Source organism: Erinaceus europaeus, chromosome 18 (assembly GCF_950295315.1).
Source record: "Erinaceus europaeus chromosome 18, mEriEur2.1, whole genome shotgun sequence".
In the NCBI taxonomy this organism is placed as follows: Eukaryota; Metazoa; Chordata; class Mammalia; order Eulipotyphla; family Erinaceidae; genus Erinaceus; species Erinaceus europaeus.
The window spans coordinates 36,654,146-36,905,774 of NC_080179.1; the positions used below are offsets into that span (position 1 = coordinate 36,654,146).

A 251,629-nucleotide genomic window follows, 5' to 3' on the forward strand; every position below is an offset into this window, starting at 1 on the left:
TCCTATCCAACAACGACGACAACAATAATAATAACTACAACAATAAAACAACAAGGGCAACAAAAAGGAATAAATAAAATAAAATTAAATAAAAAAAAAATCAGGAACAATGATGTTTTATAGTAAACAAAGAAATCTTGTGACTATAAAAAAGCATAGGGTTAAGTGCACATGCCACAAAGTGCAAGGACCGGCATAATAATCCTAGTTGGAGCCCCCAGTTCTCCACCTGCAAGGGGGTCACTTCACAGGCGGTGAAAGTAGGTATGCAGGTGTCTTTCTCTCCCCCTGTCTTCCCCATCTCGCTCCATTTCTCTCTGTCCTATCTAACAAAGACACATCAATAACAACAATAACTACAACAACAATAAAAAACAAGAGCAACAAAAGAGAAAATAAATAAGAAAAAAAAAAAGCAACCTCCATTGTGGGGATAAAGGAACCTTCCTACACTGCTGGTGGGAATGCCAATAGATCTAATCCCTGTGGAGAGCAGTCTGGAGAACTCTCAGAAGGCTAGAAGTGGACCTACCCCATGACCCTGAAATTCCTCTCCTGGGAATATATCCTAAGGAACCAAACACACCCATTCAAAAATATCTGTGTATACCTATGTTCATAGCAGCACAATTTGTAATAGCCAAAACCTGAAAGCAACCCATGTGTCCAACAACAGATGAGTGGCTGAGCAAGCTGTGGTATATATATTACTCAGCTACTAAAAAATGGTGATTTCACTGTTCTCAGCCCATCTTGGATGGAGCTTGAAGAAATCATGTGAAGTGAGATAAGTTAGAGACAGAACAATGAATATGGGATGATCTTACTCACAGGCAGAAGTTGAAAACAAGATCACAAGAAAAATCACTAAGCAGAACTTGTATGGAGTTGGTGTATTGTACCAAAGCAAAAGACTGGTGTGGGGGAGGGTTCATTTCCTGGAGTATGACGGCAGAGAAGGACCTAGTGGGGGTTGTATTGTTGTGTGGAAAACTGAGGAATATTATGCATGTACAAAACTACTGTATTGGGCAGGGATAGATAGCATACTATTTATGCCAACAGACTCCCATGCCTAAGGCTCCAAAGTCCCAGGTTCGATCCTCTATACAACCATAAGCCAGTGCTGAGCAGTGCTCTGGTAAAAAAATAAATAAATAAACAAAAATAAAAAAACAACTATAAAACATTAATCCTCCAATATAGAAAAAAAAAAGAACTAAAAAAAAAAAAAAAGAAAAATTGAAAAAAAAAGTGCAACCTCCAATTCCAGAATCCCCTGAATCAAAACTATTTTTCACAAGCGCCAGAGACAAAAGAAAAAATATGGTTCCCACTTCTTACAGAATGTTGGCAGCAGCCAGCAAAAGGACATGAACCTGGACTCTCCAAGAGTAGCGTACCCAGTAAACGAAAGTGGAAATGCTTTGCTCAAGACTCAAAACAGTGAGCTGGAATAGTCTAGAAATTAGTGGAACCAGTTGGACTATGTTCTGATACTCAAGGTGGGTGCCCTAAGATCAATTCTCATACATAATATAGATTGTCCATGATTATAAGATATGTAACTTGACCTTCAAGTTCCAAGCATCTCTCCTGAGGATACTCTCATGAGGACTGATGGAAGGGTTTTCTAAGAAAGGCAAAATCACCCCACATGTAGAGAATGAATGACTGTGGATAGTTTTGCAACATCAGTGTTTTGCTGCAGTCAAATAGTAACAATATACAAAGGTATTTAATGATTTTCTGACTGGTTGATTTTGCAAAGAAGGGCGTGTTTAAGGCAATATTCTAATTCTTAGCATGAGACCCGCAGGGCTATTCTTAGTGTCATCATGACTCAAAACATCAGTCCTGGTTTCACAAGTGAGACTGTTGAATAGCCTAAGATATAAAGTTGGGCATAAGAGACTAATCAACTCCCTCTCCTGTCCAGAAATCCTCTCATCAGAAGGGTGTGATATCAGTTGAAACCTTCTGTTGTTTCAAGTCCAATGTTACCAGGTGAAATCTAGCTCAGGTATTAATGCAGTTTTGATAAAGATTACGAAGTGCTGATGTTAGTAGTTACTTCTACTTAGAATACTATAAATTTTATACATTTCAAAAACTGGGAGCATGTATGCTGAGAGATGTTAAAGTACTACAAAAATTTGATAAGCTAAATCAATTAAAATGTTTTGAATATATATATTTCCCCTCTGCCCCTCCAAGCAGTGACAAGTCAGTTCACTGTTACAAGTCTGGGAACAATGAATTTTGAGGTGTTATCTACAATTACAATGAAACTTCAGAGCCCAAAACTAAGAGGCAGCACATCTAAGCCACAAGTGGGGCACATGCTCTGTATACATGTATGAATTAAACCTTAGAAAACAGCATGGATGGCGTAAGATTTGTGCTAGAACTGATAACAGCTGTACTGATTCACTGACGATGAAGATATATAGCGTTTTTTCTGTCAGAGCATTCATCAACACTTGGCAACCCCGCACTAGCCTGACACGTAAGATGATCAAAATGGATTATGTAATCTTTCCCATTCATTTCTATTGATTTTAGTTATGATAAAATTAATCAGTGTGCCTGGAAATGCTCCGGCTGAGAGGTTCTGACTAACCAAAAAAAACAAAAAGGAAAGGAGAAAAGAATTCAACAGAGTTATAACAGGATGAATATAATTTTAGAATAGGATTACACAAATACACAAGTTGTGTCCTAAAGGCTACAGCAACAAATTAATACATATAATTCTGGCATTCTCATAAAATTACATCTGGTTAAGCAGAGATTCACTTTTTTTTTTTTTTGCCTCCAGGGTTATTGCTGGGGCTTGGTGCCTGCACTATGAATCCACTGCTCCTGGAGGCCATTTTTTACCTTTTGTTGCCCTTGTTGTTTTCAGTGTTGTTACTATTATTGTTGTCGTTGTTGTTGGATAGACAGAAATCGAGAGAGATGGGGAAGACAAAGAGGGGGAGAGAAAGATAGACACCTGCAGACTTGCTTCACCACCTGTGAAGCATATTCCCTGCAGGTGGGAAGCCGGGGGCTTGAACCAGGATCCTTCCACCGGTCCTTGCACTTTGCGCCACGTGCGCTTAACCCTCTGCACTACTGCCTGGCCCCCAGTGATTCACTTTTTAAGGTAGAACTATAAAATCCCATGCTGAAAGAATTCATACATCAATGACATTAAAAGGTAGTCTCTGAAAATGTTTTAAACTTTTTAAAACTTCAACAGTATTCACAGTTATGTCTGATTACAAGTAACATGGAAATGCCAACAAATGGTCGACTTTAATCAGTTTTATTGATTCATGCTTTCAGTTGTTACTCAGTTAAAAACAAGGCACATTAAATAATCCTCTATCACTCTATAAATGCATGCAGCTCATTCTGTATATCAAAAGTAATAAATAATGGTGATGAAACACCAAGTTATAAAAATGACAATCCAGCTTTCCAACACAGCATTTAACAGTCCAATCTAGAATAACAGCTCCACACAATACATAAAAGTGCCACATATGAAAACATGCACTGTGTCTATTCAGCCCAGTACTGGGCTTATCCTTGGTATTCTGTAAAAACACCAGACTTTTTACTTGTTAAAAGAGTTGACATAATGCAAAACAGTGCAAGCTACAGCATCATGACTTCAATATCATTATTACATTCATAGACCAAAAACAAAAATCTTTTCAAATACATAAAAAAAGAAGGAATAAGTTTCATGTTCATCCTTAGAGCAAGTTTATTAAAAGTCAGAATGAAATTTTTGTTGTACAAAAAAGTCAGCTACATATGTTGGAAAAAAAAAAGGCAAAGAACAGAATAGGAAGCATGCATTTCACCCCGAAAATAATTCCAGCTAAGTCAAAGACAAGAATATTGCAGACAGAACGATGAAGACAAGGCAGGTAGCCTTGATTTCACAGCATTATCTCTGCCCTCACAACTGCAGTGACTGTTCAGGGGGCTACCCAGCTCTCCACTGTAGACAGAGAAAGGCCCCTTCACCTGAATTCCTTACAGGCTCTTGAATTAAATCACCTGATGATACAAAATCTCTGTGCACACACCCCTCCAAAGAACCACAAGAGAATCATTCAATATCACACTGATTTAAAAACAAACAAACAAAAAAAGGTCTGGGCTAAAAAGATATTGTAATGGTTAAGCAAAAAGTCTATTATGCCTGAAACTCAGACATCTCAAGTTCAATCCACTAGAAGTCAGAGGTAAGTAACTACTCTGATAAAATAATAAAATAAAATAAAAATAAATTAAAAAGATAAAGTCAAAAACAAAAAGGGTTTTTTTTTTTTTTAAAAAAAAGGTTCTTTTGTGCTTGGAATATGTTTCGACAGACTCGCCCTCTATTCCTTTTCTGAAAACAGGTATTTTTTTTTAAAAAAAGGCATAGTTTTAATTAAGAACTTACAGAAAAATGTGTGTGTGTGGTGAGGGAGGTGGTGTTTTATTCACAGTAAAAACTTGGAACAGATCATTTCCAACACAAGTCTCTGGGATTGGTGAAGGAGCGTGTGTTTAGAATTAGCAGATTGTACGCAGAAGCACAGAAGCTCAAAAGAAGAGAAGTGTACTGCTTTTTGTCCTTAAAGGAACTTCATTCATAGCAAGGCATGCACAAGTCAGGCCTGCCTTACAAGCTCAGCTCTGCCCAGCACAGCCAGGCTAGAAACCCCATCCCTACTGTAATGGGCACAGGGAGGATGCAAGTCATCTTTATCTTGATCTAACTAGAAAGAGAGGTGGGGGGGTGGAGAGAGGGAGCACAAATGTATGATTCTGTGGGATACTGTCTGAGGTCTTTTACAGATCTATTGTCATTGGATTCTAAAGAATGAAATTCACTAGCTTGATAGGAAAACATTCAATTCCTAAGCCACATGCTTCCATTTATTAAAAAAAAAAAATAGTGTAAAAAATTCACTTCTTGAAAGAAGAAATTCACAGTGACACTCGGGCGCATCACTTAGCCTGTTTATGTTTCCCTTTCAGTGGTTAAGTTGTGGTGGGGGGTAGTAGCATCATGGTTATGCAAAAAGTCTCTCATGCCTGAGGCTCCAAAGTCCCAGGTTCAATCCCCCACAACACCATCAGTTAGAAAGGTGAGCAGGGCTCTAGTGTAAAAAAAAAAAAAAGTGTCAAGTCTAAACTTCACTGAGAAGCGCAAGTTAGGTAAGAGGTTAGATGCCACCCTTCCCTACAGAAGTGTTTCTGAGCTGAGGGTGGAGAGCATAAATTAGTGGACCTCCAGTGTCTCTATTACCACATATAGGCTCTTACTCAGCTTAGCTGAGCCACAGAGCAATTCTATAATGTTGACATAAATAGAAATAGCAGCACAAATGCGTTTTGTGTTCCAGTAGGAAAAATTAAGACTTTAAGTCTGCTCAATAAAAACTTGCCATTAAAAAGAGTTCCGTTTCCTATTACTTGCACACAACCTGATCTCAAAAACACAAAAGTAGGCCATTAACTTTATAACAGGAGACACAAGGAATAAATATTTAGACCATTAGTTAAAATGCCACCGAAGGATTGCAAAGGCAAACCCCACTGGCTTTCCAAACTCAGTGTGTTCTTTGTCAAATTCAGTGCTGACTGATTTGGGAGGGGTTGCCCTATGTGTGCACTTGGGTTACAGTTTTTTGTTTGTTTCCATTTTGACTGAACAAGAATGTTTTCCTTTAGTACATGCAGGCAAAGGTGTAAAGCGACCAAGTAACTAGAGTATTGCAATGTTTTGTCCTTTTGTTGGTGCTTTGTTGTTATTATTTTGGGGGGGCAAACTAGACTTAAGTATGTGTATTCTTGTATCACTGTGTCTATAAATATCCCACCAAGAAAGAACAATAAACTAAACAAAACAGACAACTTCTGACAATATCACTTGCTCCAACATTTAGGATTTAGGGACTGAAACCCATGTTCTGACACATGGATATCTAAGCATATGTTTTTAATCTCTACATTTATTATTACTGCAGAGATCTGAAATTTTAGTTTTATTCCATTACATTTAACTTGCCACATCAAGGCTAGTTTTTAAAAGTAGGAAGGATCTTCCTGGCAACTATAATAGCCAAAGAAAAATCAGCAGTAACTGGGTAAAAAAAAGTGAATTGCAGAGATGAAGCTATCACTGTAGTTCCAGCAAATGTCACTGCTATCCTTATCTTATACCTGTGATTCTGGAAGCCTTCAGTATTTCTCTTTGAGGCTTACTACTCCTAGAACCAGATCTAAACTTTTCCTCTCGTCTCCAGTTTTGCCAGTTACACTCTAAATATGAAATTGTGTCATATATTTAGATAAGAAAGACATACCATTTTCTGGACAAAGAAACTTCCAGAAGTACTTTCAGTAGGTCACTGCCAGCTCAATTTCTTTTAAGAACAGATAGAATCAACAGACTCAATATCTCAAGCTCTGTTTATGCCACAAAATTTCCCTTGCCCTACTCCCTAATTTCTGCCCCCAAACTGATTTAGAATAAATCAAAAACAAAAGAGAATGTTCAGTCTAATAGGTCATGAAATATACGCAAAACGTTAAATCAGTGTGCTTTAAAAAAATAAGAAAAAAGATGAAATCCACTTTTTGGAATCTAGATTGGATGACAAATACAATCAAAGCATATATGTCAACATCCTAAAGCTCTGGAATGTTTCCCGGTGTTTAAAAAAAACAATAAGATGAAGGAGAAGAGAGAAAGAAAGAAGAAAGAGGGAAGGAAGGAGGAAAAAAGAAAGGAAGGAAGGAAGGAAGGAAGGAAGGGAAGGGAAGGGAAGGGAAGGGAAGGGAAGGGAAGGGAAGGGAAGGGAAGGGAAGGGAAGGGAAGGGAAGGGAAGGGAAGGGAAGGGAAGGGAAGGGAAGGGAAGGGAAGGGAAGGGAAGGGAAGGGAAGGGAAGGGAAGGGAAGGGAAGGGAAGGGAAGGGAAGGGAAGGGAAGGGAAGGGAAGGGAAGGGAAGGGAAGGGAAGGGAAGGGAAGGGAAGGGAAGGGAAGGGAAGGGAAGGGAAGGGAAGGGAAGGGAAGGGAAGGGAAGGGAAGGGAAGGGAAGGGAAGGGAAGGGAAGGGAAGGGAAGGGAAGGGAAGGGAAGGGAAGGGAAGGGAAGGGAAGGAAAAAGAGAAAGAAAAAAAACCATCCATAACCACTATTTTGGAGAGGTGTTAAATCATCTCTGGTCGCTACATGATGATCGGTTCCTATGTCTGCTGATTGTGGATTTACTGTTGAGACTCACAAGCCTCCACAACTGCGGTCCACCGGGATGGGAACTCTGGTATCAAGGTTCTCTTCTGCCGTCTTCATTAGAATAGCAAGCCGGCTTCCAGATACCCTTCCTTTCTGGACAGCACTCATCAGCTGAGAGAGAGGGAAGACAGGCCACAGAGTCAGAATATAGGCTAGTTCCTCCCCCGATGTCCTTTCAATGGTTACCTTTCCAGCAGATAGAGGAATTAAGGGCCCCATTAAAAAGTTTAGCTGGCTTACAATTTACACAAGAAGCGTTTCTGAGCAAGTAGGAAGCAGCACATATGGGTCACTGCTGCCAGGAACCACATCTCTATGATCCTGGCTGCTTCCTGTTTAACTCAATTATCACACTTGGTACCATTTCCTATGCCCAAGGCACTCTTTTTTTTTTTTAAAGCAATTTCAATATTGGACATCTAGTTCTATTAAAAAACATTACAGAAAGAACCTCGGGGATTGAATAAAACAAACCATGACATATATTTAACTACTTTTTTTAAAGTGTTACTGTACTTCACAACTTCAAGTCCCCTAAATCCAAATTCCTTAAAGACTTTTAAAAGTAATTTACAGTTAAAGCCTTGAAAATGGACCCAAAGGTCTACCTTAAGAATTAAAAGCCCTCCAAAGCATAGATTTTAGCTAATTCATTTTTATCCAATGGATAAAATCAGAATTAAGTCTTGAAATTGCATGTAGTCATCAGGCAAAGGCTTTTAATCTAGAAGACACTTGGCAGTTATGAATATGTCTTTTTTCTTTTTTCTCTTTGCTTTTCAAACTGACAGGATTTTAACTATTTGCTTTTCTTTTACATTTATTTTTAAAAACAATTGATTTAGCTTTTTGTCTGAAATATATACAGAGGAACAAATGCATATAAATATAAAAGAATTCTAGAGACTTTCAGGGTTATAGTTTTCAGACTAAGAGAAACATTTCTTAGCACTGGCTCAGAGTAAAAATCAGAGGCGGATGCCAAAGGCCTGGATCAGAATTTCATGACCTTATTAAATGCTGTTTCACAAGCTACTGCTTATTAGAGATGGACTCCTACATGCAGAAGTGTCATTAGTGCCTAAACCTAAAAATAAAATCAGTAGCCATGCAGTATCTAAAGGGACTCTGCTATGAAAATCGTTGAAAAACAGTAGTTAAAATTGTGCTGAATGCAGTAATATAAGGTCTTCATTGTCAGAAAAGGAAGATATTTTCATTTTTTAAAACCCTGAAAATACACTTTACATCTGGCATTTCTTAACACTGATATCAAAGAACAGAAAAAATACTATTTATTGTTCTATCTCTGCTTCCATCAGAGTTTGCCAGATCTAACAAATTCAGCACAGAGGGATTTTTTTCCGCTTTAGCTACAAATACTATGTGATGTATCAAGCAGTAAAAACTCAGTTTTCTTTACATATGCCTTGAAACCATATTGTAAGAGAAAAATAGCATTTGAGCATATTTCATTGAGAATAATAGACATTTTATTAAAGTTAAAGGTTATACTATCATATATACTACAAAGTCTTTTTATTTAGAAATTTTCAATTAGTAAAAAGAAAGAAAGAAATGAAAAGAAAAGAAGAGAAGAGAAAAGAAAAAAACACTCAAACAATTTAAATTATTTTCCCTGAATTTACCACTGTTGCACTCAAGAAAGCTATGTAAAACCCAAAGCACACAGCATATCCATAAAATTAGGTTCTTACTGTTTCTAAAACCCCAGCCTTCAACCTTAAATGCTGCTGTTTATTCACAACACACATGAAAAGAACACAAGCTATTTCTTTGTAGCTAAACTTTGTGAATTCAGAGATAAAATATTAAGAAGAGTACTAGACCAAAAATATGGGAAGTGGTTTCCAATGTCTAAATTTTAAACTCAAATTTAAAATGTCCCTTTAGTTAAACAGCAAGCTAAAGCACTGAGCATTACGTTTTTGAAATGCTGGACACAATCTGTAAAAATTTTCAGCATTTAGATTCAACAATGCTCTTATCTGCAGCTCATCTCCAGAGACAATTACCATTTCCTTTGCCTTGATCTTGTTTGTTTAACTTGACACAGTGAAGAAAGGGCTGACACTGACCAAAATCCCCAGCATTAATTTATTTTATGTTCAGAATTCTTCATTGCCATGGTGCATGTAGGACCTAGCGTTCATTTGGAATACCTGCCCAGAAAGTACTGCAGAAAAAGCCCTACCTGCTTGGAAGCCAATGTATTCCTCACAGGACCAGGGTCCTGTAGACAGTTACAAGGCATGCATGCTGCTGTGGATTCTTTCTTTTTCTTAACTTCTTTTTATTTATTTTTTTAAAGCAATGATGTGCAGATTGAAGTTTAAGGAACAAAATTTATTTCCTTCATAACTAACATAAAAAAATGAAGCCCAAGTTTAGGTGACAGAGAAAGCTTGAGTAAAGTCAGCCTGACCCTAGAATCCAGATGGGCTCCCTCTTGCCCCCTAGTCCTTTATAAGAATAGGCACAGGGAATCGGGCTGTAGCGCAGCGGGTTAAGGGCAGGTGGTGCAAAGCACAAGGACTGGCAGAAGGGTCCCTGGTTCGAGCCCTGGCTCCCCACCTGCAGGGGAGTTGCTTCACAAGTGGTGAAGCAGGTCTGCAAGTGTCTATCTTTCTCTCCCTCTCCTCTCTCCTATCCAACAATGACAACAATAAAACAACAAGGGCAACAAAAGGGAATAAATAAAATATTAAAAATAAATAAATAAAAAAGAATAGGCACAACCTACAGGGAATATGACTTTCAAATGAATACAACCATTATCTTTAAAAACTTCCTCCATAAAAAAATTACTTTCCAAATCAAAGGAATACAGATTGGAAGGGAAGAGGTCATGCTCTCACTATTTGCAGATGATATGATAGTATACATAGAGAAACCTAAAGAATCCAGCAGAAAACTACTGGAAGTTATTAGGCAATATAGCAAGGTATCAGGCTATAAAATCAATGTGCAAAAATCAGTGGCATTTCTTTATGCAAACACTAAATCTGAAGAAGAAATCCAGAAGTCACTCCCATTTACTGTTTCAGCAAAATCAATCAAATACCTAGGAATAAAGTTGACCAAAGAAGTGAAAGACCTATATACTGAAAACTATGAGTCGCTACTTAAGGATATAGAAACTGATACCAAGAAATGGAAAGATATCCCATGCTCATGGATTGGAAGAATAAATATCATCAAAATGAATATTCTCCCCAGAGCCATATACAAATTTAATGCAATACCCATCAAAGTTCCACCAAGCTTCTTTAAGAGAATATAACAAACACTACAATCATTTATCTGGAACCTGAAAACACCTAGAAATGCCAAAACCGTCTTGAGGAAAAGAAACAGAAATGGAGGCATCACACTCCCAGATCTCATACTATATTATAAAGCCATCATCATCAAAACAGCATGGTACTGGAACAAAAATAGGCACACAGACCAGTGGAACAGAATTGAAAGCCCAGAAATAAATCCCCACACCTATGGACATCTAATCTTTGAAGAGGGGGCTCAAAGGATTAAATGGAAGAAGGAGGTTCTCTTCAATAAATGGTGCTGCGAAAACTGGGTTGTAACATGCAGAAGAATGAAATTGAACCACTTTATCTCACCAGAAACAAAAATCAACTCCAAATGGATCAAAGACCTGTATGTTAGACCAGAAACAATCAAATACTTAGAGGAAAACATTGGTAAAACAGTTTCCCACCTACAGAAGTACACTAGAGTTTGCAGTGAGTACCCCCCAACACTTCCTCTCCACTATTCCAACCTTTGAGTCCATGATTGCTCAACAATTTGTTTCGCTTTGTATGTTAACTCTCTTTTCAGCCACCAGGTGCCAGATGCCATCAGGATGCCGGCCAGGCTTCCCTGGACTGAAGACCCCACCAATGTGTCCTGGAGCTCTGCTTCCCCAGAGACCCACCCTACTAGGGAAAGAGAGAGGCAGACTGGGAGTATGGACCGACCAATCAACGTCCATGTTCAGTGGGGAAGCAATTACAGAAGCCAGACCTTCTACCTTCTGCAACCCACAACAACCCTGGGTCCATGCTCCCAGAGGGATAGAGAATGGGAAAGCCATCAGGGGAGGGGATGGGATATGGAGAATGGGTGGTGGGAATTGTGTGAAGTTGTATCCCTCTTACCCTATGGATTTGTTAATTTATCCTTTCTTAAATAAAAAATAAATTAAAAAAATTACTTTCCACTTTATAAATACTGTGTTGCCTCTTGAAGAAGATAATATTCCATGGCATATTACTTTAGAAATATATGACAGAAGCAGAACACTTCTTGTTCAGCCCTTTGTCTAGACATAAGGAACTTGAATTTAGTCTAGATTGCCCAACATGCATAAAGTGTTTTATAAAAAGAAGGAAAATAAACATGCATCACACAGAACCCTAATCAAGGACAGACACATCCACCATGGTTGACTTCAAGCTTTCTTTCTTTTAATATATTTTTTATTAATTTCATGTATTGGATAGAAACAGACAGAAATCATGAAGAAAGGGGAGACGGAGAGGGAGAGAGACACAGAGACATATGCAGCCCAGCTTCACCACTTGTGCAGTTTCCTTCCTGCAGGTGGGGATAGGGGCTCGAGCCTGGGTCCTTTTGCATAGTAATGTGCGGTTAACCAGGTATGCCACTACCAGGCCCAAGCATCCTCCTTTTTGTGACTTTAAACATCAGTAGTGAATTATCACTGACAACCAACAGATGGCAAGTAAACATCTTGTCTCATTTCACAATGACTTACCTGCAAAAACTCATTGAGTTCAACCTGTCCATTTTTATTTAAATCTACTTCATTCAGAATTTCGTGTAGTGTATTTTCATCCATTTGGACATTGATACTCTAAATAAAAGAAAGACCATGGAACAAGTTTTAAGACCATGGAACAAGTTTTAACTAATAACTATGCATAGCAATTCATTAATGTTACCAATATTTCAAAAATTACAATGGAGTATCACTTATAAAAGGTACTACATGACAAGAGTACTAAGTTTTTTAAAATTCCTCTGCAATGGAAGACAGTGAACCAGTATGAAACTATGTCTCTGACATCTTACAAGTTTTAAACCAGCATTCACTCATCAACCATGAAAAGTGAAGATCTGAATACTGACTCCAAATTCTGACCTCTAGTACGCGCTGAACATCAACAATGGTGATGAAGCCTTTTTGGTCTGCATCAAATTTATGGAATCTCTTTTTGTACCTGGAACACATCATCAAATGATTAAAAAAGGAAGAAAGAAAAGAGATTAGGTGTGAAGGAGAAAGAAGAGTTGGAAACATGTTAGAAGTACCTGTCAATGTCTGAAGGCAGCAGACTGATTTCCGAGCGGTCAGTTAACTGCTCTGATCGAGATTTATAGCCCATTTCATAATAGAGAAATTTTCTGGCTGTTTCCAGTTCTTCCTAAAACACACAATTCAAATATTTATGGAAATAATTATTGATTGGGTCTTTTTTTTCCCTTCTTCTCCTCCACCTCCTCCTTTCAACCTTCTAAAAATAAATTCATTCTCATTTATCTGAGCAGCATATTTTCTAAAAAACTTGCTCCAGTTTTATTGAGCTATAATTTAAATACAACAAAAGACCCTTGTTTTAGGTCCATAAGATCTTCTATGCCTAGATCAGGACACAGAACACTCCTATCACTATCAGAAAGGCTCCTCACACATACTTGTGGCTGATGCCTTCCTATGACCTTCTCACTCTAGGTAATCCTGATAACAATTCTATCATTTTGAAATGTCCCTTTACATTTGACTGACTGCCTTCCTGCTAATATGAGGATTCGGAGATTCAATCATGTGGATGTTAATATTTTGTGCCTTTTACTGATCATTTTTTCAAGTATGAATGATGAAAATCTACCACAAAAATTGTCAGTTAGTGCAAAAAAAAAAATCTATGAAAAGTGAAAAAGACATGTAGGACTTGAACGACTACTATGATAATAACCAGTGTGGCTAGCTGTTCTCAGATACTGTCACTAGGACATAGAAAGTTGTGTAGGAGAGTCATAGAAATAAACAGCATATCCTGAGGAGTTTCTCTTCCCATTCTCCATCTAGAGCCTAGATTTGCTACAGAATTATTCATGAGACATAAATTCTGCTTTCATGCAGCTAACTCCCTGGCCCAAGAATCTCCAAAATAAACCTTCACACTGTGTGTTGTTACAAATCTCTTGGTTCTCTTGATCCATATGAACTTCTCTGCTCTGTTTCTTCTTCTTCTAGCGTTTGCCCTTCTTCTGTAGCCAGTCAACAGCATCAGGTTGAGCCTGATGTAAAGTTTCGAGACCTCCTTTGAATCTGGAGAGGTGGCAGTCATTGACTATGTGGGTCATAGTCTGTCTGAAGCCACAGGGGCAGTTCGGGTCGTCTCTGGCTCCCCAGCGATGGAACATAGCGGCGCACCGGCCATGGCCTGTTCGATAGCGATTGAGGAGGGCCCAATCATAATGTGCTAGGTCAAAGCCGGGTTGACGCTTGCAGGGGTCTGTGATGAGATGTTTGTTCTTTACCTCAGCTGACTGCCAGCTCTGTTTCCAAGAGACTGGAACAGAAAAGTTCAGTTGTAGGCGTAGGGGACCAGATTGGGTGACGAGATGTCAGCGTTGAACAGGGTGGGCGAAGATATCCGCGTATATTGGCAGGTCCGGTCAAGCGTAGACGTGGGAAATGAACTTAGATGATGCCGCATCCCGACGAATATCTGGCGGGGCGATGTTGCTAAGAACTGGCAGCCATGGAACCGGGGTGGAACGGATGGTTCCTTAAATTATCCTCATGGAGGAATATAATTTGGAATCGACCAAGTGGACATGGGGGCTACAGAACCATACTGGGGCACAGTATTCTGCAGTGGAATAGCATAATGCCAGAGATGATGATCGTAGTGTGGAAGCGCTCGCTCTGCTCTGTAAGGACATTTCTCAACTCCATGGACATGAGCTCGATATATGACTGACTTTTGCCAGTAGGGCATGCATGGCTAGGAGGCTTGGCACTTTTAAGTGAATGTTAAAAAAATAAATAAATAGAATGTATGGCTTTATTTCGCCTCTCTTGCTCCTGTGTTATGAATACAGTATGAATCCGAGTGGTTATAAAGTGCAGTCTTCATGAAGCCTGAGTGCAAAAGGTACTTGCTGTTTGTTTTACAGCAGACCTAGAAAAAGCTAGGTAGGTCAGCAAAATAGCTCGCCTGGGTAGTGCTCCCACTCTCTCATGAGTGACCTCCAGCTCTGAGTTTAGCACCCTAAGCACAGAAGGTATCTTCAGTGCTGTGGTCTCTCTCTCTCTCTCTCTCTCTCTCTCGGAAAGCACAGAGCAATAAAGCCAAAATATAAACAAGAAAAGTTCACTAAAACAGGTCTCCCTTCATCACCAAGGGAATTTCAGTAAGCCAATGATTCCCAAGTTCTGGTCTACACATTAGTGCCAGTGAGAAGGGAAGCAAGCAAAACAAAAGTGGCTTTTGCACATGCATGACATATGTTTCCACGTGCCTGCTTCTATCTGTGACAAGTTCCTTTACCTGTGCTTTCCTGGAACGACAACACTGTTTAGTGAGATCATTCCCTTTCATTGCCCTAAGAAACAGGTAAGAAAAATAAGGTTCCTTTAAGTTCCTGCATAGAAAGACACAAAGGCAAGGGAACTAAAGCACTGTCTTAGTTTACTTGAACATATCCATTCTCTCAGATCACATATATGTGTGTGCATATATGCATATGTACATGATATATGAAGGTAGAAGGTGACACAAAACTTGTCTGTGAAATCACCAAGGGCATTTTCCACTGTAAATTTTTCTCTTTGTATGTGGAAATTCTCCAATTACAAATAAAATAAAAGTTATTGGGGGGTCAGGGAGACAGTGAAACAAACAGTGGTGCATCATGCTTGCATGACTGAGGACCCAAAGGTTTCAGGTTCAATCCCCAATAACCCCAAATACCAGAGTGGCTGAAAGGCAGTAAATATAAAGCAGAAAAAAATGTTTAACTCAGGAACCCCATGGTTCCTCTAGCAGATGAAACTATGGGTCTTTGTGTGAGAAGAAGCTAGGAGGTCTATTTTAGTTCTTTTGCTTGAGTCCTACAGCTAACTTCCCTGGGCAGACAACCTCATCAGTGTGTCCTGGAACCTCCCCTCCCAGAGCCCTGTCCCACTAGGGAAAGACAAAAACAGGCTGGAGGTATGGATCCACCTGCCAAAACCCATGTCCAGTGGAGAAGCAATTATAGAAGCCAGAAATCCCACCTTCTGCATCCCATAAAGAATTCTGGTCCATACTCCCAGAGGGATAAAGAATAAGGAAGCTTCCAATGGAGGGGATGGGATACAGAACTCTGATGGTGGGAACTGTATGGAATTGCACCCTTGTTACCTTACAATCTTGTTAATCATTATTAAATCACTAATAAAATATGGAATCAAAATGTTATTTCTGTGGCATCACCCTGGTCTGACAACCTTAGTTTTCCTCCTCCCCCCTCAAAAAATAATTGTGTGACATTATTCTTCCTAATGCCTCAGTATGAGCTAGCAGTAATCACTAATTGATGCTGAATAAAACTATTCAGAATGCCCTAATCCAGAAAAGGGTCCAAGGTCAATGCTAAGACCACTGGTTTAATATATTTATCTCCTCTTCCTTCTTTGTCTTTTGGTTCTGTGAGTATATGACACTATGTTTTAAAACTCATCAGCACCTATATAAGCCGACCTGCACATTCTCAGTACCCTGACACATTTTTTTCTGGGCTTACCTATAAGCTCATTTAGAGCAGCTTCTTCACTGAATATCTATTTCATCTTGCCAATATTTCCTTTGCTCTTTACATACAGAATTTATTCTCCTTGACCAAAATATGAGAGGAAGAGAGGAAGAAGTGACAGAAAGGAAGGTGAAGGAAATAAACTGGGATCAAAGTGGGTTAATCAACAATGTTAGAGAATGTTCCATTCTCTGAAAAGAGGTTGGACAACATATAATACCTATGACCTGAAAAGATGGGTCCTGAAATTAGTGCAACCTGGAATGTTCCTAGCCATGACCACAGAATGCAAACTCAGACCTACAGGGATGCAGAGGTTACATAGGCCCCTGTGCTGAATATGGGCTCCAGATCAAATTGATGGGGTTTACAGTTAACAATATTTATATACTTTCCCCAAATTTGGGAACTATTCTATTCCCTGATCTAGCTTTCTAGCCTTTTTTTCCAACTATGACACCACCTTCCCAAACAATAACTTGGATCCACCTGCATATTAGATGTCAGGCCCAGGCAAAAACTAGTAAAGTCATGGGCTCCTTGGAATATACCTAAAATAGACCTACTAGCTTTTTCTGGAATGGAGACCCCAAATCTTCATCTGCAATATTCATGCCTTTAGGTTCATGATTAGTCAACAATTTGTTCTGCTTTATATCTTAACTCTTTTTCAGCCACCAGGTGCCAGATGTTACCATAATGCTAACCTGACTTCCTTGGGCAGATGACCTCACTATGTGTCCTGGAGCCCCACCTCCCCAGATCCCTGCCCCACTAGGGAAAGAGAGAAGGCTGGGGAGTATGGATCGACCTGTCAACACCCATGATCAGCGGGGAAGCAATACAGAAGCCAGGCCTTCCACTTTCTGCACCCCATAATGATCCTGGATCCAAACTCCCAGAGGGATAAAGAACAGGGAAGCTATCAAGGGAGGGGATTGGATATGAAGTTCTGGTGGTGGGAATTGTGTGGAATTGTACCCCTCTTATCCTATGGTCTTGTTGATATATCCATTTTATAAATTTTTTTTTTAAAGCGGATTAAGTAGGTCTCTCTTAGCATTCAAGGATATAGTTCCAGCCATCTTAAACAATGGTCTAGTTGTGGCCTTACTTGAATTCTTTTCAGTTTTTAAAAGTTACTATTATGTGTTCAGAATTTAACATATATATTCCCTGAATAGTCTTTCATGGTTCATCTCTAATCTTCAATCTGTTTTAAAATTTTTGTATATGAGCTTGCCTCTTCAGAGTCACTCATTTCATTTGCTTCCAATTTCTCCCTCTTATTAAACTCATCTTTGAAAATATGTCTGTATTTATGTATTTATGGGAAAGACAGAAGTAGAGAGAAGCAGAGCATCACTGTGGCAGCTGTGCTGGCAGGGGTCACACTCAGCATCTCAGCCACTCTGCCACCTCCCAGGGCCCTAAAATCAATTTTGAAGTAATTTCTTCCCATGAGAATACCTCCATCTACTTAAGTGATATTCTTTTAAAGACTCTCCGTAAAAAATACATTGTGTCTGAAGGCTATAAAATGGACCTTATTAAAGACTATGGCATCTGCAAGGACCCAGGCTCAAGCCTCCAGTCCCCACCTGCAGGGGGAAAGCTTTGTGAGTAGCTAAGCAGGGCTGCAGGTGTCTCTGTCTTCCTCTGTATCTCTTCTTCCCTCTTGATATCTGGCTGTCTCTATGCAATAAATAAAGATAATAATAAAAAAATTTAAAAACTATGACAGAACTTCTCAAAAGACATCCTCACAATTTTTTTCTCCCAACCCCACACTTGTGAAAAGTGAGAATTAAATCTGTCTGCAATAAGTTCTCTTATGGAAACTGACAATCCAGGAAAGCATTTCAAAGGCTCCAAGTCTGCACTAAAGAACAGTCTTGAGTTGTATAACTTGGAATCCTCCAAACTAGTTTGACCACGTAGTCATCTTTTCATTTCTATTCATTTAGACTCTGTATAACACAACTTAACTTGGCAGTGTTATTTTCTCTAAATGTCCTCAAGAACTCCTCTAGAAAATGTCTTTCTCTCTAATTCATTCTACCAGCTTGGTTGGCAATGGTCTTCAATAATAGTTCCTCTAAACTGGTCTCTAAGTTTTACACACAAATTTCTGAGGTACCCATATGTGAAGACTTCAAAGACCCTTGAAGCAATGAGGCATTTATTATTCTTCTAAAATATCTGGTCTGTAATGCTCAGTATCCAAGTCACCTGTTAAGTATTGACTGGTTAAAAACACACACAATTTATCTACAGAGAGTTATTTATCACCTTGTCCCTCTTTCAGTTCTGCAGCTTAAATAATCCCAATGCTTTTAACCTTTTCTCAGAAGTCCAGCTTTCTAACCTTTAATTCCTTTTTTACCTCCTTTGTTCTCTCTAGAATATCTGCAGCTCTCATTAATATACTCATGTGTTTGATATTGAGTAATAACTTTAGGTGTTTTATTTCTTTGTTGAGGGGTAGAGAAGAGTAGTCTAGATTACATACATTTTACATCTTCCCATAAAATTTGAACTGGTTAAATCATCAGAAGAGCTAAATACAGCCAGTTTACAGAATTTTCTTCCTCTATGCTACATCCTATAGCCTGAATTCCTTGCACAAAGTAACTTCCTACATATTCAAATCATTTAATCCACAACTCTTACAAGAGCAACCCTTATATCTGGCAAAAATAAACAAACAAAAAAGAATGATGATCAGTAACACAGGATCTCATTCTTGTGTTGCTGCTGTAATAGCTTTAGTCGATTAAGCCCAAGCTCAAAACCAGAAGAGCTGATAGCCAGCACGCCCATACAGAAACAACAGGACAAGGTGGAGAAAGTGCATCTGCAAGATCAAGTACCTAGTTCCAGCCTCAGTGCTGCAACTTACTAGCTGAGTCCAATCTGCCCTCCCCTGAGCCTATAGCCTACAGCCTCAACTGGAGGAGGACAGAGGCAGCCAGGAGGTGGTGCAGTGGATAAAGCCTTGGGTTGGTTCTTAAGCTGAGGTTGTGTTGCTCTTGTGCTCTCTCTCCTTGCCCTTCTCCTTTCTAGTATAAATACTTAAGTAAACTTTTTTAAAATGGAAAAAAATATTATCAACAACAGGAGATGTAATCAGGAAAACAAGGGATTTCCACCGTCAGTATACTACAAACATGGCACTAAGATCACAAGATGGGACAGAAGGGATAGTACAACGGTTGTGTAAAAGACTTTTCAGGACTGACACTCTGAAGTCCTCAGTTCAATAACCTAGAGCTGGGCAACATTCTGGTTATAAATATATATACCCCATCTATATTAAATAAATTCTTTTTAATTTCAAGAGGCTAATTAAATGAATTGGAATTAAAATGTGAAACCCTAATTTGACTCCTCAAGACTGTCTCAACTTTTTAGTAAAGTATTTTTAAAAAGTATTTACTTATTTATTCTTAATGAGAGATACACAGAATGACAGCTAGTGGAAGAGACCAGGACCCTGCTCAGCTCTGGCTTATGGTAATGCAGGGGAATGAACATGGGACATTCAGTGCCTCCTACATGAATGTCTTGTGCAGAACCACTAGGCCATTTCCCCAGCTCTGAGTCTTAATTGAAGTCTTTTCAAAATATGTTCTTTCTCTCTTTATTTCCCAGAGAATTCTAGTATGTAACCACCTTTGAGAATTTACCATAATGAATCTACCAAGCTCATGTTTCCATACATAGTCAGCATATGATACCCATACTCACACATTCTACAGAATCTATTTAGGGCCTGCTACATTCTGGGCAGTAGATGTAAAGAAAGACAGGAAGATGGGGGGATGGGAAGGAAGCGAGGTGGTGGTGCACCTGGTTAAGTGCATGTGTTATCATGCTCAAGGACCGGGGATCAAGCCCCTGGTCAGTACCTGCAGTAGGGAAGCTCTCAATTTATCTCTGTTCTATCAAATAAAGAAATAAAGTTTAAATTAAAAAGAGAGACAAAAGAAGCAAAACAGGAAAAGAGGAAAAACAGAGAGAGGGAGGGAGGGAAAGGGAATAAAGGAAGGAATCACATCCCCTCCTTCCAAAAGTGTATTCCTGTAGTGTATGCAGACAACAAACTAGAGAAAAGAAAACTTTAATTTACTTATTTGTATTTTAAAATGTATTTTTATTTATTAGATAGATAAGAAACAGGGAAATTATAACACCAAACCAAAAAGAGATGTGTACTCCTATGTTCATAGCAGCACAATTCATAATAGCTAAAACCTGGAAGCAACCCAGGTGCCCAACAACAGATGAGTGGCTGAGAAAGCTATGGTATATATACACAATGGAATACTATGCAGCTATCAAGAACAATGAACCCACCTTCTCTGACCCATCTTGGACAGAGCTAGAAGGAATTATGTTAAGTGAGCTAAGTCAGAAAGATAAAGATGAGTATGGGATGATCCCACTCATCAACAGAAGCTGAGAAAGAAGATCTGAAAGGGAAACTAAAAGCAGGTTCTGACTAAATTGAAAGTAGGGCACCAAAGTAAAAACCCTGTGGTGAGGGGGAGGGTGGACATGCGGCTTCCTGGGCCGGTGGGGGGTGGGGGGTGGGAGTGGGTGGGTGGGATGGGACACAGTCTTTTGGTGGTGGGAATGGTGTTTATGTACACTCCTAGTAAAATGTAGTCATATAAATCACGAGTTAATTAATATGAGAGGGGGAAAATTAATTGTATGTCTCGAAGTTTTTAAAACAGACTGAGTCTTTTTAATATATAGGCTGTGTATTTGATATGCGGACCCTCTCAAAACCTAGACCAAGTAGATCAGAAACAACCAGTAGCACCACTATATAAGATACTGGGTACTATACAGCAAACCCTAACAAAAGGACTTTCAAAGTTAACCCAATTACCAAATAATGTGATGATAACATTAACTATTCATTGTCTTTTTGAACCCTAAGACAGCAGGAACCTCACATCTCCACTATAGAACCTATATTTCCCCCAGTCGTGGAACCTTAAGATAGGGCCCACTTTCCCGTATGCCTCTCCCAATCCATATCAAATAATATTGCATCTGCCGATCACAACCTAACCAACGCAATGATTGCCACCTCAACATGCTTCACTTCAGACTGTGTCCAGAGACTTCACATGTGGAATGACAACCCTTCAGCTTCATTACTCAGGTGAGACCTTTCCTTTCATAGTATTCTCTAATTCCATCTCAGGCGGTTCACTTTCTAACAAAGTCCCAAAACCTAGATATACACCAGGTTCTGTGAGAGAGAGCATATGTTCACACATATCCATAAACTACTGCAAAATATATACCTGAAAGCAGAAGTACACTAGAGTTCGCAGTGAGTACCTCCCCCCAACACTTCCTCTTCACTATTCCAAACTTTGGGTCCATGATTGCTCAACAACTGGTTTGGCTTTGTATGTTAACTCTCTTTTCAGTCACCAGGTTCCAGATGTCATCAATATGCCGGCCAGGCTTCCCTGGACTGAAGACCCTACCAATGTGCCCTGGAACTCCACTTCCCCAGAGACCCACCCTACTAGGGAAAGAGAGAGGCAGACTGGGAGTATGGACCGACCAGTCAACGCCCATGTTCAGCGGGGAAGCAATTACAGAAGCCAGACCTTCCACCTTCTGCAACCCACAACGACCCTGGGTCCATGCTCCCAGAGGGATAGAGAATGGGAAAGCTATCAGGGGAGGGGATGGGATATGGAGATTGGGTGGTGGGAATTGTGTGAAGCTGTACCCCTCCTACCCGATGGTCTTGTTAATTTATCCTTTCTTAAATAAAAAATAAAAAACAGAAAAAAAAAGAAACAGTGAAATTGAGAGAAAATGGGCAGATAGGGAGTGAGAGAGACAGACAGACACCTGTAATCCTGCTTCAACACTCATGAAGCTTCCCCGCTGCAGGTGGGGACCTGGAGCTTGAACCCCAGGCCCTTGCGCTCTGTAATGTAAGCAGCATTTAACCCGGTGTACCACCACCTGGCCCCAGCCACTATTACTTATCATTCCTCATATTACTAGACCTATCAGGAACATTTGAGATTGTAGATAACTTGATCCTTCTAGTGAACTCTTCCTCGAGCCCTCACTTGCGACTGGAGAACCTTAGGGCCTAATCTCTGACTTCTTTCCGTTATCTTGCTACACAAAATACTGAAGTGTTCTCATGCAGTAGGATGGCTTAAAGAGTAGCTGAGATTTGTCTCCACTATAGTGCTTCTTCTGAGTTCCAGAGTGACATCTTCCATAATCTGGACAGGTGGTGGTACACCTGGCTGAGTGCACACATTACAGTGCACAAGGACTTGAGCCCCCACCTGCAGAGGGGAAAGCTTCACAAGCAATGAGGTAGTGCTACAGGTCTCTCTCTCTCTCTCTCAACCCCCTCTCTCTCCCTCCTCCTCCTTCCATCTCACCTCTCTCTGTTTTTATCCAAGAGGTAGAGGGAAGAGAGAGAAAGGTAGAAAGAAGGGGTGCTATCAATAATCTTATTACGGTATAAGAGTTAAGACCAAACAACCAAAAGCTGAAGTAACTATTAATGGTATGGTAAAGCAGCTATTTACAGGATGGGCAGAAGGCTCTCATCAGAACCCAACCATGCAAGCAACCTTAATTCAGTCTTCTAGCCTCCAGAGTTGGAAAAAAAGGTCTGGGATGAGCCACCCAGCCTGTAGTATTCTGTGGTAGCTAGTGTCAATGCACTCAGACAGACAGTGACCCTGAGAACTGATGCAGAAAATCAGCATCACCTGTATCCAGTCAAGTGTGTCAACACCACTGACTGGCTGAGAGAAAGACTGAGGTCATCAAGAGTTCTGAGCAACATGGCACTAGCTGGGCCATGACCAGTCCTAGGAAACCCAAGTGGCAACAGAACAGCACAGACAAGACAGACCCCAGAAAGATGACGAGGGAGTTAAGCCAGTGATAATGAGAGAAGCTTTAGAATGAAAGTATGAAAATCCCCCCGTATATTACAGCTGTGATTTAATTAAATAGCATGAAGATCACCGTATATTACAAGCAGCCAAGATATATATATATATATAGATAGATAGATAGATAGATAGATAGATATAGATAGATAGATAGATATAGATATAGATATGAGAGTCTGAGCATCACTGCTTTAAAAAAATGAATCTGGCTATAAGTATAAAAATCTCAAGGGACATAAATCAGTAAGTACCTGGTGGCTGGGCAGTAAAGCCACAATTTCCCATCAGAGGAAAATCTATAGGAGTCTGTATTTCACTGTTAAACACATTCCAAGAATGTCTTCAGTGAATGCCATAAAAAAGTCCGACCCACATTCACTCTTGTCTTGCTTTGTCAAGAACTATGGCCACACATTTTAGAGCATTTTTTAAATTAAAAAAAAAAATTCTAGAAATAACTAAATTTGGGTACAATATTATCTTTCTAGTTTCCCAAGACAACAATGTTGAGAGGTTTGGGGGGGGGGTAGGGAGTAGTCACAAAGGGGGTGGGGAGAAGAAACTGGAAAGCAATTAAAATCTACATTAAAACCCAGTCTGCTTCCTGGAACCCCACTTCCCCAGAGCCCTGTCCCACTAGGGAAAGACAGAAACAGGCTAGGGGTATGGATCCACCTATGAACACCCATGTCCAGTGGAGAAGCAATTACAGAAGCCAGAAATCCTTCCTTCTGCTCTCCATAACAAATTTGGGTCCATGCTCCCAGACGGATAAAGAACAGGGAAGCTTCCAATGGAGGGGATGGGACACAGAACTCTGGTGGTGGGAACTGAGTGGAATTGTACCCCTGTGATCTTACAATCTTGCTCATCATTATTAAATCACTGATATAAAAAAAAAAAAAGCCTGCCTCTACTAAAATGCAGACATTAGGTGCCTGCCCATATGGAGCATGGTGTCAGCATGCTGTGAGATACCTCCTTCCTGTGGCTGTCCCAGTTCAGCTCTCTGCCCATCAGCTCAACAATCCTGGGCAGGGCCTCTTCTGCAGCCTGGACGTTCAGAAATGCCAGGCGTGTCCTGCGTGAGATCATGTCCACGGCAGTGCAGGCATACTCCTTAATCCCATATTTCACCTAGTTTTGAATCAAAGAAAATCTATTAGTTTAGACCTTTAAAAAGTAAAGACCTTTCTATTAAAAAAAAAAAGAAGAAGAAGAAGAAATAAAGCTTCACTTCGAACAACTGCTGTTTAGGAATGACATCCTTTTCTCCACAGCCCATTTTCTCTAGGGCACTAGAAACAAATGGTGACATGGTACCAGATCCTCACTTGCCCATCGAGAGAGGTTTGAAAGTGGAATAAACCGAACAAGAGTTAATGCCTCTCTTTGAACAGAATCTGGCACAACACTTCTCACCTGCCACCCATGATGATCACTGGTCTGTGTGTATACAGAATAGAGATGTGCACTTGTATAGCTATGAATAAACACCTAGAAGGTATACTACCTAGCTCAAGACTGTCCAAAGTTTTCTGTCTCAGAGAAATCAGAGAACAGAAGTCTTGCATGCAGTCAACAAGAAGATACTTACTGGGTACCAGGTTGCATGACAAAGTTAATTAATAATAAATATAATGCATACCTTCTAGTTTTACACAAGGTGAGACCTTGAATTCATTTTTTTTTGCCTCCAGGGTTATTACTGGGGCTCGGTACTAGCACTATGAACCCACCACTCCTGGTGGCCATCTCTGTCATCTCATTGGACAGGACAGAGAGAAATTGAGGGAGATGGGGAGGTAGAGGGACAGAGATAGACACCTGCAGACCTGCTTCACTGTCTATGAAGCTTCCCCGCCACAGATGGGGAGACAGGGGCTGAATTCAAATGTTGAAAGGTATCAAATCAAGATGTGTCACCAGGCAGCACATAAGTGGAATTACAAGAAAAACTACAAGTTCACAAACAGGGCAATCCTAAATTTACATGACTTGGATAGCTCAGTGGAAGAGGGGGAAAAATCCCTATTTTCTGTTTCTATCATGTATCACACAATATTTCTGAATTATACTTTGCACATGAAAGTATCTATGGAGTGGGCCTATACACACATCACGTTTCAGCTGATGTAATTTCATTAAAATCTGATTAGATACAACATGCAAGGAAGATGAGAAACTAACACATTGCAGACAGGATATTCCTGCGAGCCACTCACATACCTCTGCTTCAATGTATGGGAATTCTGACACCAGGCGCACTCCGACAATAGGCCACCGTTTCCCAGTCACACTGGCCATCTTGGCCACCTCAAAAGCCTTGTCACCGTAGGTGGTAGCCAGATGTTGTGCCACCTAGGAAAACAAATTGCACCAGACAGGAAGTTTGAACAACTATGACTTCTAACTACAAAACAAAATACAAACGTGCTTAAGAAAGAAAAATAATGAGGGTGGGTGGTGGTGCACCTGGCTGAGTGCTCACATTACAATGTGCAAGAACCCGGGTCCAAGCCCTTGGTCCCCACCTGCAGGGGAAAAGGTTCACGAGTGGTGAAGCAGGGCAACAGGTATCTCTCTGTCTCTTCCTCTATATCTCGCCTCACCCTCTCAAGCAGTTCTGTCTGCCTCTATTCAATAATAAATATGCATGAGGCCATATGGTGGTGCACCTGGCTTAGTGCACATGTTATAATATGCAAGGACCTGAGTGCAAGTCCTCAGTCCCCACCTGCAGGGGGTGGGCTTCGTGAGTAGTGAAGCAGGGCTACAGGTGTCTCTCTGTCTCCCTATTTCTCCCTTTCTCTCAATTTCTAGCTGTCCCTATCCAATGAAGATAATATAAAAAAAATAATAAAGAAGAAAAATAACTATTATTAATGAGAGAGAGAGAGAGAGAGGAATCAGAGCATCCCTCTGGCATATGTGATGCCAGAGACTGAACTCATAACCTCATGCTTGAGGGTCCACCACTTTATCCACTGAGCCATCACTCGGGCTGCCTGTGTGTATTCTGTGTCAGTTTTCTACAGTCAGGGACTAACAGTTGTAGGACAGCATTAACTTTCACTTGTCTGTGAGGAAGTCACTTGGCTGCAAATGCTTAGCTCAGCACTGAGTCTGCTACACATATATCACTGTATCAGTGACTGATGAAGTGTCAGTTTTATTCTGGTCTCATCTTTACTTCTGAAAAATAATCTGTATACTTGAGATAGACTTTTGGATGTCTTGTTTACTGGGTATAGTCTTTCACACCTCAGATTTTAAAAATGAAAAACAGAATGCGCATTCCTTTTTATGCAGCTTGGGGAAATCAGGATCATCTTTTTCCTCTAAGTTCATATCCACAACAAAGACAGTTATGAACACAACAAAAGGCAATTCCATTTTATTTACTTTTTATTATTATCTTTATTTAATTTATTGGATAGAGTAAGCCAGGAATTAAGAGGGCAGGGAGTGACAAGAGAGACACCTCCAACACTGCTTTACCACTTGCAAAGCTCAAACCCGTCTTTGTGCACTGTAATATGTGCACTAAACCAGCCAAACAAAAAGAAGTTCTAAATCAGCAATGTCACATGGTGACCAATTCTGTCCTTGGTATCAAAGAAATCTGGTCAAAAGTGAAAGGCGATGGCAATTACACTCACCTCACTTTCAAGTCCATAATCCTGCACCAGCCGGATGTAGAGTGTGGGGCTCCAATCTTTACCTCCTTGAAGGAAAAGCCCAACTGTTCGACTTGGTCCTGCTTTCAAATTATGAGCCTTGACAGCTGCATTTATGGTGTCTTCTGCCATAGATCGATAGGTTGTCCACTTTCCACCTACAAAATAAAGAATAAGCCATTCAGTCAGCACCCCTAGCTGGTCTTATAATTAGCATTTATGAACTTGTTGATAAGAAAAAGCACCTGTCATTTATAACAAATATAAATCATATTTATATTTGTTATAAATGCCTCTGATTTCACTCGAGTGATTAAAAATGTGAGGAGGGAGGGGAGGCCTGGTCAATAAAAGTGAAATTCCAGTATTCTAATTGAAGTCACTTCTGCCTAAAGCACAGCCAAATCACTGAACAGTATCCATGTTAAATCACAGAACGGCACCTCATGTCAAGATACAGAACACTTAACCCACTTAACCCACATCAAGTCACAGAATGGAATCCCACGTCAAGTCAGAATGGAATCCCATGTCAAGCCACAAAATGGAATCCCATGTCAAGTCACAGAATGGAATCCCACGTCAAGCCACAGAATGGAATCCCATACCTGCAATGGTGATGAGGCCACTGTCACTGATGTCTACAACGTGGTTCCGGGAGATAGACTGAGTATCTGCAGACTTGGGGTCAATCACCAGGGGGCGAATACCACTCCAAGCTGCCAGGACATCCCCTCTTCTCACTGGGAGGGCCAAAGCCACAGGTTAACAGAATCATTCAAAAATATCTAAAGACAACTACCAACTACTTTTTACACAGCAGAGTTCAGCAAAAGGAATATAAGAGTGTGCACTTTGAGATGGAAGAAAAGCTTCTTTGGTTGTCATTATGTCCAGGGCATTACCATTCCAGGATACCTCCTCAGTCCCATGGCTCAACAGAGAGAGAGGGACAGAGAAAGAGACACCATGTCACTGAAGTTTGCTCTGTGGGATTCAGGGGCTCAAATATGGCCCCTGCCACATGCATGATAAAGTATTTGACCTGCTAATTGGAGAAAAACTTCCTAAAGAAATGAGAGGACACACAAAAATAAAAAAAAAATAAAACTCAAAAGCGGGATTTTATTACAAAGATAAAGACTTATCTTTATGGCAAAGATAAAAAGCAAAGAACTTGAAAACCTCTGGCAGTGGTACTAAGAAACAGTAAGAACCCTCCACTGGATGATCTAAAGTAGTTAGAAAAAAAGGGGGTGGCATGCAGCAGTGCACCTGGCTAAGCACACATGTTGCCAGGTAGAAGGATGCAGGTTCAAGCCCCCAGTCCCCACCTGCAAGGGGGAAAGTTTCACGAGTGGTGAAGCAAGTCTGCAGGTGCCTCTCACCTCTCATTCTCTCGGCCTCTCTAATTTTTTTTGTCTCTAAATAAAAGATTTTTTAAAAGAACAATATAAAGCAAAAACAAAACAAAATCCAGCAGACTTGTGTCTTGTTAAAAGTGTTCTAGGATGCATCTTGCTGTCTCTTCTCAGGGAGGCAAGGGTCCTGACCAAGCAAGTATACCCATAGCCAGGCTATTTCCTCCCCTCAGTAATACCTGCCTCTTACTGAGCACTTCTAGTGGGCCTAGCCTCAATGTAGCACTTGGCTACACATTTTGTCCCATTTAATCTGACAAAGCCCCACAGCAGCAGGAATCACCATTCTCACCACATGGATGAGAAAGCAGATTGGAAAGCTTTAACCAACTGGTCCAAAGCAAACAGTTTGTAGACACTGAAGCAGCATCAAAACTCAGTTCTTTTTAAAATTTTATTAGTGTTTTAATATTGATTTACAAAATTACAAGATAACAAGTCTACAACTCCATATCATTCCCACCACAAGAGCTCTGGATCTACAATCCCTCCACTGGCAGCTATAGCAGTTGCAGATATGGGTTGACTATTATTTCTACAACTATCTGTATAGAGATACATTTGCCCCATTTCCCCCCTAAGATTCCATCGTCTCTTCCCTTCCAAGTCATACCTACACCTATTACTACATCCAAATGTACCTCCCTTTTTCCTCTTCTTTCTCTGGGTACTGATGGAGTTGGAATCCAGAGCCCCCTGGTCATCTTCCCCTAACATTTCTCCCCCTCTAGGGGTATGGACCACAATTCTTTATGGGGTGTAGAAGGTGGGGGTTCTGGCTTCCTTAATTGTTTCTCCGCTGGACATTGGCATTGACAAGTGGATCCATACCCCCAGCCTGTTTATATAAAAGTTCATATTTCTTATACCCTTCTATATCATGAATTGATTATATTCATAATAGAATCAGTTGTTGCAAAGCACCCCTTACTGATGTTAAAAAAAAAAAAAAAGGACTAAGAAGCTGTGTATCTGGTCTACCAGCAGAGGACAGAGACAAACCTAAAGAGCAGAACTTCCAGAATTTACTTTTCTTTGCCCACACCAGCTTCAGGAGTGACTTAGCTTACCACTCTCCACACCAAGAAGCAAACTGGAGCAACTGGAGTAAAAGTGCAGTGAGCTGGTAAGGAGAGCCCCAGTCTTCCAGCCTTGCTCCTTCCAGACTACAGGTGTCTCCACAAGAGGGATCCTGCCTCATGTCACTATGATGGCTTCCATGGTTAAATTCCACTTCACACATTTGAACAAGGGTGCTTTAAAATCTCAGCACAAAGAGCAAATGCTTTTTTATAAAAAGCGTAACTAGGAAATGATCACTCTGTTTCATTAGAGTTCAAATGGCTCTCTGAGTCAAAAGTATACTTTTGGGAGATTCTTTCTTCCCTTACCCAGCTTTCTGGTCCTATTTCCAACTCTGACACCATCTCCCCAGACAATACCTTTGGCACACCTGCATGTTAGCTGGCAGACTCAGGCAAAAATTAGGAAAGTCATGGACCCCTTGGAATGTACCTGAAATAGACCTACTAGCTTCTTCCAAAATAGAGACCCCAAATCTCATTTGCTATATTCTTGCCTTTAGATTCAAGATTATTAGACAATTTGTTCTTCTTTATATCTTAATACTTTTTCAGACATCAAGTTACAGATGCTACCATAATGACAACCTGACTTCCCCAGACAGATGACCTCAACAGTGTGTCCTGGACCCCATCTCTCTGCAGCCCTGTCTCATTAGGGAAAAACAGGCTGGGGTATAGATCCACCTGCCAACACCCATGTTCAGCTGAGAAGCAATTACAGAAGCCAGAACTCCCACCTTCTGTACCCCATAATGATTCTGGGTCCATACTCCCAGAGAGATTAAGAATAGGGAAGCTTCCAGTGGAGAGGATGAGATACAGAGTTCTGGTGGTGGGAAATGTGTGGAACTGTACTCCTCTTATCCTATGGTTTTGTTGATATTTTCTATTTTTTTATTTTATAAGTAAATTAAAAAAAAACTTAGCCAATTCAAACATCACTATGGTCATCACAAAGTCAGCAGTGTATCTGTGAGATTCCTGATTTGGTTGCAACTCTTAAAAATCTTCAGACTGGGAGTCGGGCTGTAGCGCAGCGGGTTAAGCGCAGGTGGAGCTAAGCTCAAGGACTGGTGTCAGGATCCGGTTTGAGCCCCCGGCTCCCCAAATGCAGGCAAGTCCCTTCACAGGCGGTGAAGAAGGTCTGCAGGTGTCTGTCTTTCTCTTCCCCTCTCTGTCTTCCCCTCCTCTCTCCATTTCTCTCTGTCCTATCCAACAACAACAACATCAATAATAACTACAACAGTAAAACAATAAGGGCAACAAAAGGGAATAAATAAATAAATTAAATTAAATTTAAAAAAATCTTCAGACTGATTTTTTTTTTAACTATTGTATGGGAAATTAGACTTTTTAGAGTAATCTAAAGCATATATAATTATCTTTGTGACAAAGGTTTTACTTTTATTAGATTAATAAACTGAAAAAATATATTATAGACAAGGTTAAAATTTTGAATTTTCATTCATATAGGAACACAGAAGAACATTAAATAAAACATTATAAAGGCAATATTTAATCTGTACTTTTGGAACTGATGAAGGAAGGTGGGAAAGAAGAAAAGGAGGGAGGAAAAGAGGGAGAAGAGAAGGAAGGGGAGAAAGAAAAAAAAACATTATCATGAAAAATGCATGTGTTAGGAGCTTTGATTTTTTTTTTTTTACTAAATATCTTAGTATTCAGATGTTTAACCTAAAAATTATATCAGATGGATGTTAAGATTACCTTCATTTAAACTTATATATTTAAGGATAATCACATTTTAAATGTCTCACCAAGGAGTAGGGCGGGGGGAATGGACAGCCTGTGCCTTAGACATGGCCAAATCAATGAACGATCACCCATGTACATTCTGATATGTGGGGTTCTTCTTTTACCAGATACAAATAAAAACAATCTGATTTCATCACTATTAAATCAGCCATGCCTTCCTCTCAGGCTCCACCCCTGCAGTCTGTGGACAGCACTCATAGTGATGGAAATGCTCTGCACTCTCCACTGGCCGCGAACAACCTGCAGCCAGCCGTCACTTGAAATGGAGCTCATGTGATTGAGGAGCTGGATTTCACATTTTCAATCAAAGCTGAAATAGCCACATAGTATGCACAGCCTATACCATTTATTGCATGAGGCAACTTTGAAGTAAAATCCCCTCAAAATAAAATAAGGGGGGACCGGGTGGTGGTGCACCTGGTTGAGCACACGTTACAGCGCACAAAGACCCAGGTTTGAGCCCCTGTTCCCCACCTGCAGGGTGAAAGCTTTGGGAGTGGTGAAGCAGGACTGCAGGTGTCTCTCTGTCTCTCTCCCTCTCTACCTTCCTTTCCCTCTCAACTTCTGGCTGTCTCTATCCAATAAATAAATAAAAATAATAAAAAATAAAATAAAAAATGAATAAATCTCAAACTTGTCCTAGTAGTCATACTGTTTGTTTTTAGCATGATTACCTTGTCCACATCTCCAGTAGAGCACTGTGCCAGTGAGATATGTACTGACCTGGCTCTCAGAAACACATGATTCCAGGAGCATGATCTTCACAGCCTCCCAACCTAACTTTTCATGGTGTTTCACATTTATTATTTCAAAGTACCTCCCTTTTCTACTTATCTCATATCTCATGAGTTAAAAGAAGTAAAATATATTCTCATTAAATTAAGTGTTCCTACCCTCAAGTTCTAACCCTAAAATTGGTTCTGTCATTCATGTTGTGGCCAAGAATAGATAATAAACCCCTGCACTTAACTCTCCTATGATATGTGAGAAAACAATGTCAGGGTTCCCTGCTTCAGAGCTCAAGAATCCATCTTGATTATTCTGGTTCTCATGCTGCTAGTAGAGCTAAACAAGCTTCATTACTGCTTCATCTTCCCACTAGCTTGAAGTCCCTCAGCATGGCCAGTTCTGTTGTTTATCAGGATCCTAAATGGTACATCAGGTAAAGAGTCACATAGAAGCTAAAACATTCTCGGGGCTTCTGATATAAAACAGCAAGAGCTGATGATACAAAAATCAAAGATAAAAAATATTTGTGGCAGAGGGCCTGTGCATATGCCTTTCAAGATAAATAAGGACTTAATTTTTTGAATAGTAGGCAACAGCAATACTATTGAAGTTCAAAAACTATCCTCATTCAGCCCCAGCTACTAAAGTCACTAACCCAGAGGTCACACAGTCTGTTTTAAGTGCCAATAGCCCAGATGCTAAAGATGCACAGGGATCTCCAGGTGGTATAAAGTATCTGCCATGTTTTCAAACAGATAGTGTGAAAACAGAAAGGTCCTCCCTACTGTCATTTTTAAGAGTTATTTTATTACATCCACTAAGATTTTTGTAGATTTAATATATATAAAGAATACAATATAAAATGAAGATGAGGGGCAGTGTGGTTAAGCGCACATATGGCCATGTGGAAGGACCTGGGTTTGAGCCCTTGGTCCCCACCTGCAGCAGGGATCCTTCACAAGCAGGGAAGCAGGTCTGCAGGTCTCTCTCTCTCTCTCTCTTTCTCACTCTCTCCCTCACTCCCTCTCTCTAACTCTTCCCCCTCTCTCAATTTCTCTCCATCCTATCAAGTATAAAAGGAAGAAAAAAGAAAAATGGTCACTGGTCATGGTGGGTTCATAGTGCTGGCACAGAACCCTAGCAATAGCCCTGGTGGCAATAAAAATAATGATAAATAAGAAATAAATAAAAGAGTGAAATTGAATGGCTATGTCCACAACAGGTGAAAGACCTAAGTGCTATGTAATTGTTTCAAAGTGCAATTATTACTTTTATTTTGAATACCTTGGCAAGATAAGCATTTGTCATAAAAATTCATAGGGAAGGAAGCACACAGGAAGTAATAATCATGAACTAAATGCATGGATTTTGCCTCTCATCCATTATTTAGGCATATGTTCTAGGGTGTTCTTCCTCATGTTTGCTACTCTAAGAAAGTCAATAAAACTCATGTGAAAATATCTAAACAAATACAGAAGAAAGTGTCATAAATTAATACTTTTCAACTGTATGTAGAACCCGCTGAAATGAAGTGTTAATCATGGAAATAAGATATCGTATTACATTTATAAACTAATGAAACTAGAAAAAGCAAAGGATGTGACACTATAATTAAACAGCTGGAAGACATCCAAGCCTGTGTAAATTGATAACCCCGGTACAATCTCTGGCAGCGAAAAGGCAGGTCTGCAGTGAGTTGATATGGCCAGCTCAGCTGTTAATTGAATAGCAGGCCATCTATAAACACTCCCTAATTGTAAATGTGGAAATCTACGTCAAACTAGAGAGGTTGCTGGAGAAATGAGGCACAGAAGCTACGTGGAGAAAGCACTCAGCAAATGCTCTGTCTCTCTCAATCCTGTTAAGTCACGGCTTTGTTTTTCCACTGCTTTTTGCTGATTAACCTCTACACAGCAGACTTAATGATACACCTTTCAAAAGATCATTTTTCTTCTTCACAACTATCAATGACCCATTTCAGAAAAGAACAAACAAGTGATCTAGAATATCCAGCCTGTGAATGGAAAACTTTGTAAAAGAAGACACACTCTTATTCCCAACGGACAAAATGTTTTTCAGAATTGTTCCGATGCATTTTGCAGAAGTGTGTTAACTGCTGTGAACAGCATGAACTGTTTAAGATTTGAAGCTTTTTTTGTTTTCCCTTTCGGACATAACCATTTGGGGAGGCTCAGAAACTGTTGTCAGAATTTTACTTATCTTTCCATTTAATAAACTCTGATGAATATAAAACATTTCAAAACAATTATTCTGGCATCTAAACCAAACTTTTTTTTTTTTTTTATCTTTAGAGAAGACTGGTGAAGCCGAAAGATTAGTTGTGAGATAAGATACTCCTTTAATTCAACATTGCCAAGAAGGTCAGTAGAGAACACAAGTCGTTATCATTTTGAAGGTATCTAACTGATTTCCTAGGATAAATCCAGAGACTTAATCTACTCCCTAGAGGATATAATAGTTCATCAGGAAACTTGAAAATACCTGTCACAGCACTGTTCATTATTCAGAGAAACAATGTGTTGCCCTCATGTAAATATTCCAACCCAAGTGAGCTCTAGGCATGAAATACAAAGTAACTAAAACTCAGTTTCTTCACCTGTCTAGTGAGAATGGGACCTCACAGGGCTATGTGGAATTAGAGATATAATGTGAGCAGAACTTGTTCTTGTAAGCAGCATTCTTAGACTATCTTCACACAACATGAGAAAAGTATGAATAGCCCATTATAGACAAATGAAAAGATTTAAAATGTATTTAGCAACAGCATGTAGTCAAGTAATTAAGAGATGCTCCAAGCTAAGTTCTTCCTGACATTTCATTAGTATAGTAGGAAAAAAAAATCAGAAAAAAAAATACTAATTTGAATGTCTTTACATTAAAATATAGACATGCAGTGTAAACCTATATAATCCCTCCCTCCCCTGCCAAATAAAGTAATTAAAAAAAGAAGAAAATATAGGTATACCCCACTCTTCAAAATCAAGCCTTTTTTCCAAAAATATGTAAGTTTTTAAGTCAATTAGAAGAATTAAAAACTGGGGGCTGGGCAGTAGTGCAGCAGGTTAAGTGCACGTGGCATGAGCAGAGGGTTAAGCACACATGGCACAAGGTTCAAGCCCCCAGCTCCCCACCTGCAGGGTACACTCCCCACAAGCAGTGAAGCAGGTCTGCAAGTATCTATCTCTCTCTCCTCTTCTCTGCCATCGACTCAACATTTTGCCAAAACACATAGCTATTACAACAAGTTCATTACCCTAGGTCTCGTTCGTTAACAGAAAAGAACTGCATAGACCAGTCAAGTTCACCCAAGAGCCTCATCTGTTTAGAGTCTGTGTGAGTATGAAGGGTTTCAGACCCAGCCAGTGTGAAGGCCCAGAGCTCACTTCCCTCGTGGCGATGCCCACCCTGACATAGAGTTCTGGAATCTACACCATTTCCCACCCACACACAAAGCTTCTCAGCTCATGTGGGCAGTTAGTTTTCTCATCGTTATTGCATTTGAACTTGACAAATCTGGAAACTGTCAACACAGGGTTCTCTGTTCTTGAATTAATTTTATTTCTTGGTCTAAAAGCCTAAACTTCCTACTGTTCAGGCCTAGATATAAACTTACTTTTAAATAAATGTATACCAAGATAAATATAAAATGGGGTTGGATCCATTCTTCAATCTTAGATAAAACTTGGTCTAGACTTTAAAATGGAAAGCAAAATCAAGCTAGAATCGTAATTATAACGCATGCTAAGCATTTGTATGCAGATGTTAGAAGGGCAGGGCCATTCCCCAAGTAACAGAGTCAGAGTGCATGTGTGAAAACAAGTACTTGTCACAGATCTCAACTGTATAATGTTAATATTTTTGTTCTGTTACTATAGATATTAAAAGTGGTCCTACCAACCTAAAAATACACCTGTTACTAAAAGTAGAAGAAACTAAAACTAGTGCAATATAAACAGATCAGCCAATGCAACTAGGAGAGGCACCTGAACCAGGTGTTTCAATCCTTAAAAGGTTTTACAGATGCTACCATGTAATATCATGAAAAAACTTGTCTTTGAATGTTCTCTACTTCAGCCAAGATTATAGAAAATTCCTGATATAAACTGATGTTTTTCAAAAATATTAAAATCTTATTTAGGGCATGGTAGTGGTGCACTTGGTTGAGCGCACACATCACAGTGCATAAAGACCTGGGTTCAAGGCCCAGGTCTCCACTTGCAGGAGGAAAGTTCACAAGCAGGGAAATAGCATTGCAGGAGTTGCTGTCTCTCTCCTTCTCTACCCCCCTTCCCTCTCAATTTCTTTCTGCCCTATCAAATAGGATAAATAAACACCAAATGTTAATATAGGAAACTCCTAGAACTAGACAGGATTAAAAACTATCCATTTAACAGTTCAGGTGGTAGATGGATGGATCTACTGAATGCTTAGTAAGGCCAGGGTCAATCCCCATGATTGCATGTAGGTATATTAGGAATCTCTCTCTCCTTCCCTCTCTCTCTCTCCTCCTCCTCTCTCTTGGGGTAAATTAAAAAAATATTTAACATTTTCATATATATTCTCACTGGTGAAAATGCCACAATATCCAAAGTAAAATAAAGTATATCCAGGAAGGCCTAGGAAAAGGGTCAACGTGTCCTTCTTAGTCAAATCCACCACCAGCACTTTACCATCCACATAACAGTGCTCCAGTAAGTTAGAAGCACAGTTCTGTAGACATCTACTTCGTCTTTCTCTCATCATTTCCCATGGATACTCTGCATGTGAATCAGATCCTCCCAAGCTCTAGAAATTAAGTGGCAATGTAAACAGCTCAGATTTCTGCTGATGAGCATACACTCATATGTGATATTCCTATCCAGCCACTAGAGACTACCATCTAAGGAGTGTTCGAGTTTTAGGTGGAATGAAGAAAAGGGGGGGGGGGGGTTCAACTTCTTCCCATAGTGGGATGGTTCGCTCCTCGTTCATCTAGAAAAGGTGGTCAACCCATAAAAGAACAGGCAAGGTGTGAAAGGAAGTCTGACTAGAGACAACAGTAGTTACCCAGGTAAGTCTAGATGATGAAGAGGCCAAGCTTCAAGGAATGCATACTGTACCTTCAACATCACAACTCAGGTAGTTACGCACTTCATTCAGAATGAAGTTGATGTCTTCTTCTGAAGGAATAGGATGGTGTGTGACATCAGTTGGAGTGTCAGTGGTGCCAGCTATGGTCATCTTTTCCCAAGGTAAGAAGAAAATAACTCGCCCATCACTGGTTGCTGGGTCAAGAAGTCCCATGCTCTCTGGGCTATGGTTAAAAAATAATAATAACATATGTTTATTTCTGAGATAAGCTGAGGCTTCATCTTACTCTACTTTCAAAAAAGAACTGTACTTCCTAATTTCCATATGAAAATAAGACATGCACTATTACTTATACTGCCAGTACCCTTAGTCTAGAAATCCCTAAAAATCAAGAGACAGAGAGATTTGGTAATGAAATAAATGGAGAAAGTGTGAAAATAACAATATTCCATAGCCACACCAGCCCTTCTGATCTCAATAACTGAAGGTTAATTAAGAAAGTGTACTTCACCTTCCAGTTGTTTGGGTGTTAATATTCCTTAGACCATTCACACCAGATAATGTCAGCAGGATAAATGTCTATAATTTCTTTTATGATGGCCAATTAAGGACAGCTCTTCAACCTTTTTTCAAGTCTATGAAAAGTATTTTCCTGGGACATTTGACATTTGCCACATCTTTCAGTGGGTCTCAAAAGTACATGAAAAAGTGAAGGGTCTAACTTTCTAGAAGCTAAAATGTAATCAAAAAGTTCTTTTATTCCTTTGTGCTGAGGTGAGCTTATACCACTTCACCAAATATGAGATTTCTGACTTTATTTCAGTTTTACAGAAAAGCCAAGATGTGCTTCCATAAGAAAGGATTCAGTTTCCCACTACAACTAAATAACAATGTACTAGAATAAGGTCAAAAAGGAGAACAGTATCTTAGCCTCCCCCCCAAAAAATGTTAAATAGAAGATCTTAGAGTATTAAGCTATTAAATCAAAGTTCACAGATGCCTCTTCTGGTAGATTAAAATCCTGCAAAAAACATATCAAGAATTTTTGTTATACAGACCCAGTATTGTAAGACACTATTTAAAAACACACTTGAAAGAATAGGCAACTATAAATAAGGATTAACGAAACCTGCCAGGTTGCAAGTTAATGACAAATTAAAAGTCATCTTCTTAATTCACTACTTCATTCACAATTTGGAGAAATAGTTGAATACAAATATTCAGACAGCTACTTCCTTCCCTTACATTCCCTCCCCCCCTCCTTTTTCCCTCACTAGAACACTGCTCGGTTCTGACCTGTGGCTGGGGATTGATCCTGGGCCCTTTGGTGCTTCAGGCACAAGGGTTGCACTACAGATACTGCTATCTCCATAGCCCAAGGATGGTTTCTCATAGAAGTCAGTGTAAAAGGTATTTTCTATAGAAAGATTTTATTTTGAACTTTATTTATTTTACCTGATAGAAGAGAGAGGAGGGGGATAGAGAGGAAGAAACAGATTTTAAAGCAATCTTTAACATAGTAATGATTTTTTTTTTCTTTTTAGAGACAGTGAAGGAGGGCAGGGAGGGGAGTTGGGGGAGAGAGAAGGAGAAAGCCTAGAACATGGAAGTATCCATTTGGTGGGGTTGGGCTCAAAGGTGGGCTGGGCACCAGGAAAATAAGAATCTGTCCAAATAAGCTATTTTATTGCCCCTTCCTGAGATTTATTTTATTTTATTTTTATTTTGAGATTTCTTAAATGTAAAACTTAAATTCTATTTGGTTAAAAGTAAGTGTCAAAGATAGATAGATAGATGATAGAAATAATAGTCAACCCATATCTGTGACTTTGGGAGAGCCACTGCAGTTTCTAGTGTAGGTGATGGGGACACAGAACTCTGGTGGTGGGAAAGGTGTGGAATTATAGTCTTAAATTTTTGTAAAAAAATATTAAATCACTCATAAAATTATAAATAAATAAAATCCAATAAATTTTATAACTGCAAAGCAGAAATTGACTGAGTTTGGAGTATGGCACCAAAGTAAGAAAGCAGAAGTACACTAGAGTTTGCAGTGAGTACCTCCCTAATACTTCCTCTCCACTTTTCCAAGCTTTGGGTCCATGATTGCTCAACAATTTGTTTGGCTTTGTATGTTAACTCTCTTTTCAGTCACCAGGTTCCAGGTGTCATCAGGATGCCGGCCAGACTTCCCTGGATTGAAGACCCCACCAATATGTCCTGGAGCTCCGCTTCCCCAGAGACCCACCCTACTAGGGAAAGAGAGAGGCACACTGGGAGTATGGACCGACCAGTCAACGCCCATGTTCAGCGGGGAAGCAATTACAGAAGCCAGACCTTCTACCTTCTGCAACCCACAATGACCCTGGGTCCATGCTCCCAGAGGGATAGAGAATGGGAAAGCTATCAGGGGAGGGGTGGGATATGGAGATTGGGCGGTGGGAATTGTGTGGAGTTGTACCCCTCCTACCCTATGGTTTTGTTAATTAATCCTTTCTTAAATTTAAAAAAAATTTAAAAAATTTAAAAAAAAGAAGTTCCACAAAAAAAAAAAATTATAACTGCAAATTGAAGATGGATTAAGATCAACTTTCTATGCTTATCTCTACACAAAATAACTTTTTGTGAAAACTGGACATTCAGCATATCTAATGTAACTGCTCCATTTAAACCACAAGTACTAGGTTTTTCTTTGCAAAGACACCCCCCCCACACACACACACATACCCTGAATGGCCTGCCATGTGCACAGACTTTTCTTTGGAGAAAAGAACCACTAGAGACACAAAGTCTGTACCTCTGTTCAGCACACGCATGTGGAATAGCACCACAGAAGTGTGATAATCACTTAAGCCTTTATCTAAGAAGCTACCTATCCTCACTCAGTTACTAAAGAAATCACTTTGTTTTCGTCATAAATTCAAAACGAAGGGGCAGGTGGTGGTGCACCTGGTTGAGCGCACACATTACAGTGTGCAAGGACCCAGGTTCAAGCCCCTGGTCCCCTTCTGCAGGGGGAAAGCTTCATGAGTAGTGAAGCACAGCTGCAGGTGTGTTTGTCCCTCTTCTCCCCCTCTCCTCTCAATATCTATCTTTATCCAATAATTAATTAATTAAAATATCTAATTTTTTAAATTAAAAATGAAAATATTGTTTTTGTCTCCATGACTATTTTATTTGTGTTTGTCAGAAATCCTTCTAAAATCTTAAAAGAAACTAGTCAATTATAATGTTTTGTAGACAACTAATTTGGTTCTGAATGGATCTGCTTTTACATAGGAAATAAGCTCAGAGTTTAAGCTTTCAAGTTCACTAGTAATAATAATACAGGTATATACATAGATAAATTCCACATCCTAACTTTTTAGGGACGAATTCTGTTACTATATTTTATATGCAATAACCATATTAGCCAGACATCACACACTGTATCTGAGTAACTCAATAACCTAAGTAAATTTCAGCATGAAATTAGAATATCCAGCAACCTATAATATGAAATGCTGCCTTTAATATCTTTCAGTGCAATAAAAGCAGTTTAAAAGGTGACAGTGATAGTTACCAAAACACACCTGGAACCTGTAGAGAATCAACTATTCGAGTGAAGACATGTGTGTCAAACATAAAATTAACAAGCTCAGAGGGGAGACAAAGCTATTCATGAATGATATAAAAATTTAAGAATCCATTTGGAAATACCTTTCATATTTTTAATCACCTAATTTGCACAGTCCCTTGGGGAAAAGTTTGTTTCCTTACAAAGGGTTAATTCTGTAAGGTCGCACTAAAGTTTGAAAAATGGATAGCAAGTATACTGATGTAAGTTATACTGTGAGACATAGACTTCTTTTCTCAATATGCACTATTCAGTTTACATCAGAAATAGACAACTGAAAGTTTGCTGCTAATTTATGTATGTGTCAAGAATTAAATGTAAGGAATGTTATTTTTTTTCTCATGCTGGCCACTGATTTCCTGAACCACTCTTATTTAAACAGAAGTCAATTTGTTCTTAATAATTTTATTACTTTTATTTAAAGGGTACGGGGAGATAGAGGTGAAAAGAGACAGAGACACCTGCAGCCCTACTTCACCACTTGCAAAGCTTTCCCCCTGCAGGACATGAGGAAAAAGATGACAGTTTCACTTGGCTTTTCTTTGTTTTTTCTATCATCATTCTTTAAATGATTACTTATATTTCTTGTTTATCTATAGGGTTACTTAGACAGTAAGATGACCAATCATGTTTTCACTTATTTAAATCTACAATATTTCTCAGAATTCTTCATAACCATTTATTATTTTATTTTATTTTATTTTATTTTATTTATTTGTTTATTTTTGCCACCAGGATTATTGTTGGGGCTTAGTGCCTGCTTGACAAATCCAGTTCTTGGAAGTCATCCCCCAATGCACTTTTTTTTTTTGAACCTAGACAAAAAGAAGAAAGGGGGAGAGGAAAAGAGGAGTAGAGAAAGAGAGATACCTGCAGCATTGCTATGCTGCTCATGAAATTACCCCCTTCTCCCCACAGATGAGGACCAGTGACTTGAACCCCCGAGTCTTCTGCAGGATGACACGTGTGCTCTAACAGGTGCATCACTGCCAGCCCCTCCCTATTCCCACATTTTAACTTTACTGTGTTAAAGGAATCCTTTATAAGTGTCACATGATTTCTTATAATCTTACTAGTCACTGCAGATAAAGCAATCACCAAAACAGATAAAAGAAGAAATCAAAAGGTGATTGCCAAATCTATACAGATTAGTTACTATGATGAGCCTGCTGAGGTCACAAAGTTAGTATCTGGGGAAGATGATTAGCAAACCCACAACTTCCACATAAAAGTGCTACCTTAACTCACTCTACAGTGTCCTTATCAATGCATCCATGAAAGAGAAGCCTGTCTTTCCTCTTTAATAAGAAAATCATGTTCATAGAATTGAAATGATATGTCCCGAGCAATATCACTAGTATGTGGCAGAGCTCACACAAGAACTAGTAGGGAATAGTATGTGTGCAAGACAGCAGGGAACAGTAGTAAAGGAAAAACTGACACAATGCATAAAAGACCAGGCTGCATTTAATAGGAACAAAACATATGGAAGGAAGACAATGACACATGTGTCAGTAAAAGAATGCTTGGAGGGGCCAGGCAGTGGTGCACCTGGTTAAACACACACTACAGTGCACAAGGACCCAGGTTCAAGCCCCTGGTCCCTACCTGCAGAGGGGAGGCTTCATGAGCAAGGCTGTAGGTGTCTCTCTGTCTTTTCTCCTCTCTATTTCATCCTCCCCTCTCAGTTTCTCTCTGCCTCTATCCAATAATAAAAATACTTTCAAAAAAATTTAAAAGGAAGCACGTTTGGTACGCTTTGACCTCTCTTCAGGACAATTTAGTTATTGGAAAGCCAGTAATCAATAAAGCAGCAGCATCTATCATGAAATAGAACAGCACTGCCAGAGAACAGAGATGTCAAAAAAAGTAGTGCAGACTGTATACCCACCTATTTTATCAAAATTAATGTATTTATACTTCTTTTTATGGGAAATTATGAAAATAGAGGATCAGTAACTGATTCTAACCACCTTACCTAAAAGTGAAACCATGACCTCATGCATAATCACAGTGCTATAGATTATCACCATTATTATTAAATATATTTTCTTCTTTTCTATATTTAGATCAAATTGCACATAAAACTTCAGGTCCACCATAATAAAATCATATTCTAATATTAGTGTTTTCCTGGGACATTAAAGTTATTTATAGTGATATTCTAATGACCATAAATATTCTCTGTGCAGACGTAGCAAACTTACTGATCTACTGCTCTGAAGTTAAGCACTGGTTTCAAATGTTTATTGACTACAAATAATGTCAAAATGAATACCTTGAGCATAAACCATTGCTCATGTAAATTACTAGTTTGTCTACTAGATTTATTACACATGATAATACAAAAATGCTACACATTCTATACTCTTACTAAGACCACACAACTCCTCTACACAGGTCTTAAAATATGCACTAGGAATAATCATTATAATTAGTTAGAGGCATGTAAATGTCTCATTTTTGTTGTTGTTGTCATGTGGGCATCATCATTCCAGAATGACTTTTTCAGATTATAGAGGCAGAGAGAGAGAGAGAGAGAGAGAGAGAGAGAGAGAGGGAGGTGTTGGGGGGGGAAACACAGCATTGAAACTCCTTCCTTGTGTCACACATATGACAGATCAAGTTCACTGTCCAGAAAACTATCATACCAACCCTTCTTTTTTTCCTCTTTTCCTCTTTCTTTCTTTCTTGAAGGGGTGGGGATAAGACACTATAGCATGGTTGTTGACACACGAGATACAATCTCTCATCTATGTGTGACTGGTGTCTGTAAAACACTCAAAACCCCAGCTTAGATTCTTTGCCACTGCCATGCAGCAAGACTCCAAAGACCTCCTCCACCCAGCCCCCCAGCCCCTTCCTTTCTTTCCACTCATTCCCCCAGACTCTTGAACTTTGAGGATCATGTTAAGAGATAAGCCAGAAAAAGAGTGATGATTACTGCATGGTCTAACTTGCAGGTGGAAATTCAGAAACAAGGCCAGCCTTGTTTCTTTTCTTTACTTTATCAAAAAAAAAAAAAAAAATCAGGGGCCCGAAGTGTCTCACTAGAGTAGGCTCCTGCATCACCATGCCTGGAACCCAGCACCTGAAAGAAGCCTGTGCTGTGGCTTCTCTACCTCTCTGACTTCTTTCTGGTTTTCAATTAAAAATTTGCCTGGAGCAATAAAGTGGTGCATGCACATGGTCCCAGTTTCATACCTACAAAAAAAAAAAAAATCCATATAGGGGAAATACACTGGTGGTGTATTGCAGCAAAACAAAGAACTCTGGGAAAGTGGGGCAGAGAGCTTAGGGGAGGGGACAGAGAGGAGGTTAGGGGAGGGGACAGAGAGGAGGTTAGGGGAGGGGGCAGAAGGAGATTAGGGGAGGGGTAGAGAGGAGGTTAGGGGAGGGGCAGAGAGGAGGTTAGGGGAGGGGGCAGAAGGAGATTAGGGGAGGGGCAGAGAGGAGGATAGGGGACAGAGAGGAGGTTAGGGGAGGGGACAGAGAGGAGGTTAGGGGAGGTGGCAGAGAGGAGGATAGGGGAGGTGGCAGAGAGGAGGATGGGGAGGGGACAGAGAGGTTAGGGGAGGGGACAGAGAGGAGGTTAGGGGAGGGGATAGACAGGAGGTTAGGGAAGGGGGCAGAGAGGAAGTTAGGAATAGGGGCAGAGGTGTGCTGGGGCTGGATGGTGGCACACCTGGTTGATTGAACATGTTACAGTGCACAAGGAACCAAATCAAGCCCCCACCCCCACTTGCAGGGGGAAAGCTTCAGGAGTGGTGAAGCAGGGCTGTAGCTGTCTCTCTGTCTCTCTATCACTCCTTATCTCTCGATTTCTGGCTGTCTCTATTCAATAAATAAATAAATAAACGTAAATAAAGATAAAATTTTAAAATTCTAAGTAAAATTAGAAAAGAAGGAAGGAAGGAAGGAAGGAAGGAAGAAAGGGAGGGAGGGAAGGAGAAAGGAAGGAAGGACAGTTGGAAGGAAGGAAGGAAGGAAGGAAGGAGAGGGAGGGAGGGGAAGGAGCAAGAAAAGAAGTAAGGAAGGAAAGAAGGAAGGAAGGGAGGGAGGGAGGGGGAGGAAGGAAGAAAGGGGAGGGAGGGAGAAAGGAAGGAAGGAAGGAAGGAAGGAAGGAAGGAAGGAAGGAAGGAGAGGAGGAAAGAATGGGAGGGAGGGAGAAAAGAGTGATGTGATAAAAGAAGACACACCCACAGGACTTGGCCCTCCTTTCCTGGCGATGCTGCCATGCTGGGTAAGTACCTGTAGTAACCAGGCATGACAATGTGGACACCCGCACTGGGCTGGCAGATCGGTGCTGCGTTCTCATCATCCATTTTGCGCACAGTGTCCGTGAAGGGCCCCGTAGCATTGATGACACATCTGGCTCTCACGTCAAACTCCTGCCCTGTGGAAGAAAGCAAAGTCCATCTCACACCCCTGGTTTCTCTGCTTGCTGATGTGATTTGGGATTATTCATTTATCTATTAATGTAACCCACAATGGCATCTACTGTGTACCACACAGCATAACAGGAGCTGCTAGAGCTGTGGAAAAGCTACACAGAAGGTTTACGTCTGAGGAAACCCACCAGAGCAAGTCCCAACTGAAGGAAAGCATACTCTTTTCTCCTGCCGGCCCTCAGTGGATCTGATTACGGATCTGGCATGGAAGTGAGGAAGACAATAAATAAGCCCATTCGCCTTGCAATAGCAATGCAGACATGTGAACTGATCCAGGTGCTGGTGCTGGTTGTGTTCAAGGAAGACAATATAATTTTGAAACTCTCCCTATATGACAACCCTGGATCCAGCACAGGCAGGAAAATCTAGCCAAAGGGAACATGACTGGCTCTAATGACATGGAAATGCACTGCCTCCTGTCACCCAAATGAGACTCTGAAACTTGACAGATTTATTTAATTTTATTAATAACATGTTTTTGTAAAGAAAAAGGGAGCGCCTTCATAGCTGTGGGAAGTTTGTGGGCATTTATTATTATCATCATCTTTATTTTTATGTAACACAAAGAAGGAGAATTGCCAAGACCCACAGGGGGGAAATTTTCATATTAAACCAGTCATTGTTGACAATAAGGAATATAATTAATATGGCTCTGAAAATCTGACTTCCATAAAAGAGAAGTGACAGAAAAATTATGATTCAGTCATTGCATGGGTAAGGCGAGATGCCAGGAGAAACCTCCTTCCCAGGGCCTTCATACCTGTGAGCACATCCTTGCACCGAGCACCCCGCACATGCTCCTCCCCAGTCTCCGGGTCTTTCTTCTTGAGCAAGCTCACGACTTCCATGTAATTGGCAGTGGCAGCCCCGTACCTGGCAGCAGTGAGAGCAATGGCCAGGTTCATGCGTGCATCATTGTGTTGTCCTACAGCAGGGGGGAGACACCCGGGGGGGGGGGGGGGACAGAAGTCACCTCGAGCCACAGACTGGTAGCACACAAGTATGTCACAACAGATATGTCACATCTGCCCCTGTCATCAAGAATCTACTTGATGGCTGGTCAGCTCGACAAGACACAAGTTTCAAAAGACATCATCGTTCTGGGCCAGGCACTTATTTACCTGCCCCTTCAGCAAGTGTGCTGAGTGTACCACCAAGAGAGGGGAATATATTTCTTTCTTACAAAGCTCATACCAATTATCTGAAAGTTAAAAAAAATAAGTAATTATTTCAGTTTGGGAACATATGTATATGTTAGACTTTCCCTACTTCAGATAACCAGGATGCATGGAAGGGAAGCAAACTCAAAACTTCAGCATGTTTGACATCCCAACTGGTATTGATGATCAATCTTTATGAGTATGTACTCTGTCGAATATTCAAAATCAAGAACGTAGTCTTCCGTAAAAAGCATCTCTTGCTACCCTATCAAAGCATTTTCTCAGTTTGAATTTTGATTAGCACTCCTTGAAATGTAACGTTTTTTTTCTAATTGCACATAAAAGATAAGAAATTAAGCAGGGCAAAATTTAATTACAGAACAATTCCTACCTGTATTGTAAAAGATTTATTGCTGAAAAATTCTAGTTAAAGAAAACTAAAGGGAAGGAGCAGGAGGGAAGATGATTAATCACTTTAAAATACTGGCATCACTAGGGAATTTTTCTATTTGTTATTGCCAGTGGAGTTAACGCTGACCGGGGGAATTACTCGGCATTGCAGGGGCCAGGTTCTCTGTGCCCTGAATAATTAATTACCCACAGCTAGATGTATCGAAGCAGGGTTCAGATTCCCACACGTTGGGATAAGTTCTATCAAGATAATACTGATAAAGGGATGAATTTGTAATAGATATTGATGTTGATTTATGTTGCCAGCATACCAAACATTTAGTATAAATGGTTTATGTAAAGCTCCTTCCTTGTGATTCCATGTGTGCAGGGCCAGAAGCCCCACTCAGGTAATCTGTCCCAGCTAAAAGGGCAAAGTTATAAAGAGAGAATCAATGACTGGAGAGCCTGCATCCCCTCCCCCGCCTCAAACACCATATTCTGAGCCTGCCAGACTAATACAATCAGCCAGGAACCTTTTCTTCAAAATTAAATCCTCAATCAAGTGGAGAACATAAATTAAACCCCAAGGTGCACAAAAGGAATGGTTTTATTCAAAAACGAGCAGAAAGTAGAAGGAAGAATACAATAGAAGCAGTCGTCAGCAGGCCTAGTGGTGGGAAGGAAGAGTAGTAATTCTCTCCATTTCAACTCTGCAGGATCTGAAGTTGCTATTAAAAGAGTCAGTGGGTATATTTAAAGTTGAGAAATTGATTTTAATGAATGTATGGAGTTCTTATTTAAAATTGGAGTATGTCCCATGAAGTTAAATACATGAAGACAATCCTAAGAAACAAACAAAAAATGTGCACTATACATCTCTTTTTAAAATGTTATTACCTTTATTGATTTATTTACCAGGTAGAGACAGAAATCAAGAGGGAAAGGGGAGATAGAGCGGAAGAGAGACAGGGAGACAACTGCAACTCTGCTTCCCCACTTGTGAAGCTTTCCCCCTGTAGGTGGGGACTGGGGGCTTGAACATGGATCCTTCTGTACTGTAGCATGCTCAGTGAGTACAGCACATGCCTTGCATGAGTGAGGCCCAGGTGTGAGCCCCAACAGCACAGAACAGATCAGTGCTTGACTCTCTATCTCTCTCCCTCATAGCAATAAATAAAATATTCCTCTTTAAACATTTAAAAATATTTTTTTAAAAAATCACATGAAAAAGTACCAGAATAGCTCATCAAGCTCTAGTTGATTCTTTGCTTTATTTTGTGATTATATCCCTAATTGGATTATAAATTACAATGCTGTTCAGGATAACTATGATTAGGGACAGCAGGGTAGTTCACTGGATAGTGTGCCAGCTTTCATCCTAGCCCCCACAGCACTGGAGGAAGCTTCAATACTGTGCTATCCTTCTCTCCTTCTGTCACTATCTGAACAAACTGGCCTGAAGCAATGAAGCTTCAGAGATAATAACAACGACAACAGAGGTCAACAAAACCACCTGAGAGTATGGCAGAAGAAACATTTCCCCGGGATCTCCACCCAGCGGTGCAGCCTTGGCCTCAACCCATGCAGTCTGTGCATGGGTGATTCTCATCAGCCACAGTTCTTTTTGTTTTTCTGGTTTTTGTTTTTAATTTTATTTATGTATTATTGGATAGAGACAGAAATTGAGAGGGGAGGGAGGGATAGAGACACATCTGCTTCACCACTCGTGAAGCTGTCCCCCTACAGGTGGGAACCAGGGGTTTGAACCCAGCTCCTTGTTCCCTGTGGTATGTGCTCAACCAGGTGCCCCAGCCTGGCCCCTCACAGTTCTTCTACAGCCGTTTTCTTGACTATTAGACTATCAAATTACTCACGACTCCCTAGAGGTCCATGCCATTTGACACCTTCTAACTTTTGTCCACAAGGACTAACTCCAACTCATTTTTCAGTTATTATTCTCCCCTATGGAGTCATGTACCAGAGGTTTGTTCTTTCAGGAAATATTGTTAATTCCTTCTTCTGTCTTAACAACATACACTGGACATAAAACTTTTTCTTAACAGACTTTATGGTACTATTGTCACTCATGTATACATGAGCTAAAAATAAAAATAAATCTGGTGATGAGTGACAAATCAGGAACCTCAGTGGTACAGAAGGTTCCATGTCATCTCTAGACCCATAAAACATTCATGAAAACCTCTTCTAAAAACTAGAAAGTTTCTCATCTCGCCTTATCCCAATAGTGGGGAAACAGGAAGCTTTACTCATTCATTTTTCCCTCCCGTTAGTACAAGAAGCAGAACAGGTTTTTATTGTGTTAGACTTAATCAAATTCTACTCGATATGTCAAGTCAACAGGTATTCGATTTTTTTTCTTCTCTCTCTTCTAAGAGACAGAATTCTTTGTCTCTTGTTAAAACTTGATAGGTGTCAAGGCAAGAAGTTTGAAGGGAACAGGAAAACCCCAGAAATGTGTAAAATCTCAAATTATATCCATGTTCATTCGTTTATTTAAATAAGTAGGACAAAAGTGATATACAATCCTAAAAGTTGAGAGCTTGTAACCTGACTTTCCTCCTGCCCAGGAGCTCATAAGGCCAGCCAGCAACCTTCTTTCAGAGACTCATTTACCATCTTGGTCTAAAGGCAGAACCCCTCCCCTCCCCCTCAGTCCCCCACCCTGAGATGCCTGTCATAAGGAGTATTTTTCACTATTCTAGATTGAACTCAACACTAACACACACACACACACACACACACACACTCCCCTTCCTGACATTTTCAAAAGCATCTATATGCCACCTGCAACTTTATTTCTGGAGGGTGGCAGTAGGGGGAGGTTGACAGCATGGCTTGTCACTGAAATGGGATACAATGATCTCAAACACCACCCCCTCCACCACCCAGTTGGTCTGCTTATTAAGTTTGGATTTTTCAATCTGCTTCCTCAGAGCCAGGCAACCAGACACTATTCACTCACCAGTGAGTAGCTTGGTGTTGCCACTCACAAAAGGACCCGGACGGGGACTGCGAAATCTGCTTCCTACTCAGTTCTCCTATTGACGTGAAAGCTTACGTATGTGCACAGACTGAACTTACAGCTTGGATGGGAGAAAGCACATGAGAATTCGACTATAACTGTTTCCTCTTGTTTGGAAAAACAAAATACAGTATCTACTCAACAGAAGGATAAAGTTCAGGGATGCGGGTATATAGCACACGGTCATTCAAAAAGACTCTCCTGCTTGAGGCTCTGAGGTCTGGGGTTCAATCCCCGGCACCACCATCAGCCAGAGCTGAGCAGGGAAAAAAAAGGAGGAGGAGGGAGAAGGAAAAGGAGGAGGAAGAGAAGGACGAGGAGGAGGAGGAGGAGGAGGAGGAAGAGGAGGAGGAGGAGAAGAAGAAGGGGAGGGAGGGGGGGAAGGAGAAGAAGAAGACTGAAGATCAGTAGTGAAAGATAAGGACTTCGTCTTAATTCTTACTAGCCTTACACAGAGGCTAGTGAGAAACTTTAAGTGAAAAAAATTTAGGGTGAAATCATCTAAATGAAAACACTTAAACATGTTAAAGACAGCACTATTACTCTCCTAGGAGGAAGCAGATGCAAAATTTGACAACCGAAATAACTTTAAGAAAAGAATGATCAAGGGTAGAAATGAGTGAAGGATGAGTGATACTATAGAAGACAAAACCCTAAGTAACACATTTCCTGCCGTTTTCCTGGCTCCTCAGATCTCCAATTCCATAATGCTCTGAAACCCTACAGACTCTCACCAAGGCAGCAAAGTATCACACGGCCACTCACAAGGTGCAGATCCATCTATGAAGCAAGGACTCCATACAGTGTACACAGACTAGCAGCTACGCAAACAAGTCCTCCATACAACATGAACTAATGACTCCATCGCCAATTAAAAGTGTAACTGCTGGAATGCTGAGAATATTTCTTTCTGTTTCCCTGTGCTTTCAGCTGATTCTGGTGCAGTCACATGATTCCTTCAGGCAGAGAAAAGGGACCTTTGGAAGAAAGAATACCTCCCCAGAACCTTTTGTCCAACAAAGTGCACAGGGCACACCTGGTCTGTTCTCTCTGACTGATTGGCACAAGGACTTCTTGGGCAGCATCTGCTTAGCAGCCTGGTACAGGACAATCTACTCAATACTCAATGTGGTCAATGCATTGACATGTTTTCTTTTTCTGACAGAAAGCATAAAGGTAAAGGCTGTTGAGTATGGTGATGTGCTTAAGAGAGTTTACAAATTCAGGCTTAAATACAGGTGACATGGAAGTTTAAAATGGACATCTCTGGATCAACAATGGTAGAGAATGTTCCATCCTCTGAAGGGAGGCTGGACAACATACTCTATATTACACCTGAGGAAGATGGGTCCTGATATTGGGGCAGCTTGGAACATTCCTACTCATGACCACAGAATGTGAGCTCAGATCTACAGGGATACAGAGGTCATATAGGCTCCTAAGCTGAATATGGGCCCCAGATAACATCAAATCAATAGGATTTATAGTCAACATTATTAGTAGACCTTTCCCATATTTGGAGGCTACTCTCTTCCCTGATTCAGCTTTCTGGTCCTTTTTCCAGCCATGATACCATCTCCCCAGACTTGGATCCACCAACATATTAGATTTCAGGCTCAGGGGAAAAAAAAAAAAAACTAGTATAGCCACAGGCCCTTTGGAATGTAACTAAAATATGCCTACTACTATCTACAAAACGGAGGAACCCCCCCCCCTTCATCAGCACTAATCCAGCCTTTAGGTTCATGACGGATCAACAATTTGTTTGGCTTTGTATGTTAACTCTCTTTTCAGCCACCAGGTTCCAGAGGCTAGCATGATGCCAACCAGACTTCCCTGGACAGACAACCTCACCAATGTGTCCTGGAGCTCTGATTCCCCAGAACCCCACCCCACTAAGGAAAGAGAGAGACAGGCTGGGAGTATGGATCAACCTGTCAACGTCCATGTTCAGCGGGGAAGCAACTACAATTACCTTCCACCTTCTGCATCTCACAATGACCTTGGGTCTATACTCCCAGAGGATTAATTAATAGAAAAGGTATCAAGGGAGGGGATGGGGTATGTAGTTCTGGTGGTGGGAATTGTGTGGAGTTGTACCCCTCTTATCCTATGGTTTTGTCAGTGTTTCTTTTTTATAAATTAAAAAAATTGGACATCTCAAAAATCAGAATGTACTTTTTATAGTAAGTTATGACAAAGCCATTTCCAAAAGAAACTTTATTTATAAAAGGGATTATTGGCATGGGAGAGGGAGCAAAGCTCAGTTCCTTAACTACTCAGTTAAGGGAGAATATGGAGGGATTGAAAGGCTATGGCTTTGGAATAACTGAGTCACCAAGGTGGGTGTGACCTATGAACCCACATGCCTAAAGGGATGATTAGTGCTTTTGCCAGCACTGTCCAGTGGTTGTATCCAGAGAGGACCAGTGAGGTTATACAATGCCTAAGAAGCCTGACTTCCCATGGATACCTTGCCCTGTCAGCCCTCCCCGTCAACCTTTTGTCTACTTTTTCTGCCTTGGGGCCAACATGCCTGAGAGGGATTGAGCATTGACGGAGGTGAAAGGACAGATGCTTTATAAAGAAAATAAAAAATAAAATCAGATATCATACCATTAGGTCTATATTTATTATGAAATCTTGTATGATTTATTTTTATAAGCCATGATAGAAGCTGTCCCAATTTTTCATATCCTGAATTCATAACCTTTCCCAAGACTTGTGACAATGTCACCCCTGCTTAGACTCTAAGCTCAACCATATGAAATTGTTTTGGTCTATGGCCTAAGAACAGGCTTTATTCCTACATCAGATCAATGGGGAAAATAGTTAATGGTACTTATATACTTTCCTCATGTTTGGGACCTACTCTCTGCCCTGATCCAGCTTTCTAGTCCTGTTTTCAACTCTGACACAATCTTCCTAGACATTACTTTTAGTCCACCTGTATGTTAGCTATCAGGCTCAGGCAAAAATTACTAGTCATGGGCCCCTTGGAACATACCTAAAATGGACTTCCTAGCTTCTTCCCACACAAAGACATCTCATTTTCTCCATGCTTACCTTTGGGTTCCTGTTTATTAAACAATTTGTCCTACTTTATATCTTACTACCTTTCAGCCACAGGCTGCAGATGTTACCATGACACCATCCTGACTTCCCTGGGCAGACGACTTCACCAATGTGTACCTGAACCTCACCTCCCCAGAGCCCTGCCCCACTAGGGAAAGACAGAACAGGCCGGGGGTGTGGATCCACCTGCCAATGCCTATGTCCAGTAGAGAAGCAATTACAGAAGCCAGAACTCCCACCTTCCGCACCCCATCTTTGGTCCATACTCCCAGAGGAATAAAGAATAGGGAAGCTTCCAATTGAGAGGATTGGATATGGAACTCTGGTAGTGGGAGTGAGGAATTGTACCACTGTTATCTTACAAAGTTGTTAATCATTATTAAATCAATAATAAAATTTAAGAAAAAAAAGAACAGATTTTATCACATACACACTCACTCTGGCAACGGAATGGAATGCACAACCAGGGGCTGGGCAGTAACATTGTGTGTTAAGCACACATGGCACGAAGCACAAGAGCCAGCATAAGAATCCCAATTTGATTCCCCACCTGCAGGGGGGGGGGGGTCACTTCACAAGCAGTGAAACAGGTCTGCAGTGACGATATCTTTCTCTTCCCCTTCTGTCTTCCCCTAATAACAAAAAGGGCACAAGGGCAACAAAATGGAAAAAATGACCTCTAGGGGCAATGGATTTGTAGTGCAGGCACTGAGCCCCAGCAAAAATCCTGAAGGCAAAAAAGAAGAAGAAGAAGAAGAAGAAGAAGAAGAAGAAGAAGGAGAAGGAGAAGGAGAAGGAGAAGGAGAAGGAGAAGGAGAAGGAGAAGGAGAAGGAGAAGGAGAAGGAGAAGGAGAAGGAGAAGGAGAAGGAGAAGGAGAAGGAGAAGGAGAAGGAGAAGGAGAAGGAGAAGGAGAAGGAGAAGAAGAAGAAGAAGAAGAAGAAGAAGAAGAAGAAGAAGAAGAAGAAGATGGAGAAGAAGATGGAGAAGAAGAAGAAGTGCAGACTATTGATATATTTTCTAATATCTGCAATCATCACTCACTTGAGCACACATGCACTAGATGCTTTTGATGTGTCAGGATTGTGACAGAAAACAGATTTACAACAGATACCAATATAGACGTATTTCTAATTCCAGGAAACTAAAGGTGTATATAGAAAGAGTCCATCTCCTTTAATTTTACTTTCATATTTGTTGAATCAGTGAGTATTCATGGCTACAGAACATAACTAGGGCTGGGGGAGACAGTAAAATAGTTGTACAAAAAGACTTCCATGCCTGAGACTGTGAAGTCCCAGGTTTAACCCTCAGTGCCACCAGAAGCCAGAGCTAATTAAGTGTTCCAGTTAAAACACAAATATAGGAGGCCAAATGGTGGTGCTCCTGGCTCAGCACACATTACAGTGTGCAAGGACTCAGGTTCAAGCCCCTGGTTCCCACCTGCAGGAGAAATGCGCCTCAAGCAAAAAGTAGTGTTGTGGGTATCTATCTATCTATCTATCTATCTATCTATCTATCTATCTATCTATCTATCATCTACCTATCTATGGATTTATCTACCTCAATCTACCTACCTCCCCCTATCTCAGTTTATCTGTATCCATTGAAGATAAATAAAAATATTTTACAAACACATAGCTAAAATCAAAGGTCAAAGAGTGTTTAAATAAAGGGATTTTGGGGGAGTCGGGTGGTAGCGCAGTGGGTTAAACACAGGTGGCACAAAGCACAAGGACCGGCTTAAGCATCCAGTTCAATCCCCCGGCTCCCCATAGGGAAGTCACTTCACATGCAGTGAAGCAGCTCTGCAGGTGTCTATCTTTCTCTCCACCTTTCTGTCTTCCCCTTCTTTCTCCATTTCTCTCTGTCCTATCCATGACGACATCAATAACAACAACCACAATATCTACAACAAGGGCAACAAAAGGGAATAAATATTTTAAAGGGGGGGGTTTGCTCCATATCCTCATTCTCCACTGTGTATATGTGTGTCTGTGTGTGTGTGTGTGTGTGTGTGTGTGTGTGTGTGTGTGTGTGTGTGTCTGTGAGAGAGAGAGAGAGTCTTCACTTTATCAGCAGTCTCTCTACCCAGATATTCAGCAGACAGTAGAAACAGGGTGTCTCCTATAATAAAATATTTAGTAAATAAATAAATACCTATGATAAAGCAACGGTATATGATTAAACTAGCAAAAGGCAGATTCACCAATCCCTTTAACAAATATTGATTAAGCACATATTGTAAGCTACACACAATGCTAGGCACTAAGAAATATTACAATACAGTAGAAGAATAAGAACTTCAGTGGTTTGCTGCAGAGAAATACAACCTAAAAGACAGATGAAATCAAGTAAAATAAGACAACTATAAATCATGATAATGAAACAGAAAAAGTAGGAACTCCCCACAACAGGGGCTTACTTCAGACAAGGAAGTTAGGGAAAGCAGTTCGGCAAGCCGTAAAGAAGATGCAAAAAAGGTACAGAAATCCAGACAGTCAATGGCCACCACCTATAATCTTTAATAACCACTAATTTGAGACTATAGCCTTAATTTATACTGAGCACACATTACAAGAATTGTGAATATGTCATTAGTACAGCCTTACTGATAAAAGAATACCTGCAATGTGATTTTTTAAATTTATACATTTAGGCACTCACATATATTTCATATATTATCAAGAAGTAAGTTTTAAAACACGACTGGAATGATGTACAGTTCTGTGTGAAATGTCTTCTAGTATAGACCAGCAGAGATCAAGATAAAAGCATGATATTCAAAGTTTATGAATTGGAATAATTTGCTATCACCTACCCACACTAGAGTTCTCAGGAAGGGACACTTGTTAGCACGGAGTGTGTAATCATTTTTATTATCAAATACAAAAGTACAATTAAATACAGACACAGGATGTGACCTGCATCATAATTCTGCCCAGCCTTCCTCTCTACAATATCCCTTTAATTATCAGGGCCTTTTGTTCCTTTTGTGTTTCTTTTGTCTCACCCAAAGTTCTCGAACAAGCTATTTGCAATTTGAATAATTAGTAATCAGTGCAGATCTGTGGTCTTTGGCCCTCTATAAATGAAACATTTTGAGATGCCTTATCATGACATATTTAGTAAAGTTTCTGTATCCTCAGGACTTAATCTTGCAAAAGATTTCAAAGAGTCTAATAAAGAATAAGTATTCTACTTATCAAATACTTATGAATCTATCTAGAGTTTAAACTACAAACAACAGGATGTTTTGAGTATTCATTAGAATATCTATACACAAAGGTAACATTCTATAAATCAACTTCAAGGAGGATCTCACCCTTCCAGTACCTCAGTACCTACCTAGGATAATTCACTCTCTCTCAATATGTATATGTACATGTACGTATGTGTACATGTACATATATATATATTAGGGAAAGGGGACAAAGAAGCAATGTGACAAAAAATAAACTGAAGTTGAAAAGTGGAAGAAAGAGGGGCAGTGGCTATGAAGTAACAGCAGACCCTATAGATTCTCCACCAGAACAAAGATCAACAACTACAAACCTCATCAAACTACAGCTGAGACCTTGGCAGAAGCATGAGCCTCTGGTGGGTGCTCCTATGTGGGTGGGCTGAGAAGGGGTGTAGGAGCCAAGCCAGACATGGAGAAGATGAGGACGCCAACGCCAACGCCAACAGGAACACGTCTTTTTTTTTTTTTTTTTTTTTTTTCCTCCAAGATTATCACTAGGGCTTCATGCTTGCACTTTACACCTGTGGCTTTTTTTTTTCTTTTTCGATAGGACAGAGAGAAATTTAGAGAGGATGGGAAGAGAGAGGGAGAGATAAAGGTAGACACCTGCAGACCTGCTTCACTGATTCTGAAGCTTCCCCCCTTCAAGTGGGGAGCCAGGGGTTCAAACCGGGATCCTTGCTCGGGTCCTTGTGCTTTGCACCATGTGAGCTTAACCAGCTGCGCCACTCCTGGCCTCAGCACAATGTCTTAATCTAAGGTGACTGTTCTAGCAATATCCAAGATGGACTTATATCACAAATACTGATTGAACTCCCACTTATATGCAAGACACTAGACAAAGACTCATGGTGGGAAGTAGAAATCAGAAGAGATCAGATTGATCCAACTGCCCCAGGACTCTGAGCCGCAACAGCAACTTTATCTTAGAAAAGATAAAATGACTTGAGAAAGTCCCAAGTTCTAAACAGTCTCTCCCCTCCTTGCCTTAGTTTCTCTTTCCTCTGCAGTTTTCCTAAAATAAAACAAAACATAGTGCTCCAGACGGATCATCTTTCCCCTCACTGTAGAAGAAGTTGGAGAGTTTGGCTCATGCTGTAGCTACTTCCAAGTCCCATCTCCAACTACGAAACCCAGGCTGGTTGCCTCAACCAAGTTCTTGTCACTCATTTACACAAAAGGAATAATCAAGAATTAATTTAGAGTTAATAGGAATAAGGGACACAGGAAATATACACTATGATGTAATTGTTCTCAAATATTAACTGCTTTTATTAAAATGTAAACTATCTTAATATTTTAATTGCTAGAAATTTAAATATTGTAGGGGCTGGGTGGTGGTACACCTGGTTGAGCACACATGTTACAGTGCTCAAGGACCCAGATTCAAGCCCCCAGTCTCCACCTATGGGGGAAAGCTTTGCAAGTGGTAGAGCAGGGCCGCAAGTATTTCTCTGTCTTTCTCCCTCTCTACCACTCCCTTCCCTCTCAATTTCTGGTCGTATCTATCCAATAGATAAATAAAGATAATAAAAAAGAAGCCACTTCAATTCACTTCTAAAACAAATTTAAATACTAGAAATTTAATTACAGGAAATTATTAGAAAATCAAGGTGACTTTATCCTTTAAGACTTACGGCTACTGCCTGAAATTTTTTATGGATTAAAAAAAAAAAGACACCCCCCCCCTTAGTTCTAAATGCCATGAATCTGGCAAACTTTTCCAGAAATGTGTGGCTACTAATCAACCATCTCTTCTATTGCGAACACTGTTTGCTCTTTTTGTTTCTTCCTCCTATTCTTCACTTGTAAACTGCTCACAGGCACGGCATTCTTCTCCATATGTCACAAACAGCAGGAGTAGAGGAAAATGACTTTCAATGCACAGGAAAAAACTGCACTACTGGAATCACAGTATTTCCAAATATTATAAACCCAGAAAACTGCATCTTCTCCTATATAATAGGAAGCATCTGCCACTTGTCACAAAACAGACCGTGACTGACATGGTACCCTGAGACAAGAGGCCCAAGTTCTAGTCCTGCAAGTAGCCAGTAACTGAGTGTGTTTCTATGATAGATCATCACCTGGGTTTGTGCTATTTATGTTTCTGAAGCTCCCTTTTCCATCCTGTGATCCTCACTGAGAAGCAGTCCAGCTCCTCTTAGAGGAGAAAATGAAGACCCAACAAGACAGGGGTCTCCCCACCAGTTCCAGCAGTCAGATAATCCCAGCACAAAGCCAGTCCAGAGCTGGCCCCAGAGAATCGGGCCTGGGAATGCCAATCTCAAAACGGGATTAGTGATGGCAACAACACCAGCCTTCACTCAGTCATGTTCCCTACCCACTGAGCCACCTCCTCAGCCAACCAGCCCTGTGACCTGACAGCAGAGATCCAGCCATCAACTGGAGTGACACAGCATACTGGGCATGCTGGCCTCCACAGTGATGCCTTCAGAGCACATTCTCTGGGACACAATGCCATGGAGGCTCTGGTTGGTACAAATAATCTATAACGGCTTATTCTTCAAACGATGCCTTCAGCTTTCAGGGTTTTTTTGTTTGCTTTTAACCCCCTTGCACGAAATTCCCTGTCTCCTTAAGTTAGTCAGATTTCCTGTCTATTGCCTGCAGCCAAAGACCTCAGTGAGGCCCACCCCCAAGCTCCCAAGTGCCTCAGTTTCGCAGCTTGGCTCAAAAGGTCTCGACATCATGACCTCTGAGCTCTAATAGTTTTGCAAGTTATAATCAAATGAATCAGCTGAAAAAATGACAAGCGGGGCCAGGCGGTGGTATACTTGGTTAAGCACACACATTACAGTGTGCAAGGAGCCAGGTTTGAGCCCCTGGTCCCCACCTGTAGGAAGAAAGCTTCACAAGCAGCGAGGTAGTACTGCAGGTATCTGTCTCTCTCCCTTCTCTCCCTTTCTCCTTCCCTCTCAATTTCTCCTGTCTCTATCCAATTAATTAATTAAAAGCTTGACAATTGAATCCTCTGACAAAATAAAACATTTAATAGGAAACCAATACACTCCTTAAAAAAAAGATAGCAAAAAAAATAGTCCATCCAGAACCACTGTTTGCATCCTTCTTATGAGTGAATATAGGCACACAGTTTTTTTTAAAGCCTGCTGGAATGGTTCGACCAACCCCAAGGGTGATTCTGAGTGTGTGCTACATAAAAAAATATATTGAATCTTGTGCTAAGGACCAGCAAGGGAATTTGAACTAAGAAGCAGCCTTTTGAGAGCCTTTATCTGTTGCATGGAATGTTGCACTGTATAGAATCTCTCCCTCTCTAATCACAGGAAGGTTCCACACCTTATCAAATTGTTATCAAATCAGCCTGACTAGGGTCCAGCATCCTGATTTCTGTGAAGAAAGTATTCTGCTGCATTACTGTGAAAAGCAGGTTAACTCTCAGTCACCCAAGAGAAGGACTGTGCCTACAGACTCAAAACACCTGACTTAAAGATGCAGCACTCCTGTGGGCACAACCTTTGACCGTGTGTGTTCATCTCTGAGTAGGGTTGACAGGACTTCTCTGCTAGTGTTCTGCAGGCCCTGAAGGGGTCAGTTAAGAGCACAGGTGGGACATTTCCAAACATTGCCAAATTTCCCGCATGCCGAGAAGAAACTGCGATTGTTATCAAAGACTTCCTCCTACACTTATCTTCCCTTCCCAGATCTTTGAGAGGGTGCTCTAGTTGTTATAGAAACCATAAACACTCCTCAGCAGTCAGAATAACAGCTTTAAATTCAACCTATATTAAAGATATATGTATTTAGGACTTGAAGCTCTAAACGAGAAATAATTTTCTTTCTAGTGACAGAAGCAAATAACTCAGACTCAAAACTGAATTGTGACCAGTTATTGTTCCAAACTAGAGGAGCAAAATCTGCGCCCTGATCTGCTTATTCAGCTGAGTGTGCCGTGCAGTTTGGTTTCCTTTCTTGCAGATCCAGGATCTCACACAGGCACGGCATTGCTGTGCTCCAAGAAAACTTTATTTAAAGAGTCAGGCAGTGGCACACTCAGTAGGGCGCACAAGTTACATTGTGCAAGGACTTGGGTTCAAGCCCCTGGTCACCACCTGCGGGGGAGGGGGAGTAGGGCTGCAGGTGTCTCTCTTAAAAAAAAAAAACAACTTTATTTATTGGACAGAGACAGAGAGACACCTGCTGTCCTGTTTCACCGCTTGCTTGCAAAACTTTCCCCCTGCAGGTGGGGACCAGGAGTTAGAAACTCAGTTTAAACTTGCACATTTAACATCTGTTCTCAACCATATGCACCACCACCTGGCCCCTCTCTTCCTCTCTATCTCCTTTCCTTCTCAATTTTTCTGTCTCTATCCAAAATAAATGAATATTTTGAACATTTTATTTAAAGACAAAAAACTGAAATTTCATACTTTTGTGATGAACTACTGTGTTACAACCAATTTTTATTTGTGAATTCTGAAATTCAAATTTACACAGATTCACAGCACAAATCTAATCATTTAAAACAAAATATTTTAGTTAAGAATCTGACCTCTGCTCTGGGAGGACAAATATATGAAGGACTCAAGAAGGAGCAGATCTGGTGGGCATAGCTCTTGAGAGTACATAGTATTCAAAATTCCATTCTACTTTTGTGTGTGTTCACACATTTTGATAAGAAGATGATTTTTTTTCTTTTTGTCAGAGCACTGCTCTGCTCTGGCCCATGGTGATGCTGGGAATTAAAGCTGGGATCTTTAGAGCCTCAAGCAAGAAAGCTTTTTGCATAACCTTTACCCTGTGTCTCCAGTCAAAAACTGAAATTTCAAACTCAATGAGGGTAATTTTTTTTCACAATATGTACCTACTGAATACATCAAAACACTGCTGTTATCAACACAGTCAGACTACCTGCAGTGATTTTCACCCTCAACCCTCAATTCCTAGCAAACCCCAAAGGCATTTTTCAAGGAAATAGAATCATGGATTCTAGAATTTGCATGGAACCATAAAAAATCTTGAGCAGTCAAGGCATTCCTCTCTTTCCTCCTCCTCCACATCCTTCTATTCCTCTCTCAAACTCTCATTGTTAAATAAACAACTTAAAAATATCCAAACTATACAAAGAACTCATAAAACTTAAGAACATAAAAAATTAAAAATTAGGAAGATGTGAACAGACATTTCTCCAAAGACACATCAATGTTAAATAGGCATATTAAAAAACAATGTTCAGCTTTCTTATTACTAGGGAAGTGCAAATGAAAAAACACATCTCAGACCTGTAGGAAGAGTTTAGATTAAAACATACTCTAAACATGTGTTGGCAATCATGCACAGAAAAAAAAAAAAAAAAACACTCCAGTGCCTTGTGAATATTAGTTCAGCCCTTATGGAAAATGGTACAAAGATTCCTTTAATCCCTCTCCCTCCTTTAAAAACAGACAAGTTGCTCAGCAGTGATATGATGCAGGTGTGAGGTTCTGGGTTTATACCCAGGCACTGCTGCAAAATAAAAAAATTCCTTTAAAAAAAAGTTAAAATAAAGGTGGGGTGGATGAGGAGATAGCATAAATGGTTATAAAGACAGACTCCCATGCCTGCAGCTCCAAGGTCCCAGGTTCCATCCCCTGCACTACCATTAAGAGAGCTGAGCAGTGCTCTGGGGGAAACAAATTAGGATAGAATGACATATGGTACAGAAATACAAACCCTAGCTATTTATCAGAGAATATGAAAACACTTGCCCTCTGGAGGGCAGGGAACACCTGACTGTGGATCTAACCACTGCCTCCCTAACTGTGAAAGACATGCTCAATAGTCTATAGTTTGTTTCAATGCCCCCAGCAGGGCTGTGGTGGCAGGTACAGTGACTCACACTAGACCCTGTATTCATAACCCCTGAATTCTGACAGCTTTTTAAGCCCGTTAGGAAAAAAATCAAAGAGAGTAAATAAATATGCAAGGATTAAAAATGAATGATTCTGTAAATAAACTGAAGAATCATTCTGAGAAGTTATTACATAAATTAAGGTATAATAGTACTATGGATATAGCTCTTTCACCCAGAAAGTTCCAAAGTCAAAAAAAAAATCTCCTTTAGTCTCTGGAATGAGAAAACATGAAGACCTAAATGTGAAAAATCAACACAAATAAGCACACCCTCAAACTTCCACTCATTGTAATATTCACAATACAATAGAAAATTGAACATGTATTGATTTGCTATACTTTTAATTTCTTCTTACTCTTTATTTGGTAGAGACAGCCACAAATCAAATGAGAAGAGAGAGACAGAGAGGAAGAGAGGGGCCTGGTGTTGGCTCACTTGGTTCAACACACTAACGTGTGCAAAGACCTGGGTTCAAGCCCCCGGTCCTCATCTACAAGGAGAAAGCTTCACAAGTGGTAAAGCAGGGCTACAGGTGTCTCTGTCTCTCTCCTTTTTTATCTCCTCTCCCCTCTCAATTTCTGTATCTATCCAAAAATAAATAAGCTAAATCTAAGAACCAAAGACACACCCCTCTGACTAGTTTAGTCACCTTAAAAAGAGGGTTAAAATATACTATTCCACTAAAATGAAACTTTAAATATAGCATATTGGTCTTCAACTTAATAGGAATATCCAATTTTGTCAGGAGCACTATATAAAGAAGTTTTTGCAAAACAAACCTCCCAGGACTTTTATGCGAGCGTATGTTCATTAAGAGGAAGGGTGACTACTTACACACACAAGGTGCATAATGAATTCAGTATGTCTGGGCTTGGCTAGTGTCACTGAAGCACATGCCAAAAGCACAGACTAGAAATCAAAATGCAGTTTGTCAAAGTAAGATCTTTGACAAATACAAGTTAGACAGAAACCCCACCACTAGGGCTGTCACATTGCCTTGGTGAAGAGGGATGGCCAGATCAAGATCAGGCTGCAACTGGCGTCCCTTATTCTGTTTCTACAAGGTTGGCCCTCTCTCTCTCTCTCCCTGGCTAAGCACACAAAATCAGCAGGCATCAAGCGTTCTTCATTTCCCTATGTGTTTGTATCTCGAACACTGTTTCATAAACTTTATTTATTTTATGAGAGAATCTGGGAGCACCTGGTTGAGCACACATGTTACAGTGCACAAGGACCCAGATTCAAGCCTCCGGTCCCTTTCTGCAGGGGGGAAGCTTTTCCAGTGGTAAAGCAGGGCTGCAGGTGTCTCTCTTTCTCTCTCTCTCTGTCTCCCTCTTTCCTCTCCATTTCTGCCTGTCTCTATACAATAAGATAGATAGATAGATAGATAGATAGATAGATAGGTAGGTAGGTAGGTAGGTAGGTAGGTAGGTAGGTAGGTAGGTAGATAGATAGATAGATAGATAGATAGATAGATAGATAGATAGGTAGACAGATAGATAGATAGATAGATAGATGACTGATAGATAGACAGACAGATGGAGGAGAAAAGAGCCTGAACACAGCACTGTTCCTATGATGGTGTTGTGGAGCAAACTGGATCCTGGAGCATGTCCTGTCCTCTAATATGTGGAGCTATTACTTATTTATTATATTAATAAGGAGAGGTGCAGAGAGAAAGATAGAGAGTGACCAGAGGACTGCTTATGGTAGTGCAGGAGATTGAACCTGGGGCTTTGGAGCCTCAGGCATGAAAGTCTTGATGCAGAACCATCATGTTCTCTCACATCATGGTCTCTACCACACCTATTTTTTAAAAAATATTTAGGAAAGCTATCAGGTGAGGGGACAGGATATGGAGTTTTGGTGGTGGGAATTGTGTGGAGTTATACCCCTCTTATCCTATGGTTAATATAAAAATATTTTGATTTATTCATAAACTAGATAGACAGAGAGAAATCAAGAGGGAAGAGTGATATAGAAAGGGAGAGACAAGGAAAGACACCTGCAGCCCTGCTTCACCACTCCTAAAGTTTCCCCCTGCAGGTGGGGACCAGGGGCTTGAACCTGGAACTTGTGCACTGTAATGTGTACTCTCAACCAGGTGCACCACCACCTGTCCACCTCTTTTCTTTCTCCCACACCTACTTTAGGTATTTGTCTCTCACAGAACTTCTAGAGGTACTGAAAACCATTAGTTTGTTTATGTGAATCTCCCAGTTAAAGAGAAAGAGAGATGCAGCTATTAAGAACAACAAACCCACCTTTTCTGACCCATCGTGGACAGAGCTAGAAGGAATTATGTTAAGTGAGCTAAGACAGAAAGATAAAAATGAGTATGGGATGATCCCACTCATCAACAGAAGTTGAGAAAGAAGAAAACAAAGGGAAATTAAAAGCAGGATTTGACTAAATCTGGAGTAGGGCACCAAAGTAAAAACCCTGGGGTGAGGGTGAGGATGGATATTCGGCTTCCAGAGGCGGGGGTGGGGGGGGGTGGGGGGGGGATGGGACACAGTTTTTTGGTGGTGGGAAAGGTATTTATGTACACTCCTATTAATTTTTAGTTATATAAATCTCTAATTAATATGAGAGGTGAAAAATTGATTCTATGTCTCAAACCTTTTAAAGCACAGACTGTCTTTTTAATACATAGGCTGAGTCTTTAATATGTTGACTCTCTCAAAAGCCTAAACCAGGGAGAACAAAAGCAATCGGTGGCACAGCTATAAAGTCAAAGGACATAAATTATGGTGATGTTGGGTATTATACAGCAATTCCTAAAAAAGGGATTTTTCAAAGTTAACCCAATTACCAAACAATGTGATTATAACAATATCTATTGTCTTCTTGAACCCTAAGACAGCAGGAACCTCACATTTCCACTATAGAACCTATATTTCTCCCAGTCCTGGAAACTTAGGGTGGGGCACACTTTCCTGCATGCTTCTCTTAATTCATACCAAATAATATTGCATCCGCCGATCCCAACCTAATCAAAGGCAATGAGTACCACCTCAGCATGCTTCACTTCAAACTGTGTCCAAAGACTTCGGGTGTGGAATGACAACCCTTCAGCTTCATTACTCGGGTGAGACCTTTCCTTCCATAGTATTCTCTAATTCCATTCCAGGTGGTTAACTTCCTAACAAAGTCCCAAAACCTAGATATAGACCAGGTCCCCTGAGATAGAGCATATATTCACACATATCCATAAACAAGTGCAAAATATATACCTGAAAGCAAAAGTACACAATTGTCTGAAGTGAGTACCCCCCAACACTTCATCTGCACTATTCCAGGCTTTAGGTCCACGACTGGTCAACAATTTGTTTAACTTTGTATGTTAACTCTCTTTTCAGCCACCAGGTTCCAGATGCCATCAGGATGCCAACCAGACTTCCCTAGACAGACAACCCCACCAATGTGTCCTGGAGCTCCACTTCTCCACAGCCCCATCCTACCAGGGAAAGAGAGAGGCAGGCTGGGAGCATGGATCAACAAGTCAATGCCCATGTGCAGCAGGGAAGCAATTACAGAAGCCAGACCTTCTACCTTCTGTACCCCACAATGACCTTGGGTGCATACTCCCAGAGGGATAAAGAATAGGAAATCTATCAGTGGAGGAGATGGGATATGGAGATCTGGTGGTGGGAACTGTGTGGAGTTGTACCCCTCTTGTCCTATGGTTTTGTTAATGTCTCCTTTTAAAAATAAATAATGTAATAGCCAAAACCTGGAAGCAACCCAGGTGTCCAACAACAGATGAGTGGCTGAGCAAGTTGTGGTATATATACACAATGGAATACTACTCAGCTGTAAAAAATGGTGACTTCACCGTTTTCAGCCGATCTTGGATGGACCTTGAAAAAATCATGTTGAGTGAAATAAGTCAGAAACAGAAGGATGAATATGGGATGATCTCACTCTCAGCCCGAAGTTGAAAAAAAAGATTAGAAAAGAAAACACAAGTCGAACCTGAAATGAAATTGGAGTATTACACCAAAGTAAAAGACTCTGGGGTGGGTGGGTGGGTGGGGAGAATACAGGTCCATGAAAGATGATGAATGACATAGTGGGGGTTGTATTGTTAAATGGGAATCTGGGGAATGTTATGCATGTACAAACTATTGTATTTACTGTTGAATGTAAAACATTAATTCCCCAATAAAGAAAAAAAAAGGGGGGGGGGAATAGCTTCCAGGAGCATAAAAATAAAATAAAATAAAATAAATAAAAATAAAAATAAATAAATAAATAGAGAAAAAGGGGGTATTATTTATTTTTTATTTAAGAAAGGATAAATTAACAAAACCATAGGGTAGGAGGGGTACAACTCCACACAATTCTCACCACCCAATCTCCATATGCCATCTCCTCCCCTGATAGCTTTCCCACTCTCTATCCCTCTGGGAGCATGGACCCAGGGTCCTTGTGGGTTGCAGAAGGCGGAAGGTCTGGCTTCTGTAATTGCTTCCCTACTGAACACGGACGTTGATTGGTCGGTCTATACTCCCAGTCTGCCTCTCTCTTTCCCTAGTAGGGGGCTATTTTTTAAGGAGACACTTATGGAAAGGGAGAAGAGCCTTATGCTAAGGTAATGATCTAAACTGTGTATTCAAGCAGCAGTCAAAGCAGTTACCCTCATGCATAAGCTGCTGAGACAGTCTGCATTCTATGGCAACAGGCAGTGGGCTCTTGTGCAATTCTGCATTTACCTGTTATCAGTATGAATCTAAACTAGATGCTTCTTGCATTATGTCTCTTTTGATAATGTCCACACTTAGCTTCTGTTTGGTGGAGTCTTTTGTCACATAAAAACAAGCACAGTTGAGAAAGACTATTTGTTCTCTGTATTTATACTTAAGAATGATAGACAGCAGTTTCACAGAAAAGTGTGGTTTGAAAAATAGGAAAACCCCCACCTGCAGGGGGGTCACTTCACAAGAGGAGAAGCAGGTCTACAGGTGTCTGTTTTTCTCCCTCTCTGTCCTTCCCTCCTCTCTCGATTTCTCTCTGTCTTACCAAAAAAAAAAAAAAAAAAGGGGGGGGAGGGGGGAATGGCCACAAGAGCAGTGGATTCATGGTGCGGGCACTGAGCCCCATCAATGGCCCGGAAGACAAAACGAAACAAACAAAAAAAATAGGACTACTATTGGATGGTTTCATTCTTATGTGGAGTATAGAGAATTGAAACACAGGAACTTGAAAGAAAAAAGAAGTTGGGGAAGTCCAGCGGGTAGAGCAGTGGCTTAAGTGCATGTGGTGCAAAGCACAAGGACCGGTTTAAGGATCCTGGTTCGAGCCCCAGGCTCCCCATATGCAGGGGGGTCGCTTCACAACTGGTGAAGCAGGTCTGCAGGTGTCTTTCTCTCCCCCTCTGTCTTCCCCTCCTCTCTCTGTTTCTCTCTGTCCTATCTAACAACGATGACATCAATAACAATAACTACAACAACAATGAAAAACAAGAAGGGCAACAAAAGGGGAAATAAATAAATATAAAAATTTTTTTAAAAAAAGAATAAAGTGTGTTCATTATTCTGTTGCTCAGATTTAAAAATCAGTCTTGGGAAATAGGAAGCTTCTGTTTTACTGATAGATTTTGAAGTTCCCTGTCCCTAAGGAATGAAAAGTTCATAATAATCACCTTTTACTCAGTGACATGAGGAACAAGTAATCTGTGGAGCAGGTCTACAGGTGTCTCTATCTCTCTCCCTCTCTATGCCCCCCTTCAATTTCTCTCTGTCTTGTTGAATAAAATGATGGAGGGAGAAAAGGAAAAAATGGCCACCAGGAGAGGTGGATTCGTAGTGCTGGCACTGAGCCCCAGCAACTAGAAGCAAAAAAAAAAATCTGTTTTATTCTTAATCTGGTATTTATTCATCTGATTAGTATATTCTTTTATCATTTCCTTCTCAAATAGTGATTCTTGTAAATAGGAAGCAAATTTCTTATTGGTAATATTTTTCAGTGAGTCCAAAAATACGTCTTGGGTTTTAGATATTTCAAGTAAGTAGTAGTTACATAAACTGTGTGGGAAATTAAGTGTGTGTATCTTTTCATAAGCATGGGTGAGTGCTTTGTGAAGTAGGTGTTACATGTGGTTCATGTTTTCTGTGGGCAGATGTGAGCTAAAGAGTGTTTTTCATACTGTGAAGTGTGATATGAGTAAGTACTAGTAGTAATAATGAAACTAGATTGAAATTCACTGTGTAAATTAGGAGTCTACCAGGACCCAAGAGAATACAACTGACTCAACTGTTAGTTTTATTAACTATGCTCCCATAAATTTTTGCTATCGGTTTCCTGTATTGTTCCCAGAACTTAACAGTGGAATTGATGGTTGAAATTGTGTGGTCAACTTTTTAATGAAAACCACTTTTGAGGCTAAATGACAGTCTAGCTTCCATTGCCTGAATAAAGTGAGTGTCATGCATAGACTCCGAAACAGGCATGATTACATTCTCTTTTCTTGTCCCCTCTTTCTTTTAAACACTTATCTGGGCAAACATTCTGATCTCTGAGAGAGAAGACTAGACATGATCAGATGAGTGCGCACAAGGGATTCTCCAACAGATGAGTGCTGCACTGTGCTCTCATACTGTAAGGCTTCATACCAAGATCACTGGGAATCTTGTCTGGTAATCATCTCTCTCCCTCTCTTTCCAAACAAGACCTATGGGAGTGTATGTCTGAAGAAGAGTTACTCTGAAACAAAGGCACTAGATTGTGACTTCAAGATTCAACATGCAACATGTTTTATTTTTTTTAATTCTATTTATATATATTATTAAAGACAGAGAGAAATTGAAAGGGAAGGGAGAGACAGGGAGGGAGAGAAAGAGAGACACCGACAGGTCTGCTCCATCACTCATGAAGCTTTCCCCCTGCAGGTGGGGACCAGGGGCTTGAACCTGGGTCCTTGCACACAGTAATGTGTGCGCTCAACCAGGTGCGCCACTGCGGGCCCAAGATGCAGCATGTTTGACATCCTTTGTTTACTGGTCATGTGCTGACCCAATGTCCCAAAAAACAAAAAAGAAAAAAGAAACCCCTTCAATTTGTTAGATATTAGCTGTAAACTAAAATTAATTAGTATCTTCTCTAAATTTCTTAAATATACCCTAAATAAAGCACAGAAGAAAGTTTTACTAAGAAGTATATAATTTCACATATTAATATAAAACAGATCCATCTATTTAAGGCTAAAGTTAATGTGAGCATCTACTCTATTGATTGATACACAACATAAACAGATGATCTGAACTATGTTCTAGCAAATTTAAACAAATTATCATAATTTACGTTATGATGACAACAGTACAGAAACTTGAGGTCTAATTTTAAGCTCTATACAGATAAAACTAGTTGGTGTGTCATTGCTTTTGGTAGTTGAAGAAAGGAACTAAGATTTCACTTTCACATTATATAAATGACTCGAAGTATGGTTTACTAGTGTCTGGTTAAGATATACATTGAACTAAGCAATAAATGTAACCATAAAATTTAATTTTACAAGATATGGTTACTGATATTAGGGAATTATTAAACATCCTTGATGTGGTTGTGTTTCAAAGGAAGTATTATTATTATTATTGTTATTATTATTATTTTTTTTTTACCAGAGCACTGCTCAACTCTGGTTTATGATGGTGCAGGGGATTGAACCTGGACCTTTGGAGGTACCAGAGTGATATCTGGCTGTTTCTCTCTCCTCCTCCTATCTTTCTCACTAATAAATAAAATCTTAAGAAAAAAAGTTAAAAAGAAAGAATACTTAACCCAGATCTGTGATCTTTGGAGAACCACAGCAGTTTCCAACGGAGGGAATGGGGACACAGAACTCCAGTGGTAGAAACAGTGCAGAATTATAGCTCTGTTATCTTATAATCTTGTAACTAAATATTAAATCACTAATAAAAATTATAAAAAATAATAAAATTCACATTTTTTTCTTTTAGGAAAATAAATTACCTTAACATCCCTTTATATCCAAAATAGGGATTCAGATATTGAGTTGAGTCTCCTTTCTTTTGAGAACATAGAAATTAGAGAATCCCATTCCAGCATCCATGCTAACCTGGGTCAACTAAGCTAATCAGTGGGGGAAAATGTTTTGAAAAACACATCCTGCTATACAAACGTAAGCTACTGCTGGTAGGACAGACCTTGTGCTTGGCACAATACTTGGCATATATGCAGTGAACTCCCAAGGCCCAACAGCTCAGGACATTGGCCTGGGCACATCTGGCCCTGGTACCAGGCACAGTGCCTGGAAACTAGTGGAAGCTTCATATTTTTTGGATGAGTGAGCAAACTGGGGAGAGATGGCATGGAAACTTTTGATACAATAGATTCCGCCTTTGATCCTGCCTCAATTTTGAAAAGGTCCATTTTGCCACAGAATATGAGCAGGGGATCACATACCAGGAAACCACCCTAACCATGTGTTCAAATTGCTACATATTATATTACTGGCAAATTTTAACCGTGGCTTCAAAGTTTCTATAGGGCATATGCAACATGATAGCTATCTTTGCATGCTACACCTGACTAGATCTATCTGATTTCAATCTATAACTAATATTAAGAGGAGAAGAGGCCTGGTGCTTTATCTAATACGTGTGAGTCAAGTAAGCAATAAGAATAAATGATCGCAAACTCCCCTAGGGGCTATTTCGCTTTTCTCATCTCCAGGAAGCCAAAGCATATGTTGGATGTTAGCCTGGGAAGACACAAATGTGTCCTACTTATTCAAGGTTTCCTTTGAAGCCACAGTTTCTAAGTTTTCTTTCTTAGGGGTATATGTCAAACTTCATTTAGCAGTAGCTGGTTTCCAGACACGCTGAACAGCAAGAGAGGCAGCATCCAGGGGCATTTGAAAAGGCCTGCTATATGAACAGCCATGTCAGCTTCGCTTATGTGACTCACAGACAAAAGGAGAGAAATACACTGCAGAAGCTGACACTAGGAAATCGAGACAAAAATGGGGAAAGGTAAAAGTGCCTATCAACAATCAAAAGCACCAGAAAGAAATATACTTTAAATTAACGTCTAAGAGGTAGATAAATTTAAATGTTGTCTCTTTAACTCTTCAATCTCAAGGATTATAAATTTACACAGAGCACACTTATATGCAAAATATTTTTCTTTCTCCTAAGAATGTTTGATGATAGTTTTTTTTTCCAGGAAGAATCTGTTCCTTTAAATATATAAAGCAGCATTTATAAAAAGTGATGCTTCCCTTTGAGAAATTTTTATGAAGAGTAGAAATTTTTTTTTGGATTAGAGATAATCCACAATATTGACTCAAGCAAAACCATATTTAAATAATGGTTTTTACTTGAAAGATGAGTTTGCACTCTTTCTTAACTTTACTGTGATTTGTTAGAACAGAAAGAAATTGAGAGGAAGAAAGAGAGCTTCACCACTTGTGAAGCTTTCTCCTTGCAGGTGGGGATCAAGGGCTTGAACCTGCATCCTTGTGCATTGTAATATGAGCACTTATCCAGGCATGCCCCCGCCTGGCTCCATTCATTGCCTTCTAATGCTGCATTTGACTGTTCTCTGAATACATCACAGGTTTTTATTTTGTTTTGTTTATTGCTGGGGCTTGATGCTAGCACTACAACTCCACTGCTCCTGGAGAACACTTTTTTTTTTCGTTTAACTGGATAGGACAGAGAGAAACTGAGAGAGGAGAGGGAACTAGAGAGGGGGAGAGAGAGAGAGATACCTGCAGACCTGCTTCATCGCTTGTGAAGCAACCCCCTGCAGATGGGGAGCCGGGGGCTCAAACCTGGGTCCCTGCACTTAGTACTATGAGCGCTTAACTGGGTGCACCACCACCCGGCCTCCATCGCAGATATTTTCCCCTGTGTTTCTTGATGGGTACTGGATTACTTCTTTAACAACTACACAGAAGTAGCCCTTTAATATGTACCCCTTGCTTTCCCTGGATGAGAGTTCATCTGCTGCGTGTACTCAATAGCAGAATTGTTGAGCTGCCAGCTCTGTGCAGTCTCAGCTGTGCTATGGGTGCTCAGAAAATGTTCCAAGGTGTCTATCAGATCAGAAAACATACCATATAAACTTCTACAAAGGTTTAGAAATACAGTTAAACAACAGATTCTTTTTTAAATCAGTTATAGGGACCAAAGTTGTGACTCAAAATAGAACGCCTAGCTGAATACAATCTCTCTTATAGCATGCAGAACTTGACAGGTGCTCAAGTATGCTTGGGGCTCTCTCTGTCTCTGTCTGACCCTCTCATTTAAGAAAAAGAAAAATGGTTATGGGGGTAGATAGCACAATGGTTATGCAAAGAAAATCTCAGGCCTGAGGCTCCAAAGTCCTAGGTTCAATCCCCCACACCACCATAAGTCAGAGCTGAGCAGTGCTCTGGTTAAAAAAGGAAAAAAAGAAAAGAAAAGAAAAAAATGGGCAAGACAAGTATCTCAGGTAGATTATTTTCATGAGATGGCTGATATAATCCCCCAGTAGGACTAAATTTTAAAAAATAAAATAAAGAACTCCAATTTTAAAACTCAAAATAGCGATTACCTCTGTGAAAAAGGCAAGAAGATAAAGTGGGGAAGTCATGTTAAAAGCACAAATTGATGCAATATATAGCTAATACCATGCTATTTTTAATTAATAATTTAATGATGAGGAACAAGATTGTAAGATCACAGGGGTATAATTCCACACAGTTCCCACCACCAGAGTTCCATGCCCCATCCCCTCCATTGGAAGCTTACCTATTCTTTATCCCCTGGGATAAAGAATGAACCAAAATTCTTTCTGGGGAGCAGAAGGTGGGAGTTCTGGCATCTGTAATTGCTTCTCTGCTGGACATGGGCATTGGCAGATGCATCCACAGCCTGTTTCTAGCTTTCCCTATTGGGGCAGGGCTCTGGAGAAGGGAGGATCCAGGACATGTTGGTGAGGTCGTCTGCCCAACACGTTGGGGTTTCACTATGGAATCCACGGTTTTATGACGAAGTGTCACAAATTGAGTATGTATTGTATTCTTATATGTATTGCAATATTCATCTAATTTCAAACCTTTGTATAATACTAATGAGGATCTCGAAAGGATTAGGATATTTAAGAACAGCTGGTAAATAGATCTTTACATTCCTTAAAAGAAGGTAATGTATGCTTTACTTTAAGATAAAAACAAAGATGTAGGGAGTCAGGGGGTAGCACAGCGGGGTTAAGCACAGGCAGCACAAAGCACAAGTACCAGTGTAAGAATCCCAATTCAAGCCACCGGCTCACCACCTGCAGGGGAGTCACTTCACAAGCGGTGAAGCAGGTTTGCATGTGTCTATTTTTCTCCCTTTCTCTGTCTTCCCCTCCTCTCCCATTTCTCTCTGTCCTATCCAACAACGACATCAACAACAACTACAACAATAAAACAAGGGAAATAAAAGGGGATAAATAAATATTTGAAAAAAAACAAAGATGGAGTGGGGGTATAGCAGAATGGTTATGCAAAGAGATTTACATGCCTGAGGCTCTCAAGTCCCAGGTTCAATCCCCCACACCACCATAAACCAGAGCTGAGTAGTGCTCTGGTTAAAAAAAAAAAAAAGTAATTATCATGTATCACAGCAAATTTGAGGCATCTGAGATAATACCCCATCTTTGTCAACAGTTTTGCTTTTTCTTTTTTAGATTCATAGAAACTTAAATTTAATAGTAAGTGCATGCGGGGAATGTGTAAATCAGGACAAAGAGGATGCACGTCTTGATTTTCAATGATGTAAACCTAAAATCCATAATATAAGGATATAGTATAGTGGCACTTGAGGGAGAAGAGAGGGGAAGGGAGGGGAGGGGAGGAGAAGAGGACGAGAAGGGGAGGATGAGCAGAAGAGGAAGAGGAGGGGAAGAGGATTAAAGGTGTCATCTTCAGCTACCAACTTGCAGACGCTTCTATGATTCCATCCTGACTTCCCTGGGCAGACAAGCTGGAAACCTCAGCTCCTCAGAGCCCTGCCCCACTAGGGAAAGACAGAAACAGGCTAGGGGTGTGGATGCACCTGTCAATGCCCATGTCCCGCAGAGAAGCAATTACAGAAGCCAGAACTCCCACCCTCTGCACGCCATAACGATCTAGTCCATATTCCCAGAGGGATTAAGAATAGGGAAACTTCCAATGGAGGGGATGGGGCATGGAACTCTGGTGGTGGAAACTGTGTGGGATTATACCCCTGTGATCTTACAATCTTGTTAATCATTATCAAATCACTAATAAAATAATTAAATAAATAAATAAAAAGGTATTATCTTTAGTTTTAGGAACTCAATGGAAATACTAAAACATAAAGTTAAGAAGGAGAAAAAAATCTTTGTATTACTGGGTAATTGTCTGGTTTTTTTTTAGCTTTCAAAGTTGATAAAATCAACACCTTAAAAGACTTGTCTTGAGCCCAGGCTTCCTTTTATTAAAGGGAACCATCGCAACTTCATGCCTAGGGGAGGAAGAGTTTGTTCCCTACAAGAGTCCGGATTCCATAAGATGCCTTTTGCTAGAGACAGCCCCAAAGCACATAGCTAACTGTGTCTCCTGCTGTACCTGTAACAATTTAATTGTAGAAGTCAGCCTAGTCAAGCATCTCTAGCTCGTGGCTGGGAGACATGAAATTCATTGTCATTATTGTCCCTGTCATCTTGCATCATTATATGGGGCTGCAGAATTCTCCTCACTCCAGTGCATTCCTACCTCCAGGAGCCAGGGATTATAGCTGAGGTTGGGGTGGGGGCAGGACCGCAAACTCAGGGGAGCCAGAGATTAAGTTGGTTTTGCTCTCTCATGAGCTGAATTTATCTATTTGTATGCTGTGTGTTTTAAGCTGGGATAAAAATGAATATTCTATCAAAACCTAGGTTTTAGATCCCTTTCTGAAATGTGGCTGGCACCAGCGTTTATTTGCATTAGGAGAGCCAGGCGTGTGATCTCTCCCAGGTTGTGATTCCCACATGTGCATCAGTACACTGCCTCTGAAAAGAGTATGAAGACGAGGTTTTGTACTCATTGTACAGAAGCTTAAGGGTAGTATGTTCAGTGATTTTTAAATATTTAATGGTTTTTAATTATATCTCATTTCCGGTGCACTGGACTAGAAGACCAGAGTCCTACTAGAATGGCAGCAAGAATCTACCCTGGAAGGGAGCAGGTTGAAGTTGATAAAGGAAGACAAAATAAGTTTCTGAAGAAACTGTCTGTCCCTCTCTCTACAGCTATAGTTCACATAATCTCTCTTTCTCTCTCTCTCTCCCCACCCTCCTCTAATTTATTTATTAGACAGATAGAGACAGAGAGAAATTGAGAGGGAAGGGGGAGATAGAGAAGGAGACAGACAGAGAGACACCTGAAGCCCTGTTTCACCACTCATGAAGCTTTCCCTGCAGGTGGGGGCCTGGGGCTTGAACCCAGGTTGTCGTGCACTGTAATGTGTACGCTCAACCAGGTGCGCCACCGCCTGGGTCCTGGTTCACATAATCCCACAGCCTATCTCTCGTGTCTGAAACACTACCTGCAGATGTTGGGGAGCTGGGACAGTCTCCCTCCCCAACACCACCAGCATCGGTGGGCATGGCCGTGGTGAGGTGGTGGCCACTTGCAGGAGATGGCAGAAGCTCACAGTAAAGTCCAGTCACTGTCAGAAAACCAGTTAGTTCATTGTATGTTTTTATGTTTTCAACAGAAAAAAAAAATTACCTAGGACGTCACTTCCTACCCAACTTTCATTTCCTAAGGATTTCGCTGAGAAATTTGTCATTTACTTTGCTCTGACAAACATGGTGGTGGTTATTCTTTCATACCTGTGGATCTGTTTTTTAGACATCAAAAAAACAAAAAAAAGAATCAGGCCTGTAGCAAGTACAAAATAATAACTAGAGTTGCACTAAAAGTACATGCAACTTATCTTCATACTGCTAACTACTTCTTTTTATTATTATTATTTTTTTTTAATTTATTTTTTATTTTATTTATTTATTCCCTTTTATTGCCCTTGTTGTTTTATTGTTGTAGTTATTATTGTTGTTGTCGTTGTTGGATAGGACAGAGAGAAATGGAGAGAGGAGGGGAAGACAGAGAGGAGGAGAGAAAGATAGACACCTGCAGACCTGCTTCACCGCCTGTGAAGCGACTCCCCTGCAGGTGGGGAGCCGGGGTTTGAACCGGGATCCTTATGCCGGTCCTTGTGCTTTGCGCCACCTGCACTTAACCCACTGCACTACAGCCCGACTCCCACTGCTAACTACTTCTATGGAGGGATAGAATTTTCCTTCAATGTAGATAACGACCACCATTATCTATTTAGAATGGGCTGCTTTATGAGAAGTAATTCTTTTTTAATCTTTGCCCATTTTGTACGTCAGAGAAAAAATCTCAGTCACGACTCCTATGCTTTAAAGGAACCTTACTATAGATCATTTCAGCCACTGGTCTAGACCAACGGCAACATTATTGGTCTGTTTTGACTATGTTTTCATGGCATTCTATTTCACTTTTCACTGCTGCTGAAGTAACTGTACAGTGTTACTGATAAGAGACAGTAAATAGCAAAACTTCTTACAGTACCAAATAAAAGGAGATATTCTCCATCAGTCAAGATGTCACTAAGATGAAGGTTATAAACACTGCTGTGTGTGTTCATGTCCAGTGGCTAATGTTCCCTTTGTGGTTCTAACAAGCATCCTGATTTTGAAATAATTCAGATGGCTATTATATTCCCACAATGATTATTCATGAAATAGAATATTTGTCTTGTTGAAAAAGGTCTATCTTACAAATGGCGATGTTTAGACATCATCAATACTTAGGCATTTGTAATGGTAAGCCGTCAGTGTTTACCCCTGTACACACTTGGCTAGTGGCATGCTAATGGCATCCTTCCTCAGAGTAATTGTTCAGTGCATTCAACTCCTGACCTATAATTCTTCTTCCTACCTTATTTCTATATTGGCACTGAATTCAGTCATCACAATTTAGGTAAAACAGGAGCTGCTCTATCTGAAACTCCATCTGTAAAAACCATAGGATTAGATGTCCTTTCGAATCATGGCTTTGCCTTACCTCAGATGTGCCAGGTGTGGGCCTGCGTCCTTGTAAAGCAAAGTTTAAAAAAGAAATTACTTTCTAAGAATTAATTTTTTTTCTGTCTATTTTCCACTCAAGATTGAAGAGTTGATGACCAGGGAGAAAAAGAGTGGATGGGAATGTGTCCTGGAGCCCCGCTTCCCCTAAGCCCCGTCACACTAGGAAAAGAGAGAGACAGGCTGGTATTCTGGATGAACCTGTCAACGCTCATGTTCAGTGGGGAAGCAATTACAGAAGCCAGACCTCCCATTTTCTGTACTCCATAATGACCCTAGGTCTATACTCCCAGAGAGATAAAGAATAGGAAAGCTGTCAGGGGAGGAGATGGGATACAGAGTTCTGGTGGTGGGAATTTGTGTGGAGTTATATCCCTCTTATCCTATGTTTTCTGTCAGTGTTTCTTTTTTATAAATGAAAATTTAAAAAAAAAAAAGTGGATGGGAACAATGGAGTCATGGAGGCACCAAGCTCCAGTGGCAATAAATAAATAAATAAATAAATCCCCACACCTATGGACATCTAATCTTTGATAAGGGGGCCCAAAGGATTAAATGGAAAAAGGAGGCTCTCTTCAATAAATGGTGCTGGGAAAACTGGGTTGAAACATGCAGAAGAATGAAATTGAACCACTTTATCTCACCAGAAACAAAAATCAACTCCAAATGAATCAAAGACCTAGATGTCAGACCAGAAACAATCAAATACTTAGAGGAAAACATTGGTAAAACACTTTCCCACCTACACCTCAAGGACATCTTTGATGAATCAAACCCAATTGCAAGGAAGACTAAAGCAGAAACAAACCAATGGGACTACATCAAATTGAAAAGCTTCTGCACATCCAAAGAAACTATTAAACAAACAAAGAGACCCCTCACAGAATGGGAGAAGATCTTCACATGCCATACATCAGACAAGAAACTAATCACCAAAATATATAAAGAGCTCAGCAAACTTAGCACCAAAAAAGCAAATGACACCATCCAAAAATGGGCAGAGGATATGAACAAAACATTCACTACAGAGGAGATCCAAAAGGCTAACAAACATATGAAAAACTGCTCCAGGTCACTGATTGTCAGAGAAATGCAAATTAAGACAACACTAAGATACCACCTCACTCCTGTAAGAATGGCATATATCAAAAAGGACAGCAGCAACAAATGTTGGAGAGGATGTGGGGACAGAGGAACCCTTTTACATTGCTGGTGGGAATGTAAATTGGTCCAGCCTCTGTGGAGAGCAGTCTGGAAAACTCTCACAAGGCTAGACATGGACCTTCCATATGATCCAGTAATTCCTCTCCTGGGGTTATACCCCAAGGACTCCATAACACCCAACCAAAAAGAGGTGTGTACTCCTATGTTCATAGCAGCACAATTCATAATAGCTAAAACCTGGAAGCAACCCAGGTGCCCAACAACAGATGAGTGGCTGAGAAAGCTGTGGTATATATACATAATGGAATACTATGCAGCTATCAAGAACAATGAACCACCTTCTCTGACCCATCTTGGACAGAGCTAGAAGGAATTATGTTAAGTGAGCTAAGTCAGAAAGATAAAGATGAGTATGGGATGATCTCACTCATCAACAGAAGTTGACTAAGAAGATCTGAAAGGGAAACTAAAAGCAGGACCTGACCAAATTGTAAGTAGGGCATAAAGTAAAAACCCTGTGGTGAGGGGTAGACATGCAGCTTCCTGAGCCAGTGGGGGGTAGGAGTGGGTGGGAGAGATGGGTCTTTTGGTGGTGGGAATGGTGTTTATGTACAGTCCTAGTAAAATGTAGTCATATAAATCAAATATAAAAAAAAAATGTAGTAATATAAAGTTAATTAATACGAGAGGGGGAAAATTAATTGTATGTCTCGAAGTTTTTCAAAACACAAACTGAATCTTTTCTCAATATATGCAGTGTAATTGATATGCAGACTCTCTCAAAAGCCTAGACCAAGTAGATCAGAAGCAACCAATAGCACAGCTATATACAAGATACTGGATACTGTACAGCAAACCATAACAAAAGGACTTTTCAAAGTTAACCCAATTACCAAATAATCTGATGATAACATTAACTATCGATTGTCTTTTTGAACCCTAAGACAGCAGGAACCTCACATCTCCACTATAGCGCCCCTACTTCCCCCAGTCCTGGAACCCTTGGATAGGGCCCACTTTCCCGTATGCCTCTCCCAATCCATATCAAATAATATTGCATCTGCAGATCACAACCTAACCAACACAAAGATTGCCACCTCAACATGCTTCACTTCACACTGTGTCCAGAGACTTCACGTGTGGAATGACAACCCTTCAGCTTCATTACTCGGGTGAGACCTTTCCTTTCATAGTATACTCTAATTCCATCTCAGGTGGTTCACTTTCTAACAAAGTCCCAAAACCTAGATATACACCGGTTTCTGTGAGAGAGAGCATATGTTCACACGTATCCATAAACTACTGCAAAATATATACCTGAAAGCAGAAGTACACTATAGTTTGCAGTGAGTACCCCCCTAACACTTCCTCTCCACTATTCCAAGCTTTGGGTCCATGATTGCTCAACAATTTGTTTGGCTTTGTATGTTAACTCTCTTTTCAGCCACCAGGTTCCAGATGTCATCAGGATTCCGGCCAGGCTTCCCTAGACTGAAGACCCCACCAATGTGTCCTGGAGCTCCGCTTCCCCAGAGACCCACCCTACTAGGGAAAGAGAGAGGCAGACTGGTATGGACCAACCAGTCAATGCCCATGTTCAGCGGGGAAGCAATTACAGAAGCCAGACCTTCTACCTTCTGCAACCCACAATGACCCTGGTTCCATGCTCACAGAGGGATAGAGAATGGGAAAGCTATCAGGGGAGGGGGTGGGATGTGGAGATTGGGTGGTGGGAATTGTGTGGAATTGTACCCCTCCTACCCTATGGTTTTGTTAATTAATCCTTTCTTAAATAAAAAAGAAAAATAATAATAATAATAAAATTAATAAATAAATGTAGTGCCTCATAGCAATAAATCACAATGAATTTTCTGATAAAATTTGAACTTACTTAAAATAATTATTTTAATGTTTTTTCCAATTACCTGTTTGCCTAAACATAACTTTGCAACATGTAACCAGTCAATTCTAGGAAATCATTGATTTCGATGTTCCTTCTGCATTTTATAAAACAATCTTCCCTTGGCTTCTTCTCCATGGAGAAACCATAAGAACTGTAAATCATAATAACATCAAAGAGGCATAAAAAAAGGATTTCACCGGGAGTTGGGCAGTAGCGCAATGGGTTAAACACACATGGCACAAAGCTCAAGGACAGGCATAAGGATACTGGTTTGAGCCCCCGGCTCCACACCTGCAGGGGGGTCGCTTCAAAGGCAGTGAAGCAGGCCTGCAGGCGTCTATCTTTCTCTTTCCCTCTCTGTCTTCCCCTCCTCTCTCCATTCCTCTCTGTCAGATCCAACAACAACATCAATAACAACAAAAATAGTAACTATAACAATAAAACAAGAACAACAAAAGGAAATAAATATTGATTTAAAATATTTTTTTAAAAAAAGGATTTCACCATATCAGATAATCAGATACAGTACGCACTAGTATTTCTCTCTTAAGGGAACTAAGGTATACACAAGATGAGAAAATAAATAAAAGAAGTTAGTCTTCAACATCTGGCATGGCAGAGAAAGTGGTCCAGTGAGGAGAGGTTTGCAGAGAAAGAATTAGTAAAAAGGCAAAAGACACATGAACAGGAAACCATTTCAGAATGCGTTCTTCCTCTTCCTGGACCAAAAGCCTCTTTAGGATAATCACCCACTAAACTAGAATGAGTCAACATTAAGGGTATGATACAGAAAAAGCAAATTCATAGTTAAGGCTGGCCTTTAACATGCAGGTTCAATCAAGGACACAAAAAAGTACTTATGTGCCCCCTGTGGTGCTGAGATGTTGAGAGGCACAGTAAGCTGTGCATTTTCCAGCTTTTAATGCTTTTCTGTGACCCTTAACATTTTTCTAATTTTGTTACTCAAAGGACTTTTTCTTGAGTTGGTCCCCATTGCCCTCTCTGCACAAACACATTTTGTATTTGCACATGAAAGTCTGTGGATTCAGAAACTAGCAGGAGAAAAAAAAAATTAAGGATAGCCTTAAAGACATCCCATAATAAGAAGTATAAATACCAAAGGCTCCCCCAAAAAAGTTAATATATACATCTACATACTTCTTCATGCTAAGAATTTATATAGCTAGCACTAAAATGGGAGACCTCACAATGCAAGTTTAAAAGAGTTGCAAAAGACTGGGAGTATGGACCGACCAGTCAATGTCCATGTTTAGCGGGGAAGCAGTTATAGAAGCCAGACCTTCCACCTTCTGCAACCCACAACGACCCTGGGTCCATGCTCCCAGAGGGATAGAGAATGGGAAAGCTATCAGGGGAAGGGATGGGATATGGAGATTGGGTGGTGGGAATTGTGTGGAGTTGTACCCCTCCTACCCGATGGTTTTGTTAATTTATCCTTTCTTAAATAAAAAATAAATAAATATATTAAAGAGGTGGAGACACACATAAACACACACACACACAATGAATGAACCCTCAACACACTGCAGATGAAGACTAGAGAATGTCACTGTCAGAAAACATCTAACAATAAAATAAGCAATAAAAACAGAGGTGTTGGTTTATCACATGCAATGTTCATCTGCCTTCATCAAATAAATTACATGTTCAAGAATCCGTGTCCTGAGCAAAACACAAACTTGTCAATTTCAGCCCAGAGGCATTTTTCCCTACAATTATAACCCCTTGGAAATAGAGGTTTCATCTAGAAAAACTAAGAGATCGGCAGCTGCTGTCGAAACTGTAATATATTCGTAGGGCAAGTACTCACCAGCAAGCCTACAGCAAGTTAAATGGCAGGAGGGTAGGGCCACATGACAAAAAGCAGACCAAGCCAACCATGAGTGCCAAAGAAAAGAACTATGGAAACCAAACAGTAATAAAAGCCACAGGCAATCGGGAGCTGCTGAGCCAGTATTACAATCAGTGTGCCTGGGTTTGAGTTGTGTCAAGTCAGCATGAAAGACAAGATACAAAACTGTCTCAGAAAATGCACTGGAAGGTCACTGAGGGAGAGAAACATGTTATCCAGAGGGAAGAAGAGGGACATACCATCATAGTAGACGATGGCTCCGACAAGCTTGTCCTTCTGGAGCATTGGGAAGTGCTCCAGGGCTCTGGACTTGCTGAGGACATAACTGCTCTTCAGGCAATTGCTTCCAGCCACCAAATCATAGAGCTTGATGCCCACCCAGTAGTAAGGCAACTGCCACCACCTGTAACACAAGGGAAGGGAAGCCTGTCTTCAGACACAGAGCGACGATGAGATCACACACTCACCTAAAGACAAGTTTACATTAAGAAAAGCAAAGTTTATCTAGATGTGTATCTTTTTATTTATAATTGGGTAGAGACAGAGAGAAATTGAGAGGAGAGGAGAAAGGAAAGAGGGAATGAAACAAGAGATACCTGCAGCCCCACTTTACCCCCTCGTGAAGCTTCCCCCTGCAGGTGGGGACCAAGGGCTTGAACCCGGGTCCTTGTGCACTATAATGTGTGTGCTTAGCCAGGTGTGCCACTGTCTGGCCCCCATGTACTTTTTTTTTCAAATAGAGACCAAGAAAGCAGTGAGAGACTGAATCAAGAGACCACAGCACTGAAGTCTCCTTTACTGTGGTGGGGGTCAGACGTATACCCAGCTTGCAAATGAGGCAAAACATCCCTACCCAAGGGGTCTATTTCACCAGCTCCAGACACGTGCTTCAGTAAAATAAATAAATAAATAAATAAATAAATAAATAAAACTATATAATTATCTTTGACATCCAGTGTGCTATATTATGTAAGGAAATAAAATCAGTGAGATGCTAAATGAATTTTATGGCAGTGTTGTTTTTTGTTTTGTTTTGTTTTGTTTTTCATTAGCAGAGCCCTGCTCAGCTCTGGCTTATAGTGGTGCGGGAGATTGAACCTAGGACTTTGGATCCTCAAGGAATAAAAGTCTCTGAATAATCATTATGCTATCTACCCCTGAAATGGCAGTGGTTCTTGACCTGGTCATGGTAGGGATCAAATGAATCCAGATGCCTGCACCTTTCATGTCTAGAGACTAGCTTTTCCAATCTAGGTAGGGCTTCCGGTGACTTTACAGTGAACACAGGATAGGGGCTGGATGGTGGAGCATACACATTACAGTACATAAGGACCAAAGTCAAGGCCCTGGTCCCCACCTGCAGGAGGAAAGCTTTGCAAGTGGTGAAGCAGATCTACAGGGGTCTTGGTCTCTCTCTCTCTCTTTCTGTCTCCCTCTCTCTCTCGCTCCCTCCCTCCCTTTCCCCCTAGTTATCTTCCCCATCCCTCTCAATTTCTCTCTGCCCCTATCCAATAAATGAATAAATAAAACCTGTTTTTAAAGTGAACACAGGATAAAAAAAAAATCAATGATGTAAGATACCCTAAGTAGCTTGTGACAAAGTATGGGCAAAAGCATAAAGTCCATTCCTCTGGGTCCCTCCAGCCGCTGTGTGGCTGTAGCAGCTTGAGGTGGACTTGACCCTGTCATCTGTCCTGTAACAAGGACAGGAAGGCCGGGTTTTACAACTGTAACCTGATTATCACCTGACCAGATTTCAGTTTCTGTTAACTTAGAGATCTGAAATGACTCCACAACTATTGTACTCAAAGTGGGCATGTGTCAGGTTCCAATTGGACAGCAGCCTCCTAGGCCATCTAGGGGCTGATATCGTCTGCCCAGGGGATATCCAGCTGCCCCTCCACACCTACAGAGTGATGGAGACGGGAACTCCGGACTTCAAACTGAAATCAAGGCCTTCAGTGGAGGTTGCAGCCTGAACTTAGGTGAAGCCACCGTTTCAGTACAGCAAAGGGAAAGGCTTTGAGAGGAGGAGTGATCAGGGCTGTTTACACCTGTTGTAGGAGACTAAACACACTGTAACAGGAAATGCAAGACATCGAGGCGGCCAAAGGTCGAAGCCATGGCGCTCTACAGACCTCAAGTAAGCAAACCTTAGAAGAACACTAGCAAAGGCTTACTTATAGATGGGAAGCATGATCGGCAATGGAGCTGATAGGTGAGGTGCGATCTCAAGCAGGTTGGCACGTTCATGAAGGGCTTCTTTCACCATCCTATACTAAAATGCACAACAGAGAGAATTAGCTTGGCAGTAGCAGATCACAATATTTTCCGATGGCAAATAGATACTCTGCCAGCTGATTGATACACAGAAACTCCTCTCCCTCTCAGGGAGGACAGCTCCCTGCTAATCAGATTTCGAATAATACATCACACTGTCAGCCAGGAAGATTTCTCAGGAACCTTAACTGTATTTGCATAGGAGAAAAGCAGGCTGTCAGAGTTCCCAGGTGTAAGATATTTTCTTGACTTTTGTTACCAGATTATTGTAACAATTTATCTTGCCTTCTTCTCTACTGTCCCCTTTCTTGGCCCCCCTGAAATATTTTCTCATGGGAGAGAGAACGGATGGTCCAAATCCACACAAAGCATCCCCTTCTGGCTTCCATTCACCCAAGAAGCAATAATATTGGCGCTGCAGTTTCTTAAGGATTTTATTTTATTTTAATGCTTCTGTCTTAACCCCTCCAGTCCTCAGTATGCCACCTGGAAGAGCTGGCATTATCATTATTATGCCAATTGTAAGAATGAGAAAGCGCAGGCCCACAGACATTGAATAGGTATAACCCAAGGCCCAGCACAAGTCATCTTAGTCTAAATTGTATGCTCCTTCCTTCCCTTGCATCCATCACAATGCCAGAGACAGAGCAGAAAAGGAGACAGATTCAGAGCTGACAGTGTCAAGTTGTGCTGCTGTGTTTTTCCTGTGTGAAGAACAGATAAGGAGTTCAGCTGATATATATATTTTACCCCTCTGGAAAATGTCATCTACCACACTCCCTTGTCAGCTTTCAAACAAAGGCAGACTGGACACAATACAGAGTGACATGGGAAAGGCATGACTCTGGTCACCTTTTCCCCAAGAATGTACATTACAATCGTACTATATGATTCCAGCTGCTGTTAGAAGGATCAACTTAATATTCCCCTTGAAGACAACACAGCTCCTCTGAGAACAGCTTAAGATGATAAGCTGTTGGTCACTGGACAGAATAATAATAATTAAATTAAAAACAACTTCAGAGGCTAGAAGTCAAGACATCCAAAAATGGATATCTGCTACTTGGTGATGTCTCTGCAGAGGGTCTCTGAATGTCCATGAGTATAATAATACTACAAGAGAGCAGAATAAACTAAACAAGTCTTTCCAAAAAGAGGAAATATTAAAAGCCAATTTCAGAAAAAGAAAAAAAAAGCCTGATTTAATTGGGTAGAGACAAAGAAAGCATAGTCACAATTTTGATTTAACTACCAGCATACACAATTACCTGCTCCAGATCCAGCTTCATGATTGCCTTCTGGAGATACCTCACACCACCATGGATCAATTTAGTGCTTCTGCTGCTGGTCCCAGATGAGAAATCATCTCTTTCAACAAGGGCTGTTTTCAGTCCTGTGTAACCAGAAAACCAAATTAACTTCTTAAATGACACAATTTGTATGTAATTCATTAAAGGTACTTATCCAGGGTAGAGACAATCACAAGAAAAATGACTCTGAACACGGATAAATTTGTATTCAAAGTGCAATACACTGTCTATATTATAATGAAGAAATTTTAGTCTCTTCTTGGGGGAAAAGTCAAACCAGAACTAGAAGCATATTAAACGGCAAGTGAATCAGAACTAGGAAGTATTACAGGACAATTTCAAAGCAGTAGTCAACTCAGGTACATTTCCAGGGTCAGAGGGACAGAGAGGTGGTGCACCTGGTTGAGCACACACATTACATTTCCAGGGTCAAAGGAGAGCCTGATGCTCATGTCTTCTCCGCTGTGTTGCTGTGAAGCCCTCAGAACTCATCCACCCCTCATCACTGTGGTCCAGAAATGTTCAAGGCTTGGGGACCTGGCCCACTCTAATCCACCAACAGTAATATAGACTAGATCTATGCACTGGTTTCTTCTGACATGGTAGTATAGTATGTATAAAATAGGAAAAAATAAAAATGACAGAGCAGAATAAAGAATAACCAATAATACCAGTTAATAATCTAATAAATAAAGGCATGGGAGGAGAAAGGAAGGAAGGAAAGAAAGGAAGGAAGGAAGGAAAGAAGGGAGGGAAGGAGGGAGGGAGGGAGGAAAAATAGGATAAATGAATCCAGTGCAAAGGATTAATGAGTGAAGAATACAAAACACTTTTGGGAAAGGATGAGGTAAAGAATAGGTAGGGAATCTCTGGTCACTTCCATCAGGAACGTTATCACAAGCCCTCCTGTGGGCCTCTCCAGAACCTTGCCCTCACTGTAGAGCAGCAATGGCAGGGACTGCCTCACTCTCTGAAGGGAGGCTGGGTCAGCCTACTCTGCCCCTCAAGGAAGACAGGTTCTGCAATGAGTGCAGCCTAGAATGTTCCCAGCTATGGCCATGGACTGAGCTCAGAGCATACCTAAAACAGACTTCCTAGCTTCTTCCCAACCAAAGATCCTTCATTTCATCTGGTTTATTCCTACCTCTGGGTTCCTGTTTATTAATCACTTTGTTCTGATTTATATCTTATTGCCTTTCAGCCACCAAGTTGCAGAAGCTACCATGACAACAACCTGACTTCCCTGGGCAGAGGACCTCACCAATATGTCCTGCAACCCCACCTCTCCAGAGTCCTGCCCCACTAAGAAAAGAGAGAGAGCGGCTTGGGGTGTAAATCTGCCAACACCTATGTCCAGTGGAGAAGCAATTACAGAAGCCAAAACTCCCATCTTCTGTACCCCATAAAGATTTCTGGTCCATACTCCCAGAGGGAGAAATGTTAGGGGAAGGTAACCAGAGGGCTCAGAACTCCAAGTCCATTAGGACCCAGAGGGAGAAGAAGGGAAAAGGAAGGATATTCAAAAGTAGCAATAGGTGTAAGTATGACTTAGAAAGGAAAAAAAAGGCAGGACCACACAAGAAATGGACAAATACATATAAATAGATAGTTACAGAAATAGCAGCCAACCCGTATCTGTGATCTGGAAAGAACTAAAACAATTTCCAGTGCAGGGAATGGGTCACAGAACTCTGGTGGTGGAATGGTGTGGAATTATACCCTTTATCTCATAATTTTGTAAATCAATATTAAGTCACTAATAAAATTAAAAAAGAATAGGTTGGAAGGAGCCTACGTAGTATCATATCCAGTAGAGTATACATATTACCATTTGTAAGGACCTGCATTCAAACCCTCAGTTCCCACAGTGGGGCAATGCTGATGGTATCACTCTGTCCTCTTCTTTCTCCTCTCCTTTCTCCCTCCCTATTTCTATCTCTGTAAAAAAAAAGAGAGGGATCGAAGGAGGGAGAAAAAAAATGGCCACAGGAAAAATGATTGCAGGCACTGATCCCCAGCAATAACTCTGACGGGGGGAAAAAAAGAAAAAGCCAATAATCAGCATATCCAAATGCCTCTCATGCCTAAGACCTCAAGGTTCCAGGATCAAGCCCCAACACCACCATAAACCTGAGCAGAGGAATGCTTTGATGAAACTCACACGCACATACACATTAGGTAAAAATAGATCATTTCTTTCTTTTTTTTTTTAAATAGATCATTTCTTAAGAGCATTCCCACAGCACCCTTTCTTTGAGGGTTGCAGTAAATCGCTCAACTTTATTTATTTGTTTCCTTGAAAAATCATGCCTTCTTCTTCAGGAATAAGTAGAGCCAGCAGCACCACAAGTCCCCCATACTAGTTAGAAATCAAATCCAAACTTGAAAAGACACAGAGTATATCAACATCAAGACACAAGGAATTGTCATGGCCATGCTAGCTCTTGGGCGATGAGAGAATGTCACAGAATTCAATGGCAACGAGTATACAGTTAGCAGTTTGGGCTTGCGAGCTCACATAAGGGAACCTGTACATGTATTCAGTTCAGAGCCATTTATTACATTTAATACCAAGGGTCATTTTTATAACTTTTAACAGTTTGAATATCGCACCCAAATGTCACCATTAAATCAGGGCAATTCCCTTGACTCCAAAGGACAAAATATTTGGAAACTGTGGAGGGAAAAATAGGAAACTTTGATTCAAGGGCAAAAACTGCTAGTGCTCTAACTAGCTAGCAAAAGAACACAGAAAGCACAGGCTTCATAGACCTAGGCCACACTTTCTAGGCAGTTATGCCAGAGAACAGAATGTGAAATTCTCAAGTAACACAGGCCGAGCATTGTTAGTGACTGCACGACTAGTATCAGAAACCTGAAAATACATACCAAGCTAGCACACATTCTTAGAAGAATATTGACATCCTAAACTCCAGGCAAAGCATGGATGTAAGAAACTAATTGGAATTAGAGCCAATCATTGGGTAGTTTCCAGCCAAAGACAGGAAGCACACATAGTGCACCAGTCTACAACTGCGTATCTGAAAAGACAGGTAGCGCACCTGACACTGAGTTAGAGGCTATGTTCAGGACATGAACTCAGAGCCTGTGGTCAAGACCACATCTGCTGTCTCTTCAGAAAGCATCGTCTTCCTGAGCTCTGAGTAAGTCCAACACAGAGACTTCTCCCTACATTAAAATAGACTGTTTTTTTCTTCGTTTGAAGATCAGATGAGGGAGTTGACTTTCAGATGGCATTTAAAAAAGTTTATTTAAATATACCTCTCTTGCAACCTTAGCATCAGCCATGACATCAAGACGCCTGTATCATGAGAAACAAAGATGCAAGAACTAGAAGGGAAGTCTTCCAGCTGGTAGTCTGGGAGGTGGCACAGTGTATAAAGTGTTGGACTCTCAAGCATGAGGTCCTGAGTGTGATCCTGAGTATAGGAAGGAGAGAGAAAGAGTAGAAGGAGGAGGGAAGGAGAGAGAGGGATAAAGAGAAAGAGGGAGGGAGGGAAGGGGAGAGAGAGGCAGAGGGAGAGAGGGGGAGAAGGAGGGAGGGAGGGAAATAAAGAGAAAAGTAGAAAGAGGAAGAGAAGAAGGGAGGGAGAAAGGGAGAAAGAAGAGAGGGGGAGAGAGAGAAGGAGAGAGGGAAGCAGAGATGGAAGGAGGGAAAGGGAGAGAGAGGAGGGAGGGAGGGAAAAAGAGGAAGAGAAGGAGGGAGATAGGAGAGAGGGAAGGAGGGAGGGAGAGGGAGAGGGAGAGAGAGGGAAGGGGGAAGGGAGAGAGGGAGGGATGGGTGCAGAGGAATCTCCTAGTCAGCCTATGACTCCCCAACAGACCTGTCCTCACCACTTGGACCTGTCCAAGGAGTCCTGTAGGCCAGGAGTAGAGAACTTCTCTCTGCCAAGCACCATCTGGACACTTCTAACTCCATTCTAGGGCCATACAAAACTACCAACTTCAACATTGGCACCTAACATTGCCATGAAAAAAAATTTCTCAGATTTATTAAATTCCAAGTCTTGGCTGCTATTGCCTTGGCAGGGCCAAACCAATGCGTTCTGGGGCCATGGAGGGCCTCTGGATGGGCGGTCCTTGGGCCCAGATCCTCCCCATTCCAGCTGGAGGGTGTGGTACATAGCCATTTCAGATTGCAGGGCCCAGTCTCCCCCCCCTCCACCCCCCATCCTCTTCTCTAGCGTGTGGGTTGGACCTAGTGTCTTGTTTCTAATGATCTGACTATAATAACAACAATGGCAAGTCACATCTGGGACTAGGTTGGTGGCGCACCTGGTTGAGCATATACTACAATGTGCAAGGACCCAGGTTCAAGCCCCTGGCCCCCACCTGCAGGGGGGAAAGCTTCATGAGTGGTGAAGCAGGGCTGTAGGTGTCTCTCTATCTCTGTCTCTCTATCACCCCCCCTTAATTTCTCTATTTCTATCCAATAATTTTTTTTTTTTTAAGTTAGGACATGTATGCAATGAATGTACTCCCCCTTCCCTTGATGAAGGCTGGCTTGCAGGAAGGGAACTGTCAGACTGTGAGTCAAAGAACAGAGGGTCAGGAGGAAGTGAGGTCTCCTGCCAGCAGGTGAGTGAACTGTCTGCAGCCTGGGAGACTCAGAGCCCAAGGTGCAGGTCCAAAACCCAAACCTGTGACCCACGGACATCACGTGATCACAATAGCTTTGGCAAGCCTAAGTGTGTGGGCTAGTTGATCGGTAACATGACTCCCTGTACAGAAACTAAGTCTACAGGTGAGGAAGTGTTCCAGACTCGTGGCCAGGAGAAAGGTGTTACCTCTGACAAAAACCAGCTTCAGCAATAAGGAGGTAAAAGTTCAAGATAGCCAGCTCACTGCTTGTCACTCAGGAGTAACAGGGGATCCTGTAGCAGGGATGAAGGAGATCTTATAGCAGGGATGGTAAAAGGCAGATCAGGAGGTGGCACTCATCTGCAAAGAGGGGCCCAGCGGTGGCACACCAGGTTGAGCACACATGTTGCAATGTTCAAGGACCCGGGTTCAAGCCCCTGGTCCCTACCTATGGGGGGAAAGCTTTGCAAATGGTGAAGCAGGGCTGGAGATGCCTCTCTCTCTCCCCCCTATCTCCTGCTTCCTCTCAATTTCTGGCTGTCTCTATCCAATCAATCAATAAAAATAATTGGGGGGTGGGGCAGGTGGTGGTGCACCTGGCTAAGCATGTATGTTAGTTACACTGAGGCATTCACACCCTGTTCAAAGAACTAGCATCACTCACAAGTAATATCTGATCTCCTCAAAAGGAAAATGCCTCAGACAATGGCCACAAGTCACCATCAAGGTTAAGAAGCAAGAGATTCTTTAGAAACTAGTGTTTTCTTAAACTAAAACAGTACTTTTAAAAACATGATGACAGAGAGTCGGGCAGTAGCACAGCGGGTTAAGCGTACATGGTGCAAAGTGCAAGGATCGGCTTAAGGATCCCAGTTCGAGCCCCCGGGTCCCCATCTGCAGAGGAGTGGCTTCACAAGCAGTGAAGCAGGTCTGCAGGTGCCTATCTTTCCCTCCCCCTCTCTGTCTTTTCCTCCTCTCTCCATTTGTCTCTGGCCTATCCAACAACAACGACATCAATAACAACAACAATAATAACTACAACAATAAAACAACAAGGGCAACAAAAAGGGAAAATAAATATAAAAAACTTAATGACAAAAAATTTAAAGCTTGTCGATGATATTTCTAGAAAGTATTTGTATATTAATGTGCCTCAATGCACACTGGTATTCTACTTTAACTTATTTTTTAACAGGAGTGTATATTAACACCATTCCCATCACCAAAGGTCTGTGTCCCCACCCCCACTCAATAGTGAAGCTGAAAATCTACCCTCACCCCACCACCACCACCCAGAGTTTTTTACTTTGGTGCACTACTTCAAACTCAAGCAAATTGTACTTTGCATTTCCCTTTCTGTTTTTCCTTCTCAAGTTCTGTCCTACTTTAACTTTTTTTGGAAGGGTATATTCTCTTCTTCATTTTAACCATCTTCAAAGCAAATAACACTTTCATTCATAAAATGAAAGAAAGAGAGAGGGGAAGGAAGGAAGGAAGGAAGGGAGGGAGGGAGGGAGGGAGGGAGGGAGGAAGGAATGGTGGGTGGTGGGTGGGTGGGTAAGTATGTACAAGCAGAGGGGGCCAGTTGGTGGCGCATTTGGTTGAGTGCATATGTTACAGTACACAAGGAGCCGGGTTCAAGCCTCTGGTCCCCACCTGCAGGGGGAAAGCTTTATGAGTGGTGAAGCAGGGCTGCTGGTCTCTCTTTCTCTCTCTCTCTCTCTCCCTAACCTTTCCTTCTTGACTTCTGACTGTATCCAGTAACAAATAAATAAACAATATTTTAAAAAGTAAAGCACAAACTTAAATATAGTATTGGGGTACAAGGTATATATACCAAATTTATCTGGAGACAAGGTCATATCTGTAGTTGGTTATTTTGGTTTTGAAGCACGGTGAAAAAAGAAACAATCCTTTTTGTTTTTCCAGATGTTATTTAAAGAAAGAGTACTATGATAACTGAGGAGAAAACTGAAATGTTTTAAGCTGAGAAATCAGATTAATGTTCCAGAAAGACTGCTCTAACTTCAAACGTGTAGGAAAAGGCTGGAGGAGAAAAGGGCTCTCAGGAGACAACCATCAGGGGCCGGGTGTCAGAGCCCACGAGGGGTGGGGAGGAGGAATTCCAGGATCAGAGGGGCAAGAGAGGCAGGTGGAGAGCATTCTCAAAAGAGTTTAAGGAACTTGTGTTGTCAGGACAGATTTTTCTTCCCCAAACTGACACCCTGTGAGGCAGGGAACTACTCAAGGAACTAACAAGCCATCGTGGGGCTATTTCAGGACAGTTAAGTGAGAGCTAACACTTTGAATCCTCAAAACTGCCTTTGCAAGTGCTGGACATTTAGAAAAGTTATTCACATGTACTTATGTGAGAACCCTTAGTGAATACCAACAAAAGTTAAAATAGGCTTCTCTATCAAACCAGACACTTCTTGTACTATTATTTCTACTGTCATTTCATCAAACTACCCATCAGAATTTCTAGAAATGATACCATTAAATTCAAAGGGGGGAAAATTAATCTTTGAAGTTATAGTTAAATTGATGTAAAGCACCATGTAACCTAAATATATTGCCCAAACTGTTCTGAACTACAAAAACCACTCTACTAAGAATATTTTAAAACAGGGGGCAGGAGGACGATAGCATAACAATTGTGCAAAGAGACTCTCATGCCTGAGGCTCTGAGGCTCTCAGTTCAATCCCCTGTACCACCATAAACCAGAGCTAAGCAGGGCTCTAGTAAAAATAAATAAATAAATAAGTTAATTAATTAGAAAATACTTTCAATTTATCAGCTGTTACTGTGTATTAAGGACTCTGGATTTTCATTTTTGCTGAATAAAAGTAATGGAAGAAGGAAAGTAATACAAAGTCAAGGCATTCTTAGGTGGCATAATCACTTCTCATGAATATATTCCGGTTTTCTGATTGTTTGCTTCCTGGAGCTATGGCTTCATGGACCTGGGCCATCTTCCTCAGATAAACACAGAGAGGAGGACAGCTCACGGGGAAGCTTCCCCAGTGGCAGAGTACCGACAGGGCCTTGAGCACACACACACCCAGGGCCTACACCTTGCTGAATGCAGGGCCCCTCCCACAGAGCTCTGGCACTCCATCACCTTAACTCACCCTTAATTGATCAATCCATGACAGTGAAGGCCATGAAAACTGTAACCACAGGGCTGGGTGGTGGCACAACTGGCTGAGTGCACATGTTACAATGTGAAAGGAGCCGGGTTCGAGTCCCCACCAGCAGGGGGAAAGCTTTGTGAGTGGTGCAGCAGGGCTACAGATGCCTCTCTGTCTCTCTTCCTCTCTACCACCCCCTTCCCTTTTGATTTCTGGCTGTTCCTATTCATTAAATAAGTAAAGATTAAAAAAAAAATTAAGTCGTACCAGATGTGGTGCAGTGGATAAAGCATTAGACTCTAAAGTTCTAAATTCAATCCTTGGCAGCACATGTGCCAGAGTGATGTCTGGTTTTTTCTCTCTCTGTTCCTATCTTTCTCATAAATAAATAAATTAATTAATTAATATAAATACTTTTTTAAAAACTAAAGGGGGAGGTGGGTGGTGGTGCACCTAATTGAGTGCACATGTTACAGTGCACAAGGAGCCAGGTTCAAGTCCACAGTCCCCACCTGCAGGGAGAAAGCTTCACAAGTGGTGAAGCAGGGCAGCAGGCATCTCTCTTCCTCCCTTGTGGTTTCTGAAAGTCTCTATCCAATTAATAAAGAAAGATAATAAAAAAAAACTTTTTAAAAAGACTGTAACCACCTCCTGTGCTTTTTTTGAGTATCATTTTCTTTCCTTTTCTTCTCTAAAATATATTCACTCTCAAAACCAAGCGCTATCTTACCTTCAAATAATACTGATATGAAATTCAGACCTTAGTCTTCTGATACTTTCAGTATAAAGCAACGTACCAATACTAAGAGTGAGTAGGGTTTCTACGTGACATTCAAAGCAAACATGCAGTCTTTGATAAAATGATGAAGTTGGAAGGTGATCAAGACTAATGAATCCAAAATTTAAGCAACTATTGCAGGCTACAGATCCGAGGAACTGGGGAAGGTCTTCCCTCACTCAGTAGAAGGAATGCAGACTTTCAATCCCTGCCCACAAGTTTAAAGCTCTACTCACAAGTCCAGCAATGAAGGTATAATTTCTCTAGCATACTCACTAAACTATCAAGATTTTATGAGAAAAAGTAGCCTCTTTCTGTTCCTTTTGGCTAGATTTTTATGAAAAGCAATACATTTTTATATATTTCAAATGGCTCATTGGCAGAAAGAGACAGGCAGCACACATGCACATCCTCGGAGCATGTCTTGGATTCCATTCCACTCATCAAGGGAGACTTGTGTGGAAAGCCGGAGCATTTGGATCACTTAGGCACGGGCCCTCTTTCCTCTTACATCTTTGCAGTCATGATGGCCTCTGACAGCACCTCAGTTTGGAAAATGGTATCTCTGCTGAAAGCCTCATAAGTACATCTTCGTTCTTTTTTATTATTATTAGTGATTTAATATTTTTTATGGAAAGCAAAAATTTCCTCACTTCCAAAATGATATGGGAAGAGAAGGAGTATTTGGGTTTTTTGTTATTATTATTGAGTTCTTTGAGTAGGCATTCCCAGAAACTTGCTGATAAACACAGAGTTTTGACATTTAGAAGGATGTTCCTTTGAAAGGTCTAGCGGAGGAGACAATATCAGTTATAGTAGAGCAAAAATCAAAGTAAAATGTACCTTTCAATCACTTTCAGTTCATCTCTTAAGTTAAAACTGTACATTGTAGTGGGGAACAAGGGTGGGAACTAAGTACAGTTTTTGATGTTATTGTTATTCTGTTTTGTTCTGTTTTGTTTTTACAGACTAATGCCTTTTCTGACCTGAGAAAGAATCGCTACCAAGCACTTAACAACTTAATCAACCTGTGGATCCAGGAAGTTGGATGAATTTACCAAGAGATAATTACCATTCAAGGGGAAGAATGGTACGACATTTAACTTCTACACAACATGCAATAGAACAGAAGTGTTTTAATACCTTTTACTGATTATCTTATTATGCATGAAAAGATGTTCAGTATAATAAATGCAGAAAAGTACAGAGAACAAAATAAAACTCTCCTGTAATCACACCACTCAAAGATAACCACAGCTGACATTTGGGGGGTTAAATCTTCACATTTTCTACTTGGGTAGATAATCAGGTGTGTGCATTTTACAAAAACAGGCTTACAGCTAAACACTATTTTCACTTAACAATGTATATTATAAACCCTCCATGTCAACAACTATTTCCTACAATTTAGTTTTTTACTAGATTGTGAGTTTACTTACAACACATATCACACACATCAACATTTATTTATCCAGTGCTCTGTTTTTGAACATTTGTGTGGCTTCTACTTTCGTCAGCACAATTCTAAAAGGCTATAATTTCACCTAAACTTTGAATCTTTAACTATTTCACTAGAATGAATCTCCAGCTATGATATTATTTTAAACAGAAAGGAGATTGGCATCCCTGAAGTAACTATAAGATATCAAAATAAAAAGTAAGAAATTAAACAAATTGAGGCACCTGTGTCCTAAGCACAGCTATAAGAGTCACAAACCACATAAAGGAAGAAAAAATGATGTCGTGCAAAGAAAAGGGAGTTTATCTTTCTTCAGAAAAGCCTTTAGTTCTAGAAAGCCACCACCACTAATTAAAAGGAACAATCCAGACGCTTTTTTTGCCTCCAGGGTTATTGCTGGGGCTTGGTGGTGCCTGCACCATAAACTCACTGCTTCCGGAGGCCATTTTCCCCATTTTGTTGCCCTTGTTGTTGTTATTGTTGCCATTGTTATTGTTGCATAGGATGGAGAAATCGAGAGAGGAGGGGAAAACAGAGGGGGAGAGAAAGATAGACACCTGCAGACCTGCTTCACTGCTTGTGAAGCGAACCCCCCTGCATGTGGGGAACCAGGGGCTCAAACTGGGATCCTTGAGTATCCGGATCTTTGAGCTTCGTGCCATGTGCACTTAATCTGCTGAGCTACCGCCCTGCCCCCTAGAAGCTTAACTTTTTATAGCAAGAACCAGAATCTCTAAAACAATGGTAAAAATAACATTCCTAGTGGTCTGGGAGGTGGCACAATAGTTAAAGCATTAGACTCTCAACCATGAGGTCCCCAGTTCAATCCCCAGGAGTACATGAACCAGAGTGATATCTGGTTCTTTCTCCCTCTCCTCCTAGCTTACTCATAAATAAAGAAAATGATGATAATAATGATAATACTCCTATAAAGCTACAAGGTAATGCTGACTTTTGAGTCCTTGCAGAGAGAACTGTGTGCTTTGTCCTGGTGCTTCCTAACAGTTGATCTTATAGGACTACACAGCATTGGGTTGGTCATTCATACTTATTTTTATATTAGGGAATAAACTAGTATAGGGACTAGATGGTGATACATCCACTTAAGCACACACAACACCATTCTCAAGTCCCAAGTTCAAGCCCCTGCTCCTCACCTGCAGGGGGGATGCATCACAGTGGTGAAGCAGAGCTGCAGGTGTCTCTTTGTCTCTGTCTCTCTCCCTCTCTATCCTCTCCTCTCAATTTCTCTCCATTCCGTCAAACAAAAACATTGAAAACAGCCTGAGACAAATGTGTTTACTGTTATAGTTTCCCAGTTTCACATATGGTATTATAATTTTGCACTTAGTTTTTGTGAATCAAATGTAGCAGTACATTTTTTTTTAAATGGCTTTGTTAATGACATGTTTAAACATATCTTTTACATTCCATTTTTAAAATTCACTAACAGTTTTACCGTAAGATCCATAGGAACTCTGATCAGCTTACAGACACATGCATACATTCAGGCTTGAGAAAGTGCAGACTTCCCACAGCCGTGAGACAGCCGGGCAGTAATGACAATCAAGATTGGGGGGTAGGAGGAGATAAAGGATGCCACATGGGATCAGGCTGTGGCTCACCAGTTTAAGTGGGCATATCACCAAGCACAAGGACTCGGGTTCAAGCCCCTGCTCTGAACCTGTAGCAGGGACACTTCAGAAGTCATAAGTGGGGGGGGGGGGGAATGCCACAACACTGAAGCCTCCTCCAGCACAGTCTCCTCCATAATGCCTGCCAACAAATTACTCTGCTAATTAAAATCCCGTTAAAAATACAGAGTAGTGGTACAAGAGGAAGTGCAGGGCTGAACATCAAACTGGTAATCAGGAGGTCCTGAGTTCAATCCCCAGAGGACTGTAGTTCTCTTTTCTCTCACTGATAAATCAAACAGTTTGGGAGAGAGAGAGAGAGAGAGAGAGAGAGAGAGAGAGAGATAAAGGAAAAGAAAGAAAGAAAGAAAGAAAGAAAGAAAGAAAGAAAGAAAGAAAGAAAGAAAGAAAGAAACAGAGAAGGGAGGGAGGAAGGAAGAAGGGGGAAGGGAAGGAAAAGGGAAAGGGAAAGGAAAAGGAAAAAAGAAATCAAGCTTTAAAGACTGGTGAAATAGCTTTGCTAAGAGCATAACTCAGGTTCAAGTCCTGCCTCACAACATTACAGAAAGGAAGGGAAGGGGAGAGGAGGAGAGAGGAGGGGAGGGAAGGAGAAAGGAGTAGAGGGGAGGGAGGGGAGGGGAAGGGGTAAGGAAGGAAGACAGAAAAAGGGGAAAAGGGAGAGGGAGGGAAGAAGGGAGAGAGGAGGGTTAAGGAGAGAGTGGAGGAGAGAAAGAAGGCAAGCAGGCTTTAAGTAAATTTAAATAAATAATTTTAGGTGGAATCTGCATCAGGTTTGTGATGCTGACAACAATAACGGCTCATTTTCACTTGCTACAATTACACTGCCTTGAAATAAAAGTTTCTTGGCCCTTAAGGCAGGAGTGAGGCAGTGAAGGGAAGGGGACAGACAGGGTGGAGACTGTAACTATAAAAGCTCACTCTTGAATGTAAACCCCAATGGGGTTTACAATCAATAATATTTATACCCCTTTCCCATATTAGGAAGCTATTCTCTTCCCTGATCCAGCTTTCTGGTCTTTTTTCCAGCCATGACATCATCTCCCCAGACAATAACTTAGATCCACTGGCATATCAGATTTCAGGCTCAGGGGGCAAAAAGAAAAAGAAAAAAAAAAACTAGTATTGCCACAGGTCCTTTGGAATTTAACTAATATAAATAAGAGGACTCCCCCCCAACTCTTCATCTGCACTATTCCAGCCTTTAGGTCCATGACTGGTCAACAATTTGTTTGGCTTTGTATGTTAACTCTCTTGTCAACCACCAGGTTCCAGATGTAGCATGATGCCAACCAGAATTCCCTGAACAGACAACGCCATCAATGTGTCCTGGAGCTCTGCTTCGCGAGAGCCCTTCCCCACTAGGGAAAGACAGAGACAGGCTGAGAGTATGGATCGACCTGTCAATGCCCATGTTCAGCGGAGAAACCAGACCTTCCACCTTCTGCATCCCACAATGACCTTGGGTCCATACTCCCAGAGGGTTAAAGAATAGGAAAGCTATCAGGGGTGGGGAGGGGATACAGAGTTCTGGTGGTGGAACTTGTGAGAAGCTGTACCCCTCTTATCCTATGGTTTTGACAATGTTTCCTTTTTATAAATAAATTTTTTTTTTAAAAAAGCTCACTCATTAAGCAATCTTCTCTGGGTTTTCTTTGGGTGGTAGGGAAATACAAGTCCTCCTTTCACAAACCTGGACTTCTGCAGAAGAGCGCTATGTGATATCTTATTCAAAGTTTGAGAAATCTGGGACTTTCTAGAGAAGTAGAACACTCAGAGGAGGTAAGGAAGCTACTTAGTGAGGATGCCCAGACTTGATCCCAGTTCATTCTCATTCCACAAATGATGATCTTCATCCTTGATCTTTAAATGTGATGCCTTAGACTTTAAGGAATTGCAGGCACGGGAATGGCTAACCAGACGCTCATCATGAACTGAAAGTGCATGTAGGTAGATGCTACAGTGCTGCCAGGACACTTACTCAGATAGAGGGAGAGGGAGAGGGGGAGGGGAAGAGGGAGGGGGAGGGAGAGGGAGAGGAGAGGAATGGAGAGAGGAGAGGAATGGGGAGGGGAGGGGAGGGGAGGGGAGGGGAGGGGAGGGGAGGGGAGGGGAGAGGAGAGGAGAGGAGAGGAGAGGAGAGGAGAGGAGAGGAGAGGAGAGGAGAGGAGAGGAGAGGAGAGGAGAGGAGAGGAGAGGAGAGGAGAGGAGAGGAGAGGAGAGGAGAGGAGAGGAGAGGAGGAGATGAGCACCAGAGCCTCCTCTGGTGGGACCAGAACATCCATCTCTCTGTGGACTGGGGCTTGAGCAGGCAGGATACATCACCAGGCATAAAGCCCTCCTCGTTTTCTTCTTCTCCCCAAATAATGGAACTACAACTTGTATTTTCCTCCAACAACAGAGACAGTCTTCTCTGAGATTGCTGAAAAGTTAAGTTTATCTAGAATCAGATTTGAAACCAAGAATGGAGGTGATGGATCTGAGGTGGTCTAAGTGATTTCTGACACACACCAATAAGGTCACATAAAAGAACTGAAGGAGGGAGTTGGGTGGTGGTGCAAGGACTGCTGTAAGGATCCCGGTTCGAGGCCCTGGCTCCCCACATGCATGGGAGTCACTTTACAAGCGATGAAGCAGGTCTACAAGTGTCTGTCTTTCTCTCCCCCACCGTCTTCCCCTCCTCTGTCCATTTTTCTCTGTCCTATCCAACAACAACGACATTAATAGTCCCAACAATGTTAAACAAGGGCAACAAAAGGGAAAAGAAAGAAAGAAAGAAAGAAAGAAAGAAAGAAAGAAAGAAAGAAAGAAAGAAAGAAAGACTGAAGGAAACATCTTCCAGGGCTGGTGAGACAGCATAATGGTTTTGCCAAAGACTTTTATGCCTGAGGCTCTGAGGTTCTAGGATCAATCCCCAGTTCCACCATAAACTACAGCTGAGCAGTGTTCTGCTTTCTCTCAGTATTCCTCTCTCTCATTCAAATAAAATAAACAGAAAAAATTTTAAGGTGGAACATCTGGAACTCTTCAAGGAGTGGGTATCTGTATGGGTTTCCTTGGTTTAGCTGTGGAATGGGGCTGAGTAGAGGCAACCACTAATTGAATAAATGCAAACCACTGAGCAGAAGGGCTGAGTTGCTTCTGCCCAAGAGCTTGTGACAGGTGTGAGTGGGGCAAGTGCCCTGATACCAGGCCCACAGAGGAGTCAGTAGTGTGCATGTCATGCTTACGATATGTCACTCTCAGAGGAAATGAATGGAACCTGATTTGTTTGTAGGAATACAAACAAATGCTCATCACACTGTCAAGACTTTTTCTATCCCTTCTACTATCTTTGCTTATCTACTCCCAGAATTGCACTTAGGTATATAGTATTTTTTTAAATGAAGCAGACACTATCCTATGAGCCCCTTAACATCTAGTGGTTCCCTCCAAAAAATTTGGATGTCCTGAAAAATCTAATTATTACTAGTAACTTTAAAAGATCACAGTAATTTATTTTTGTCAAATGTGACTAAAGATTAATGGATACAATCAGGAATGATTTGGCAAAAACATATCAAATGCAAAGAAAGCAAAATTTGTTGTTAAGTGAAGCATCAAATATAATAAAAGAGCAAATTCCATGAATGAACAGCAGCGAGGCACAATTCATTAAGCAAATGCCCACGATTACTTCACACTTCAGAGAGCAACGGATATGATCAGAAATTGAAGAGAAAAGTATAAATACAGATTAACTTCAGCATCTCTATACATTCTAATTATAAATGCTACCCCCAGGGGAATGCTGGCATAAGAACTGAAAGACAAACTCAGTTATTTCTTCCCTCTTATACATCACAGTTCTATTTATATGTAAGACGTATGGTCAATTATTTCAAAACTAGCAATCAATAAGCTAAGAGATATTCAAAGCATCTTGTTCATTCAGCTATTTTAAAATGCAAAAAAATTAAAACGTAGTCACCATTCAGGCTCTGGAAACTCTTGTCTTCAAAGATTATAATCACAATCACATCTTAGAACATGGATTCATAGGATCATGTCTTGATCACTAATGAATGGACTTCACTGTCCAAAAGGAAAATGTATTTGTTCATTATATAAGTAACAGACTCCTGTAAAGACAACTGAATGGTTATGGATGGAGACTTTTGATTGGGATCATGGTGTACAGCACGTACCAGTTCCAAATTACAGTGCTACCCAACAGAAGCCTAGATACTCTTTTCATCTTTTTAAAATATATTTATTTATTATTAGATAGAGATAGAGAGAAATTGAGAGGGTAGGGGAAGATAGAGAGGGAGATAGTCAGAGAGACTCCTGTAGCCCTGCTTCACCACTCAGGAAGCTTTCCCCCTGCAGATGGGGACCAGGGGCTTGAACCTGGGTCCTTACACACTGTAGTGTGTGTGCTCAACCAGATATGTCACCACCTGGCCCCACCTATATACTTTTTAAGCCTGTGTTATTTCAATTTAAACTAAAAAAATAATAATTCATTAATTCTGTGTATGTTAAATAGCTTTTTTCTTCAGATCATTCTCTTTGCTACCTTTATATGTTCGTAATGCCCCCCCCCCAGAAGAAGAAAAAAAAGGCACATATTCTCAATTGTGTACTTAGTTACATAAGCAAGTGCTATGAAAGGGTGAGTTCCAGTTGAATTGTTCTGTGTAAAACTTGGAAATGTTATACATGTACAAACTACTGTGTTTCACTGTCAACTGTAAACCATTAATCCTCCAATAAAGAAATTTAAAAAGAAAGAGAGAGAAAATAAAATTAAAAACAAAAATTAAAAAACAGTGGCCAAAATATCGATCTTCTCGGTAGCTGCATGTACAACCTTGAGCAGTGCTGTGCAGGCACAGCTGCTCAGTGAATGTTTGTGGAGATGAAATAAGAAGTCCTCGAGAGTTACTACACAGCAAGATCATGACTGGACAGACCAAGAATATGTTTCTGAATCTCCTGGGGGAAATGACTGTCATAGAGGCACCAATAGCTGCCACCTGGTAAGTTCTACTCCCTGGAAAAAGTAGGATACGCAGAGTCATGTCCTCCCATTATGTTTGGATGGGGCCTCTCTTGTAGGGCCTCCAGAGGAGGAAAGTAAGTTGAGATGCTCTGAGATGAGCGCAGCTCATTACCTGGCACTCACTGAGCTTCTACACCATATGATAAGCATGACTGTCAACTAACCTCACGATCACACATTTCATCCTCACAGCAATTACTGGCAGAGATATTTTTCCCATATTTGAAAGAGTTGATACATATAGAAATGAATTTGCCCCAATATGCATGTATAACCTGAAACATGAAAAAATGAATTACAAGATTATAGTTTACCTTCTAAATAAATTCATGTCAGTGAAAAAACACCGTATTTTTAAATTGTAGATAAGCCTTTATTTAAAAAAAAAAAAAAAAAGTGACGGTGAGAACTGAATAGGAGCAGGCACTGTGACAGGGACGTTCCCTAGCACAGAGCATGCACTGGGACTGTATGGGGAGAACGGACTGTTGGGGCGGTGTCTTCACCTGCCAGATGTCCACCTCCATCAGGACTTACCTCTGGTGACTGCGTCCAGAGCACAGCCACTTCCTGTTGCTCCCCCTCCGATGACCAGGATGTCAAACTCAGATGTATTCTGCAAAGTCAGTAGCTGAGCTTCTCTGGAGGGAGGCTCCCTGTTGACAGGCTCGCATATGAACTCAGCTGCTTCCACGTAGGCCAGGTTGACCTGGTATGGAAGCACACTGTGGTCAGTGTCCTGAAGAGTGACAGGTGCGCAACATACTGGACCAGAGACTAACCACACAGGCAAGGAACGCCACAGACAGGCCATAGCCTGCGAGCCACCTGGTGGTGGGAAAAAATAAAAACCTTTACAACCCTAGGTACTTCTTCTATTTATGATTTTATTTATTTATTTATTCATGAAGAAGATGGGGGGAGAGAGAGAGAGAGAGAGAGAGAGGAAAAAAGAATGAACCAGACATCACTCTGGAACATGTGCTGCCAAGAATTGAACTCAAGAGCTCATGCTTGAGAGTCCAGTGTTTTATCCATTGCACCACCTCCCAAACCATGGTGCTTTTCTCTCCTTGTGTTTATAAAGGAACATAAGGGAGTGTTTTATCCAGTAGCAGTCACTCACTCAAGCAGCATGTTCATGTTTTCGAAAAAGGAAAAGCACTTTATGACTTCCTGCAATTTATTAAGAATATGTGTCCTTGTGCTTATGTGGCAATTGTCTGTAAATTGTTTCTCCCAATAGGATGATTAAGGGGGGGAAAGGCAAATTAAAACAAAACCAAAAAAAAAAAAAAGAGTATGCTCTTCATTCCTAAATTCCCATGATAAAAGCATATATCCTTAAGTTTGGGAATTTGCAAGTTTAAATCAGCACAATTAGAAAGACTTTAACATCTAGAGGGCCAGGTGGTAGTGCACCAAGTTAAACAAACAGATTACCAAATTCAAGGGCCACTGTTTATGCTGTGAGGCAGGGCTACAGGAGTCTCTCTCTCTCTCTCTCTCTTTCTCTCCTACTCTATCTTCCCCTCCTCTCTCAATTTCTCAAATGGAATTTATCAAATGGAAAGAGAAGAGGAGAGGAGAGGAGGGGAGGGGAGGGGAGGGGTGAGGAGGGGAGAGGAGAAGAGAGGAGGGGAGGGGGGGTGAAGGAGGGGTGAGGAGAGGGAGAGGAGAGGAGAGGAGAGGAGAGGAGAGGAGAGGAGAGGAGAGGAGAGGTGAAGAGGGGAGGTGAAGAGGGGAGGTGGGGAAGGGAGGGGAGGGGAGAGGAGGGAAGAGGAGAGGAGAGGTGAAGAGGGGAGGTGAAGAGGGGAGGTGGGGAAGGGAGGGGAGGGGAGAGGAGGGAAAAGGAGAGGAGAGGAGAGGGGAGGGGAAGGGAGGGGAGGGGAGGAGAGGAGGGGAGGGGAGGGGAGAGGAGAGGGGAGGGGAAGGGAGGGGAGGGGAGGAGAGGAGGGGAGGGGAGGGGAGGGGAGGGGAGGGGAGGGAGAGGAGGTGGGGAAGGGAGGGGAGGGAATGGGATGGGAGAGGAGGGGAGAGGAGAGGAGGGGAGAGGAGAGGAGGGGAGGGGAGGGGAGAGAAGAAGTAAAGGGATACAGAGGATGAAGGGAGTAAGGGAGAAAGAAGGAGGAAGTGGGCAGAGGGAAAGAAGCCAGGGAGAGGGAAGAACAAAGGGATGGGGAAGGGAGGGCAGGGAAGACTTGGTTATCTCCTGTGTTTTTGTGGTCCATTAGCCTAAAGTCCCCAAACCTAGATATAGTCCAGGTCCCCTGAGATAGAGCATAGGTTCACCCATGCCCATAAACTAGGGGAAAAATATATACCTGAAAGCAGAAGTACACAAGAGCATGTAGGGAATACCCCCAACACTTCATCTGCACTATTCCAGTCTTTAGGTCCATGATTGTTCAACAATTTGTTTGGCTTTGTATGTTAACTGTCTTTTCAGCCACCAGGTTCCGGATGCTGACCAGACTTCCCTGGACAAAGGACCCCATCAATGTGTACTGGAGCGCCACTTCCTCAGAGCCCCACCCTACTAGGGAAAGAGAGAGACAGACTGGGAGTATGGATCAACCAGTCAATGCCCATGTTCATTGGGGAAGCAATTACAGAAGCCAGACCTTCCACCCTCTGCTACCCACAACGACCCTGGATCCATACTCCCAGAGAGATAGAGAATGGGAAGGCTATCAGGGGAGGGGGTGGGATGTGGAGATCGGGTTATGGGAATTGTGCAGAATTGTACCCCTCTTATTCTATGGTTTTGTTAATGTCTCCTTTCTTAAATAAATTTAAAAGACTTGGTTATCACCATTTCATCAATGACAATTCTCCAAAAGTCTTAGAGGCTTCTCCATTATATGATTTAACACAAAAATGGAGATGTATACAGTTGATAGGTACTGTAACTGTGGGTTTTGAAAGCTTTCACAAGAACATGACATCAGCAACAGTCTCCCAATGGGTAACAACCTCTGTTTCAAATCCTAGTTCCTTCACTAACATATAACTTATCATCCTAAGTCAACAATGATTCTGGTCTTTTAAAGAAAAAATTAAGTTGTTAGAAGACAGAGTAAAAAGCCTAGAAAAATATTTTTTGTCTTTTATTGGTGAATTAACAGCTAACAGTCGACATTAAAATGCAGTAGTTGGTGCATGTGTGACATTTCTCAGTTCTCTACATAACACTCTAACCCCCCACCTAGGTCCTCCTCCACCATCAGCACCAGGACCTGAAAACCCCCACACACACCTGCCTCAGAGTCCTTTGCTTTGGTGCAATCTGCCAAGAGTACATATTTTTTCCATAATGCTAATAGTCTCTACTCTCTCTGTACTGAATAGAGACATTGTTCTAGTAGTTACCCACAGGGATGTGACCTGCATTTTCTGCTCTTTAAATTACAGCAATAGCACAATTCAAATGGCAGTGACATTGTCACTGTCACATATGAAGCTCTGAAACAAAGGCCACAGGCTTTGGAGGAAAAGATGATCTTATAATAGTTTGGCCCAGAGATTGTTCTAATAGGGGATTTGAATTCATTTTAAATTACAATCAAATTGATTATTACCAAGCCAATTGGAGTTTCTACTTATATAAAAATAAATCTAAAAGCCTTACAATAAGCCTAAAATCCCTGTCCTGTTCCTAGAACTACACCTCTAGGTGTTCCTCAGCCTCAGTAGAAAAATGATATGAGAGTAGATTCTGGTTTTTTTTTTTTTGCCTCCAGGGTTATTGCTGGTGCTCAGTGCCTGCACTACGAATCCACTGCTCCTGGAGGCCACTTTTTCCCTTTTGTTACCCTGGTTATTTTTATCGTTGTTGTGGTTATTTTCGTTGCTATTGGTGTCGTCGTTGTTGGATAGGACTGAGAGAAATGGAGAGAGGAGGGGAAGACAGAGAGGGGGAGAGAAAGATAGACACCTGCAGACCTGATTCACTGCCTGTGAAGTGACTCCCCTGCAGGTGGGGAGCGGGTGTTCAAACTTGGGTCCTTCCACAGGTCCTTGCGCTTTGTGCCAAGTGCGCTTAACCCGCTGCGCTACCACCCAACCCCCGAAAGTAGACTCCAAAGAGCAGCTGTTGGTGCTGAATAACTTGATTCCTTAATAGCACACTAAAAGGAAACTTCCAGAACATTTCCCAAAGCATCATGAAAACAAATGGTCATGGTCAGGAACCACAAAATCTCAGGCTATTAATCCATATGCCAAATTCTGAAAACAGTATTCTCTTCCATCTGACTGCTTCTGATTTTCTGCTCAGAACCATTTACCCATGTTCACCTTTACAGGGAAGATGAACTAAAGGGATGTCATGGATAGGGTCTGTGGAGAACACAGCATCTTTCAGTCAGGCATGCTTTCTGCTTTCCATTCTATAATGAGATGTATACATCAAATACAAAAAAAAAAAAACACCCACACTCGGCTTCGACCATTCAAATGAGGGAGGAAATGTCTTTCATTTGAGGATTTCAATTGGGCCATGACAGATGGGTAGGACTTGGACATGAGTTTGACAAGTTACTAACTGCCAGCGCAGTTTCACACATCCAAAGAATGTTGCTGACATTTCCAGCGTGGTAAGTTTTCTAGAAACACTTGACAAATATAGGACTACATTGTGGTCTAGGTTCATTAGGACGTGGGACTATTCAGAAAAGCCTCCCCTACTCTGCCCACTGACCATCAGCAGGACTTTTAAGCACAACTGAATCCATTCTTCAGCCATCTTATTAGATGCGTACGGTATGTCTCCTGCCTTGAGGGTATCTCATTCCCACCATCTACCCCAATTCTCCATTCCCTCTCTCATCCTTCTTACCAACAGGCTTAGCCAGTCTCAAGCATAAAAAGTACCTCTTGCATATGTTCCTGACAAACACTCTGAAAAACTCTTGCGAACTTCATGCCCTTGCTTTTTTGGATTTTCTTCACCTCCTACTCAGTCCTCAACCCACTCTAGTCTGGAGTTTTGCTTGCACACCATCACCTCCACTGACTAAAGACCACCATGCTTCTAAGTTCCCATGAGAGCTCCTCAGCCTTCACTCTGTCATCTCAACACACTGCTGCCAACTGTGCATTCACCTCAGTATCTGGGAGGTGACCAACAGAACTCAAGTACCCTACACACACACACACACACACACCCTGTGTGTACCTGTACCTGCTTTTAACCACTTTCCTGATATTCTCTTTTTTCTTAATTTTAAGTCATCTTTATTTACTTACTTATTTATGTATTTATTTATTTATTGGACAGAGACAGTTGGGAATCAAGAGGGGAAGGGGAGATAGAGACAGAGAGAGACAGAGAGACACCTGTAGCCCTGATTCACCACTTGCAAAGCTTTCCCCCTGCAGATGGAGACCTGAGGCTCTAACCTGGGTCCTTGTGTACTGCAGCATGTGTGTTCAACCAGATGCACCACCAGCTGGTCCCCTGACAAGATCTATATCTCTCTTTTTATTTTTAGTAAAATACTTTTATTTATTTGGATACAGACAGCCTGAAATTGAGGTAAAAGGGTGATAGAGAGGGAGAGAGACAGAGAAGCACCTGCAGCCCTGCTTCACTACTTGTGAAGCTTTCCTCCAGCAGGTGGGGGCTGGGGGCTCGAACCCAGGTCCCTGCGCACTGTAACATGTGTGCTCAACCAGGTACACCAGCACCCAACCCCTCTATCTCTGTTTGTCTGTCTGTCTCTCTCCCCACACTCTTTTTTTAAATTCATTTATTAAAAGGAAACATTGACAAAACTATAGGATAAGAGGGATACAACTCCACACAATTCCCACCACCAGAAATCCACATCCCATCCCCTCCCCTATAGCTTTCCTATTCTTTAATCCTCTGGGAATATGGACCCAAGGTTAGTGTGGGATGCAGAAGGTGGAAAGTCTGGCTTCTGTAATTGCTTCCCTGCTCAACATGGGCATTGGCTGGTTGATCCATACTACTAGCCTGCATCTCTCTTTCCCTAGTGAGGATGGGGTTATGGGGAATCTGAGGTCCAGGACACATTGGTGGGGTTGTCTGTCCAGGGAAGTCTGTTCGGCATCATGCTAGCATCTGGAACCTGGTGGCTGAAAAGAGAGTTAACATATAAAGCCAAACAAGTGTTGACTAATCATGAACCTAAAGGCTGCAATAGTGCAGATGAAGAGTTGGGGGGGTCTCCATTTTGTAGGTAGCTAGTAGGCATATTTTAGTTACATGCTAAAGGGCCTATGGCTATATTAGTTGTTTTTTTTTTCCTGAGCCAGAAATCTAATATGCAGGTGGATCCAAGTTATTGCCTGGGGAGATGATGTCATGGCTGGAAAAAGGACCAGAAAGATGGATCAGGGAAGAGAGTAGCTGCCAAATATGGGAAAGGTATATAAATATTGTTGACTGTAAACCCCACTGATTTGATGTGATCTCCTAAGCCCATCATAAGAGTCTATGTGACCTCTGCATTCCTGTAGATCTGAGCTCACATTCTGTGGTCATGAGTAGGAACATTCCATGCTGCCCCAGTATAGACCCATCTTCCTCAGGTGTAGCATAGAGTATGTTGATCATTCTCTGTTCGGAGGATGGAACATTCTCTACCCTTGTTGATCCAAGTTGAGGGCAAGGTCCTATGGGGACCCACAAAGGGGTCTGTTGTGTTGTTCTTGATAGAGATTACAGGTAACAATGGAGAGAGGGATTTATTTGAGGTCTAAGCCCATCATGTCTGTTTGGGAATCTCAGGACTCCCTGAATAGGGCTCCAGCTGATGTGGTGGCCTGATAGTGACTAAAGAGTCATCGTTAAAGTATGCCTGTCTCTGGCCCTTATTCAGCTTTTGCAGTCCTTGCTTTGATAAGGTTAGCTTTGGAGTGAGTGAGAGAATTGTAATAGGAAGTAGATGAGGAGAGTATCTAAGTCTAAGTAGACACTATTTCATTATGAACTTCATACTGGCTCACTGCAGACTATTATGTACTTTTGCTTTCAGGTAAATATTTTGCCCTAATTTATGGATACATGTGAACATATGCCCTATATGTGTATGCCTATGTTCATAGCAGCACAATTCATAATAGCTAAAACCTGGAAGCAAACCAGGTATCCAACAACAGGTGAGTGGCTGAGAAAGCTGTGGTATATATACACAATGGAATACTACACAACTATGAAGAACAATGAACCTACCTTCTCTGACCTATCTTGATGGAGCAAGAAGGAATTACGTTAAGTGAGCTAAATCAGAAAGATAAAGATGAGTATGGAGTGATACCACTCAAAAACAGAAGTTGAGAAAGAAGAACAGAGAGGGAAACTCAAAGCAGGGTTTGACTGAATTTGGAGTAGGGCACCAAAGTAAAAGCTCTGGGTTGAGGGTGAGGGTGGATGTTTGGCATCATAGAGGGAGCCGGGGGTGGGGGGGTGGAGGATAGGATGGGACATAGCCTTTTGGTGGTGGGAATGGTGTTTATGTACACTACTATTAATTTATAGTCATATAAATCACTAATTAATATGAGAGGGGGAAAAATTGATTGAATGTCTCAAACTTTCTAATGCATAGACCATAGGGTAAGTCTTTGATATGTTGGATCTCTTAAAAGCTTAGACCAGGGAGAACAGAAGCAATCAGTGACACAGCTATATACAAATAATGTCAAAGGACATACATTATGGTGGGTATGATACAGCAAATCCTAATAAAGGGATTTTTCAAAGTTAACCCAATTGCCAAATAATGTGTTTACAGCAATAACTATCTATTGCCTTCTTAAACCCTAAGACAGCAGAAACCTCCCACTTCCTCTATAGAGCCTATAGAGCCTAGTCCTGAAACCTCTAGGGTGGGGCTCACTTTCCTGCATGCTTCTCTCAATTCATACCAAATGATATCACATCTGCTGATCCCAACCTAATTAATGCAAGGAGTACCACCTCAGCATGCTTCACTTCAGACTGTGTCCAGAGACGTCAGGTGTAGAATGTCAACCCTTCAGCATCATTGCTCTGGTGAGACCTTTCCTTTTATAGGATTCTCTAATTCCATTCCAGGTGGTTCTTTTTTTTTTTTTAACAAAGTCTCAAAACATAGATATAGTCCCCACCCCTTTTTAAACAACACTAGAGTAAGAGAGCAAAGCTACCCCACTACATGCAGTGCCAGGGCCCCATCCCAGTCTGTCCTACATGCAGGCATGTGCCCTCCCAGCTGAGCCCCTCTGGCCACCCCAGCCTCTGCTAATCCAACTCTCCTAATTTTCTGTGCATCCCCTACATCCCAACAGGAAAGGTGAGGTCCTTATCAATCTGGCTGGCTGGCTCTTCCAGTGTCAGGAATCCCATCTGCCTCTACGTCATGGGGTACCTTTAGACCACAGGGATCTCCACTTTCCTCTTCCTTTCTAGATCCCAGCAGGCAAACTACTGAGCATCTCCAGCAGGGTGTTCCATACATGATTCAACAATGATCTCTTCGTAGTTTCTTGTGTCTCTTTGCCTTGTCAGTATTTCTACTGTTATTCATGTGCCAAGCATTCTTATAAGGATTTAGGTGGCATGGTGGTTGGGACCTTGAACTTCCAGGCATAGAGTATGGAATTCGATCTCTGGCATCGGGTTTCCCCCCCCCCTCTCTCTCTCAATCTCAATCTCTCTCTCTCATTAATAAATACTAAAATAATAATAATAATAATAGACAACAGATGGTAGCACACTTGGTTAAGAACATGCATTACAGTGCACAAGGACCTGGGTTCAAGTCCCTGGTACCCAACTGCAGGAGTAAAGCTTCATGAGTATTGAAGCAGGGCTGTAGGTGTCTCTCTGTCTCTGTCTTTGTCTCTCTCTCTCTCTCCTCTGCTCTTGATTTCTCTCTATCTCTACCCAATAATAAAAGATATTTAAAAAGAGAGAAATGATTTACTTTCTTTATTTGCTTGATTATCACAATAGCCCATAAATAGCTATTTTACAGAAAGGGTAACCAAGACGCAGACAGTTCAGGTAACTGCTCCACAGTGATAACGCTAGGACCTGGGTAAGTTGAGAATTGAACCTACAAAGGCCAGCAAGAAAGCCAGCTTTATCTCACAGTATAATGGGGGGGCAGGGGCACTAAGTAGTCAGTAAGGTTGTCACCAGTTGCCAAATGCTGAGGTGGGTGGAGAGGGGCAGCAAGAGCTTGATGTGGAGGTTTTTCTAAACAGTTCTCTCCCCACACCACTACTCCCACCCCCAACCGTCCACCCTCCAGAAAAAAAATTAACTGTACAGTGCTATGGACAGTAAGTTATTTAATTTCTGACACTGCTTTCAAAATAACCTTTTATTTTTGTTTATTTTTTTTCATAAAAGCCGGAATGTGTTGCAGCTGAGAAGCTGAGCACTAAGTTTATTTTAAAGGCAGTAAACACAGCCTCAGGCCCTACTTATGATTATAACAAGAGAAAGACGCCTCTTGGCTTTGAGTCACAAAAACACATGTGTACTCTACCTTCCCTTAAACACACTGGAGAGGGAGTAGAAGCAAAGAAGGAAGGAATAGTGGTAACAACAAGCTTCCAGAAAGAGTCCTTTGTGCTCTAGATCTTGTCCTTCCATTCCATTCCCTTCTCTGCCCTCCCCTCTTTTCCCCTTCCCCTTCCCCTTCCCTTCATGCTCAACAAGGCAGTGCAATGCAAAGGGTTTGAAAGACAAGACCATCAAAAGGACTGATCCCATACTCTGGAAGGAGCCTTGGAAAGGCAAGGTGCCCTGGCTCACCCAAGTGCTCAAAACTCTCGTCTGTCTGGTGTGTGGCATGTGAAGATCTTCTCCCATTCTGTGAGGGGTCTCTTCCTGTGGATGGTGGTTCTTTGGCTATGCAGAAGCTTTTCAATTTGAGGAAGTCCCACTGATTTGTTTTTGATTTAGTCTTCCTTGCAACTGGGTTTGTGTCATCAAAGATGCCCCTGAGGTTTAGATGGGAAAGTGTTCCGCCAATATTTTCCTCTAAGTATTTGATAGTTTCCAGTCTAATATCCAGGTTCATGTTCCCAGAGGGATAAAGAATAGGAAAGCCTCCAGTGGAGGAGATAGGATAGAGAACTCTAGTGTTGGGAATTGTGTAGAAATTGTACCCCCTTTTATCCTACGGTCTTGTCAATCATTATTAAATCAATTTAAAAAAAAAAGCAAAAAAAAACTATTGTATGTTCTGAAAAGACATGTGACCCGTCACCACTTAATCCAAACATATTGGAGGCCCTTGGGGATTCCACAGAGCACAAGGGTAGAAGCAGCAAACAGAAAGGATGCTTAATAAGTGGATTCAAAGTCAGGAAGAGGTGACAAGGACTGCTGCAGGGACCCTAATCCCGACTTGAGAAGGTTTCCCAGAAGTTGTATGGAATCAGGTGGAGAAATAATGAGCACTAGCTGGGTCACAACCCCCCAGGCAGGGAAGTGAGAATCGCCTCTGCTCAAGTAAGTCCCAGTAGCGCTTTTCCGTTGGTCAATACCTGACCTCCTTACCAACACGAGTCATATACATCAACATTTTCAAATTAGCACGTTTCACAGAAAAACACCATTTCTGGCTGAGAGAAAACCTCTAACAGGGTTCTGGACTCTTAGTGCCCCACTCACTAGAGCTCTGTGTTTTTGCTTTCACCATCCTGAATCCTATAGGCAAGTACTAGACCAACTCTGGTCTGAAGATGAACAACCCAGCACCTATTACCCAAGTCAGTCACTGGTAGCAGAAAACTGGAGACCCCAAGAAGCCAAAAAAATTACTTTTGCCTAACACAAGTCCAATCACAGCTCTTAAGTCAAATAATTCTTTTGTTTAAATTTTAATTTTATTCATTTATTATTGGATAGAGACAGAAATTAAGGAGGAGGGAGAGAGACAGAGAGACACCCGCAGCCCTGCTTCACCATTCATGAAGCTTTCCCCCGAAGGTGGGGACCAGGAGCTTGAACCTGGGTCCTTGCGCACTGTAACATGTGTGCTTAACCTGGTGCGCCACCACCTTGCCCCAACCCAAACAATTCTAATCGTGGTAGAATTAGAAGAATATTTTATAGCTATTATTTGATAATCCCTTGTTATTTCTGTTTATACTTGATTATAATGGGAATGTAACTTTTTTTAAACTTCTAAACAAATTTTCTGGGGTTTTTTACAGATTTAATTTATTTATTCATGAGAAAGTAGGAGAGAGAGAAAGAACCAGACACCACGCTGGTACATGGGCTGCTGGAGACTGAACTCAGAACATCATGCTTGAGAGTCCAGTGCTTTATCTACTGTGCCACCTCTCGGGCCACCAGATTTCTTTTTGCACAGTACCCTGACATGAGCATTTCCACAACTTCCAGAGCAAGTTTTCATTCTATTTATTATTTCAGACAGTGAAACAGAGAGTGGGAGAGAGAGAGAGAGAGAGGAGGAGAGTCATAGGGGCCAGGTGGTAGTGCACAAGGACCTGGGTTCAAGCCCCTGGTCCTCACCCACAGGGGGAAATTTTCACAAGTGGTGAAGCAGGGGTACAGGAGTCTCTCTTGCTCTCTATTTCCCCCTCCCTTCTCAATTTGTCTCTATGAAATGTGAATAAATAAAAAAGGAGAGAGAGAAAGAGAGTCAGCACAGCACTACTCCCCTGCCCTGAATCTGTCCTGGGGCTCACATTGTGCTCATCTTCAGGGCTGGAACCCAGGACTTTGCACACTGCACAGTGTGTGCAGTACCAGGTGAACTAGCTCCCAACTTCCTCACCTACAGTTCTTAAGATCACAATTTCTCCAAGTGAACACAGAGAATGAACACAGAGCATATGTCAGAATATGGCCGTACTGAACACCTCCAGAGCATTAAAAATCAGATTCATAGTCTTGGAGAGATTTTGTCCTATAGAATATTCATTTACCCTGACCAGGATTCAGAGTGATATGGGTTTTACTATGTTTATGCACCATTAGACTTGAAAATTATATATATATATATATATATATATATATATATGTATGTGTGTGTATATATATATGTGTGTGTGTATATATATGTGTGTGTATATATATGTGTGTGTGTGTGTGTATATATATATATGGGGGAGGGAGAGGGAGAGAGAGACTTGCAACATAGGGTGAGACAGAAAACAAGATCTAATAATTAACTATTTCTGAAAGAAGTGCGTATTTAAACACTACAGGCAATTAACAGCCAGGCTGTCCTGTAATCACACATGGTAATAACGAGTATGAAGGAGGGTTTGGCTTCATGCAAATCACTTCTTCTGCAAACAACCAGTCTCTTCTACAGTATGGCATCCAATTACATATTGACAATAGAGCCCTGGGTTTGAGAGACATTGTCCTGTCCTGTTTACCACTGGAAAAGCCTAGCCGGACCTGTCAATTCCGGAGGAAATTACAAGTGTCTCCATATTACCAATCTTAAGAGGTTTCAGTGACCTCTACCTTCTGAATCACTATATGCTTTTTTTTTATCGTTGTTGTGGTTAATATTATTGTTGTTATCAATGTTGTTGCTGTTGGATAGGACAGAGAAATGGAGAGAGGAGGGGAAGACAGAGAGGGGGAGAGAAAGATAGACACCTGCAGACCTGCTTCACCGCCTGTGAAGCGACCCCCCCGCAGGTAGGGAGCCAGGGGCTCGAACCGGGATCTTTATGCCAGTCCTTTCACTTTGCTGCCATGTGCGCTTAACCCACTGCACTACCACCCAACCCCCACTATATGCTTTTTTAAAAAATATATTTTTACTTCTTTATTATTGGATAAAGACAGAGAGAAATTGAGAGGGGAGGGAGAGATAGAGGAGAGAGAGAGAGTTACTGGCAGCCCTTCTTCACCAATGGTGAAGCTTCTCCCCTGCAGGTGGGACTTGAATCCGCGTCCTTGTGCACTGTGATGTGTGCTGTTAAGCAGGTGTGCCACCAGGCATCCCTGAATCACTATGACTCTGAACAATAACTTGATGAGCGCCATTTCTCAATGTGATGTGCTTGGTGAGGAATTCATGAGCGTTCTGAAAAAATAGCTAATGGGAGGACTGTCATCTACACTGGGAGCCAGGTGAAAGAGAAAACAAGAAGTCCTCCTGTCTGGATTCTCTCTCTAAGAACAAAGTTCCAAGCTCACCTTGACGGAGCACTTAGTGGCTAGGGCTGCTTTGGAGAACTGTAGAGATGACCTTTCTTAATGGCAACTGTGATATATCCCGACTAGCAAGCCTTGAACCATGTTGATGACTGAATAGTAAAAAATCTTTCCACTCTGTCTTTATCTCCTTCAGATAAATCCATGATCAATGGCATGATCTGAAGTTTGACACATACTTTATTGGCTTCTAGATAAATTTAATTTTTTATTGATTTATTTATTTTTATCACAGCACTGTTCAGCTCTGGCTTACAGTGGCACAGGGGATTGAGCCTGAGACCTCAGAGCCTCACGCATGAAAGTCTTTTTTGCAGAAAAATAAAGAAAATAAAGTCTTTTTGTATAACCATTATGCTATCTCTACAGCCCTAAATACATGTATTTTTTAAAATATAATATGGTGGGAGCCCAGCAGTAGCGCAGCGGGTTAAGCGCACATGGCGTAAAATATATAATATGGGGGAGCCAGGCTGTAGCGCAGTGGGTTAAGCACACATGGTGCAAAGCGCAAGGACCGGAGTAAGGATCCCGGTTCAAGCCCCCAGCTCCCCACCTGCAGGGGAGTCACTTCACAGGCGGTGAAGCAGGTCTGCTGGTGTCTGTCTTTCTCTCTCCCTCTCTGTCTTCCACTCCTCTCTCCATTTCTCTCTGTCCTGTCCAACAACGACGACATCAATAATAACTACAACAATAAAGCAACAAAGACAACAAAAGGGAATAAATAAATAAATACAAAAATTTTAAATAAAATCTTTAAAAAAAAATTATATATATATATATATATATATATATATATATATATATATATATATAATATGGTAGCCCCAGGGGTCGTGTGGTGGATAAAGACTTGGACTTTGAATCATGATGTCCAGAGTCTGGTGCCTGACATCATGTGAACCAGGGGGATCTTTGTTTCTCTTCCCTCTCTCTCCTCTCTTCCTGATTAACAAATCTTTTTTAAAATAACATGTGTTTGGGAAGTGTCTAAGCTGAGATGGGAAGCTGACAAGACACCTCATCTGGGAAGGTGCCTGCTTTGATGTTGAGCGTGAACCAGGTTTGAGTTTGGTACCATTGCACTGGGAGAAATTTCAGGGCAGGGTTGCCTCTATCTATCTATCTGAAAGTGTCGACATAAATACAATTTTGTTTCTGCCTTTATTTTTTAAAGATGTATTTATGTTTTAATTTATTTATTTTATTAGAAAGAAATTAAGAGGGTCAGGGGATATAGAGAAAGAGAGAGAGAGAGAGAGAGAGGCAGCAGCCCTGCTTCACCACTGGTGAAGTTTCCCGGCCACAGATCCTGATCGGGGCTTGGTAGGACCATTCTTGTCCTGTCTTCATTTTATGTATCAGCTACTTTGGTTCAATCCACACAGGAGAAAAACTCTGACGACCAGAACTTCCTTGTTGAAAAACTGTAACTTGCAAAACAAAGTCAAATGAACTTTGCTGAGCTTTACCACAAAAGCACCTAATTCCTTTTTAGTCTGTGAAACTCTACCTTGTGTTTCCTAACATAGGCATAATTTGACTATTAAGTGGGAAGATACAAAAAGGAAAAGGAAAGGCCTCTCCCCCAGAACGTGTATAGAAAGTTTCCTCAGCCACACAATAGCCCTACCAAGTTTCTGAAAGAGGTCTTAAAATGAATAAGTAGTTGGAAATGAAATGCAAAGTCCAATCAAACTGAATGTCAGTGCTGCTCAGCCAGCAACAGTCTAGAAGCTCACCAGCTGTCAACGCTAATCATAGCTCCCCTGTTGACTCACTGGGTGACCTACACCAGTAGAGTTAACCTCGTTAATCTTGTATGCCAGCAACTAAATAGCATCCCAAACTCCTTGAAGGCCTGATGTGAGTTAGGACTCAAAAGATATTGCCACGGCCCCAGTTTGGGAGCTAAGTGTTAAATAAAAACCAAAATTATAAGGGAGATGATAGGATGCTCTTCAAAGAGCATTTCCAACTCTGCATAATTTTAGTGCTTCCCTGAAGCATGGCTCTGAAGAAACGGTTAAACATACAAAGTCTGTTAAGAATAGTTTCAACTGGCCTTATCGAAAATGCAGCAGACTTGGAAAAAATCATCAAGCTTAAGATCGTAGGCACAGCCCTGACGTACTGAGCTGAGTTTCTAGAAGAAAGACAGCATTTCCAGGAACTTATTACACACAGAGTTCTAAACAAAGGAAACTAGTGAATGGCAAAGTCTTTGGCATCCATTCTAATGATAAAGCTTTCCTCAAAGGAAACCAGGCTAGCTCATCTGCCAGCTAGATCAAAAACTAAAGCAAGGCACAGATGTAACATCTTAGCAAAACTCTTTAGTTTCTTCCAAGACACAATACTGATTATCCTCCCCTCCCTCTCCTACAGTTGACTGGAAACCATCACCAGCCAGCAGAGCCCTGTAACAGAATCTCCACAATAAAGGGACATAGGACACTAAGTCATTGCAGTCAATAGCCTCCTGCCTATCCATGACAAACTACAATGCCAGAAGAAGTCCCACTGAAATAAACCACTGGACTCTGGGAGTGTGATTACACTAACTAGCACACAACTATAAGTTATGTTGACTTTTGGGGCCCAAGATTCGCAACTCTCTTGCTCTGTATACAATCCATATATTCATGGTCTGAAATTAGCTTCTGATGGAAAAGGTCTCGCCATTTCATAGACAAATAAATATGTACACACAAAGTTCCAAAGGACAGATCATTTGATGGGGCCACCCACATACAGTTGCCGTGACGCTGATAAGGACACCTTCTAGCGGGCGGGACAGAGCATCCTAAGAGCCAAATATTGATGGGCAGCTACTTGTCCTTTCTCCACCTGCACAGGTATGCTAACAACACAGCTCCCGTCCACACAGGAGAATCAGGGAAATGGAGGTCTTTTCTTAGATGAAAGGCTGTTTTGTGAGACTATAAAAAGTGTCTGCAGAGATGGAAGATGATCCACTCAGGGAAGATAAGCAAGGATGGTACCCGGAATTGACTCACAGAGTTAAAGTCATCTGGGCAACACGTAGCAAGCATGTCAAGTGACCATTCCAGTGGCCTCGGTGCTCAGGAAGGTACAGCTCAGTACCAGATCCACACACACACTCCTCCACTCCTCCAGTTTAAGGCTCACAGGAGTATTTCTTTCTTTTGTCTTTTCCTTTTTTGCCTCCAAAGTAATTGCTGGGGCTCAGTGCCTACACTACAAATCCACGGCTCCTGGAGGCCATTTTTCCCATTTTTGTTGCCCTTGTTGCTATTGCTATTGTTGGATAGGACAGAGAGAAATGGATAGAGATGGGGAAGACAGAGGGAGAGAGAAAGATAGACACCTGCAGACCTGTTTGACTGCCTGTGAAGCAAACCCCCTTGCAGGTAGGGAGCTGGGGGCTCGAACCGGGATTTTTACGCCAGTCCTTGTGCTTTGCTGCCATGTGCGCTTAACCCGCTATGCTACCGCCCGGCCCCCCCAAAGGAGTATTTCTAACAGGCTAAGTTTTCAGTGACCTTGAGGGTGTTCACATACACACACACATAAAGCAGATGATGGTGTCTCTCAATTTCTCTCTGTCTCTATCCAATAATAAATAAGTGAAAATATAGTCCAAAGTGATTTACAGTATTTAGTCGTTATAACTTTTAATCATATCAGAATGAGTGTGAGTGCATTCTACTCCAAGTTAAGAGATACATGAGAATGCTGATTTACAAAAATAATTAATTGATTGATTAATTAATTAATTAATAAGATGAGCTCTTCCTTTGACCCCACATTTGTCTTTAAGATGTTACACCACGGGCTGGTGTAACCGCTCACGTGGATGGTGTGTGGCTTTGCCACGTGCACAGCCCACTTCCAAACTGACCCCCTGGCACTGGAGGAGGCTCCTGTGCTGGAGTCTTTTATTCTCTCTCTCTCTCTCTCTCTCTCTCTCTCTCTCTGCCTCTTGTTTCTCTGTCTCTACCTAAAATTAAACTAAATCAGATTTTCAGTATGTAGGTATAGTAAATAGCATTGTACTACACGATGATTTATCAAAAACTTTTTGAGGAGCACACAAACCATGAAAACCAAGTTTGTCATGACTATTAAATGCTGCCTAAATTTAAAAAGAAAAAGGGGAAGCAAGAGGGGAACGTCCCAGAATGAGCTAGAGTTATACTGCTGGTTGTCTCCCTTGTTTTTGAGGCATCATCAGTCAGGAAACAAAGTAAAGAAAGAATAGAAAGGTATTTGTAGGGGGCGGGTGGTGACACACCCGGTTAAGCACACACATCACCATGTGCAAGGACCCAGGTTCAAGTCCCTTGTCCCCACCTTCAGAGGGAAAACTTTGCAAGTGGTGGAGCAGGGCTGCAGATGTCTCTGCCTCTCTCCCTCTCTATCTCCCCTCCCCTCTCGATTTCTATCTCTATCCAATACTAAATAAATGAATAATATAATTTTTAAAAAGAAAGGTAATAAGTGATCTCTTTAAATATATATATATTTAATTTATTTTAGTAAGAGAGAGAGATACAAATTCCAGAGCACTACTCAGCTCTGGCTTGTGGTGGTGCCAGAATTCAGCCTGAATGTCTTTTGTGTGACACTCAAGTCACCACCTCAGCCTTGACTTTATTTTCCCAGTGCCCACCATGACTCAGGGGTGCAGAAGCAGATGCCGGCACTCTGCAGAGACGACTCCAAACATGCAGCTCCGGCTGTGTCCTTTTCCTTAGATGGTTCATGAACATAGCAGCAGCCAGTCTCTTAGCTCCCAGCTTCTCTAGTCAGACCACTCCTCAAGTTGAATAATCTAACTCTACCCTCAGAAGCCCACTCAGCACCCCTGCCTGGGGCGGAAGCAGCAGCTAGGTGTCAGGCTGCAGGGCAGGGCAGGCCCAGGGCCCCAGTAGGGCTGCAGGGGGGCAGAGGAGGAGCTCACAGCTTGAGCAGGGGAGGGGGCTTGCCGCTGGGGACACCACCAGCCCACACCTTCACACCAAAGTTTCCGGTTGGGACCCAGCACTCAGGAAACAAAGGCCAAGTGTTTCCAAAGGAAATTCAAAAACTGGCCTTGGTCTGTGACGAAGAGAAGGCTACCTCTGCACCCACATTCTCCAAGGAGGCCCCTCACCACCTGAGAATCCTCTAGCAGTCGCGACCTCCGTGCTCTGGGTGTGCGGGACCTCCACCCTCCTTGAACCCAGTCCCTCTCGGTCCTCCAGGAAGCTCAGAGGAAGACCCAGTGGCCACCCAGGACACACCAGCTCCTCTGGACACAGCTTGGCCACCACCATGGCGGGAGTAGCTCTGGTTTCTACCCCTCTCTTCCTCCTCCTTCTCTCCTCTCTCTCCTTCTCTCTCTCTCTATCCCTTTCTCTCCCTCTCTCCTCTCCCTCTCTCCCTTTCTCTCCCTCTCTCCCTTTCTCCCTTTCTCTCCTTCTCTCCCTCTCTCCTCTCTCCTCTCTCCCTCTCCCTCTCTATCTTTCTCCCTCTCTCCTTTTTTCTCTACCTCCCTCCCCCTTCCTCCCTCTCTCCCCCGTCTCCCCATGTCTCTCTCTCTCTAACTCTCTCATCTGAAAAGGTCAGCTGGGGGGGGGGGGGTGAAGTCCCAGCAGAAAAAAAATTCTCCTGTCGTATGCTTTACATTGGTTTGTTCTAGCCCTCCCCCGCCAAGAGAATTGGATCAGTCCTGCTAATTTCGGGGGCCCGCTTGGCCCCGCCCCAAGGAACCCCGGGAGAGGGTTCCTGAGTTCGAGAGTGCCAGAGTTTCAGGGGGTTCCCGAGTAGGAGAGTTCCAGAGTAAGAGAGTTCCTGAGTTCCAGAGTAAGGGAGAGGGTTCCTGAGTTCGAGAGAAAAAAGAAAGAGTGCTTGTGCCGCCGCAAAGAGACAGCAGAGTTCTGTTTGGTGATTAGTTTGTCTTAGTTTATGAATCGTTGTTCCTGAATAAAGAAATACAGCTTCCCTGCCCAGCCGTTGTCTCCGCATCTCTGTTACCCGCCCGTGAAGCTAAACCGGCCAGCTAGAGCCTCCGAATTTTAACAACATTCTCCCATGAAATTCTTAAAAAGAATATCATCGGGGGAGGAAAGCCAGATACCATGTCATCTATGGCCCCCTCACTTAACGCGTTTAGTATTAATTAGATCTATGCTAAACAGGGAGTGACAAACGCCTTGCCTGAAAACCCTGCACAGCACCTCAGGTGTTTACTCACTGTGTCCCTGGGGGGTTACGCAGTAACAGGAGGGGCCAGGTGATGGCACACCTGGTTGAGTGCACATGTTACAGTGCACAAGGACCTGGGTTCAAGCCCCTGGTCCCCACCTTCAGGGGGAAGCAGGGCTGCAAGTGTCTGTCTCTTTCCCTCTCTATCTCCCTCAATTTCTCTCTGACTGTACCCAAAGTAAATAAATAAATATTTCTGAAAGAAAGAATCACTGGTTTCATTATTACAACAGTAGGCACTGATAAGCATAATATCAATGTTTACAGGTCTCTATGAAGAAAAGTCAAACAGCTTGGTCCCTGGCTCCCAAACTGTCCCCCTAGAAGTGCTTGCTTCTCCCCAGTTCTCACCTACCAGTGTGTATTCAAGAAGCTGAGTTTCACTGTGCTTTGTTTTGAAAAGTATTTACAACAGATTTCTTTCTATACCTTCTCCTGCAAATAGGACAAGCTATTTTCACTGTAGAGTTGGCTTAAAAAGGGTTTTTTGAACTGAACATGGCACCAGACACATCTTACAGCACTTCCATCACTAAACATGCTTTAACTCAAATCAACTCATCTAGATTTAGAATGCAGGCCCTGTCTGCATTTCAGGAAGTGAGCTTTGTACAGGAAATATCAAGTGAGCACAGGCCTGGGACCATGGAGACAGAGCTACAAGCACAGGAATGTCTGCAGACTGGCCTGAACTTAATGCCGTAGGTGGCCTTCTACGCCAGGGTCAGGCTTTGGGTATCCATGCACTCACTCCATGGAAGCCTGGTGACTGGGTAGCATCACCTGAGCAAACAGGAAACACAGTAGAGCACAGTGGGCAAGCACAGCTTTCACAAGCCAGGGCTGTAGACGGCAGGCAACAAACAGGGCATCCACCTTACACTCACTGTTCTGGGCAAAGTCTACAAAATGATGCCCAAGAATGGGGGTCCAGGGGCAGATTGTTCCTGACCACTCAAGTCAGAAAAATTTCTCCCCCTAGAATGAGTCTGATTGGCAGAGGTGTTCTGAGGACAGCTGAGGCCTGAGGTCAATTTCTGTCAGTGACTCAAATAAGCTGTTCCCTCCCTCCCACTACTTCTTTCCTTCTCTTTCTCTCTCCCTCTCTCCTTCTCTCCCTTTCTCTCTCTCTCTCTCTCTCTCTCTCTCTCCCCCTCTCCCTCTCCCTCCCCCTCTCCCTCTCCCTCCCCCTTCCTTTGTGGCAATCCCTACAGCTACATCCCACCTGCCAGCCCAAAACACACTGTGATAGTAACTTAAAGGGACAGGAGTCATCACATCAGAGCACAAACAAAAAAAGACCCACATTTTGAAGACTGTCTATGCAACTCACTTATTAATTATGCCTATGATGATCTTCTGCAAAAAAAGAACTTGTCAGATTGAAATTGAAAATGACTTGAAACTGCAGGTATCTATTTTCTGAGGCTGGTCAAGATGTCCAACTTAGGAAAAGACATTTAAATGTCCTAGGAATCAATAGGTCTTTTTTTCCCCCTTGATTTTCTTACTAGAATTCATACTAACTTGACTGGCTAAGGGCAGCACTGTCTGTTTCTTGTCAGTATGTGATACAGGACTCCCTGGGTACAGAGTGAAGCTGTAAACTGTGAACTAAAACATGCTTGCTGAGGTTAGCAGACATCAACTGTGTACGGATTTAGCAACCTCTCCTATATTAGCTTGCGTGACCTATGGCACTGGCATCTTCAGATAGCTCCGGGTAAAGGCAAAAGTAATCTAATCTGTTAAAATCCCTGTCCCAAGCAGAACTGCACTTCTAAAATAGCTTCAGCTGAAGCAACATCTTCTCACACTCACCTTTAAGCAGCCACAGCAATATTTTGAAAGAAGAAGTGCAGCAAGCAAAAGCAACAGCAAGTGAATACTTTCACATGCACAGCCTGAGGTGAAGAAGCTCACATTTAAGAATGAAAAAGAACAACACATTCAATGATGTCCATATCTTTAGGAGAGAGCACAGAAACTGAGCTGCTTTTATGTGTAGAAATATGATATAAATATGACAGATCTATGATATCTATCTATATACATATGTCTGCAGCAAATTGAATTTCTCTAAAGTGTGCTTTGAAAGTGCTATCATTTGGGACATAGGGCTCCTAGGAGGCTGTGCATCTGGCTCTATTCTATGCAATACAAAGAAAGAGAAACAAAGTCTCACAAGAAAATGGGGAAACGTGCAGTTCCCTGAGCAGCTCAGCTACAAAATATAATTTCTAGATTTGCTTCATTTCTGTCCTTAGAGCCCAGTCAACATCATAAAGTGTGCTGAGGGCAAGAGGAGCAGGAATCACTGCTCACAGCTACGGCTAGCTAGCACTTCAAACACAAGAACAAAACCACCCAAAACAAGTCTTTCCTTGAGTCTTTCCTTGGGTCAGTTTGAACAGTGGGAAAGCACAGATAAGAGTGCAAAAAAAGGTTCGAGCCCCCGGCTCCCCACCTGAAAGGGTGTCGCTTCACAAGCAGTGAAGCAGGTCTGCAGGTGTCTATCTTTCTCTCTCCCTCTGTCTTCCTCTCCTCTCTCCATTTCTCTCTGTCCTATCCAACAATGATAACAACAATAATAACTATAACAATAAAACAATAAGAGCAACAAAAGGGAATAAATATTTTTAAAAGAGTGCAAAAAAAAGACAAGATAAACACTTTACGTTCCTTGAAAACTTCAGATAAACTCACTTCAGCAGCTTTCCATCATTCAGATCTCTGCTCAGTATAAAGCAATACCACATAAGCAACTCAATCTTTACAAAACAAAACCAAGATTCAGAGTTGAACCTTCTGTATAGGCTCTTTCTTTCCCCCTTCCCTTTTTCAGTTGACTGCCTTCTCACAAGACAAACTTTTGGCAAGAACATTGAAGGTATCTAGACACTTGGATGAATCAGACAAGTGAAGTCTGAATGAATAAAAGCTGGCAGTCCCAAATGAGGCAGTCTTTAAAAACAAAGAGCCAAAACAGAGGCTAGGGAGAATAATGCTTTGTGACAAGGTCACTTTATAAGACTCATAAGATATGTACTATCCCCAAGGACCACTGCAACAGTATTCGACACTAGTCACATAAATCAAGATGAGACAATAATTGCTAAACAAAGTGTTAACATACACAGACACACGTTTCATATTATAATCTATGCATGTTCAATGACTCACTTGCTTCCTTCTGTAATGAGTGAAATGAGAGAGGCCCAGAACAGCTGCAAGAGCCCCTCCTCCAACAAGAATAGACCCTTTCATTGCCTTTTGAAATGCCATTTCTTAACCTATAAGGAAAAAGAGAGAGAGAGAGAAAAGTTAATAGCATAGCAAAGCCATGACTGTGGAAATTATGAAACTCTGTTAAACTAGGAAAAGTAAGGAAGTTACTAACATGATAATCCATAGCCCACAGTTCATGCACACACAAAAACACCTAGACACGTGAATTGATTACACAAATGTTGCCTTCCAAAGGAAAATGAAAAGACAGCTATAGATACTTATTCAGTATAAAGCCAAAAACACATCTGAACAAAAACTGCAAGTTGGCTCAACCACTAGTCAGCCACCTTTCATAAGGAAAACTGTTAGAAGTTTTCTGGCACTCAGCATGATGCCAAAGCTCATTCCAGCTCAGGTGCTCTGATGTGTGTTGAATTGATTCAGTCTGTTACACATTCGCTCCCTTCCCAAGATGTCCTAGTTAACTTCCCCCTAAAGCCCAATCCCAGAACCTCTGCATTCCTGTTTCTAAAACAATTGACACTTGACAGATTAAAAGACAAAAAGATTTCCTGCCATGATCCCTTCACAAAAGAACCTTGCACTGCTGCAATTACTTCCTTTTAAATTTTTTTATCTTTATTTTATTTATTGGATAGAGACAACCAGAAATCTAGAGGGAAGAGGGTGATAGAGAGGGAGAGACAGAGATACACCTGTAACATTACTTCACCACTTGCAAAGCTTTCCCCCCTGCAGGAGGGGGCTCGAACCTGGGTCCTTGCGCACTGTCACGTGCACTCAACCAGGTGCACCACCATCCAGTCCCCACAGTTACTTTCACTGAGACAAATAAATAAATAAATAAATAAATAAATAAATAGTTTTCCTCTGACCACTGAGTATGTCACCAGTTTTAAGGGTCAGACCAAGCACTCTTCCTTCAAGTTGTGTATTTCCTTTAAAAAAAAAAAAAAACTTGTAAATCTTTCTTTTAATATACATTAATATGCATGTTTTGAATATTTTATTTATTTATATATTGGACAGAGACAGAGAGGAGGCAATAGGGAGGTAAGATGAAGAGGGAGAAAGAAGACACCCAAGGCACTACTTCAGCACTCAGGAAGTTCCCCCCTGCAGGTGAGAGTCAGGGGTTTGAAGCCAGGTCCCTGAGCATGGCAACATGCTCACTCAACAGAGTGCACCACCACCTGGCCTCTGACTGCACGTTTCTTTAAAAAACAAAAAGTCACTCATAGGCAGGACTAAGTTAAGGAAAAACATAAAGTGATCTGGGTGTAGTATGCTTCACTGAAGCAAAGAAGGGGGAGGGGGGTTGGTGGATTGCACCAAAGTCAAGGACTCTGGGGTGGGGGGAGGGTTCAGGTCCTGGAACATGATGGTAAAGAAGGACCTAGTGGGGGGGTTAGAGTGTTATGTGGAAAACTGAGAAATGTGATATATGGACTGTCGACTGTAAACCACTAATCCCCCCAATAAAGAAAAAAAGGGCAAAAATAAAAGGATACACAAAATCAGACTAGTGGGATTTTTTAAGTGTTTTGAGACTTTTTTTTTTTACAAATAAAAAAAATATAAGTGAAAACTTCACCATATATATATCTTGCCAGCTTGTATTCTGTTCAGCTAGCAAACAAAAAGGATAATTAACTTAGAGCTGACATTGAGTGATTTGACCTGCCTAAGAATTCCATTCACAACGCAGAGAGTACTAACCACTATATGTTCACAGCCAAGGGGGGGAAAAAAAAAAGAATTCCATTCACTACAGAGCTGGCACCCCCCCCCCCCCATCTTCCTGGTAAGACACGACGCATTTCCTGAATGGGTGGCTTGTGGCCAGTTCAAACAACACAACTTATGCTCCACAGTAATGTAATGACTCAGAAAAGTGTTTAAGACAAAGTCAATTTTAACACAGGTGGTAATGAAAGGACGTATGAGATCTCAAGGTAAATTATGATACAGTTCACAAGTCTAAGTCCATATTGGATGAATAACATCTATTAGCATAACTATCCAAAACCCAAGAATCCCAGTGTACTTGGCAACTTACAATCCTAGCAAAAAGTTCATTTTGATATACTAAAAATTTATGCTGGGCTGGGGAGACAGCATGGTGGTTATGCAGACAACTTGCATGCATGGGGCTCTGAGTGTCCAGTTTCAGTCCCCAAGACTGTCACAGCCAGAGCTGAGCAGTGATGTGGTAGAAGCAGTAGCAGCAGTGGTGGTGGTAGTAATACTAATATTATATATTAGAACTTGGCATTTCTTGACAGTTTATTTTCCTTTCAACTCATTCCTTCTGACGAAGTTCTAAATTCTAAGAATCATTTTTATTTTATTATATAAAAACTCTCACTAGTTTTCTGCTAGGAAAATTCCAGTCTGAAAACAATGAACCTCATCATGCCAGCTGGAATACCTCAACAAAACAGTTTTAATCCCCTCCAAAAAACAAAATATGGCCACCAGAAAAATATTCCCTTTTTTTTTAAATTATTTATTTTCCCTTTTGTTGCCTTTGTTCTTTTTCATTGTTGTTGTAGTTATTATTGTTGTTGTTATTGATGTTGTCATTGTTGTATAGGACAGAGAGAAATGTAGAAAGGAGGGGAAGACAGAGGGGGGTAGAGAAAAATAGACAGACCTGCTTCACTGTGAAGGACTCCCCTACAGGTGAGGAGTGGGTGCTCGAACCAGGGTCCTTCCACAGGTCCTTGCGCTCTGTGCCACATGCGTTTAACCTGCTGCGCTACCACCCAATTCCCCAGAAAAATATTCTACATAGGGAATCAGGCAGTAGCACAGCAGGTTAAGCTCACGTGGTACAAAGTGAAAGGACCTGCGTAAGGATCCTCCTTCGAACCCCTGGCTCCCACCTGCAAGGGTTATTTCACAAGCAGTGAAGCTGGTCTGTAGGTGTCTATCTTTCTCCCCCCTACCCCCATCTCCCCTCCTCTCAATTTCTCTCTGTCTTATCCAACAACATCAATGGCAACAATAAAAACGAGGGCAGTAACAACAAGGGAAACAAAAAATGAGGGGAAATGTCCTCCAGGAGCAATGGATTCATGGTGCAGGCACCGAGCCCCAGTGATAACCCTGTATATTCCACATCCACACAGTCTCTGCTGTGAGTTTTCTGTTCTTCTGCCTTCTCTACATTCACCATTCTCTCTTCCGTCCATTTCTGCATCCACCACTCTCTCCTCCATCATCTCTGCATCCAACACTCTCTCCTCCATCATCTCTGTGTCCACCATACTCTCCTCCATCATCTCTGCATCCACCACTCTCTCCTCCATCCATCTCTGCATCCACCACTCTCTCTTCTATCATCTCTGTGTCTAGCACTCTCTCCTCCATCATGTCTGCATCCACCATTCTCTTCTCCATCATCTCTGCATCCACCATTCTCTCCACATCAACAAAAGCAGCTGACATACACTGGCCAGTGGTCTCCATTCAGTACTGAATTGTCCTCAGCAAAACCTTCTCTCCCAAGCTGCTCTGACAGTGAAAACTAGAAGTTGGCAGACTTGGAAGGCAGCTACTCGCCAGAACTCATCCCTGCCATTTCTAGAACTGCTGTAAACAGACATTCTCGTGGGGCCATGGCACACTGGAGAGCCCAGCAGCTGAACCAGGATACTACCTCCAGCCTCACTGGGCTTCTCTGGCACTCGGAGAACAGACTGACGTGAAGTTCTATTTACCTACACAGTGCACGCACTCTTCCCATGTAGACAGCGACCTGGTGGTTCCATGGAAGTGAGTTTTGTGGCTGGCTGACTGTAGCTTAGCATCATGGCTTCTATCTTGATGATGTCATTGATAACCTCATAAAGGACACCCCACATCAGCATGGATGGCTGAGGAATCTGTGTACTACAATGAAAATGCTACAGTATCAACAGTATTCACTCACTCAGTTATGTCTGAAGGCAATTTTTTCAATTGTGTACATCCTTGAACTATATTACTACCACTACTACTGCTGCTGCTGTTGCTGCTGCTGCTACTACAACTATTTGTAGTATCTTTATTTATTGGATAGAGACAGCCAGAAATAGAGAGGGTAAAGGAATGATAGAGAGGGGCAGGTAGGGGCACCTGGTTAATCAAACACATTACAGTGCACAAGGACCTGGGTTCAAACCCCTGGTCCCTAGCTGCTGAGGGAAAACTTCACAAGCGGTAAAGCAGGGCTGCAGGTGTTTCTCTATCTCTCTCCCTATTTCCTCCTCCCCTCTCAACTTCTCTGTCTCTATTCAGTAAATAAATAAAGAGGGAGAGAGACAGAGAGACACCTGCTTCAGCACTCACAAAGCTTTCCACCCACAGGTGGGGACTGGGGGGCTTGAACCTGGGTCCTTTTGCACTGTAATGTGCACTCAGCCAGGTTTACCATCACCCAGCTGTAAATCTCTGAATTCTCTATTTCCATTTATTGCTTCATTATGACTTTCTGAAACTTAAACTTACTGATATTTCCACAGGTTTCTCAATGGGCTAATAATTGTAATGAAAAAACGTATTCATATATTATTTTTCAAAGTCAGCAATAACATTGGCTATATCTTTTTAGTGATTTCATATAATAACCTATGTATTTAAGAGATCATACTTTCCACTACTCCTTATTTCATAAGACCAACTAGCTAAAGTAAATAAGTCACTCTGCTTGGAAATTCAAATATAAAAGCACAGGACCTATGAACTCGCACCCCCTCTACAAGGATCACTGTTGATGGTCTAATAGTAACAGCTGCCACTTACAGAGGATGCCAGGCAAAAGTTATCAAGTTTTTGATTCTTTATAGCATCAGCTCACATCACTCTCACAACACCCTAATATGAGAGAGGTTGTCAAGTGAGAGGGGGGTGGACAGGCTATTATGGTTCACAAAAAGGAAGGTAACTGCGAGAGCACCCCCCCAGTAGTGACAGAACCACAGTTCTATGCTCTTAGTCATGAGTTCTGCCCTATTTTTGGTTTCAACAAAGCAACTCCCCACCCCACCCCAAACCCCGATGACCACATTCCGTGGTCATTCCCAAAAGAAAGCTCTTTCCAGACACTCGAAGAGGTGTACAAGCTATTGACATCAGAGTTTCTCCAAAGCAAGAAAAGTACCCTGTACGAACTTTCCAGAGAATGCAAGAGCTTTGTTATGTCTGTAATGGTAACACATTAATATTAACAGGAAAAAATTAAACCAGATTAAAAATATGCTATGCTATAAAACATTTACATTCCATTATAAGGGGGGAAATCATAATGTTTACAAAAGGAAAAAAGAAAAAAATTGTCTTCCTTCATATAAAAGTTGTTCGTGAAGAATTCAGCAAAATGACCCAGGAGCCCAGGTGATGATTATGGTGTTTATAGTATATGTTATCCCATGTGCTAGAATAGTGTTCTGGTTCTCTATCCCATGCAAATTAATAAACACATAGTTTGAAAGGAACTTAGCAAAGAAAGGGAAAGAGTATAAGCTAGGCTTTACTTTTTAAAGTATTCTTATGTATCAACGAGTTATTAGTTATTTCTGGCTATAAAAATGAGGATAAGTCCAGGGGCAGCTTGACAGGTTGCACACTGGGCAGAGCACTAGACTTGTAAGCAGGAAGACTGAGTTCAGTCTCCACATGCCAGAAAGATGTTCTGCTTCTGTCTCCCTTGGCTTCTCATTAATAAGGAAGCCTTTGGGGTCTTGCAATGCAAGCCTAGAATGTTCCCAGCTATGACCATAAAATGCGAGCTCAGACCTACAGGGATGCAGATGTTATACAGGCTCCTGTGCTGAATATGGGCCCCAGATCACATCAATGGGGGTTATAGTTAACAATATGTATATACTTTTCTCATATTTGGGAGGTACTCTCTGCCTTGATCCAGCTGTCTAGTCCTATTTCCAACTCTGACACTATCTTCCCAGACAATACCTTTAGCCCACCTGCATGTTAGCTCTTGGGCTCCGACAAAAATTAGTAAAGTCATGGGCCCTTTGGAATATACCTAAAATAGACCTACTAGCTTTTTCCAAAGTAGAGACCCCAAATCTCATCTGCTCTATTCTTACCTTTAGGTTCCCAATTATTAAACAATTTTTTCTGCTTTATATCTTACTGCTTTTGTAGACACCAAGTTGCAGATGCTACCATGATGCCAACCTGACTTCCCTGGGCAGATGACCTCACCAATGTATTCTGGAACCCCACCTCCCCAGAGCCCTGCCCCACTAGGGAAAGACAGAAACAGGCTAGGAGTATGGCCAACACCCATGTCTCAGTCTTCTAAGGTTTCTACCAGCATAGAAGTAAGCATGTTCCAAAAAGGATGTATATTTCTCCTCCTTATGAGAGAAATATTTCTCCTCCTTATGAGAGAGAGAGAGAGAGAGAGAGAGAGAGAGAGAGAGAGAGAGAGAGGTGGGAAGGGAGAGCTGGATAGAGGGGAGGGAGGGGAACCAGAACTAAAAGATTATTTTCAAGAGCAATTTCACCCACAAGGCTTTGCAATCCTTGGGCCATATGTCCTCTGGCATTCCATGATGCTTGCATCACCACCTACACTAAAAAATAAATAAATAAAAATTAAAAATATAAGGGGCCAGGTGTCAGCACACTTGGTTGAGCTCACATGTTACAATGTGCAAGGATCTAAGTTCAAGCCCCTGTCCCCACCTGCAGGGGGAAGCTTTGCAAGTAGTGAAGCAGGGCTGTAGGTGTCTTTGTCTCTCTCCCTCTCTACCACCCCCTTTCCCTCTCAATTTCTGGCTGTCTCTATAAATAAAGAGGATAAAACAAAACCACTAGGTAAATGTGTCACTAAAAACCTCAGTGACACATTTACCTGAGTCTCTGCAGGTACAAAGGGGGGAAACAATACTTGAATGACAGCCACCCACCAAGGCACCTTCATGGAAAACTGGCCCCTCCTTCATTATGAGTCATGGCAGGCTGACAAACCCACAGAAGTCACAACTCAGACCAGTGGGCCTCAAGGCCCACCTACACACAGACTCAGCGATGTAACGGCTGCAGTCTAAGAGGCAGCTCTGCGCAATAGGTTAGTAGTCAAGAAACTGGGCAGCAAATTCACAGCAACAGTGAGAAGTGAAAGATGGAAACAGGCTGGGGGATGGATGCACCTGCCAATGCCCATGTCCAGCAGAAAAGCAATTACAGAAGCCAGACTTCCCACCTTCTGGTCCCCATGTAAATCTTTGGTCCATACTCCCAGAGGGATAAAGAACAGGGAAGCTTCCAAAGGAGGGGATGGGATATAGAACCCTGGTGGTGGGAACTGTGTGGAACTGTACCCCTGTTACTTTATAATCTTGTTAATCATTTTGAAATTATTAACAAAAATATAAAAAATATGTACACTGAAAGATTAATGGGGATACAAAAGGGCTTCTGAAGGAAGCAATTGAGAAAAAGTCTTCTAAGGCCTCTGCACTAGCTTGCATGCCTGGGGGTCACTGCGGCCTCAAGTTCCGTGCCAGCACCACCTCACACCAGACTTCTCATCCTCATAAAGAAATGTTAAAAAAGAGAGGTCTAACAAAATTAAGTAAGTGAAAGAGTATGTTAAAAACCAGAAGAAAGGTTGAAACTAGAACACAGTCCTGGCTGTGTAAAATTCAGATGCAGGCTGACGACGGGCTGAAGCACAACTTCACTGGACTGGGGCAGAACTCAGCCCCTAGCCACCCCTGATACTCACACCCCATCACCAGATCAAGCAGCTTTAGCTAAGGTCCAGCCAGTTTCCCTGGGGAATCTAAACTAAGTCAGGGTCCTGCCCAAAAGACAAAAAAAAGAGTGGTCCAGGAGGTGGCGCAGTGGATAAAGAGCTGGGTTCTCAAGTGTGAAGGTCCTGAGTTCAATCCCCAGCACCACATGTACCAGAGTGATGTCTGCTTCTTTCTCTCTCTTTCTCCTCCTATCTCTCTCATTAATAAATAAATAAAAGGTTAAAAAAAAAAAAAAGGTACCAAAATTGGGCAAACACTGTGCTGATTCTCACAAAGTCTCAAGTCAGAAAGAACTTCAGAAAAGCTTTTACTGGTCCTTCCAGTGGCATCTTTAAATCCCTTAGTGGCAATGCACAGCCCCAGGAAAAAAGGTTAGGCCAGGACCATTCCCTACACTCCAGGGAAGGCAAGAACCTGGAAGCCTGACAGAAGGAGGCAAAGAAAAAGGTTGATATGGTTCCAGGGGTAGAAACCAGAGTTCAAGTAATGTAAACAAAAGGCACCTGGGGCAGAGGTGATTCAAGGTCAACAAGCACTGCTGCGAGCCAGTTACAACCCCTGCTTATTTATTTACAGAACAAAAATGTCTCAAATGTGACATGAACCCTTGTGGTGTGCAGTCTTTATAATTTAGCATGCAATGCCATGACCGATCTGAGCAGTCCTCCCGGGAAGCAAACAGATGACAAGGGGGTGGACCTAGGAAACAGGAATAAATGTTCACACCCAAGCCATTTATTATGGAAGGTTTGATTCATTAGGAATAGATCCGTTTCCAAGGCAATTTCCCTAGTAAGTTTCTAGACATTTCCGTAACGCACACTGCTTCTACGGTCACAGACCTGAACCCTTTTCCTACCTTTGATGAGGTTCACTACACAAGTACAAGACATCGCCAGGGTCCATTCAGCTAATAATAGATTTATGGTCACGAAATGCAAAGGGCCAGTTTAATTCACAACCAAGTGATTTCTCTTCTATTTGCTTTCCACAGAACTATGAGGAAAAATCATAAGGAACTCTAGTCAGCTTGCTTTCCACATTGGAGTCATTCTAAAACCAACACTAAACACGGATCCTATCTCATCCTAGATAGTCTGTGCATTTATTCAAAATTATAAAATCTGGTCTTGAATTTTCTCTAAAAGGTTACTTCTCCCTTCACTGTTTACCTTGCCTTTGAGTCAAGGTAGCTCAGGACGGGACAGTTTAGAAGTCCTTCCCCCAAACTGCCCACCCCAGGAAAGTATGGCATGTTAAGAACAGAATGAGCAACAGGCCCAGAATAAAATGAAACAACTCTGTCTATATATACACACACTTATATGCATACATACATATATATATGACAAAGAAATGCCTTAAAGATTAAGACGCAAGGGGCCAGGGGGTGGTGCATCTGGCTAAGTGCACACATTACAGTGCACAAGGACCCAGGTTCAATCCCCAGTCCCCACCTGCAGGGGGAAGTGTCTCAAGGAGTGAAGCAGGGCTGCAGATACCTCTCTGTCTCTCCCTCTCTATCCCTCTTCTCTCTCAAGTTCTCTCTGTTTTACCAAATAAAGTTTTTAAAAAAAGGCTAAGACACAGGGGGAAAAAAAAGCCTGCTTTAATTCTGCCTTGAGGAAAAACAAATGACTGAATCACATAAAAGAAGTTCTTCCAATAAACCCACTGTCCATACTTCTTACAGTTTTCTGTCCCTTTGTTAAGCCTACTATTGGCTTAGGAAAACAGCTCACATTTCTATGGCACGACAAGCCAGGTTTTACTGTTTTACATACTGTTGTAGAAACTAATTCACTAATTTTAACAAATATACCAGTATGTTATATATTTTCTTTACTTTTTTATAAACTACACACTGGGGGGGGGGTGTGACCATAATGGTTATGTCACTCTCTCAAAGGAGGCTGGGTCAGCCTACTCTGCAACTTGAGAAGACGGGTCCTGAAATGAATGCAGCCTAGAATGTTCCCATCTGTGACCATGGACTGGGAGCTCAGACTGACAGGGACTCATAGATCACACAGGTTCCTGTGCTAAATAGGAATAGACATGGGCCCTGGGTCAGGTGGATGGGGTAAATGGTTAATGGTATTTATATACTTTCCTCATGTTTGGGAGCTTCTCTCTGCCCTAATGCAGCTTTCTAGCCCTATTTTCAATTCTGACACTATCTTCCCAGACATACTTTTAGTCCACCTGTATGGTGGCTATTAGGCTCAGGCAAAAATCACTAGTCATGAATGGGCCCCTTGGAACATTCCTAACTTTTTCTCACACAAAGACCACTTAGTCTCATCTGCTCTATGCCTACACTTGGGTTCCTGTTTATTAAATAATTTGTCCTGCTTTATAACTTAACACCTTTCAGCCACCAAGTTGCAGATGATACTATGACATCATCTTGACCTCTCTGGGCAGATAACCTCACAAATGTGTCCTGGAACCCACTCCCCCCACCCAAAGCCCTGCCCCACTAGGGAAAGACAGAAACAGGCTGGGGTATGGATCCACCTGCCAACACCCATGTCCAGCAGAGAGAAGCAATTACAAAAGCCAGAACTCCCACCTTCTGCACCCCAAAAGAATTTTAGTCCATATTCCCAGAAGGGTAAAGAGTAGGGAAGCTTCCAACAGAGGGGAGGGGACAGGGAACTCTGATGATGGAAACTGTATGAAATTGTACCCCTGTTATCTTATAAACTTGTTAAGCATTATTAAGTCACTAATAAACATTTTAAGTGGAAATTTATATATTCTGGGCATGTTCACTCAATTCTCCCTCTATACTCCTCTCACTCCTCTACCTCGGTGACCACAAATTTGATACTTTTTTTATTTGAATCAGTGATTTCTTTTGTTGTTTTCCAACATCTTAGATTTTTATGAAATAAAGCATAACAAACTGGAGGAAAAAACTCATGAATATAAGAAAATTTCTTCAGAAGGTCAATAAAAATCTTAAAGAGGAGAATGATCATATTCTTGAGTGGTACAGTCATAGTGGACTTTAGAATCTGCCTTCAAAGGTAACCAGCAAAAACAGAACCTTGAAAACCTGCTTTTTAACTTCAAACTGCCACTGCCAATTGATTTGCCAAGGTTCTGCTTATCCTTTTCATCACCAGAAGAGAGGAGAATGTCCCCATTTTTTTCAAAAGTTCTAGTTCCAATAGTATTGCATGTCATTAGAAATGCACATCAGGGAAGACACTGGAGACAGATTATGAGATATTGAGCTCATTAAAAAAAATCCAACGGATAATTTTTGTGATGATTACTTACAGCATAGTAATTTCAGCTGATCAAATTTACTTACATTGTTAAGAACAGTCCTAAGTTGTTGAGCACAGGTCATTATACCTCCATTAATGCATGAGTCATGGCTGAAAGCAGAGGCCAAAAAGAAGCTGGCTAGTGTGGGGAAACTAGTTTTCCCGTCTGCTTGAGCTTGAGGATAGCCCAGGCAGATAATGTGCTGCTTTGCCCTTTGCAAAGCCCAGTTTGGAGCCCAGCCCCCACCACACTGAAGGAAGCTGCGGTAGGGGGTCTCCTTCGCTTGTGCTCCTTGCCTCACCACTTTCTCTGTCTCTATCTAAAATATAAACAAATGAATAAATATTTCCTTGAGTGGTCTGGGAGGTGGCGCTGTGCTTTATGCATTGGACTCTTGAACAGGAGGTCCCGAGTTCAATCCCTGGCAGCACATGTACCAGAGTGATGGTTAGCCTTTTTCTTCGTTCAGTGGGTACAAGGGTGAAAACATCCAGCACTGAGGTGGCACTACCTTTATGTCTTAGGTATTTAGCAGTGCTGAAAGATGAAGACTTGCATTTTTTCATCCAGTAATTACTTATTCATCATCTACCATGTGCCTGGCATCAAACACATAACCGAGAAAACTATAAAAATAACCCCTGCCCTTTGTTTTAAAAACAATTTCTTCCAGGGGCCAGGCACACACTACAGTGCACAAGGACCTGGGTTCAAGCTCCTGGAGGAAGCTTCACAAGTGGTGAGGCAGGGCTGTAGGTATCTCTGTGTCTCTCTCCCTAGTTCCCCCTCCCTCTCAATTTCTCTCTGTCTCTACCCAATAATAAAAATAAAAAGAAAGAAAAAAATTTTAAGGGGGTGGGGGACTTCCCACTCAGAGGGTCAGACATGCAGACACAGCATGAATAAGCTTGATCTGCACTGAAAACTGGTAAGAGAGAGAAAGAAAAACAAGGGAAGGTCTTGGTGCAGGAATGATGGGATTGAGGGGAAGTAGAGTGGGAGGATAGCAGGAGGGCAGGAGGGCAGAAGCAGAAGGAGGCCAACCCCTAGCAGGAGTACAAAGCAAGTCTTGTAGCATAATAAGAAAAAAAGCAATCATTTTTTCGTAAGGACTTACTATCCATGAACAGATCAAAGTACAGAGGGAAAGCTAGGGAAAGGGAGGAAGAGTTAACAAATTAAAGGATAGAATGGTCAAAAATGTAAACCACCCGGCCCCCACTTGTGACAGGCAGTAATAAGCTGTTACATTGAAACCCCCTTCTGAATTAGATTTTAAATTTCTTCAGTTTCTCCCTTTTAGTTTTAGGGCTTAAGTGTTAAGTTCTTTTTCTCTTCTAGAAGTTAAGTTGTTTGCTGAATGGAGTGGAAAATTCCTTGCCCTTTCCCCCTTGAATAAACAGGACCTAATCAGTGAAGGCCACCCATTGTTCTGTAAGTTGTTTGAAAGACCCTGCATGGGGACAAGCCTTATCAGGACCTTTGCACAGAGTTTGTGGCATGCTGTTTACCAGATGGGTGGTCATAGCTGATGGTGGGGGGATGTGGTGACCCTACCTGGCTATATTCTATTGGTTGTGTGATCTTACTATATTTGAAACTAGCCCGCGCTTTGCTTTGAATAGATCATGCTTTTGCTAAGTTTGAAATAATTAGATTTTGTGTTTGCTATAGCCTGTTATTAGATGTAGGTTGATAAGGTGATGTGTTCCCCCTCCCTGACTGTAGTCTGAATTCCTATAAATTGTGTGGTTTGAGCCCTGTTCGGGGTCGAGCTTGGTAGACTAACACCAGTCACCATCTCGGCCCGGATTGCAATTCGTCAATAAACATCTTTGCTTCCTTTCAGTAGATGGTGGTTTGATTTATGCTCGCTAACACTACTGAGTCACATTTTAATACACAGAAGCATCTCAAATACCTCCCCCCTACCTCAGCAGCTGCAGAGTGAAGGAGGCTGGAAAGCTGCATAAAACTGAGTGGAGACTCAGAAGACAAGAGGAGAGGCTGCATGTGAGTGATTGCGACTATCTGTATGTATGAGTTTGAGTGTCAAGGACGCTTGGCCTCTCCCTGTTTCATCACAGAATCCCCATTGAGGAGTGGAGAGTGAAAGTCAATTGCCTATGTGTTGGCATCACTGGAAACCAAGGGCCATCTGGAGAACACTCAGCTGAGCAGATGTGATTCCCCAGGTCCCAGTGCACGAGGGAGAGGGTGAGGCTCACACTGCTGTCCGTCCGCAAAGTCACATATTAGAGGGAATCAGAGGCTCATCTCAGTGGCTTACGCTCCACAGCTGCACCTCAAACAGGTATTTTGGGATAATGCTGAGCGAACCCCAAAGTCAGTTTGAACAAGCTACCCTGTAATTAGAGTATCTGTTCTGACCGTGAGGCAACTGGGAGGTAAAGAAAGAGACTCAGAGAAGAGGTGTTCACTCCAGGATGGCCTGACAACCCCCCAGGGAACCATAAGAAAGAGACTCAGAGAACTGCTTGCTAGACCAGGTAGTAGCACACCTGGTTAAGTGCACACACTAGAGTGGGCAAGGTCCCGGGTTCTCCCTGCAGGGGGACAGCTTCACGAGTGGTGAAGCAGGGCTGCAAGTATCTCTCTATCTCCCTCTCCCTTCTCAAGTTCTCTGTCTCTATCCAATAAATAAATTGAATTTTAAAAAAAGACTTTCTCAGAGAGAGAGAGAACATCCTGCCTGATGGGCTGCCTATCAAAGCTCCAGGTTCCAACATCAACAAGGTGACCTCTGGCCTAGCCTCACCCAGTGAACTTGTGCCTGAACCCCTGGCCATGAGCTGGGCAGCTTAGGGGAGGGTGCATGGGCTACTTTCCAGATATACTCCAAGGCATTCACAACCTGAGCTGCCCGAAAGTCCAGTCACACCCTCCAGGGACAATCCTACCCCCACACAACAGTCACCTGGCTTCCCTGACGTTAGTTTCCTCAAAGACTGAACACACCCTGAATTCCCCCCACACACTTCCACTCCTAACTCTGACCTTTTGTTCTTAGGTCTCCAACCCATATTTTTCCATGCAGCTAGACAACAAAGACATCTATCAATATCCCTTTATCTCATTCTGACTTGAAAAGCAGCATTTTTGTGCTGATAAACAATAAAGTGAAAAGAAGGTATATAAATAAGCAAGTAGCCTTAAATAAGGGAACCATTTAGAATGTGTTGCTTCAGAGTTCTTTCTGGAAGGCAGGGGAGACAGCATAATGGTTATGCAAACAGACTTTCATGCCTGAGGCTCCAAAGTCCTAGGTTCAATTTCCTGTACCACCATAAAACAGAGATGAGCAGTGCTCTGGTAAAAAGAAGAAAAACAAAATTCTTTCTGGGTTAATTATATGATGAATGGGGATGAGATAATAAGGAAGTAGAAAGTTAATTATGAAGACAGCAAAACAGATAAAACCATATTTGTGACTTTTTTGTTTTAAATATATGTACATATACAAGAATACTCAAGAGGCACTAAAAAAATCTCACATTTGTATTCTGAGTATCATTTCTACCTCTGTCTTATGTAGTCATTGGATTATTCTTGGAGCAAGAAGAACAGTTTTTATAGACATGCAGGAGAAACATAGTGAAAAATGACAGGACTCCAGAGCTCACCATATAGACAGCTAACTAAATCCCCTCTCACCTGACCTCTTCTTACCCAGCTTCTCTCAACTTTAATGTCCCTGAGAAAAGGCCTCTAACAGAAAACGAAAAAGGCTATTTGCCTTCAGAATTTATTGGGAATCTTAGGGCCATTCAACAGTGACATGCAAACTTCACCAGGCAGAAGGCTCTGGGTTCGAACGCGGGCAAAACGCAGGAATACCCAGGCAGGCACCATGGAAAGCAGCCTGGAGGTGAGGTGAGGCCGGTAGGGCTCTCTCTCTCTCTCTCTCTCTCTCCCCTCCCATCCCCCACCTCCAGGGTTATCACTGGGGCTCCTGCACTAAGAATCCACTGCTCCTGGTGGCCATTTCTTCCTTTTTATTGGGTAGAACAGAGAGAAATTGAGAGAGGAGGGGAAATAGGGAGGGAGAGAGACAATTGCAGACCTGCTTCACCACTTGTGACTCAACACCCCCCCACCCACCCCCACCCCCATCCCCACCCCGCAGGTGGGGAGCCAAGGGCTCGATCTACGATCCTTATATGGGTCCTTGACCTTTATACTATGGCTGAAGATATCTCTTTATCTCTCTTCCTTTCTATCACGGCCTTCCCTCTTGATTTCTGGCTATCTCTATCTAATAAATAAATAAATATAATAAAGAAAAAAGAAAATGTCACAGAAGTCTCTACCTCATACTGAAGAAAGGCATTACCGGACTAGAATCATTTTGCCTGAGGCGTCTACACAACTACTAAAGCCTGGGTTAAACCACACTTAAACTAGCCTTAAATGTCTATACTACAGCCCTGCAGGGCTCAAAGTTTGACGCAACGTGGAAATATCTCAGCAGCTAATCAAGGCAGTGATGGCAAAGCTGATCAAACCCAGTGGTGCTGGGTGAATGCCCAAATTCAGCAGAGACTCTCTGGCCTGTGGCACAGGCAGGAAGCCCCCAGGGGACACAGGGCAACATCCCCTAGGGGATAGCATTGGCTGAAGTAGCATTCCAGTGCCACATGCACGAAAGCAGTTACATCTCCAGCACAACTTGGAGTCTTCAGGTAGAAAGTGTTGGTCCCGCCCAGCATATTTCAATGGCACAAGTCAAAAGAACATTCTGGACAGGAGGCAGTCCGTGTAGAGGTCACACAGTCCTGGACTGAATTCCAGTCGGGTCACTTATCAGTTGCATGACTGTGAAGTCCCGCTTTCCCCACCCACTCAATCTCTTCTCTTTCACCAGCAATTTTGAAAAGCAAAGATAATGGAAATAAAATGTAAAAAAATGGGTGGGGGCAGATAGCATAACGGTGATGCAAAGACTCTCAAGCCTGAGGCTCCAAAGTCCCAGGTTCAATCCCCCTGCATCACCATCAACCAGAGCTGAGCAGTGCTCTGGTTTAAAAAAAGGGGGGGGGGAGCTGGGTGGTCACGGATCTGGTTGAGTCCACATGTCACAATGTGCAAGGACCCAGGTTCAAGCCCTCAGTTCCCACCTGCAGAGGGAAAGCTTTATGAGTGGTGAAGCAGTACTACAAGTGTCTCTCTGTTCCTCTTCCTCTTTTCCTCATCCTTCCCTCTCAACTTCTGTCTCTAGCCAATAAATAAAAATGATTAAAATAAAATAATAAATAAAATGTAAAAACATAACCACCATCAGCAACTCCCATTCCTAAGACATAACCTGAATATACAGTGGGGCTCCCATGACAGCAGCACCAGAAGACGGTGGACAGGGGAGAGAAGGAAAGCAGCCCACCTATACAGTGTGGGCACCCTGCTTTAGAGTCGACACAGCTCTTGGCTCTGACCAAACACTTAAGATACCAGTCTGGGGCCACCAGTCCCTTCCCTTCCCTGAAAAAGAAAAAATAAAAACAGCAGGCAGGTCTCTTCCAGCATTTCTCTTAACATGTCACACCAAGAAAAACATTCTCAAAACAAGAGTGAACACTGAAGTCCGGGTGGTGGCGCACCTGGTTGAGTGCGCATGTTACAGTAAGCAAAGACCTGGGGGCGAGACCCTGGTTCCCACCTGCAGGCAGGAAGTTTCACGAGTGGTGAAGCAGGGTTGCAGGTATCTCTGTCTCTCTCCCTATCTCCCCCTTCCCTTTGAATTTCCAATAAACAAAGTTAAATTTTTTTTAAATAATGGGTCCTGTTATTTGTCAGGGAGTCCTGAGACTCCCACACTGACATGATGGGCCTAGCCCTCTAACAGATCCTTCTCACCACCTGTACTGGTCATCTCCATCATTAATAACATAATGGGCCCCTATAGGGCCTGGCCCTCAATGTGGATCAACAAGGGTGGGGAGTGTTCCATTCTCTGAAGGGAGGTTGGATAGCGTACTCTGCCTATCACCTAAGGATGATGGGCCCTGAAAATAGTGCAGCCTGGAATGTTCCTAGACATGACCACAGAATGCAAACTCAGACCTACAGGGATGTAGAGGTTACATAGGCTCCTGTGCTGAATATGGGCCCCAGATCAAATCGATGGGGTTTATAGTGAACAATATTTATATACTTTTCCCATATTTAGGAGCTACTCTCTTCCCTGATCCAGCTTTCTAGCCCTTTTTCCAGCTATGACACCATCTCCCAGACAATAACTTGGATCCACCTGCGTATTAGATGTCAGGCCCAGGCAAAAACTAGTAAAGTCATGGGCTCCTTGGAATATACCTAAAATAGACCTACAAGCTTTTTCCAAAACGGACACCTCAAATTGTCATCTGCAATATTCCAGCTTTTAGATTCATGATTAGTCAACAATGTGTTTGCCTTTATATGTTAACTCTTTTTTCAGCCACCAAGTTCCAGATGCTAACATGATGCCAACTGGACTTCCCTGGGCAGACGACCCCACCATGTGTCCTGGAGCCCCGCTTCCCCAGAGCCTCGCCCCATTAGGGAAAGAGAGAGAGAGGCTGGGGATATGGATTGAATTGTCAATGCCTCTGTTCAACAGGGAAGCAATTACAGAAGCCAGAACTCCTACCCTCTGTACCCCATAAAGACCCTGGGTCCATACTCCCAGAGGGATAAAGAACAGGGAAGCTTTCAAGAGATGGGATTGGATACAGAGCTCCGGAGGTGGGAATTGTGTGAAACTATACCCCCTCTTACCCTATAGTCTTATCAATATTTCCATTTTATAAATAAAAATTTAATAAAATAAATAAATAGAACAATACTGGGAGTTGGGTGGTAACGCAGTGAGTTAAGCGCAGGTGGCGCAAAGCGCAAGGCCCGGTATAAGGATCCGGGTTCGAGCCCCTGGCTCCCCACTGGCAGGGGAGTCACTTTGCAAGTGGTGAAGCAGGTCTGCAGCTGTCTTTCTCTCCCCCTCTCTGCCTTCCCTTCCTCTCTCCATTTCTCTCTGTCCTATCCAACAACGATGACATCAATAACAACAATAATAACTATAAAAATAAAACAACCAAGACAACAAAAGGGAATGAATAAAAAAAAAAAAAGAAGAAGAAAAAAGAATGGATACTGCTATATTTGTGGAGAGCTTTATCCACATAAAATGCCATAAGCCCAAGGACACCTGCCACAGATCTAATTCCAGGCCACAGGTCACCTATGACAGAGGTCAGAGGGAGGTAACACACCCTTCATGTTAGGACAGGCTCTCAGCACGTGGTGTCCAATGTTTATGTCTGTCTCTAGTGGTTTGGCTAGTTGGCGGGTCTAAAACGTACCCTGTACGAGGCTAGCTAGATCAAAGGTTTGTGACCTGAGTTAACCCAAGTCACCAGGACAATTTTGACCCAGAGTAGCTTTTTTGTCCTCTGTTCTGAATATGTGCTGGTGTTTATTTCTAGTTCAGAGAGACAAGGTACTGCTCTCTGGCTTTTCACAGCCCTGATCATCTATCTACCTTAGAAAACATTAGTATATAAAACCAGCGTGCCAGCAAAATATCCCACACTGTAAGTCACTTTAAAAAAATGATTTAGAGGCCAGGTAATGGGAAACCTGGGTAAATATTCACATTACCCTGCACAAAGCTCTGCATTCAAGCCCCCAGTCCCCACCTGCAAAGGGAAGAAGCTTCATGAGTGGTGAAGCAGGACTGCAGTTATCTCTCTGTCTCTCTCCCTCTCTATCTCTTCCTCCCCTTTCAATTTCTCTGTCTCTATCCAATACCAAATAAATAAAATAATAAGATTTTTAAAATTTTAATATTTTTTTTCCTCCAGGGTTATCGCTGGGGCTCGGTGCCTGCATTACGAACCCATTGCTCCTGAAGGCCATTTTTCCCTTTTTGTTGCCCTTATTGTTGCGCTTGTTGTAGTTGTTATTGTTGTCATAGTTGTTGTTGTTAGATAGCACAGAGAGAAATGGAGAGAGGAGGGGAAGACAGGGAGGGGAGAGAAAGAAAGACACCTGCAGACTTGCTTCACTCCCCTGCAGGTGGGGAGCCAGAGGCTTGAACCTAGATCCTTACACAGGCCCTTGTGCTCTGCACCATGTGCGCTTAACCTGCTGTGCTATCTATCGCCCAGCTCCCCAAAATTTAATAATTTTATTGAAGAACATTGGTTTATACCAATAAGTAGGCTTGAGAGGCAGTGGCATATCTGGTTGAGTGCACACATCACAGTGCACAAAGACCCAGGTTCAAGCCCCCAATCCCAACCTACAGGGGGAAAGCTTCAGGAGTGGTGAAGCAGGGCTGCAGGTGTCTGTCTCTCTCTCTCTCTCTGCTTCCCTCTCTCCCTCCCTACCTCCCCCTTCCCTCTCAATTTTTCTCTCTCTGCAACCTGCAGAAGTACGTAAACACCTGAGGTGTGCAGCACTGTCCTCCAACACCTGTCTGTACTTTCTTATCCCTAGAGTTTAGTCCAGGCACCATCATTCAGTTGAGACATTTGCTCAATTCGCCCACATCCTCCTCCCTTCCCTTCCTGTAATCAGCACTTCACTCTCATAGTCTGAAAATATGTTTTATTTTGATGTTTATCTTCCACATGTGAGTGAAATCATATAGCATTTATCCTACTCGATCTTGAGTCAATATTTCTTTAACTGATTGTTGTTTTTTTTTTAATCATACAGAGACAGAAATTGAGAGGGGAAAGAGAGGGAGAGGGATTAAGACAGAGAAACACCTGCAACACTGCTTCACCACTTGTGAGTCAATATTTGAAGAAAAAGAACCTTTTGGGGGGAGGGAAAGAAGACAGATTTATTGAAAGGAGAAGATAGGAGGGTGGGCAAGAGGAGAGAGAGAGACCTGCAGCATTACCTCACCACTTGTGAAACATCCCCCTGCAGGTGGGGACCAGAGGCTTGTGACTATAATGTGTGCGCTCAACCAGAATTCTTAAGAATGTGTTCATTACAGTGGGCAGAACAACTCATTTGAACAATGTGCTGCCCTGTTCCCAATATGTTGAATGGTGCTTCTCTCCCTCTCTCTCTCTCTCTCTCTCTCTCTCTCTCTCCCCCTCCCTCTCTCCCTCCCTCCCTCTCCTGCCTCTGTGCCTTCTCTGCCTTTATCTGAGGAAAGGAAGGAAGGAAGGAAGGAAGGAAGGGAAGGGAAGGAGGGAGGGAGGGAAGGAAGAAGGGAGGAAGGAAGAAGGGAGGAAGGAAGGAAGGAAAGAAGGAAGGAAGGAAAGGAGGGAGGGAGGAAGGGAAGGAAGGAAAGAAGAAAAAGAGTGGCCAGGTAGTAGTGCACCTGGTTAAGCACATGCATTACAGTGCATAAGGATCTGGGTTCACCAGATCCTTATGGTGAACCCAGATCCTCACCTGCAGGGGGAAAGCTTCATGAGTGGTTAAGTAGGGCTACAAGTGTCTCTCTGTCTCTCTCCCTATCTCCCTTCCCTCTCAGTTTTTCTCTGTCTCTATCCAATAATAAATAAATAAAAATATTTTTGAAAATAATGAAAGGATGGGAGCGGGGAGGAAGAAGGAAGCCAGAGCCCCTTCCATGATAATGCCCCGACTTCAAGAAGTAAATGTCTGTGCTATGAGTTTGATGAGCATTACAGCAGGAACTCAGGACTCAGAGTTATGTTCCATCTCAACCACCAAAGTCAAAGTAGGCCCCGCCTGGTCCCTATTCCGTGAACACCACTCCATTGGTCAATCCTCACATCACCTTGGCTGGGTGACAGACACACCCTCATTCTCCACAGGCTGCTCCAGCACTTCTCAGTCCAGCCTCGAAGTGTCCTCTCCTCGTCTTATCAGCTACTGTAGGAATGACTCACCTGTGCCCATCATTCCACCTCCCCATCAACCCTTCCCACTCTACCCTGAGCAAATTACTTTATCTTTATATAGGTAATCAGTTCACAAAAGAGGAAGAAAACCAAGGTTAAAGGAAACACACGGAGAGAGAGAGAGAGAAAGAGAGAGATGGACATTTTAACCAAGGTTCTAGGAGGTTCTACGTGCCAATCTTGGAGTTGAGGCCAGAACTAGAGACTGCTCTCAATCATACTTAAACACTACCAGGAGCCCACATATCTTTGATGTTTGCATTTCTCTGTGAACTGAAAAAGTTAATGATCACAACTCAGCATAAAACTTGGACAACTGGAGCAGAAAACAAAACAAAACAAAATGTGAGACAGGCCTATAAGGACAGTGATGCAATCCCTGTCCCCTCCTGCAGGGGGAGCTTCACCAGTGCCAAAATAGGCTGCAGATGTCTCTCTGAACCACTCCCCCTCTCCGCCCCTCCTCTCTGTTTTCTCTCTGTCCTATCAAACTTAAGGAAAATAATTTTGTTTAAAAAAAAAACCCTACAAATAGAAAGAATGAATTAAAACAACAACATAGAAGACTGCTCAGCCTACTGATTAGTCACCATTGTTTTCCCCTGCAATTCTTATTCCACCAGAAAATTTGCCTCTGCTGGTAAAATAAGGCTGGGGAGACAGCATAACAGTTCTGTAAAAGACTCTCTTGCCTGAGACTCTGAGGTCCCAGGTTCCATCCCCAGCACCACCATCAGACAGAGCTCAGCAGTGCTTTGGTCTTCTCTGTGTATTCTCTAACTAAAATAAAATATATTAAAAAGAAACTATGCAAAACACAATTCAGATTTATAACAGAAAAGTAATACATAAAGTAGAATCTGTATTATGTCAGAAAAATGAATAAACAAAGATCAATATCTTATAACTTCTGCCTTTAAGAAATTCATCATTTAAAAACAACTCATGGTGGGGAAGATATGCCAAGAGATTCTCATGCCTGAGGCTCCAATGTCCCAGGTTCAATCCCTGACCACCACCACAAGTCAGAGCTGAGCAATGCTCTAGAAAAAATAAATAAATAAGACTCATACAATGATATCAGTGAGGTTTGAGACAGGAATCACTATCAAAACAGGTTGGTAGAGAAAGCACTGAGTGGGGAGCTGGGGGCTAGAACTGGGATCCTTGCGCTGGTCCTTGCACTGCACACTATGTGCACATAACCTGGTGCATTACCACCCAGCCCCCTTCTTTTCTCTTCTTTTTTTTTAAAGATTCTATTTATTTATTAATGAGAAAAATAGGAGGAGAGAGAGAAAGAACCAGACATCACTCTGGTACATGTGCTGCCGGGGATTGAACTCAGGACCTCATGCTTGAAAAGTCTGATGCTTTATCCACTGCGCCACCTCCCAGACCACTTCTTTTCTCTTCTTTTCTTTTTTTAATATTTTAATTTATTTGTTATTGAATAGAGACAGAGAGAATTGAAAGGGAAAGGGGAGACAAAGAGAGAGACAGAGAGACATCTGCAACCCTGCTTCACCACCCACAAAGCTTTCCCCCTGCAGGTAGGGAGCTGGGGCTTAAACCTGAGTCCTTGTGCACTGTAAAGTGAGCACTTAACCAGGTATGCAACTGCCAGGCTCTTGGCATTTCTTTTTCTTATCTGACTCTGAATTTTAAAATCAGATCTTAAAAAAAACAAGTTAGGGGTCCTAATTTATTTATAATAAAGGTAATGCCAAAAAAAGGATTAGATAGAATCTCATCTGAATTTAAAAGTCCAGTCACTGATAAAAAAAAAATTTAAAAATAAACCTTTAGATACGGATTCCTGAGGACCTCAGCAAGTCAAAGGCAGTCAACATGAGAGATGAGCACAGGGTCTAAACATCTAAGGGGAGATAGCTTCCGAAGGAGGAGCCTTAGCTGCTGCAAACAGAAAGCGGCTGTTCCCTGAGGGGTTACACCATCATCGTGGCTGAAATACAGTCCCTCAGAGTACCTCATGTTCCTGGACACTAAGATAAGTCCCCAGGGACCAATCACTCCAACAGGCCAACAACAACTAGAAATTGTCCTAACTCACTTGGATAGGGTGATACTTTGCCTTGAGTATAGACTACATTTGAACCTGGCCCCTGCCGCATAGGAGCTGTGGTCTCAGTCTCTCTCTGTCTCTCTCTCCCTCGCTCTCTATCTCTCTGTGTGTCTCTCTCCCTCCTCTCTCTGTCTCTATCTCTGTGTATCTCTCTGTGTGTCTCTCCCTCCTTTCTCCTCTGTCTTTCTCTATCACTGTGTGTATCTCTCCCTCCTCTCTGTCCCTCTCCCTCTGTCTCTATCTATATATCTCTGTGTGTGTGTCTCTCCTTCTCTCCACCCCTCCTCTGTTCTCTCTCGCATGTGCATGTGTTGGGTGTAGGATTGTCAGGATACTCCAGGGAGGCTTTTGCTCTCAGCTGGCTACCTACTTACCAGGAATACCCAGTCCCCCCAGCATTCCCCAGGACCTTCTCCAGCCTGCCCCTAGCATGCCCTGCCTTGGCCTGGACCATCACCAGTTCAATCCATCACATTCCTCATTCTACCCACCTCCCAGCCTCCAAAAGTGCTGGCTTGCCATCCTGCCTCTGAGAGTCAAATTCTATCCTTATCAAATTCTATCATATCCTCTTCTCAGACTGTGCCTTTCACCGAGCAAGACACTGAGAACACATTAAATCAGATTAAGCTAAACCCTGATGTTGGGTGTTGTCCCAGGATCTAATAGATGGCATCTTTTTTCTTTTTTTTTAAGATTCTATTTATTGATTGTTAAGAAAGATAAGAGAAAGAGAAAGAACCAGACATATGTTGTTGGGGGTACATGTGTTACCACGAATTGAACTCAGGACCTCAGGCTTGAGAGTGCACTGTTCTATCCACTGTGCCACCTCCCGGACCCCAGATGGCATCTTATTTCTACATGCACATTTAAGTCTAATATTTAGTCAAGGTTTCACTGTTCTTGTGTTTTGTGGGTTAGGCCCTGGACAAATATGTGATTTCACTACTCCTGAGACAATTTGTCTACTCAAAAAATCAGAGAGAGGAGAAGGGACACAGGAACTTTCCTTGAACCTTAGCATTTGTCTGGTGTCCAGGTTAACCTGCTCCATGCACACAGCAAGAGATAGTGAGTTATCTCTCTAGCCCATCCTCAGCAGGTTAAATAGCAACGACTGTACCAGTTCCTACGGTATCAGAAAGCTCTCTGAAGTAGTTGAGAGCTAGCCTCCTCCTAGGACCTTCCCATGATCAAGTGATTAAGAAATCAGTACACTGCTTCACAAATGCTCCCCAGCAGCCAATCCAGAACAGAAGCTTGCATACGGGTAGGGGAGATAGCATCGTACTTTTGCAATAGAGTCTCATGCCTGAGGCTCCAAGGTCTCAGGTTCAACCCCCTGCACCACCATAAAACAGAGCTGAGCAGTGCTCTGGTAAAATTAAAATAAAAAATTAAAAGCTTGTATGTGAGGCTCCTATCTCCTTATTTTTATTGTTATTATCTTTATTTGTTTATTGGAGATAAAAATTGAGAAAAAGGGGCAGGAGAGAGAAAGAGAGAGAGAGAGAGAGAAAGGAAGGAAGGAACCTGTAGCCCTGCTTCACCACTCATGAAGCTTTCCTCACGCAGGTGGGGACCAGCGGCTTGACTCCGGCTCCTTGAGCATTGTAACACATTCACTCAACCAGGTGCACCACCACCCGGCCCCCTCCTCCTCATTGTACGTACCTAGAGTGCACTCATATCCATAACCCCAAGATTCCCTAAATGGGTCAACTGTTTAAGAATAAAAAAAAAAAGATTTTATTTGTTGATCAATGAAAAAGACAAGAGGAGAGAGAGAAAGAACCAGACATTACTCTGCTACATGTGCTGCCGGGATTGAACTTGGAACCTCATGCATGAGAGTCCAGTGCTTTCTCCACAGTGCCACCTCCCAGACCATAATGGATCAGCTTTTTCCATTCACGGCCAGTTTCTCCTCCTCCCGAACTCAGAAGTCTCACCTAGTTCAAAGTTTGTGTCATTACATTTTAGCCCATTATCTGTCTCGAAGTTGTCTAATCTCTTACTGCCAGTTCTCCACATAGCCTGAAAGCCTGAGCGTCTGGCTATTTCTCTCACCAAATGTGCATCAGTCCCAGTGATGTCTCTTGTTTCTACATGGAAGCTCATGGACCTTTCTTTGACCCCCTTCTCAGTCACCCAATCTCACCCAATCTCACAGAACCTATAATTAACTCTAGCATCATGATTACTTACACCAGCTCTGAAATTCCAGCATCAAATAGCTCATGCTGAGACCAATATTTCTCTCTCTCTCTCTCTCTCTCTCTCTCTCCCTTTTAATATTTATTTATTAGACAGAGATAGTCAGAAATTGAGAGGGAAGGGGGAGACAGAGAGGGACAGTGACACAGAGAGTCACCTGCTGCCCTGCTTCACCACTGGAGCTTTCTCCCTGCAGGTGGGGACCGGGGTCTCGAACCAGGGTCCTTGTGCACTGCAACATGTGTGCTCAACCAGGTGTACCACCGCCAACTTGCCCTAAGATCACCTTCTCTCTTTCCAGTTCTCTCCTCTGGTCCTTGAACTCCAACTTCCTCTTGGTAGCACCTGGCTTTCAAATCGACAGAACCTGCAGTTCTGGGCCCCCTCAGAACCTTCAGTTCATCTCAGAGACAACTCCCATGGCTGGAATCTGCTCTCTCCCATGAAAGCACCCTTAGCCCCCTTGTTCCTTTCTTCCTGCTCTGACTCAGCCTTGGAAACCTTCCACTTGTTGTAAGGAAACCTTATACCTACCTGCCCATTTCACACCTCCACTTAAACACTTAAAAAGGGGAGCCTAGAGAAAACACACACACTGCTGGCCTCAATTTCAGTTCATGTTGGAAATCTCCAACAGCAGGCCCTGCCTTTACTCCTATCTTCTCCCTCCAAACAGTCACCCCATCATCAACACAGCAGAAGATGTGCCCAGCAGCCTCATCCCCACGAGGTTTAGAAAGGACTCCCCAGCACGTTCCTGACATGTTTGCAGCTGAGTTCAATCAATGCCTGCAAATCCAGAGCTTTCACTTCACCTAGCAAAATGTCAGCTTGGGGCTGGGTAGCAGTGCACCTGCTTGAGCACACATGTTACAATGTGGTGAGACCCGGGTTCAAGCCCCTGGTCCCCACCTGCAGGGGGAAAGCCTTGCAAGTGGTGAAGTAGGGCTGCAGGTGTCTCTCTGTCTTTCTCCCTCTCTATCATCCCCTCCAGTGTCGCTCTGTCTCTATCCAATAATGAATAAAGATAATAAAAAAATTAAAGAAAGAAAGTAAATGTCTTGTTCTGATTTTATGAAGCCCAGAGGGTAATGGGCGTCTTCTCCTTCCCTACAAAGCCGACTCTGTCTCCAGAGCCCCAGTCTGCTGACTTCCTATCTTCAACACAACCCCTGGCCACACAAGGAAAGTTTCTCAGTTGGCAACCAAGGCTTTTGGGTGGAATCTCCCCTCCGACCTGCCTTCCTCCACCCACCACAGTCCAGTCTGCCTGCAACAGGTGCTCTCACAGGAAGGGGAAGGGGAAGAACTGGGAGGGGAAGCTGGCTCCTGAGGGGGTGAGGAAGACAAAGGAGCATGTACCCAGAGCTTATAGTTTCCCAGAGTGCCCCTCTTCCCAACACAATCTAACTCCATAGAATGTAAGGTACAGTCTTTTGTCAAAAGAAATTTATTTTTTTAATAATTTAGTTATGGGCATAATGGTTATTCAAAGATACTCTCATGCCTGAGGCTCCAAAAGTGCTCTGGTAAAAATAAATTAACTAATAATAATTTAATTATTATTATTTATTAGATAGAAATGAGAGAGAAGGAAGAGATAGAAAGGGAGGGAGGAGAGAGAGAAGGACTTGGCAGCACTGCTTTACCACTCATGAAACTTTCCCCCTACAGGTGGGGAGCAGGGGCTTGAACCTGAGTCCTTGCATGTTATAATATGTGTGTTCAATCAAGAAGAAATTTAGCTCTCTCATTAATAAATAAGATCTTTAAAAAAGAAAGAACAGAAAGAAGGAAGGAAAGGGAAAAAGAAGGGAGGGTGGGAGGGAGAGGGAGAAAGGAAGAAAGGAAGGAAGGAAGGAAGGAAGGAAGGAAGGAAGGAAGGAAGGAAGGGAGGGAGGGACGATGGGAGGGAGGAAGAAAAGAGTTAAGAAGCAGGCACTGGCTAGGGAAGTAGCTCAGCCAGCAGAGCATCAGACCTCTAGACAGATCACCCCGATAAGCCAGCCGCCGCCTCTCCTCTCTGCTTCCTGTGACTCCGTGAAATGTAGTAAGGAAAATAAATGGTTTTAAGTGTGGGGGGAGGGAAGCAAGATAGCAGAAACAGAAAAGGCAGCCTCCTGTGAACACTTGGTGAGGAGGAATGTCCATTCCTGCAGTAAGGGCTGTGCCCCTTTGCCCAGCAACCCTCACAACCCAGACTAGGAAAAGCAAAGGGAGACCACGTGCAGCCTGTTCACAAACCCACTCAGACCGAAGAGACTGTGCCACCCGTTCCCGGAAGCCCGTCAAAAGGATTTTTCTCAGAGGCTGACAATGAACGCCGGGCATTCAGTGCCTGGATAAGATCGCATCACTGGCAGAAGTTGTTAATCCAGGTGAATGAAGCCTTGGGAAGGGGAAGTGGTAAAGTTCAAGTTCACGGAGATGCCTTTGTCGAGCCCCAAGTAGCAAAACACAGGAACAACATTGCAGACTTGTCAGTGTGTTATTGATTTTCTAAAAGAGTTCATGTTATTTGTTTCATAAGACAAGGATATGAGGAGAGAGAGAGGGTCAAGCAGCACTCTGGAATATGTGATAGCAGGACCAAATGCAGGAACTCAGGTGTACAAGTCCAGAGTTCTACTGGTTATGCAAAGTATGTTCACATTGCTTTTGTTTTGTTGTTGTTTGTTTGATTTTTATCCAGAAAACTGCTTTATGCCTGGGCTGACTTACATAGTACTGGAGATTGAACCTGGGCCCCCTAGGAGCTCAGTCATGAAGGTTTGACTCAATCATTATTAAATCAGTAATAAAAAATTGAAAAAGAGAAAAAGAGAGGAGGGGTAGAAAGCAGGAAGGAAGGAAGGAAGGAAGGAAGGAAGGAAAGAATGGAGGAAGGGAGGGAGGAAGGGAGGGGCCAGATGGTAGCACCTGGTTAAGTGCAGACATTACAGTGCATAAGGACCCAGGTTCAAGCCCCTGGGCCCACCTGCAGGGGGATAGCTTCACAAGTGGTAAAGCAGAGCTGCAGGTGGTGCAGAGCTGCAAGTGCTGTGTCTCCCTCTTTGTCTCCCTCTCCCCTCTCAATTTCTCTCTGTTTCTATCCAATAATAATTTTTTTAAGTTTAAACAAAGGAATTTCATTTAAAAAAAAAGAGTAAGAAAGAAAAATAGTTTGATTCAGCACTGCTGGTGCTATCTTCCCGGAAGTCTACTATTCCTTTGCTCAGTTTCCAATGGAGTTTCTGCCAGGCCAGAAAAATAACTGGATTTGTGTGAGTCCCTTGGATTTTGGCCTTCTTCTTCCTCAGTGGTGTAACAGGGCTTTGCTGAGAGATCAAACAGAAAGCACAAAATGTGGAAGATGGTGGCACTCAATAAATAATGTATCTTTCCTATTTATTACTAACAATAGAAATTGGGGTTGAACTAAGAAGAAATCCAGAAATAAATTCCTTTTACTATATCAACAGAAACAATAAAATATCTAGGAATAAACCTAACTAAAGAAGTGAAAGAATTGTATACTGAAAATTATGAGTCATTATTCAAGGAAATTGAAAAAGACACAAAGAAGTGGAAAGATATTCCATGTTCATAAGCTGGAAGAATTAACATCATTAAAATGAATATACTACCCAGAGTCATACACAGATTTAATGCTATCCCCATCAAGATCCCATTTTTTAGGAGAATAGAACAAATGCTACAAATGTTTATCTGGAACCAGAAAAGACCTAGAATTGCCAAAACAGTCTTGAGAAGAAAGAACAGAACTGGAGGCATCACACTCTCAGATCTCAGATTGTATTATAAGGCCACTGTAATCAAACTGCTTGGTACTAGAACATAAATAGACACACTGACTAGTGGAATAGAATTGAGAAGTAAACCAGAAGTAAACCCCCACATCTATGGACATCCGATCTTTGACAACGGTGCCCTGACTATTAAGTGGAGAAAGATGAGTCTCTTCAACAAATGGTGTTGGAAAAAATAGGTTGAAATATGCAGAAGAATGAAACTGAACCACTATATTTCACCAAATACAAAAGTAAATTCCAAGTGGATCAAGGACTTGGATGTTAGACTAGAAACTATCAGATACTTAGAGGAAAATATTGGCAGAACTCTTTTCCATCTAAATTTTAAAGGCATTTTCAATAATAAGAATCCAGTTATAAAGAAGACTAAAACAAAAATAAATCAATGGGATTACATCAAATTAAAAAGCTTCTGCACAGCAAAAGAAACCACTACCCAAACAAAGAGACCGCTTACAGAATGGGAGATCATTACATGCCATACATCAGACAAGAGTTTAATAACCAAAATACATAAAAAGCTTGCCAAACTCAACAACAAGAAAACAAATGACCCCATCCAAAAATGGGGAGTGGATATGGACAGAATATTCACCACAGAAGAGATCCAAAAGACTAAGAAACATATGAAAAATGTTCCAAGTCTTTGATTGTCAGAGAAATGCAAATAAAAAATGGGATAGCATTTCACTCCTGTGAGAATGTCATACAATAAATGCTGGGGAAGTTGTGGGGACAAAGAACCCTCCTGCACTGCTGGTGGGAGTGTAAATTGGTCCAACCTCTGTTGGAGAGCAGTCTGGAGAAGTCTCAGAAGGCTAGAAATGGACCTACCCTATGATCCTGCAATTCCTCTCCTGGGGATATATCCTAAGGAACCCAACACACCCATCCAAAAGATCTGTGTACACCTATGTTTATAGCAGGACAATCTGTAATAGCCAAAACCTGGAAGCAACACAGGTGTCCAACAACAGATGAGTGGCTGAGTGAGTTGTGGTCTAGATACACAAATGGAATACACTCAACTGTTAAAAATGGTGAATTCACCTTCTTCACTGCATCTTGGATGGAGCTTGAAGGAATCCTGTTAAGTGAGATAAGTCAGAAACAGAAGAATAAAGATGAGATGATGTCACTCATAGACAGAAGTCAAAAAATACTACCCTGATGCAGGCCTAACCTTCCTGTAGCGGGATGGGGGTGTACAGTAGACTAAGTGCTGGACTTTCAAGCACCAGGTCCCAAGTTTAAGCCCTGGCAGCACGTCACAGGCACCAGAGTGATGCTGTGGTTCTCTCCTTCTCTTCTCCCTCTATATAAGGAAATAAAAACTTTTATAAAGCTTTAAGATTTTTATTTATTTTGGATAAAGACAGAGTAAAGTTGAGAGGGTCAGAGGAGAAAGGGACGGAGAGAGACACCTGCAGCCCTAATTCACCATTCGTGAAGCTTCCCCCCTGGAGGTGGAGGCCAGGGGCTTGAACCCAGGTCCTTGCACACTGAAATATGAGCGCTCAACCAGGTGTGCCACAGCCTCACCACTAGACTATTTTATTTAATGCATTCATCCCAGGTTGGAAAACAGCCCCCACTATAGTGAAGGGAACTTTAGTGCTGCAGTCTCTTCCCCTCTGCCTCTCATACATATATGTGAAAAAGGAGGAGGGGCAGCATGGTGGTGTTTCTGGTTGAGCGCACACATGTTACAATGCTCAAGGACCTCGGTTCAAGCTCCTGGTCCCCACCTGCAGGGGGGAAGCTTCACAAGTGGTGAAAGCAGGGCTGCAGGTGTCACTCTATCTGTCTCCTATCTCTGTCTATCTCCTCTCCCTCAATTTCTCTCTCTCCTTATCCAATAAATAAATAAATATTAAAAATAACTAAATAGGGGAGCTGGGAGGTAGTGCAGCGGGTTAAGCGTATGTGGTGCGAAAGGCAAGGACTGGTGTAAGGATCCTGGTTCAAACCCCTGGCTCCCCACTTGCAGGGGTGTCGCTTCACAGGCAGAGAAGCAGATCTATAGGTGTCTATCTTTCTCTCCCCCTCTGTCTTCCCCTCCTCTCTTCATTTCTCTCTGTCCTATCCAAGGACGATGACATCAATAACAACAACAATAACAACTACAACAACAATAAAATAAAGCAACAAGGGCAACAAAAGAGAAAATAAATGTATAAAATAACTTTAAAAAATGTTAAAAAAAAAAATAACTAAAAGTTCTGGAGGGGCAAACCCCTGCGGGGACAAAAATGAATCCTCCTTCTGATGTGTCTACTACTCGTAGACAAAATGCGAAAGGCAGCTCTGAACTTGACAAGTCCAGTTTGACTAGATCTAAAGGAACATACTGACAGAATTAGAAATCTCTAGGATTTGATCCAATCAGGCAGAACTGTACTCACCATGCTGGAGCAGGCTGTGATCTAATACAATTCATCCGGGAGAGAAAGTGTCCTTTCTCAGTGTTTACTACTATGGGTGCTGGGGACCCATCTAGAGTCTCCTCCAGAGGTGTATGCACTGCCACTGAGCTATATCCCCAGCAGAAGTATTCTCTTTATTCAAATTTAACAAAAGGAAAATGATTTGAGATCCTACTTCCACCAGCTGCTATTTTCAACCCTTTCCAAATATACCTCAAAATGTATTGTGTTGTATTGAAATAGTGTGAAATAAAGCATAACCTCAAACTCCCTAAAATGTTGACTTCATATATAAAGTTTTTTCTACAGTCAACAGTCCTTAGTCACAGGTGGCTATTAGGTAAATAAGTAAATAAAAGTTTCTAAACATCACTCGTAGTCCTTTAATAATAGCAGCTTCTAGAATTTTATTTTCAAAACAGTCTCTCTGTAATTGGTGAGGTTTTCTTTCCCCCTTTTAGTAGAACTTTGACAGATGAGATTCCACAGAACAAACATCACTATGTCAAGAAATTAAAGAATCTAAGTTTAGCATTGTTTGAAAAATTATCCACATTTCACACTCCCTCACCACTGCAAAATAAAGCACATTAGTAATGATTCCACTTTGCCTGAATAATTAAAATATGCCCCCCTAATAATGTTTTAAAGGTGTGTTAATCCATGTCCTTGGTGGCAAATTCTTAACTGGGAAGGAGCCATTTTCTATTAATGAGTGTTTCACTAAGTTTACTGAATAAAGACAAGATCTTATCTAACCCACAAGCTGGATTGTGCCTCACACATAAATCAGAAGTCTGATTTTTGAAAGAGCCAAGCTTAAACTTTCAACTGAAATAGTGGATACAGGAATATATGATAAAGGAAGAAATACTTATGCAGTAAGAACCTCTAACAAGAGACTAAACCCTGAAAGAAAAAAATAATAATAAAGTAAAATTCAGAAGGGAAAATATAGTCGCATTCATGCCAAGACACAAAATTACATTCCTGGACAAGCTCCAACACAATCTCATCTAAACATGCTCAGGTCGTCAGCCCGCCAGATCTTCCTGCTTTGTTTTGTTTGTAAGTTCCCAAGACAATACCTGTATAACAAGTCCTGCAAACAACTATGTCCTTACTAAAACAGAAAGAAAAAAAAGTTTTTTTTAATCCCCAGAGCTATTCTCTGATCAGATACTACAGGAAAAAAGTCTCTTGTAAAACCAAAGAGTTTCCCATTTGCAACCAACTTACCCCTAGGTTTTCACATTAGAAGTTGAATCTGAGGGCCAGGTGGTGACATACCCAGTAGAGCACACATGGTACAGTGCACAAGAACCCAGATTTGAGTTCCCAGCCCCCAACTGCAGGTGGAAAGCTTCCAAAGCAGAGAAGCAGGGCTGCTGGTGTCTCTGCCTCTCCCTCCTTCTCCTTCTGCCCCTTCCCTCTTAATTTCTGTGTCTACCCAAAAACAAATAAATAAATAATATATTTTTAAAGAATTTTTTTAAAGTTAAATATATTTTTTTAATAATAACAAGCTGAATCTGAATGGAGCATGCACAAGGACCCAGGTTCAAGCCCCCAGCCCCCACCTGAAGGGGCAGAAATTTCACAAGTGATGAAGCAACATTGTAAATGTTTCTCCCTCTCTACTTCAAATTCCCTCTCAATTTCTAGGTTTCTATCCAAAACAAGTAAATAAATTAAATATTTGAAGTTGAATCTGATCTTCTCTTCCTCCTGCAGATATTTTTCCATCACTTCAGGAGTTCTAAAGTAAGAAATTGTGCCTGGACTGGGAGTATGGATCAACCAGTCAATGCCCATGTTCAACAGGGAAGCAATTACAGAAGCCAGACCTTCCACCTTCTGCATCCCACAATGACCTTGGGTCCATACTCCCAGAGGGTTAAAGAATAGGAAAGCTATCAGGGGAGGGGATGAGATATAAAGATCTGGTGGTGGGAATTGTGTGGGGTTGTACCCCTCCTATCCTACAGTTTTGTTAATGTCTCCTTTTTTGAATAAATAAATGAAAGAAAAAAAAACGAAATTGTGCCTGTACTCAGCTGGCTACTTCTTGATCATGACCCAGTAGGTATTCTTCTTATGTCAAAGGTGGTGAGTCCTAATATAGCTAAGTATGTTGGTAGTGTCCAACATGAATAAGTATGCAAATAAATAAATAAAATAAAATCAAGCAGGAGCCAAGGCTGTAGCTCAGTGGTGGGAAACTTACTCTGCATGTGTGAAGCCCTGGACTCTATTCCCTATATTCAAATCTAAAAATAAAAAGGCCCAAGATGGAATCACTTATGCCAAGATAATAATTACAACATAGCCAATTGAGCCCCAAATCCAATGACAGACCATTTTCTCCCAAAATATTAGGTGAAAAATATATCCCAGGTTGGCAAGGCAGCTCCCTTGCTCTCCGTTGGGCATGGCCCAGGTTCAAGCCTAGCCCCCACCACAGTGCAGAAGCTTCTGTCTTGGGGTGTCCTTGTCTGCCTCTTAAGTCTTTGTCTCTGTCTTTCTATCTAAACACATTGGCCTGGAGCAGTCCAGCCCCAGAAAGAACAAAACAAAACAAAAAGAGAAAGGGGGGAGGAATAAGGAGGGAGAAGAAAAATATATCCCATTCTATATAACTGGACTGGATGATCCTACTCATAGAGAGAACTGAGAAATAAGAACAGAAGGGGAAACACAAAAACAGAACTTGGACTGGGTTTGGTTTATTGCACCAAAGTTAAGGACTGGGGGTGGGGTTCAGGTCCTGGAACATGATGGCAGAGGGGTTAGAGCATTATATGGAAAACTGAGACATGTTACACATTGTATTTACTGTTGACTGTAAGCCATTAATCCCCCCAATAAAGGAAATACATATTATATGTCCCACTGTACACAACTGGACAGATTAAATGGGTAAGTTACCTGACACATTTTTAAGCAACTGTGTTAAAATTGGCAAAAAAAAAAAAATCTAAAATTTTCACTCCACTTTTAAAATTTCAGGCATAGTGAAAAGTTTGACTTAGTTTGCATAGCATTTTTATCACAGGTCTCTAATATACTTCCCCATAAATCTCATTTTGGAAGACTGTGGCTATGATTATGCTAGCCTTTTAATCCAGTTAAGTATGAAACAGCAAACACTTGGATAACTAAGTTGATCTTCTTTTGCTGGAATCGGCAGGAAACTGTAAGTCTCTCTGTTGCTAATGTGACATTCTCCTCACCACAGAACTGTCCACAATAGTATCTCCCTTCCTCAAGCACGGCTGTTAATAGCAGCATTCTACCTCTGAGGGTAGCAGCTCATGTGGAAACTGATGCTGACTCTAAGTGTCTCACAGTTTACATTACCTGATCAACAAAGCTCTGAAGCACGCCCCTGCGGCTACAGACAGACTATGACCCACATAGTCAACGACTGCCACCTCTCCAGATTCAAAGGAGGCCTCGAAACTTTACATCAGGCTCAACCTGACACTGTTGACTGGCTACGGAAGAAGGGCAAACGCTAGAAGAAGATCATACTTTGCCTTTAACACATGGATATAATGTTGCCCACGTCTAAAGATTTCACTGAAGTCAACCATGTCTACAACTAGTCCTCTTTTGCCCTCCATCACACAGATTTTTTTTTAAACTGTATTTATTTTATTTGATAGGAGAGAAATTGAGAGGGGAGAAGAATAGAGAAAAAGAGAGAAAGATAAAGAGAGAGACCTGCAACACTGCTCACTGCTTCTGCAGGTGGGGACCAGGAGTTCGAACTCCTGGTCCTTTGTGCACTGTAACATGTGCACTCAACCAGGTGTGCCTCTGCCTGGCTGCCCACTCCCCCCACACACACACACACATACTAATATTTTTAAGAGGGAAAAGATTAGATAGTTCATACACAATATTCAAAAGCTAACTTGCACAAGTATCTATTCTTAACCAAAATCTCCCTTTCTAAATATAATAATTGGGAGGGGAGGGAATGTAGGAAGGAAGCAAATATTCTGAAGTCTACCATATGGCAGGTCCAGTGTGAGGGCTTCTCCGTATTCTAGACAATGCTGTCCACATGAGACAATGGAAGCTCAGTGAGTTTCAGCAGGGTGCCAAAGAATAAAGGCCTTAGCTTTCTCAGACACTGTTTAGACTCAGTTAGTTTGGCCCATGGTACAGTCATTCAATAGGAAAATATATATATATATATATATATATATATATATATATATATATATATATATATATATATTGCCTCCAGGGTTATTGCTGGGGCTCAGTGCCTGCACTACAAATCCACTGCTCCTGGAGGTCATTTCCCCCCCTTTTGTTGCCCTTGTTGTCTATCATTGTTGTTAATATTATTGTTGTCGTTGTTGTTGGATAGGACAGAGAGAAATGGAGAGAGGAGGGGAAGACAGAGAGGGGGAGAGAAAGACACCTGCAGACCTGATTCACCACCTGTGAAGTGACTCCCCTGCAGGTGGGGAGCCGGGGGCTTTAACCCGGGTCCTTATACCGGTCCTTGCGCTTTGCGCCACGTGCGCTTAACCTGCTGCATTACCACCTGTCCCCCAGGAAAATATATTTTGGAGTGCTTATTTCAAGCAAGTCACCAGCTAAGCATGTAAATATAAAATGTTTTGAGTTATGCTGGGCTAGCATCGCCTGAGAGAGAACAGACCAGGAACTCGTGGCTGAGCGGAATGCAATGCAATGCCTTTATTGATCAGAGACAACAGCTTCTTATACATCTCTTTTAGCTCTTTAACCAGAAGTGGTAAGTGGGAAAAGGAAATGGCTAGGAGAGGGGGTGGAGAAAAGAAAAGAGCACAAAACGTAGAAAGCTTCCACAGCAGCTGTTGGGAAGGTTCTAACCAATGGGATAAACCAATACCCTGCAGGCAGGGCGGGTCTCAGGCAAAACAATGATTATGTATATAGACCATAGTATGGAGCAGGGTAAGTAATGCCCAACAGAGTTAGGGCCAGAGAGACAGCTCTGTGGGCTGAGCTTGCCCTGTTAGGGGGCCCAGCACTGCATGGGTGGTGCTGCCTTGAGGGAGCACATTCCATAGTGGACTGTCTCTCCCTCACTGTCTCTCCATCTGAACAAGAAAGCAAACTAGACCAGAGAAATCATGCAAGCTCAGGGCTCCAGCTCCACAAAATAGAAACAGAACATTTGTGAGCCAACCAAGTCCTCCCATAGAGCTTACAGTACAGAAAAGAGATATAACCTAGTCATAGGATTTCAGAGTTGTAGTCACCCAGCAAAATGATCTCTGCATAACAAGAAAGTCTTTCCAAACATCAGTGATATCTCAATGATGTCAAAAAGTTAACAGAAAACTAAACTGGGGAGATGTCTATTGGCTGACCTGAGAGAAGGGCATGATGAAAGACAACAACTGACAGGAATATGGCTCTCTGTAGGATATCAGAGTGGAGCCTGACCACCAAGGTACTTCTCCAATCCCAAAACTCGATCTTTTTTTTTTTTTTGCCTCCAGGGTTATCACTGGGGCTTGGTGCCTGCCCTATGAATCCACTGCTCCTGGAGGCCATATTTTCCCATTTTGTTGCCCTCGTTATTGTCGTTATTGTTGCCGCTGATGTTGCTGTTGGATAGGACAGACAGAAATCAAGAGAAAGACAGACACATGCAGACCTGCTTCACCGCTTGTGAAGCGACCCCCCTTTAGGTAAGGAGCAGAGGCTGGAACCGGGATCCTTACAAGGGTCCTTGCAGCTTTGCGCCCTGTGCGCTTAACCTGCTGCGCTACCGCCTGACAACACCCCCCAAAAAAAAAAAAAAACAACTCCATCTTTCATTTGTTAGTCACCAAGGTGCGGCTACAGCACTGGAGGAGTGCGTTGGGGAAAACCAAAGGAGCATTGTAACCTGACAAAATGCCCTGAGAACAGAGGATTTCAACAGCCACATCAAGAGACCCTCCAATTTGGACAAGGTCCCCAGTGTGCAGTGACATTCAGACAACAGTCAGAAAGAGCTGGCAGTCTCAGCAGGTTGTGTGGCCAGTTAGTATACTAAGAGGGGCCAGGTGATGGTGCACCTGGCTGAGTGCACATGTTACAAGGCACAAGGATTCAGGTTCAAGCCCTCCACCCCATCTGCAGGTGAGGACCTGCAGAGGAAAAGCAGTGCTGCAGGTGTCTCTGTCTCTCTCCCTCTCTACCTTCCCCTTCCCTCTCAATTTCTGGCTGTCTGTCACCAATAAATAAAGATAATTTAAATAAATAAATTAAGCACAGCAAATGCTTGGCCTTAGTGTGGCAGTTGTCATTACACTCCATACTCCAAGAAGAAACCTCACCCTTCTTAATCCTGAAACAAGGAAACTTCTAACCGTTCTGTTTCATTCATAGGTGGTGTAAGTTGCTCTTCCTTCCTGTCTATGTGAGTCGACCAACTGGGCTATTAGCTATAGCTGTCTCCCAGGATATTTATCATGTGTCTGTCATTGGGACTGTCCCATGTCACTAAGTCTTTTTGAGAGCTTGAGTATGTGCAACTTGGGACTCCCCAGAAAGGAGGTTCTGAGTGGAACTGCTCCTTGGGCAGAGTGAAGGCGGCCCAGAGTCGCCCAGAGCGCCTCATTCACCAGTTCTGCCTTCTGGCCAAAGCAAATCTATTTTTTGCTCACAGAAGTGAGGAGTGGAGGTGACTGTGGGCTTCTCAGAGCACACCTTCCTTTCCCTCTAGAACTGTCACTCTGCACGAATCTGGATCTTCCAACCAGCCTCGGCCCCTTGTATAATCTTTTCCTCCCTGGAGTTAAAAAGAAGAGCAGCAATCTCTTTCGCAATCCCTCTGAGCAATCGACAGACCCTCACAAGCAACAACAAAAAAGTTTGCAGTCAACTTTCCATCGGATACCAACCGTCGCCCCAAAGTCCTGCCACTAAGGAGATAATGAGTTACATCTTACCACCCCTCCCCAAATGATAATAATACTCATAATCAAAGTAAACATCTAAACTAAGAATTCACCCACCTTCTGTTACGGGAAGAGGCTTCCCCAGACGCCCGCCACCTCTCAGCCCCAACACGCAGACCCACAGACGGGGGCCCACCACCTAGCCGCGGGGCCACCCTTGCAGCAGACAAGGTGGCCAGGGCGGGAGCCTGACCGGGAGCTCACAGCGCAGCGCGGAGCCCAGTGACCCGGCGCGCCCCGCCAGCCGGCACACTTCCTCCCAAGCCGGCCCCTCCTCCTGGCCCCCACCCGGCCCAACTGGGCCCAGCCTCACCGCGGGAACGCGGAAGTGGAGCTAGAGGGCGGGGAGCTGCAGTCAGAGGCGCCGCCAATGAGCGCGGCTGGAGACGAACACGAGGCCGGGCCCCGGAGAGGTGGAGAGGCAGCGCCAGGCCGCGGCTCTGCACACCCTGCACTCCGGGCTGCAGGCCTCAGCCTCCAGACCCTCCAGACCCTCTACGCCGTCACAGCGTCCTGCAGGCCCGAGCCTCCTGACCCTCCACGCCTGCACCCCGGGCTGCAGGCCCGAGCCTGCAGACCCTGCACCCCGTGCTGCAAGCTGGAGCAGACCCTCAGCTTCCACGCTGCAGACCCTAAACCCTGTGTTGCAGGCCTAGAGCCTCCAGAACCTGCACACTGCAGAGCCTCCATGCTGCAGGCCCAGAGCCTGAAGACCCTGCACCCCACCCTGAAGGCCTGGAACCTACAGACCCTCCATGCTGTAGACTCCACACCCCATGCTGCAGACCCAGAGCCTCCAGACCCTTCACCCTCCTGCTGCAGACCCTCCACCTTCACGCCTGCAGACCCTACACCATCCAGACTGCGGGCCCAGAGCCTCCACGCCTGCAGACCCTCCACCTCCATGTTGCAGGCCAGGAGCTTGCAGACCTTCCACCCCATGCTGCAGGCCAGCAGCTGTGGAGGCCGGCACACCTGGAGTTGGAAGTGCCGGCTGGCCTCTGCTCACCCCACCCCCACCACCCCACCCCCGCGGCTGCCCTGGCCACCTGCCCAGGAGAAGAGCCTCAGGCCTGCACCCGGCTCCCTGGCTTCCCCGCCTGCCTCCTCGCTGGCCGCCGCCTACAGGGATGCGGATTCCCCGCCTCCACGCCGCCCAGGCTTCCCTGGCCTAGAATAGCGTCTGGGAGGCAGGCGCACTGGGGGGGGGGGGGGGGTCCCAGCATAAGGCGCCTTCGCCCAGCCCCCCAGCATCACACACGCAGTTATCTTGGAAGCAGCGCCCAGCCTCCTGACACCGCCCCCCTCACCCATACACACACACACCCTCAGGCAGGAGCACGGGCGGGGGGGGGGGGGGGGGAGCAGAGAATCCAGGCAACAAACTGCCTAGCTCAATCCACCCTCCACCCGCCAAAAAGACACCCGACTTCGCCCACTGAGCATGCCCAGCTCACCTGCTGGAATGACAAGTGTTGGCGAGCCCTAGCTAACAGAAAGGAGGGTGCAGGTGGAATTCAGATAGACCCCACTTGTTTTTCCCCAAAAGATGTATTTATTATGAGAGAATGCACAGCACGCTCAGCGCTGGCATTTGGTGGCACCAGGAATTAAATCTGGGCCCTAGAAGGGGCTGCATCCTGCTCATTGAAGACCTTTGCTCCTAACACCTCTCTGAGTGCACCACAAATAACTTTCTACAGGGGGCCTGGGAAAACCCTGGGGGCGAGGCCGGCCAAACAAAGGCAGGTAAATTAGTTTGGACCATAATGGCAGCCTTTCTTCATTCACCTCTTTCTCCTCCCCTTTTCTGTCCATTAGTAAGACACTTAATAGTTTCTTTAAATAACTCAGAATTATGTAAATCTATCCGGAGAGATATGCAGATCCATTGGTCCAGGAGTCACGGTCACTTTAGGTCAACATCCAGTCTTCCCTAGCTGGAGAGGTGGCTCTTGGTCTCAGATACACATCAGAATAGGTAGAGGGCAGGCAGGTGTGCAGGGACGTATAAGAATGACCAGAACCAGGGCCCCATCAACACACCAAAGGAATCAGTATGTGAACAGAACCTCGAAATCCTTGTGTTTCTTAAACGGTGACTTTCAAAGAGTAGCTATGGAAGCCCATAACACCGTCCGTTTGAGTAACACCATCCGTTTGATAAAAGTGCAAATTCTCGGTGGCGGGGCGGTAGCGCAGCGGGTTAAGCGCACTTGGTATGAAGCACAAGGACCCGCCTAAATATCCAGCCTAAGTGTTCCGTCCACAGCATGCTTGTGACATAATAAATGTCTGACAACTTCACTAGCTTCAAATGATCCCTTAGATGAGCAATTTGTTCCAAAACCCACTTCAACTCTTCTCCACACCAGTCCTGCCACCCTGCTTACTAACAAGGCAGCAGGAATTTATTTGTCTCCAATATCCCAATACTTCTGGACATTGAAAATAATTTGAAATCAGGATCTGGACAAAGATATGTGTAGGACAAGATGTCATAAACAAAAAGTGGACGTAACTCATGAACTCAGTAACAGATGAATGGTTAAAGAAAATGAGGTATGGGTGAGGTTAGATAGCATAATGGTTATGCAAAGAGACTCTCATGCCTGAGGCTCCAAGTCTCAGGTTCAATTCCCTGCACCAACACAAACAAGAGTTGATCAGTGCTCTGGTAAAAAGAAAGGAAAGAAGGAAGGAAAGGAGGGAGGGAGAGAGGGAGGAAGGGAGGGAGAGAAAATATAGTATATACATGAGTGGAATACTATTTATCCTTAAAAATGAAAGAATTTGGTTAAGGGCAGGTGGCACAAAGCTCAAGGACTGGCATTAGGGTCCGGGTTGGAGCCCCCAGCTCCCCACCTGCAAGGGAGTTGCTTCACAGGCGGTGAGGCAGGTCTGCAGGTGTCTATCTTTCTCTCCTCCTCTCTCCATTTCTCTGTCCTACCCAACAACGACGACATCAAAAACAACAATAATAACTACAACAATAAAACAAGAGCAACAAAAGGGAATAAATAAATAAAATATAAAAAAAGAAAGAATTTAGGGGCTTGGGCAGTAGCGCACCAGGTTAAGTATACACAATGTGAAGTGTAAGGATCCGGGTTCCAGCCCCCAGCTCCCTACCTGCAGGGGATCACTTCACTAGCAGTGAAGCAGGTCTGCAGGTGTCTTTCTCTCTTCTCTGTCTTCCTCTCCTCTCTCAATTTCTCTCTGTCCTATCCAACAACAAATGACATCAACAACAACAATAATAACCACAACCAAGGCTGAAACAACAAGGGCAACAAAAGGGGAAAAAATAGCTGCCAAGAGCAGTGGATCTATGGTGCAGGCACAGAGCCCCAGCAATAACCCTGGAGGCAAAAAAAAAAAAAAAAAAAAGAATATCATCATAAGAAAAATGATGGATGGCCTAGGCAGACTGCATAGTGATTGTGCAAAGCGACTCTCCTGCCTGAGCTCCTATGTTACAGGTTCAATCCCAGCACTGAGCAGTGCTCTGATAATAAATAAATAAATAAATAAATAAATAAATAAATAAATAAATAAATAAATAAGGAGTCGGGCGGTGGCGCAGTGGGTTAAGCGCACGTGGCGCAAAGCGCAGGGACCGGCGTAAGGATCCCGGTTCAAGCCCCCGGCTCCCCACCTGCAGGGGAGTCGCTTCACGGGCGGTGAAGCAGGTCTGCAGGTGTTTATCTTTCTCTCCCCTCTCTGTCTTCCCCTCCTCTCTCCATTTCTCTCTGTCCTATCCAACAACAAAGCAACGTCAACAATGGCAATAATAACTGCAACAAGGCTGCAACAACTAGGTCAACAAAAAGGGGGAAAAATGGCCTCCAGGAGCGGTGGATTCATGGTGCAGGAACCGAGCCCAGCAATAACCCTGGAGGAAAAAAATAATAATAAATAAATAAATAAATAAATAAATAAATAAAAGTGTGGGGAGCATATGTCCAAGGGAACTATTTTGTCATTCCCCTCTCAACTAATGTTAAATGTGCAGTGCTGTGGTGTGGACTACAGGTAGAATGTTGCTCAGTTGACCACTCAGCCTTACTCACAGTACTTGACTGGAACTTGCTGCCCAGTGACTAGCAAGTCCCTGATTGCTCTGGGTTGGACTATTAGAGTTTCCTTTTGTAGCACTGTTTCTATGATTGGTTTATTTCATTTATCATATTTCCCTAAAGGTTTATTCATGTTGTCACATATAGCAGAAGTTCTTTTTTTTTCTTTCTTTTTTTCTCCAGGGTTATTGCTGGGCCTTGGTGGCTGCACTATGAATCCATTGCTTGAATCCCCTGCAGGTGGGGAGCCAGAGGCTCGAATCAGGATCCTTACACCGGTCTTTGCGCTTTGCACCATGTGTACTTAACCCGCTGTACTCCCATGATGATATTATTCTTCTCACAAAAAAATAGCATCCCTACTGGTCTAGCCCTAACTAGGCCTTTGTGGGGTAGGACATGGGAGAAAGTTGTTTTTGTTTTTTTTTTACCATAGCACTTCACTGCTCTGGTTTATGGGTGCTGGGGTTGAACCAAGACACATTGATGAGGCCATCTGCCAGGGAGTTCAGGATGTATTAATAGTAGCATCTGCAACTTGGTGCCCAGCCCAATTTTTATCTGATTTTTTTTTTTTTTTTGAGAATGATACACATGAAGAGGCTGCTGTCCTATCCATGCAGTGGCATCTATCTCTGTCTCTGCCCTGTCTCTGTGCTCCTATGTGGTCCCAGTGCTTGAACCCAGGGTCGTAGGTATGGAAGGTATGCACTCTCCACTTTGAGCAGAGGTACTATATTACTCAGTATGCTCCTTTAAAGATTCACTTTTCCCCATACCACTTTTGCTTTCAATAGAAATGGATGCTTGATTAATGGTGAATAATACCAATTCTGGTGATAGGGAAGGTGTAGAGTTATACACCTGTTATCTTTTAATTTTGTAAATAAATATTAAATCACTAATAAAAAAAAATGAAAAAAATGGGGCTGGGCAGGTAGTTATAGCAGCCCCATGGAAGAGGAGTGCTTTGTGAAGCTGTGCTTGTCACAAGATAAGAGGAGAAAAAAACTAAACTAAAAGTATGAGGGCTCTATCATAAAAGTTATGCAAAAAGGCTTTAATGCCTGAAACTTCAGAGTCTCAGGTTCAGTTCCCCACATTGCCAAACACCAGAATACAGTAGTATACTGGTATAAGAAAAAAGAAAAAAAAAACTAAATAATTTCAAAATACATAAGTTTATGACACTTCTGCTTTAAGATCCACAAAAAGAAAAAAACTTGCAGAAGCAAAAACTGATTTTCTAAAGGGGAAAAATATTCAAAAATTTGAAATTGGGGGGTCGGCAGTAGAGCAGCAGGTTAAGTGCTCATGGCATGAAGCGCAAGGACTGGTGTAAGGATCCCAGTTCAAGCCCCCAGCTCCCCACCTGCAGGGGGGTTGCTTCACAAGTTGTGAAGCAGGTCTGCAGGTATCTGTCTTTCTCTCCCCCTCTGTCTTCCCCTCCTCTCTCCATTTCTCTCTGTCCTATCCAACAACAACGTCAATGATAACAACAATAATGACAACAACAATAGAAAAAAAAAAGATTTGAAATTGAGCCTAGAGGGATGAGTGGTGGCTCACCCCATTGAGCACACATGTCACCATACACAAGGACCTGGGTTCAAGCCCCCACCCCCCAATTGTGGAAGGGGCTTCACAAACTATGAAGCAGGTCTGCAGGTATCTCTCTCTACTTCCCCCCAATATGTTTTACTCAATTCTATCTTTTAAAAAAATCACCAGGAGCAGTGGATTCCTCTTACTGGCATTATTCCTCTTATTGGCTTACCCCCTATGGCAACCCAGTGGCAATAGAAACGGTTATTAGTGAGAGAGGCTGAAAGAATCAGAGTATCATGTGGGCCTGAGGATTGAATTCAGGTCCAGTCCTACTTGCACTCTATGACTGCAGACTCCCTGGTCACTAGTCTAATTCTCAAGGTGTTACAATTAGGATACTTTTTTCTTTCTTTTTTTTAATGGGGCACTGACCAGACTTGTGTGATTCCATACAGGGAGGTATAGGAAGACACAACAGACAATGTGTGGCCCCGACACTACCCAGGTGGTGCTGGAGTGTGAGCCAGGCAAAGCGCTAAGCAGCTGCTGGGCCACCTCTGAGCCCACTGTAAGATTCTGCTGGGACACCCAAAGCCAGCTGTCTCTTTTTGCCTGTGTCTTCCTTAGCACAAGAGTCCCCTGAGTTTTCTCACTGATGGAGCTATCTAGTAGGATAGTAATTCCCCATGTGCAATTTTTTTCTTTTCTTTTCTTTTTCTTTCTTTTTCTCTCTCTTTCCTTTGTCTTATTTACTATTTATTTATTTATTTATTTTGCTTCAGAGTGATCTCAGGGGCTCAGTCACTGCTCTTGGCATCCATTTTTTCCATTTTATTGGATAGGACAGAGAGAAATTGAAAGAGGAGGGGAGATAGAGAAAGAGAGAGAAAGAGAGACTCCTGCGGACCTGCTTCACTGTTTGTGAAGTGTCCCCTCTGCAGATAGGGAGCTGGGGTTTGAATCCAGATCCTGGCACATAGTAACATGTGCCCTTAATGAGTGCACTACTAAGAAAAAAAAAAGAATTTAAAAAATGAGTGCACTACTGCCTGCCCCCCTTTTTCCTTAATATTCTTTTTTTTTCTTTCTATTGTTCACAGAGACAGAAATTGAAATGGAAGGGAGAGATAGAGGAGAGAGAAAGATAGATACCTACAGCACTGCTTCACTGTTCCTGAAGCTTTCCCCTGCAGGGACTTGAACCAGGGTCCTTTTTTTTTTATTTCTTTATTGGGAGATTAATGTTTTACAGTCAACAGTAAATACAATAGTTTGTACATGCATAACATTTCTCAGATTTTCACATAACAGTACAACCCCTACTAGGTCCTCTGTTATCATTTTTGGACCTGTACTCTCTCCACCCCCACCCCAGAATCTTTTACTTTGATGCAATAAACCAATTCCAAGTTGTGGTGTGTATATATATATATAATGGAATACTACTCAGCTATTAAAAATGATGATTCACCATTTTCAGCTCATCTTGGATGGAGCTTAAAGAAATCATGTTAAGTGAAATAAGTTAGAAACAGAAGGATGAATATGGGATGATCTCACTCTCAGGTAAAAGTTGAAAAACAAGATCAGAAGAGAAAACACAGGTAGAATCTGAACTGGAGTTGAACCAGGGTCCTTATGCATGGTAACATGTGCACTCTATTGGGTGTGCCACTGTCTGACCCCCAGAAATTGTTTTCTTAAGATAATTTTTATGGGGAGCATAGGAATATTGATTAAAGAGTTGCTTTTCAAAATTAAGCACTTTATTATAAGATATGCAAACAATATTAACCACACACACACACACACACACACTCACACACACACCATGCAGACATTCAACTGCTGCATTTTATTTAAGCTAATGAAACCAAAACTAAAGCCAAACAAGCAGTTTGAGAGCATTAAAGAGGAAAACTGGAAACTGGGTTGGCTAAAGAAGTTACTTGGATAGGAGGCTGCTTTGCCATGTACCCCACAACCCCCACCAAATTGGAAGATGGTGTATGTGTGTCTGAGGCCAAGTTGGAGGAGTGAAGTCCTGGGGAGAGGGAGAGAGGGAGAGAGGGAGAGGGAGAGGGAGAGGGAGAGGGAGAGGGAGAGGGAGAGGGAGAGGGAGAGGGAGAGGGAGAGGGAGAGGGAGAGAGAGAGAGAAGAAGGAGGAGGAGGAGGAAGAAGAGGAGGAGAGAGGAGAGGAGAAGAGGAGGGGAGGGGAAGGGAGGGGAGAGGAGGGGAGAGGAGGGGAGGGGAGTGGAGGGGAGAGGAGGGGAGAGGAGGGGAGGGGAGAGGAGGGGAGAGGAGTGGAGGGGAGAGGAGCTGAGGGGAGGGAAGGAAGAGGAGAGGAGGGAGGGAAGAGGATGGGAGGGGAGGGAGGGAAGAGGAGAGGAGGGAGGGAAGAGGAGGGGAGGGGAGAGGAGGGGAGGGGAGGGGAGGGAGGGAAGAGGAGGGGAGGGGAGAGGAGGGGAGAGGAGGGGAGGGGAGAGGAGGGGAAAGGAGAGGAGGGGAGAGGAGGGGAGGGGAGGGGAAAGGAGAGGAGGGGAGGAAAGGAGAGGGGAAGGAAGGGAAGAGGGGAGAGAGGAGAGAGGGGAATGGGGAGAGGGGAGAGGGGAGAGAGGAAAGGAGAAGAAAGGGAAAGAGGAGTGGAGACCCAACTGGATGGGCGGGGAGAGAAGATTGGCATGGGGTGGGGTGTGGAGAGGGAAAGACATAACAGGAAGCACATGAAGTGATTGTCTGAGCAGCAGGTGACTACTAGAGACCAATTCTTCCAGGAAGCTAGAGTCTAGAATGTCTCCTTTTTCACCATCAGCATGATTCAGCATTCACAAGGCAGATGCAGCTCCGTTTGTTGTCTCTCAGACTGAGGGTGTCAATATGACTTTGTGCAACCAAATTCTGTTTCTCTTGTGGCTAAAACAGTTTCAGAACAGTAATGGACTTTCAGTTTCACATGGCTATCAAAATCTGAAAGATGTTCTTCTTTTTCATTCATTCCTCTTATGAAAATCTTAATTTTCCCAGATTTATTTTTTTAATATTTATTTATTTATCTTCACTATCCAAAAAGTCAGAATTTGAGAAGGAGGAAGTAGATAGAGAGACAACTGCAGACCTGCTTCACCACTCATGAAACTTTCCCCCTTCAGGTGGGGACCAAGGTCTCCTGAGGCCTTGCCCATGGTAATCTGCATATTCAACCAAGTGTACCACCACCTGGCCCCAAACTCATCTATACTTAATTATTCTTTCCAGTTAAATGTAGGTTATTACCTACATTCCAGTTTAACAAAAATGAGCAAGAAGTTCTTCTCTTTCCAATTCAGAAGATGAGCTACCTGATCCCAAAACACTGTAGGGACTTGGGGGAATCTTTTGCAGCCTCTCCGAGTTCTTCTAGACTGACAATCACATAAACATTAGGTGGGCTGTACACAAAGGAGAAACTCAGGGGCTGGGTGGTGGCGCACCTGGCTCAGTGCACATTACAGTACTTGAGAAGGGGGTTTGGCCCCAGTCTCTGCAGGGGGAAAGGTGCTGCAGGTGTTTCTGTCTCTCTGTGTCACTATCACCACCTTCCCTCTTGATTTCTGACTGTCTCTATCCAACAAGTAAATAAAGATAATACAAAAAATAATAAAATTAAGATTATTGTTGTTGATCTGGGGAGACAACATAGTGGTTCTGTAAAAATGCTCCCTAGTCTCAGGCTCAGTCCTCAGCACCCGCATAAGCCAGAGCTGAGCAGGGCTTGGGTCCCTCTCTCCCTCTTCAATTTCTCTGCATCTTTCTCTGTATCTCTCTCACGAAAATAAACAAAATATTTTTTTAAAGTTCTAAAAATTTTTTGAAAAATTCTAGTTAGCATCTACTATTGTTATGATAGAAACTTTGATTTATATCTATTGTTTAAAAAATGTATTTTAATTTAGATCTACTTGGCTAAAAAAGGAATAATAGTTTGACCTTTATTGTTTATATATGTATATATTACCATATATTTTTTATTTTATTTATTTATTTATTTTACCATAGAACTGTTTAGTTCTTGTTTATGGTGGTGGTGAGGATTGAGGCTGGGAGCCCAGAGACTTGGGCATCTAAGTCATTTGCAAAACCATTACACTATCTTTAATTTGCCTCTAGACACTGGTCATTGAGAATTTAGGAAGAGAACTCAAATGTAATCCTTTCTGCATGTTCTGCACTAAAAAGGAACACTTAAATTGACAAAAAGAGCTTTTAGTGATGAAGACTTGGAGTCCATCACATAACAAAAGAGATGACCCTCTTCTACCCTGTCAGAGGTAGAAGGACAGGAGCAGTGGAAACAATGATTCCCTAAGCTGACCTTCCCCCCACCCTCATCTTAGGAAGAGACATGAAAGTGATGCCTCCTTCCTCTCCATTGGCTTTTTTTTTAAATAGTCTTAATTTTTGCTTCCCTTACCAACAACTGTGTGATTTTTTTTTTTTTAAGAAGATACTCCTTTGATCACTTTAACAGATTTTCCTCTCTTTTTTCTTAAGTATGGAGTCTTATAATTTTTAAAAAATATTTTATGTATTGATTTTGAATGAAAGAGAGATGCACAGAGAGAGACTGGAGCCCTGCTCAGCTCTGGCCGCTGGTGGTGTTGGGACTGAACCTGGGATATCAGAGCCTCAGGCAGGAGAAACATCATGCTGTTCAGATTGTCTTTCGCGAGAGGCAGCCATCAGAGTAGCATTCTGCAATACACAGTGCCCGGTGTTGGATTCAGAGCCTCATGCTTGGGAGTCCAGAGCTTTACAACTGTGTCACCTCACAAACCACAAGACCCAAGAATTCAGGGTGTGTCCAGTTATTCCTTCCCTTCCCTCACCTCCCCTCTCCTTCCTTTCCCCTGCCCTCCCTCCCCTCTCCTTCCTTTCCCCTGCCCTCCCTCCCCTCTCCTTCCTTTCCCCTGCCCTCCCTCCCCTCTTCTTCCTTTCCCCTGCCCTCCCTCCCCTCCCCTTCCTTTCCCCTCCACTCCCTCCCTTCCTTTTCCCTCCTCTCCCCTCCCCTCCCCTCCCTTCCCTGCTCTTCCCTTCCTTTCCTTTCTTCTTTCTTTCTTTCTTTCTTTCTTTCTTTCTTTCTTTCTTTCTTTCTTTCTTTCTTTCTTTCTTCTTTTATCACCAGAGTCTCCAGCCTGACTTAAAACCTAAAATCTTTCTTTGAATGTTCAGTGTAAGGGAGGAGCCCTAGAGGAGGAGGGTTGCCTTTGAAAGCTGCATTTAGGGACTGACATATCCCTTGAAGGGAAGAAGACTTCTTCGCTGGGGGAGGCAGAGCTTAGATTTGCATGTCTGCACCTCTTTCCCGTGATCTTACTATCTCCCTACACTTTTTCTTCTTTCTGGAGTCCTCTGTGTTAGCTAAGCTAGTCAAGATGGCTTAGGGGACCATATGGTAAGTGACTTTGCTGCAGAGAAGACATACATTTTATTCATAAATGTCTCCTAATCAGCTTGCCTCAAGCTTGTTTGACTTTCTAGTTTCAGAAGAACCCAGAGAAGTACAATGTTTTAATTAAAATTTTTTTTGTTATTTATTAGGTAGAGACAGAGAGAAATTGAGAGGGGAGGGAGAGATAAGGAGAGAGACAGAGAGACACCTGCAGCCCTGCTTCACTACCTGTGAAGCTTTCCCCCTGCAGGTGGGGAGTAGAGGCTCAAAGGTCCTTGTCCTTTATAATATGTGTACTCAACCAGGTGCACCACCACCTGGACCCTCGAGATTATTTCTTTGAAATCCTGTTACTGTGCCAGACACTAGACGTACCAAGACACATGTACTCTTCAGTCATAAGAAAAGATCTGTAAGATGTGTGTGTGTGTGTGTGTGTGTGTGTGTGTGTGTGTGTGTGTGTGTGTGTGTTTAATTTTGTTTGATTGCTTGTTTGTTTTAACACCAAAGCACTGCTCAGCTCTGGCTGATGGTGGTGTGGGAGACTGAACCTGGGAACCTCAGACATGAGAGTCTCTTTGCATAACCATTATGCTATCCTTCCCCCCAACCCCCCCATTTTAGTTTTTACAAATGAGGAAATTAAGGTATGAAATTGTTAAGCAATCTGCCCAAGATCACACAGCTAGCAAATGACCAAACTGGATCAAAGCATTTCCAGCTACAGGCCCTTCCCTTGACCCTTGACAATCTGACTGTCCAAGACACCATTTTTTCTAAACTCCAGAGGCTGTGTACACACAGACTTGTTTCAGTATATTATTTTCCTCTGGGAATCTACACATTTATGAAGTGCTGTTTGCACCTGTAATCTTATCTGCTGTTAATAATCAACACAAACACTAAGGAGGTAGTAAGAAATTAAACAGACTCCAAACATACCACTTAAAAGGAAAAGCCAACATAGGGTTAATAAAGCTAGGAAACCTTAAGACACATTTGAACAGGACTAGAATAGCAACTTTGAGGTATTAGGATTAGATAGATGTGTAAAGTAGTGTAGGGCTGGGGAGACAGCATAATGGTTTTGCAAAAGCCTTCCTTTAAAAAAATATTTATTTATTCCCTTTTATTGCCCTTGCTGTTTTATTGTTGTTGTTATTGATGTCATTGTTGTTGGATAGCACAGAGAGAAATGGAGAGAGGAGGGGAAGACAGAGAAGGACAGAGAAAGATAGACATCTGCAGACCGGCTTCACCGCTTATGAAGCGACCCACCTGCAGGTGGGGAGGTAGGGGCTTAAACTGGGATCCTTACGCAGTCCATGCACTTTGCACCACCTGCGCTTAACCTGCTGAGCTACCACTCGATTCCCTGCAAAAGCATTCTAAACCTGAGGCTCTGAGGTCCCAAGTTCAATCCCCAGCACCACCATAACCTGGAACTGAGCAGTGCTCTAGTCTCTCTCTCTCTCTCACCCTTTCTTGGTATGTTTCCCTTTGGACCTACTCTTTCTCATTAAAATAAAAAATAGTAAAAAAAATAAATGAATAATGTGCAAAATAACAAAAAATAATATAATATGATATGATGTGATATGATATGATATAATATTATATAATATTGTAATTGGAAACATTTCCTTGGTTGCTAACAGTTGAATTCCTTCTATTCCACAGCTGAGCACTTTTGTTTTAACTTATAAAATGATATGCTGTTGGGCTGTGCAGTGGTTCCCCTGTTTAAGTGCGTCTGTTACAATACACAGGTCCCAGGTTCAAGGCCCCGGTCCCCACTTACAAGGGGAAAGCTTCATGAACAATGAAGCAGTGCAGCAGGTGTTTCTCTCTGTCTCTCTAGCTCTCTTCCCTCTCAATTTCTTTCTGCTCTATTAAATAAATAAACAATGAGTAAAAAAAATCTTTAAAAAGAAGAATATACTAGGCTGGTAAGATGGCAGTAACTATGGAAAAACCTTTCATGCCTGAGGCACTGAGGTCCCAGGCTCAGTCCCTGGCACAGCTATAAGCCAGAGCTTAGTAGTGCTCCACTGTTAGAGAAATAAGGAGTGGAGGGAAGGAGGGAAGGTACAGAGGAAGGGAGGGATGCAGGAAAGAGGGAAGTGGGAGAGAAAGAAAAGTGGGAGAGAAAGAATTTTTTTAAAAAGTATATATACATAGAATATATATTTTAAGAGTATATATACTCATATATGTTAAAAAGTATATATATACATATATATATACATAGAAAGAGAGAGAGAGAAGAAGAATGTTCAGGGCAGTGGAGATAGCATAATAGTTATGCAAAGAGACTTTAATGCTTGAGGCTCCAACAACCAAGGTTCAATTCCTAGCAGCACCACTATGAGCCAGAGCAGAGCTGTGCTCTGTACTCTCTCTCCCTCTCCCTCCCCCCCACAAATAAAACAAATGAAATATATCCATTTAGAGAGGCCAAGTGGTAGCACACATGTTCAGCACATACACTATTATGCTAATGGACCAAGGTTCAATCTCCTGTCCCCACTTGCAGGGGGAAAGCTTATCAGGAGGTGTTTACAAGTGCCTCTTTTCTCTCCCACTTTATCTCTTTCCCCTTTCCTGCTCAATGTCTCTGTCTTTATACAATGAGAAGAAGAAGGAGGAGAAGGAGAAGGAGAAGGAGAAGGAGGAGGAGGAGGAAGAGGAGGAGGAGGAGGAGGAGGAGGAGGAGGAGGAGGAGGAGGAAGAAGAAGAAGAAGAAGAAGAAGAAGAAGAAGAAGAAGAAGAAGAAGAAGAAGAAGAAGAAGAAGAAGAAGAAGCTAAGTAAGTGCCTCTGTCCTTTCCAAAGAAACTGGTCAGTTTCTGTCAGTAAAAGACATTAAATAATAATAATCAGGTTTAAAGCAGCTCATTCAGTGGACCTCCACTGACTGGTTAGCTGAATTCTTAAAAGCAGAATCGTAGACTTCTAAAACTATCCAACAGAAAAATCTTCCCATGTCAGTAATTTTAAGAGTTGAGATCAAGAAGGAGGTGAAAATCTATGATCCTTGAAAAGATGAAATAAAAACTAGGTATATTTTAAACATGTACTTTCAGTTTTATTTCTGCTTTACAAGAATCTGGGAAAGTTTTATATATATATATATACATATATATAAAAATATAAAGCATCACTATAAAGTGACAACAGGAAGAAATTCACTTGGATTCAAAGGTTTATGAGTAAAGAAATATGAATGCCTTTAGGCAGGCCTCAATGCTGTTCCTAGGACAAAGAAAGCTGTACTGAAAATAACCTTTTGTGGGCTGGGTGGTGGTGTACCTGGTTGAGCGCTCACATTACAGAGCACAAAGATGCAGGTTCAAGGCCCCAGCCCCCACCTGCAGGGGGAAAGCTTCACTAGTAGGTCTCGGTCTCTCTCTCTCTTTCCCTCCATCTCCCCTCTCTTTGTTAGTTCTAAACTTTATTTAATTAAAAAAATATTATCTTTGTTTATTGGACAGAGACAGCCAGAGATCAAGAGGAAAGGGGGAGACAGGGAGAGAAACAGAAATACACCTGCAGCTCTGCTTCACCTCTGGCAAAGTTTTCCCCCTACAGGTGGGGACCTGGGGACTCGAACCTGGGTCCTTCTGCACTGTAACATGTGCATGCAACCAAGTGCACCACCAACCATCTGGGCCCCAAAAAGCACTTTTTCATTTATTTATTTTGGACAGAAACTGAGAGGAGAAAGGGGAGATAGAGAGTGACAGAGACAGAGAGATACCTGCAGAGGGGCCGGGCAGTGGTGTACCTGGTTGAGCACACATGTTACAATGAGTAAAGACCCAGGTTGGAGCCTCTAGTCCCCACCTGCAGGGAGAAAGCTTCACAAGTGGTGAAACAGGGCTGAAGGTGTCTGTCTCTCTCGTTCTCTATCCCCTTTCCCTCTCAATTTCTGTCTGTTTCTATCCAATAATTAAATAAAGATATTAAACAATATTTTAAAAGCTTAAAATAAATTTATCTTTAAAAAAGAAAACAAGTGTTTGCTAATATTGATGATATAAACTGAGTATGTTGTCTCTGGAATATAGCCTTCCATTTCATTGTGTGGGAAGACTGTGGTTAACTGGAACAGTCCTGAGAAACTCATGCAGAGAACAGAAGTGTTAGTTGCTGGTTCAGGAGCTGAATTCTGCAGAGTAAATTTTCAGTTATAATTCATTGGTGGGGCAGGGGAAACAGCATGATGATTCTGCAAAGAGACTCTCATACCCGAGGGTCCAAGCTCCCAGGTTCAGTCCCCTGCACCACCATAAGCTAGAGCTGAGCAGGTCTCTGGTCTCTTTCAACTCTCTCTGTATCTCTCTCATTAAAATAAATAAATAAAATATAACAAAATTCATGGAGACAACTGGGCTGAAGGCAAAGAGCTCTAGAAATGGGCTCAGGTCTGCATCTCAATACATGTAGCATAACCTGGAGACAGCATACATCTCTGAAGTGAATACTAAAAATAAACTCAAGGGCAGTTGCCATCTCCAATGCAACTTTAAAAGAGAGAGAGAGAATTTGAACAATGAACACGGAGCAACAAGAGCAAGCAAGCTGCAGGGTTTGAGTCTGCGCAAGATGACCTTTAAAAAGAGACAGATGTGTGTCTTATTCCACAGCCTTGAGACACACAGGCACAGACCTCATCTACCACACCCTGAAGGAGGGGCTTCACACAGAGGGTGCAGCACCACAGAGTACAGGTGTACGGGCCGGAGAGGCAGTGCTGCCCCTGAACAAAGACCTTGGCCTTCAAAGTCAATCTCTATTCTCCCTTTATTAACAAAATCATCATGCAAAGCAGGAGAGAGAGAGAGAGATAAAGAAGGAGGAGGAGAAGGAAGAGAAGGAGAAGGAGAAGAAGAAGGAGAAGGAGGAGGAGAAGGAGGAGAAGAAGGAGGAGAAGAAGGAAAAGTAGTAATAGGAAATCTACAGGGGCAGTAGCGCAGTGGATTAAGTGCAAGTGGCGCAAAGCACAAGCACCAGCATAAGAATCCTGGTTCAAGCCCTCAGCTCCCCACCTGCAGGGGGGTTACTTCACAAGTGGTGAAGCAGGTCTGCAGGTGTCTATCTTTCTCTCCCCCTCTCTGTCTTCCCCTCCTCTTTCCATTTCTCTCTGTGCTATCCAACAATGATGACATCAATAACAACAACAATAACTATAACAATAAGACAACAAGGACAACAAAAGGGAATAAATAAATAAAATAAATATTGAAAAAGTAAAATTATATATATTATTTTATTTTTAAAAATATTTATTTTATTTATTTAATATATATATGTTAATTTCTTGAAATAACTTTTTCAAAGGCTGTCTTACAATATAAGAGGATAGTCAATGCCATACTGACCAACGGGAATTCTGACGATATGATAGAAAGTTTATTATTTAACACTTGTTAGTATATGATGGAAATAAGTAACACCCATCCTTACCTGCCTACTGTTTAAAATTTCTTTTCTTTTCTTTTTTTTAGCAGAGCACTGCTCAGCTCTGGCTTGTGGTGGTATGGGGCATTGAACCTGGGACTTAGAAGCCTCAGGCACGAGACACTCTTTGCATAACCAATAGGGTACTTACCCCCCACTCTACCTAACTTTTAACCCTAGTCAAAGTCCTGAGAAGTTAGATAACTTGACATATGATAGGAGGCTAGAAATGGGTGTCAGAGCATCTAAAGATATATTTTCTAACAAATTTAGTGTATGTGTGAGCTAAAAATATCTTGCAGGAGTCAAGTGTGGAGGGAGGCCTTAGCCCCTACCCCCACTCCCCACCTCTTTCTTCAGGTGCTTTTCACTCTTAACTTGTCTCGTGTGGTTTTGAAACAGCAGATGCAGTGCTCTCAGAAGACGTACTTCCCTAGGCCAGTGTCAAAGCACAGCTGGGTGGGTCCCCTGTTTTCCCAAGTGATGTTCCTGTTTCTACACTAAGTGAAAAGCACATTGTTCTTGGGCTTCAGGAAACCAAAGCAAATTCTTTGGTAGGTTGAAAAAACAATCTACTGGGGTGGGGGGTTAGATAGCATAACGGTTATACAACGAGACTCTAACGTCTCAGGTTCAATCCTTCATACCACCATAAGCCATTGCTGAGCAATGCTCTGGTAAAAATAAATAAATAAAATTAAAATTGAGTCATTTTTCCAACTATGACACCATCTCCTCAGACAATAAACTGGGTGTAACTGCATATTAGCTGTCAGGTGAAGGCAAAAACTAGTAAGGTTTTTTAGAATATACCAAAAATAGACCTACTAGCTTTCTCCAAAAAGGAGACCCCAAATCTTCATCTGTAATATTCTTGCCTTTAGGTTCATGATTAGTCAATAATTTGTTCTGCTTTGTATCTTAACTCTTTTTCAGCCACCAGGCTGCAGATGCTACCATGATGCCAACCTGACTTCCCTGGGCACACAACCCCACCAATGTGTCCTGGAATCCCGCTTATTCAGAGCCCTGCCACACTAGGGAAAGATAGAAACAGGCTGGGGTTATGAGTCCACCTGCCAACACCCATGTCCAGTGGAGAAGCAAGTACAGAAGCCAGACCTTCCACCTTCTGCACTCCATAATGATCCTGGGTCCATACTCCCAGAGAGATAAAGACTAGGGAAGCTTTCAAGGATGGGGATTAGATGTGGAGTTCTGGGAGTGGGCATTGTGTGGAATTGTACCCTCTTATCCTATCGTCCTGTCAATATTTCCATTTTATAAATAAAAATATAAAAAAGGAATAGCACCTACTTTTAAATGATTTCAGCAAAAATATAAATTCAGAGAGTGGTTAGTTTTATGATAAATGTGACAAAATGTTAAGTAGTGTTGAGCCCAGAGATGGCTGTGCAGGTATTTACATTTCTTTGTGCTTTTCTGTAAGGCTGAAGAGTTAATTGAGCAAAATCTTTGGAAGGAATAATGTGGGTACTGTTTATAAAGCACGTATCCACTGTTGCCATGAGGTAATTAGGACTGGAGTTATTAGATATTTGGAATCTGTGAAGAAGACTGAACATCTGAAATTTCTGCATAGACACTCTTCCTTTTGAGAAAATAATCGTGGGGCCAGGTTGTGACTCACTTGGTTGAGAGCACATGTTACAGTGCACAAGGACCCAGGTTCAAGCCCCTGCTCCCCACCTGCAGGGGGAAAGCTTTATGAATGGTGAAGCAGGGTTGCAAGTGTCTTTCCATCTCTCTTCCACTCTGTCTTTCCTTGCTTTCTCAATTTCTCTCTGTCTGTATCCAATAAATAAATTAAAGTGTAAAAGATATATTTTAATTTTATTTATTTTCCTTTTTATTGCCCTTGTTGTTTCATTGTTGTAGTAATTATTGTTACTGTTATTGATATTGTTGTTGTTGAATAGGACAGAGAGAGGAGAGAGGAGAGGAAGACAGAGAGGGAGAGACAGACACCTGCAGACCTTCTCCACCTCCTGTGAAGCAACTCCCCTGAAGGTGGGGAGCTGGGGGCTCAAACTGGGATCCTTATGCCAGTCCTTGCGTTTTGTGCCATGTGTGCTTAACCCGCTGCACTACCGCCCGATTCCTAAGATATTTATTTAAAAAAAAAAAGAGAAAAAATAATCACCAACCAAATCTAAAACAAGTTGAGAGAGAGAGGCAGTCAGCAACAAAATCTATGTTCAAGCCTGGTAGATGTTTTTGGCTGAAGATACTGCCATTTAGCTGTCTAATCTGTTGTTTAATTCATGACCTTTGGACTTAGCCCTGCTTTTTACACCTTAGCTCTCTGATCCCTGCTTTTCTTCATTCTCTAAGGTATTAGCTGGCTAACTTAGTCCTTTTCTCTGTCTTTCTCCCCACCCCACCATGGCCTCTGCACTTTGTAGTATCATTGAGCAGTTGTATGATAGCATGAAAATTAATCAAGCTATGGATTTCTCTGGAGTATCAGATGATTTAACAAACTGAGAACTGTTTAATAATTATCCTAGGCCACTAAACATTATCCTAATGATCTAAAATAGTTATTAAACCTTCCCACTTAAGACCATTAAATCGCAACATCTGCCTTCAGGAAGTATTTCTATTGCTTGAGATATTTGCAAAACATTTACAACTGCTTTTAGTTATCTCTCCTAACCTGTGATCAGTTTAGAGGGTTTTTCCCCCCTTACTTAATGGCTGAAAACACCAGGCATGGAGTCCCAAAGGTGACCTGAGGCCTCTGTGTGAGGAGGTGTTAGACCTGGGCAGGCTTCCTGGATGGCAGGCTACTGCTTATCCCGGGAGCCGCCTTTCTCTAGCCCTATTTGCTTTATTAGCTAATTACCAGGCTGCATATTCAACCCAGGCTCCAACTATCTTAAGGGCTATTTACTAGTAAAAATCGATACCCTTTCGATTAGACACCTGGCATGGCTTTTGGTAACTAAGCATTATTTAGGCTTCACTGCTTTGACTCCATCAGGAAGATGGGAAAGTGCTTTGTTTTGATATTACACACTTAGCAGCAACTGTTCTGAGCAGTTGCAGAGGAAGGGCGGTGGAGGCTCACTTTGCCTTAGCAGTGACTGAGTACAAACACGTACTGTTCACTGCACAAGGAAAGGGGGGAATGCGATGTTAAACAGGGGGCTTATTATCTTGATTTATTTTCAATTTAATAAATCTCTGGATAAATGTCTCGTATGCCAGGCACTGTATCAGCCTGAAGAAAAGCAAATAAAATGCATCCTTCACTTTGGCCAAGTTAAACAGAACAACATTGGAACAATATTCATCTCAAATCAGTGAAAAGACTTCAAAGAAAAAAAAGCCTATTTGGTATAGAATTTTTGATAGAGCACAACAAAAAGAATGGTATTTTTTCCAGAAAGAAAAATGTCAGAAAAACCTTTTTGCTGGTGCTAGTGTAGAAACAAGCTCCAAAGACCCTTCATCACATAGGGATTTTATGAGAGAAATATCCCATGGAGACATGCAAGTGTGTAACCAAAAAGTGAGGAGAAAATTATAGTCCCACAAGCCAGGTCACAATGAAGCTCTGTGGAGAGCTTATTATAAACCTCTTAAAACTGCTTCTTCCTTAGAGATGTGCAACTTTTGAAATACTTCAAGGAAAAAAAAAACGTGAAGACATGGGTTTTAAGTCAGTTCCAAAGCAAATCTTTCTGCTTGTTACTTTGACTTCAGGCAATTGGCAATTGGCTTGCTCACTCTCAAGCGTTGAGTTTCTCATCTGAAATATATGGACAGTGGCACCTGCTTCTGTGGCTTCCTGTGGGGTGAAGGGAGTGGTAGAGGTGCAATTCTTTTTTTTTTTTTGTTTGTTTGTTTAAGAAAGGAGACATTAACAAAACCATAGGATAAGAGGGGTACAATTCCACACAATTCTGATAACCTGATCTCCATATCCCATCAACTCCCCTGATAGCCTTCCCATTCTCTATCTCTCTGGGAGTATGGATCCAGGGTCTTTGTGGGTTGCAGAGGGTGGAAGGTCTGGCTTCTGTAATTGCTTTCCCAATGAACATGGGCATTGACTGGTTGATCCATACTCCCAGTCTGCCTCTTTCTTTCCCTAGTAGGGTGGGGGCTCTGAGGAAGCGGAGCTCCAGTACACATTGATGGGGTCATCTGTCCAGGGAGGTCTGGTCAGCATCTTGCTGGCATCCGGAACCTGGTGGCTGAAAAGAGAGTTAACATACAAAGCCAAACAAATTGTTGAACAGTCATGGACCTAAAGGCAGGAATAGTGCAGATGAAGTGTTGGGGGGTATTCCCTACATGCTCTTGTGTACTTGTGCTTTCAGGTATATATTTTTCCCCTAGTTTATGGGCACGGGTGAACCTATGCTCTATCTCAGGGGACCTGGACTATATCTAGGTTTGGGGACTTTATTGGGGAGTGGACCACCTGGAATGGAATTAGAGAATACTATGAAAGGAAAGGTCTCACCAGAGTGATGAAACTGAAGGGTTGTCATTCCACACCTGAAGTCTCTGGTCACAGTCTGAATTGAAGCATGCTGGGTTGGCACTTGTTGCATTGATTAGGTTGCGATCCGCGGATGCAATATTATTTGATTTGAATTGAGAGCAGCATGCAGAAAAGTGGGCCCCACCCTAATTTTCCAGGACTGGGGGAAATATAGGCTATATAGTGGAAATGTTAGGTTCCTGTTGTCTTAGGGTTCAAGAAGGCAATGGATAGTTACTGTTATCGTCACATTATTTGGTGATAGGGTTAACTTTGGAAAGTCCCTTTGTTAGGGTTTGGGGTATAATACCCAGCATCTTGTATATAGCTGTGCTACTGGTTGCTTCTGTTCTCCCTGGTCTAGGCTTTTGGGAGAGACTACATATCAAAGACAGCCTATGTATTAAAAAGACTCAGTCTGTGTTTTAAGAAGTTCTAGACATATCATCAGTTTTTCGCCTCTCATATTAATTAAATAGTGGTTTATATGTTTACACTTTAATAGGATTGTACATAAACACCACTCCCACCACCAAAAGACTGTGTCCCATCCCCACCACCCACCCCCTCCCCCCCAAACCCCGCTGTGCCGGGAAGCCCAATGGCCACCCTCCCCTTCACCAGTGTTTTTACATTGGTGGCCTGCTCTCCATTTAATCAGATCCTGCTTTTAGTTTCCCTTTCTGTTCTTCTTTCTCAATTTCTGTTGATGAGTGGAGACATCCCATAATCATCTTTATCTTTCTGACTTAGCTCACTTAACATAATTCCTTCTAGCTCTGTCCAAGATGGGTCAGATAAGGTGGGCTCATTATTCTTAATAGCTGCATAGTATTCCATTGTGTATATGTACCACAGCTTTCTCAGCCACTCATCTGCTGTTGGGCACCTGGGTTCCTTCCAGGTTTTAGCTATTATGAATTGTACTGCTATGAACATAGATGTACACACATCTTTTTGGTTGGGAATTATGGAATCTTTGGGGTATATGCCCAGGAGAGGAAATACTGGGTCATATGGAAGGTCTATGTCTATCGTTGTGAGAGTTCTCCAGACTGCTCTCCAGAGAGGCTGGACCAATTTACATTCCCACCAGCAGTGTAGAAGGGTTCCTCTGTCCCCACAGCCTCTCCAACATTTGTTGCTGCTTTCCTTTTTGATGTATGCCATTCTCACAAGAGTGAGGTGGTATCTCAATGTTGTCTTTATTTGCATCTCTCTGACAATCAGCGACCTGGAACAGTTTTTCATATGTTTGTTAGCCTTTTGGATCTCCTCTGAAGTGAATGTCTTATCCTCTGCCCATTTTTGGATGGGGTCATTTGCTTTTTTGGTGCTAAATTTGCTGAGTTCTCTGTATAATTTGGTGATTAGTCTCTTGTCTGATGTTTGGCATGTGAAGATCATCTCCTGTTCTGTGAGCGGTCTCTTTGTGTGATGGTTTCTTTGGCTGTGCAGAAGCTTTTCAATTTGATGTGGTCCCATTGGTTTGTTTCTGCTTTAGTCTTCCTTGCAATTGGGTTTATTTCATCAAAGATGTCCTTGAGGTTTAGGTGGGAAAGTGTTTCACCAATGTTTTCCTCTAAGTATTTGATAGTTTCCGATCTGACATCCAGGTCCTTGATCCATCTGGAGTTGATTTTTGTTTCTGGTGAGATAAGGTAGTTCATTTTCATTCTTCTGCATGTTATAACCCAGTTTTCCCAGCACCATTTATTGAAGAGAGCCTCCTTCTTCCATTTAATACTTTGGGCCCCCTTATCAAAGATTACATGTCCATAGGTGAGAGGTACAATTCTTAAGAGAATTCCTGGGGCAGAAAGAACACATAACATGCTTATAAAATGAACAGATACAGACACATGTGCATGTGCATATACACATACACAAACATATACATACGAGTTCTCAACACTTCGACCACATCAGTGAACTAAATATTTTATTTATGAGAATCCTGTGTTGCAAATTCTCATATAACAAGATATTAAGCCTATCTTTCTACTTTTTCCCTTTCTTTTAAAAAAATCTATAGATTTTTTTTATTATTTTGTATTATCTTTATTTGTTGGATAGAGACAGAGAGAAATTGAGAGGGGAAGGAGATAGAGAGGGAGAAAGACAGAGAGATACCTGCAAGGGGCCAGGTGGTGAGGCACCTGACTGAACACACATGTTACAATATGCAAAGACCCAGGTTTGAGCCCCCTGGTCCCCACCTGCAAGGAGAAAGCATTGTGAATGGTGGAGTGGGGCTACAGGTGTCTCTCTGTCTCTATCCCTCTCTAGCCCCCCTTCCTTCTCACTTTTTGTCCATCTCTATCAAATAAGTAAATAAGTAAAGGTAATACACTTTTTTAAAAAAGAAACATGCAGCTTCCTGGGCCAGTGGGGGGTGGGAGTGGGTGGGAGGGATGGGTCACAGTCCTTTGGTTGTGGGAATGGTGTTTATGTACACTCCTAGCAAAATGTAGACATATAAATCAGTAGTTAATTAATATGAGAAGGGGAAAATCAATTGTATGTCTCAAAGTTTCTCAAAACCCAAACTGAATCTTTTTAATATATAGGCTGTGTATTTGATATGTGGACTCTCTCAAAAGCCTAGACCAAGTAGATTAGAAGCATCCAATAGCACAGCTATATACAAGATACTGGATACTGTACAGCAAACCATAACAAAAGGACTTTTCAAAGTTAACCCAATTAACAAATAATGTGATGATAACATTAACTATGGATTGTCTTTTTGAACCCTAAGACAGCAGGAACCTCACATCTCCACTATAGAGCCCCTACTTCCCCCAGTCCTGGAACCCTTGGATAGGGCCCACTTTCCCGTATGCATCTCCCAATCCAAACCAAATAATATTGCATCCGCCGATCACAACCTAACCAATACAACGATTGCCACCTCAACATGCTTCACCTCAGACTGTGTCCAGAGACTTCACGTGTGGAATGACAACCCTTCAGCTTCATTACTCGGGTGAGACCTTTCCTTTTATAGTACACTCTAATTTCATCTCAGGTAGTTCACTTTCTAACAAAGTCCCATAACCTAGATATACACCAGTTTCTGTGAGAGAGAGCTTATGTGCACACGTATCCATAAACTACTGCAAAATATATACCTGAAAGCAGAAGTACACTAGAGTTTGCAGTGAGTACCTCCCTAACACTTCCTCTCCACTATTTCAAGCTTGGGATCCATGATTGCTCAACAAATTGTTTGGCTTCGTATGTTAACTCTCTTTTCAATCACCAGGTTCCAGATGCCACCAGGATGCTGGCCAGGCTTCCCTGGATTGAAGACCCTACCAATGTGTCCTGGAGCTCAGCTTCCCCAGAGACACACCCTACTAGGGAAAGAGAGAGGCAGACTGGGAGTATGGACCGACCAGTCAACGCCCATGTTCAGCGGGGAAGCAATTACAGAAGCCAGACCTTCTACCTTCTGCAACCCTCAATGACCCTGGGTCCATGCTCCCAGAGGGCTAGAGAATGGGAAAGCTATCATGGGAGGGGGTGGGTTATGGATATTGGGTGGTGGGAATTGTGTGGAGTTGTACCCCTCCTACCTTATGTTTTTGTTCATTAATCCTTTCTTAAATAAAAAATTAAAAAAAAAAAAAAAAGAATCCTGCAGCCCTGCTTCATCACTTGTGAAGCTTTCCCCTTCTGGTGGGGACCAGGGGCTTGAACTTAAGTCGTTGCCCACTGTGATGTGAGTGCTTAACCAGGCACACCACTGCCTGCCGCTCCCTGTTTTTCTGTTTTTTCTTTTTAAGATGATAAATCCTAGAAGGGCTGTGAACCCGAGTGAGTGGCCCACGGTGCGCAAGGAGAGCCAGTGAAGGTTTCTGTGGGCTCCAGATAAGCTCTAGGGTTCACTTATTATTTTTGCTTTTTGTTTTCCATGATCTGGCTATGCAATTTTTTTTCCTTTTTTTTCTTTCTCTCTCTTCCTTTCTCCCTTTCATTCATTCATTCATTCATTCTTTATTTATTTATTTATTTTTTTGCCTCCAAGATTATTGGTGGGGATCGATGCCTGCACCACTAATCCACTGCTCCTGGAGGCCACTTCCTTCCCTTTTGTTGCCCTTGTTGTTTTATTATTGTTGTGGTTATTATTATTGTTGTCATTGACATTGTTGTTGTTGGATAGGACAGAGAGAAATTGAGAAAGGAGGGAAAGACAAAGAAGGGGGAGAAAGATAGACACCTGCAGACCTGCTTTACTACTTGTGAAGCAACCCTTCTGCAGGTGGGGAGCTGAGGGCTCGAACCAGTATCCTTAAGCCAGTCCTTGGGCTTCACGCCTTGTGTGCTTAACCCACTGTGCTACCCCCCGACCCCCACTATGTAATTTTTTTACTGGGACTTGGTGCATGCACAACTCCACAGTTCCTAGTAGGCCTTTTATAGAGGGTAAGGGAGAGAGAAATAGAGAGAGGAGAGGCCCCTGCCCCACTGCTCTTGAAGTTCCCCCTTGTAGGTGGGGTGCGGGGGCTTGAACCTGGATCCTAGTGCAGGTAATCTGTGCGCTGTACTGGGTTAGTCACCACCTGCTTCCCCCTAGGATCAGTGCTTTAATAGACTCTCAGCCATTTTGGAAACACACACAACTAAGTGAAGGAATAGAGCCAGATGTTAATCACTTGGATAAACAAAGGAGGAAAATCTATTCAGATCTAACCCATTTATTTGAATAAAGCAATATAAAGCATGGAGAGTCTTTAAAAAATCACCACTTAGTTCTGAACTATAAATCCTGACACTTCCATTTGAGTAAATTTTTGTTTATTTTCCAGTGTTGTTGTTATGCTTCTAAGACCCCTTCTGTTTCATTGGTTTAATCCCCCCTGCTTAACACTGTATTCTATTTACATAACCACTGTTAACTAACACTGTCCTGCCTGCAGGGCATTGGTTTAATCCCCACTGGTTCATGATGTCTTTTTGCTCCGCCCCCTCTCGTAATACACCCTGATTTGCACCAGTCTCTTTTTGCTACACCCTCTCTACTTCACATCTTGTTTCCACCCTACTTGGCGAGTATATATATAAGGACAGGATTGTGATTATATATAGTTTAGATAGCTTAGATTGTGCTGCGTTCCACATGAATAAAGAGATACTGCGTACAGCTCAGCCATGAGTCTCTGGTCATCTGTCTCCCGCCTGCGAAGCTAGCCCGGCATAATGGAGCCCTGAACAGGGATTGGCACAGTGTTATTTAAAAGGATGAGTTATTTCAGTTCTTGTATGAGCCAGGTAATTGGGGAATGGATAAAATCGCTTAGCACACCTGCACTGCCACTACCCCGAACAGCTGGCCACCGGCTCAGCTGATGGCACATTTTTTGGGTGTTACATTTTCTTTTCTCTTCTGTTGGGAATGCTGTCTTTACTTAGGTTGAGCAAAAGTAATTATGGGGTAGGAACATAATCACCACATGGCTGACACCAAAAGCATATGACGTTTGCCAGCTCTCAAGAGAATGTGGGTATGGGAATTAGTGTTAAGGCGAGTCTGGAAGTCTCTCTCTTTCCCTGCTGGCCCACGGCCTGGTGGTCTCAGTCTTATCTCCAACACGATGAGATGCTGCTGCCCCCTCCATCCCCAGGGCCTTCACGTGTCCAAGCTGAAGGCAGGTGAAGCTGGTTTAAAAGACTCTAAAGGATTGGTGTAAGGATCCCAGTTCGAGCCCCTGGCTCCCCACCTGCAGGAGGGTTGCTTCACAAGCAGTGAAGCAGGTCTGCAGGTATCTGTCTTTCTCTCCCCCTCTCTCTCCATTTCTCTCTGTCCTGTCCAACAACAACAACAACAACAACAATAATAACTACACAATGAAACAAGGGCTACAAAAGGGAATAAATAAATAAATAAATATTTTTAAAAAAGATTCCTGGATCCTAGAAAAGGATGGCAGAGGACCTAGTGGGGTCCTATTGTTATTTCCTATTGTTATGTGGAAAACTGAGAAATGTTATGCATGTACAAACTATTGTATTTACTGGCAACCATAAAACATTAATCATGCAATAAAGGGGAAAAAATGTAAAAAAATAAAAGACTCCTGGAGCCTGAACATTTTAGCTGGCTTTTTCTCCTTTTTCCATAGTGCTTTTTATATACCTAAATAAACCTGAGTTTCTTTTTTTTAATTTTTTAAAAATGTTATTAGTGATTTAATATTGATTTGCAAAATGATAACAACAAACCATTCCCACTATCAGAGTTCATGTCCCCACTCCCTCTATTGGAAGCTACAGCAGTTCTCCTAAGGTTGCAGGTATGGGTTGACTATTATTTCTACATCAATATGTCTATATTTGCCCTTTATCCCCCCATAATCCCATCTTCTCTTCCTTTTCAAGTCATGCCTATACCTATTACTACTTCTGAATGTCCTTCCTATTTTCCTCTTCACTTTCTAGGTCCTGAGGGAGTTAGAGTTCAGAGCCATCTGGTCACCTTCCCCTAACATTTATCCCCCTCTGGGAGTATAGACCCAAATTCTTTATGAGGTGCAGAAGGTAGGAGTTCTGGCTTCTGTAACTGCTTCTCCACTGGACATGGGTGTTGGCAGGTGGAGCCTCCCCCCAGCCTGTTTCTATCTTTCCCTACTATGGTAAATCTGTGGTTTTAGCCTGGTCCCCACTGGCAGGGGGAAACTTCATGAGTAGTGAAGCAGGGCTGCAGATGTCTCTCTTTTTCCCACTCTAACCCCTTCTCTTTCTATTATTCCCCCCTTCTCTCTCAGAAAGCATGATCTTTCTTATTTGTTTATTTATTATTGGATAAAGACAGAGAAGTTGAGAGGAGAGGAGGAGGTGAAGAGGGAAAGAAAAAAGAGACACCTGCAACCCTGCTTCACCACTCATGAAGCTTTCCTTCTGCAAATGAGGACCAGGGGCTTGAACCCAGGTCCTTGAGCACTGTAGTGTGTGTGCTTAACCAGGTGAGCCACCGCCTGAACCCTTCTATTGTTATCTATAAAATAAAAGTAGGGGGCCAGGCGGTGGTGCACCTGGTTGAGCACACACATTACAGTGCACAAGGACCCAGGTTTGAGCCCCTGGTCCCCAGCTGCAGGGAGAAAGCTTCACGAGTGGTGAAGCAGGACTGCAAGTGTCTGTCTCTCTCCTTTCTATATCCCTATCTGCTCTCAATTCTTCTCTGTCTCTATCCAGTAAGAAATAAATAAATAAAATAAAAGTGGTGGTGGCACACCCAGAAAGTTCACATAGTACTAAGTACAAGGACTTACTCAAGAATCTGGGCTTGAGCCCCTGTTCCCCACCTGCAGGGGGGACATGCCATTATCTCCTCCTCCTCTCTCAATTTCTCTCTGTCCTGTCCAATAAGAAGGAACAAACGGCGGCCAGGAGCATTGAATTTATGATGATAGCACGGAGCCCCAGTGATAATCCTCGAGGCAAAAAAAAAAAATCACGGGGGGGGGCAATGAATGGTCCCTGGGAGCAGTGGAGTCATCCATCATGCAGCCTGTGGGCCCCAGTGCAAACTCTTCACTGTCAAACTCTAGTAGCAAATAATAGTAATAATAATAATAATAATAAGTAAAAAAAATAAAATAAAATCTAAATGGACTAGCTGATGACTTTATTTTTTTCCTCTGTTTTCTTTTTGGTTTTGCTGGCGCTTTGCATATGTGAGATGCATGCCCAGGGTTAACGTCTTTAAAAGAGGGCAAAGGGAGAGAGGCAGCACTGAAGCCCCCAAGGCCCCAATACCTCTAGGATATGCTGGGGATGCCCAGGCACCAGGGGTCTGCAAGCCAGGTAACCTCTCACAGGAGCTATCACTCCAGCTCCAACTGTACTTTTTAAGTTTTTTTTTTAATTTCATGAGAGCAGAGTTTTTTTTTTTTTTTTTCCTACTCCCACTCTCCTACAGTAGAGCTGAAAATCAACCCTCACCCTCTACCCAGAGTTTTTTGCTTTGGTGCAATACTCCAAAGTTGATTAAATTCTGCTTTCTGTTCTTCTTCCTCAACTTCTGTTTATCATCCTTGTCTTTGTCTTTCTGACTTAGTTCACTTAACATAATCCCTTCTAGCTCAGCTCCATCCAAGATGGGTCAGAGAGGTGGGTTCATTATTATCATTTTTTAAAAATAATTAATTCCCTTTTGTTGTCCTTGTTGTTTTATTGTTATAGTTATTATTATTGTTGTTATTGTTGGATAGGACATAGAGAAATGGAGAGAGGAGGGGAAGACAGAGAGGGGGAGAGAAAAATAGACACCTGCATACCTGCTTCACCACTTGTGAAGTGATCCCCCTGCAGGTGGGGAGCCGGGGGCTCAAACTGGAATCCTTACTCCAGTCCTTGTGCTTTGCGCCACCTGCGCTTAACCCGTTGTGCTACTGCTCAGCTCCCGGGTTCATTACTCTTAATAGCTGAGTAGTATTCTCTCTCTTTTTAAATAGGATTTTAACCATATTTTACATATTTTTTATTGGATAGTGACAGAGAGAAATTGGGAAGGGAGGAAGAGGCAGAGAAGGAAAGAGACAGAGACACCTGCAGCCCTACTTCACCACTTGTGAAGCTTTCCCTTCTGCAGAATTTCTCTGTCTCTATCCAATAAATAAATAAGTAAAAAAGAAAAAAAGAAAAGTTTTTTTTTTTAATTTTCAGTGTCTTTGATAGTAAAAAAAGCATCTATTACTTATCTTGTACAGGCTTTTTTTTTTTTTTGTACCAGAGCCCTGCTCAGCTGTGGCTTATAGTGGTGCAGGGGACTGAACCTGGGACTTTGGAGCCTCAGGGAAAGCCTCTTTACATAATCATTATACTATCTACCCTAGCCCTCTTGTACAGCGGTTACCAGGCAAAATGCCCATGGAAGTTCATTGTGACCATAAGTATAGAGAAATAAAGTATACAGATATAGGGCTCATTTTAATTATTAATTTTGCCACCACTCTTACTCAGATAACTCCCCCAAACTATACACAATGATTGCGTAACTACTGATAAAATACAAAACTACCATTTTTGACAACTCAGCAAAAATACATTTCATCTGCTATAGTTTCTTCTCTCCTTGTTCGGTTCTGCACCCTTATGCCCACGGTGCTCATCTTTATACTGGCTAGAAAGAGGTGTGCCCTCTCTACGCCATCAGTGGTCATCTCCATCAGGAACAACATAGTGGACCCTCTTGTGGACCTCTCCAGGACCCGGCAATGGTAGGGACTGCTCTACCCTCTGAAGGGAGGTTGGGTTAACATACTCTGCCACAGACGGGTCCTAAAATGAGTGCAGCCTAGAATGTTCCTAGCTGTGACCACAGAATGAGAGCTTGGACCTACAGGGATGCAGAGCTTACACAGGCTTCTATGCTGAATATGGGCCCCAGGCCACATTGATGGGGTTTACAGTTAGTGGTATTTATATACTTTCCCATATTTGGGAGCTACTCTCTGCCCAGATACAGCTTTCTAGTCCTATTTCCAACTGATGCCATCTCCCTAGACAGTACCTTCAGCCCATCTGCATGTTAGCTGTCAGGCTCAGGTAAAATTAGTAAAGTCATAGGCCCCTTGGAATATACCTAAAATAGACTATCGTTAGTTATAGTAGGAATAGTCAGCTAATGTTTGTGGCCTTGAGAAAACCACTGCAGTTTCTAATGGAGGGAATAGGTTGCAGAGCTCTGGTGGAAGGAATTGTGCTCCTGTTATTTCAAGATTTGGTAAATCAATATGGAATCACTAATAAAAATTTTTTTAAAAAAACAAGAAAGAGGTGTCACAATATTTGTGAAGAAAGAAAGGAGTCTGTCTGTACACCTCTGAGTTCTTCAGAAACTAGGTAAATAAACACACTCAGCTAGATGGATAACAACTAAGGAGACATTTAAGAACCACATATACACCTTGTATATATGTATTCACCAGGGAGAGAGCCAGCAAAGCTGAAGAGCTCCAGGAAGTCTTAGACACCTTTTTATCTATTTATTTTACCAGAGTTCTGCTCAGGCCTGGCGTATGGCCATGCTGGGGACTGGATCTTGGAACTCAGAGCCTCAGACATGAAAGTTATTTGTGTAACTATAACACTATCTCCCCATTGTTCTCCAATGACTAGATCATTCCTGGGAGATGTGCCCAAGGAAACGTATGACTGAGAGACTTATTTACTTGCTTATTCTGTGACAGGGTGAACTCAAGTATCACTCCAGCATATGCTGGGGTGGGAATCAAATCCACAACCCTCATGACTGCAAGTTTTATGCTCTACCACTGAGCCACCCACCTTTCCTACAGCTTAAGGGAAAGGTTTACACGGATCTCTCTCTCTTTCTCTCTCTCTTTCTCAGTCCCCTCTCCTAATTTTGACGTATTTATATTTCTGTTAAGTGCAAGAATTTCTTCTTAGGATGGTCTTCTTTTGTATTGAAGACCCCTCCCATGACATTAAGCTTTTGCCAAAGACATTTTGAGCACATTTTTGCTTAGCTACAAATTTAATTCTTGATTAGCTGGAGATCTTCTACATTTAGCCAGGACAGCATGTGGGAATGTGATAGCTGTCTGCATGGCTTTCTGTGGATGACTGACAAAACCTGTGCCCTTTTATGGACTCACCTATACACTATTCTATTTTTTTTTAAAACTTTTTATTTGCTATATTTATTTTATAGAGACAGAAATCAAGAGGGGAGGGGGATATAGTAAGGGAGAGAGACACCTGCAGCCCTGCTTCCCCACTCCTGAAGATTTCCCCTTGCAGGTGGAGACCCTATTTGTTTTATTTAAACTTGATCTATATGTATTGTTGTTTTTCTTACCAAAGCAATGCTCAGCTCTGGCTCCTTGTGGTTTGGGGGATTGAATTTGGGACTGCGGGTCTTCAGGTATGAGTCCCTTTTCATAACCATTATGCTATCTCCCTTTACATACATTGGTTTTTAAAACTAATTTATTATTAGATATAGAGAGAAACTGAGAAGGGAGGGGGAGATAGAGAGGAAGACAGACAGAGACACCTGCTGCCCTGCTTCACCACTTGTGAAGATTTCACCCCACAGGTGAGGACTATGGACTTGAACCCGTGTCCTTGCACATTGTAATGTGTGCGTTTTACCAGATGTGCAGCCACCTGGCCTGCTACGCATATTATCTAACATACAGAAATTAATAAGATTGGGAAGTTGTTCAAATCAAATATAGAATAAACCTGTTATGTATGGGTCTGTTAAGGACCAGTTGTCAAGGTTATAAGTTAGAATCTCAATTTTTCACTTATTTTTTTTAAAAGGTGCTTGGTGAGTTACTTAGGTTTGTCTTTCCTTGTCAGCTAGAAGCATTTTCTTGTTTATGGTAGTTAATTTTCTGATAATTGTATCCGAACAAAGAGTTTGTATGTTATATTTAACTTCACTAACTTTGCATTTTTTCTTTAGCCTGTAGAAATAGTTTAAGAAGTGGAAAAATATCACATTAGATTGATAATAATTTGTATCAGGCATTCTGGTAATTGGCCATATGAGATATCCCCTTCATCAGTACAATGCCCTCTTTGTGAAAATACTGTGTGTGTGTGTGTGTGTGTGTGAAAGAGAGAGAGAGAAAGAGAGAGAGAGAAAAGTTAAGAGGTCTCTAAGTAACTAATAGCAGTATTAACCTTTTAAGTATTAACCTGAGATAAGATGACCACGAATGTTCAAAAGCGGAGCAGGCTCAAGCAGTGCATGAACAGATGATACAGCCCCTTGCAGCTAATGAGTGTAAATACAATGTCATGGGCCCTTTGGAATATACCTAAAATATACCTACCAGCTTTTTTTCAAAACAAAGATCTCAAATCTTCATCTGCAATATTCTTCCCCTTAGGTTCATGATTAGTCAACAATTTGTTTTGCTTTATATCTTAACTCTTTTTCAGCCAGATGCCAATCTGACTTCCCTGGGCAGATGACCTCACCAATGTGTCCTGGAGCTCCACCTCCCAGAACCTCGCCCCACTAGGGAAAGAGAGAGATAGGCTGGGTGTATGGATTCACCTGCCAACACCCATGTCCAGAGGAGAAGCAGAGTAGACCCAAGGCAGTGTTTTCAATAGCAGTCTGCCATTCTCAACATTTTGAACAGAATGTATTTTCTGTATGTGCTCATAGAATCAACAAATCCATCTTTTGATTTGTTTCTGTTTTGCATCCAGGAAGAATGGAGTTATCTCATAGCGGAGATATGGCAATGAATAAAATATGCTCATAGAAATTAACTGGGTCGGGGAGTCTGGTGGTAGTGCAGTGGGTTAAGCGCACGTGGTGCAAAGTGCAAGGACAGGCTTAAGGATCCTGGTTCGAGCCCCTGGCTCCTCACCTGCAAGGGAGTCACTTCACAGGCGGTGAAGCAGGTGTGTAGGTGTCTGGCTTTCTCTCCCACTCTCTGTCTTCCCCTTCTCTCTCCATTTCTTTCTGTCCTAACTGACAACGACGACATCAATAATAAAACAACAAAGGCAACAAAAGGGAAAATAAATAAATAAATATAAAAAAGAAAAGAAATTAACTGGGTCAAGGGGGCCAAGCAGTAGACAGAGTTGAAGTCTGTAAGTGGCCACAGCAGATTTGAAGAGTAATAACTTGCCGAGCAGTAGATGTAGATTTGGATGGTGAAGATATCTTCTCATTAATTTTCAAAAAAGTCATTAAAGAAATTTCAGCCAAAAGAAGAGATACTGAGGTCCCACAATAGCCCTGGTGTCAATAATGAAAGGAAGGAAGAGAGGAAGAGGGAGGGAGGGGAAAGAGGAAAAGAGGGGGCTGGGGTGGCACACTTGGCTAAGCATAAATATTACAATCCACGAAGACCCTGGTTTGAGCCCCCCATTCCCCACCTGCAGGGGAAAAGCTTTGTGAGTGGTGAAGCAGGGCTACAGGTGTCTCTCTGTCTCTTTCTCTCTCTCTCCCTTCCCTCTCAATTTCTCTGTCTTTATCCAATAATAAATAAATAATTTTTTTCTTAGAAATGGAGAGAGGAGGGGGAGAGAAAGATAGACACCTGCAGACTTGCTTCACCTCCTGTGAAGGGACTCCCCTGCAGGTGGGGAACCGGGGGCTCGAATCTGCTGTGGCCACTTATAGACTTCAACTGTGTGGCCTGGCCTACTCAAGACCTGTACATTTTGTGGGATAGGCAGTGGTGCACCTGGTTAAGTGCACACATAACAGTGTGCAAGGACCCAGATTCAAGCCCCTGGTCTCTGCCTGCAGGGGGAAAGCTTTGAGAGTGATGGAGCAGGGCTGCAGGTCTCTCTCTCTCTCTCCCTCTTCTCTCAACTTCTCTCTGTCTCTATCTAATCATAATCATAATAATAATCATCATTATTATTATAACATCTACATTTTCTCTACAACCTCAAAGTCACTCTCTTTCAGAGCAATAAGAAAGCTGAGGATAATAAGAAATCTATCAGTGCTGAGGAGACTCTGGAGGTTCCAGAACAATATCTTCATTCTATATCCAAGGAAGCTGAGGTCCAGACAAAGTGAATTCTTCATTTATGTTGAAGTCAGTGAAGGGGCAGAGCCAGAACTGACAAGGTGCCAGGCTCAAGGTAAAAGAGGAAGAACTTGAGAGTCAAGCCCAGAAGGGAAATACTAGAAGGGTGGAATGACTGTAGAAAGCTTCCCAGGGAGAGGTAAAGTGGGAATTGCAGTTTGAGGGATGCAGAGTTATGGCCAGGAAGGTGATTTCAGCTGTGTAACAAGGGACTTGCGTCATGAGCCCTCCATATCCTGGGGCAGCTGAACTACAAGTCTCAAGGAGCAAGTGGGTGCAGGCTGGAGAGCTGACACACTGGGTAGGGCGTGTGCCTTGCCAGGTGCATGGCCAGGGGCCAGGTATGAGCCCCAGCTCCCTGTGGGAGGGGCTATGACGCTGAAGGAGGCTCTCCTGCTCTGGTGCCTCTCCCTTTCTGCACATACCTTCACACTTGAGCAAAATGGATTTTGTTCAAAGGATACTCATTGCAGAGAAAGAAGAAATAGCCAAATATCTACTGTTAAAGACTTGGTCAGGGTAATTATGAAAACTTCATGCACTGGAACCGCTCAGCACACCCAGGCATCTTAACATTATAGCTAGGATTTGTGTTTTTTTTCTGTTGTCGTTTTTTTTTTTTTTTTTCCCCCTCCAGGGTTATCTCTGGGGCTTAGTGTCTGCACTATAAATCCACTGTTGCTGGTGGCCAATTTTTTTTTTTCTGGACACAGAGAAACTGAGAGGGGATGGTAGGATAGAGAGGGAGAGAAAGAGAAAGACAGACACCTGCAGATCTGCTTCACTGCTTATGAAAGTAACCGCCCACAGGTGGGGAGCCAGGGGCTCAAACCAGGATCCTTGCACAGGTTCTTATGCTTAGAACTATGTACTCTTTTTTTTTAAATTTAAAAAAATTTTTTTATTTAAGAAAGGATTAATTAACAAAACCATAGGGTAGGAGGGGTACAACTCCACACAATTCCCACCACCCAATCTCCATAACCCACCCCCTCCCATGATAGCTTTCCCATTCTCTAGCCCTCTGGGAGCATGAACCCAGGGTCATTGAGGGTTGCAGAAGGTAGAAGGTCTGGCTTCTGTAATTGCTTCCCTGCTGAACATGGGCGTTGACTGGTCAGTCCATACTCCCAGTCTGCCTCTCTCTTTCCCTAGTAGAGTGTGTCTCTGGGGAAGCTGAGCTCCAGGACATATTGGTGGGGTCTTCAATCCAGGGAAGCCTGGCCAGCATCCTGGTGGCATCTGGAACCTGGTGACTGAAAAGAGAGTTAACATACAAAACCAAACAAATTGTTGAGCAATCATGGACCCAAAGGTTGGAATATTGGAGAGGAAGTGTTAGGGAGGTACTCACTGCAAACTCTAGTGTACTTCTGCTTTCAGGTATATATTTTGCAGTAAGAATTATGTACTCTTAACCCACAGCACCACTGCCTAACCCCCTCCAACAGTGTGTGTTTAAAAGTAAAATGCAGGATTTGTCTCTGCCAATATGTGTGAAAGTAACACAGTAAGCTGATAACAGTGGGAGCTTCTAGAAAAAGAACACAAGAAGTAGCATCCTGGGGTAGAACAAGCTCTCTTCTAAGTAAGCTCACTTCTCATAAGTAATGTTCCTGGGTTACTTATGAAAAAAATATTTTATTTATATCAAGCCATTTTTTAATTCGTGGTTTCTAGTGGTTTGCCCGATTGTAAGATTATAGGGTTTAGCTCCACACCATACCCACCACCAAGTTCTGTGTCTCCACATTCCCAACTCAGAACCTGAGTTCTTGCAGTCTTAGAGACTCTTCACTTCTGGGTTTTGCTTTGTTTGACAAGTTCTGAGAAAAAAAAAAATCTCTTGAAAGTCCAAAACAGGTTGGGAAGAATATGAGCCTGTGGGATGGGGCAGAGTTCTAGTGACTCTGCAGAGCCCAGGACAGGGCTTAAAGGGTAGAGTGCAGGGTTTGTGTGCCTGGAACTCTGGCTTTCATCCTTGATATAATACAGCATATGCAGAGTCAGATTGTGTCCAGTCTCTCTTGTTAAACAAATAAACATCTTTTTAAAAAATATATAAATGAGGGTGGGGAGATAGATGGTATAATGTTCTGCAAAAAGACTTAGATGTTTGAGAAAGCAGCAGTCCCAGAGTCAATCCCCAGGACCACTATAAGCCAGAGCTGAGCATTGCTCTAGTAAAAGAAAATTAAATAAATAAATTAAAACACACACACCACACACACACACACACACACACACACACCACTTAGGGACTGGTATCAAAGGGAAATGAATCTACATCTACTTTTCCTTCATCCTGAGAACTCTGGATGCATTTAGAATTAATTCAGCTTTTGAACCAGCAATAACTACTTGAATTAAAAAAAAATAAGAAGAAGAAATCGAAGGAGGGAGCAAAAAATAGTGAAGAAGAGGGGAGGAGGAGGAGGAAGAAGAGGAGGAAGAGGAGGAGGAGGAAGAGGAGGAGAAGGAAGAGGAGGAGAAGGAAGAGGAGGAGAAGGAAGAGGAGGAGAAGGAAGAGGAGGAGAAGGAAGAGGTGGAAGAAGAGGAAGATGAGGTGAAAGAAGAGAAGGAGGAAGAGGAGGAGGAAGAGGAGGATAGGGAGAAGTCCTGTTAGTGGCCACTTGTAATGGAGCAAATGGAGTCAGCTTGTCAGCTTTCTGGATGTGATGGGAGGGAGCTGGAAGGGGTCTGCACTGCATCACAGGCTGGGCAAGGGCGGGGGAGGACAAGGTTCAAAGGAGGGAATCAGACTTGTTGACTAATTGGCATATTGGAGGCCTAGAAAGGACCAAGACAATTCTTCAGTGACAGCTTCTCAGGAAAAATGGCTGCATTCGCAACATCTGTATGCATCTGAGAATTATACCTGGATCCTTCATTTCCATGCCTTGATTTTAATCCTTAGGAAAGTAGACCTTGGGGTACTACTTGTGATTCTAAAGTGGAATAAGCAATGATTTAATTCCCAGCCAGTAAAGGCCAGTCCGTATGGCTGGCTCCACCATTTCCCCAGGGCTAGTTTGTAACCTGGGACAGAAATAAGCTGTGTGTATTAAATCAATACAATCACTCACATGTTAAAAAAAAAAGTCATTGCTTGGGTAGCTATGTGCATTATGAACTATGTTCCTGTCTCTTAGTGGTTGCTTTCTTCAGAATATCAGCCTGGTCACATTGCTACAAAGACTAACCAGGGGTGAGGTACCTTGTGCCAAGCATTTCAAGGTGATGCAGAGCGATTTACAAGGCCCTGCCCAGCTCCCGTCAGGTTATCACAAGGACCAGCCTTTCTTGAGAGAGAGCTATTGAACATGCCAAGGCACTCCCCGCTTCCTTGCTCTCTGCCTGTATCTGCTGGGTCTGCTCTTCAGAGTTCAGGCTACGCAGGGAAGGGCAGGAGCGAGCGGTGCCACCAGAGGCATTGCTGAGGGTCAGGTGATCTCTCCAAGCTTGACCACACCACAAGGAAACAGCTGTCTACCGCAACATCTGTGCTGTGACACTGGCTTGGTACAGAGTGCCTCTGTGTGACACAGGGTACATGCATATGTGTTCAAACATAGCAGGAGGCAGACCTGTCTATCTGAACACACCATATTTCCACAGATTCTTTTTGTTTGTTTGTTTGCTTGTTTTTTTAGTGATTTAATCATGATTAGCAAGATTATAGGATAAGAGGGGTACAATTTCATACACTTCCTACCACCAGAGTTCCATGTTCCATCCCCTCCATTGGAAGCTTCTCTATTCTTTATCCCTCTGGGAGGGATAAATTCTTTATGGGGTGCAGAACGTGGAATGCCTGGCTAGAGACAGAGAAAAATTGAGAGGGGAGATAGAAAGGGAGAAAGCCAGAAAGACACCTGCAGCCCTACTCCACCACTCATGAAGCTTTCCTCCTGCAGGTGGGGACCAGGGACTTGAATCTGCATCTTTGCACACTATAATATGTGTGCTAATCCAGGTGCACCACAGCCTGGCCCCTTCCCTCTATTTCTCTAATCCATTATTACCATCATCCTTTTCAAGTGCTGAATCCCTCTGCTGAAGAATTCTTCAGTGTTTCCCTTTGCTATGGAATGAATTCCTACAAAGATGAATTTGTCTTAGAAACACTTCTCTTGATCTCTGTTGACTGCAGTTTTATTACTGATGAATACATTTTCTTTTTGTTGTGTGTCTTGAATTTATTATTATTATTTACCAGAGCACTGCTTGGATTTGTCTTTTGGTGGTGCTGGAGATTGAACCTGGGCACTCAGAGCTATAGGCATGAAAGTCTGTTTGCATAATCTTTTTTTATAAATTTTTTATTTAAGAAAGGATTAATGAACAAAAACATAAGGTAGGAGGGGTACAACTCCACACAATTCCCACCACCCAATATCCATAACCCACCCCCTCCCATGATAGCTTTCCCATTCTCTAGCCCTCTGGGAGCATGGACCCAGGGTCATTGAGGGTTGCAGAAGGTAGAAGGTCTGGCTTCTGTAATTGCTTCCCCGCTGAACATGGGCGTTGACTGGTCTGTCCATACTCCCAGTCTGCCTCTCTCTTTCCCTAGTAAGGTGTGTCTCTGGGGAAGCTGAGCTCCAGGACACATTGGTGGGGTCTTCAATCCAGGGAAGCCTGGCCAGCATCCTGGTGGCATCTGGAACCTGGTGACTGAAAAGAGAGTTAACATACAAAACCAAACAATTTGTTGAGCAGTCATGGATCCCAAGCTTGAAATAGTGGAGAGGAAGTGTTAGGGAAGTACTCACTGCAAACTCTAGTGTACTTCTGCTTTCAGGTATATATTTTGCAGTAGTTTATGGATACGTGTGCACATAAGCTCTCTCTCACAGAAACTGGTGTATATCTAGGTTATGGGACTTTGTTAGAAAGTGAACTACCTGAGATGAAATTAGAGTGTACTATAAAAGGAAAGGTCTCACCCGAGTAATGAAGCTGAAGGGTTGTCATTCCACACGTAAAGTCTCTGGACACAGTCTAAGGTGAAGCATGTTGAGGTGGCAATCGTTGTATTGGTTAGGTTGTGATCCGCAGATGCAATATTATTTGGTTTGGATTGGGAGATGCATACGGGAAAGTGGGCCCTATCCAAGGGTTCCAGGACTGGGGGAAGTAGGGGCTCTATAGTGGAGATGTGAGGTTCCTGCTGTCTTAGGGTTCAAAAAAACAATCGATAGTTAATGTTATCATCACATTATTTGTTAATTGGGTTAACTTTGAAAAGTCCTTTTGTTATGGTTTGCTGTACAGTATCCAGTATCTTGTATATAGCTGTGCTATTGGATGCTTCTAATCTACTTGGTCTAGGCTTTTGAGAGAGTCCGCATATCAAATACACAGCCTATATATTAAAAAGATTCAGTTTGGGTTTTGAGAAACTTTGAGACATACAGTTGATTTTCCCCCTCTCATATTAATTAACTACTGATTTATATGTCTACATTTTGCTAGGAGTGTACATAAACACCATTCCCACCACCAAGGACTGTGACCATCCCTCCCACCCACTCCCACCCCCACCCCCCACTGTCCCAGGAAGCTGTATGTCTACCCCTCACCACTGGGTTTTTACTTTGGTGCCCTACTTACAATTTGATCAGGTCCTGCTTTTAGTTTCCCTTTCAGATCTTCTTACTCAACTTCTGTTGACGAGTGGGATCATCCCATACTCATCTTTATCTTTCTGACTTAGTTCACTTAACATAATTCCTTCTAGCTCTGTCCAAGATGGGTCAGAGAAGGTGGGTTCATTGTTTTTGATAGCTGCATAGTATTCCATTGTGTATACATACCACAGCTTTCTCAGCCACTCATCTGTTGTTGGGCACCTGGGTTGCTTCTAGGTTTTAGCTATTATGAATTGTGCTGCTATGAACATAGGAGTACACACCTCTTTTTGGTTGGGTGTTATGGAGTCCTTGGGGTATAACCCCAGGAGAGGAATTACTGGATCATATGGAAGGTCCATGTCTAGCCTTGTGAGAGTTTTCCAGACTGCTCTCCACAGAGGCTGGACCAATTTACATTCCCACCAGCAATGTAAAAGGGTTCCTCTGTCCCCACAACCTCTCCAGCATTTGTTGCTGCTGTCCTTTTTGATGTATGCCATTCTTACAGGAGTGAGGTGGTATCTTAGTGTTGTCTTAATTTGCATTTCTCTGACAATCAGTGACCTAGAGCAGTTTTTCATATGTTTGTTAGCCTTTTGGATCTCCTCTGAGGTGAATGTTTTGTTCATATCCTCTGCCCATTTTTGGATGGGGTCATTTGCTTTTTTGGTGCTAAGTTTGCTGAGCTCTTTATATATTTTGGTGATTAGTTTCTTGTCTGATGTCTGGCATGTGAAGATCTTCTCCCATTCTGTGAGGGGTCTCTCTGTTTGTTTAATAGTTTCTTTGGATGTGCAGAAGCTTTTCAATTTGATGTATGTTTGCATAATCTTAAGCTACCTCCTCAGTTCTCTCTTAACATTTTTTATTTGAATTTTTTACTTAAATATTCATAGTGGTCAGCCTATATCATATTCTATAGTAATGAGTTCCCTAAGTTTATTATGTTTGGAATAAAATAATTTTTCAATTTGTGTTGTTCTCATTAATATAAATACTAAAAAAATTAAATTAAATCATAGGGCAAACTATTTTCTTTTTTAATTACTTGTTTATTTATATTTAATCATTTTATAATTATTTTATTAACTAAATTATTTGTTTGATAAACACAGCCAGAAATGGAGAGGGAAGGGTGTGATAGAGAGAGACAAACAGAAACTGCAACACTATTTTACCACTTGCAAAGATTTCCTCCTTGAGGTCCAAGGGCTTAAACCCATGTCCTTGTACATTGTAACATGCACTCAGCCAAGTGTGCCACCCCTGGCCCCTGAAAACCTATTTTCCAAGAACAATTTACTGACTCACATAAACATAAAGTTTGGAGTCTATAATATTCAGCCACATCTGCTCCTAGGGGCTTAATTAATGTCCTATTAGGACTGCATATGTCTTTTTCTTTTGGACAAGCAAAACTGTGCCAGCAGCTCTCCTCAGGCATTTAAAATGCTTCTACTCCCCATCAGAAGCAGTTTTGAAGTATAACTCTGGAAAGATAGTTCCGGTAAGGACGTTGGTGTTTCCTGCTGTAGTCATACAACAATACTGAAATAAATATGGTGGCTAGGGCGGTTGTCAGGTTGGACTAGACTTGTCTCTAGGCTGTATACCTACTATTGTGACAAAGAAACAGAGAAAAGGGGGCTGTGGGGTGTGGGAAACAGCATAATGGTTATGCAAAGAAACACATGGCAAAGCCATATGTTCAAACACTCACACCACCAGAGCTGAGCAGTGCTCTGGGGGGAAAAAAAAAAACAACAAAAAACAGGGAGGTATGTGGAGAGGGGAAGGCAGCCTTCCTCAAATCTCAAAGAATTGATTCTATACATAATAGAAAACTCGGATATAGAGTGTGGACTGTCGAACACACACACACACACACACACACACACACTTCATGCACGTCACAAAATATTCAACTTCAAGTGTCTTGAGACTGGAGTTGGTGTATTGCATCAAAGTAAAAGACTCTGGGTTGGGTGGCGGCCGGGGGGGGGGGGGGGGAGGTACAGGTCCTCAAACATGATGGCAGAGGATATAGTGGGAGTTGTATTGTTGTGTGAACAACTGAGAAACGTTATGCATGTGCAAACTATTGTATTTATTATCAACTGTAAAACATTAATCCCCTAATAAAGGATAAAAAAAAATAAAGTATCTTGAACAACAGGGATCTTGAATTGTCTTCCTTTAACAGATATTTGCAAGGAAAAAAAATCCCATGATGGTGCAGTGCCCCCGTGCATTTTCTGTTGGGTCACACCTCTAAGATATGAGATGACTGAAGTCGTCCTGAGCTTTATGTCTCACTGTCATAAACACACTGTCATAAGCACTGTCATAAGCACAAATGAAGAGGTAAAAGAACTCTTCCACATCACCTTTCACAGAAGTCCCTAGCTCACTACTTCACTTTCACTGGCCAGAACGTTCATATACACCAAACCTCGAAAAGAAAACTGGGGTAGGGGGTAGGCAGTGGCACACTTGGTTGAGCACAAACATTACAGTGTGTAAGAATCCAGGTTCAAGCCTCCGTCCTCCACACCTACAGGGGGAAAGTGAAGCAGGGCTGCAGGTGTCTCTCTCTCTCCCTATCTATCTCCCCCCTCTCAGTTTCTGTCTCTATCCAAAATAAATAAAATATTTTAAAAAATGAAAAGAAACATGTGGTCATTGACTTCATGTATCATACCTGTCCCTCTGGCTAGATAAAGTGGTCTTGGTTTTCAGTGGATAGTAAGAAGGCCTTGGTAGGCCATGAGCTGCTTGCATTGCACCACAGTGCTTATTTGGTTTCTTTGACCTCTTTTCTAATTTTGTCACCTAGCGTTTCTCATGCTGAGGTCTTTTGAGATTGTTTTTGTTACAGATCATAACGTTTTAGAGTTCAAAAGAACTTAAGTTATTTAGTTCAGGTATTTACAGTGTTTTCAATTTTAGACTTCTAATCCTTTCAAACAAGTGCAAATAAATAGCAAAGGTTAAACATGAATTGGTGGAAGTGAACAGATGTGGCAAAGGCAGGACTCCACCAACAAAGGGTCCTGAGATGCTTCTGGAAAGCTACAGCCCTTCAGAAGGGAATTACAAAGACTCATCCTCCCACCCCCATCCTTTCATTTCAAATAACAGAGCTTCCAAGAGCGAAAATGACTTGATCCTGTTTTTCTGTACATTACTCTGGATTGCAGTCTAGATTTCCTTTTTTTTGTTTTATTTCATTTTACCAGACCACTGCTCAGCTCTGGTTTATGGTGGATGCAAGGCACTGAACCTGGGATTACGGGAGCTGCAGGAATGGGAGTCTTTTTGCATTAAGCCTGCTGCTATCCTGCAATTCCCTACCTTCTCAATCTCTTCATATAGTCGAAGTATAACTGTGTAGTCTTCAACCTTTGCTTTATAGCCACATACTAAGAGTCCTTATTAAAATAAAACAAGAGCTTAACACAGAAATACAATATTTCAGTAGTCTTATAATCTCTCTCTCTCTCTCTCTCTCTCTCTCTCTCTCTCTCTCTCTCTCTCTCTTCCCTTTGGATAGGACAGAGGGAAATCAAGAGAGGAGGGGAAGACAGACACCTGCAGATCTGCTTCACTACCTGTGAAGCACCTCCCACCACCACCACCCCCATCCCGCAGGGGGAGAGCCAGAGGCTCTAACTCGGATCCTTGTGCTGGTTGGTCCTTGTACTTCACACCATGTGCATCCCGACATAAAATACTCTACACGTGTTTTTTTTTTTTTTCTTCTTTTTTCTTCAGGGTCAGGGTTATTGCTGGGGCTCAGTGCCTGCACTAGGAATCCACTGCTCCTGGAGGCTACTTTTTCTCTTTTTTGTTGCCCATAGTTCTTTTTGTTATTGTATAGGACAGAGAGAAAGGGAAGACAGAGAGAAGGAGAGAAAGACACCTGCTGACCTGCTTCACCACCTGTGAAGCCACCCCCCTGCAGGGGAGGAGCCCGGGGCTCAAACCAGAACCCCTCAGCTAGTCAGTGCGCTTGGCGCCATGTGCCCTTAGTCCACTGGTACACCGTCTGGCCCCAACTACACTGGTTCTAATCGTGCCTCTGAGGCTTTCAGAAGTTTTCTTCTGTGCTAAATTGGAGTGATTCTGACTGCCTTCCTGGATTGGCCTCATGAGCAATGTACTTAAATAAGTCAGCAGACTGGAACTGCTCTGTGCTTACTGCTCTGTTCTCATAGTTTCCTCCAGTCTACTCTGACCACTAAAAATCTTGCAGATTGTAATTTCTCTACCAGAAAAAAAAAAAGCCAATAAAACCTAAAATCCAAAATTTTCTACCTTATATTTAGATTCAAACAGATTATTTAGATACCTTATATTTATTATATTATATTATATTATTTATATTATATTGTTTATATTTATATTATATATCATAATAATATATTAATATATATGTTATATAATAGCATATATTATATTATATTTATATTATTTATATTATATTTATATTATATTATTATATTATTTAGATACCTTATATTTAGATACAAACAGATTATTTTCATTTTATTCTCCCCCCAACCTGCTCCATCTTTGGTGTACCACTGGTAATTTTACGTACCATGGGAATGAAGTTAAAAACAGTCCAAGCATGAAGTCCTTTACCAAGAAGACCTGGAAGTCGGGAAAATTGACACTGCTAGCCTAGAATCACCAAGACCTGTAGGTCCCCTGTTTAGAGTACACGGTTCTAAGTCACCCTCATAAATCAGAACAGAATCCTAGCTCCCCCTTAATATATCCACACCCTGATGAATAACATCATGTATTTGTTCTAATAGGTAAAATACTAAAAGAAAAAAAGGATTATTATATTAGAATATTGCATACTATATATATATTTATTATACATTATAAAGATTATCAAAATATCTGAAGATAATTTTGTGTATATTCAGTATATCATCTATACATACTTAACAAATTGTTCATTGTCTCCTTTCAGCAAGGTCAGCTTTAAAAGAAAGACTTCCTACTTATGTTAAATAAAGGTTGATATTTCTCAGATACTAATGCATCACCAATATTTCTCGACAATAATTTCATTGAAAAGTTTATTACTTTCTGTTAAACATACACTAAAAGGAAAAAAATCACAGGGAATTACCTATTCTAGTAATCTGTATGAAACTGAATTTTCAGAGGTATTGGTGGTCTGGTGGTAAAGCCCTTTTCCTGCTACACTGGAGGCCTGGGTTTGATTCCTGGCCAATTCACATTTTACCTTGCTTTTTACATGCTTAAGTATCCAAACCGACTTAAGGAGCAAGGCATTACGAAAATGTTTGGTTTTTTACATGCCTACTGAACTTTCAGACTATTTCACGGGGGTCCTAAAGTATATGCGTAAATGCTACAAGCAAGTAAGGGGCCAGAGAACAAACCCGGATAGCCAAAGCGAAGACAAAAGGCAAAGTGGCCATATGGAGATGCCGGGGATTGAACCCGGGACCTCACACATGCGAAGCGCGCGCTCTACCACTGAGCTACATCCCCCAGCCGCAGAACGGGCTGGCGGCCTAGGTACTCATTCACCTACGCCCGCAGAGGCGCCGCGCTCCTGGACCGGGGCTCCCGGCACAATGGGGCGGCGCTGGGCCACCGGGTCGAGATCTCCTCGGACTTGTGCTCGGGAGGCGGCGGCTCGGGGGGCCGCGGGCGGCGGGGAGCCGGGAGCGGGGGACCCAGGAGCTGGGAGCGGGGGAGCAGAGGAGGCGGGAACGGGGACCCAGGAGCTGAGAGGGGAAACTGGGAAGTGGGGAGCCGGGAAAAGGGAGCCTGAGAGCAGGGTGCGAGGAGCTGGGGAACCAGGAGCCGGGCCCAAGGGCGGCCCTGGGTGTTCCTAGAACCTCCCAGCCCGAGCAGCCACTGGGGCAGTGCTGAGTGCTCGCAGTCGCACCCCTACCCCTTGCAAAGCCCGGCCCCGGGGGCGGCGCTGGGTGCTCGCAGTGCCCGCCCAGCCCGCCTCCCAGGGCCTCGCATCAGCCACTGCAGAGTCCTGGAGATCCGGGAGGGCGTCTTGGGTGTGGTGGAGCCCCCCGAGGGATCCCCTGGGTTGGAACCCTGTGAGCGCCCGGAGCCCCGCGAGGGTGCTGCTCCGTCTGCGCCCCCTGCACACTCCGGTCCTGGGGCGCCGCCCCGCCCGGGCTTGGACCGTCCCTGCACCCCTCTCCAGGAGGTGGAAGGGTGCCCGCCACAGCCTTCCTCGTGGGGCCCAAGACGAAGGGAGACGGCCACACAGCCGCCTTCTCCCGAGCTGGATTCTTTGCATACACCGAGCCTCGGGACTCGGACTCCAGACCTGCTTCAGATGCGGCTCCTGGTGTTTGCACCTCTGTTTGCTTGTGTAGCAAAGGAAGAAGTGTACACTGACTTTTGTCTTTGGAAATCTCCCCTTTCTGGATGTTTGAGTCCTGGGTAATCAGGCCAGCCACTGTTCACGATAGTGAAATGTTGTGTAAGGCCTTGCCGCGTGCAGTGTAGACTGCTAGCAGCCTCTCCTCCACCACCACCACCACCAACCCCTCCACCCCCATAGTAAAGCCTGGTAAGTGGAAGCTCCAGGCACTGCATGGCAGGAAGCTGGGCAGCAGGCCTGTCTCCAAGGCTCACCCCATGGGAAGCATTGAAGGGCACCCCCACTTTTCAATCCCTTCGTGGCAACAGACCCCCCCATCACCCCCATAACTGAGATGCTCAGCAGGTCGAGCAGAAGCAGAAGTTTGTCAATAACTCGGGGTCGACCACAAGTCTCATGATCAACTCCTAGATTAAAAATAAACAAGCTCCTAGGTTTCATTACAGTCATTTAAACAAATAATGGCTCATAGTAGGATTTTGTTTCTCACGAGAACAACCCACATACTGATTTGAGACAGCTACAATACAGAAAGTCCACACACCAAAAAATCAGGCCACGTCAGTGGACAGCCATGAGGAGCTTGGTGTTAAGTCAGGACATTTCCAAACCAGCCCCTGCATTTTATCCCAAGGCACTCAAGCACAAATGTCTTCAGCTGACTGGGAAACAGGCGGGCAGCCATTGCTGGCACCCAGGGCTTGCTTTAGCGGAGATTATAGCCATGGGGTTGAGTGAATCCTAAAGGAACCACTGGCTTTTGGCGATTTCACTTGGCTATCCCATTATGGATGCCTTGCTCATGTTACAATGTCTGACTCCATCACTCGATGCACTCTATCTGTGGAATGTCTTCTTTTTTAATCGTCTTTATTGTGAGGGGTTCATGGTTTGCAATGCAGCTGACACGTGGGCACAATCTCTCACCTCCCAAGAAGGTTCTCTGCAGAACACTCGCCCATGATTGAGGTTATGTCCCACCCTGCCCCTGCTTCCCATGAGCCCTTTGCTTTGGAACAGTATAGGCCACCCAGTCAAGCTGTTTCTCCTCCCTGTCCTTCTTTCTTTCTTTTAATGTTAATTTACAAAATTACAAGATAATAGGGGTACAACTCTGCACTGTTCCCACCGCCAGAATTCTGTCCCCACTCCCTCCAATGGAAGCTACAGCAGTTCTCCTAAGGTTGCAGTTATAGGTTAGCTATTATTTCTACAGCTATTCTGTCTATATTGGTGTAGATTTGCCTGTTTTCATGGGCCTCTGTGGGACTTCTTTCTCAAGCAAGTCTGAAAATTTCAGGGTGAAGTCCAGAGAAGACTTCTTTTTTTTTTAATTCTTTATTTACCAGAGCTCTGTGCAGTTCTGGCTTATGGTGGTACAGAGGGGACTGAACCTGGGATCTGGGAGCCTCAGGTAGGCCAGACTTTTTGCATAACCATTATGCTATCTCCTCTCTCCTCCCTTTCTTTGTTTACTTCTCTTTTCATCCCTAGCCCTGACCCTGACCCTAACCCTAATCCCAGAAAAGACTTTTTTAAAAAAAAAAAACATTTGTATTAGTAATTTAATAATGATTAGCAAGATTGTAGGATAAGAGGGGTACAATTCCATATAATTCCCACCATCAGAATTCCATATTCCATCTCCTCCACTGGAAGCTTCCTTATCCCTCTGGGACTATGAACCCAAATTCTTTATGGGGTGCAGAAGGTGGGAGTTCTGGCTTCTGTAATTGCTTCTCTGCTGAGCATGGTCATTGGCAGGAAAGATGCCTTACAGATGCTCTTTCCTGTGGTGCAAGGCATGAAAACCTGCTTTTTTTCCCTTTGCCTTACTGGTATTCAGGGCCTGCACTGCAGTGCAAATTCACTGCTCCTGGAGGCTATTTTTTCCCTTTTGTTGCCCTTGCTGTTGTTGTTGGGTAGGACAGAGAAATCGAGAGAGGAGGAGAAGACAGAGAGGGGGAGAGAAAGATAGACACACACAGACCTGCTTCACGGTCTGTGGCTACCCCGCTGCAGGTGGGAAGCCAGGGGTTTGAATGGGGATCCTTGTGCTGGTCCTGGTCCTTGCGCTTCATGTCATTTGCACTTAACCTGCTGCACTACTGCCCCAACCCCCCCCCCCCAAAAGCTGCTTTTGAGAAAGAACGTGAAGCCAACCTCTTCCCTTCCCCTCCTCCTCTCTCTTGTCTACGTGTTCATGGGAGGGAGGACCTCAGCATTACTCGGGTACATGGGGTGACAAGGCTTGAACTCAGGAACTTAGGCTTGAGAGTTTAGAGCTTTTATCCACTGTTCTGCCAGCAGGGCTTGATGTAAGCCTCTTAACCCAACAACAGAGAATGTGAAGAGAATTTGCTGAGTTGGTTTAACACAGGCACGCATGCACTGGCTCTCACTCCATGAGATCCTCTGATTCCTCCAGGTGATGGGAAAGGTGAGACAGAAGCGCATGTCTGGGTGTCAGGAAACTTCCTTGCCTGCATCAGTGCTGCCCACCGCTATACTGGCAGAGGGAAGAAAGGCAATTTGGGGCAGTCTTAGAAATCCAGAGTTGTCTTTTTATTTTTGAATCCACTTTAACTTCTTACCCCCACCCCCACATACACACATTTCTCTTGGGTGAGCACAAATACTCTCTGAAGTTTTGTTACTCTCCACAAACACTGACCTCAGACCATTGCTTTCAGCAGGTGCTGTTATTTCTGGCCCCTTTCCTCTTTTCCTGTCACATTCTTGCTTCAGTTCTTGGCACTCTTTGCTAAGCAGGTATAGAGCATCTTTTCCTCAGAGCTGGCTCTGCGTTCAGATGTTTATTCCCAGTCCAAGAAGGAGTTCTTATTTCTGACTGCACATTAGAATTATTGGCAGTCTTGGCACAACTTTAGAATAGTGTGGTGCTTTTGCCTAAACCCACCCCTGAACCAGCAAACCAGAATCTCTAGGACAGGGCCCGGGCACCAGTGCCTTTTATTTATTTATTTTTATTCTCTCTCTCTTATATTTTATTTACTTTGTTTTAATGAGAGAGATATAGAAAAAGGACAGAGACCACAACACTGTTCAGCTCTGGCTTATGGTGGAGCTGGAGGTTGAATCTGAGACCCCAGAGCCTCACACATGAAAGTCTTTTGCAGAACCATTGTGTTATCTTCCAAGACCTTTAATTATCTTTAAAATATATTTTGTTTACTTATTTAGGATAGAGACAGAGAGAAATTAAGAGGAAAGGGGGAGAGGGAGCAAAGAAGAGAAAGAGACGTTTTCAACATTGCTTCACCACTCATGAAGCTTTCCCCCCTGTAGATGGGGACAGGGGTTGAGTCAGGGTCTCTGCACACTGGAACATGCGCATTTTACTGGACACACCACTGCCCAGCCCCTCCAAACACTAGTACTCTTTGCAATTCCCAGGACTTCTACTGAGAACATATCAATAAGAGATACTATGTGCTGTGTTAAGCATTCCACAGCACACGCATACATCCGATCATCATACTACACATGTAAATGAACACAATGTCATATGACAATTGATCCAGGTCAAGGTTCACAGCTTTTACATATATATATATATATATATATATATATATATATAAAATTTCTTTATTGAGGGATTAATGGCTTAAAGTTGATAGCAAAACACAATAGTTTGTACATGCATAATATTTCCAGTTCTCCACATAACAATGCAGTCCCCATTAGGTCCTCCTCTGCCACCATGTTCCAGGACCTGAACCCTTCTCCCCACCCCAGGGTCTTTTACTTTGGTGCAATACACCAACTCCAGTCCAAGTTCTGCTTTGTGTTTTCTGATTTTTTTTTTTTTGCCTTGAATACTAACTTTATTTCTTTTTTTTTTTAATTTTTTATTTAAGAAAGGATTAGTGAACAAAAACATAAGGTAGGAGGGGTACAACTCCACACAATTCCCACCACCCAATATCCATAACCCACCCCCTCCCATGGTAGCTTTCCCATTCTCTAGCCCTCTGGGAGCATGGACCCAGGGTCATTGAAGGTTGCAGAAGGTAGAAGGTCTGGCTTCTGTAATTGCTTCCCCGCTGAACATGGGCGTTGACTGGTTGGTCCATACTCCCAGTCTGCCTCTCTCTTTCCCTAGTAGGGTGTGTCTCTGGGGAAGCTGAGCTCCAGGACACATTGGTAGGGTCTTCAATCCAGGGAAGCCTGGCCAGCATCCTGGTGGCATCTGGAACCTGGTGATTGAAAAGAGAGTTAACATATGAAGCCAAACAATTTGTTGAGCAATCATGGATCCCAAGCTTGAAATAGTGGAGAGGAAGTGTTAGGGAGGTACTCACTGCAAACTCTAGTGTACTTCTGCTTTCAGGTATATATTTTGCAGTAGTTTATGGATACGTGTGCACATAAGCTCTCTCTCACAGAAACTGGTGTATATCTAGGTTATGGGACTTTGTTAGAAAGTGAACTACCTGAGATGAAATTAGAGTGTACTATAAAAGGAAAGGTCTCACCCGAGTAATGAAGCTGAAGGGTTGTCATTCCACACGTGAAGTCTCTGGATACAGTCTGAGGTGAAGCATGTTGAGGTGGCAATCGTTGCTTTGGTTAGGTTGTGATCGGCGGATGCAATATTATTTGGTTTGGATTGGGAGATGCATACGGGAAAGTGGGCCCTATCCAAGGGTTCCAGGACTGGGGGAAGTAGGGGCTCTATAGTGAAGATGTGAGGTTCCTGCTGTCTTAGGGTTCAAAAAGACAATCGATAGTTAATATTATCATCACATTATTTGTTAATTGGGTTAACTTTGAAAAGTCCCTTTGTTATGGTTTGCTGTACAGTACCCAGTATCTTGTATATAGCTGTGCTATCTGATTTTATTTTTTGATTTCTATGAGTGAGATCATCCCATATTCATCCTTTTGTTTTTGACTTTTCTCATTTAACACGATCTCTTCAAGCTCCATCCAAGATGGGGTAAAGAAGGTGAATTCACCATTTTTAACAGCTGAATAGTATTCCATTGTGTATATAGACTACAACTTGCTCAGCCACTTATCTGTTGTTGGACACCTGGGCTGCTTCCAGGTTTTGGCTATTACAAATTGTGCTGCTATGAACATAGGTGGTGTACACAGATCTTTTTGGATGGGTGTGTTTGGTTCCTTAGGGTCTATTCCCAGGAAAGGAAATGCAGGGTCACCGGGTAGGTCTACTTCTAGCCTTCTGAGAGTTCTCCAGACTTCTCTCCATAGGGATTGAACCCATTGACATTCACACCAGCATTGCAGGAGGGTTCCTTTGTCCCCACAACCTCTCCCGCATTTGTTGATTCACATATGTTTCTTATGCCACTTGTAGATCTCAAGAAAACCAGGAAAAAGAAAGGACAAGAGCTATTACTAGCCCAGCTAGACTCACGGCCCAGGTTTGAGAGCTCAGCACACCACATGTGGGAACCTCACAATAGCAGGGAAGCTTCAGGGCTTCAGTCCCTCCTCCCTGTCTCTGTCTGTCTCTCTCTCTATATATCTGAAAAGTTGACCCAGAGTGGTGAGAATACACATACACATGTTTGGTGGAGACACCAAAAAAGTTTCAATAATTACTAAGTCTTAAATCCTATCCTCAGGTGTAAACATGGGGCTTTTTTACTCTCGGTAGTCAGGGACTGGGGCTATTATTATTATTTGTGTTGTTGTCACAGGGTTTTGGCGAGCTCTTCACACCTGCATGATTCCATTTGTAGGTAAGAGTGTGAGTGGTTTGAGAAATGAAGTAGTGGATAAAGTGTTGGACTCTCAAGCATGAGGTCCCAAGTTCAATCCCTAGCATCTCAGGTGCCAGAGTGATGCTCTGCCCTTACCATAATAATGAATGAAAATAAAATATTTGAAAAAGATAAAGGCTGAGAGATGAAAGAAAGATAGAGGGGGGCATCCCAGGACTTGTGAATTTTGCCCCTTTGGCACCGTGCTCCCCCCGGTGAGCAGGGGCTGGAACCTGGACCCTTGGTCATGATGAAGTGACCCACCTCTCAGTGCTCAGTACGTGGGGGTCTCAAAGGGTTCTCAGATGGTTTTACTTTGCAGCCTAGGCAGAGTGCCATAATTTTTCCAGCTCATACTTCTTTCTTTTTTTTAACCTTTATTTATTCCCTTTTTTGTTGCCCTTGTTTTATTGTTGTAGTTATTATTGTTACTGATGTCATTGTTGTTAGATAGGACAGAGAGAAATGGAGAGAGGAGGGGAGACAGAGAGGGGGAGAGAGAGACACCTACAGACCTGCTTCACTGCTCGTGAAGCGACTCCCCTGCAGGTGGGGAGCCTGAGGCTCCACTGGGGATCCTTATGCTGGTCCTTGCGATTTGCACCACCTGAGCTTAACCCACTGCATTCCTGCCCGACGCCAGCTCATACTTAGTTCTAATATAATAATTGATCAAGATATTAAGAAGATGACTTATTACTATATTTATTTATTTATTTATTTATTTATTTATTTATTTATTTATACCAGAGCACTGCTCAGCTCTGGTTTATGGTGGTGTAGGGGTCTGAACTTGGGACTTGGGAGCCTCGGGTATGAGAATCTCTTTGCATAACCGTTATGCTGTCTCCCCCACCCTGCACACACTCTCTCTAGTTCTTTGCCTCATTGTATTAGCAAACTAGCTTTAATTCTGAAGGCAGAGGACTCAATTTCCAGCCCCCCAGCCCTTCCCCACTCAGGAATCAGCACTGACAGGATTAGAGAAGTGAACTCATCTAACTTCTCCTTCCCTATTTCCCTTCTACTGGTAGAAGCAGGTGTTCAAATGCTAAAAGCAAGCATTAATGAACCTCATCTGTCATGTCACCTCTACACAGCAGTACCGTCTTGTAGGAATGGCTTCCTCCCTGCTGATCCACTGGCCTTTCTAAAAGCTCAGAGAGATGAGGAGAGGGGAGGGAGGGGCAGAATCTGCATTTGGTACCCCGTAATGTCCAGTGTTGCAGCTTGCTGGATGACAAAGGACTGGACTGCTTACAGCAACACCTGAAGGAAAAACAGGCAGCTCTTGGAATAGATCACTTGGCTCCTCGGGGTAATAACTCTCAGTAATTCCTCATCACTACAGTTAATTATCACTAATAATGACCCCAGGGTCAAAAAAAGGAAAAGCTGCTGGTTATATTTAATTCAGAGAAAGTTAATAAACATTACTCTTTTCAATAAGTACTCCAAAGTGAAAAATTATAGTGATCATAAAATTTGCATTTTGAATTAGAGGTATTCATTGAATAGTAAGTTGGATTTGACTTGGAAAGATGCAAATTCTATAAATTAGATTCCGGTTACAAATAGATGGAAACAGAAGGCTGTACATATTTAAGATGGCATTTAAGAGAGCAGGAAGAGATGCCATGGAAAGCCCATGCTGCAGGGGTATCAGCGGTCAGTCAGTTTCAGAAAGGGTATTTTAAGAGACTAGCAGAGGGAAAAAAAATATGTACATATTATATATATAATATGTACATATATGGAATATAAAGTTTTTTCAAACTTAGGTAAGCTAGTCAACTGCAGGAATCTCTGCAGTCTTCTATTAGTGAACCATTCATAAAAGCTAGAAATTAATTTGTTTGTTTATAGACCCGGGGTCTCAGTCATGCAAGCTCTCACCGCTCCTGGGCCAACTCCTGGTTCAGACAGAAAGAGAGGAAGAAATGCCACACTACCAGAGCTTCCCCTAGAACCATGACTCTCCCATGTGTGTAGGTTTGAACCCGGGTCATACACGTGCCTTACTGAGTGCCCTTTCAGCCCCTCTAGTGGAAACTGAGTGCCTCTTTTTCATGGTGGTCTCTGACAGGGGTCTTATTTGGCCAACTAGCCAGTGTCTCAAGATTAGCTGTTGTGGTCGCATGTGTTAAAATGCCAAGGACCTGGGTTCAAGTTGGTAGTCCCCACATCCAGAGGGGAAGCTTCACAAATGGGGAAGCAGTGCTATGAGTATCTCTCTTTCTCTCTACCTCTCATCTCCCCTTTCCATCTAATTTTTCTCTATTTTAAAAAATATTATCTTTACTTATTGGATAGATACAGCCAGAAATTAAGAGGGAAGGGAGAGATAGAGAGGGAGAGAGACAACCTGCAGCCCCGCTTCACCTCTTGCAAAGCTTTCCTCCTGCACGTGGGGGCCAGGGGCTCGAACCTGGGTCCTTGCACATTGTAACATGTGCATCCAACCACGTGTGCCACGAGCTGGCTCCTTTTTCTCTTTCTTTCTTTCTCTCTCTTCCAAGGACTAGGTATGATATTTTCCTCTATATGAAATTCTCATATGACTTCATAAGTATATAATACTTGCTGGCTTATAATTTCATGTGAGCAATTGACTAAAAGCTATTTAAATGTAAGTGGGACAGAGATTCTACTGGACTGACAAAGATAATCCTAGAACTTTTACTGGCTGGTGATTATACAGCCTAGTAGAATTACTAAGAAGTAATTCTACAGTTTAACCTGGCTATAAACATATGCTCTCAACCAGGTGAGCTACCACCCGGCCCCCCTAACACAAGTGGATATTAGAGGGCAAGAGATAGTTTACCCAAGACAATGCAGGCTTAGCATGCACAGGCATCCACTCAAGCCCCTGGCCACCACATGGAGCATCCTGTAAAGGATAGAGCTTGAGGGGGGTGTTGCTCTTGTATCTCTCCTTCTTTGTCTCTTTCTCTTTCTTTTTTTTCTCTTTCCTTCTGTCAGAAAAAAAAAAAAAAAGACGAGTTAACGAGATCCCCTATGACACTGTCAGGACCAAAGGAAATACTTGTGGCTAGTGGGAGCTTTGGACTAAATAATTTAAAAATCAGTACATGTAGAGCGGTGACATCATGCTGTGAGTGGCATGGAGGTGAAGCTTAATAAGGGGAGGAAACCAAGACATTGAGGCTCTTAAGGTATTTGTGGGACAAGCATCCACTTGAGGATGATGGAGGACCTTTGTGAAGCAGGCAATAAGCCATAGGAAGCCTGTGTCTTGAAGGAATGGGGCAGGTGGGTTGGCAGCAGGTAGAGACTGGAGTTGGAGTAGAGTTCTTGTCCAGTGAATGTTAGTTCCCCATAACAGATCACGTGCAAGTTAATGAATGATTCTTTGGAGAATAATACTCCATTCTTCTCTCTATAAACACATGGGCATATTATATGTCTAGTCTTCTCTCTCTTTGTTTAAATACACACACATACTCAAATATGCTGCCACTGCTAATATGCATTAATCCAGGGTTTTTTGGACAATAATTGTTAAAAAGAAATGAGAAGAAATGTGTTACATCATGCATTTTATCTTTGTACTGCAAACAGAGGAAAGATGTAGAGTTCTTATTAGTGTTAATAACAATAGCAATTTCGCAACTGTACTTAGACAATAGCTTTGAAAGGTTAGGAGCAGGCCATGCTGCTACTTGCTGATGAAGCATTTTTAAAGAAAACCTTCTATAGAGACAGGAGTGTGGAACAAAGACTCAGAGCCCCTCATGTCCAAGAAGATGGGTCATTTATCAGCTGGGTGTTCTAGGTAAGACAGTTAACTTCGCTCAGTCTCTACCTTCTCATCTGTAAATAGCAGCTGGCTTTTATAGTGCCTAGAACTCAGCATTCTGGGAGAAGAATTCAATAAGAAAATATATAGGTTTTTTTTTTTTGCCTCCAAGGTTATTGTTGGGGCTCAACATTTTTTTCCTTTTTAAAAAATTTATTTTCTGTCTGATTTTTATTAGATAGGACAGAGAGTAACTGAGAGAGAATGGAGAGATAGAAAAGGAAAGAGGGGGCCAGGCGATGGTGTACCTAGTTGAGTTCACACATCACAGTGTGCAAGGATCCAGGTTCAAGCCCCTGGTCCTCATCTGTAGGGCGAAAGCTTCCCGAGTGGTAAATCAGGGCTGCAGGTGTCTCTCTGTCTCTCTCACCCTCCCCTCTCAATATCTCTCTGTCTCTATCAAATAATAAATAAAATTAAAAATTAAAAAAGATAAGGAGAAGGACACCTGCAGGCCTGCTTCACTGCTTATGAAGCTCCCACCTCCCCACCCCTGCAGGTGGGGTGCAGGGGCTAGAACCTGGGTCCTTGAGCTTAGTACTTTGTGAACTTAACTGGGTACACCACTGCCTGGCCCTAATAATAAAATATATGGGAGGTTCTTTTGGAGCCTGTTACATTTTCATGTAAGTTGTCTGAAAGGACTCCTGACTTAGTCTCAATAAAAATTTATCAGCGTCTTCACAATACTGGTAAGGTTCACAGTCATAATGGGAAGTGCAGAATTCGATCAAATCAACTATTGTTTCCCCCACCTCCATTTATTTATTAATTTTTACTGTCACCAGGATCAGCTTTTGTGAGAGTGGGGTGGTGAGGGGTAGGCACAGAACTTGGGTGGAAGGTGTGGTGACTGACACTCACATACCAGGTATGAGCTTGAGAGGATACACCTGAAATTTTGCAATGTTATGAAACACTGTTAAACCACTAATAAAAGAACAAAAAGAAAAAGAGAGAGAGAGAGAGAAGGGCTGAGGGGGTGAGGTTTCTGGTGATGTGTGTTGGGGGGTTTAGAGGGGATGCCTTAACGAGGTCACCTCTTCCTGTTTGCGGAAGGGCTGGCCCAGACCTGGGTGAGCTATCCAGGTGAGCTACTGTCCTGACCTTTGAGTATTTCAAGAGACAGAGGAGGAGATCACATCACTGGGGCTTCTCCTGCATGACAGTATGCCCCTGTCGAGTCAGGGTTCAAGAACATGCAAAACCCATGAGCTACCTGTTCATATCTCTCTCTCTCTCTCTCAGATTTAATTTATTTATTAATGAGAAAGATAGGAGAGAGAGAGAGAAAGAACCAGACATCACTCTGGTACATATGCTGCTGGGGATTGAACTCAGGACCTCATGCTTGAGAGTCCAATGTTTATCTACTGTGCCATCTCCCAGACTACTCAGCTATCTCTCTAGTCCCTCACATCTATGGTTTATGAAGAATGGTTACTTTTTGTTTGTTTGTTTTTACCAGAACATTGCTAAATTCGAACTCTTGGTGGTGCTGGGAATTAAACCTGTGACCTTTAGTGCCTTGGCCATGGAGGTCCTTTTGTATAACCATTGTGTTATCCTCCCAGTCCTTTTTTTTTTTTTTTTTTAAATCAACTCTGGCTTGTAGTGGTGCAGGAGATTAAACCTGGGACTTAAGAGCCTCAGGTACGAGAGTTTCTTTGCATAATCATTATGATATCTCCCCCCTCCTCTCCCCTCATATTTATTTATTTATTTTATTTTATTTTTACCACCAAGCAATGCTCACCTCTGGATTAATTTGGTGCCTGGAATTGTACCTTTTGGGTACAATTTGGGTACTTTTGATGACAGACATGAAAGTATTTTTGCAGATATGATTACTATACCTTTCCCAGTCCATGGTTGGTTACTTTATTTATTTATAAACAGGATTTACCATTTACTTTGGTTTCTTTATTTAGAATGGATAATGGAAAGACATTGAAAGGCAAGGAATAGTTGGGAGGGGAGAGAGTGAGAGACACTTGCATACTGCCTTCCCACTTGTGAATCTTCCTTTCTCCAGGGGGGGCCAAGGGCTTGAACCTGAGGCCTTGCACATGGCAATGTGCACTCAAGCAGGTGTGCCACCACCCAGCCTCTTGGCTGCTTATTTTTCGCTGAACAGTTATTCTAAAATCTTCTCAAAATGACTTATGCGTTATTTACCTTTGGGGAGTGAGAGCCCTGGCACGTGAAGCCCTGAGGGTCTGACACAGGAGAATCCTTCTCCTACCCAGTGGGCCAGCTGGCTCTGCAGCTCCTAAACTTCCATGGAATTTCTCTTCTGGGAGAAGAAGGGGTTAGGGAAAGGTTATCAAAACAGATGCTGTCTCTTACACATCCTGTGAAGTGTGAAGCCCTTGAGTCATCCCAGAGAATTCAGCTGAGATGTTGGTCTGAAGTCCAGGTGCCTGGGCTCAGCACCCAGAGCATCTGTCCATAGCAACAGGACATCCAAACACCCAAACACCGCATACTCGTTGACTCTGCACTTCCTAGTGTATTTCAGAATAAACTTGTGGAGGTAGGAATCACAGACCAAACAGTTCACTCATTGGCATGCAAAATATGTTGTTGTTTAATTTGTTTGTTTTTTAAGTAAATTTAAGAAGTTGTACAATCCTTTTATGATAAAATAGAGAAAAAAAGACTTTAGTAACATTTATGTCTTCTGTAAAAGAAAACACAGTAAAACAGTGTAACTGCAGTGTGCAGCCCCCCGCCCTAACACACGCCATCTGTTGAGTTAGCTCCAAGCCTACAGAGATTGAGAGACTGCTCTTGGATCAATGTCTAAATAGCTCCCACCTCAACTATATTGTGTTCTAAAAATATATATTTTTAATTTATTTATAAGAAAGACAGGAGGAGAGAGAGAAAGAACCAGACATCACTCTGGTACATGTGCTGCAGGGGACTGAACTCGGAACCTCATGCTTGAGAGTCCAATGCTTTATGCACTGCGCCACCTCCCGGATCACTCAATTATGTAGTGTTACATCATTCAGTTCAGTTACAGATGGGCCTAATATAAGATAATAGTTCCAGTAAGCTATCCATACAGTTTTGGAATGTAATAAGCTATAATTTTATGCATTTCACAATTACACTCTATCAGTGAATTTAAAAAATATATATATTTAGTTTTCCCTTTTTGTTGCTCTTGTTTTCTATTGTTGTAGTTATTATTGTTGTTGATGCCGTCGTTAAGACAGGACAGAGAGAAATGGAGAAAGGAGGGGAAGACAGAGGGGCAAAGAGAGATACCTGCAGACCTGCTTTACCACCTGTGAAGCGACTCCCCTGCAGGTGGGGAGCTGGGGGCTCGAACCAGGATTCTTACGCTGGTCCTTGCGCTTTGCGCCACATGCACTTAACCCACTGCGCTACTGCAGACTCCCTGTCAGTGAATTAAAAATACATATATTTATTTTCCCTTTTGTTGCCCTTGTTTTTTATTGTTGTTGTAATTATTGTTGTTATTGATGTCATTGTTGTTGGATAGGACAGAGAGAAATGGAAAGAGGAGGGGACCTGCTTCACTGCCTGTGTGCTTAACCTGCTGCGCTATCGCCAAACTCCCAGATCAGAGAATTTTTTAGCTCACAACACTGTCGTTAAATGATGTCACTGTGTGTCCCTGTCCTGGTCTGTTTTTGAGCTCCGCGGCTTTCTGCTGACTAGATTATAAGGGTTGGACATTTTACGCAGAGAATGTGATTGCTGCAGGGCCCAAAGAGAATGGTGTTTCCTCCTACCTGAAACTCTAGCAAGTCTTGGCATCTTGTTAGTCTTTGCATGCAGAGCATGTCAGAGGCGGAACCATGATCAGCCTTGAAAGCTGCTCAGGACCTCTTCCTGCCTGCTTTTTAATCAGAAGGCCTTTTTCTCTTGCTCTGGTTGCAAGATCAATGGGGCTTTCCCATTATCTTTACACAGGGCATGTCACTCGGTAGCTTATTGACTTTTCCATTTGTCAGCTTCTAGGACTTCATTGTCAACTCCGTTTCATCTCTGTATAATTAAGAGGGGGAGACTTTTAAATAAAAGCCCTCCATTGTTCCCATAAATGGGAGCATAGAGGATGAGGCACACCAGAAACACTGAGGCTTTAGAAGGCATCACAGCTCTGGTGTTTAGATATCTACAATTGTGTTTTTCTCCCCGCATGATGGATGGCGTGAAACATAACCTGGAAAAACATATTGTGGAGACTAGGTCTACTTCTTATCTAGTTTCTGTGATTTTTAGGATAAGACACAGAAAGCTCAAGTGAAGTAAACCTTTACACTGTTAATAGACAAGAATGGTTGGTGTCCCTGGTTGAGTACACATGTTATAGTGTCTGTCTCTCTCCCTGCCTTCTACCTTTCTCTTCCTATCCTGTTATCTTCTCTACCCTCTCGATTTCTGGCTGTCCTCATCCAATAAATAAAGACAATTAATTTTTTTTTAAAAATCAGTACATTTAGTTTTTATAAGAAAATAATTATATCTTCAAGATTATGGCATTAAAATGAAAGTGCAAGTTTTAAAAGAGTGCAAGTTTTGTTTTATAAAAAGATTTGTTTTACCAGTGAGTTTTTCAAAGTTAACCCAATTGCCAAATAATTTAGTTATAGCAATAACTATCTATTGCCTTCTTAAACCCTAAGACAGCAGGAAACTTCCACTTTTTATATAAAGCCCATAACGCTCCTAGTCCTGAAAGCGCTAGGATGAGGCTCACTTTCCTACATGCTTCTCTCAAGTCATACCAACTGATACTACATCTGCTGATCCCAACTTAAGCATGCAACCAGTACCACCTCGGCATGCTTCAGTTTGGACTGTGTCCAGAGACATCAGGCATGGAATGTCAACCCTTTAGTGTCATTACTCTGCCACCAGGTTCCAAATGTTACCATGATGCCAGCCCAACTTCCTTGGGCAGAAGACCCTACCATTTGTTTTGAAGCAGCACCTCACTAGATCCCTGCCCCACTAGGGAAAGAGAGAGAGAGGCTGGGAGTATAGATCGACCTGTCAACAACTATTTTCAGCAGAGAAGCAATTACAGAAGCCAGACCTTCCACATTTTGCACCCCCTAATGATTCTGGGCCCATACTCCCAGAGAGATAAAGAATAGGGAAGCTTTTAAGGGATGGGATGGGATATGGAGCTCTGGGGGTGGGCATTGTGTGGAAATGTACTCCTCTTATCCTATAGCCTTGTCAATATTTCCATTTTATAAATAAAATAAAATAAAATAAAATAAATAAGTTGAATGAATTCATTAAAAAAGATTTGTTTTACTTATTTCCTATGAGATAGAATTTCACAAGAGATAGAGAAAGAGAAGGAAATGAAGCCTATTTCACTACATATATCCCTGGGGTTTAAGCCTGGAGCCTCAGGCAGATCTCTTACCTAGTTTTTGCAGGAAGCATGGTGAATTTCTCAGACACTATATTCCCTTGTGAACACACACCCTCTACACTAACAGGGTTATCCTATATAAGGAAATAAATGCAAGTCATATCTCGGTCAGCTGTGCTACGACCTGGTCACACAGTAACTTGTGTTTTAAAATTAGTTAGAAATGGTAGACTTGGTCCATCTTACAATAGAAATTGTACTAGACTTTGGTATGAGGTCTTACTTCTGAAATTTATATAGAATAGTAAACCAATAACAAGTCAATAAAATCTTATTCAGTGAGGGTCAGTCGGGTAGCGCAGCAGGTTAAGAGCACGTGGCCCAAAGCAAGGACCAGCATAAGGATCCTGGTTTGAGCCCCTTGCTCCCCACCTGCAGGGGAGTTGCTTCACAAGCAGTGAAGCAGATCTACAGGTGTCTATCTTTCTCTCCCCATAATCCCTTCCTCTTTCGATTTCTCTCTGTCCTATCCAACAACAATGATATCAATAATAATAACCATAACAAAGATAAAACAACAAGGGCAACAAAAGGGAATAAATAACCTCCAGGAGCGGAGCAGTGGATTCGTGGTGTGGGTGCCAAAACCCCAGCAATAACCCTGGAGGCAAAAAAAAAATCTTATTCAGTAGTTTATTTTCTTCTGCGTGTCAAAATTCAAGTAGATAGATATTTATCCTTCAGAGTTGGTTAGCTTCCTCTGCTATATACAAAGATTGCCATTCTAGTACATAGTTCAGCTCAGTCTATGAATGACCTCTAACTCCAGAAGACTTCTGTTTGGGAATACTGTTCAAACTGCAGACAGTATTGTCACATATACAATCCATCTTAGAGGCCGGGTGGTGGTGCACCTGGTTGAGCGCACATGTTACAGTGGGCAAGGACCCAGGTTCAAGCCCCTGGTCCCCATCTACAGGGGGAAAGTGTCACGAGTGGTGAAGCAGGGCTGCTCTATCTCTCCCTCCCTCTTTATCCCCCCTTCCTTCTCAATTTCTTTGTCTCTACCCAGTAATGAATAAAAACAAATAAAAGGATTTTAAAAATAAATAATTTTTATTCATCTTGGTTTTTAAGAGACAGAACTAGAGATGGTGCTTGTATAGAAGGTGAAGTGTGTTAATACATGTTTTGGGGAGGTGTGAAAGTATACCCCTGCAAAAGGGTTTTGCAAAGCCAGTATCTCCCGACTAAAAGAAATGAAACACAAATACAGAAAGCATGACCCCTGCAATATTACCCTTGTTTTATGTGTTGAAGCAGCCCTTGGTTCTGGAAAATACTCTGTCTTTACACCTTTGACAGTTTGGGCTGCTTCAACAGTGTCACAAGCTTCAAACACAACTTCCCCATCAGCCTTTCAGGAGCCAGCCACTTTTCTGCTAGGTCTCCACACTGACATCCAGCAATAAGCTACTTGAGTCAGAGAGTCCTTCCTTTATGCTAATACTAATTTTAATACTGATTTTCTCCTAGAAGCTCCAAAATATTTTAAGATTTTTTTTCTTTTTCTTTTTTTTTAAATGCAAGATAGAGCTTCCAATTTGTCTTTTTTAAGTGCTTCCAATTTTTTTCTTAACATATGCTGCATAAAGTCTGTCCTATTAACAGAATTCACTTCTCTTCCAGTTTAAAAATCTAAAGACTTATCCTATCAAAGTGCATTTCTAGATTGTATCACTCATTTCAGCTTTGTGTGTTTAGCTCTAATCAATTTGTTTTGATTAGTTTTACCCATGCAGTTTATTTATCATTATCAAAGATTCTCAATTCAAATCCAGTTCTGGAATACCCATTTGGATGTTAGGTGGAAGAGGTCATACTCTTCACACATGAAAGTAGTAGATTATTCTTTTATCTTCTTTCATTTTATTTCTTTACATTTTTTCAATACTAATTAATTTTTTTGTGAGAGAGAGAGGGAGAATGAGAATTGAGAGAATGAAGCCAGAATGTGGCTGTACTCTGGCAAAAGGTGGTGTCAGCAGTGTGATCTCTGGAGCCTCAGGCCTGGAATTTCAATGTTCCCACAGACCGACCTCTCAGGCAAGAACTTCCTTTGGGCCATCACCTGGGCTTCACATCCAGCAGACTTTTTTTCAGTGGGAATGACAGAGACAGAGAAACATTAAATGAGAGAGAGGAAAGACACCCAGCACCCAGACTCCCTTCAGTGTGGTGGGGGCCAGGCTGCAGCCTGGGTTGTGTGCTGGACCCAGCAGCGTTAATGCAGATGAGCTATTTTCCTGTTCTGTTAAACAAGCACAGTAGTACAGCCTTGGATTTTTTAAAAAATGTTACTGTGCCAGGACCTGAATGAGAGGAGAGTGTTTTTCAGACACCTGTCACAGTGAGCTGGACAGTGAACCTGTCACAGTGAACCTGGACCCACATGCCAACAACTGTCCTGTCAACTATCAACTTCCCAAAAGAATTAATTAACTGTTTAATTAACTCAATCAATAAAAATTTCCTTTGTGTCCTCTTTCCACTCAGAAAATTGTTTTAAATCATAAGAATTTAAAAATATGTGTAGTAAATTAAGACTTTTCAAAATATAATTTTTATTTATAAAAAGGAAACACTGACAAAAACCATAGGATAAGAGGGGCACAACTCCACACAATTCCCACCACCAGAACTCCGTATCCCATCTCCTTCCTTGATAGCTTTTCTATTCTTTATCCCTCTGGGAGTATGGACCCAGGGTCATTATGAGGTACATAAGGTGGACAGTCTGGCTTCTATACTTGCTTCCCCTCTGAACATGGATGTTGACAGGTTGATCCATACTCCCAGCCTGTCTCTCTCTTTCCCTAGAGGGACAGAGCTCTGGAGAAGCGGGGCTCCAGGACACATTGGTGGGGTCGTCTGCCCAGGGAAGTCTGATTGGTATCATGGTAGCAGGAGCAGAGCCAAGATGGCAACTTGGACACAACATCTGGTGTGAGCTCCAGAGAAAAGCAGCTTTCAACCTGGGATTCTCAGAAGAAGGTAAATTAAGAATTTTAAAGAAGCGTTACTTTAGTGTGTGATTAATTGCTTTGTGACTAGCATCAGATTGCCTTGGATAGGGGAACCTGGTGGTTCTACTGATTCCTACCTGTGCAATGTTGATAAAGCTACTTCTTTCTGTGCCTCAATTTTTCTTTTTTATTTATTTATCTTGCCATCAGGTTGTCGCCGGGGCTCGATACTGGCACTACAAATCCCCCTTTCCTGGTGGCCATTTTTTCTTTCCTTGTCTATTTAATGGACAAAGAAGTTGGGAGAGGAGAGGGAGGTAGAGACAGAAGGAGAACCTCCAGACCTGCTTCGCTGCTCAGGAATCATGCTCTCTGCAGGTGGGGAATGAGGGCTCGAATCTCTAAGCCTCCTGCTTCCAAGGAATTCCCTTAAAAATATATTTACTAGACAGCAGGAACCTCACATCTCCACTATAGAGCCTCTACTTCCCCCAGTCCTGGAACCCTTGGATAGGACCCACTTTCCCGTATGCCTCTCCCAATCCATATCAAATAATATTGCATCTACCGATCACAACCTAATGAACACAACGATTACCACCTCAACATGCTTCACTTCAGACTGTGTCCAGAGACTTCACGTGTGGAATGACAACCCTTCAGCTTCATTACTCGGGTGAGACCATTCCTTTCATAGTATTCTCTAATTCCATCTCAGGTAGTTCACTTTCTAACAAAGTCCCAAAACGTAGATATACATCAGTTTCTGTGAGAGAGAGCATATGTTCACACATATCCATAAACTACTGCAAAATATATACCTGAAAGCAGAAGTACACTAGAGTTTGCAGTGAGTACCCCCCTAACACTTCCTCTCCACTATTCCAAGCTTTGGGTCCATGATTGCTCAACAATTTGTTTGGCTTTGTGTGTTAACTCTCTTTTCAGTCACCAGGTTCCAGATGTCATCAGGATGCCGGCCAGGCTTCCCTGGACTGAAGACCCCACCAATGTGTCCTGGAGCTCTGCTTCCCCAGAGACCCACCCTACTAGGGAAAGAGAGAGGCACACTGGGAGTATGAACCGACCAGTCAACACCCATGTTCACTGGGGAAGCAATTACAGAAGCCAGACCTTCCACCTTCTGCAACCCACAATGACCCTGGGTCCATGCTCCCAGAGGGACAGAGAGTGAGAAAGCTATCAGGGGAGGGGGTGGGATATGGAGATTGGGTGGTGGGAATTGTGTGGAGTTGTATCCCTCTTACCCTATGGTTTTGTTAATTTATCCTTTCTTAAATAAATTAAAAAAATATATATATATATATTTACTTACTTGAATGAGAAGGACCAGAACACGTCTATGCACTGGTTTGTGGTGGTATAGGGGATTGAACACAATACCTCTGAGACTCAAATATGAAAGCTGGTCTCTGTGTTATGCTGTCTCTCCCACTTGTGATGACTGAAGTGTTATTCACCTTGGTTAGGTAGGTAAAGGTAGTGCTCACTACACTGGAATTTTCTGCTCTTAAGTCTGCTTGATGATTACTGAATTACTGAAGCTATTCACAGAAGTTTATTTGTTCATTAAAGGGGTAGTCAGAGAAATGATGGGAAAATCTACACTGGAGAATAGAGATTATATGGAATATATGTATATACTTTTTCTTTTTTTTAAATATTTATTTTTATTTATTTATTCCCTTTTGTTGCCCTTGTTGTTTTATTGTTGTAGTTATTATTGTTGTCATTGTTGTTGGATAGGACAGAGAGAAATGGAGAGGGGAGGGGGAAGACAGAGAGAGGGAGAGAAAGATAGATACCTGCTGACCTGTTTCACCGCTTGTGAAGCGACACCCCTGCAGGTGGGGAGCCAGGGCTTGAACCAGGATCCTTATGCAGGTCCTTGTGCTTAGCGCCACCTGCGCTTAACCCGCTGCGCTACAGCCCGACTCCCTATATACTTTTTTCTTAAGTGGAGCATTGGTCAACTTATGGTAGTAGGGTGGGTTGGTCCTGGGACCCTCAGAACATCAGGCATGAATGTCGATGGTAGAACTTGTTGTACCACTTCCCGGGTCTTCAGCTGAATGCTTCAGCTCTGCAGCCTTGAAGTCCTTTACCTAGTCTATAAAATAGTTTCCCCAGAGCCCCGCCCCACTAGGGAAAGAGAGAGACAGGCTGGGAGTATGGATCAACCTGCCAAAACTTAATCCTCAGCAGGAAAGCAGTTATAGAAGCCAGACCTTCTGTACCCCATAATGACCCTGGGTCCATACTCCCAGAGGGATAAAGAGTAGGAAAGCTATCAGGATGGGATGGGATATGGAGTTCTGGTGGTGGTAATTGTGTGGAGTTGTACCTCTGTTATCCTATGATTTTGTCAGTGTTTCCTTTTTATAAACAAAACTAAAAAAAAAAAAAAAAAGACAATTTGAGAAAACGTAATAAAACAGTACTTTCAATCTGAAATGATAATTTAGTCAACTGAATAGTTGTTTTTTGCCTAGATAGTTATGAAGCAGAATGATACCAAGTCCACTCTGTAACAAGAGCAAAACACTCACACTTCTGTTAGTTCTCTGAGAGGGGTCACTGACCTTGATGGCTTTAACATTCTTGAGTAAGGAGGGTGAGAGTAGTTCAGTAGACTTATATAAGTTTTAAATAAAAAAATTTTCAGATAATTAAGTGATTCATCTTTTTACAGGCCTCTAAATGATAATCTCACTTTTGAGTCTATTGAAAATCTGAATTAAGAATGAACACAGTTTTCAGTTAAGACAGATATGAAAGACTATCTGAAGCTGATTCAAAGAATCCTTGATAATAACATTCTCCACATTTCATCTCATCTCAGAAGTGTGTCATCTGCATGTTAATATTTACTGTTAATTTTAGACTATTAGTAAGATGTGACTCAAGTTTGTCTATATTTATGATTTAAACAACTTAAAAAAGCCTCAGAAGCATCTAGGCCATACAGGAAAGAACAAATAGTCAGATGAATATAATGTCCTAAGACCAGGATTTAGAGGCAACTGAAAAGTTAGAAGGAAAAGGAAAGCTACTAAGCTTTAGATTTGTAAGTAGACAAGGTATATTTGAGGAATGATGGCAACAGAAGAGATTCTAAAGTCAGACCTTCCACCTTTTGCATCCCACAACTGTGTGCCAGAGTTAAGCAATATTCTGTCCTCTCCCTCATTTCTCTCTCATTAAAATAAATAACCTTTTAATACATGTCCATCCTTTAAAAACTCAGAATAAAAATAGCTAAATTGTTTACTAAGTTATCAGTCACATTCAAAGAATTATTACATGTAAACCCCATTCCTCCCTGTGAGACAGAGACACATGTAGCAACAGTGGTAATTCCTATTGCTAGGTAGCTTGAGTTATGAGTTTCCACATGTTTAAAACTTATATTGATTACCTGAGTCTTTTTTTTTAATTGGGAAAGACTAATAAACCATCCACTGGTAGATATTATGTGTCATATGAGACAAACTAGCATTTCTCTGCTAACTATGCCTAAAACACAGTATAAATAGCTTGATTTCAACTATATAAAACAAATATTTGATTTATAATGAAAAATAGAGATAGTATCACAATGCGATTATTATTTTCTCCCTTTCCTCCCTTCCTCCCTCATTTGATTTTTACACTACTGCATTTTTCCAATTGAAAAACTCAACTACGTATTTCCCTCATAATAAAGTAATGCATATGCTAGCTTAAAATATATACATACAAAATTTTGTATATACACAAGGATATACACAATTTAAATTTTTTTTCATGTATTTTATTGATTTATTTTGCTTTATTATTTAACAGAATAGAGAATAACCAAGAGGGAAGGAGAGACAGAGAGGGAGAAAGACTGCTTCACTGCTTCCTCCTACAGATGGGGACCCGGGGCTTGAATCTGGGTCTTTGTACATGGTAATGTGAATGCTTCAACAGGGTGTGCCACCACCTGGCCTCAAATAGGCACATCTAAGACAAAAGACACAGTGATGACACAAAAAACATCAATGATAGCTATCTGGTTTTTGTTGTTGAGGTGGTCTGGTGTCGGGCTGCACCGTGGAGAAGAGAGCGGACGTCCAGAGCAAAGGGGTACACAGATCTTTATTATAGGATGGGGGGGAGGTTTGGTTCAGACCACGTGGAGCCAGCCAGCAATGGCCGACCACGGGGGGAGAGCAGGGAGCGAGACCTCAGAGAGGGAGAGCCGAGAGCCCAGAGAGAGCGAGGGGAGGGGTGAGGGGGCTTTTTATTGGGCGACAACCAGGGGTGACGTGTAGGGCCAGGATTGGTTGAAAGGGGGCACTCTAGGATTTAGCGAGGCATAGGAAAACCTGGGGGCGGAGCCAGGATTGGTTGAAAGGGGGCACTCTAGGATTTAGCGGGGCATAGAAAAACCTGGGGGCGGAGACTGCATCAGAATAAGTCCTCAGCAACATCTCCTCCTATCCCTTTATATCTAAATGGACACAGTAAAGAAAAATGGAGCATGCTTAAATGTTTTAGAGGAATGCCATGCTCAGGTGGGAAGATGTAGGACTTTCTGTGGAGGAGGGAAGGCTTAAATGGCTGCCAACCTTGTGAGATTTAAATGTCCTCCTGTGCTCAACCCCTCTTCAGAGAGAGAGACTTACCTGGAGAGACTCATCTCATAGGTTTAAGCACAGCCTGTTCAACCATCTCTTCACAGTATCTCTACATCTTTTCTATCTTTCTATCTAGTAATTGCATAAGATGTACAAAGTCTATAAAAGACTATCATGGGGCAGAAACCTTTTGGACATAAGCCTAAATGACATAACAAAATAGGAAGGGACACGAAGGGGAGAAGTAAAAGTCAGTGGGGTGTGAAGGGAAGGATTGGTGTGTAAAGGAACATTCCCTGCTTGAGTGGGGAAAAGGGCAAGGGTACATAATGAGGGGGCGGCAGGAGGCATGACCCACCAAACAGAGGGGCTATTTGGCATTGTATAGTCCTCAAGGCAACAGTCTGTAAAGTCTATGAATTCTCAGGATCAGTCTATGAAAAACCAGCAGCGTGAAGGGAAATAAGCTGCTTCAAAATTGTGTAAAATGTATATAGGGTATGTCAGAAAGTCCGATACAAGTCTCAGTCCGAAGTAGATGGCTAGGGGAGGAATTGGCAGGGGATGCAACGCTGCATGAGGGAGGTCAGCCGCTGGAATGTTGCTCTTTTGTAGATAGCTAGCTGGAACTGCCAACACGTAACAAGCAGGTCAGAAGCAGGAACGGTAACCAGGCATGAAGAAAGTTCTGTCCTTGGAATTCGTGTATCAGGTTCTTCAGATCACGTTGAGTGACATCTAGGGTTTCGGGGGGTGTGCCACGGTAGTCGTGCCATCTAGTGAGTGACGTCAGGGTGTACAGGGGTTCAGATGGTTTTTCCGGGATTCCTGTGAAAGAAACACAAACAATCTGCTTCTCGTGGTTAATTTGAACTGGTAACAAGTTATAGGTTTGTTATAGTTGGTACCTCGATGATTATAATTGGTTTAGAATCTCTTTATGATTTATTAAAAGGTCATCTAATGTGACCTCCTGTAGCAGCCTCTACTGCAGGATCTTGAGACCAATTTTAGCTAAAATATGTATTTTAAACAGACTCAAATTGCTTAGAGAGTTAACGCATATTCGTGACAATGATTTTAACGTTTACAGTGCCAGATTGATGCCAGATCCGTTGTGGATTAATTTCCACAAGATAGTTTACAGGGCACCTTTGGGGGCCCTTCAAAGGTGTCCTGTATATAAAATTTATATAGTTTAGTTTTGGGAATGAATAGTCACGTTGAACATTTAGACTTTTACCTAAATAGTAAGTTACCTTAACAATTAATATTTACCTTGTCTGGTAAAAGTGTAGCTGTAGGGTTACACTTCTGACCGTTAAGTTAGTGTTACCAAACTTGAGACATACCCATAAACATTTAGTTATAACAAACTGGAGGAAAAAGAACTTTTGTTATAAAAACACATTATTTAAAAACAATTTTAAATCTGTCATTAGTCACACAGTTTAAGACTAAACACTTACATATATACCAATACTATATATAAAATTCAAAAGAGGGAGAAAGAAAAAAAATTTTTTGGAATGTTTTTGGACGTCTCCAGAAACTTTGGCTGCGTCCAGCATTTTTATATAAGGCCAATAACCTTTTAGAGTACTCCAAGCAGATGGGTCATGCAAAAAAAAAGAAAAAAAATTTTGTCATTTAACACACTCATTCACAAAAACAACTGGCCAGTTATAACATAAGACATACAGGGAAAGGGTAGGAGAGAGGTCTCTGTGAGCCAGATTTGCAGGTTCTGCCATGTCGTATTACGGGTCCTGGGATGTATCCTGCATCTGGTCCTCTTGTAGTATTTCTTGTTCTTCAGGAATAACAGCGCCATCCTGCGGGTATTGTCGGACATGGCGGGCAGGAACCCAGACAGGTTTAGAGAAATTTTGAGGGAAAATGCATGCGAAACCCCTTCCCATGGTCAATAATGGGTCAGGCCCTTTCCAAACTTTATCGAGTGGGTCTCTCCATTTCACCTTAATAGATGGGAGGGTAGATGGTGTTTGCCAGTGAAGAATAATAGGGGGTAAGGCTGAGTTATTGTAAATATTAAAGAGATTTAACGTAGTTAAGGCTTTTGCTAGCTGGATATTGGGGGGATATGTTCCTCCTTTATCTTTATTTAGTTGAGCCTTCAGTGTTTGATGGGCCCTTTCGACAATGCCTTGTCCCTGTGGATTGTAGGGAATGCCCGTGGTATGAGTAATATTCCAGAGGGAACAAAAATCTTTAAATTGTTTGCTTGAAAACATAGGTGCATTGTCTGTTTTCAAAAGTAATGGGACCCCCATAACGGCAAAACAAGAGAGCATATGGCTTACAAGCTTTTTAGCACTTTCTCCTGTCTGAGCTGTAGCCCACATAAATTTAGAAAAGGTATCAATTGAGACAAACACATATTTTTGTTTGCCAAAGTTTGGTATGTGGGTGACATCAATTTGCCAAATAGCATTAGCTTTTAAACCTCAGGGGTTAACCCCAAGGGTCTGGATAGCAGGTGTCTTTATGAGATTTGCACAAGAAGAGCATGTAGCAAGGATATGTTTTAACTGTGGTACAGGAACATCAGGGAATCGAGCTTGAAGGCCTTTAAGATTAACATGGGTTAGAGAGTGAAAATTAGCAGGATCAGAGACAGAGACTGGGAAAGTTCCTGTGGAGGCAAGGCGGTCAACTGCGGCATTCCCTTCGGACAGGGAACCAGGAAGAGGGCTGTGGGAATGAAGGTGTTGAATATACAGTGGTTGGGTTCGAGAACAGAGCATAGAGGCGATTTGAATCAAGAGAGGGGAAAGTGGGTTGTCATCAATTTTCACATACGAACGAGCAAGCCATGGAAGTAAGTTAACAGTATACACACTGTCAGAAAAAAGGTTGAAGGATTCTGGTACAGCTTTTAGTGCAAGAAAAACAGCATAAAGTTCTTTGTACTGAGGGGAATTATCAGGAAGCTCAGTAAAGAGAGGTTTAGGAGATTGTTTGTCTGGGTAATATATAAGGGCAGCAGCTCCCCTTTTTCCGCCATCAGTAAAGATTGTAGGAGCAGAGGGAATGGGATCCCGAGAGAAAAGTTTAGGTGCTAGTAGAGGCAGAAGAGGTAAAGAAGCTATCAATTTATTAGAAGGAAAATGGTTATCTATTTGTCCTGGAAACCCCACGAAGCTTATGGCAAAGCGGGAATGATGGCGTATAAGCCACTCTGTATCTGTGAGAGAAAAGGGCAGAATGATTAAATCCGGTTCTTTCCCTAAGACCTGCACAGACCTATTTCTCCCTTGGCGAACCATGAATGCTAACGCATCTATCTCAGTGAGGAGTCTTGGAGCTCCTCCTACTGGCGTGTGAAGCCATTCGAGAACCCCATGGTCTTGCCACAGTGCCCCTACTACTGTGGGGGTGGAGTTGAAGATTAGAAGGTTTACTGGAGAGGAGGGGGAGAATCGAACAAGGTGCATGTCCTGGAGGGCCTGGTTAACCCTTTCCAGTGCCAAGGAGGCCTCGGGAGTTAACTTACGTTTTGAAGAGGGCTGTTTGTTTCATTTCAACAGGTCAAACAGTGGTTGGAGGCAGCTTGTGGGCAGATAGAGATACTGCCTAAGCCAATTTAAATTTCCTAGAAAACTTTGTAAAGAAGCAAGAGTAAGGTTAGAAGGGAAGGTAACATTAGGTTTTAAGGGACGAATTTGCGTTAGAGAAATCTCTGAACCTAGGAAGGATATTGGAGGGATTAGCTGTATCTTCTCAGGGGCTACATTAAGGCCGCTTTTCTTTAATGCAGGAATGAGAAAATCACGTAAGGCATAGAGATCTGTATCTGATTTTCACCATATTAAAATATCATCTGTATAATGAAAAATATTAAGGCCCTTATGAATATATGGGACAAGGGCAGATTTAACAGCCTCCTGACAAATTGTAGGACTATTGGCCATACCCTGGGGCAGCACCACCCATTGAAATCTGTCAGCGGGGCTGGCATTATTAATAGACGGAACAGAGAAGGCAAAACGTTTACAATCTCGCGGATGCAAGGGGATAGAGAAAAAACAATCTTGTATATCAATAGCTATGATTGGAATTCCCGTGGGAATTGCAGAAGCAAGAGGCAAACCCCTTTGGGGGGAGCCCCAGACCTGCATGGTTTTATTTACTGCATGGAGATCTTGAAGGAGGCGCCATTTTCCCGAGCGGTTTTTAATCACAAAGACAGGAGTATTCCATGGGCTTCGAGAATGACGAATGTGTCCCAAGGACAACTGCTCTCGGACGAGCTCTTTTAAAATTTTTAGCTTATCCCTAGGTAAAGGCCACTGTTCCACCCAGACAGGCTCATTAGAAAGCCAGCTTAAGCGGGGTGTTTGGCTACGAACAGTGGCATTTAGTATTGGGGGTGTTGAATAGACCTGGTATCGCGGGAATGAGTTTTACGCTCTGCAGAGGCGTCTGTGGATATCCTAACATTAAGACATTCCAGAAGATCCCTGCCCAGTAAGTTGGTGATAATATTAGCTACCAAAGGGCGGAAGTGTCCAGTAGAACCTTCTGGGTCTTCCCACATAAGCGAGTCTCGTGTGCAAAATGCTCTTGTCATCCCTCCTATTCCATGTAAACTGGGTCCAGGGATGAGTTCCCAATCTTGGGGAACCTCTTCTTGCCTTAAAATCGTCTTTGCTGCCCCCGTGTCAATCAAAAATTTAAAAGGAATATTGCCAATCTTTACTGTCATAGAAGGGTGACCTTGTTCTAAAACAGGAGTGGTCCACAAAATCTCAGGCCCCGAATTTGTACCATTCAGGGGTGAACCATCTTTATGAAATTGGGACCAACAATCTCTCTTCCAATGAAACCCCTTACGACATTTTGGACAAACAGTACGTGGTCTCTGGCTCCCTGACTGAAAGCGGGGTTGCTCTGGCTGGAGGCGTGGTTTCCCTGACTGGAGGCGTGGTCGCAACTTATCAGGACATTGGTTACGCCAATGTCCTTGGCGACCGCACTGAAAGCAGGCCCCGTTTTGCTTACGTGGGGCAACTGCATAGACCTGCGTCGTAGCGGGTGTCCCATAATTGCCTGATGTAAGCTCTTGTGTCGCTAGAATCCAATTATCTGGGTGTAGGTGTTTAAGATTAAGGCATACCTGACGGAATTGTGGTGTCATGCCTTCCCAGACAATAGAGCGCAGGAGTAGTGTGCGGACGTCAGGATTATAAACCTTTCTCTCTAAGCTTCTCTTCACCCTTGAGATGAAGCTCGCCAATGACTCATCAGAGCCTTGGTGAAAAGAGTTAATGGGAGCTGATGGATCTACATCAGGTGTGGTCACCCTTTACCCTGTTTGTGTTGCACAGATGCGTACCTGTTCAAAATAACCAGTTGGAAACCTGGCTTCTGCCTGCTGAGCTCCAGATTCATAAGCTCCTGCTCCAAACAAAGCATCAGAATTCCATTCTATCTGTTTGTTACTATTTTCCTGCGATTGCCTAGAGCACTCATCGCGGAAACATGCCTGCCACTGAAGATAGAGAGGGTCTGGGAGTGCAGCACGAGCCAGTTCTTTCCAGTCTTGTGGTGTATTTAAATGCTGGTAAAAGCTTCTCAAAACGGACTTGGTCCATGGAGAGTGCATACCGTCCTCCCTGACTGCTTGCCTGAGCGTTCCAAGTCCTTTCGAGGAATATGGCTGCCACAGCTGAGGGTTTTGTTTAGAAGGGGCCAAGTTTACCGGGAATGTGTGGATTTGGTCCGGTGGCGCGGGAGAGGGAGCTACAGAAGTGGAAAGTTCAGTAGAAACTGCTGTAGTGGCTGCAGGGGAGACTAAACGCATATCTACGGGGACGGAGCTCCCGGGGTGGACTGCACATGGTTTAAAATCCTTAAATGCTGAAAAAATATCCTTTAGCTCTCGTATCTCAGCCACTAGATCTCTTAATGGTGATGTATCAGCAGGGGGCGGGGTCAGGGACGAGGAAGCCTCAGGCGGAGCTGAAACCGCGGCAGCAGGGGCCGGGGGCGGGGTCAGGAAAATGGAAGCTGCAGGCAGAGCTGAAACTGGGACAGCAGGGGCAGGGGCGGGGTTCAGGAACGCAGAAGCTGCAGGCAGAGTTGAAACCGCGGAGGCAGGGGCCATGGGCGAAGCTGAAACCGGGACGGAAGGGGCAGGGTTCAGGAACGCAGGCGGAGCTGAAACCGGGATGGAAGGGGCGGGGTTCAGGAACGCAGGCGCCTCAGGCGGAGCTGAAACGGAAGCTGAAACCGGGACGGAAGGGGCAGGGTTCAGGAACGCAGGCGGAGCTGAAACCTGAAAGGTGGAAGGGGGTGGGGTCAGAGGAGGAGCCTCCGAACACGTGTGCGCGTCTGTGGGAACGGAATTCTTGGGTTTAGCCGCTGATCGCTTAGGATGTCTAAGTCTTAAGCACATGTGATTTAACTCTCGTACCTCAGCCTCAAGGTCACTTATCCTTATGGCATACCACGTTTTACATATCTTGAAAGTGGCGACCACAGTTAAAAAAATCCAAGGGGTAGCGAAAATTAAACCTTTTATGACAGCGGGAAACTGTCCCAGGTCAAGAGATAATGACTGGGACACCTCCTCATAAAACGAGAAATTTCCCATAGTGGAGGGAAACGCGGGGCCACAGAAGTGGGCGGATGCCACTTACCTGTGTCTGGGCGGTTTCGGAGACCTCAGGCCGGGCGTGGTGTGGGTACGAAACACGATGGGCGCCAGATGTTGTTGAGGTGGTCTGGTGTCGGGCTGCACCGTGGAGAAGAGAGCGGACGTCCAGAGCAAAGGGGTACACAGATCTTTATTATAGGATGGGGGGGAGGTTTGGTTCAGACCACGTGGAGCCAGCCAGCAATGGCCGACCACGGGGGGAGAGCAGGGAGCGAGACCTCAGAGAGGGAGAGCCGAGAGCCCAGAGAGAGCGAGGGGAGGGGTGAGGGGGCTTTTTATTGGGCGACAACCAGGGGTGACGTGTAGGGCCAGGATTGGTTGAAAGGGGGCACTCTAGGATTTAGCGAGGCATAGGAAAACCTGGGGGCGGAGCCAGGATTGGTTGAAAGGGGGCACTCTAGGATTTAGCGGGGCATAGAAAAACCTGGGGGCGGAGACTGCATCAGAATAAGTCCTCAGCAACAGGTTTTCTATATTTTTCAGACTTTAGGAAGAACATATTAAGTGAACATCATCTTAAGTGAATTAGATAGCATTTCCCTTAAAGGCAACCAAACCCATAGGCAGTAAGGACATGTAAAGGAAGTCATTCTGTCCAGACAACCAACAAGTCTATTTGGAAATCAGGCTATCAGGGTAACTGTGGTAATTTCTAAGCTTGAATGTTCTTGCTTATTGTGTTGCAACCTGTTGGTATTGGAGGGATTTTCAACACACCTGGTATGAGGAGCTAAGCCCTCTATGTGGAGTAGAATAATTTAATTTCCTTTAGCAACAACATTGCTTCAAGAATAGGCTTCCTCAGGACTCAGCTCAGCAGTGAGCCACTCTCCTTGGCACCATACTTTTGTCCCTGGCCCCACTTTCAATTCTTCCTCAATATGGGAATCCTGGAAGCCATCTTGAGAAGCTAGTCCATAGACAGACTTAAAACAGACGAGAGCAGAACAGAAAGAACCATAGACACATGGAGGCAGAGGACTTTAGAAGACCCACTACCCACCATAGATGCAGACACTTCACTGACCTGAAACAATACATCTCCATTTTCACTTAAACTGGTGGGTTCAGCACTGCGAATTGAAAAAATAAAATAAAATGCGAAAGCCTTGAGATTCCTATATATTAATAATACTTTACATGTCATCACACTTAATCTACACAAACCATATTGTTATAATTCTATTATATTCATTTTAAATTTTACAAAAGCCTAATAAAATAGTGGTATTACTGGATTCGACTTCCGGAGGCGGAGCTACGAGCAGCAGATCGCTTTCTCTCCTCTTCTCTCCTCTCCCAGATCAACTAGGAATACCAAAGGAGACCACCCGGACCGAAACAAGACAGGACTAGAATGACCACAGAAACCCAGTAAATCACCCGTGAGTACAAACACGCGTGGCTTGTGACAGAGAGGAGAGAGGGGCCTAAGGAGAGATTAAGTGACTGCTAACAGTTCGACAGTTTGTCAGTGGAGACACCACCTCCAGTCTGCTCCACCAACAAGGGGACAGCTGAAGGGAGGAAAGGACTCCCCAGAGACTCACCAAGTACAACTCTGAGTCTCCATTGCTACTACCCTCAGAATCTGGAGCAGCAACAGGGAGGGACACCAGGGCACAGAGTTCTAACCGGGAAACTCAGGAGAAGACCTATACCTCGGTGGCATAGCTGAAGGGCTGTGAAAGTCTCTTTGCATAACCACTGGATTATCTCTGCCACACCCTGCTTTATCTCTTGGTCAGGAGTCATTGATTAAGCCAAGAAGCCTATTGATAGTTTAAAAGCCCTCAGGCTACCATAGCCTACAGGGGAAAAAAAAAGGCTTTTACACCACTGAACTCCAACTCAGGGATTGAAAAAACTGTTAACTTATATAAAATGGTTAAAACAACAAGAAAAAATAATGGAGACTCGAACCAGGACAAAAGTCCAGCTAAAAGTCCTCCAGAGGGCGAAGCACAAAACAACGAGTTCAACATCCAAACATTAGCTAAGGAAATAATAACAGGAGTGAGTAAAGAATTTGAAAAAATTGTAATCAGAACTGCAGGAACAACAAATGAGAATATGGAAGAAAATTCTAATAATCGCATGGTTATTAGAGAGCTGAAAGCTGAAATTGCTGAGCTAAGAAGGCAACTAGCTGAACAAGCTAAAACAGTATCAGAGCAGGGCAACAAAATAGATGAACTCCAGAAAGCAGTAGAGGGCAGAGAGAATAGAATCAATGAGGCTGAAGACAGAATTAGCAAGATTGAGGATGAATTAGAGACAACTAAAAAAGAAGTAAGAGATCTCAAAAAGAGATTAAGAGATGCTGAAAACAACAACAGAGTCCTATGGGATGACTTCAAAAGAAACAATATACGCATTATTGGCTTACCAGAGGAAGAAAGAGAAGGGGAGGAAGAAAGCGTTCTCCAGGCCATAATAGCTGAAAATTTCTCTAGTCTAGACAACACCAAAGACATAAAGATTCAAGAAGCCCAGAGGGTCCCAAACAGAATTAACCCAGACCTAAAGACACCAAGACATGTCATACTTAGATTGGAAAGGAATAAGGATAAAGAAAGGATCCTCAAGGCTGCAAGAGAAAAACAAAGAGTCACCTACAAAGGAAAACCCATAAGATTAGCAGCGGACTTCTCCATACAAACACTACAGGCCAGAAGAGAATGGCAAGATATCTATCGAGTGCTCAATGAGAAAGGCTTTCAGCCAAGAATACTATATCCTGCTAGATTGTCATTCAGACTAGATGGAAGCATCAAAACCTTCTCAGACAAGCAACAGTTGAAGGAAGCGACCATCACCAAGCCTGCCTTGAAAGAAGTTCTGAAAGGTTTCCTATAAACAACCAGACCACCACAAATAGAACATATATCAAAACACTCTAAAACTCTACAAGAATGGCGTTAAAATATCTTCAATCTTTGATATCAATAAATGTGAATGGCCTGAATTCACCTATTAAAAGACACAGAGTAGGAAGATGGATCAGAAAACACAACCCAACAATATGTTGTCTACAGGAAACTCACCTAACGCAACAAGACAAACACAGACTTAAAGTGAAAGGATGGAAAACTATCATTCAAGCCAATGGCCCACAAAAAAGGGCAGGAACAGCTATTCTCATATCTGACATGATAGACTTTAAAATAGATAAAATTAAAAAAGATAGGAATGGACACTACTTAATGCTCAGAGGATCAGTCAATCAAGAGGACTTAACAATTATTAATATCTATGCACCCAATGAGAAGCCATCTAAATACATCAAACTTCTACTGAAAGAGCTACAGCAATATATTAACAGTAACACAATCATAGTAGGGGACTTCAACACCCCACTATCTCAACTTGACAGATCATCCAGGCAGAAAATCAGTAAAGACATAAGGGAGCTAAATGAAGAGATAGATAAACTAGAACTATTGGACATTTTCAGAGTCATTCATCCCAAGAAACTGGAATACACATTTTACTCAAATCCACATGGATCATTCTCAAGGATAGACCATATGTTAGGCCACAAAGACAGCATCAGCCTATTCAAGAGCACTGAAATCATCCCAAGCATCTTCTCAGACCACAGTGGAATTAAACTAACACTTAACAATCAACCAAAGATTAGTAACAGTGCCAAAATGTGGAAGCTCAACAGTACACTTCTTAACAACTTCTGGGTCAAAGAGGAAATCAAGGAAGAAATCAAAATGTTTCGAGAGTTCAATGAAAATGAAGACACAAGCTATCAAAATATTTGGGACACAGCTAAAGCAGTCCTAAGAGGGAAGTTCATAGCTATACAAGCACACATTAGGAAACAAGAAAAGGCACAAATAAACAGCCTGATTGCACATCTTAAAGACCTAGAAGAAGAACAACAAAGGAACCCTAAAGCAACCAGAAGGACAGAAATTACTAAAGTTAGGGCAGAAATAAATAACATTGAGAATAGGAAAACCATACAAAAGATCAATGAAAGTAAATGTTGGTTCTTCGAAAGAGTAAACAAAATCGACAAACCTTTAGCCAGACTCATAAAATAGTGGTTAAAAAGTTAACTAAGGTAAAAACCTAGCAATAATTTTGTGCTAAATTCTCTTTATTTTATTTTTTAATATTTTATTTATTTATTTATTTATTCATAAAGAAGAGAGGAGGAGAGAGAGAGAGATAAGCATCCAGACATCACTCTGGTACATGTGCTGCCTGGGATTGAACTCAGAACCTCACTCTTGAGAGTGCAATGTTTTATCCACTAGGCCACCTCATAGACCATCTAAAATTTGTTTTTCTAGGAACATTTCTTAGAAGACATAATTTACCTCAACATATTCAAGAAAGGTCATATGTGCTAGTTGAAATGAAGGTGCCTTGAAGCTTTCTTCACTGTTGCCACCAACCACCCTAACACTGTTTCCCTGAGGACTGATGGAAGCTCCATTCTGTGTGCAGCCAACTGTACAAAAAGTCCTGTTGTGATTCTGTGAAGCTGGAGCAACGTCTGGGAGCGTGGTTGTTCTAAAGCACTCCAGGTAGGTAGTGCTGAGGAGCCGTCACAGTGAAGAACTATTCTGGGAAGCAGAAAGGATGTGGCACAGGCCTGTGGCCTGCACCCCTCAGAGGACTCTCTCCTGTTCTCTAGTCCTCTGCTGGTGGCTCTCTCTGAAAAGTGAGGGCCCGTGAGTCAAGTCTTTTCTGGCCTGCAGTTTCCTACCCTCTTGTTTTCAATCTGAATACTACTTCTTAGTTCAGAAATATCTGGGGAACAAAGGAAGGCTTCACTCTCTTTTAAATTCTCTTTTGTTTATTTTTTATTTATTGGATAGAGACAGAGAGAGGGGAGGGAGATAAAGAAGAAAAGAAACAGAGAGACAGCTGCAACCCTACTTCACCACTCGTGAAGCTTTCCCCCTGCAGATGGGGACCAGGGGTTTGAACCTGGGTCCTTTGCACGGTAATGTGTGCACTTAACCAGGTGTGCCACCACCTGGTCTCTTTAATCTATAAAGCTGTGATTCTGCAGGGCTATGATTTCACACCCACACATAATGCATGTAAGTCTCACACCTGGTACCAAGGCCCTGCATTTCCCCTATCCCTACCACACACAGTCAACATGTTCCTAACAAAGTCTGAGAGGAAATTTGGTTAGTTTTGGTCTTTTGTTTTTGCTTTTGGTAGTCCATTTTCTTCCGTCATCTATATGCCACATAGAGTGAAGCCCTCCCTAGCTGTCCTTCACATTTTATCTCACTTAGCATAATCACCTTCTATCTCTGTTCCATCCTTTTTGTCCCAAATGTTGCAATCTCATCATTTTTTATTGCAGTGTATGCTCCACTGACAATATATCCCATAATTTCTCTATCCATTTATCTGTCCGTGAACATCTCAGTTGCTTCCTTATTTTTACTTAATTTTATTAGTAATTTAATATTGCTTTACAAAATTGTAGAATAACAGGAATAGAATTCCACACTTTTCCCTCCCACCACCAGAGGTCTGTTTCATTCTTCTCATTGGAAACTGCATTCATACTCCCAAGATGGCTGACTACTATTTCTATAACTATCTACCTATATTTATATAGCTTTGCCCATTGTCCTGCCTTCTTCTTTCTAAGTCACACCTATCACTTCTAAGTCTCTCTCTCTCTCTCTCTCTCTCTCTCTCCCTCTCTCTCTCTCTCTCTCTCTCTCTTCCCTCTTCTCTCCCCAGGACCTGATGAAATTGAGTTCAGAATCCCCTGGTCATCTTCCCCTAACATTTCTCCCCATCTGTGGGTATGGACCAGAATTCTTTATGGAGTACTGAAGGTGTGAGATCTGGCTTCTGTAATTGCTTCTCCATTGGACATGGGTGGTGGCAGGTGAATCCACACCCCCAGCACCCCCAACCTGTTTCTCTCTTTCCGTAGTGGAGCAGGGCTCTGGGGAGGGGAGATTCCAGGACACATTGGTGAAGATACACAGAGGTCAGGATGGGATCATGATAACATCTGCAACTTGATGGCTGTGGCTTAGTGAGTTTCTGGAGAGATCCTGGTTGTATTTTGTTGAGTTTTCAGGTGATTTTTTGTTGGTGCTTTTTTTTTTCTTTTTCCCCCCTAGTTTATCAGGAATGTGATCTGCTTCCTTATTTTTGCTATAGCAAAATAGTGCAGTCTTGAGAATAGAGGTGCATCTATCCTCTCAGTAGTCTTTCATATCCTTTGGCTATATGCTCAGGAGTGTATTGCTAGACCATAAGGTATTTTAGGGCTGCTATTATTTCTTGCCAACATAAAGGTCGTTGCCCTTTCATTTATTATTCATATTTAATTGACAGAGTTCAGGCCTTGAGCAGGTGTGATTTCAGGGCTCTGGACTGCTTCTTCACTCAGTTAGAGAGGCATCTGGTGTAGGAGGCACCACAGCACCTCCCCTGTGTTGTCAAGGAGACACACACACCTACACACATACACACACACACACACACACACACACACACACACACACACACACACACACTGTAAAGCTATCGCCTGTCTAGTGAGTTATGTCTCTGACCCCTTCTATGCATTTAAGTAGAATCCCAAATTTGTTCAGAAATTAGGCAACATTCTTGAGTTGTCTAGAAAGGTAGCTCCAGAAATTGGTCCAAGCATTATTATGGAACCAATTTGTAGCAAGGAACACATAAGAGAAGACTGTTGGAAGGGTTTCTCTCCTTTTCTAAGGGGACAGGTCTCTGGGGAACACCCCTTGCCTATATCACTTCTCCTTGCACTTGGACAGCTTTATCCCCCCTAGGAAATGGGTGCCAGTCAGAATACTTGTGTTGTTCTTGACACTATTTGACTTTCAGGGAACAGTCAGAATTACAAGGATTTCTTTTCTTTTTAAAAAATATTTATTTATTTTCGTCCAGGAGGTGGCACAGTGGATAAAGCTTTGGACTCTCAAGCATGAGGTCCTGAGTTCAGTCCCTGGCAGCACATGTACCAGAGTGATGTCTGGTTCTTTCTCTCTCCCCCTATGTTTCTCATTAATAAATAAAATATTAAAAAATATTTATTTATTTATTCCCTTTTGTTGTCCTTGCTGTTTTATTGTTGTTGATAATGATGTCGTCTTGTTGAATAGCACAGAAAGAAATGGAGAGAGGAGGGGAAGACAGAGAGGGGGAGAGAAAGATAAACATCCGAAGACCTGCTTCACAGGTGGGGAGCCGGGGGTTCGAACCGGATCGTTACACCGGTCCTTGCGCTTTGTGCCACCTGCGCCTAACCCACTGTGCCACCACCAGACTTCAAATTGCAGGGATTTCAACTCTAGTGTCACTGAAACACTGAGCCCATGTTTGTTTTTGCCTAAGTGTGTGTAGGAGTGTGGTGGCAGAGAAGAGAGAAAGAGAGAGGAGGAGCAGCAGGAGGAGAGAAAGAGGCCAGAGCACTGCTCAGTCACTTTGTCATGCTGAAGAGCTAATCTGGGGCCTGGTGCTGTGTGAGCTTGGTGTACACCAACTCCTAAGGCCTCATTTGCTCAAGCTACCCTGAGTTGGTTCTTTTGTTTCTTGTAGCTGAAAGCCTTCCTAACTGTGACCTTCCCTGTGTAAATAAATGTTCCCATCTCTTCACAATGTGTTCTTTCTGCCTGAGTGAAAAAACATTGTCAAGTTTAAGCAGAACTACCTTATTGACAACAAAACATCTACAATTTGGTATATTTGGCCACACACTTAGGAAACCAATGAAACCATTTATTGAATGAATGGATGAATGAATTTTTTAATTTTTATTTATTTACTATTGGATAGAGAAAAAGAGAAATTGAGAGGGGAGAGGGAGAGATAGAAGGATAGAGACAGAGAGACACCTGCAGCCCTGCTTCACCACTAGTGAAGGTTTCCCCCCACAGGTAGGGACTAAGACAGTTACATTAACCAAAAAAAAAAAAAAAAAAAATCTTGTGCTATCACTGAGCAGTTGAGTTTATTAAAAAAAAAAACAAAAAAACCCAGATTGACCAGGGACATTTACTTTGCAGTATGCTGGCTTGGGGAAAAGTAAGAAGGAGAAATTTCAGATGGGGAGACATGAAAGTAATCTCTGGTCTAATGATTTTTCAAAGTCTCCCCATAAGAAGACCAAATTTCATATTCTGGGAGCCAAAAATCATCCATCAACAGCTATGTATGTTTCTTGGTCTATATTATTTCTGTCCCACACACTGGAAGTCTGGACTTCTCCCAGAGAAGAGAACTGTAATCCTGTCACATGACTGCAATTGGCAAGTCTCACCAGGAAACGTTGGCAGAGCCTTCGAGCAGGACTAGCATATGTTTTCTATATGTGTGGGTAGGTGTATATATAGCCATCTAGATACATACTTAAATGTATACTTATTTATTTATAAGCCTTAGTCAAAGTTAGAAAAATTAATTTAGATGCATATGAATAAGTCATACAAATTAGCACCTGTTAAAAAGGAATTAGTATAATCCTAAAAGAAAGCACTCTTTTTTTTAAGTAAAAATGCCAATGCAAATTTTAAAAGTAGAACATAATGTTAATAACTTTTATCTTTAGGTTACTGCTCATTTTATCTCAAGGATTCATTCACACTGAACATGTGTTTATGAAACCAACTGTGGAGACAGGAAGACACAGTGATCAAGTTCTTGCACTTGAGAATCTTACAGTCCACTAGACACAGAAAAAAGACTGGGGCCAGGTGGTGAAACACCTGGTTAAATGCACACGTTACAGTGCACAAGGACCCAGGTTCAAGCCCCTGGTCCCCACCTGTGGGGTGGGGGGAAGCTTCACGAGTGGTGAAGCAGGGCTGTAGGTGTCTCTCTGTCTCTTTTCTTCTCTATCTCCCTCTCCCCTCTCAACTTCTCTCTTCTTCTATCCAATAATAAATAAATAAAAATTGAAAAATAAATTCATTCATTCAATCATAAGAAAAAAGTCAGGACTGAGGACCTTCTGTCTGTCATGTGTGCTAACAGTATTAGGTAAACTGACAGAGAAGAGACATGCTTTCATGGAGCTGATGTAATCCTGATGGAAGGCAATGGAAATCCAACACTATCCAGATAAACACCCCTAAGGAAGCAGTCCATATAGTCTGCAAACTTCAAAGACAATAATATGGGCCAGGAGGTGGGGGGGGGAGCATAATGGTCACGCAAACAGATTCTCATACCTGAGGCTCCAAGGTCCCAGGTTCAATCCCCTGTACCACCAACAGCCAAAGCTGGGCAGGGTTTTGGTAATAATAATAATAATAATAAATAATAGGGAGCACTTCTAAGACAATTTTTAAATTGGAGTGCTGGTAGGAAGGACACCTCTGAGAATATATTTTAAAAGAAAAGCTCAAAAAACCATTGGAAAGGGCTGAAAAAGGCGAACGAGGGTCTTTTTTTTTTTTAATTGTTTTATCTGTTGCCATGTGTGTTGTTTTAGATGTTATATTTCTCTGTCTAAGAGAAGAGTTATTGGTAGTGGTTTGTGACAATGAGAGAAACTGAATTAAGAAACAATGATTCGGGCTGGGGAGACAGCATAATGGTTTTGCAAAAGGCTTTCATGCCTGAGACTCCGAGGTCTCAGGTTCAATCCCCAGCACCACCATCAGCCAGAGCTGAGCAGTGGTCTGGTCTTTCATTGTGTCCTTCTCTCTATATTTAAAATAAAATTAAAAAAAAGAAGCAATGATTTAGGAGAGGATGAAAAGCTCACTGAGAAATTAAATCACTGAGAAGGTATAAGAGAATGGGGTAGCATGAGGGTAGACAGCATAATGGTTATGCAAAGAAACTCTTATGCCTAAGGCTCTGAAGTCCCAGGTTCGGTGCTTACAACATTATAAACCAGAGCTTAGCAGTACTCTGGTAAAGAAAGGAAGAAAGGAAGAAAGAAAGAAAGAAAGAAAGGAAGGAAGGAAGGAAAAGAGAGAGAAAGAGGAAGAAAGAAAGAATGAATTAGTGAAAGAGAGAGAGAGAGAGAGAGAATGGGATCCAAAGCAAAACCACAGGAGTATGGATGTAAGATGTAGCTCATTGGGTTCATACGTGGCCATGTTCATGGCCCAGGTTCCAGTTCCAGACCACAGTAGAAGAAGCTCTGCTGTTCTCCCTCTCCCTCTCCCTCTCCTTCTCCCTCTCCCTCTCCCTCTCCCTCTCCTCCCCCTCTAAATATATACCAATCTCTCTATATATATACCAATCTCTCTCTATATATACCAATCTCTCTATATATATACTCTCTCTCTCTCTCTCTCTCTCTCTCTCTCTCTCTATATATATATATATATATATATATATATATATATATATATCTCCGTCCCTCCCTCTTTATTTTTCTTTCTCTATGTATGAATAAAAATGTGACCTAGAGTGGTAAAATCACGTATTTACAAAGTCCCAGTTTTTCAAAACTTAAATTCAATCCTACACAAAGAAGCATGCCAATGTTAGCAACAGAGAAACTTGCTCTATAATATAAGAAAGGTGGGTAGTAAAGATAGGGCATACAGAGAAATGTACATTTATAGATTGGAAGGATGAAAGGATTCTTTTTTTAATTGATGGAGTTAATGATTTATAGTGCAGTCACTGACATATGTACAAGACCCCCAAAGTTTTCTTCCTCTCCCCCCTACCTCTCCTTCCTTCCCAGAGTCCTTTGCTTTGGTGTAATACACCATGTCCAGTCCATGTCTCACTCTGTGCTCTCCCTCCCTCCCTCTCCAGAGTCCTTAGCTTTGGTGCAATACCCTATGTCCAGTCCATGTCTCACTCTGTGCTCTCCCTCCCTCCTTCTCCAGAGTCCTTTGCTTTGGTGCAATACCCCATGTCCAGTCCATATTTCACCCTGTGCTCTCCCTCCCTCCCAGAGTCCTTTGCTTTGGTGCAATATCCCATGTCTACTCCATGTTTCACTTTGTGCTCTCCCTCCTTCATCCCGCTAATAAGTGAGATAATTTGTTATTCATCCTACTCTTTTTGGCTTATCTCACTCAACATGATGTCCTCAAGTTTCATCCAAGAAGGATGCAAAGGAGACAATTTTTAACAGCTGAGTAGTAGTCCATCATGTATATATACCATATTTTTTCAGCCACTCATCTGATGTTGGACATCTGAGATGCTTCTAGGTTCTGGTGATTATAAACTGTGCTGCTATAGGTAAACACAGGTCTCTTCTGACAGGTGTTTCTGTTTCCTTTGGGTAAGTCCCCAGGAGAGGGACTGCTGGGTCGTAGGGTAGGTCCATGTCTAGTGTCCTGATAGTCTCCAGATTGCTTCCACAATAGTTGGACCATTTGGCACTCTCACAAGCAGGGGAGAAGTGTCCCTTTTATCCACATCCTCTCCAACATGTGTAACTTCTGTCCTTTTGATGAATGACATTCTCAGAGGGTGAAATGGTATCACCCTGTTGTCTTTATTTGTATTTTTCTGATGAGTGGACTTTGAGCAGCAACTTCTTTGTCTGTTCACCCTCTGGATTTCTTCCTTGGTGAAATTTCTGTCCATGTTCTGGCCCCATTTTTCAATGGGTTGCTTTGTGTGTGTGAGTGTGTGTATGTGTGTGTGTGTGAGTTTGTGTGTGGTGTGTGTGTGTGTGTGTATGCTTAGTTTACTGAGCCCTTTATGTATTTTGGTTATTAGTCCTTTGTCTGATGTGTGTTGTGTAAAGACCTTCTCCCATACCACTGGGTATCCTTCTGCTTGGGTGGTGGTCCCCTTTGCTGTGCAGAAGTTTGTCAGTTTGATATAGTCCCACTGGTTTATTTTCACTTTTGTTTTCTTTGCTATTGGATTTGGAAGCATAGATCACGAGTGTCCGGCCAATGTTTTTTTCTATGTATTTGATAGTTTCTGGCTTAAAGTCCACATCTTTGATCCACTTGGAGTTAATTTTTTGTGCATGGTGATAAGTGATGGTTCAATTTTATCCACTTGCATGCTTCAATCCTGATATCCCAGAACCATTTCTTGAAGAGCCCCTCCTTACGCCATTTAATGGTTTGTCAAAAATTAGTTGGCCAGGAGACAGGTGGTAGCTCAGTGAGTTAAGCACAGGTGACACAAAGCGCAAGGACCAGCGTAAGGATCTGGTACCGAGCCCCCAGCTCCCCACATGCCAGGGGAGTTGCTTCACAGGTGGTGAAGCAGGTCTGCAGGTGTCTATCCTTCTCTCCCCCTCTCTGTCTTCCCCTCCTCTCTCCATTTCTCTCTGTCCTATCCAACAATGACTATATCAATAACCACAACAATAAAACAACAATGGGCAACAAAATGGAATAAATAAATAAATATTTTTTAAAAATTAGTTGACCATAGAGGTGGGGCTTATTTCTGGGCCTTCAATGTTATTCCCCTGGTCTGTGTGTCTATTTTGGTTCCAGTACCAGGCATTTTTTTTTTCTCACCAGGGGAACTGCTTTGTGTGCTTTGTACACCACATTGATGAACACATCGAGAGTCTCACACAGCACCAGGCATAGGGTCTACTGCTGAGCCACCTTTGG

General features: G+C 42.4%; 1 protein-coding gene and 1 non-coding gene across 6 annotated transcripts; both read right to left on the bottom strand.

The window, feature by feature from the left end:
• Nucleotides 1–7,143: 7,143 nt before the first annotated feature.
• GPD2 (glycerol-3-phosphate dehydrogenase 2) lies at nucleotides 7,144–163,431 on the bottom strand. 5 transcript variants are annotated; one of them, XM_007524302.3, is made up of 17 exons: nucleotides 163,235–163,431; nucleotides 124,662–124,771; nucleotides 102,602–102,773; nucleotides 85,353–85,477; nucleotides 83,985–84,082; nucleotides 82,044–82,207; nucleotides 45,723–45,887; nucleotides 44,763–44,907; nucleotides 36,925–37,118; nucleotides 27,405–27,539; nucleotides 26,779–26,954; nucleotides 25,346–25,477; nucleotides 24,095–24,253; nucleotides 12,654–12,766; nucleotides 12,484–12,562; nucleotides 12,097–12,195; nucleotides 7,144–7,403 (listed from the first exon to the last, which is right to left on the bottom strand). In XM_007524302.3, the coding sequence occupies exons 2-17, from the start codon at nucleotides 124,761–124,763 to the stop codon at nucleotides 7,278–7,280; spliced, it is 2,184 nt and encodes a 727-aa protein (XP_007524364.1). In that variant the 5' UTR covers nucleotides 124,764–124,771; nucleotides 163,235–163,431; the 3' UTR covers nucleotides 7,144–7,277. The 5 variants fall into 5 exon arrangements, with proteins under 5 accessions (XP_007524364.1, XP_060033895.1, XP_060033898.1 ...); XM_060177912.1 differs by lacking the exon at nucleotides 163,235–163,431 and adding an exon at nucleotides 128,456–128,510; XM_060177915.1 differs by lacking the exon at nucleotides 124,662–124,771.
• Nucleotides 163,432–208,867: 45,436 nt separating this feature from the next.
• On the bottom strand, nucleotides 208,868–208,939 carry TRNAA-CGC (transfer RNA alanine (anticodon CGC)). The gene has a single exon. It is a non-coding gene; the product is annotated as a tRNA-Ala (tRNA).
• Nucleotides 208,940–251,629: the final 42,690 nt, after the last annotated feature.

Bases quoted from the DNA above. Each gene is read 5' to 3' on its own strand.
- GPD2 (XM_007524302.3), bottom strand. From the start codon at position 124,763: ATGGCATTTCAAAAGGCAATGAAAGGGTCTATTCTTGTTGGAGGAGGG. The intron at 102,774-124,661 runs GTGAGTCATTGA...CTTCCATACCAG, and splicing joins CTCATTACAGAAGGAAGCAA to GTCAACCTGGCCTACGTGGA. The intron at 37,119-44,762 runs GTACTTACCCAG...TTTTAACCATAG, and splicing joins GTCATGCCTGGTTACTACAG to CCCAGAGAGCATGGGACTTC.